At 44.8% G+C, this 282,500-nt stretch overlaps 19 protein-coding genes and 2 non-coding genes across 36 annotated transcripts in view; 8 read left to right on the plus strand and 13 right to left on the minus strand.

Annotated features, from left to right (window-relative positions):
- Positions 1-57,642: 57,642 nt before the first annotated feature.
- On the minus strand, positions 57,643-59,399 carry kcnk15 (potassium channel, subfamily K, member 15). The gene is made up of 2 exons (XM_047039321.1): positions 58,988-59,399; positions 57,643-58,655 (listed from the first exon to the last, which is right to left on the minus strand). The coding sequence occupies exons 1-2, from the start codon at positions 59,268-59,270 to the stop codon at positions 57,643-57,645; spliced, it is 1,296 nt and encodes a 431-aa protein (XP_046895277.1). The 5' UTR covers positions 59,271-59,399.
- A 5,057-nt stretch (positions 59,400-64,456) lies between these two features.
- On the plus strand, positions 64,457-69,126 carry ogfr (opioid growth factor receptor). The gene is made up of 7 exons (XM_047040617.1): positions 64,457-64,832; positions 65,481-65,549; positions 65,640-65,721; positions 65,820-65,898; positions 66,332-66,398; positions 66,720-66,868; positions 67,043-69,126. The coding sequence occupies exons 1-7, from the start codon at positions 64,722-64,724 to the stop codon at positions 68,052-68,054; spliced, it is 1,569 nt and encodes a 522-aa protein (XP_046896573.1). The 5' UTR covers positions 64,457-64,721; the 3' UTR covers positions 68,055-69,126.
- A 439-nt stretch (positions 69,127-69,565) lies between these two features.
- On the plus strand, positions 69,566-84,580 carry col9a3 (collagen, type IX, alpha 3). The gene is made up of 32 exons (XM_047040627.1): positions 69,566-69,852; positions 70,939-71,007; positions 72,276-72,311; positions 72,400-72,471; positions 72,580-72,633; positions 74,431-74,466; positions 74,920-74,943; positions 75,072-75,125; positions 76,194-76,247; positions 76,545-76,586; positions 76,701-76,757; positions 76,925-76,978; positions 77,065-77,118; positions 77,288-77,341; positions 77,512-77,565; positions 77,716-77,769; positions 77,943-77,996; positions 78,095-78,148; positions 78,242-78,295; positions 78,499-78,543; positions 78,667-78,720; positions 78,868-78,921; positions 80,088-80,141; positions 80,542-80,613; positions 81,249-81,284; positions 81,395-81,439; positions 81,629-81,661; positions 82,420-82,566; positions 82,667-82,721; positions 82,848-83,030; positions 83,142-83,219; positions 83,455-84,580. Exons 1-32 carry the CDS (start codon positions 69,787-69,789, stop codon positions 83,637-83,639), a joined length of 2,037 nt encoding a protein of 678 aa, XP_046896583.1. The 5' UTR covers positions 69,566-69,786; the 3' UTR covers positions 83,640-84,580.
- A 318-nt stretch (positions 84,581-84,898) lies between these two features.
- Positions 84,899-88,432, minus strand: LOC124480949 (transcription factor-like 5 protein). Its single transcript, XM_047040629.1, has 6 exons — positions 87,747-88,432; positions 87,514-87,667; positions 87,259-87,418; positions 86,887-87,097; positions 86,618-86,759; positions 84,899-85,740 (listed from the first exon to the last, which is right to left on the minus strand). The coding sequence occupies exons 1-6, from the start codon at positions 88,430-88,432 to the stop codon at positions 85,615-85,617; spliced, it is 1,479 nt and encodes a 492-aa protein (XP_046896585.1). The 3' UTR covers positions 84,899-85,614.
- Positions 88,433-89,116: 684 nt separating this feature from the next.
- LOC124480947 lies at positions 89,117-109,288 on the minus strand. The gene is made up of 16 exons (XM_047040626.1): positions 109,200-109,288; positions 108,085-108,153; positions 106,956-107,967; positions 106,610-106,856; positions 106,275-106,505; positions 105,952-106,126; positions 100,548-101,046; positions 100,103-100,262; positions 99,830-99,946; positions 99,541-99,642; positions 99,273-99,426; positions 98,449-99,136; positions 98,191-98,344; positions 97,968-98,057; positions 97,683-97,878; positions 89,117-97,573 (listed from the first exon to the last, which is right to left on the minus strand). Exons 2-16 carry the CDS (start codon positions 108,125-108,127, stop codon positions 89,595-89,597), a joined length of 11,847 nt encoding a protein of 3,948 aa, XP_046896582.1. The 5' UTR covers positions 108,128-108,153; positions 109,200-109,288; the 3' UTR covers positions 89,117-89,594.
- A 195-nt stretch (positions 109,289-109,483) lies between these two features.
- Positions 109,484-124,742, minus strand: LOC124480428 (protein kinase C-binding protein 1-like). Of its 12 annotated transcripts, none has more exons than XM_047039731.1 (22): positions 124,679-124,741; positions 122,810-123,044; positions 122,291-122,593; positions 117,702-117,772; positions 117,262-117,422; positions 116,298-116,519; positions 115,576-115,689; positions 115,268-115,360; positions 115,063-115,150; positions 114,914-114,969; positions 114,751-114,828; positions 114,461-114,576; positions 113,873-114,351; positions 113,553-113,684; positions 113,247-113,396; positions 112,621-113,151; positions 112,006-112,518; positions 111,723-111,883; positions 111,559-111,639; positions 111,378-111,456; positions 111,014-111,271; positions 109,484-110,898 (listed from the first exon to the last, which is right to left on the minus strand). In XM_047039731.1, the coding sequence occupies exons 3-22, from the start codon at positions 122,308-122,310 to the stop codon at positions 110,720-110,722; spliced, it is 3,582 nt and encodes a 1,193-aa protein (XP_046895687.1). In that variant the 5' UTR covers positions 122,311-122,593; positions 122,810-123,044; positions 124,679-124,741; the 3' UTR covers positions 109,484-110,719. The 12 variants fall into 12 exon arrangements, with proteins under 12 accessions (XP_046895687.1, XP_046895686.1, XP_046895693.1 ...); XM_047039730.1 differs by lacking the exon at positions 124,679-124,741 and adding an exon at positions 123,166-123,291 and having other exon boundaries at positions 122,291-122,337; XM_047039737.1 differs by lacking the exon at positions 124,679-124,741 and adding an exon at positions 123,166-123,291 and having other exon boundaries at positions 111,032-111,271; positions 112,621-113,133.
- Positions 124,743-125,595: 853 nt separating this feature from the next.
- zgc:113278 (Translocating chain-associated membrane protein 1-like 1-like) lies at positions 125,596-133,131 on the plus strand. The gene is given in 12 exon segments (XM_047040433.1): positions 125,596-125,917; positions 126,760-126,820; positions 126,947-127,065; positions 127,422-127,538; positions 127,630-127,688; positions 128,532-128,616; positions 128,795-128,865; positions 129,665-129,769; positions 129,863-129,891; positions 129,894-130,005; positions 130,126-130,286; positions 130,406-133,131. Coding segments are annotated over 12 exon segments (1,110 nt in total). The 5' UTR covers positions 125,596-125,797; the 3' UTR covers positions 130,477-133,131.
- Positions 133,132-138,212: 5,081 nt separating this feature from the next.
- Positions 138,213-173,472, plus strand: LOC124480444 (nuclear receptor coactivator 3-like). The gene is made up of 25 exons (XM_047039765.1): positions 138,213-138,342; positions 154,581-154,666; positions 156,847-156,898; positions 160,094-160,201; positions 160,390-160,550; positions 162,002-162,102; positions 162,211-162,385; positions 164,497-164,676; positions 164,783-164,869; positions 164,989-165,129; positions 165,207-165,354; positions 165,650-165,870; positions 165,921-166,274; positions 166,380-167,500; positions 167,625-167,757; positions 167,860-168,045; positions 168,213-168,443; positions 168,536-168,644; positions 168,743-168,914; positions 169,106-169,435; positions 169,609-169,710; positions 169,876-170,116; positions 170,281-170,461; positions 170,564-170,747; positions 170,849-173,472. The coding sequence occupies exons 4-25, from the start codon at positions 160,113-160,115 to the stop codon at positions 170,858-170,860; spliced, it is 4,659 nt and encodes a 1,552-aa protein (XP_046895721.1). The 5' UTR covers positions 138,213-138,342; positions 154,581-154,666; positions 156,847-156,898; positions 160,094-160,112; the 3' UTR covers positions 170,861-173,472.
- Positions 173,473-174,433: 961 nt separating this feature from the next.
- rbm38 (RNA binding motif protein 38) lies at positions 174,434-184,372 on the plus strand. Its single transcript, XM_047039965.1, has 4 exons — positions 174,434-174,896; positions 176,699-176,822; positions 177,990-178,044; positions 182,221-184,372. Exons 1-4 carry the CDS (start codon positions 174,690-174,692, stop codon positions 182,573-182,575), a joined length of 741 nt encoding a protein of 246 aa, XP_046895921.1. The 5' UTR covers positions 174,434-174,689; the 3' UTR covers positions 182,576-184,372.
- On the minus strand, positions 183,094-187,405 carry mipb (major intrinsic protein of lens fiber b). Its single transcript, XM_047039964.1, has 4 exons — positions 186,607-187,405; positions 186,101-186,265; positions 185,929-186,009; positions 183,094-185,852 (listed from the first exon to the last, which is right to left on the minus strand). The coding sequence occupies exons 1-4, from the start codon at positions 186,964-186,966 to the stop codon at positions 185,667-185,669; spliced, it is 792 nt and encodes a 263-aa protein (XP_046895920.1). The 5' UTR covers positions 186,967-187,405; the 3' UTR covers positions 183,094-185,666.
- Positions 187,406-189,980: 2,575 nt separating this feature from the next.
- Positions 189,981-191,836, minus strand: LOC124480216 (aquaporin-4). The gene is made up of 6 exons (XM_047039322.1): positions 191,822-191,836; positions 191,286-191,477; positions 190,971-191,132; positions 190,598-190,762; positions 190,379-190,459; positions 189,981-190,199 (listed from the first exon to the last, which is right to left on the minus strand). The coding sequence occupies exons 1-6, from the start codon at positions 191,834-191,836 to the stop codon at positions 189,984-189,986; spliced, it is 831 nt and encodes a 276-aa protein (XP_046895278.1). The 3' UTR covers positions 189,981-189,983.
- Positions 191,837-193,972: 2,136 nt separating this feature from the next.
- baz2a (bromodomain adjacent to zinc finger domain, 2A) lies at positions 193,973-210,069 on the minus strand. 2 transcript variants are annotated; one of them, XM_047039588.1, is made up of 30 exons: positions 209,890-210,069; positions 207,971-208,097; positions 206,884-207,771; positions 204,427-206,595; positions 203,941-204,195; positions 203,436-203,822; positions 203,252-203,312; positions 202,942-203,050; positions 202,733-202,834; positions 202,395-202,620; positions 202,185-202,246; positions 202,032-202,097; positions 201,542-201,940; positions 201,179-201,433; positions 200,853-201,067; positions 200,518-200,592; positions 200,202-200,373; positions 200,056-200,118; positions 199,815-199,959; positions 199,082-199,695; positions 198,690-198,972; positions 198,432-198,587; positions 198,087-198,247; positions 197,792-197,854; positions 197,345-197,628; positions 197,113-197,248; positions 196,876-197,022; positions 196,382-196,635; positions 196,090-196,233; positions 193,973-195,982 (listed from the first exon to the last, which is right to left on the minus strand). In XM_047039588.1, the coding sequence occupies exons 2-30, from the start codon at positions 208,095-208,097 to the stop codon at positions 195,823-195,825; spliced, it is 8,178 nt and encodes a 2,725-aa protein (XP_046895544.1). In that variant the 5' UTR covers positions 209,890-210,069; the 3' UTR covers positions 193,973-195,822. The 2 variants fall into 2 exon arrangements, with proteins under 2 accessions (XP_046895544.1, XP_046895545.1); XM_047039589.1 differs by having other exon boundaries at positions 210,001-210,068.
- A 672-nt stretch (positions 210,070-210,741) lies between these two features.
- ptges3b (prostaglandin E synthase 3b (cytosolic)) lies at positions 210,742-217,137 on the minus strand. The gene is made up of 8 exons (XM_047040601.1): positions 216,953-217,137; positions 213,387-213,500; positions 213,191-213,260; positions 212,986-213,084; positions 212,823-212,912; positions 212,458-212,514; positions 212,329-212,356; positions 210,742-211,841 (listed from the first exon to the last, which is right to left on the minus strand). Coding segments are annotated over exons 1-8 (480 nt in total). The 5' UTR covers positions 216,955-217,137; the 3' UTR covers positions 210,742-211,821.
- A 611-nt stretch (positions 217,138-217,748) lies between these two features.
- Positions 217,749-227,867, minus strand: LOC124480451 (nascent polypeptide-associated complex subunit alpha). Of its 3 annotated transcripts, XM_047039779.1 has the most exons (9): positions 227,761-227,863; positions 226,502-226,577; positions 224,586-225,332; positions 221,175-221,260; positions 220,754-220,831; positions 220,090-220,236; positions 218,410-218,538; positions 218,124-218,246; positions 217,749-217,871 (listed from the first exon to the last, which is right to left on the minus strand). In XM_047039779.1, exons 2-9 carry the CDS (start codon positions 226,569-226,571, stop codon positions 217,857-217,859), a joined length of 1,395 nt encoding a protein of 464 aa, XP_046895735.1. In that variant the 5' UTR covers positions 226,572-226,577; positions 227,761-227,863; the 3' UTR covers positions 217,749-217,856. The 3 variants fall into 3 exon arrangements, with proteins under 3 accessions (XP_046895735.1, XP_046895736.1, XP_046895734.1); XM_047039780.1 differs by lacking the exon at positions 224,586-225,332 and having other exon boundaries at positions 227,761-227,859; XM_047039778.1 differs by lacking the exons at positions 217,749-217,871; positions 218,124-218,246; positions 218,410-218,538; ... (1 more) ...; positions 220,754-220,831; positions 224,586-225,332 and having other exon boundaries at positions 221,246-223,570; positions 227,761-227,867.
- LOC124481288 lies at positions 217,939-218,012 on the minus strand. The gene has a single exon (XR_006957637.1). It is a non-coding gene; the product is annotated as a small nucleolar RNA SNORD59 (small nucleolar RNA).
- Positions 220,955-221,028, minus strand: LOC124481287. The gene has a single exon (XR_006957636.1). It is a non-coding gene; the product is annotated as a small nucleolar RNA SNORD59 (small nucleolar RNA).
- Positions 227,868-227,992: 125 nt separating the features above from the next.
- prim1 (DNA primase subunit 1) lies at positions 227,993-231,140 on the minus strand. The gene is made up of 13 exons (XM_047040173.1): positions 230,912-231,140; positions 230,498-230,655; positions 230,180-230,286; positions 230,020-230,093; positions 229,795-229,931; positions 229,575-229,633; positions 229,372-229,481; positions 229,179-229,270; positions 228,959-229,091; positions 228,779-228,848; positions 228,560-228,666; positions 228,286-228,384; positions 227,993-228,193 (listed from the first exon to the last, which is right to left on the minus strand). The coding sequence occupies exons 1-13, from the start codon at positions 231,018-231,020 to the stop codon at positions 228,174-228,176; spliced, it is 1,275 nt and encodes a 424-aa protein (XP_046896129.1). The 5' UTR covers positions 231,021-231,140; the 3' UTR covers positions 227,993-228,173.
- Positions 231,141-235,065: 3,925 nt separating this feature from the next.
- Positions 235,066-242,858, plus strand: LOC124481104 (rho-related GTP-binding protein Rho6-like). The gene is made up of 5 exons (XM_047040882.1): positions 235,066-235,304; positions 235,509-235,596; positions 239,231-239,340; positions 239,437-239,571; positions 240,157-242,858. The coding sequence occupies exons 1-5, from the start codon at positions 235,185-235,187 to the stop codon at positions 240,400-240,402; spliced, it is 699 nt and encodes a 232-aa protein (XP_046896838.1). The 5' UTR covers positions 235,066-235,184; the 3' UTR covers positions 240,403-242,858.
- Positions 242,859-248,342: 5,484 nt separating this feature from the next.
- ddx23 (DEAD (Asp-Glu-Ala-Asp) box polypeptide 23) lies at positions 248,343-255,213 on the plus strand. The gene is made up of 17 exons (XM_047040362.1): positions 248,343-248,436; positions 248,979-249,145; positions 249,235-249,336; positions 249,444-249,537; positions 249,628-249,693; positions 249,802-249,940; positions 250,067-250,200; positions 250,301-250,413; positions 250,528-250,671; positions 250,865-251,090; positions 251,212-251,357; positions 251,540-251,717; positions 251,808-252,050; positions 252,144-252,295; positions 252,553-252,661; positions 252,786-252,960; positions 253,046-255,213. The coding sequence occupies exons 2-17, from the start codon at positions 248,979-248,981 to the stop codon at positions 253,267-253,269; spliced, it is 2,412 nt and encodes an 803-aa protein (XP_046896318.1). The 5' UTR covers positions 248,343-248,436; the 3' UTR covers positions 253,270-255,213.
- Positions 255,214-255,325: 112 nt separating this feature from the next.
- Positions 255,326-267,965, minus strand: cacnb3a (calcium channel, voltage-dependent, beta 3a). The gene is made up of 14 exons (XM_047040363.1): positions 267,885-267,965; positions 267,096-267,188; positions 260,755-260,874; positions 260,508-260,630; positions 260,277-260,392; positions 260,077-260,159; positions 259,939-259,958; positions 259,715-259,795; positions 259,337-259,395; positions 259,109-259,209; positions 258,862-259,013; positions 258,644-258,739; positions 258,355-258,525; positions 255,326-256,671 (listed from the first exon to the last, which is right to left on the minus strand). The coding sequence occupies exons 1-14, from the start codon at positions 267,963-267,965 to the stop codon at positions 256,270-256,272; spliced, it is 1,698 nt and encodes a 565-aa protein (XP_046896319.1). The 3' UTR covers positions 255,326-256,269.
- Positions 267,966-270,175: 2,210 nt separating this feature from the next.
- The window catches only part of LOC124480455 (adenylate cyclase type 6-like), a 22,829-nt gene continuing 10,504 nt past the window's right edge, over positions 270,176-282,500 (plus strand). Inside the window, exons 1-4 of one of the 2 annotated variants that reach the window (XM_047039789.1) lie at positions 270,176-270,405; positions 271,517-271,600; positions 272,625-272,862; positions 273,150-274,086. In XM_047039789.1, the coding sequence (XP_046895745.1) occupies positions 272,843-272,862; positions 273,150-274,086 (957 nt within the window). In that variant the 5' untranslated portion in view covers positions 270,176-270,405; positions 271,517-271,600; positions 272,625-272,842. The remainder of the gene's footprint in view (positions 270,406-271,516; positions 271,601-272,624; positions 272,863-273,149; positions 274,087-282,500) is intronic. The other variant, XM_047039788.1, reaches the window with a different exon arrangement.

Consider the following 282,500-nt stretch of genomic DNA (forward strand, 5'->3'; position numbering starts at 1 on the left):
AAACCCTTTAACATTAAGGCTACATTACTAAATATGGTGTTTAAAGACTGGCTGGCTGCTTTGTCCTGCCTCTGAGTGATGAAATTAAGGATAAAATCTGTGAAAGAAAAGTGTGGTTTTTCACTTCTACTGTGAAGAATTGCCATGGCGATGTGATTTACAGACATGGCTGTCAGATTACTGGCTGGGGCTGTGGAGAGGAAGAGGGAAATTAATCCATTCTGTGGCCCGTGCCGTGCTGTTCTCAGCTGCAGTCAGGAGCCTGCACTCCCCGCTGAAGGCTGTTTCCCTTCCCACTAATAAAGCAGACATCCATCTCACAGCCCTTTGCCGTTGTCCTCCTACCCCTCTTCGTTCACTCCTCCTTCTTCTCATCCCCCCATCTCAGCACAATTAATCCAGGATGTCTTAATGACCCTGAGAGAAGTTACTGCAGATGATTGAAATTACACTCCACACACTGCGCTGCCAATTAGAGTTACTGTGGACCCCCAGACCTCCCTCCTTCTCTCCCTCCTTCTCTCCCTCCTTCCATCTCTTTCTCATCTGCCCATCCCTCCTTCCTCTCAGGCAGGCTGCCTCACATATCTGCAGGTCAGTGACACCAGATTTAATTAGATTCTGTTTTGCCATTTACATCTCTTGTCAGGGGTTGTTGTTGTTATTTAACTGCTGCTGTAAATTAAAAGTGGGGTGAACAGTTACACAAAAACAACCACACACACACACAATGTAGTCACTGGTAGTAACTCCTAATGCGTATACCCAACACACCTGCACCCAGACGAGAGGACAAATAAAGAAGAAAATGTATTACCTTCTGACTTCTCATCACAACCGCATATCACAAAGAGAGAAAAAAACTTTTCTTTCGTGAAAAATAGTCTGACAGCACTGAAAAGTAATTTGTTTATCTGGGCGTCAATTCATGTTTATACTGAAAACACTGGGCACTGGTGTGAAGAATGACACACCCGATTTCAGTTTCAAATTTTCTGCCACTATAATAATAATAAGAAAAAAATAACAACAATACCCTTTATGAAATAATCAGAATTCGGTTTATTTGCCATGCATGTTACACAAACACGGAATTTAATGTGGCAGGAAAGTGCAGACAATAAACATATACGGATCTTAAATTAAGTAAAAAAGTACAATAGTTAAACTAAACAATTTATGTAAATATATAAAATATATATATAAGAATAAGAATTTGAAAACTGGTCAAATTTTTTGGGGTCCGTCCAATTTGAAATTTTAAATTGCCCCTTCCTCACACACAAGGATGATTTACACAGGAACGTAAAAGAAAGAATAATAAAATGTAGATTGTTAATACAGATATGCATGAATACTGTACAATGCCAGTCAACTGTGCTTGGTAGAAACTAATAATGTTGTTGGATAGAAAACAGAGAGCTCAGCTGTCTGTTCCGCGTCTTCAGAGGTCTGTAGGTGTCAATACCCTGGACAGCTCCATGGTAGTCAGAACCACGGACAGCTCCTGCACTCAGGACCCTGGACAGCTCCTGCACTCAGGACCCTGGACAGCTCCTGCACTCAGGACCCTGGACAGCTCCTGCACTCAGGACCCTGGACAGCTCCTGCACTCAGGACCCTGGACAGCTCCTGCACTCAGGACCCTGGACAGTTCTGCATTGACCATGTGCATCCAGCTGGCGGCACTCAGTTGAGCAGCTGGAGGGGCAGTGCTGCAATTAGCTCAGTGCCAGAGGACCCACTCAGTACAGCAGCCATAGAGGTTAGACTGGAGCTGCATAACAGTGATGAACAACTGCAGGGAAAACTGTGGAGCTGATGATTAAGAGACATGATCAGAACTGACTATAGCCAGGTTCAAACTGAATGGTCACCCTACACGCACAGCCTGTGGAATGGCTTCATCCCTCACAAATTAATTCTGGAAGCACATTTCTAGTCGTATCAAGGATAAATTAATTGAAGGTTTTATCATCCATCAGTTGTCAGTTTTTCAGTATTTTGTATGAATGTGAGTGGATAAGTTAATAACACCTGTGTATTTTCCGTTCCTATACAGCCGTGTAATAGCAGACCTGATATGGAGATGTGTCTGAGCCAGCAGTGTGGAGTGATGTCATAACGCAGGGTTTGAGTTGTAGGTAGGGGCGACATAAGATGACGTCCCCCATTACTGAGATTTCCAACCATCTGTGTATTTTCACCCATTTCACTGTGTGTATTTGTGTGTGTGTGTGTGTATGTGTGCGAGTGTGTGTGTGTGTGCGCGTGTTAGTGTTTGTATCTGCAGGGCATAAATTGTGATTAAGACTCATATTAGACTGCCTCTGGCAATAGAAACTATCCTGAGTTAGTCTCCAATAAGGTGAGAGTTTATTTTTACCTCTTTTTGACCTGATGCTATGAAAAAATTCAGTGATGTGCGTTCTTTATGCATGTTCGCTGATGGTTTATGTATTGAATCCAGCAACAGCAAATGGCTTTCAATAGATCAGGCTATGTATCCATAAAATATGTGTTCCTACAAAATAATTTTTATCTCAGTAGAAAATGAATTGATGATCAAAACCAGTATTATGAATTGATGCTCTGTGGTTAAGGTGTGTTGTTAGATTTAAGGCCCTGGCTTTCAGTCAGTTTTGTATTTATTATTTAAAATGGTTACCTCAACAAAGGCAGTTCTGGTTGTAATGTGCGTCACAAAAATAATGCTAAAAGTTTTTAGAACGCACTTTCATGTGTGCTTGATGTTAAAATTGTGTTTTCAGTCTATCACTGGCGAGCAAGAACAGATATGTTCTCAGTTAATTGCAATGGATGTCACAGAGTATATTTTGAGTGTCTCCCCTTCAAAAGAGGCATTGGGAACAAGACAAGCTGCGCATGTTTATTCTATTTTCAAAGATTTTTCTTTCTTGGAGTCAAATCAGTAAAATTAAGCTTTCACAACAACAGATGCCGAATATAAATTATGAACAAAAGTCATTAGAAAATTATCTGTTAGTTGAATGGCAAAACAACATACGTTTTTGTGATGTAGTGCACACTCGCACAAACACCGAGGACAACTATGTCAGTATGATCAAAGTTGACCCTGTCAAAACATGTCACTCCCAAAGTTTAGATGTATTATTGGAATATCTAGGTCAATTTGGGCCTGGAGCAAAAAACTTTGGAAACCACAGACAAAGATCCTGGACCAGACATGTCTTATAAAAGGAGGAAATATAGAAGAGAAAGAGACACAGACAGAGAGAGAGAGAGAGAGAGAGAGAGAGAGAGAGAGAGAGAGAGAGAGAGAGAGAGAGAGAGAGAGAGAGAGAGAGAGAGAGAGAGAGAGAGAGAGAGAAAGAAAGACTGCTGTACAGTGGTGCACTTTGCGAAGGGTAAATGAACCCTTGTGAAAGTTGGTGATTAGGTTTCCATGTCCTCCCACGCACCTGTTCTACATTCACTCTGACTGGTTCTTTGGTGCTTGCTGATCCTGACATGCCACGCATTTCTGATCATGTTTCAAAGGTGGTGATTGAAGCCTTGATTCGCACCCAGCTCAACTTGACTGATGAAGTATAATTGCACTGGGTGTCTGTTTTTCCAGCCTGATGAAAGATGCACACTCATCCACAGCTGGCCCACTAACTTTGATGTCACTTGTTTCATCTTTGTTGTCTGTTCTCAAAACTCAATTAAAGATAGAGCTGCAGCTGATGAGACATTCCAAAGGTGTATAACTACACTACCGCTTAACATGCTCAACTTAAGACTTCTCCCTGTTTTTGTGAGAGAATATAAATTTGATCAACTGCTTTCAACCTGACTTTTGGAAGCTCATATTCCAGAACCATCATCATTTTCATCAAATGATTGAAAGGGTCAAGAGAAACTTGAGCTGATGGCTGGAGGTGGTTGTCGTGCTAGGCATGTCTAGGCGTCTGCACTGGAGTGGTCTGATTGGCCCACTTGATCAATGATTCACATTTCAATTTCAACATCGCTTGCCCAGCCATTGCATAAGCTTCTCCTCCTCTCAAAATACGTCCTAATAAAGTTGTTGCATGAGGAAGCCATGGCCAGAGCCTGCGATTAAACGGTCATTTGCGAGGCCAGTTAGCTCCAGCGAGGTGGAGTGGAGTGGGAATCTAATGTCTTGTGACAGCTCGAGATGCGCTGGACTTTCTTCATTATCTCTATTTAGACAGCTAATTTCAGTAGCGTTCCGGCTACGTGAGCTGAGTTGATGGTGAGATGGTGAGGCGCACACGGAGCGGGGGAGGAGGGATGGCCAGCCACTCACTCCATTGGTTATTCAGTTAGCTGAAAACTGGTCCATTAAATTGGTAAAGAAGATCTCTTTCTGCAGACCAGTGTTCTCATGACACATCTATTTGTTTCTCATAATCACTGTCTGTGCTGCCAGGGCAGGAGGAAGAATACTCAAGTAAGAAGATTGGAGAATGTGTAGAGAGATAAGGCAAGAGAGGAGGAGTGGAGATAGTCATTGTTCTCGAGACTAGCCCTCCCCCCTGCTCTGAGAGTGTGGCTGCCATCTCTGGCGCCCTCAGCAGGCAAACACCTGCACTGCTAATCCTCCTGAAACAACAGGTGGCCTTCCAGTCCAAATGGATGTGGGCTCTTTAGATTTTTCCTCTGCCCGTCTCTCAGCTTTGTTTACAGTCAACCCAAATAAGAGCTGATGGAGAGAATCCAGTAAGGGTTATGAGTTGGAACAATAATTGGTTTTCTGAGAAGTGCAACATTTATAAACATTAGCAGTTTACCCTAGAAATAACCTGCCCACTGAGCCACAGTATTGGATATTTGTAATGAGTTTGTTTTTGAAAACAAAAGCAGAGGAGCAAACAGGAGTGGTAGTAGACAGAGAGAGGGGGGAATAACACATTCAAGTTCACAGCATGGAGTCACTCAGCCCAGGAGAGGCGGTCTCCATCCAGTTTCATCTGATCGGCAGTAAAACAACATGGCCATTACGGTCCTCCTGACACCTGTGTGGATTTGTTCAATTGAAACTGTCTAACTGTGGAGGAGAAGGGGAGGGGTCAGGGAAGGCAAGGCACCAGGGGGAGCAGAGGAGGAGAAAGAGTCGTGAAGATTGATAGAGAGAGAAATTGAGCGGGAGTACACAAACAAAGAAGCAGAGGGCAATTACAAAAAACAGGGGGTAGTAGAGAATGGTGCAGTGCACCCACTGGGGTGAGATGGGATGTCAGACAGTAGTACAGTATAAACACAAACACAGGCTCCACAGAGAAGGGGGAGTTTAATTTTTTTCTGTTTGTTTATCAACAACTGTGAAATGTGTAGGAAATATGATTGGGTTAAGGACATTTATGCAATCAACCGTTTTTTTCTGAAAGTGTTTCTATTCAAAGTGTGTGTGTCTCGGTGTGTGGTTAGGGGGCTGATTTGCACATGACAGGTCCCTGTGTTGATGCACACAGAACCAGGTTAATTACTTTTTTGACCTTCTCTGGAAGCTTAAAGGAATATTTCGATCATAACGGAGCAGATAGTAGAGCCAGGGATGCTGAGTCAATGTGCAAAATGAAATACAGCAGAATCTTTAAAGTGTAACCTTATTTACCTCAGCCATGATTTATCAGACGTTTAAATAAGCCTGCTCTGACGCTGATTTAATGTCACAGAGGGCACACACTGCATTTATTCTCAAGGTACTTGGCCACTCTTGATAGAGCGACTATGCAAAAAAATATGTTTTCGAACATACAGTAGGTAGGGGTCCGTCGCACTTTGTAACACAACGGCAAGGGTGTACCCGTGTCTGTTTGTGTGTGTGTGTGTGTGTGTGGAGATAATGGTCTGCAGAGTGCTATAACTCAAGGGGATGAAGGGTGAGATGCCTTGTGGATGTAACTCATGGTTTGTTTTGCTGACAGTGAAATACCAGACTGTAACCACTCAAATAAATGTCACAAGCAAACACACACCAACAAACTGCTTTTTGGGGGGGGGGGGATCACTCACACCTCCACATTTGCAGGAGCAAACAAAACAAACCAATTTTCTTTGATGTTTATTCACTTTACAAAAGCAGAGTGTACCTTAAATAGTATCATATTTGAAGTCTAGATGAAACAAGTTTTTCATGTGCATTTAAGTCCACAGTCCATGACAGGAATATATCAGCGGTGCATCTGCCAATGGCAGAAATATGAGTGTCTGTGCCACAGCGCCGCTTCTTTCCTTCTGTCAGTGTTTGATATGGATTCATCTGTCTTCATCGTGATCTGTGTTGGCAACAGCCTCCATCTCTCAGTGCTCAATTTGATCTCCACGATAAACAAACCCAGAACAATTAAAAGAGATATGAGGGATGACAAACTAATTAACATGGGGCCAGCCTGACTTGACAGAGGAGGGGGGGATTGTGCGCAGTCAACAAAAGACAAATAAACAATCATTTGGGTGAATGAGCAACAAACATTCTAATTATGTGCGCAGAGGACAACATTAAAGACAAAATTCATCCCAAGAATTGAGGGATATATTCTCCCCACAGCCTGCTGATCTGCAAAAAAATTCACTGATATCCTGCTCTGATTGACATATCATCTGGTTTCATCACATGATATCGCATGCAGCAGGGAGTCCTAGTTTGTAGGAAAGCAAGAGGCTCTCTGAGGTCTTGTGGTTGAAGTGTCTTTAGTGTAGCAACACACAGGGCTTATCAGAGTTGAGAGTCTCTCTTGATTCAGCTCTGGCGCCCACGGCTAACTCTTCTTCAGGTGAGAGGAGTAGACATCACCTTTGAAACGTCACCCCATCGCTCCAGGCTCGGGATAATGATGATGGTCCTGGCTAAGGAAAGGAAAAAGAAATACACACCAAGTCTCCCGTGGTTAATTATCATAGTCAAGAGTTTTGAAAAGCAGGTCAGCACAAGCTTTAAAATGCTAATGTTTGTTTCCCGACACCATTTCCAAATGCGAATGCGAGTACGAGAACATAATTTTAGTACAAAACGGCATAGTGGCTGCTGATTGGTGTGGGAGTTGCACATGACCCTCTGATACAACTTACATGGTATTTTTCAAAACTTCAAAATCATCTTCCATAAGAACCAAATAAGACTTTTCAAAATACAGGGCAACTAAATAACCAAATGTGCAGACAGGAGGGAGGAGAAGAGAGACGATTCGGTTGATTTCCACCATCGAAAACCACCATTGGCCGGGTTTCCCAGATTCGTTAGGAAGCTCTTAACGCTAACAGTGTCTTAAGAACGTTCTAAGGGCGCTCTCGAATGCTCTTAGAACGTTCTTAAGAAGATCTTAGCGTTAAGAGCTTCTTAACAAATCTGGGAAACCCGGCCATTATCAACACACACAAGAGACACATTCAGCCAATGTCAAAACATTAAAAAGTGTTGCACAGAGGTGGCTGGCAGACATGACAGGCTTTTAGCAGCTGTGTTTGTGAGTGACACCTTGGCCCCTACAAGGCTGCTGTACGGGCAGGGGTTCCCCAAGGATGGGATGAGAGGGGCACACTGATGTGTTCATGACAGAGGGAGGACTGAACATTACTAACATCTTCTAATCCTCCCACACCTATGCAAGCACTATCTATGATAAATAGTGCTCAAAGTCCATTTTTTCTTGATCACAGTGCACAGTACCTGCAAACACACACAGAGAATAAAGACAGTGCCCTGCAGGGCCAGAATAGAACAGTCCTCGATATGACTGATAAAGAAAGAAGACAGGGTTGATTATGATAACCACACATTATTCAGCCTCTAAAATACCACAACACCCCAGGCTGAGAGAGGAAAGAGAACTTCACGCCATGATCAATAGCACAGATTAAACTCCAGAAAGCCCAGCAAGTCCTGACGCTTTAATTGCAAAGTTTATAGCGTAGCCACCGAGACAGTCTCTCTTTCTATTTGTCTCCTTCTTTCTCTATCTCCTGCTCTCTTGCTCACTCTTTCTTTCACGCGTGTGCACTTTATTTCTCTATTTTGGGGTCTCTGGGCTAGAAAAACAAGACATCCATTTTGTTTCTCTATCCCCATGTTAACAATGGCCTTCCTCAGAACAACAGAGCACCTTGCGCATCTCTTTCACAGCCTCTAAGAGCAAGATACAATGCAGTCATTAGTTAGCCAGAGAAGGCTGTAAATCAGCATCAAAATGTCTCCCATACACCCACATACACACAGACAAAATGGCTCCAGCACCTCAGCACTCGGTTCATTTGTAACCCTTTGTTTTCATTTAATTACTGGGAGAGAGCCTTTTTACTCAGAGACCTCTAGTCCATTCAGACTGCATGACCTTGAATTTGACAGGAAGCAACTGTTTCGGTTCAATGTATTCTCTGTGTTTTTGTATTTTCAATTCTTTCAGTTCACCTGTGCAAGCATGCATGCATAATGTGTGTGTGCATATTTTTGTGGGTGCATCTATGTATGAATGTATGTATGATGTGAACACATTTAATCTCCCTTTGCCACAATCTGGCACTTTTCACTCTCTGGAGTTTTGTCTCTGAGTGACAGAGGGATGGAAGTATGTATCAAAACACACCAGCCTTCTCCAGCCCACTCCATGCTTCTCCAGTCCCCCTCCCTCCCTGCATCCCTGGAGCTTCACAGTCCCCAGCTGGAGAACTGGAGAGCTGGAAATCAGAGTCAGTCATGAGAATCATCCCCTGAAGAGCAGTGATGTGTACTAGAGTTCAGCTGAGGTAAACACCACCAATGCCCTGGAGACAGAGAGGAAGGGGGATAGATAGAGAGACAGACATACGGACATACAATCATACATACAAACAGACAGAGACATGTTTGTACTGCATGCCCATGCAGGGTGAGGTCAGCTAAAGGTTGAGGGAGCAGGAGATGGACAACAACCCCAAATAAAAGAGCAGATCAACACGGGATGTTTGTTTGCAGAAGAGAAAATGAGCGTGGCGGTTTGAGGAAGGCTCACATCTGTTTACATTTACAGGAAAAAGGAGTACAGTACCATCATTGTGCCTTAACTCATGGTTTCTCCTTCAGACGACTACCATCCACTGGCACGAGATGAGGAGTTGTGTTAATGCTGTGCCTGTGACTATACTACGGTTGCGTGTGGGTCAGTTAGCACAGAGGAGTGTCAGGGAGAGAGTGAGACTGAGTGTGTAATGATGTGAGGACGCTTCAGAATCTGCGAGTGCAGCAAACAGCAGGGAAATGGATTTACACTGAAGAAATTAAAATCTGATAACGGAAGCCCAAGTGTGAATATTTTCTTATTCTTTCGTTACCTGAAGGTAATGTAAGTACGAAGAAATTACCTTCCATACATATTTCATTTCCTCGAATTTACACTTTGATCTTCAAATGTTCTGCTCTCCGTGAATTAGATGAAACTATTCAATTTCACACATTTTACCTGCTCAATATTGGCTTGCTCATGAAGAAACTTTATTTGTTGGAACAGGCCAAGTAAGGAATCCTGAGCATTCAATGTAATTGAAAGGATGGTCATATTAATTTATACCACATTTATTCCACAACAGACATTTGTGAATATTTTGTAAACAGACGTGTATCATAAACCACAATTATCTGTTGATAACATTTCATTGATTAAAATGTTCCTGAGAAGCATTTATTTTCTGAGCAAGAATGTGCCCATCAGTTTCTTCAGCATCATCAACCTGCCTTTGAGCCATCTGCCTCTCAAGGTCATCAGTTCAAACTTTGTGTTCTTGCTGCCTTGTTATGCTAATCTTTGGCTCCATCTATGCTTCCTTCATTCCTCCTCCTGAAAGCATTCTCTTGCTAGGACTCATGGTGGACTGCTATATCACTACAGCTGTATTGATTAAATAAACCACTCTGATATGGGAACAAGACAGGGAAAAAATTAATTGCACATTAATCTATCCATAAAACTCTCACACACACAAACTTCCCTCACTCCCAACACACTCAAAAAGATACACGCACAAACACACATCTGTACTGAATTGCTGATTGAAAATTGCATTTATTTATGGTACAAAAACGCATTTCAATTTGGGTTAACTGTGACAATGTAAGTGATAAAACCATGGCAGACCGCCATGCACACTAGAACACACACGTGACACAGAGAGTGTTGGGCAGCTTGCCAGTAGTGTTTATCAGCTACTGTCAGGTGTGTAATTACTCTAGCGGTCCTCACACAGCTAAAAAGCATGGTTGCCAAATCCTCCCTGTCACATCCCACCCCACACATAAATGGCCATCAAATGGCCCCAATCTGATTGAGGATGGTGCTGGAGCAACCAGCAGAGGAGGACACCTCTCATATGACCTGAAATCAAAGAGTACAAAACAATTGTCTGAGACGTTAAACAACTTTCCGTCAAGCCATGACCAGACCATACCCTAACTTCCTTTTGCAAAAACTAAACTCCCATAGGCAAGAACAGTACAGCGAATGTACATTCAGTACACAACATTATCTTCTGATGGCAACTACAACCATCTCAAACTTTTTCAAACCAAACCACCTTTTCAAACACATGAGAATGACTCATTGCTCTGCTTTTGTTAATTGTTCTTAATTATACATTTTTGACAAGAAGGAGGTTTCAATTAGAAAATATTTTCTATGCCAATAACCAGAGACAAACTACGGCAAAACAATTAGTTTCTTTTTTTGTTTTTTCTCTGCTCGTCTGTAGCAACTCTAATATCCAGGTTGGTGGGGGTGTCATGCACAGTAGGAGGAATGTATATTGGGTGGAAAGTAATTGCTTCAATTTTTTGTTTTGATTCCAGTGAAGTTTCAAATGTCTTAGTAACCGATATAGAGCTCCTCTTCTGAGGTCAATAACTCGCATCTAAGCAGACCAGTCAGTCCATGGAGTCAACATAATTTACTGGTAGGGGGTGTAGTGGTGAATATGGGACAAGCTGAGACTCAGCCAGTCTGGCCTGGCCTGAGGTCAGTGGGACTCAGAGTCTGGTGTTCTGTCAGTGTGATCTCAGCTAGCCAGGTCACTGGCGTGGCAGGAGACAGATGCTTTTAGAGTTCCCCAGAACGAGACCCGCAGCTCTGCTCCCACAGGCACATGGAGCTGAGCACTTAGCCCACTCATCTTGCCCTGCCCACAGGGCGACCTTCCAGTGGTCCCTGCAGGTCCCTCCAGGGGAACGTCTGTTAGAGAGACGGGGCCTCTCACCCCCTCTCACCCCCTCTCACCCCCTCTCACAGCCTCCAGACTCCCAGGCCAGCTCCCAGGGTGAGATCAAGTAACACTGCTAAAAGCCACATTCAGGATGGAAGGCAGAATAGGGGACCGAGGGGCGGAAAATTGATATTGAAAATGAAAGAGAAGGAAAATGACAAGGGGATGTCATGACATGATGTCTGTCTAAAAGCCATGATTATTACCCAACCGTGTCTCTTCAAACCTTACCAAAAGGGCCTTTTCAGTGCCTACTACCGATATTACAGTAATCCATCCACCATAGCAGCAACCCAACAAGCAGAACACAAAGCAGTTGGATTCTTCCATTCTAACACGATAACAGTTCAGGGTAAGGGTTGAAGTTGCTGACAGCAATACAACAATGGCACGCCATGTTTGAAATTACCCTGCCCCAATGAAGCCAGCAAACATTTGCCCACTGTCCAGGGATTGTCTGATTTGACCTCTATTTTATGATGGGTGGCTAAGATATTATCATAAAAGTAGCTCTGGACTCAGTTAAATGTTTGTTTTTCATTCTTCACCAAGGATAAGATAAAATGGTAGAGGTCAGTGCAGTAAAGGTCTTGTGATATCTTATCCTCCACTTACCTCCTATTCCATATGGAATACGGACGCTGTGATAATGAGAAATGGCTGGACGTCCAACTGCTATGAATTCTAAACCAGGAGCAAATCTGCATGATGGGCCCTATGAAAATGTGCTTGGTAAGAAAGCGTTTATGTATTTTTACCATGTAAAGTAGCCTCTTTAAATTCATGGGAATCAGCAATTTTGTCTGCCTGAACTCTTTGTTCGACAGATAATTTTGTTCCCTCTCCTCGATAGGAAGTTCAGTTCTACTCAGCCGATGTTGTGTACAAGTTTTCCACTTAGATGTAAAACATGTTAATTTACTCTACATCAGTTGTGCTTGTGTTTAGACGAATAGACATTTCATTCTCCAGAAGATTATTTTATTCTGTACATTTTAAAACAGAACCAAAATAATGTTTGAGCCAGAGTGGTGTGTGAAATAATGTTGCAAAACACAGAGATAAACTGGCACATAATGTACTATGCTACGTACACCAGCATGGCTTCCATTACGTAAATCAGTTTGGCAACTCTGGATGACAAAAAATATGTATCACGTCTTCATTTGCAACAATCACTGCCAGTAAACAGCAAAAGCTGACGCAAATATTGGAGATTTCGACAAAGCGGAAACTGTATAGAAATTCATGAAAAAAAAGTCATGTTTCTACACGGCCAAATACAAAGTCAATTAAACACAACCAGCTGCCACATGGTCTGACCTCCAGGTTTCAGGGTGATGGTGAGTCATCTCTATTTGGATGAGAAGAATAATGAGACGCCAACCACCCAAATGAAAACAATGCTCTGGTGTGTGTCTCCTGCTGTTGAACACTGCCAGAGGCTGCTCCTGTCAGAGCGTGTCTTGCTAATTATGATCGTATGATACGTCTAAACAACAGTTTCTCAAAGACCCATGTGGCTGTCTACTTATATAATACTCCATCAAACTACATCGCTGATAAACACTCCAACCTAGGTTCAGCTTTACATGTCAACAAAAGGGCAACATGCAGTGCACGGGTCTCCGTGAATAATGCATTGTTTACCGTGTATTGGCTCTACACAACTTTACAGAACCGTGTTTGTGATTCGGCTGTGGGAGAAGTGGCTCAGGTCCAGTGGTAGAATGTAACAAAGTATTTTTACTTTGTTACTGTACTTAAGTACATTTTTATGTATCTGTACTTTGCTCAAGTGAAAATAATAGTGCATACTTTTTACTTTTACTCCATTACATTTTGCAGCTATTATCTATACTTTTACTCCAATACATTTCTACATTCTAATATGGATTGGGTTGCTGTTTTGGAAGTTTAAAACAATCAAGTGGCTCTATCAGCTCCAATGATAGCAGAGTGCGCGTTTGGCAGCAGCACTAGCGGTAGCATAGCCTAAACATTCAACAGACAGCCTAAATAACTGCCAATTCAACATGGATCTAGTCAGCCTCAACTGAGCCCTCTGATATGGGCCACCCTTGGCCCTAATTAAAAGACATGTTTGAGTTCAAAGGCCCCGCGCATTGAAACCTCATTGACATACAGCATTACCATCAAAATAACATGATTGTACCTTTATTATTTATTTAATGTAGTGTTGAGATAAAGCTGGTATGTTAGCGATGTCAAGCGTGGTGCTATATCTGCGTCCCTTATAAAAATGGCACAGCCTGGACATTGAGAGAGAACTCATTGCGTGAGTACTTTTACTTTTAATACATAAAGTAAAGGTAAAAGTAAGTACTTTTTACATTTACTTGATTGCTGATGTAGTACTTTTATTTAAGTATATATTTTCCTGGGTTCTTGTACTTTTACTTAAACTTCAGTTCTTCCTCCACAGCTGCTCAGGTCCAGCAGCGGCTTCTGCAGGGACAGAAGCAGTCAGCTGATGGAGGGAGCTGAGGGCCTCCTGTGTTCAGCTCTGTACTGCAACACTGAGAGATGGTCGGGTGACCTTCAGGGAACAGGTGTTGGTGTCAGCGTTTACTCCGTCACGGCCCATTGAACCGCGCTCCGCCAACACACACACAACCACACACACACACACACACACACACACACATGCTCACGGAGAGCGAGCGGTTTAAGAGCGAGAGATAAACAGCCAGAGAGAGGGAAACAAGGGAGAACAGAGGCACGGTATGGAGAGGTGGCAACGGGTGAGATCAGGACTGTGGGAGAGAGAGAGATATAGGGAGAGAGGTGCAGCTGTCAACCAGACAGTTAGCAGAGGGTCACACACACGTATGCGGCACAGACAACACATACCGTATACAAAGACACAGACAGTGCCGTCTCAGTAAAGTTGAATTTCTATTACCACAATAGAAATGGCTATGAATTCTGTGCAACAAATCAGATCAGATAAAGCAAGAGGGTGAGCAAAGAAGACAACACCAGCAGAGTGTTGTGTGGTTGATGGTGTAGTGGGGTGGTGGTGTGGTTGTGGTTTGGTTTCTCGTGATGTGGTGCACAGGTTATTTAACGGAGGGAGAGCAGGGAGTTGTGTGTTTAACATGCAGCAGGAACCAGGCAGCATGGCGTGTCAGACTCAATTGCTTTCAATTTTCCACCTGAACATTCATCTGGACTATTGTCACCAACAGATCGATAGGAGTAAATAAAGACAGAATACCCTGTGGTATCATTTCAGCCTGGGGACATAGATCCCTCGAACAAGCAGGCTTGGCTGTGTGTCTTCACATAGATCTACAAGGGCATTTTGTTTTATCAAATAAGGAGTGGTGGAGCTGATAGCAAAATAACATTAATAATGCATAGAATCAACATTCTGCAGTCTGTATTGTTTTGTTAGGTCAGAGTATGTTAAGGAGGACAGGAGGAGGGTATGTGTGTGTGTGCCTGTACGTGCGTCTGTGTTCATTGAAGGAGAACAACATGAACAAAGCATTTCCAACCCACTGTGCTGTACACCACCCAGCAGACGCTGGCGTGGCAGCATAATGAGATTTCTGGGTTCTGCTAATCACTTCATTTTTCCTCATCATGTTGGAGTCTGAGGAAAACATGCATCCTTCTCAAATCAGTGTTTAAATGTGTGTAATCTGTGGGTTAGGACGTTTGCAGGAACTCTGCTGAGTTGAGTCTAGGTAATTAGACAGACACAGACATTTCCTCTCTATCAGCAGGAAGGCTGACAATATAGTACATATAGGGGCAATGAGATTCTGCAGGTAGGTAGTTAAGAGGTAAGTCATTCAGACAGCAACAGACCTGCATCAAGATCCCTAGTAACACTGTAACCTAATTAATCAGCATTAGCTTGGTGAAGTGGTTGAGACAGAAGTGTACGACATTAATATGCAAATGGATTATTAGAGATGATATCACATAAGTGAATGAAAGATTCTTCACTGTCAAAAGGAAGGATAAGATTTATGTGAGTGTCATTTGGACCATATCTGTATTCATGATTGATATCTGGGAAGATGTATGCTGCTCTGAGCCAGATATGGAAAGGGAAGAAAAGAAACTCATGGCAGATGGAGAAAAAAGCAAAGACATGTAACGTTTTATGAGATTTCTTTTTCCATCCACAGTCATTCCATCTAAGATTCTGTAAAGCAAACACTGTCAGCAGAGCAAAGCAAACATATGACGGAGTCTGTCCTGATTGGAGCAGAGCTAAGATGGATTGTGATGGGCTCTGGAAGCTAAATTAAAAACACTGTTGTTGTTTCATGCAACATATATTTGATACATACATTTTGAGTTGCTGTCACTACTGTTACCTCTGTTAACCCTAACCACGGACTGGCTCAAATCCAGTAGCTAACTGGGTAATTGTCATGCAATATGATTATTCGTATTGGAAAATGTTCCTCTCTCATTGCTCTCTCCATCACACACTCTCACACTCTTTCTCTCTCCCGCCTCCTTTTATTTCTTCTCCAGCTCAGAGAGCTATCTACAGGCGGCGGAGCACCTAGTGACGGATGTATTTAAAGTGGGGGCAGTGTTCAGATAATTAGCTCCTACTTCAGACTGAGAAATCCAATTAAGGGATCTATATCTCTTTCTGGATTGATTTTGGCCAAAGACTTTTTCCAACCATGTTGTCAAAGACTTGTCAGAGCTGTAAGAATCATTAGCCACATACTGGTGGCCAGCATCTTAGAACATGTCAAAATATAAACTATGAGGTCAAGTTTCAAAGACATGATGGGGGGGGGACGCAACATCTGCTGGATCCTAACACAGCTGCAGTCAAGAAATGTTTGTATGTTCAACCAAGAATACCTAAAGCCCTAACCCCATCTCAATATGGATTTAACATGGAACTATTAAACTTATTATTAAACTGAATAAGTACATACTGGGATATGTCATTTATGTAGTCAATCAGCCATCAGTATTGGTCTTAAACTCTTTCTTGATGTCAACTTCAGCCATATGCTACTGACATGTGCACTCCCAGTACATGCTGTTTGATTAGATGTGTTGGGCTCCCCCGCATTGAAACATCTGTACTCTAAACACAACTGTTAGTTGCGTCTGAAGGGGCTCAATTACTGCTGATGCTATCAGAGCTTAAGTGGGGCTCCACAGCGTGGGTTGTAGGGTATTTGTTAAGTGGGCCTTTGTCGTTTCAGTTGCAAGGTTAATGTGCGGTGTGGGCTAATCCACTGGCCACTCAATAGCCTTAACAGTGCGTGAAATCTCTTTTGTTAGTAAACCTTGTGCTTCTGGCCATATCTGAAATTGATCGCTGTCTCCTCTACCGTGCTCTCGTCACCAGGCTTTGGTCTGGGGAATATCGACAGCCTGTCCCTTCCACCTGGGGGAAGGAGAAGGAGGATTGGGGGATTGAGAAAGGCTGATGAAGGAGAGAGAGGGAGGGAGGGCAGAGAGCAGTGGATTCGAAAGGTCTTAGTACTTCTGCTTTTTCAAACAGGGATAAGTAGCAGCAGGGTGCAGCTGTACATAGAAATAGATATACCAAAAGGCAAAGAAAGAAGCTTCACATGGCCATGGCCATGTTTTGCAACTTTGGGATTCAGGGAAGTATGTTGATTGCAACAGCATAACATTGTACAAAAACCTGTTGCTGCGATGATGTAAAGGACGTCAGCATGGCTAAATATACAGACGGTTAATCAGACCAAGCTACTATAGTAGAAGCAGGTAGACTGGAACAACAGCAACACTGCTTGACATCCATCCTCCTCTGCGACTCGCTAGCTCAATTTACTCACGTCTGCCCTAACCATTGGACCATTGCAGCAGAGGCTGGGCTTGCAACAACATGGGTGTGTGTTGTTCATTTATATGTGTTAGTTTGCTTGTCAATGTCAGTGGTTCTCGTTCACTTTTCTAAATAAAGGGTAAACAATTTGTCTGTGAGTCTTTGGCAGCGGCCCATGCTCACTCTGCTGTTCAGAGCTCTGAGAGCAGTGAGGGTTCTGCATCACATTCACTCTCTTAATTTGCTCCCCGTTCACAGCTCTTATATTTTCGATATTTCCTTTTGGTTACCTTTGCTGTGGTCGTGGGGCTGAATACAACAGATGTTCGGAAGTCAACCAAGTGAAACTGGTAAACACATTTAATTGTTCTGTTCTTGTTCATCAAGAGGGATTTTCTGTGCCCTCAACATGCAGAAACGAGAGAAAACTTTGAAAACTTTTCGGCCAATTGCCCTCACATTCTACTATTTCTACTACAACTACTTTTAAAACCATATCCTGTATTATAGATCCATCTATGGTTGTTGAAGTGATGAGCCGTACATGGTGGCCTGGCAGATGTGTGAATGTGGAGACTGGGGAGGGAAGACCTTTCTCACAAAAGCAAAACGGATTTCAGCTCTGTGCCTCCGGAGGCTTCAGCGGGCTGTGACAGACAGCTCATGTCTCTCTGCACCAGGCTTCAGAAAAGAACAAGAAGGGGCAATCCCACTCCCTACTCTTTCCTTTCTCCTTTCGTCTGCCCTGAAGTCGATTCATGTTCCTTCATTGGCGTCTCTCCAATCCATGCCTTTCATGACTCTGGTTTAGGCTATGTCTATCTCTATCCAGAGCCAACCATTTCACCAACATCCAAAACCCCCTCTCTACATCCCTCTCCTACCCCCCCGCAAAAGTCATGTCTGATCCATGGCCGCCTCTCGGCATCCTCCTATGATTTGTACTGGGGGTGTGGTTAGCAGGGGAGTGGGTGAGGAGCAGCTGCATGGCTCTGTGACTCAAGACAAGCATACTGCTCTCATCCATTTCCTGTAAGGAATCATTAACAGCAGAGCGCACAGCTGTGTCACACCGGATCACAGCTCAATCGCAACAATCACTTCCCCTCGCCGTCTCCTCCCTGGAAACAGGAGAACGGGAGCTGTTCTCTGCCGTGTCACAGCACATCTCCCTCTCCTTTTCATGTTTATTTATTTCATTCTTTAACGAGTTGACCTTAACGAGTAGTGACACTGCGCCTGGCGTCTGGGCGCGCTCGTCACTGTCACCAGAACGACCCCCTCCTGCTTGGTGAGCTGGTGTCTAAATGGGGATGTGAGGAGCGACTGCACCATGTTGAACTAGCAGGGCACCGCCAGAGACAGGCTCGTCTCAGCGCTCAGCAGACCTGCCTCCCACTTTGAAAACGCTTCTCCATTGTTCTTTCTTTCCCTCCACTCGATTGAGGTTAGGAATTCGGCAGGCTAAGAGATAAAAGCAGGCCTGTCAAACTGTCGTTTCCCTCACTTGACACACGCTTGGAGTATGAGTCGGTGACATCAGGGGCTGTGTTGTGATGTTACAGTTGACTGCACTTTTCCCGCTTCCCAGGGCCACCCTTCCTTCTGTCTCTAAAGACTGACATGACCTTCTGCTCCCAGCCCAGAGAGGGAGAGGCTTGCACTGCTTAACAACCTGGATTAATGAGCTGGTAGATACACACTTGAACAGCTTCCATTGTAATTGTTCTGGTTAAGTGCTCCCGCTGTCTGTACTGTAGACGTGCTTGATGGCTTACTGAAGGAATCACATGATTGATGATGACTGAAGCTTGGTGAAGTCAGAACTAGTGTTCAGAAAAGGGGGGTTCTATAAGGGGCTGGTTAAAGTCAACTGTTATCGTCAGCTTTTTAACTAGGCCACAGAAGACTAAAAACAAAGCAGCTGAAATTAGACAGATTAAATCATTAATGCAGCAAACACAAATTACAATGAACTTTTCCAATCCCAGCTAAACTCCAACAGCAAAGTCTAATGAACAATTTATCTCAATGAATTCATTTGTTTCTCATTAGTCTGCAGTCAGTGTTTTAATTTTGCATTCGCGTGATGCACATCTTTCTCCTGGGAGCCTGCTGAAATTGAGCTTGTTTCCCCACCTGTACTTTCCTTTCAGCACTTCGGTTTTATTGAATTTCAAGGTCACTCCAACTCTATATCCAGACTCATGCAGACTCACTACCAAATGTTTCATAAACATTCACATTGCAATCCTTTTCTATTATTTGATCTATTTAATGATTGTATTGGGATGAGGTCCTTCCTGTGGCCTGCTGGCTGTCCTTTACAGTTTGACCTTTTATCTCTGAATTGGCCAGTCACCTAGCTGCTGGGGCAGAGCCCTCAAAACAAAAGGTGGAATTCGAGGGGCAAAATACAGCTAAACGCCGGGATATCTCTCCTATTTACACATACAAATACTCCTATCAGGGCATCTTTCAAGGTTACAGAAATGGTGAGTCTGGGTCCACGCCACAGGTGAGATGGTAATGTGTGTGTGTGTGTGTGTGTGCCTGCATGCATCCCTGCATACATGTGTGTTTTAAAAAAGATAGTGTATACATGGCTGTATGTTTTCTCTTTGAATACTCCCTCTTTTTTTTACACCTGAAAGTTTCTAATTTGCCTTGGTAAAACCCTGCCTAAGTACAGCTTACACTTGTGTGATGAATTGCTGGACCAAACATATATGGGGAAGAGGAACTGTTGTTGTGAATAGAGGCTGCTGGTAATGCCTTTATGCCTCCACTTATCTGCAGAGTTCCTCTGTGGATTAGCCCTAATCCCCGACAGCTCAGTCACAATGGTTTCATTAAATAACCCTGGCATATTGTAGCAAAAATGGTGTTGTGTCATATAATGAAACTACCTAAGATACGCCAGGAGAATGCAATGAAGAATGCCTGGAGTGAGAGAAGTACATTTAGCTTAGCTCTGCCTAATACCACACTGACTGGGTTTGTGGTGAAGAGAGCCAGAGTATTAGGGAAGAAAGACGTTTTATTCCAGTGCATTCTGAGCTGCCTCAATAAAGATTAATTAAGATATAATTGGACAAAGGGGGACATTGGGTATTTGCAAAAAAAAATGAAATAGATTGTTATGAACAAGTCAGAGGAAAATTGGCTGAGAAAGCATGTTTAATGATAAAGCTCAGAGGCACGTACTTAGCAGTGGCCTTTAGAGCTGAATTTGTCTGTTAGCCTCAAACCCTTTTTCTGTATCACTGTGGGCCTACACAGGGAGTTGAGATTAATGTTTCTTTCAATAGTTGTGTTTTTTTCATCTCATCTAGAAGTATTTACTTATCACAAATCACCAATTGATTCACTATCCCAGGAAAGGTACAAACATCCCTTATTCAAAGCCATATACTGTAGATTAATACGATCATTTCCAGAACATATTAGTCTAATTTCTTCCCTAACCCATACTAGCCAGTTGCACATTCATAAATGTTCTCCTCGATTAGCAAAAATTGTGTTTATCATCAATTTTTCATATTCTTTGTGGACCACTTTGGCTTTGATTTATAGAGTAATTAATGTTTCCATATGCCTGCACTTAGCTCACATGATAAGAGCTGCTGCAGTCCAAGCATCCGTGCTGTAATTTTCACACTAACAAATCAAATGAGAATCAAATCAATATATTTAAATGTGCACTTCATCCCATTATGCCAGTAATTAATTCTGAGGAGAAACAAAACAGGCTGCATTATTCATGTGCTGATGTTGCTGTGGGGTCAAACAGTCTGAAGGAACTGGCACCCCAATAACTCTCCACCACCTCTTTCTCACTCACTCAGTCCCTTTGTCTCTCTCTCTTTCTCTCTCTCTCTCTCCCAGCACTTTGAGAGCATATGCTATCCAAAAGCTGAATGGTAATTAAGGATAGTGGGCCCTTTGAATGCATTGCTTGACTCATTTTTTGTTGTTGTTGTATGTTTTATGCTGCACTTGCAAGAATGACTTCACTCAGCTTGTGGTCACTCGCCAATGAATGGAGTGTTCAATCACTAGCCAACAGTCTGTCCCTTGGCAGACTGGCCAATGCTGGTCACATCCTGGACTGACTCAGAACAGCAACCACATTACCTGGTAAGTGGAGTCAACTGTTTATGGTCATCAGAGGTTTATGGTAATGTACACTGACATAATTACCTTTCAGTGGAAAGGTCAGCTTCTCTATGAACCCTGGCACTTTCAGATGTTTTTATAATGAGATTCTGGGTGTTAAAGGACAGTATGGTTTGGCAGAGAGATTCACAATTGCAACATGAGGTCAGACACCGCATTGACCTGGTATAGAGCGGAGGAGTGATCATCAGTAACAGTTGTCTTTGTCTTTGTTGTTCTCCCAATAGATTTCCAGTCAGGGAGATTTGTTGTAATTCTCTTCCTGCTTGGCTCTGTTTGAGATGATTATTTGGAATTGAGTGAAATACTAATCTCAAACAGGATAAAAGGTTTCTGAAAACAAGCCACACATACAACACACACACACGTCAGAGTGAGAGGAGCAGGGTGTGCAGGGGCTCTGTGAAGGGGGTGTAAGCAGAGTAAGTAGGGGGCCTCGGCTCTGACTCAGCAATCCCAAGGTCGTAATTAATTGAGTGAAAGCTCCTTCTCCTGTCCCCCACACGGAAGTCAGAGGACAGAGGAACTCCCTGTCATTCAGATGGCAGCCTTTTCCCCCAATTACCTGTGGAGGAAGAGGAGAGGATCTGGAGAGAGAAGCTGTTCACGCACCATCTCTGGACTGTAAATGAGATGAAAGGGCAGGCAGAGAAGCACCGGGTGGGAACAGAAGGGGAACACACATCTCAATAATTGTCGGATCATTTATTATAAGCAGGGAGCTGCGCATGCTTAAGTATTCACTTGAACTGTGTGGCACTCCTCCAGAATTCTTATTGTGGGTAGAAGAATTTCCCGGAGCCGTTTGACCAATCTGTACGTGCATGTAATCTTTTCTTCCCCTCTCTTTCTGCTCCCGCCTCTGTCTCTCTCTCCCTCCTGATCTCTTTCTCTCTTTTTTACTCTCTCAACTGTGTATCTAGTAAACAGGGATGATCCTGCGTTTGGTTTCTTTACAGAGAACAACGTAGAACTTCAGTGCAGAACTGGATAGTGTGCAGAGCTGTTTACAGATATACATCTAATCAGTGCACCCTCTGCATCGTCCTGGGTCTGTGACAAAGGCGCTGTCCTTGTGGAGAGGAACTGCTCTGCTAGATATCCTCCTGTGTCTTTGGATATGACATTTTTTTCAGAATCTAATTATCTTCTCTCCAATGGCCTAAGAATGGATGGAGATGAGGTCCAGACAATTATATGGGGCTGTTACTGAGAGGAGGGATAACAACATTAAAAACATTAAGGATCACTAACTACAGTGATTAGTTAGTCAGCAGATTGGTGTTGTGACACAGGCATGTCAGACAGCATTTTCACCGTAATGCACTTTTAATAGGAAAGATTCAACTCTTACTCTTAACTGAAAATGCACAAGGTTAAAAAACAAACAAGTACATTATGAGTTCCTATATACAAATGAATAGATTTGAAAATGAAACACATTTTCAGCCACCTCCCTCAGTCTTTCTCTCTCTTTCTCTTCTATCTGTTTTTTGACCTTTCTTGGCTCCATGGAGGCAGGCAGTGGCCAGCAGGTACCAGCCTCTCTGTGAACAAGGCAAACTGAGGAAGCTGTGTCAGAGGCAGGGGTTGGACAGAGACATGCTGGGAGACTCCATGGGCCCTAACTGTGTTGCGTGCGGTGGGCTTTGTCCCTGTCCCGTGGATGGTGTCCCTAAGCACGACACCACACTGTTCGTCCTTGCTTGGCACAGGTGGATCTGAGACTGCTGGGGTTTGTCTTTGACAAAAGAGAAGAACTGGCGGTAGTGCTTCTGTGGGCCACTCTGCAGGAACTGTCTAGCTCTTTTCTTTTCTTACTTTTTGACAACCTTCTCTCTTTACCCTTTCCTTCCACTTCACTTTCTTTCCTAACAACAATTTTTTCTGTGATATTATCTCCCACAAATGCAGTGTAAGTGTGAGACAGACACACACACACACACACACGCCCTTGAGCCACATCCCCGTTCCTATCAGAGGAGAGAACACCACCAGTCAGAGGTGTGAGGTTGCTTTGGGCCTCAGCCTAAAAATAAAGTCTCACAGGACTGTCGTTCAGCAAATATGGAGAGTTTACTCATGACCAGTCAGATTTTTAATAGACTTCGAGAAAAAAACGTTCTCTGCTGTATCAGATTACCAGCCAGATGCAAACCTCCAGCTTTAACAAAACCAGTGTACAGACAAGTGTACCTTTGCAGTTTTCACATTTCCATTTTTTCTTTGCACTTTTAGACTATATCATCGAGAAGTGCTCGATGCCCTTGAGTTCATCCACAGAGTCTCTCCTTGAGACATCTGGTCTACCAGGACCGTCAAGCGTTCTGTCTGAGCAGCACAGCTCTGCCAGTGGGCCGCCTCCGTCTGTCGCCTCATCTCTCACCCCAGTGCCCCGTCTGCTGTCGCCTCATCGCTCACCCCAGTGCCCCGTCTGCTCCTGGCGCTCTCTTGCCTGCGGAGGGCAGGGCACGCAGGCCAGGGGGAGGGGATGAGCAACCACGGTTCAGCGCCCCACATACACCCTGCCACAACCTGGCACCCGGGCCGTGAGAGTTCCCTAAACTGGTGGTGAGCCTCACATCAGAGGGAGAAGCAGACTTCAGCACCACCAGCAGCAGCAAAGTAAACCTGTCACCCTCACCCTGAGACACTCACCTCATCGACCCCAAAGCCTCAAGCGCCTCAGCCTGGCACAGGCGTCTCCAAGTATTGACTCCAAAGCCCAAAACCCAGAGCACACAGACAATCAGCAGCTAAACTCCTAACATATTGGCCCAAACAGTCAGCATGTCAACAGCTGTGCCACAGGCTCTCTGAACACAATGAGATTGATCCTCTGGCTGACAGCATATCAATTGTGGGAAAGATGCCTGTACAGTTAGCAGATCAACATGCTGTATCACAGAAACCTAATTGCTAGGATATCGACAGTGGTCCCTTCAAACACCTTGATGTGTATCCTAATGTGTCACTTTACTTTTCCAATTTCCTGGCTCAGAACAGATGGCCTATTTATGGGTGTTGCCTTAAGTTGCATCCATGAAAAAGACATGGAATGATCCCAAAGCCTCAGACACAACAACTTGAAGATAATTGTTGTACCGCTTTATACAAGAAACAGAAGTTTTGTCCAGTCTCAGAAGTGTTTGCTTAAGCGAGCTGTCCCCTGGACACAAATGAGAGCATATGTAGGCCAAGACAACATTTGTCATCCCCGTGGAAACATTAAGGACAACCAGAGAAGTCTTGTTAGTGGGTGCTGTGGGAACCATCTGACAGCTGTCTGTGTTGCACTGAGCATACCGTGTGCCACAGTCTTCAGAATTAACATAGTAAATCGAATCACAAACCAACCCCATGCAGAACTGGAGAGAGAAGAAGTTTAGGCACCAATTGACTTCCTGGCTCCTCCTCCGAGGTGCTCTGTATTTGGCAGAGAGAAGGCAGCCACTCCTGGTGCAGGTGTCTCCTCGTACACGTGCTGAGCTTACACTCCAACCACTCTCTCCCCCACGGGGGGTTTACACTGGAGAGTTTGGAGGGAGAGGGTGACTGGGTTGATGAGAGGATGAAGCGATAGACGCTAGAGACACTTGAGTGCATGGCATACACATCACTTACAATCTGCCTGATATCAGTAATTAATTATGATGAACAAGCAGTGTGATTTGATCAGCCATGACAAACCCTCTGTGTGGGAATTAGCCAGGTTTTATCAGACTCCATTAATGCTTCGTCAGGAGCCTCTAATGGGCTGATGAATATGTTATTCATCCACATTTGGATGAGCATCCAGGGCGGCCTGCTGCATTGCTGATTGCACCAGGCTGCCTCTGACTGTCATGCTACAACATAGCAAACCCAGCAGCATGAAAACAGGAAGGTCTGTATTCCTGTAACTCTCTGCTGTAGCCCACTGTGCAGTAGAAATGTCAAATTCAGGAAAACAGATCATCTCTGATATTTTAAACAATCGGTGGTATGAAGATTGAAAACATAGGTAAAAGAACAAAAGCCACCATCATGCTTTATTTTCATGTTTGTATAACAATTAGAGTAGTATACATTATTTTTGGGGGAAGCTTCGGATTTCTGTTTCATCTGTTTGTTTCGCTGTGTCCATTAGGTAATTGGCATACATTTTAAAGCAAAAAAACAGCTAATGGTTATTCAGATGTCTTCCTAATAGTCTATTTGTTGTGTTGTGTATCCTGAGGTTTTAGTAAACAAATTGGTTGTTGAAGGAATTGACTGAAACTGTAGAGACAGAGAGAAAAAAGTGGAGAGTATAAGGAACTATGGGAGATGTATGTTTCATTAATATTCATAATGATGCACAATTAGCATTGCAAAATACAGCAAATTAGTGCAGTGCCAAAAACACATTTTAAGGTCCACAAGGCCTAGATACTGGATTGCCCTCCCCTTGTTGCAGAGCTAATGATGAATTGCTTCCATGATTGTGTTACTCAGTGGGGGTTGTGAAAGGATGTGGGGGTTGTGAAAGGATGTCGAGGAAGTGAATCTAGTTCAAAAGGTTGGAGGACAGGATTCTTGCCTTATTATTTGGTGTACTCAGGGATTATTTTGATGTATACTATTGTACATAAAGCCCTCTACAGGAGAAGAGTTTATATTTTGTGGAACTGTTTGCAAGCAGTTTGACAAGCGCATGGGTGTGTATGGGAGGATAAGAGGCATTGATTAAGTGCCGCTTGATGAATATAAAAGATAGAGATTATTTGTTCTCCTTTTGTCTTCTGGGGTCTGCACTTGATTTGTTTATCGGTTTGAGTTTCCTAAATACAAACACTCTTCAACTTCTCCTTATCTGATGTCAAGGAATGATCTGTTTACAGAGCAAATACTGCACCCTTCAATAGGCTCTATGTCCTCACACAGAAGGGAAATGAGCAAGCACAAATGGAGAGCAGCCCTAGTGCACAACGCGCTTCAATTCAGATTCCTTTAGTTCAATCTAAAACAGGATGCATCTGCCATATTTACCTAGTCACTACCTCTGAGGTTTCTCATGATAGTCATCCATTTACCTCTCTGCCTGCCTACTGGAGTGGAGATACATTGATATCTAGCTCACATTCAGGCAGCCTCGTGAAAAAACAAATGATTGTGGGAAAATGAAAAACATTCTGCTTGGGTTGATTTCTCTGCTTTCATCACACATTCTTGTGTGCGCCACTGACAGTCAGGCATCTGGAACAAAGAAGTGTGCAGATAGATGAGTCACACCATTGTGTTGGCTGTTTGATTTATTTTATGACAGAACAACTTTCATCAATTTGTCAAGCTCACTTTCAACCTAATTATTTGGCTTTTTTACTTTAAAAAAAATCCAGGTGTTGCAATGAAGCCACGCAGCCTCTAAAGTATCACCAAACAACGGTTCTGGTCTGAACACATGTTGTCTAGGAGGAACGTCTCTCTGTACACAAATGTGAGGTGTTTTCATCCAGACCATTGCTGTGTAATGACACTATCTCTGGTTGGACGGTCACAGGTTGATGGGGTCACCTTGGAGACGGCGTGGGGTTATTAAGAGATTAGGGGCGGCAGCTCCCCCTGTGGAAGGTCCCGGTCCGTGGTGTGCCACCGCATGCTCAGACGTTAATTGGCTGCAGTGGCAGAGAGTGCCCTGTCGGTACTGATCCGCATAGAGGCCAAGGGTCGGCACCGTGTGTCCACATTCTGTCATCCTCGCCGTCAGCATGAAGGTCGCCAGCGCTCACACGCAAGGCCTGCCGACACCACAGTTGTATAAAGGTGTGCAACGGGAAACCTATGGGTTGGAAGTGACAGAGCCTATAGTGAAGACGGCTGGTTAGACCGTGCCTCATCCCAGTGTCCACCGCGGCCCACTGGAAGGTCACCCTGAAACACTTGGACACACTCCGGATGTGACAGGTGCTTTTCAGGCTAGCGTGTGGGCGGGAAGGTTGGAGAGGGCAGGGTCGAGTTGGGGGGTGGGGGGGGGGGCAGTCAAAGAGTTGGCTAGAGATGGGGAAGAAACAGAAGACTTCTGGTGATTAAACACTGAGAGGAAGTAGTGGTTTCCAGGGTTGAGACAGGTGATGGTGGCCAGTGGAGGGGAAGAGGAGGACGGAAGGAAAATGATGTATCTGGGAGACTGTAGGACTGAAACTGGGAATGAGAGAAATGGTAAGAATGAAACTGTTGAGACACCCATTTGGCATCCCATTTTGTAATCACTGGCCAAAGGTCACTGATAGATTTTTGCATTTGAATAAAGAAAAAGTAATCAAGTTCACCTAATGTACACATGTCTACACAGATGGTTAGCAAGTCATTCCTTTTGGGAAAACTGTGATAAAAATCATTTGTTTCATGATTTTCTCTCAACTGGTTTCAGAAAATGTATTCATGCTCTTTTAACACCTATACCTTTTTTTCCGTGTTAATTAGCATTTGAAAATAGAGAATTACATAGATAATTAAATTGCTTTAAATCTTTCAATTATGTTGTTTAAAGTTTGAGGTAGTATAAAGTGAATGTTGAAACATCTGTGACCCTTTCCTTAAAGTTATTCATGGCGTTATTGAATACCGTAATAGTATTGCTAATGTACTTGCAGGTGACGTTTGAGGGTTAAATAAACTATTTTATTTGTTCCAAACGTACAAACCCAAGAGCTGTTCATATTTGCATTCTCCATCCCCTAGAAATAAAAATTCAGCCTTTTAAGTGGGAGTCAATTATAAAAACTGGCAAGGTTCAAGAAAACTAAAAAATAAATGTGCAGAGAATCAACAACTTTGTTTGAACCATATCATCAAAGTGTTGGAGAGATTATTGAGTCTATGCAGACAGTAGGAGGGCTTTAAAAGATCACTCCCCCAATCTTTAAACTTTGCATATTTATTTTTAAACATTTCCAGCGTTGTTAAAGGGAACGTCAGGATTGTATAATGATCTGTTGTAAGTAATACACATTCAAAAGCAAACCCTCATATATTATTTACAGAAGCACTCAAAAGCAAAGAGCATATGTAGTTCTGTATGCAGCTCATCATTAGAGTAAGCCCACTCATACACCCACGCCTGACAAAGCCCTCGAGGTAGGCATTTAACTCAACTTTCCATTTCCATTTCAATTCAACCTACACCATGTAAAGTACACACCACCACCATAACCACCTTCAATACACAAGCATCCAACAGATACACCGACACACCTTTAGCTCTAAGTGTGCCTGGTTACGCAAAGATATAAATATCAGCTAAACTCTTTGCCTATCTCCCTCTTTTCTTTATCCCTTTTCCCTCCCTTTCACTCTCTCCCTCTCTCTCTCTCTCTCTCTCTCTCTATCTCTCTCTCTCTCTCTCTCTCTCTCTCTCTCTCTCTCTCTCTCTTTCCCTAGTTTTTTTTAAGCATATGTAAACTTAGTACAGAGGGAATGTTTATGAGGCTCCCTAATGTGCTAATGTATTATCAGAGAGTGTCAGCAGGAGAGGGTGAGCCCAGATGTTTTCTCCCAGGACAGAACAGACATCATCTCCAACAGAGGGACTTCACAGAACCTTTCTATTATGACAAGAACATGTTGTCTTGTCCTTATCACCCTTCATCGGCTCATGATAACACCTTTACATCAGAGCACCCTGGCAGTCATGCACCGATCAGTGATCATGGTTTGCTAAGTTTGCTCTTGCCTTCTACCAGAAGGAACAACAACGTTCTGTTTGACTTCCAGGCTCTTCATAACAAGGCACCCTCTTTCTTTTTAATCTGTTAAATATGGCCCTTTCAAGGACCTGAATATATTGGCACATCTCATAAAGATATGTTTTGTCCAAATCTTTGTGCTCTGTTAGAATACCCTGGTGCTGGTGATTTGCCCTGTAGCAGCAGAGCTTGAGAAGAGCCTTAGGGGGAGAGGTGGCAGGATAATTACTATCCAGTCGGCAGACATGAAACAAGCCACCGTCTATAGAGCACCACAAACATGAGCAGAATAACCCTGGTTTAAATACCACAACAGGGGCTAAATTGCTCCCTTTAACAAGTATGTCAGAATAAACAACTTGCATGGTAGTTTACACTCCAGGGATGTGCAGGAGGAAGGTGTGGGTAGCTAATGTGGGAGAGGGAAAGGGAGAAATACTTGATGAGCTAATGAGAGCTCTGACCCCTCAGGCTAGAAACAAATGAAAAGAGTTTTTAGGACATATCAACGCCTCCCCAATGCCCTTTCTGTGTAGGAAATTACAGGCTTAGGTTGACCTACGACATCACATTTTCTTTTGAAGTCATTCTCTTCACATCCACTGGTTGTGTGAGGCTCACTAGGAATCATGGTAATGGTGGTAATTAAAGAAGTACTGTAGTCATAGTAATTGGTCTCAGGAAGAGCAGCTATGTGCTGGCAGAAACAGTTTTAATAGATAGATCAGCATAATGACCAGCATCATTCTTTCCATAATATGGTCTCTCACACAATACTTCCAAGACAATCACATGCAGTAAAGTAAAAAAGCTGTAAAGTCTTCAGTTGTTATTATACCTGAACATGTTTTGAACTAACTGTAAGTATTAGCCTGTCAATTGTAATGTCAGATGCAATGGTAAGGCTTGCTGATCCAAGACGAGTAATTGGGGTTCTTCTGTCGGTTCTTTCCAGAGAGGCTGGACAGAGGTGTAATGATGACAGTGCAGTGGGACAGCAGCATGGAGGCTTCAGCATTTATACAGCCTTTCAAATGTCAGCCAGGCCCTGCTGCCAGAGCCTGCTCTATTATTTACCACTTTCCCTCTGCTGGATGCTCACTAATGTAAGTCAAGACAGAAAAATAAGATAACAATTCTATGCGTGGGGAGAGCAGATAGCTCTGACATTTGTGGCAGGAATTGAAATGCTTTTGTTTTGTTATGGTTGCTGTTGTTTTGTTGTTGCCTTTTTTTTCCCACAAAAGGCCATCAGAGCCTTAAAAGCCAACCTTAACAATATTGTCAATAAAGTCCTGCACAGACTAAAGTGTTGCCTTCTCTCCACCACTTAATGCCCTTTAGAGACTATAAAACATCATGTCCCCCTGCCAGAGAGCTGGCTTCATGTTGTATAGTATTGTTGTTCTCTGGTTTAGTTTTTAAAGTAAAAGATGTCTCTGCTGATCTAGAAACATCCTTCAGTTGTTCATGACATCTCCAGCCTCAGGTTTCTCAGAAAGCACCAAATCACCATGTTACTGTTCTTTCTTTGTTAAAGAACACTTGCTCAAAAATACTTGCAAAATAATGGCCTCTGATAGTTTCACATGTAATGCCACAGCCTTTTAGACTTGAAATTCTTCAGACTATGTTCCTCTGTGTCCAGGGTGATCAGGTAAGTCATCCTATACTGTCTGAATCACACCAGTAACACTAATACCCTACAGCAACCATGCTTAGAAAAGAACAAATGCTTGTCATCCCACTCACTGCTGTGATTTGGAAAACTAATTAAAGTTTTCCCTTACACAGCCCCCTGAAGCTTTCAGTGTTCTGCAGCGAAGGTAGGGGAGGCGAAGGTTAGGAGGGGAGAACAGAGGAGGGGAGGGGAGGGGAGGGGAGGGGAGGGGAGGGGAGGGGAGGGGAGGGGAGGGGAGGGGAGGGGAGGGGAGGGGAAAACAGTCCCCCAAGCCGCTTAAGGCTTGTTTGTTAAGAGAGTGGCATTTAGTTAACTCAAACAAGAATCAGTCCTTTAATCTATTGTAGGTTGATGAACCAAATGCAGAGGAGATGTGTTGTGTTTGTTTGGCTCTCATTTCCCAGACAGCTAAACGTGTGGCTCAGTGAAGGCTTACATTGCTTACTGAAGAGTTTCTCAATGGAAGGCATCTGCGTGATTACATTGAAGAACAATATATTTTTTCTGCCATCCCAAACTGTGCCTTATGTCTGTATTGGCTTGGTTGACCCGCATATTTGAGTGGACTAGTTAAGTCGTGCTCATGCACATAGACAGGTGGCAGTTTAAGTTTCTCTTCCAAATCTTTATTGTAACTTCTTCAGCGTTCTAATGAGCTAATTCATGGTTTATGCATAGCAAGTAGCAGCTCCCCTCACAGATATTAATGAGATATGGAATTTAGATTCTGTAATCCTCTTTCACAGGCATGATATAATATTTATAAATTAGAACAATTAGTCTTGCATTTAACATTCATCATTGTGGGCAACAGAACATTGTTTCCGGATTGACTTTCCAAAGAAATGGTTTTACTCAGCATTCCTGATCAGTTCACATCCATCCTAAGCAGTTGCCTAAGGGAAGGATAGTTTCCCTTTCCCCGTTTCTGGACTTCATTTGAAGATTATGTTCGGGGTGCATAATTATGAGACTTGCTAAACCCCATATGCAAAAATGGCGCCAAATGGGAGAAAATATCCTTGGCAGCAATCCAAGTCATTAGAATCCATGATGATAGTTTATGGGATTGGCTTTTTTATTAGCTGTCACTGTTTACTATACAGCAGAATAAAAATATTACAGTAATAACTTATAATTACTTGTTATTCCAGCCAATAATTCAGCATCTTGGAGTGAGAGGGGTTAAATAGGTTGGTGGCTTGCTCACAGCATTGGGCAGCAGTCTCAGAGGTGAATACAGTCCACTCCAGCTGTTACACCAAGGCCATGATTTCTTCATTTCTCTGTCCATTTCCTGGTGTATACCTGAGGAGGTGAGTGGTGTGGTCACTGCAGAGGAGCTCAGGTAACCAGAGTGTCTGCTCATCTAATAACCCAGTAAAAACAAGCTCAACAGGAGGAGGCTCATCTCAACATCGGTGTGTGAGAGGGCTGACACAATGGGTAACACACAGGACTGCCTCTTCCAAACGAGCACTTATGACATGCTGAATGAACACAATACAAAGTCCGTTGTCACAGTCTGCTACTCTGTAGGCTGTCACTCCCTCGCAGTATGATTCATTACAAAAGGGTTTCCCTCGATTGAGATTTTAGTAAATAGGGTTTTCCTAGTGTACCAAAATCCAAACATTTAATATTTTATGGATGTATTTTATTGATATTTTATGGGCCTTTTGTAGGAGGAAATTTCTGTTGTATCTGCACATCAGAATGACAGGAACAACTCAAAACCTGTTTTTAAAGAACTCCGACAGAGGGCCAACCTTCAACCTTTAAGATACATTTAATGTTGTTATAATGTTGTCTGAGGCATGGGTGGAAAGGCTACAGAATCATGCAGAATTAATTAAGTCTTGATTATCCACCCAAGGCCTGACTGTTCTCTTTCCTCATTGAGCTGTGTGGATCCTCAGGTGAACTCCATCCAACTCTATAATTGAGAATGCTTGTCCATGTGTGATATTGTTTCTCATTTCCCAGATCTATTTTAACAGAAACAAGTGTGTTGGTGCCCCTGTGTATGCTTGTGCATCTTTGTGCTTGTGTCTGTGTGTATACATGTGTGCATATTTGATAAACCTGGCTATCTACTGATCGTTACGTAACAGCAAAACCTCCAGTTTGAACTCTGCAGTGACATCTGTTGGATATTATATTATGTATATATGATATACATGACACATATTATACATGACACATTAGCTTTGAGAAATATCACAGAATAAAGAACTTTGTCCTTTGGGACAGGTGCACTTATGTCCCCCTGAGCTGTTGCTTTAGTTTCCTTCTTCTTTCCCTTTTGCATCAACACACGGAATGACAGCTTGAAAACATTTCCTATTGTCGTCTGTCTGGTGTCGTGAGTACTGGCATGCACATCTGTTAGAATGTGTCCTGTGAGTCCTGCTGAGGAAGTTGAGGTTCAAAGGTCAGTGACTTGACAGCAGTGTTCTGCAGGGTCAGACACATGACCAGAGACATTGTTCACAACAACCACTGGACATTTATACGTAATAGAGCACGTCAGCAAGTCAATAGACTGATGATCCATCTCATTACGTGTGTGTGTGTGTGTGTGTGTGTGTGTGTGTGTGTGTGTGTGTGTGTGTGTGTGTGTGTGTGTGTGTGTGTGTGTGTGTGTGTGTGTGAGTGAGTGTGTGCGTGTGTGTGTGTGCCGGCATGTAGGTGACTGTGGGTGGGTGTTGAGAAGACAATGAGTAACCACATGTAACACATGTACCATCGTGGTTAATTAATTACAACATAAATATTGTATTACTTTTAGACAGGAAAGTCAATCCTTCGGGATATTCAAACATTCCCCTAATTTATACACAGAGTGAATGATTCTGCGAGTGATATTCTGCATTTCAAGACGTACACATACAGTTTGTTCATTCACAGTCAAGGCACACACACATGCACGCACACGCACACACACACACATCTTTCCACACACATGCACGCACATGCACACACGTACTCACTCACTCACTCACACAGACACACATGCACACACATCTATTTTTGACAGGAAGTCTCATTGGCGGTGTGGTGGGGAGTGCTGTGTGACAGGCTGGGCAGGGGACGTGGGGGTGGGTTGGCTAGATCTCAATATGGCTCTGGGGCTTCTTTCCCTGCCATGCTTTATGGTTAAGCAGCCAGCAAATTGGAAAAGTGGCTTTATCTAATTAGAAAACACATTCCTTTAGCGAGCAGTCCCCCAGGCAGAATCATCATTATTTAAGCCTGCTGGCCTTGAGAGGGAAGCAGTACAATTCAGATACATATCTAATGTTGGCCATGGTAATGGTAATGCTGCTCATTGGACAGACACACCACACAATTAGTGGATTTTTATACTTTCCTTCCTCCCTCCGAGAATTCACCATCATTCACTAACCTCCTTTTCTGCCTTCGTTCCTGCCGTCCCTCTGTAGTGTATCGGCCATGTGTACTCTCAAAAACACACACATGTACAAATATGGTACAGTATGCTGTGGTCTCTTAGGTGGTTGGTTTTCTAACCCTGACCAGAGAAGGCCCGCGGAGGGTCAATATGGGGACACAAACCTCCAGAATCCGGATGGGCAGTCATAAAATTGGCTTAAGAGCTTTTAATCCTTTAGAGGCCTTGACAACACAAACCACAGAACATCCAGCTGGACGTAATGAAGGGCACAGGGTTATCAAGGTAAAATGAGATTAACACCGAAAAGTTAGAATTCCTGTTGAACTCTTACTTCAGCTCTGGTACATTGTGACTTTGTGTGGCAAGTTGCCATGAAAACAGAGGCCAAGGCACACAGGGATTAAGGACAGGAGATGAGGACAGACAAACATTGGCTGTCATAGTGACCCTGAGAACACATCAAATGCAACCATAAACACTGTATATGGCACACATGAGCTACGTGCTTACCATTCTATTGAGCCAAAAGGTAAAGGTATGTGTGTATAGCTTGTGTGTGTGCGTGTGTATGTGTGATGTGTTTGTACAGGGAACAGTATCTCCTTGTCTGTAGCTCCTGTGAGCATCCCTCACGCCCAACACTGCTAATGAGGCCTCTGGGAATGGACACAGAGGTGTGTGTGTCGACTGACAGATTCTTTAAAGCTAGAAGTGTGTGTGTGTGTGTGTGCTGTCATGAACATGTTTGTTGATTGTGATATCCTTGATATCCTTTGTTGTCAGCGATTCGTTTTCAAGGGAAGTTTGATGGAGACTAGAGAGGTTGTTTGTGATGTCCCCATCATATAAGAAGGGTAGCAGTGTGGTTTGTGTGTGTGTATTTGTGTGTGTGTGTGTGTTTGCGTGTGTGGACAAGTGTTTGTCCAGATGTACATGCAAGCATGCTGCATTTTGTGCTACACACAAAAGTATTGTATAAGTACAACTACGGTCTAGGAAATCTTGGTTTGATAGAGCACTTTAAAGCAACAAATTGCAAGGATAAACTCAGGACACACAAATGTAGACAGACATGCCATCGGAGGAAATCCCAACACTGGAGATCAGTTCACCGGTGTCTGAAATTGTCCTCATTTTTCCCTAATTGATCTTTTGGTGCCCTCCTCAGCTCACCTCACTATAAGCCTGCGTGTCATTCCCCTGCTGAGGCCTCGCCAGATGGGTTTTCACCATTACATCCCCGTTACACAGTCCCCTACAGGAACACATTACAGCTCCATGAAAATACATTGCAGAAGCTTTCAGGAGAACTCAGCATTCTCCTTTCCTTCTCCTATATCTCTCAATTATTTTGCAGATGTTTAGCAAATGAAAACCATAATGTATTTCACATGAAAAATGAATGCCAGGCCAAACAGAGAGTGGTGTGCTGATGTGTGAACGTGTAGGAGAGGATGGCCGATGCTTTGATCATTTCTGTTCTACTGGACACGTTCTCAAGAACCTGTGTTTCTGCTTAGAGCAAAACACTCCTTGTCACATGGGGGTGGGGGGAGTAGGGAAGAGAAAGAGAGACATGAAACGAGTGTTGTTCACAGTGAAGGGGAAGTAACATGTTATGCTATTTTTCTCCCACAAAAGCTTCCTGTGTTTATATGCAGGTTTTGTTTAGCAGACTGTGAGTTTGTCCTGCTCCTCTGGCAGACTGCAGGACACCAGCCCAGAGGAGCTGTGTCAAAGAGCTGTTTTATGGCACACACTCCCTTCTACGTTACCAGGAAGTAAACAGCCGTATTCTCAGCTGGAGTTTTATACCAATACTAAGTGGAAAAGGCTCAAAGAGAATATTCTATTTCAGGGTGGAAATTCTCAACCTACTCTTGTTTACCAAAGTGATTGTTTATTTCTGGAAATTAGCAACACTGTTTGCTGTCTGGGGCTCTCTTAATTTCCCCCACTGTCAACACCCGGAAACCCATCAAAGTTCAATAACACAGTGCAACCTGGAGCAAAAGCAGCTGATATTGAAATTGAAAGACCATGAAATGAATATTTACATTGAGAAGGCAGGAGACAGGGATTTAGTCAGTGGCCCAGATGACGAAGCTTCGGGGGGTGAGGGGGGTTGGGTGGAAGAGAGAGGTGAGGCAAGGAATTAGGGGGAGGAAGGTACAGAACACCTACAATTCCATGGAGCAAAACACCAAAGAACACCTGCTATATGAAGGTAGTACTGGAGCTGTTTGCAAGCAGATCTTGAGACAGACTTTCAACTCAATGAAAAGCTAATTAAAAAAAACTGCTGGCTGAGACATGGTTCAGAAGCAGAAGCAGAAATATTGAAATAGCGTCTGAAGACAAAATGGGGCATCCTGTCACACAGATAGAGTTATACTTGATTCTTCAATGATGATCTTCTCTGAGGAATCGATTAAAAACTCTTCCATTGTCCTGCCTATTCACAGCAGAATTAACATGCAAGAGAAAATTAATTATGCACTGCCATGATTAAGTTTTTGCTTCTAATTGCTACAATTTCAGGCTTGAGGAAGTTTAGATTGGCCAATTTATGGGGAGGTTAATGGGTTCCTATTATGGCTAGATTCCTCATCGGCATTGTGACTGGGACTGAACAACACAGGGAGGAACAGCTTTGAAAACAAATGACAACTTGCTCCCTGAAACTCATTCTGAGAAACATAGCATTCCGTACTTTTCAGAACAAAATTAAAACTTTGAAAGACAATGAATTTGAAGGATCCCTGTCTTTAAAACACATTTAAGGAGTACAGAGCATACAGGTGACCAGAGTAAATAGTATCAGTAAATTGTGAAAATAGGAAAACCACTGACCACATTTACAGTATATCTTTTGTATACATTAAACAATAATAGGCCCAGAAGCTGAAGGCCACTTCTGCAGTGCAATGGTCTACTAGTCTGTTCTGGGCATGGAAGTCTAACCAGCACATCTGAATGCGACTCACAGTCGGAATTTTCAGGGACTTGTGTCAGGGTGTAGCTATGAAACAATAGGAAGGACGGCTGTATTTAGCTGACAGTCTTGTGTTCAGACGTGCTGATGGAAACACTGTAGATGCAGTAAGAGTCGTGATCCAACTCTCAACAAAACTGACCTTCTGCTGTGGCAGCAGAGGATTTCATTCCTGTAATTTATTTATTTCTTGGCTTAAACTTTGGGGGTCACTGGAGCGCAAAATTACTGTGCAAATATACATTATTCACAACATGACAGATTTATTGTCTCCATAGAAACTGGCCTCTATTTTCTGTCGTTAAGGCAATTACCAGACAATAAGGTCAAGAAAAGTAGGAGAATCACAGAGTGAAATGGAGGTGTCTGAAAGGAAATCTAGACAGTGTGTGAGTGTGAAAGAAACAACTAAAGAGTTGATGAAGACATGTGAAGGAAGGGAGAGAATGAGGTAACAGCCTGGTGCTAGACATGCTGTGCTCCAATGTTGACCATCAACATTATATTTATTTAAAGAAAAAAGTCTAAACGTTTTTTTTATCCTGTGGACATTGTTAGAAACTGACAAATCAGCATAGCCTTTCTCACTACAGAATACATGTGCAATAATGTAGAAGAAGGCATATTCCTGATTGGACATTGATTAGGATAGAAGATAGACACAGTTACAAAGGGGTCAGAGAACCAGACACTTCTACTCCAGTGTGACATTTCAGCCCTTATCTCTCTGCCAGATATTTCTGACCCCCCTCATACCCCCACGCCGACCTCCCTCTACCCTCAACACACACACACACACACATACACATACATACACACACAGGTCCAAACACTTACAGACACACACCCCTCTCCATAAGAGACGCAGCATTATCTGAGCTGGGCTGTCTGGTCAGCTAAGCCGTGAAGTCATGAAAAGCTTGCATGGATCCGACAGCCGCAACTATGACATTTCAGCTCCAACTGTTTTTCCATTAATGTTCCCCTGATGGGACTAAGCCCAGGTTATTCTCCTCCACCAGCCTCCACTCACAACACACTGAACACAATGAACCTTTAAAGACAAAGAACAGATGCAAAGATGCTGTATTATATTTTCTGAAATCTTCACCTCTCTCTTTTCATTTCACTCCCTTCACTCTTTAATCTCACTTCCCCCACACAACTCTTTCTCGCTTCTTTCCCTCTCTTCAATCTGGCATTCCATAGATAATCTTTGTGCGAATAGGAGAATAAGGTAGAGAAGGAGAAAAATGAAAGACACTCAGAGTTAAGGTGAATAAAGCAGATACAGTACCGTAAAAAAGATTTAGGGGAAATGTACCTGCTCACCCACCGTTCATTTTCCAATCCCTAGCCTTCGCATCGCCTCAATCTCCCTCCATTAGGCACCAGATGTATTCCCTAGCCTATGGAGCTGCAGCATCAAGCCACCATTTTCACCTTTACACCGCTTACTTACTTTACACTCGAGGTCTCACAGGGAAATTACAAAATGTGGAGATAGGGACAGGACTGAATGTTCCTGTTGCAGTCTGCGGGTGAAATTACATTCTCTTCCACAGTCTAGTTACCACAATCCAGAGTGATTATGTTTTTCTTTCCCATGACTGATGTTCATCACCACAGCCACACTCCACACATCTGTGCTTCCAAATGTTCTACCTCAGAGAATAATCACTATACTTTATGTGTAAAATATTACATTACATGGTTCACTGGGATGATATCATGATTGGTTCATAATACTATATGAAAAGAAAATAGAACAACCAGTTCCTGGGTATCAGAATGTCTTTGTGTGAACCAATCCTAAAGTGAGTTTTATTTACTGTTAACATTAAAATGTTGCATGGCAGGGGGATTAGTTGTCACCCCCTCTGTCTGCTAACGTGTCTCTAATCGTAGTTTATACTGTGGAGGTTCGAGCAGGGAGGCTGGTATCCCTGGGTTGTTTTCTCACTCGAAGTTTATTCAGATATAGCACCTGTCATCTCCACACCCACACAAGCATAATCACAAACCAGAAAACCCCCTTGGAAATTATATCTTAAGCGTCACTTTCATGTGGAAAGTGTTGAATTTTATTTGTGTGAGTAAAGGTTGTGCACGTGTGTGTGTGGGTGACAGAATCGAATTAAACACATTTGACAAAGAAGGTAACAGTTTATTTCAATCAACATGTTTTGGGGGAAATTCTGAACTATCTCTCACTTGTTCACAGCCTGTCAATTGTTTGATAGACCACAGCAATCCTGGCAGAGGCTGGCAGAGGCTGGCAGAGGCTGGCAGAGGCTGGCAGAGGCTGGCAGAGGCTGGGCAGCCAAACTTAAGATCCCCCCCTGACACGGCTGGCCTCTGAAGGAACACATGCACACCTGCCTTGGGTGATCTCACCTGGGGCTAGCTAGGGCCTTATCTCTGCCTGCTCTGATTTTACACCAGCAAGGGAGGGTGGGGGGAGGCAAGGAGGGAGGGAAAGTGGGAAAGAGGGAAAGAGGGAGGGCTAGGCTCAGGAGTGGCCTATAAAAGCACTGACTTCTGAGTTCCGTGCTGATGGGTAATGAAAAGTTCAATCCTGGGGTTGTGGTGGGAGGGGGCTTCCTCATCAGACCAGCGGGATGATAATAAAGAAGGAATGGATGTGACTGACAGAGCATGTGATGGCAGTGCAGGTGGGTAAAGGGCCGACAGGGTTCACACAGGGTCAGAACTGGTTAATGGAAGTGAAGTAAAGCACTCAAGTAGTGCCAAATCACAGAGAAAAATTGAGTTACATGCAATTAGCCCTTTCAGTAAATCAAGCACTTTTACTGCATTTTGTCCAAAACGGTAACATCCTTGTAACATGCAGTGGGCCTACAGCTGCTGTTGCAGACAAACATACACACACACATACACACGTACACACATACACACACACCTAGGACTTCATACAAATACAGACACATGGAGGTTTTTCTAGCTATCCCATTACATCCACTTGGATGTCTTGCTCTTTCAGTCTCCCACACACTTGTCATTCTTCTTTGTGCCATTCCTCACAGTTCTGAACATCAAAGTGAACTAAATAAACGAATGGAAAAAAAATTCCTTGGTTGCCTTGGTAACCAATTACCCTGTATTTTGCGAGGAACATCGACAGTAATTGCCGCATCATGCCAAGTGATGAGCATATTTAAATCCCCAGTCTGAAGATCGAGGGTCAGGGTGACTCCGGAGATTCACTCCAGAGTGTGGGCTGTTCCCACAGAACTGTGGCTCGCCTGCCTTCTGACAGGCTGGTGGGAAGCAAACATGCCAGGAAGGTCAGAGTTGTAGTACACTCTTTGGAAATGCCTTTTTCAAAAGTCAAACTAAAGCGATGACATTTCAACTCCAGGCCACAGTCCTCCCCCTTCTTATTTAGTAACAATACTATTGCCCTCGATGCTCCTAAATTGAACGCTAAACACATTATTAGAGTTTTTCACTCTTTATGGTGGTGAAAGCTACAAAATATATTTGACTGAGAAAGAGCTTTCAACATTCTCCATGTTTGTTTTCATTTTTTCATGATTGTGATCAAGAAGTATTAAGAACAGAAAGGAAGCTCTCATAAAACCTCTCTCAAACATCTGTCTGTTCTGCAAACCGCAAAAAAAATGACGTCTGCGGCCCTCTGTTGGATCGTGGGCCACTTTGTTGACCCAAGTGAACCACTTTTTCTTGAAAACTCTAGCTGGAAGCTTACCTTCCCCACTAAAAAGTATTTTTAGCTCAGTGATGACTGCCTGCACATTTTGCACATTTTCACATTTGCAGAAAACACACTTCAGAAAGCTAATTCTTTGACCCATTAAATTAGTCAGAGACCTCTTAAATGAAGCGATTCAGAGAGAGTGCAAGCAATTAATAGGCTATGCGCTGAACATAGCAACAACTATGCATTATTAGTCAGTAAGAGTTATATTGTCACTGAAAATAAAAGCTTTGTCAAAGCAAATAACCTGACACAAAAGTGTTTGCACTTAAGATGTTACAGACATTATGATAATGTGCAGTCAACATAGATATTGTGCATTGGTTTCCACAGATTCCTGCAAGGGAAATGGTGTTTATTTAACACTTCCAAAAACAATTATCCATCATTAACACAATGAGAGTCATTAGCATTACTAAAACATTCATTTCAATGCAAATAACGTGTAAATGTTTTCTTTAATTGATAAAATACCCACAATTATTGTTTACATCTGCTTTAAAGAGAATTGTATGTAAATAGAAACACTTGGTGTTGTCTATCCTCCCTGCACATTTACCCGTCTCGTATCTTATTCACTACCCTACTTTGAACTCAAAACCACACCAGTCTTTATAAGCAAAACTGAAAAACACAAGACATTGAAAAATGGTATGACATCTAAATGTGTGTCCCTTATTAAGGTAGATTGTCTAAAGTAGCAAGTAAGAGACTAAACAGAGAAATATTTAGTACTAAGCCTCTGTTGTTCAGAGAGCTGAATAATTCTGAATTATTGCTGAAAATCTTTATTCGTATTGAGTGCATTTTTCATGTGCCCATCATCTTTTTACTCCTAAATTCTTCATATTTTTCTTTTTGTGACCAGAGAATGAATGCATGTATTATCTTTCAGTTGTGCCTTAATGAGTTTTATCTCTATGAGCAGGGTTTATCGCTCTTATTCAAACTCAGACACAGCTGCACTTCTGAAAAAAATGGATTTTCTTAATATATGATATTTTAAAATTGCTTGGAAATGTCCAACAAAAGCTTCTATTATTCTCTCTTTTTGCAGCAGGAAAGAGTTTTGGTGATTCACAGCAGAAAACAATGGCTGTGCCAACTGAAAGGTCTCCACTACTGCAGACACAGACTGAATAGAATAGAGAAATCACTGTGGCTGCCTGCCTACATCTAAGCCCATGTCTCCCACCCCTTTTATTAGATTTATTAAAGCAGTCCAATACTGTCCTTTACAATAATTCCCCATAGGCAGTATTGTGAGTATTCTATGAATAGAGAAGTCATATTTAAACTGGCATGCATTCAGATGATACCTTCAAGATATTCTCAGCATTAGCTCCTGGTTACTAGGCAACAATACTGCTCTGGTCAAATGAGTAATAATGTAATATACCTGTGAATGCATATACATAAATATACATTGGCATTGAAGGCCCAGTTTCATTACAGTGAGCACACTCTGTGCATCCATGTTGTGTGATTCTTCTGTTGCCTGTCCATAAACTGAAATTAATTCTCAGAGGAGAAGAGCTCTTTGGCACATTGATAGCTATAAACTTGCTCAGTTTTTGTGGATCAATGCAACATTGTGCCGTGCCCTCTACACATGACTGTACAGCACATCAGAGAAGGCAGAGATGGGATGCCAGGTTTGTTAAGGAACTCCGAAGGTAAGAGACACAGCAGCCATAAAAGAGGAAGAGTGGATGATCATGATGCGATGAAATCAACAAGCTCATTCTTCAAATGTAATTATCACTTGATTACAGCTCTTATGGTGCACCAGTAAACACAATATACCACTTAGAGAGACATTACCATCAAGCTCAGTGGCTCCTCACATCAAGACAACAACAGAAGCAGTCAGCTGAACACAGCTCCCATCCACATCTCTGACATGTCACAGCGCTTGTGTCACACCAAACAGTGCTAACTTGTATAAAGTATTTATACTCTGTTTGTACACTATCAGGAAGAGGAACCGCAGGGTGTAATTCTGAGACATGCAAAGCTTCTTGAGATGTATGAGAGGCAGGGGAAGTTGACTGGTCTGGGTGGTAATGTACAAGGAGAGTGCCAAAAGTGTATTTATGTGTGTGTGTGTGTGTGTGTATGTTCACACTGAAAGCAATCAATGCTCTGCATTGTCACATCCTCAAGCTGCTTTCAAACCTGAGCGTAAAAGGGTACTGTATTTTACTCAGTAGCTGCAGAACTGCAGCTTTTGTGAACAGTGGTTTCTCAAAATGACCATTTACCGTTGAAATGTTGGCTTTGATTAGGCACTGTTTGCATTGGAGACATGAAATACATGCATCAGTTTGACAACCAATAAATGTTTCACAGGTGAATCTTTCAAGCTGTAGTAGCATGGTAGCAGTTCACTGCAACTACAGATCACTGTCTCCTTTTCCTCTGATACTCTTCTTCTGGATATGGCTCCTGTTTCCCTTGTGTCCCCCACTACCACACCCTTCCTGCTTACTGACTCACCCTCCCCAGCCCCACTCCCTACCCTTCCTCTGCTCAGACTCACTTGCCTATAAACAGGGTTCTGAGGGTTCACTGAAGATCGCATCTGAAAAGAAAGCCACTGGTGCATGCGCTATCGGGCTGCTCGCTGTGCCTCGTGTGTGGAGATGTGGCATTTGAAAAAGATGGGTTGCGTGTTTAAAAAGACAGGGGAGGAGTGCAGAAGCATAGAAGTGACTAGAGAACGGATTGTGCCACGATCCAACAAAGCGTTCGAGTGTCGGTCTGTTTCCGGGGAGAGGTGGCAGTGCAGGGGTGAGGGGAGGGGAGGTGAGAGGAGGAATGGGGAGAGGGAGTGGAGGGAGATGCGACCTGTCAGGGAGACAGGGGGGCTGGCTGAATGACTCCACATCACCCTTTCAGCTCTGCCGACTTCCCATTTATATTGTAATGCAAATCCAACGCCTGTCCCAGATGGTGCTTTTCCAGCGTCGTGGGTGCATAGAAATATGATTATTTATCCCTCTCGCTTCTCAAGTCTTTTACCCCCTCCTTCTCCTCCTCCACCTTTCCTTCTTCTCCTCTTCCTTCCTAGAGACCAGACTGTTGTATTGTGTCTCTCACAAATGATACAGAGCGAGGAAAGAATTAGATAGAGAGAAGAGTTGGACAGAAAAATAAGTTACAGGGCATGGAGTGCAAGAGACAAATAGAACAGACAGAAAGTATGACAGAGGAAGACGAAAGAGAGAGAGAGAGAGAGAGAGAGAGAGAGAGAGAGAGAGAGAGAGAGAGAGAGAGAGAGAGAGAGAGAGAGAGAGCGAGAGAGAGAGAGAGAGAGAGAGAGAGAGAGAGAGAGAGAGAGAGAGAGAGAGAGAGAGAGAAAGAGAAAGAGAGAGAGAAAGAAAAAGAGAAAGAGAAAGAGAAAGAGAAAGAAAGAGAAAGGGAGACAGAGGAAAGTGGAGAAGAGAAACATAGGTACATCATTTCTTCTGGCTGAGCATTACTCTGAGGAGCGTGAGCAATAACTCTCACGATTCAAGTGCTCTTTTAATCATCTCCACTGAGCAAACGCAGCGCACAAGCCCATATCACTGTTAAATGTCACCTCTCTGGCACAACACGCAAGAAATCCCTCCTAAATTATTCAGCCTTTAATCTTTCCTCTGTGAAAAATCTACTATGAGATGTTATCTGCTGCAATCACTCAGGTTAAGATAATGTTGCTATAGCTACATCTGTTACTTTATGGTCATTGTCATGATTCAACTTTAAGCCATCTAATTTTGACACCAGGCTGCCCCACATTTAAACCACCATCCTATTTTATTAGAGGCACTGTAACAGCAGATGGGTTGAACAATGAACTTTGATAAGAACATTATATAGGAGTGCAGATTAGAGGAAAGTCAGTTCAACATTTGTTGACAAATAATTGACAATCTATAAGGAACACATTGATGTTAAATACAATCCGCTTAGCCACAGCAACTTCTTTCGATTTTAGGATAGTCAGTCCTAAACATCTGAAGCTCAGCCTGAGCAAAACTTCAATACAAGTTCCTTTACCCAGGGGAGAGAATATGCTGTGCTTTCTCCAGGGCTGTTCTACTTGAACGTGATAGCTTTGTGGTGTCAGAGCTGAGGGGAAGGGTTCGAACTCATAGAGGGTAAACACAGTGTATACCAGCCCATGGCAGTGAATGTAAAGAGTGTTGTGCCATACGAGTGGAGCATCAAGGAGATTTGAGTGTTCTGTAATCAGTCTGTTCCATTGTCAGTGTACCTGAGCTTTTATCACAGTGTGTCTGGTCTGATCTCCTGTCAACCTCAGAAGCCTCTCTAAAATCATACACACCGCCACTGCCAGAAACATGTAATTAAATCACTTCCTGGTGTCAGACCGACTCCTCCACCCCCTGTCACCCTCTTAAGTTACAAGCTTTCTTAAAGGTACGTCTTCCTCAAACTTGACTTATTTAAGCACAAAGTTAGCGAGATGCCTCACAGAAGGAAGAGTAGATGAGAAGCGAACAGTAAATGAAGTTGCATCTGACAGCATGAAAGGTGCTTGGCAGGTGGTGTAGGAGAGGAGGGGGAGCCACACCCTTTCAGCGGCACAGCTTAAAATGTGTTGCTTTGTTTGGCATGAAACACAATCTCCATCAAAAATACTAAAATGACTTTCATAACAGTCTAATAATATTTATAGAAGATTTATATGAATTATCATATGAACTTAGATGCATCTACACAAGCAAGACATGGCTGCAGATGTCATGACTGTCTTTCTGTTCCCCTCCCCGTGTGGGTATGTCTGTGTTTGTCTGTCAGATTCAATGTCAGCTCGTTTGTCTTTGGTCATTATCACCACCTGTCTTGTGTTAACCCACTGATTACCCTGTCTATAATGTTCCTTCTGTGTGCAGGTCTCTGTCAGATCGTCACATGTGCCGACCCCGTCTTTTGTCTAGTGGAAGAAAACGTTTCGCCTACCCCCTGTGCTTAGGACCTCTGTTTAGTTGTTGTTATTTTCACCGTCTGTTACGGGCGCTTTTGATGTTTCCGGCTGAGTCGCCGAGGTGTTTTTGGTTTCGCTTATGACTTTTTGCTATTTCTAATAAGGAGCTTGGTTTGCCTACAACTGCCTCCGACTTCTTGAACGCTACCTGACAGCAGATTCTGTGCTGTTGTGATTTTTCTACTTGACAGCTCTAGCCCAACGTAGGTCTGTTCAATATAGGTTTGCCCATATTACTTAACAACTTAATCATAAATAAGCACGAGTGGGAAGCAGAGGAGGTCACAGCAAATTTGTCATTAACCCCCCAACTAGCCCTCTGGAGTATGTGCTCATAGAAAGTGAATTTCTCTCATCACTGCTCATTAATGACAGAAGAAATCATCACATTAAAGGATGTAGACTGCATACAATAGCAGTTTCATAGAATTCTTGACACAGCATTTTGAGAAATCTTCAATTATGATAAAAACGGACGATTTGTTATGTACTTTCTGAAAAAGCTGTTTCTTTTACTTTGGTTTGTCGATTAAGGGTGTCTACAAACATCAGTAGCTGTATCTGAAGTAGAGTGTAGAAATTCTGTAAAGAATCTATTGTGAGCAACTTTCTTGTCTTTTGTTGTGTATTTTGCATTTTTTTCTAATAGTTTATGTACAATCTGCTATTTTGCCTTTGTGACGTAAGTGGCTTGGGTAAAACAAATAAATAATTTATTAGTAATTTTTTGAATACGGCATTTGGCTTCAAATACATCCCTAATGGTCATAATGTACCTCTTTGCTTTCTTGTGTTCAACTCAAACTTCATCCACAAATAGAACCCACTCATGGTAATCTAATTTGGAGCAATGTGGATGGTATAATGGAATAACCCTCTTTAATTGCCCCTCTCAGTCAAGCATTCATTACTTCAAGGGAAGAGTAAGCAAAGTCTTTGTTGTTTCCTAGATAGCAAATGACAGATTCCCTCCCACAAATAGCTCTCTATTTCATCACAGTTGTCTCATTTGGGTGCTATTGTTACTCGCTCATGTGAAGGTGAGTTACCTTAATGTCTCAGTGAGAAGGACCCTGGAGGTCTGGCTCCTCGGCCGAGCCTCCCCTGGCTCAGGGGGCCTCTCTCACTGCCCCACTGATGTCTGGACAGTGAGTGCCGGGTATTCTTAGTTGTATTGAATTGTACGACCTACCATGGAACTACAATGAAATAATATTTCAAACATGATTAATCCTCTACTGCGTCTGTGAGAAGATGGTGAAAATGGCAGTCCTACAACACTGTTTGTGTGGGACAGAATGTTGTCTGATCTGAAAAGCTAAAAGGACAAGTACTTCCACTAGCAGTAGAAAACATTGCAATCTGCTGTAAATCCCAAGCATTCTTTTTCTGCTAACTATTGCAAACAACAACGTTTTTGTGATGAGACTATTGTCTACTTTTTAACTCATTTCTGTTGCTCAGGTGAAACAATTAAGTCACTTCTCTGAGATAATTGTTTTCACTTCTCACTCAGTGGTCTACTGTTGTGCTTGCTATTATAAGATCTGATAGTTGTCATGGTCTGTGAGTGTTGTTCTGTTGCCGGAATCCTCACAGAGGTGTTTGGCCTTGAGCCGGGTAGTCCCAAAAGTTTCCAGCAGCTCACCATCTGTGCTCAAAGCCTTTCCCCACAATGATCATCTCAGTCACAGAAAGATGAAAGACACAAGTCTGGGAGGTGACAGAGAGGTCAGAGTCAGTCGCCTTGACTCAAAGCTAACAGACAGAGAGAGAGAGAGAGGACTATTGACACCATAAGGTAGAATTAAATAAAGGCAATATGAGGGGACATCCAGATAGATGGGTAGATCAAATAAAGTGGTGGGAAAAGGTGGAGAGACACCATGTGAAAAGTTGGACACCAGGGAAGGCAAAAAAGATATACAACTAGAATCGGTCACAGACTTTCCAAACACAACAAATCCGAGCTTAATCCATTTGAGTCCTCCCTCCTGTGGTTTTTGACCACCCTCTAGTCTAAGACCCTTTATTTTGGCAGCACTGAAAACAAACCTGAATGGTGTCTTGGTCGTCATTGACTGAGCAGAAGTGCACTATCGCCCTCTGTGGGCAAGAGCGGTAATTGCAGCCTTCCATTCCTTGCGCAGCAGCTGCGTCTTGCACACTGCCTGCTCCGCCAGGAGACACACACCGTGCCCACAAACACAGCCATCAGAATCAATTACTCACACACCACAGGTTTCACAACAGTTCATTAATGTTCAATTACCAGTGAATGTTCAATAGTGAGCCCATTAAAGGGGAGAAGTTTCAGCTCTCTGACAATGATGCGTTAGAATGAGTTTGACACTTTAATGACACCATTAAAGTTAAGACTGAGCAGAGTACAAACACATGCTTTCAAGATAATTAGGATGAAGACAGAGATTTCAAAAATCATATGCCACTCATGAGAGCAAGTTTGTACAGGCACATCAGAGGCTTATTTCCCCTAATCAACCCCCCCTCAGAGGAGAGCACCTTTTCTGCTCCTGCAGGTCTGAACAGAGTACTAATTTTCTCCAAAACATTCTAACATAATAACAGGGAATCTGCCTTTTCAATCTCCTTTTCTCAGAGTGTCTTGTTGTCATCATTCATTTGTTTCATGATTAGGCCTTCAGAGCTGACACATTAGATCACACCAAAAGCAAAATTGTCAACCCCCCCCCCCCCCCCCCCCTTATACCTAGTCCAATGCTACTTTCTCATTCCATTTCTTTAGAAAGCAGACATGTTTTGCGGTCGAGGAGCTCCTTGAGTCACCACCTTACCGCGGTGGAGGGGTTTGTGTGTCCTAGTGATCCTGGAAGCTATGTTGTCGGGGGCTTCATGCCCCTGGTAGGGTCACCCAAGGCAAACAGGTTCCAGGTGAAAGACCAGACAAAGCGTGGCTCAAAAAACCAACCATGAAGAAATACAACAATGGTTCTCAGTTGCCCCTGCCCGGAAGCGGGTCACCGGGGCCCCCCCCTGGAGCCAGGCCCGGGGGTGGGGCTCGATGGCGAGCGCCTGGTGGCCGGGCCTTTTCCCATGGGGCCCGGTCGGGCACAGCCCGAAGAGACAACGTGGGACCCTCTTCCAGTGGGCTCACCATCCGCAGGAGGGGTCATGGGGGTCGGGTGCAGTGTGAGACGGGCGGCGGCCGAAGGCGGGGGCCTTGGCGGTCCGATCCTCGGCTGCAAAAGTTAGCTTTAGGGACGTGGAACGTCACCTCGCTGGCGGGAAAGGAGCCTGAGCTGGTGCGCGAGGTAGAGAGTTTCCGGCTAGATATAGTCGGCCTCGCCTCGACGCACAGCGTGGGCTCCGGAACCAGTCTCCTTGAGAGGGGCTGGACTCTCTTCCACTCTGGAGTTGCCCTTGGTGAGAGGCGTCGAGCTGGGGTGGGAATACTGGTTTCCCCTCGGTTCGGCGCCTGTACATTGGGGTTCACCCCGGTGGACGAGAGGGTAGCCTCCCTCCGCCTTCGGGTGGGGGGACGGGTCCTCACTGTCGTTTGTGCTTATGCACCAAACGGCAGCTCAGAGTACCCACCCTTTTTGGAGTCTCTGGGGGGGGTGCTGGAAAGCGAGACCTGGAGGGGCGTGATTGGGAGGAACGGCCCCCCCGATCTGAACCCGAGTGGTGTTTTGTTGTTGGACTTCTGTGCTAGACACGGTTTGTCCATAACGAACACCATGTTCAAGCATAAGGGTGTCCATATGTGCACCTGGCACCAGGACACCCGAGGTCTCAGTTCGATGATCGACTTTGTAGTCGTGTCATCGGACTTGGGGCCGCATGTCTTGGACACTCGGGTGAGGAGAGGGGCGGAGCTGTCAACTGATCACCACCTGGTGGTGAGTTGGCTTCGATGGTGGGGGAGGACGCCGGTCAGGCCTGGCAGGCCCAAACGTAATGTGAGGGTCTGCTGGGAACGTCTGGCGGAACCCTCTGTCAGAAGGAGCTTCAACTCCCACCTCCGGGAGAGCTTCGATCATGTCTCGGGGGGGGCCGGGGACATTGAGTCCGAATGGGCCATGTTCCGGGCCTCCATTGTTGAAGCGGCTGACCGGAGCTGCGGCCGCAGGGCGGTCGGTGCATGTCGCGGCGGTAACCCTCGGACCCGGTGGTGGACTCCGGAGGTGAGGGATGCCGTCAAGCTGAAGAAGGAGGCCTATCGGACTTTATTGGCTGGTAGGACTCCAGAGGCAGCTGATGTGTACCGGCAGGCCAAGCGGAACGCGGCTTTGGCGGTCGCGGAGGCAAAAACCCGGGCATGGGAGGAGTTCGGCGAGGCCATGGAGAATGACTTCCGAACGGCTTCAAAAAGGTTCTGGACCACCATCCGGCGGCTCAGGAGGGGGAAGCAGTGCTCTGTCAACACTGTATACGGTGGGGATGGTGCGCTGCTGACCTCGACGGGGGACGTCCTGGATCGGTGGAAGGAATACTTCGAAGACCTCCTTAATTCCACCAACACGCTTTCCGACGTGGAGGCGGAGTCTGGGGACATCGGGGGGGGCCCTTCTATCTCTGGGGCTGAGGTCGCCGAGGTGGTTGAAAAGCTCCGCGGTGGCGGGGCCCCTGGGGTGGATGAGGTCCGCCCGGAGTTCCTTAAGGCTCTGGATGTTGTAGGGCTGTCTTGGTTGACACGACTCTGCAACATCGCGTGGACATCGGGGACAGTGCCTCTGGACTGGCAGACCGGGGTGGTGGTTCCCCTCTTTAAAAAGGGGGACCGGAGGGTGTGCTCCAACTTTAGGGGGATCACACTCCTCAGCCTCCCTGGGAAAGTCTATTCAGGGGTCCTGGAGAGGAGGGTCCGTCGGATTGTCGAACCTCGGATTCAGGAGGAGCAATGTGGTTTTCGTCCTGGCCGTGGAACAGTGGACCAGCTTTATACCCTCCGCGGAGTCCTGGAGGGTACATGGGAGTTCGCCCAACCAGTCTACACATGTTTTGTGGATTTGGAAAAGGCGTTCGACCGTGTCCCTCGGGGGCTCATGTGGGGGGTGCTCCGAGAGTACGGGGTACCGGATTTCCTGATCGGGGCTGTCCGGTCCCTGTACGACCGGTGCCAGAGTTTGGTCCGCATTGCCGGTAGTAAGTCGAACTTGTTTCCGGTGAGGGTTGGACTCCGCCAGGGCTGCCCTATGTCACCGATTCTGTTCATTACCTATATGGACAGAATTTCTAGGCGCAGCCAGGGTGTTGAGGGGGTCCGGTTTGGTGACCTCAGGATCGGGTCGCTGCTTTTTGCGGATGATGTGGTCCTGTTGGCTTCATCGGGCCGTGACCTTCAGCTCTCACTGGAGCGGTTCGCAACCGAATGTGAAGCGGCTGGGATGCGAATCAGCACCTCCAAATCTGAGGCCATGGTAATCGACCGGAAAAGGGTGGAGTGCCATCTCCGGGTCGGGGAGGAGATCCTGAACCAAGCGGAGGAGTTCAAGTATCTCGGGGTCTTGTTCACGAGTGAGGGAAGAATGGAGCGCGAGGTCGACAGGCGGATCGGTGCGGCGTCCGCAGTGATGCGGGCTCTGCATCGGTCCGTCGTGGTGAAGAAGGAGCTGAGTCGAAAGGCGAAGCTCTCTATTTACCAGTCGATCTACGTTCCTACCCTCACCTATGGTCACGAACTATGGGTAGTGACCGAAAGAACGAGATCGCGAATACAAGCGGCCGAAATGAGCTTTCTCCGTAGGGTGTCCGGGCTCTCCCTTAGAGATAGGGTGAGAAGCTCGGTCATCCGGGAGGGGCTCAGAGTAGAACCGCTGCTCCTCCGCGTCGAGAGGAGCCAGCTGAGGTGGCTCGGGCATCTGATTAGGATGCCTCCTGGACGCCTCCCTGGTGAGGTGTTCCGGGCACGTCCCACTGGGAAGAGGCCCCGGGGAAGACCCAGGACACGCTGGAGGGACTATGTCTCTCAGCTGGCCTGGGAACGCCTTGGGGTCCCCCAGGAAGAGCTGGCGGAAGTGGCCGGGGGGAGGGAAGTCTGGGCCTCCCTGCTTAGGTCGCTGCCCCCGCGACCCGATCCCCGGACAAGCGGCAGATGACGACGACGACGAGCTCCTGGATCTGTACCTAATGAGCTGCACCCCTGACCTCCTCCTTTCCTCAGAGACAAGACCTCTCGCTGGGAGCTGTCTGACAGACACTATGCTGGTAAACAAACACCACTCTTTTTCTTTACAGCACTACTGTGTTTAGTTGTGTTTTTTGTCTGTGGAAGTTCGGCTATGTTTCGTCATCTTCCACATTCCGCATATCCCAGTCCTCGTTGGTCCCGAGAGGGCAGCTGGAGACTTTACTTCACGTTTCATCAGATGAGGTAGGACATGAAAATGTTTATTTAAATAAGAAAATCACTTGCTGAAATTCGAAGATGAAAATGTCCTTTGTTGACTAACTAAGAGAAAAGTCATGTGGAAATGCTGCTGATATTTTACTGAACTTATTTCCTCCTTCAAACTGACACTTTTTACATTTGACTTGAAGTTCACAATTCTACAGAGACTTGCACAATGCCTTCCCCATGCCTTTCCCATAATACACTTGTGTAACATGTGTCTATATTTCCACATATCCACATTTCCATCCTTTAGCAACACCATCAGAACTGGTGTGTGGAGTCTTTTCACATACTGACCATGACAAGCATTGGTAACTGTAGCAGGCATCCAGTTCTTACACAGTCTGTTGACTATTGACTGGAAATACACAATTAACACATGAATACATGAATCACTCACATAAATAAATTACTTTTGACGTAAGAGTTAAGAACTTTCAAGTTAAGTAAGTTTGAAAAAAGTTTGATTCCAAATGGAGAGCGTAGCCTACTGATCATTTCTGTCTGTCATGTACAGCGGCAATCTTAAGTATGCTAAGTATGTTATCTTTCTCATTACTCAACATTTAGGACCAGCTAATGATTTGGAGGCATTGTGGTAGGATAGGAGTAGATAGGCAAGCTGAAATATCAATTGCACATGCATCAGGACATTCTTCTGAGATAGGCTATTAGCTGCTATTATTCCAATGAAGAGATGGGTGACAGATCAAGCTCAAGATAAAGCTGTTATCAGAGCTATTAATGTAGCTATTATGTAAAACTCATAATGGTTTTCAATTATTACGCAAGACATACTCTTAAAACTCAAATGAATACATAAAACAAAGCAATTTCTTAATAAATTCTGCTTCAAGCTATTTTGTTTCTCATTTTCAAAAACAGTCACATCTTTGTGAAAAGATCAGTAAAAAAATTACGATCTTATTAGCTAAAACCCATAAATCAGGCATCTCATCATGAACATGTCACAATGTTGGAAACGTTCAGAGAAAACTGAATGTTTGATTATTCCTTTTTATTGGTCATAAAAGACTTGTTTCTCCATTACATAGTCTCTACTGAGAGTAGCCTAGGAGTAGAAAATAAAAGAGAAAGAGCGACAAGATAAAGTTGGTTGGCAAGTGTTTCCTCCCCTGTTTCTCTCTCAGCACACAGCCAAGACAGCCATATTGTGTCTCTAAACAAGCAGAATGTTTGGCACGCTGAACAAGGATAGTGCGTGCTTGTGTGTGTCTGTATGTGTTAGTCTGTGTGTATGTTCTTAACTGTGTGTGTTTGTGTGTGAGGCTGAGTGCCACCAAGTCAGCATGAATGTGTACCCTGATTCCCAGGTCAGCACATGCAGCTGGGAGGCAGAATGCCATGTAGATGCTGGCAGTGTAGTCGCATAGTAACCATTGCACTGGACTGATCTTTTGGCCAGAGGAGGTGAAGGAGACGCCGCATGCTCACATAATCTCAGCACATATTCACATTTCATGATCTCGCTCATTGCTGCATGTTAGTTACTATGCCAGTAACTAATGTGGCGTGAGCATGTGTCGTGTGCTCCCATCTCAGCTGAGGCAGACCTCCGTCCAGACAAACTCTGTTGTGTAGAGTAGGAGATGGATGAATACACGGTATTCCTCTGGCTGTATTCCTCTGGCTGGAGGGGTTGGTGGAGCTTCTGAGCTCCATGGGGAGCCATCACTTAAGCTTGGACAGAAATATGCTTTAAAAGTGCATGCACAACCCACACCCACACATACCCACACACACTTGCTGTGCGCTCAGAGGCTGTGATTTCCCACCGCTGTCAGATCAACAGAAGGCTCCAGCAACCCTTTCGCCATGGGAACCGAGATGGCTGCTCTCAGGGGTGATGAATGCCTCTTCTTTATGACCACGCTATAAACACACTGACACACACACACACACAATCCATTACCGACTCCCCTACAACAGCCCTTTACAGGCAAATAAAGGGTATTAGTGTTGGGCTTTAAAACCTGTCACACCTCCGGTTATGCGTGTCAGACAGTCAAAGCCCAAAGCACTGTCCGGAGAGGGATAAAAGAATCGATAACGGAAAGAGAGAAAGGGTAGAAGGAGTGAGATTAGCCATGTAGCACTGTGCACTCACTGGAACGCTCACAGGCTAATTGCTTGGAGGATAGTGAGGAGCTAGGATGGACTGGAGCACCTCCAATCTATTGAAAGTTTGGGGCATCTCTGTGGGGACGTTGTTTTATTGTCCTCCTCCCTCCTCTTGTCACCAGATCAGTGGTCTCCAGGATACCTTATACTTACTCTGGAAGACTGATGGAGATGAAGCAGAGGATGGATGAAGAAAAGAAGGAGGAAGATTCTGAGTTCACCGAAGCAGCAGGAAAACACACACAGCAGGAAGTGTGACTCTTGAGAGTTCTCAGACAGGCAGGATTTGGACAACCCCGCCTATGAGGATCCCACACTGACTGAACAGATTGACCCCATCACTATGCCTGTCTTCGTCGCATATCAAAGGCATCGAAGGCCAAAGACCTTGTGTTATCTCTTGTAGACAAGGCATGGTAACATTTTAACACAAAAATCATCCAATTGTTATGAAACTAAATAAAACCAGCCTGTACTGGATTTAAGTTGATAATCCGTCTCCAAGATCTCTGATATTTTCAATCAATTTAGGACTTACATTGCCCTCTAGTGGTCCCAATGTGTGGACATTTCATTTTCTGTATGGTCCTCATATTGTGCATGGAGGCTTTGTCAAGCCAAAAACAGAAATTCCAAAAGCACAGAATAGTATAGAATTATATTTTATGCTTCCAACAGAATTGTTTTTATTTCCAGGCTCCAGCACAAATGAAACCATGAAAAGCATATCTCACAGTTGATTGGCTTGGTAATGCCCCCATGCACAAAGTGAGGTCTATAAATATTTAATCAAATTGGAAAACTTGACAGATCTGCACAGACCCTTGAACTAAACACCATCAAACACATTTTGGATAAATTCTAATGCAATATGCAAGCCAAGCCAGATATAATCACAGAACACCAGTGCCCGGCCTCCCTAATTATCTTGTGGCTCAATGGGCAAGAATTCCCCAAGATACACTCCAGGGTCTTGTGGACAGCCTTCCCAGAACAGTGGCAGCTGTTATAGCCGCAAAGGAGGGGGGGGGGGGGCACTCCATATCAATGCCCAGAGATTTGGAATATGTCTATGAATCTCATATAAGTGTGATGATAAAACTGAATTCAGCAGACATGCACCAGCAGAGGGCAGCCTCATCAAATACATTTTACCGTTTTGTGCCTCTGTCTCTCAGATTAAAACAGACTTTGTTTTGATTTCTATTGGTCTCAGGATATCACCTGGTGTGCAGAGTAAGGAAGTGATTATACTTCTAGCTGTTACTCCACCAAGACTGCAGAGCAGATGGTTATTAATTCCAAATCACCATTTCCCATTTTATTACTAAATGTACCATCTATATGTGAAATACCATTGTCACTGATTAGCAGATGGTATGGAATGAAAGCTTTTGGGATATTTTTGTAGGGTTTTCCTACACGTTTTCCAGTAAAAGTCAGTTGAAAATATACTGAGTAACAAAAGTGGCTAACTGTCTCTTCTCATTCTTGAATGGGGCAATATATGCTATGATTTTAGCATATATTATATTATATTGCCAGTTGGTCGTCAAAGCATCGATATATCTGTCAAAATGTGGACAAAAGATTAAAGTCAGCTGCTGTCTTCAAACATTTACACAAGCAACAGGTTGGTCTTCAACTTGGTTTCTTAGACCAGGGCACTTGACACACGCACATGGTCCACTGCATTAGGACCAGAATGGCAACGCTCAGACAGGTACAGCAACCAGAGAGGGTTCCTGTTTTCTTGCCATTAGCTGTGTGTATTATTGAATTAGAATATGGAGGAAAATGGAATGGAAAAAGGAGGGAGAGGGTCTGGACCCAAACCAAAACTGTGACCTGAGGTTCCCATCCATTAAATAATACAAAGACCAGGCTACTGATGAGAAGAATACACAAATATAGACACCAGGACAAACCTTTAAGTATTCATAATGAACACAACAGTTCGCAGAGAGCATGGCTAGTTTCTGCAATGTGGGATGGGCAGTGTTACTAAACACTTGGTTAGAAACAAATAGTGCAACAACTTACAGCAGGGTAACATTACGGTCTAACTACATAGCACTGCCTTAGGAACTATAGGAACTGCAGTGTAGTTACACTTCATTCTGGTTTAGCGGTGCATGTCAACTTATGACACAAGTGAAACTTGGTATGGGGGAGGTAGGGATTTCCAGGGGTGAGTGCTTTTTGATCTTGTTTTGTCAACACAACCTTCCAGTGTCCCTCTACATCCAATTACCTTGCCCCCCTGCCACATACTGCCCCTTCTTAAGATTTTGTAAGAACTAATACTTCTAACACTTAAACCATTAAATTACATAGCAATTAAGACGTACCTACAATGTTTTACTATAGGTAGATAATGACGTTTTGTGACAGTATATGCAACATTGATGTAAAGTGTTGCCACAAATAGTAATGTAAAATTAGCCTGAACATGAATATGTCTATATTTGGAAAAATAAGAACACAATCATTCTCTCAGTCATGGTCTCTCACTTAGCTTTAATGATCTGTCTGGATCCAAACTGAAACCTGTTTCATTTGTGTCGAAAAAGAGATGTTATTTTTATTTAAAAACACAAAACATTTGAAGGAGCGATAAAACATGGTGGGATACATGTTTCAAACAGGCCCTGCTACATACAAGGCATGTGCTACATACATGAAATTCAGATCAGTCACACAACGTGCTTAGTCTCAGTACATGATCTGTGCATTAGTGCAGGAAAGGAAGTGCTGACCCCTCCAGGAGAGGAACGGATAATATGATTTATTAACTCAACTCATATGGTTAATTAAAAGACATCTCTGAAGGGTCCTAAAGTCCTAATATGTCTTCCTCGTAAAAACATAACCACTTCATCTAGCCAAGACATGCAACAGAAATGAGTTTCACCCAGTATCTTGATCAGCTGACTTCCTTACATCATCACTGAAGCAAGGACCCTTTAACACCTTCATTGCCTTATACAGGATCAATCAGGACATCTCATTCTCTTCAAACTTTTAGAACCACATGTAATCCTTCTGACTTTGAAAACCCTGTTCTTTACATAAAGATCATGCTTCGCAGTGTGCTTTAACATCTCTTCACTATGTATGTCAAAACATGTTTGTGTAATGCTAAATTTAAATTATATCATGCAGATCATGCTAAATTATATCACTGATTTTCAAAAAATCGAAAGCAGAGAATCATAGTCTTCACATTAAGAATGTTAAACTGCTATGCAACTACTCTATGGGGTTTAACAAGTATATAAACACCTATGTACAATGTAGTGTACTATTGTAACATTTGCTGTGTATTAAAATAGATGTGGCAAACAATGTGTGAATCTAACCTTAAAAAAAATATTTCTAAAATGACTTCCGCCTGGAGCGAGGGAACTCCCTGAAGTTGTACCCAGGAGAGAGTGCACTTTCTGGGGAGGACAGTCCTGGATTGTTCCTGGGGCTGGTGGAGCACCCCTGGATCCTGTAGGAAATGGAGTTGTAGTAAACAGAGTTGATGTGGCAGCCAGGGTGCTCATTGTATGATGGTATGGGACTGTCACACACACCCAGGCGGTAGCACATACAGGAGCAGAGGGACCCAAGACGGGTCTCAGGGCTGCAGCTGCCTGCTCGGATCTGTAAGTGCAGCCTGTTCCTGGAAGAGGCACCCCTGGCCTCCTGCTCCTCTGCTGGGGAAGCAATTAGGTTGGTGCGACTCGTTCCCTCTTCCATGGGTAGGAAAAGGGTGCTGTGACTCCGGCTGTTCGCCATATTGTCCCTGTTCTTCTGGCTTTGACCCGCTCTGGCCCTCTGCTCCTCCACAGTGTGGAGCCCGAGGGGCCCCTCCATCAGGCCTCTGTCTCTCTTCAGAGAGGCCCTCTCTTTGGCGTCGCGCCGCTCGTCCTCTGTGTTCATGGTGAGGAAACGCAGCACCACCAGGTTGAGGAAGGCCCCGATGACTGTCAGGCCCACAAGAATGTATATGAAGCTGAAAGCCACGTACGGAGTCTTCTCCTGCAGGTCCTCCTTTTTCTGCAGGGCCACAAAGTCCCCAAAGCCGATTGTGGTGAGCGTGATAAAACAGTAGTAATAAGCATGGAAGAAAGTCCAGCCCTCAAAGTGAGAGAATGCTGCAGCTCCTACACAGAGTGTACCTAAGCAGGACAGGAAGCCAACCAGAACCATGTTTTCCATGGAAACTTCAGTCCGCCGTAATCTCATACACTGCTTGATGTTGCGCAAAAGGTAGCGGACAAAGGTGTTCATCCTTTCGCCCAGACTCTGAAACATGACCAGGGTAAGGGGAATCCCCAACACAGCGTAGAACATGCAGAAGACCTTCCCTGCATCAGTACCTGGAGCAGCATGACCATATCCTGTTGAAAGAGACTACAGTTTACCATGCTGTAGGTGGGATATTTAAACAGGTTAAGTTCATGGAAATAACCCACTCTGAACCCACTCCATACAATCAGTTGAAACAAAACCTAACTTACAGGGGCACATGCATTATGCACTGGGGTCTGGTGGCAGGAAGATGCCCATGGTCACTTACATTTACATGTATTCATTTCGCAGACGCTTTTATCCAAAGCGACTTCCAAGAGAGAGCTTTACAAAGTGCATAGGTCACTGATAACAACAACAGATAGCCCCAAAACATTGCGAGTATCTTAGGCTAGGCTACAGCAAAGAATAAAAAACTTACCAATAGTAGTGATGACAGTTATGGCAAAATAAAATGAACCGGCAAATTTCCACTGTCTTCCGGCACGATGGGTTTCGGCTTGGAGAACCACACGCTCAATTTCTCTGTAGTCGTCCTCGGAGAAACTATACTTCCTTTTCATCTCGCTGCGCTTCTGCTCCAAAATACGTCTGCGGGAGCTCTCCGACTCGGATTCCAGCGCGTCGAAAACTGCGGCACCGACCAGAAGATAGGAAAACATGCAAAGGATGAGCGACAAGGTCCGGATGTTCTGCTTCTTCATATTCGGTTTCGGAAAAACTGAACAGTTGAGCTCTGAGAGCAGACGCGCTGTTACAGGTGGTAAGCTACAGATAACTGAAAGAGACCCACACGACAACCATGGGCACCATTAGAGTAGAAATCCAACTGCAGGTGTGGTTTCGGGAGGAAGTGCCTAGATTAAAGCAAATTGAATACGATTTAGTTACTGTATGTTTCTTTAAGCTATTGAACACGTGTGAATACATTTTGCACAACATGAATGTGCATATTTTACAACAGGTCAATTATGAACGTATTCTATTCCAAATGACGCATTTGAAAAATGCAAAACGCACGCTTCAATTTAGTCGAATGGACTTCGATAGGTATCCAGTCAGCAACTTACTGTAGCCTATAGCCTGTTTAAAATATATTTTTAATCACGAATGTCTCATTAACTCTCAGTCTCTCATTAACTAGTGTTTCCGTTAATATAATAGCAACGTTCTCTAACCAGTAAACCTAACCTACCAAACAACAGTCTGTCCAAGTCAATTAGCCTTTTATGCCCATTATTGGTGAATGTGAGAACAGAGCTTGAATCCAAAGTAGGCTACATAGCCTATTGGACCAATCGTTCAACAGGTTTCCCGACCCTTGCAGCCCACAGATGAAACACAGACGTTACATAAACCTGTGAGTGCCCACGTAACGCCAAAAGGCAAAGTTGATGTGCGATCACATGACCGCTTTCACTCAATATTGACAGAGTGCTGAATCTCCGGTTTTGAAAACATTCAGCACCGCGGACAGCGAAGGGCGTGAGCATGCTTTGGACGGAGCTATGGGTGACTGAACGCCCCATTTTTTACTCCTGCCCACGTTCTGGAGTTTAAAGTAGCCGACATATTTCTAACATTTTGGAATAATATTTTACGACAATTAATGTCAAAATGATTTACTTCACGATCCCAAAAATGTTTTACGTTAGCTTGAAACTCCAACCGCTTTCCATGAATAGGCCAATAAAGAGTTGGTTTTATCACTCTAAAATTGATCTGGCACACCTGTGCGCCTTGGGTTTTATCTATTCTCTTCTTTATAGATAACAGACAGACCTAGACCTGTGACTCAATAAATGAAGCCCGATTAATCTAGCCGTTTCCGAGTGAAAGAAAGGAACCTCCAGTTTGGATACACGTTGCTTTCCGGTCGTATAACTTGATTGCTTTGCTTGGTGAAGCGTGCGCGCGAAAGGCCTTACAAATTACGGTGCCTCTGCCCTGTATTTGTTCCACACTTCCAAATCCTTTTACCAAAGACATATTTAAAAAGACCACTGTAACAATTGCCAAGGGACAGCCAAACATGAAACCTATGCTTCAACCATCTGCCCACGATGCCTCATTGTGCAACCGTGAGTTTCCTGTGTGGACGTGTGTGGACGTGTGTGGACGTGTGTGCGTGTGCGTGTGCGTGTGTGTGTGTAAGACAAACAGCAGTGATAGTGCCAATAAACCTAGAGGTGATACTAGTTACCATGGTTACTTCATCATCATCATCATGCAACTACAAATTAAGAGCGATAACTGTCCTGATTGATCTTCATCCTCACAATTGACACAACTGGTCAATTGCCTCGCATTATACACTTTTACTGTTATATCATAATTTTACATAATTCATGTATAATAACACGCCAAATACAGTAGAGTAGGGTACTGCAGGTGTATTGTTGTTGAGCCCTTGTGTCTATCTGTTTGTCTCTGACACACCAATCTGCTCTCAGGGGCTCCCTGTGCTCTGGGCTGTCTGCTGCGTGTTAAGTGCCTTACAAAGCACACTTAAGTCTCCAGTGTAATTCAAACCAGCCCACTCTAAATCAATTACATCTCAGCTGATAACAGAGAGAACATGCAGTGCTAACAGCCACCTATCAATTCCCTCCTGCTTCTCTCATTTTCAAAGACTGAGGGGCAGCTCTATGAGGCATTTCATCTGGAGGGGGGGGGGGTTGAGATGGGAGTGGGGAGTGGGGATCAGAGAACCATTACCTAAAGAGATGCTTCATCAAGGAGATGTACTATTAGTCATTGAACAGATACATCTTTTCAGGGTGGATGGATATGGATATCAGGGTGACCCCTGATATCCATTTGTTATTGCAGTCTCTACTCACCTCTTCTGAGGTCTGTGGTTATGCTGCAAATTACTTTATATCACGCCTGTCTTTGGATAAAGCAAGGTATCAGGCAATGAAAGGACAGCCGGGAGCTGGAAACATCTCTCTCCACCGAGCAAAAAACAGATCCATCAACTCTGCAGGAAAAATGCTAATGTAGTAATCACAGTGTAGGAGGGCTTAGTGAAATTAAGCTCCTTAAGATTTAGTCCAACTTTTGGTAAGAAAGAAGAACCCTAAAAGAGGAAAAGGGCACAGAGAAAGCAGTCATGCAGCAGGATGAGAAAAGCACATGAACATGGACCCAGGAGGAGGACTGGGAAGAAAAAAGGAAATGGGCTAAGAATGAGCAAAGGGGATTCAGTCACGATCCAACAAAGAGCATACAGATAGACATGGAAAAGTGGGAAATTGTAAAAGCTTTGGGATCCAAGCGGCTGTGGCTGATGTCTCTTCTGAGTCATAATTACACGGTGAGAATTCAGCATGAGGTCTCACATACAATTGGAGCCCTTTTGTAAAGAGCAGATGGAGTTGAGGAGGGGCAGGAGAGGTTGTTGTCCCCATCTAAGCTCTGAAAGACATAAGAGCTATACTGTATACTGTGATGCCACCCCAACCCTAAAACACCTTCTATACCAAACTCATTTAATATGAACCTGTATTAAAATAACTTATAATTTAATTAAGGCAGAAGGCATCATGTACTGTACAGTGCTGTGCATTCTGTGCTGGTTTTTCCCTTTTCTTGTCACATCCATTAAGTGTGAAGATGTGTCTTTTCACTGTAAACAACTCAAACATTGGAACCCAGTAACACACACTCACACATGCACACATATTCAGCAGCAATGCACCCGTTAGACCATCTCTTGGAAGTGACATCATACTTTCATGGGCACTCACAAGGGTCTCACAACATAGGAGCTGAAAAGCCCCTGAACACACAATTAAAATCCACACTTTACCACAAGGTAAACAACTTAGAGGGAAACATGTTTTCAATATGTGCGTTTTTGTGTGTGTGTGTTGTTAGATATGCATGCATCTGAGATGTTAGCTAAAATGGCACATCATGTTCTCATGACCTGCTGTGAAGCCTTGCTAAGATTCAATGGAACTTATTTTCTCTGACAGGTAACATGGGCACCTAAAGCTGTTCTATTTTCAGCTCATTTCTTTAATTAATGTTCATCATCAACACCATCCAGCTCTGTATAACACTGTCCAGCACATCTTTAATGTTGGTGTTGCTCAACTATTTACTCTAAAACTATGATAACAAAAAGGTGTGTGAATATGTGTATGTGCTTACACATATGCATCTGTGTGTGTGTGTGTGTGTGTGTGTGTGTGTGTATATATGTGTCTTTATCAACTGTAATCCCATAATACTAGACCTAGATCATTTATTGGGAGTATTTGTACTAAATTGTTCTCAATAGTAGGGTACTGCTGTGTCTATCTGTTTGTCTCTGACACACCAATCTGCTCTCAGGGGCTCCCTGTGCTCTGGGCTGTCTGCTGCGTGTTAAGTGCCTTACAAAGCACACTTAAGTCTCCAGTGTAATTCAAACCAGCCCACTCTAAATCAATTACATCTCAGCTGATAACAGAGAGAACATGCAGTGCTAACAGCCACCTATCAATTCCCTCCTGCTTCTCTCATTTTCAAAGACTGAGGGGCAGCTCTATGAGGCATTTCATCTGGAGGGGGGGGGGGGGTTGAGATGGGAGTGGGGAGTGGGGATCAGAGAACCATTACCTAAAGAGATGCTTCATCAAGGAGATGTACTATTAGTCATTGAACAGATACATCTTTTCAGGGTGGATGGATATGGATATCAGGGTGACCCCTGATACCCATTTGTTATTGCAGTCTCTACTCACCTCTTCTGAGGTCTGTGGTTATGCTGCAAATTACTTTATATCACGCCTGTCTTTGGATAAAGCAAGGCATCAGGCAATGAAAGGACAGTAGTATTGAAATCAACATCAAATATGTGAGCACAGTTCTACAGTTTCCACAGTAACTAGGACAAAAATAGCAACCCAAAAGAGCAGCCACACCACTCAGAATACCCCCAGATAGGCCAAGATACTATTTTTACCCACTAATGGTGTGAAATGAGAAAACACAGAGGTTTGTGTTCGCAGGATTTCCAATTGCTTTAGACAGCAGTACACACAAAATGTTTGCAATCCAATTAGATAAAATGTTGAGCAATCCATTCTAAACTCATTTTTCAATTGTTGAATTCAGACCTGAAATCATTAATAAATCATCTGATTTATGCAAGATATCAGTCTTCATCGTGGTAAAGGAATGTACAGAGATGTAGCTGCAAAGGGAACATATAAATGTTGAACTACGCAGAGAAGGTATAGTATCTTAGAAATGACCATGGCTGTTCATTTCTCCATGGAAACCACAACATCACACCTTGAATGGCCACACAGCAGATTGATGTTAAGGGATCTGCCAAGTGACTCTTACTGCCAATCGGGCAAGATCCAAATAGCCAGCACAATCTATAATTTCCTTGCATGGGATTCAAGCATGCATTATTAAGACAAATAAAACAAAATCTCAGGATATCCTCCTGAAACAGTACAAATACCCTTCCGCAAACCATCAATTTATGTCACGTTAAAACCACAGACATAGAACCACACATAAAACCACCAGACATAAAACCACATTCCTTGAAAGCTACGAGATGGGTGTAAGAAATTGCTAGTGCAAGTCAAAGGGCTGTTCACAGTTAGTAGATTCCCTTCTTTTTTCTCAAGCACTTCTACGTTGCCTTCTTCATTGAGCGTCATTAGCTTGCTGACGTCAGCATACCAGGTTTACTAATGAGGTGATGAACTAAATAGTGTTAATATTTTAAAAATCCTCAAGAAATTTCACTATAAACTATATTTGAAATTTATCTTAATATGAACACTATTTTATTCATTTCTAACACTATTTTGTTCATTTTTAGTTACATTCCAACGTAGAATGGGTACACAAAGTGTTGCATTTTCACTCGTATTTGCTGTCAAATTGTGGCCAGTCCGGGAATAACAAGTTGGCCTACTACTGACTAGCCTAGTAGTGCATGTCACTGCTAAGCTAATTCAACCAGTTAAAAGAACGCTACGGTGAACGCAGTGATGGGTAGTGACGATGTAGAAAGACGGAGGGACCTTAGTCCTCATCGAATTTGGAGCTAAAAGTTATTCAAATGTCTCATTGCCGTGGCAGACCCTTTGAAATTATTAGTTTACTTGAAGTCTTAACATTGTTGTTCTAACTAAGTGATGGAGGACGATTTCGTCTGCGATTATGATTCGACCTGGGAAAGCGATGGGGACGACCCCGGAGAAAACCAAACGCGTCGCTCAAACCAGGAAAAAACGAAATCTTGGCTGGTATATTTGTCATTCGTTTGAGACTTTGGCGTCTAGCTATTAAGATATACAATCTTTTCGATCAACTATCTTTAGAACAATGGAAATAATAGCAGTAGTACGCTTGGTAGCGTAACTTGTGATGCTACCAAAAGCTAGCTAAAGCTAGTTTACATGGTAGCTACTAGCTAGCTCTGATGTAACACTACCTGTACAGTGTCAGTGTGCCTTATACATCGGGTGTACAGTAGATTTGCTACTCTTTTCTTTTTTGACGAAATGTGAACCTAACCGTTTACATTTTCTATTTAAGTGCACTTTATTACTGCATCAAGTTCGGAAATACATAAGTGCATTTGGTTTGATGCTTTACAGTGTACTTTGGCCTGCAAATGCAAGCTTTGCTAAAGGCTAAAGCTTCCAATCCAAATATAATTGAAATCTATATTCTTATCACATCACCACCAAGCATCATTCTGGAGCAATTAAAGGCCTTTAATTAAACTTTCTTGTGCTTGTTATAGAAACATGGTATTGTACTGTTTTTCAATCACCATTTTATTGAGACTGAATTCAATATAGCTCTGTACGATGTAGGTTGTTGGTATTGCTATTGGAAGACAAAGGTTGCATGCAGTGGCTGAGCGATTGCATTTTATTTTTTGACAGTGGCTCAACACTTCCTCAAGAAACATGCGAGCGGCAAAGGATATGCAGAACTACAGGCGAGGTTATCCTGTAAGTCACAAGCTAAATTCCATGTTCTTGACTTTATCAAGAGATATCAGAGACTGATCCAGATCATTCTGTGTTTTTATGCGTCAACAGAATCTTAAAGATGAGGAATTCCCAGAAGACAGAATGATTAATTTGAAATTTTATCTAAATGAATATCGCTCTTCTCCTGATGGTAGGTCACTAGAATGATTAAATTCTTGAATAGAGCATATTTCTTTGTGTTTGTCCCATAAAGTCTTGTCATGCTGTCTTTTGTTTTTGTTTTACTAGATGTTTCAATTGATTCGTTTCTAAAAGAGTGGAAGACAGACTATAAGAGGTTGGAAAGAGTTCACTCCTACATTCAGTGGTATGTAAACATGTTTTTTCTAGCCTTGATATAATTCATTTTGAAAATATTTTTCTCCCAATGTAGTGAATGGTAATGAGACAGATTTGATTAAGCTTCTCAGTATAAATACACCCTACCTGCAATCGTTTTTCATGGCATACCTACCTAAAGAGGTGTTTGCAAGGTGGTCAGCTGTATGCATGAGTAAGGGGACTCCAATTGAACCCCTGAGAGAGAGTAAGAGAGGGAGGACGTGGTAAAGATGAACAACCCTAGACACCTGTGACAACGCAGTGACACACATGACAGCAAAATGCTTAGATCAGTTGTCATACACAGTGATGGCGTAATTTGCAGCAACTACTGTCGTGTATTTTAACACGTCAGGAGTAATTCATAATTCATCAATGTATGAATTGATGGGTAATTGATGTTTCAATGTTGTCCATAGGCTTTTTCCTCTGCGTGAGCCGGGAGTGAACAATATGGCTTCTGAGCTGACCTTGAACGAGATCCAGGTGAGGAGATGAAACTGAAAGTGTTATGTAACAAATACCAATCTAAAAGTGAGTGCGAGCTATGGAGCTATTTTAGTGCCAGCACAAATGGAATCTGTATTTAATAGTTTTGAATTGGAAATGTTCAAACTGAACATTGTATGCAAAATTAAACATTTTATTTCACAGGTTATACTGGGAATTTTTTTTTTACAACGTAGTTAAGGCGGCAGGCATGTGTTGCATAGGCGGCCGCCTTAACTGAAAACTGCTGCTAAGTGTGAGTTTGTATTGTTTTCCATGGTGATTTAAAAAACTCCAATCTCTTGGTTACTCTCTTAGGCCTTCAAGAAGAGTACTGATGCCACACGAAGGCTGGTGGAATCTTATGAACTTATGCTGGGCTTCTATGGCATCAGGCTGGTCAACCAAGACACTGGTGAAGTGGAACGTGCTGAAAACTGGAAAGAACGATTTCATAATCTTGAACGGTGAGTTACAGAGTCAGACCCAATCTAAGGCTTCATATTTGTAATTGTATTCACTGAAGGGTGTGTTCCTCTTGACTGTAAAACAGGCTTTTCAATCTTATTTTTGTTGACAATTCTGCATTTCTCTCACATTTAAAGCGTCAATTGAACTTTCCATCTTAATGTCTCTTCTAGTAACGTACACAACAACCTGCGCATTACTCGCATCCTGAAGAGCCTAGGAGAGCTGGGTTTTGAGCACTACCAGGCTCCACTGGTACGCTTCTTCCTAGAGGAGACACTGGTCAAGAAGAACCTCGGCAGTGTCAAGCGCAGCGTGCTTGACTACTTCCTGTTTGCTGTTCGTAACAAGAAGGAGCGTAAAGATCTGGTGTTTTATGCCTACCAGCATTATGAGCCTAAAGACAAGTTTGTCTGGTGCCCCAAAAAGATTCAGAAACAGTTAAAGATTAAGGCTGCAGGGACCAGAGATGGAGTGGAGGAATGTCGCTCACAGGCTAAGGGAAGGGAAGCAGAGACCGGAGCGTCTCCTAAGAATGAAAAAGACATGCCAGAGGATGGCACGCTCGCTCAGAACGAACCTGAAGACGCAAGTGCATTGATTGTTCCTCCGAAACCAGAGTTGAAACCTCTGGGAGATGGTAACAGCAATGATAATGATGACATGGACCACTCTGACAGCGCAGACCCTGATTCTGGAAAAGGGGAGAGTGATATGGAGGGAGGACTGAAAGATGGCAGTCAGGCAAAGGACACCATCCAAGAGACCGCTCCAGTCCCAGAAACAGAGTGTGACAAACCATTGAAGAAGAAACGGGAAGGTGACAGTGAGACTCTCAGCAACAGACCTTCAGGGGACCTCACCAACGGGCAGGCGGCCATCCTCAGCACAGTCCCCCCCAATGACACACTTTCTGATCAGACAAACCTGTCTGAAGCACCACCCATCAAGGCTCCCACTGAAGGTTCCTCTAAAGGTTCTCCCTCCCTTTTGTCAGAACCAGGGGAGAAAATCCCCCGCACTGACTTCACATCTGTTCCTGAGGAAAGGATGGCAGTACAGCCAGCAGCAAGTCTGGAAACCCTTGAGAAAGCTGGTGGTGACCAGACAAATGGAAAAGATGTGGAGAAGATGGATGTGGAATCCAACACTCCAAACTCAGAACAAGACATGGGACTCTCCTGAATATATAAAGAAGGAGCAGGAAGTATCAAACTTAGTTATATGGTGTTCTAAAAATGACAGTTACTGAAGGTGTAATGTGTTCCCAGGCCTTATTGTTTTCTACTTTTCTCATTATAATTATTATTACTATTATGTCAATTGATCTCTTTTGTCAAAGATCTGATGAATTTACAGGAATCATTTTTGAATGCAAATCCATCAATCGCTTATTCGTTGGTTAGAAGTGGGATATCTGTTCAGGTGGCGGGACAATGATACTGTGCCATAGGTTAATGAAATGTCCCTATTGATAACATGAACCCTTTTAAGTTTACTTGTTTAAGAAGCGTTATTGATGAAATGCTTGTGTCAACCAATATGTATAATGCAACTGTCTTTTCTTAATACACGTAACACTATCAAAAGCTGTGAATGCAGTTGTTTTGCACTGAAAAGGTGGGAAACTGATTGGTAAATATTATGATGAGGCTTTACTCAAATTGACATTCTGCATTATTTTCTTTTGAAACCCCCCCTGTGAAAAGGGAACATGATTGTATGCCCTTAGTTTCTTTCAGGGTTGTTGCACAATTTGTATATTTTGGCTAAGAGATATGAGTTAAATGAAGGACAAAATTGCCAAAAAAAATAAAAACTAAGATTGGATGATTGGGTGAATGTATGTGGTCTTGGCAGTATTAGAATAAAATATGCTGTATTGAGTGAAATACATGTGGTTGATGTAAGGTGCTGGTTATGATCTGTTCCATTTGATAGCCCTTGTGGTCTTTATTTATTACATTTAATGTTCATTTGTTTCTATATATTCAAGAAATGATTAGCCAAAGCCCAGGTTACCCTCCTAGAATATTGAATTGCAAATCTCAGGAAACCCTGTGGTGGCTGGTAAACTTTGATTTCTGTATGGGTCATGATTATTCAATTTGTGTGGACACAAGTTGATGGTGCCATTGTTCAGGACACAATTTAATATTAATTATTTGTAAATGGCAAGAATTTATGCTCCATATTAATTTGTACCATGCAGCTTCTGAGATCTGTTGAATACATTAATAAAGATTGTGCAACTGCTTTTGGATTGTTTACATTTTATTTTAATGCAGCATTTCTTTCAAGGCCAGATAAGTCAAACTATTGATGGATAAAACCCCATACAAGAGCTCTGAAAGTGTGTGCACAGTTACATTTAAAGGGGGCCACATTTTTGGACCCTAATTTTCCCTGCCTCATACTCAAATGTATCTAGCCACAGTCCTTTGTAGATCTGGCCAGAATTCATAGATCTTTACATGACCAGTCTGGACAAGTGGAATGTCAGTAGGCCTGCATACCTTTTGGAGATTCAACCATATTGCTTACACCCTTCCAATAATTTTTCACAAATAAGCAAGGAGTAAACAGTGGCCTGTTTCTAATTGGTCACCACCTGGAGTTTTGTGGACTTTTAGCTCATCCCACCGGTTCCAAAGTTATGTCCTTTTCCTTACTTTTCCCTTCACCCTTCCCTCAGCTCGCCTCACCCCCTCACCCCTTCGACAGAGCGAGACTGAGCTCAGCCCCTTCGGCTGGAGGCTCGGGTTTATCTGGAATCTAAGTGAATGCCATTCAGGAGCCACGCGCTGTAAGGTGAAGGAGCGGTCCGTTGTTTATACTGGGGGAGCCATCGATAAGGATAGGGAACGGGGTTTAAATATTTACGTGTATAATCCGATTTGAGGGGCGAGCGGGAGCTATGGCTATGTTCTCAGCTCTTGGTGTGCTTTTGCTATGCCAGCTTTTGACATCATCTTCAGCACAGGTAAGCGGTAGCTTTAATGCGTTTCTCATTCCTTTCTTTAAAATGCAGCCTACATTCTGTCAGTGGTCTTAAAACTGCAGTTTGATGGTGGGTGGACGAAATAGTTGAAACTCCACATCCATTGCAGTAGCCTACTTGTAGGCTGAGAAACTTGAGATTGTGTCATCGTCATTGAGATGAGTTTGATGGATATATTTTTTCGTTTAAGTTTTGATCTAGAAAAGTGAGCAACTGCATGTGGCACCCCTGACAAATCTTGTCTTGTTTCATCAGGTAGCCTACAGGTAAATCGGTATTGCACAGTGCTGTTTGTAAAACAAGGCCTACTGCTACAGTGCAATAAAGCTGTAACTGAATTAGCTTTGTAAACTACTATTTAAGTTGGCCTAAATGCCAGGCTGTTGACACTTCTGTATTTTTGTATTTGTCTACTTTTAAGGATTTTTAAAGTCGTGGAGTTCAGTTTCCAGAAGCTGAGGAATGTAGAGCCTGGTGATCAGTCGCCAGCGCACAATGACACCTTTGTTCATTCAGATTATGCAGCTGATGGAAACACTGAAACTTATTAGCAATGTCCCTTATAAAATGATTTATATTTGGCCAATATTTTGTGAAATTTGATTGTAGGCTTTTTGTGTCCTGGCCATGCCCCCCATCCGTTTGTGCGTAAACCTTTTTACCATCTACCCACTTTTTATTACCATCTAACCCGCAATCAAATATTATTTCGTTACATTTCTCATTATTACCCTGGATAGCATAATCCCGTTTATGAAGACTCCTTTTTTATTATTATTATTATTCTTTTTATTTATTTTTTTACAATATCTGTAGCTTGTTGCTTGGGGATTCAAAAGCAATGCATAAAGCAATGCGTAAAGCGTTGCCCATTAATATTTCCCCGCTTTTAAAGTTGGCGCAATAATAGTTAGGCTACTTAAAAGCAGTGGACTTGAATCAAACACGATTTCTTCGTACTGAATTGGCCGTGTCAATTTAGCTTTAGTAGAAAGACTTCCGTAAATATGTAGAATATTATTCTGTTTTTTTGTGAATATTTATTTTGACGTTTTCTACCTGTTGCAGAGACCTGGCCCACGAGGACCAAATGGGCTGCCAGGAACCCCAGGACCCCCGGGAAAGGATGGCACTGATGTGAGTTGCCCAAAGACTGAAGACATAGTCTGTACTTCATAAGCTGTAGGACTGGGCCTACAGTTTAAACAAGTTTCCAATTACATCCACTATGTATTCATTCATCATGTCAGTCTAGCATGAGGTGTGTTCTTCACACAATGCCTGACACAATTGTGGTGAACTATATTTCTCATACAAACATTTCCACTGCTGTAAATAAGGACAATAACTGAGATTATACTTCCAATTTAATTTCAAATTTCAACAAATCAACAGGCACATACTGCTGTCTCTGTAAATGTGAAATTTGTAAACTGCCTTCATTGATGCTGATGTATAAGGGAGTTCTTGTCATCTGAGGATGATTGCTCTCAGAATAGGTTTTATAGAGTGGCTCCTCCCATTTAAAGTTTTGGTCCCACCCCACAGGCAGTCATCTTATACATATATATATATATATATATATATATATATATATATATATATATATATATATATATATATTGACATTATTAATACTCAGACATTATAAATACACAGAACAAAACACAAATCTACTGGTTGAAGTATAATAATTGGACTAAGAGGTGGATTAGTATGAGTAATAATTTAAGCCACGTACCAACCTAATATTAGTAGAAATTTGAGGGAAATAAGTCTAGGTGCAAATAATAGACATTCAGATTTTATGTTAACCAGGCAAACGTGGCTGCCTTTCTTTTGCATGTTAATTCAAGTAAATACTTGAATGTGATTATCTTCAAGACTTAACATTTTGGGAGGGAATACTTCCACTGCTTTGATAAAGTAAAGTAAATTCACAACTGCCAGTTATACAGAGGCCTTATTCATACATTTCCCCGGCCCTAGCAGCATCTAAAGTTACCTCCTACTACCCTCCCTCTCCTCCCTCACAACCCCCTCTCCACACCAACCTGTGGTCTCTCCATATGCCCTGTAGAATTATTGGGTCCTTTTAGCTCTGTTTGTTTTTCCTAATGCAGGCAGAGGGGAACTGCAGCTTCTTTTGTGTGCTCAAGCACAGTATGCATCCAGACTCTCTGTCTAGATCTGCTACCTCCTCAACTCATACACAACATGGGATTCATTTGTTGTATATATTTTGTAAGCTATTTGAACCATAAAATCTCTCTTATAACAATATCCTGTTATAAATGACAGTTTGTCTTGAAAATAGAGGTAAACACTACCTTTATAGATTTGCACATAATAATTAATTATGTAAATAATTCCATCTATGATGATGTTGTTTCTGTTTCTAACAGGGCAAAACTGGCCCTGCTGGACTTCCTGGGAAGACTGTAAGTATGACCACACTGCCATTTAAATGTTATTCCACAACAAGAGGCACTTTAAAGTGTGGTTATTGAGCCGGCCATGTGTTTATAGGGACCTAAAGGGAAAGCAGGTATACCAGGAGGATCTGGGAGCCCAGGCCTGCCAGGCCTTCCAGGGGTGGACGTAAGTAATTGCCACACACACACTTACATACACAACACTTCTTTCAGTGGGTGTCAGACTCATGCATTCTCCACACTCTTCTGACTTTGGGAGTACATGTCCCTTCAGGGATTGACTGGTCCTGATGGCCCAGCTGGGAAGGATGGTCCTCCAGGGGAGATGGTGAGTACTTCACTCAGAAAGGCTCTCCGTGTCACCCACTTCCCCAGGGCTCCTGGTGGAGTCTTTACAGATATGCCTTGTTGGGTATCACATCTTCCTGAACTGTAACCGTCCTTTTGGTCCCAACAGTAAAACAGTAAAACACTCCCCCACACACACAAAGTGAAGTCTGTACACTTACTTATCCAAACTTATTTCAACACATCTTTTTCAACACACAGGCACAGGGGAGGGGTATGTCCCCTCCAGATTTGAAATGGATTTGTCCCAATACCCTCAGTTCTGTGATTGAGGCAGAAACAGTTTGCACATTAGGACCATGCAGAAGCAAATGCCGGCTTCAAGCTATGCCTTAAACTGACAATGAAATCGATCAAATCATATCGTATCAAACGAATGAGCCATAACCATTCCACCATTGGTAACATTGGTTACCCCATTAGGTTTATTTTATAGAGTCTGTAATGCTCTACACAGTGTGATGATCCGTCTCATGACTGAGGATAAAATAACCCACAGTCCTAAATGTGTCTACCTATAGTAACTTGACGGGTCAGTGTATCAGGCTGGTATAGAGAGGTTCTAACAGACGTCACTCTGGGCCAAGCTGCTACCCACACCCAGGCCTCTGTTATTCTCTGTCAACCTGGATTTGTCTGACTCTAACCGCCTCTTTGTGGAAATGTTCTTAATGAGGAATCAGGTGACTGTCAGTCAGATTAATCTAGGTTGCTGCTTCTCTAATCCGGCCCGGAATGTGCCCAGTTTCCCACTGCTCTGGCCTAGACTGTCGGACCCAGGGGGACTAGGAAAGAGGCATGAAAGCATTGTGGTGTCTAAAGATGGATCAACTATGAAGGCTTGTATATTCATGCATAAAATCTATAAATAAAGGGTGGAGGATCAGAAAAGATCTGATGTTAACTTGAAGACTAACATTGACTACACTGTCAAAAAAGGGACACTTCTTTGCACTCCAACTAATCCACACATCTAGATTAAATGTTTAGTGTTACTTCCTGGGTAACATCCACGTGCCAATAAATTGACAATCATAACCCTACCCCCCCCCCCCCCCCCACCCCCAGCTTGGAAAGAAGGAAAGTAGAGTGAACTTATTTACATTTACATTTAGTCATTTAGCAGACGCTCTTATCCAAACTATATCCATATTTCCTTTGCTCCTAGTGTCAACCAGTGACGTTGGTACTATTAAGTATTAATCTATGTAAAATGTTCCAATTATAATTATATCTCAACAGAACAAAATATCCCATGTGAGTGAGTGAGTGAGTGAGTGAGTGAGTGAGTGAGTGAGCGAGTGAGCGAGTAAGCGAGTGAACGAGTGAACGAGTTAAGAAATAAGTGTCTTAAATTACTCTATGTGTATGTATGTAAGTGTTTGTGCACAAATCAAGTTTTTTTGTTTGAACAGGGAGGAATGCCTTAAGGTTGCTGTGACACCACTATGTGACATCTGAATGTTGATGTATTTTCCCTTCACACCACACAGACACTCCAAATAGAGCTGGGGGGATAGGGGACAAGGGTGAGGCCGTACGAGAGAGTGAAAAAGAGTAAAAAGGGAACCTGAAGCAGGAATTCCTTGGACTCATTCTGTGGTTGATCCCCACTCCAATGGGAAAACAGTCCCAGGTGTTTTTCTTTAAATCATGTCAAGTTCAGTAGACTGCCTGCAGGTACAACACATCTGATTGAATGATCAATCGTCGAGTTTGGGATCCCTTCAGATTGTTGTCTGTGGTTATCTGAGAGGTTCTGTGTGTGTGTCTACAGGGGGATGCTGGACCTTCCGGGCCAGGTGGACCTCCTGTAAGTACTCACACACCTCTGTGACATTGGTACACAGACGTAAAGGTACATTGTTACACTGCTGCCCAGTGACACAGTGTCCCTGTTACACTGCTTCACTATCACGCAGGCTGTAGCAGAACTCTTTTCTCTGATCTAAACTATTACTAGATTATGTAGGTTTGGAATGAACTGTAGGTTTAGAAGCAGCCTCTGATTCTTCATGTAACACACACACACCAAGTTGCACGAATAACTTGGAAAAATACCCTCCAGTCAAAAATAATATTGTGTGACAAGTGTAATGGATTATTCTGTAACATTGTTGCCTACAGTCGATTGATTCTCAGATTTCAATGACACAAACCCTAAATCAGCTGCAGTATATCATCTGATCAAAATGACCTTGTTCAGTTGATATGTCACCCCTAATCTGTTCCTGTGACTTCATCTGCCTTCCCCTGGATTCCGCAGGGCAGAGGGAGAACAGGAGCTCCAGTGAGTACACATTCTCATCTGGCTTTTCACACTGCATGGGTGTACATGTATGCTCCCACATATACCTACCTGCATGTAGGAAACTCTAGTAAATGTGTTTACATTCTTCCTGTTCCTGTTGTTTCCAGGGGCCTCCAGGAGCCAACGGGCTGCAGGGCGGAGTGGGGCCACAGGGGCCTGTGGTGAGTGTCTCCTCTCAATCTCTGAGAGGTTTTTTTTTGGATTTTAAGGATTCTCTATACAGGGGCAGTTTTGGAGTTGAAAAAATACACATTCAAAACGTTTACGAGCAGCTAATACAGCATCACCATAAACCCAGTTATTTGGAACAAATGTATGTGGAGTACAGATGCACACTTACTTAGTTCAAAATACTCAACATATTTCCAATCCAGACTGCTCAGATAGCAGTAGCAGGGCCACCCCCTGTCACACCCCACTCTCTTATCTCTGAATTGCAGCAATACCTTGTGGGGTGATTGCTTTAGGGCCCACAGGAAGCCAAGCTAAGCTCAGGCAGTTCACTGAAAACAGGGTTGTGCAAATCCCTTCCCTTGTTCACTCTGACCTCATATTCTACAATCATTTCTATTTGTAAGATAAATCATCTACAACCAAAGGAAATAATAGAATCTGACCAGTTAGTTGGGTGGTTGGGGTCCATGAGTGTAGGCTGTCCATCCTGGATTCCTGTCTTTGGGTTGAGTAGTCAGGGGAGCCTCCTAAGAGAAACAGGAGAAACACTTCCTGATGAAGTCTAATTTCAGACAAGCTTCTCATCAGACTGGCTGATGGAGTGGTCTGGGAGGAAGACACTGCTGTGACTGGGTATGATCAGAGTAGGCCTATGATAGGAGTGGGTGGAGGGATTCAGAACTGGATTCAATTGATGTCCATTGCTACTTGCAATAAATTCCTTCCTTCCTAAAGTTCATCATTACAGATTACATTTAGTCATTTAGCAGATGCTCTTATCCAGAGCGACTTACAGTAAGTACAGGGACATTTCCCCCGAGGCAAGCAGGGTGAAGTGCCTTGCCCAAGGACACAACATCATTTGGAAACAACAACCTTCTGATTAATAGCCTGACTCCCTAACCGCTCAGCCATCTGACTCCCATGATGAGATTAAAACTGTAGAGACAATCTAATATTTATACAGTGGGGATTTGATCCCCTCATATTGTGTTGTTTCTTCTGTTGGTTTGTTTGGGAACATCTACCATAGAGTTTTTCTTCCTCTCTCACAGGGCCCTGAGGGTCCTTCTGGACAGGCTGGCGCTTCCGGCCTTGATGGACCCCCAGTAAGTAACTTACATCAGTAAAAACATCTCAATCATTCATCAGAACTATACCATTGATTGTGCTGAAAACAATGTAAATGTTTACTGCCACCTAGTGGATGTTTTTAACGCAACCACAACATGACTGGGAGCTGCATCACCACAAAGTATTTTTTTCCTTCCTTCCCTCTCTCTCTCTCCCTCTCTCTCTCTCTCTCTCTCTCTCTCTCTCTCTCTCTCTCTCTCTCTCTCTCTCTCTCTCTCTCTCTCCCTCTCTCTCTCTCTCTCCCTCTCTCTCTCTCTCTCTCTCTCTCCAAGGGTCTTCCTGGTGCTCTCCCTGATGGCAGTGGAGATCTTTTGGTACAGTTTCTATTCAGTCGACCACATGGGAAATCATGCCAGACAATTCGTGTCAGAATAGACAGTGTTGTACAGATTCAGAGAGTGACCCGATGTGTCCCTGTCCCCACATAGTGTCCTGCCATCTGTCCCCCTGGTCCCTCTGGCCCTCCTGGGATGCCTGGCTTTAAGGTGACCTCCGCCTTCTGGGCTGTTCTTCACTGGTGCTGAATGTCTGATGTCTCTGCTCTTCATAGGAAGCTCATGGAACGTGCAATGTTAACTTTCCTCTTCTCTCTCTGTACTCCTTCACTACCTTTCTCTCCTTCTCTTTCTCTTCCTATTCCTTTCTCATTTAGGGTCACACAGGACACAAAGGAGACAAGGGAGAACTTGGGAAAGATGGCGAAAAGGTGATATTAGTTGCACTAAAACAGGGTACATTTTGTTATTGTTGTTGTCAGTCTCGTGTCTGACTGTGTCCTGTCCTCTCTCATAGGGTGATTCTGGGCCCCCTGGTCCTCCTGGGACCCCCGGCACTGTGGGGCTGCAGGTGAGTCAGTGCATCTGACCTGTTTCCTGTAGATGCTGCTAGCATTGTCTCATATGCCTTAGCCCCTCTTTGGATTGATATACAGATCAGATGTTCTGAGTACTGATGGTGGGTGTGGGTTGTGGTCATGCTGATTGCGGTGTGAACATTATCTGGTTCTGTTTCCCAGGGTCCACGTGGGCTGAGGGGACTCCAGGGGCCGATGGGGCCAGTGGGAGACAGGGTGAGTTCCAGCATACACCCCACACACCTAGCTCTCTGTCACACACCAGCTCTCTGACACGATAAGCAGCATTTAACTCACCAGACTGCCCTTGGAGCTGTGTGGGAATTCCGTTTACTGTTCAGTGCAGCTTTGTCCCTGTTTATTTCTCTCTCTGATCCTCTTTTTAGGGTTTACCTGGTTTCCGTGGCAAGCCTGGCATTACAGGTGTTATTGGAAAGACAGTGAGTCTCTCTTTGTTTGTTAAATATTTGTGTTATCAGTGTTACCCATCCCTGTTCAGATCTTCAGGATACTGTGTCTCTATGCTTGTACATAAGAGGCCATTGGTCCCATCAATAAATAGCTGTGTGTGTCTTATCTGATGATTCCAGGGTGATGCTGGAGAGAATGGACCACAGGGTTTCAATGGACCAAAGGGAGATATTGTGAGTAAATAATAAAGAGGGTTATGGTTAGGGCGATTTTAAGTATTGTCATGCAACATGTCAAGATTTAATAATGAAACATGACATTGAGACATACACTCGCACAACATGTTCTGCAATCTACACACATCACCCAAGTAATGGGGCCAATTTACTGTCATTTCTGTCAACAGGGCAAAATTGGTCCAAAAGGAGGTCCTGGTGGATCAGGACCCAAAGGGGAGCCTGTAAGTGCTGCCTATCCAACACAAACTGAAATGAAAAACAGAAACAGACATATCTGTCATCAGATGAGTGAGCTTTAGGGCATTTGTGTCCTTCTCAGGGTATTCCTGGCAGAGATGGGAAGGATGGCACCCAAGGATTAGATGGAGAGAAGGTACGTTGTCCCTTATCAGGCTACTCTCTGCTTCTGTGTGTGAACGAGTTTGGCATGGCATGTGACAGTGACCATTTTGCTCTCTGTTGCCAGGGTGATGCCGGTAGGGGTGGTGTGCCTGGCGAAAAAGGACCCAATGGGCTTCCTGTGAGTACCCTCAAGTTCCTCTGGCTCAGTGTGTCCTCCTGTCAAAGAGCCCTGTGTGGAGCCTGATAGGATGAGTGTGTGTCCCACTGTGTAGAGTGAGCCAGCCCCTATTGTCCTGTTATGCCCCAATCCGAACAGTCATTGAATTAGAAATTCATGTTACTGTGAATTTTTTAGTTCATGTTTGTGATCCATTGTTTCAGGGTCTGCAAGGAAGGGCTGGTGCTAAAGGATCTAAAGGAGGAGTTGTGAGTATGACAAGCACACACCACTAAGGAAACATGAGACAGTGGTGACCCTATTAACCATACAGACAGTCATAACATCTTACCAACAATCCCTGTGTCTTCTGCTTCCTTCTCATTCCTCAGGGAGATCCAGGAGAAATGGGAGAAGCAGGACCATCTGGAGAGCCAGGTATTCCTGTATGTATCTGATGGGCTTCTGGGGAACTTTGGGCTCTGGGTTATACTGGGTGTTGGCAAACTAAATATGGTTGTTGTTTTTGTGGTTGTAGTCCTGTCCGTGAGCTCCTCTCACCAGTATGCATCATCCTGTGACTCCTCCCACAGGGCGACATTGGAATTCCTGGAGAAAGGGGTATGGCAGGACCCAGAGGAGTGGCTGTAAGTAGCCATGGTTACAGTAATCACTATATCCATTGCAACATAGCCTCAGAACAGAACATGCCACTTCTGTTGTCGTCCATTTATACATCTGTGTGTACCATTCATACCTCTATCAAATCTTTAGAAACATGATCTTTAAGTACTCAAACATCCCTCGCTATACATAGCTGATCCAAACTGCACCATCCATCGGACTGAATGATTTTAGCACATTATCTAGTCATGAGTTCTTCTTTCTGTCATTATACAAGACTGGGAGGAAACGGGGACACTGAAGCACAAATAGAGTCCTTTCAAATAGTGACCATTTTTTTATGTTTGTTTTTCTAACCTATCTGTCCAGCAATTATATGAAGCTGCTCTTCTACTGACAATTTCAAGTTTGACAAATCACAAATATACAAATTACTTAATAGTAAAATGGTTTGCCTTCATAATTGGTGTGTTTGTTTTACAACTTTGGAGGTGAGTATTGAGAGAGACAGTAGAACATTATCAACACAATATAATTATGATTAATGAAGACAGTTGCATAGCAACGAACAGTATAAATATATCCGTACACCCACAGTAGCATCTCTGGATTTGCCTTCGGTACTACAGAATGCTATACACATTAGACTGTTATAGACTTACCCCGAAGATTTACATAATTACATGACAAGTGTCACCTGTGGAGAGAGTAATTTGTAGAGAACTGGAAGGGATAAAAGAAAAGAGGATTGCTGCTTTAGTAACCTGCAAAGGTAGAGTCAGTGGTAAAGGGATGTATGCATAAAGGAGGGATTGAGGAGAGAGGAGGATATTGAGAAGGGACAGGTGGGTCTTTGTGTGCAGTTCCACATTAGATTCTCCAGATATGTAAGGATTCAGCAGAAGTTCTGAAGCCAGGTGACATTTCCTATCCCCTGCTGTACATACATCCCCTGTCATAGCATTCCTGGGATACAAATCCCACACACCCAAATTAGGTCTTACTTTAAATTGCATACAAACACCATACAATCTCCAAAAGAGGTTTTAATGATGTGTTGTTTCAACTGGTCGTTTGCATTAAACAATATTTTTGATGTAAAATGATGTGAATCTATCATTGTGATGTGTTTTGTGTTTGAAGCCTCGGATGTACTTTGTCTTGTGTTAACACAATGTCCCATTTCTAGGGTGGCATTGGACCAGTGGGCAACATTGGGGGCCAGGGTGTTAAAGGCCACCAGGTCAGTACCCCACTGTGAAATGTAAGCTGATTTAAGTGTAAATATAAATACTGAAAAACACTTCAGTTCAATAAAAAAATTGTTGTGGGATTTTGGATACTTGTTTACCTTTCATGCAACTGGTTGAATATATTACAAATACTAATCTATTGTAATCTCACAATGTAAATTTAGTCATTTAGCAGACGCTCTTATCCAGAGCGACTTACAGTAAGTACAGGGACATTCCCCCCGAGGCAAGTAGGGTGAAATGCCTTGCCCAAGGACACAACGTCATTTTGCATGGCCAGGAATCTAACTGGCAACCTTCAGATTACTAGCCCGATTCCCTAACCGCTCAGCCACCTGACTCCCATAATGAACTACAGAGTGATGCTGCTGTCTATGTCATGTGCCACAGGGTGTGAAGGGGGCACTCGGGGACCCTGGCCTTCCAGGACCAACGGGGATCCGAGGAGGATTTGGTGAAAGGGTGAGTCTGAGATGTGACATCTGGCAGGACCAAGGAGCACTACGGAGTCTCCTTCAGTGTTTACTCAATACCTGGGAATGCAAACCCAGGAATGTTCGCTATCTGGTTCAATGCCAGATCATCCCTAATCAATGTCAATGCACACCTCGTGGAAGTAAACATGGCCTTCGGTTTTGAAATATGTTAAAATAAGATTAGACCTTTGACCAACTGACCCAAAACTGGACTGAGGGAATATGTTAAATACAAATACAACACACACAACACACACACTTGCAGATAAATAGAGATTAAGTAGCACATGTCGCCACACCCATCTCGGAATGTCATGTGGAATATGTTCATGACCAGGTCAGAGTACTCTACGCACCCCAACTTTAGTGTTCAGACTGTGCCTTGGAGAGTGAAAACAAAGCTGCCCCCTGTTCAGAGCCGGGGGGTAGAACAAAGCATGCCTTTATCCAGCTCCCAGATCCCCCTACTCGTACCTTCCACACCTCCTACTACTCCCACCATCTTGCCATCTATGGAGCTAAGGCCACTGCTACTGTGCCTTATAACTGCTGGCTCTCATTTATTTAACAGTTGCCCCCCTTCTCTCTCTCTCTATCTCTCTTCCTTTCATTCTCTCTCAGGGACCAGTTGGTGCATCAGGGCCTAAGGGAGACATGGTAAGGACTTTAGCACAGTCGACTACATGTCATTTGGTACAAGCAAATTAAGATATCACTTATCAGTTCCAATAAGCAGCATTTAATTCAGATCCTTTTTTCCTGTTTAGGGCGTGGGAGGAAGTGATGGTCTCCCAGGAGAGAATGGAGAACCTGTAAGTTTATTCCTACTTCAGCTTGCCCTATTTTTGCCCACCCTGTTTATGTATAGCAAATATGTGTAAGTGGGGGAATTGAACAAAATTCAATAAGTTGTATGGTTGTATTTGTTGTTAACTTTTCAATGCCATTTAGAAGTGTCACCTTTTGGTGTATAATAATAACAACTGTTCCAATATTTTCAGGGTCCATTTGGTCCAGTTGGCCAAAAGGGAGAGGTGAGTTATTTTAACCATTTTTAATTCCATCTTTTGACAAGACTGCAGCACACACAACCCACTGAAGACTCTATGCCACATTCCTAGTTCAATAGTATCAATTAGCTTGAGGTATAGGTGCTTTAGCTTCATGAGAGTGAACACACTGAGAAGCAGCACAGTTCATATCAATACAGGCACAGCATGAATGTGGCTCACTCATGGGCGCCGTATAGCGGGGAAAAGTTAGGACAATTCCAAGGGCCCCTGACTGACAGGGGCCCCCAAAAATTGAAAAACTAATAGAAATTATGTTTTTTTTTTTCATGGGGCCCAAAATTCCTTGCGGCGCCCCTGGGCTCACTACCTTCATCGCTGCTAACGCTCTTGCATTGTTGTTTCATTCATCACCTTAATTTTGAAGAAAACACCACGTTTTCTCCCACTCACATCCTCTGGGGACTAAACTGGTCCAAAGAGAATGTGTGAACGAAAAGAGAAAACACTCTTTTTTTATTTTTGAAGATTACATTTAGCAGACGCTTTTATCCAGAGCGCCTTACAGTACAGGGACATTCCCCACGAGGCAAGTAGGATGCAGTGCCTTGCCCAAGGACACAATATCAATTGGCATGGCCGGGAATCGAACTGGCAACCTTCTGACTAATAGCCCGATTCCCTAACTGATTCCTTAACCGCTCAGCCATCTGCCCCCTATATATATGTGTATAGCAATTTTCAATGGTAGCTGTTGTTTGATTGTGTTTGTTTATTCATAGGGGGGAAAGACTGGTGAGCTGGGACCCAAGGGTGTGGTGGGGCCTCAAGGAGAACTCGGGGCCAGAGGGGCCCCAGGAAAACCAGGACTTATGGGCTTCCAGGGTGAACAAGGTCTACCCGGCATTGCAGGGAAAAATGGTGTTCCTGTGAGTTGCCTTAGTGCTCTGATCCCCTCCTACTGAGCATAACTGAATCACACTACTAAGAATGCCATGCCTATCTATCTGTTTTGCATTCTCTTCCCAGGGTAAACTTGCAAGTGAACAGCACATCAGAGAATTGTGTGGCTCAATGATTGATGGTGAGGATATTTACCATGCCCTTCAATATATTATACTTGGATAGATAAATGACCATTGTGGTATCCAACTTCCGATGTAACTCAATAGATATTGATACGAGTCTTCTCCTATCCTTTATTTCTTAGATCAGATTGCACAGTTGGCTGCCAACTTGAGGAGGCCCCTGTCCCCAGGAGGGGTTGGTCGTCCTGGGCCTGCCGGACGCGCTGGGAAACCAGGTGGTTCAGGGTCTATTGGACACCCTGGCTCTCGAGGTCCTCCAGGATACAGAGGGCTGCCTGGAGACCTGGGAGATCCTGGTCCCAGAGGTTAGAGAACTTAACTCACATCTTTAGCTGAGATCTTTCCCCAGGTCTTGCCAAACTCCCACATCAATTCACTATGGCATGGCCCAATGTTCTACTCTCTCTGTCCTAAAGGTGATGTTGGTGAACAGGGAGACAAGGGACCCATTGGAAAGGCTGTTGACGGGCCTGTTGGAGACCAAGGACACCAAGGTATGCATTGTATACTGTATTGTGTTAACGTAATATTTTTAAAGGCATCTCTGCTTTGTGATAATGATGGTTGCATGGGTATGAAACGTAGGGGAGAGTGAAAACTGCAGGAAAGGGACCAGACAGTATGCGGTTGATTCTGTAGGAAAGCTGGTATTAGAAGGACAAGGTGAACCTGTGTAAAAATAGCTGGATGCTATATGTCAGAAAGAAACATGACTTTTTCTGCACGCAGGTCTGCCAGGAGTGCATGGAATCGTCAAGGATGGGCGTGATGGATCCTCTGGAGATCCAGGTGAGCCAGGAGAGTCTGGCCGGACAGGTAGGACCGGACACCAGGGGTCTCCTGGAATCTGTGACACTTCAGCCTGTCAAGGTGCCTCAGTTTCTGGAAAAACCTCCAACCCCAAGAACCATTAAACAATACTACCCCTCACCCTGAAACTACCAACCCCAGGGAAGGGGGAAGAGGAGGATGAGAAGAAGAGGAAAGAAACATCACATTTCCACGTTAATGTGTCAAACGGGACAGGAACTGTAACAACAATGTGATTGTATATGAAACGAAGAGAACATCCCATGAGTGTTAAAGAACAGCATCAGCAGTTTGGGAAATCATAGATGAAATGAAAGACTACAAATCTCAAGTCCATCAATAAATCAAGTGGACAAAGAATGATATAAGAAGAACACCTGTCACTCCAAATACCATCAAAAATGAATAACGTAAAAAATGACTGAAAACAACTTTACTAGAAAAGTGCTTGTAGGCCATACTTTCTGTAATTCATTTATGTAAAAAGCATGTACATTTTGATTCAACATCCACCATCTTAGATAACATACCTATAGTATATTACTTTCCAAGCCTGACAACAGTGATTGTCTTTGCAGTGACTGTCCATGTTTCAAGGTCATTTCTGCTTAGACTACAGGTGACCCACAAGACAAGCTTACTTATGTAAAATATGAAGATATGGGGCCAGAAAGCAAAAGCTGAGCCTATATGTAAAGAAGCTGTGTGTACTGTAACAGGCAATGAAAAAAAGATCTACGCCCAGATATTGTGTATTTTGATGCAGTCACAGTATTTTACAGGTCTTGCAAATGTTTGTTTTTGTAAAGTTTTGCTCCATCTAAATGTACTTTTTAACTTCTTGATTACATGTTTGATGACTAAGATCTCCCTTTTACACAAGTTTTGAAATAAAAAACATGAAAGTGGTGTGGATGCATCAGAAATTATAATTGTAGAATAACTCAAGTATCAATTTGTGGGCTTTTAATTTTTTATTTTGCAATGATCACATCCACTATGTACCGGTGCTGTAACTATTAAATATACATGACTTTAAATACTATTTATTATTTGTGGGTGACTGTTGTATGTACAGTAAGATGCTACAGCACCATGTTGTAAGAAATAACAAATAAAGCCACTTTTCAGTAAAACTTTTTTCTACACATGAAGTTAATAAACATAATTTTTATGCAATAAAATAACAAACTCTAACCAAAGACAAGAATTTCAGACACGTTTATTTTACAAAAAGAATGTTGGGAACAAGTTTAAACAGACAACTAAACTTACAATAGAACCATGTTACCACCTTCGAAAAAGTTTTTTATATAAAATTTAAGTAAAGCATATTTAAAATAACAGAACAATATGCATTCATCTAATTACTTTTAATGTGGATTACGGCTGCCACACACAAGCAACTAACCTATACTTATTATTTAAAAGGTCAAAGGAAATACATTACAATCACACATGTCAAAGATGGACATGACAAATATAACAGAATTACATTTACAAACTTAACTCTAATTAGTGTGTAGCTCATCTTCTGCCATCTGTGCATGGCTTTGCAAAACACTGCAGCTCTGAAAAAATCTCAATAATATAAAGCTGTTTAAAAAGTGACATCTGTCTCTTTCCCACACAGTAACCTGATCCAAGACAACCATGCTTGAATGTTATACATGGTCTAAAACTTCCAAAACCTCCAAATTACATCCTTGTCATTTAAGTTTTTGAAGACAAAACTCAAATGCAATAACTCTTTTAACAGGAAATGATTAACAAATGGCTGGTGAATTAATAATAATAAAAACTGGTGGCCAAATACTGTGTATTAATGGTGCCCTACTTGTCCTGTCAAAGAGGTAGGACAATGAGTCAAAATCACACCTGCATTACATCCTCCTACCCCTCAAAACACACAAATAATAAGCATATGTGACCTTGGCAATACCTGATGTTATTGTGGAACAGATATCATCCCAATGCCATACCTGATGGAACAAAGTTACTGGAGGGTAAAATAAATTAGTAATAAATAGAATAGTAGTTAAATACTGATGGAAAAAGTGTAGGTTGTAAGCTGGTGGGTCACTGCTCTGCTGCCTGTGGGGCACTATGTGTCTCTGCTGTCTCCTGGTGGACCAAGATCTGACTGGAGACACCACTGGGCTTCAGACGGAGGCCAGTCTTTCCACAGAACGTGCTCTGGAACTCCTGAAGGAGAGGTCACCACATGAGAATAGATTTAGTGCCTCAGGGTAATAAGTCAACTTGCTGTAAGAATGAAGAGCAGGTGAGCTAAGGTACTCACACATGATCAGTTAAGAGTGCTCTGAGCTGGCTGTACTCTTGTTTTCCTATAGGGAGAGCAGTGGCATTGCTACCCACGATGTGGCGCAGAGCTTAAAACTGCCACCGAGCGCAAAGCTCAAACTTCATAGAACAACCAATGAGCTAACAGCTGTATGTGATGTTAAAGTTACCTAGCTGTTTATGTACGCTGCTGTGCAACACACCAAGTGCCTACAGCCGTGGCCAAAAGTATTGGGAGCGACATACATTTTGTGTTTGCAAAGCTTGCTGGGCCATGGCATAAAATGACTGCTAACATCATTTCAGTAAGTCATACCATCGGCACAGGGGAAAGTGTGAACTAGTTCTAGCCAGGTGAAATTACTCTATCCTTCTGATTGGATTTTAAGAGCAGATTGACTGCTGTAAAAGAGGGGACTATTTGCATATATTGAACATTTTAGCCCACAAAAAGCTTAAAAAAATATGAAATGTGCCTTATTGTATTCCAGTATTCTATAAAAACGTGAAAACATTTTCCTCAAATACTGAACCAGAAAACTTTGCAAAACACTTTTGTCATTGCCAAAACTTATGGCCATGACTGTACACTATGCTCTACGCTTTAACACGCTGTGAGCGAGCAGCACATTTCTTATCATTGAAGCCAGCTTCAGTGTATACTATCTTGTTAATCCAATCTTAGACACAAGACACATGATGCATAACAGTCAAGCACAGGTATGAATGTAAGCAACTTGTGACTGCTATGGTAACCAGGAAATGTGTCTCGTCTCACCTGTTTGATGGAATCTCCATAAACTTCTCTGATGTACTTCAGGAAGGCTGTGGTCCACTGCAGGGTTGTGGCTTTGTCAGTCTCATGGTTACAGAACGGTGCAAGCAGGTTCAGCTCATCACAGCAAAAGCGAATTCTCCTCCTAGACATCAGTAAGAGAATTGTTCCAGCTGCTCTTTTCTACTGTTGAAGAACTGCATGTAGGAAAGTCAAGAAAGGGTGGATGGATACTTGCAGCTGTTGTAGCACAAAGTTGTGAACATAGTTACCTGCGGTCTCTCTCTTTGCTGTTGTGTCTCTCTCTGCGCTGGCTACTCTCCACAGGGCCCCCTCCTCTCTTCCTGGTTCCTCCTGTGGCCCCTGCAGCTCCACTTACATCAGCTGAGCCTGCAGTAGAGGCGGTGGTGGCCTTTAGGCTCCGAGGGCCACGGGTTTTAGCCCGTTTAGCAGGAAGTGCAGGTCTTACAGCAGCACCATCATCTTTAAAAACATTAGGAATGGGAACATTAAAAAAATATACATTTTAAGGTGTTTGCTGGTTGCTGATACAGCATTACATGACATGGAGTGTGGTTTAGATACATGCAATATTATCAGCATAAAAACAAAAGGCAGGAGATAGCAGAGAAGCATTAACTTACTTTCTACTTTCACCCACACCTGTTCATCTGTTGGGGATGCGTTATTGATGCAGGGTGTTTTTGCATTCATTCTCTCTTGACGGCAGCTGAATGTGAAGTTCTTTGGGATAATCAATCCCTGATGCTTGTTGGTTTCAAGCACATGATTATTACCAAACCCCTGAGAATCACACTTTTGTTAATCACAAGATATAAAAAATGAATTATTAAGATTTCTTTGCAAATTAACTTTTGATTTTATAATGTTGCTCATACTTGACCACGAAAGCCTGCAATGGGGTTGAAGCTCCCTCCATACGTGTGTGACAGTTCAATGGGATTGCTTCGGTCTGATCTCATCCATTTCTGCATTTGAGGATGCATAGCTGCTTCTTGTGCTTCTGAAGAATGCTGAAGCATTGTCAAAAAACTGAAACACAAGGGTAAATAGATTATATATAGTGAAAGGTTGTACCATATAGTGTGTACACATACATAATAACACCTACTTGGTAAGAGCTACTGACTGTGAATCTTGCTGTCTGGGGAATTCACCACAGTTAAACCTCTTCTCCAAACGAACCCGGGCAGGAGGGTTAGGCCTGGCCAGTAAAGGTGCGCCATTGACAAATGGCTCTACACAACTGTCTCCTGTTGTATCACTCGCACTTCTGACTTTGGCCAAGACCGAGCCTGGCACTTCCCCGCAGGACGTCGGTGTCCTTTCACCTGATATGCCGTCAGCATCACTGACTAGAACCATTTTAATCCCCTGAACATCAAATTGATCTTGCTTGGCTGAGTGAGTCAAAATGGACTGCCCATCAGATAATGTTGATGGAAAATCTGATGGGGTGGTATGGGAAGACGTCGCGGTGTACTCGGTTTCAACCTTTGTATTCGTCGGTTGTTGAGCAGGGTTGCTGCCCACAGCAAAAATTGTTGAGTTAAATCGGGCATCTCCTGATCCGTCCGGGTCAGATGTTTGTGACTCCATGTGCGTCTGGATGATGTGTTGAAGATGTGTGTACTCCACATCAGTCATCTCCATCAAGTTTAACTCGGTGTTCAAAATCTGACCTTGGTCTTCCGTAACGCACCCGGTCTGGCTTACAATCACGCCGACAGAATCACAGTTGTACTGCGCTGACTGAGGTGACATACGCACTGTTTTGCAAGCGAATGACGTTAACATCCTAAAAAGCAAAGAAACACATTAATTGTTTGATTTTATGTTCTTTCAGTAAAATGAGGCAGCTGATTAACATTTTGACTTGTAACTAGCTTGTACACTGAACATCCTACATTTTTCCCGCTCTGATGGAAAGCCTCGCGCATCTGCATGACTTAGAAAAGTAGCTAGTGCTAGCCTTCCTTAACTAACATTAATGTTCGGTAAGAAGCAATGTTGTGTTAAAATTACTTGATGACAGCTTTAAAATAAGTTGAACATTTTAAGGCATAACTAACAAGATGATTGTATCTTTCCAGTTGATTTAACATTTTGGACAAGGAACTACTGTACTTGATGTTTTCGAAACATCTAGCATGCTTGCCTACCTAGCTAATAATGGCTAACTTTATAAAGTTATTCTTGCTTTTTTTTCCCATACAGCTACACATTTACGACACTTATTTTGCTCTTCTTTGCCAAGTAATTTAACACGAGACAACTACCTGGGTTGATTACTTGGTCTTCAATCTCATGAAATTGATCAAATCTTGTCAGTGGGCTCGTTCCTAACTGTACCAACTGTCAACTCAACAGGAATCCACTGGGGTAGCAACTGACGTCACTTAATCACGTACCAAACAATTCACTCCCTTGCTTTACTGAGCTGAACTTATCACAACAAAGAATTAAAAAATGATACATTTCTTAATCTTTCCAATGTTTTATTATTAACATACCATTCCATACATCATACATTTTAACAAATGTCAACAAGTTTGAACAAATAGGCCTTTCTAACCAGATGACAGTTTGGCTGTTCTTGCATTTAAAAGGGAAAAAAACCTGTACACTGTACACATTTGACTTTCAGTAACTATTGATCTGAGCTAATAATCTACTGAAAAATGGTAAATCAATTATAATAAAATTACATTCAGGAAATATGTAGTGCAACTATCTGGTTACCTTCAAACCGACTTACAGAAGAAGGCTAATGACCAACAGATGTTTCACAAAACAGTTCACAAAAATACCTTATGAATGATTAACACAGGCATTAGAACATTTTGATTAAAGAAGAAGGATCTCTATCTGACATTCTTTAACACTGCATAATATTTACCCACCCCCCCCCCCAAAAAACTTTATTTACAAACATTAAGTCCTGCAGTTCAGTCCTAAATTAAGCGGACCCCTTCTTGTCTTGTGTGTCTTGTGGGATATCTGTTAATTTAACATTATCATCTTTTTTATCCTGTTCTCCGTCTCTCAGTTTCTTTCCACTTTCTTTAGTGGTGTCTTTCCCTCTCCAATCTGTGGCTCTGGCTTTATCTATTTCTGCCTTAGCCTCCTCCTCCCTGTGCCTTTCTGTGTCTCTACCTCTGCATGAGCCTTTCTGTCTTCCCTCCTGTTGGATAGCTCCTCTATCACTTTCTCGCTCCAGACTCACTTGCCTACCTCTATTCCAATCCCTCCCATGAATGCCATCTTGCCCTCTTTTATTCTCTTCAGACAATACTCGCTCCTCTGAAAAGCGGGCGGATGAGTTGTTAACTATGTGGTGTGGTAAGTAATTAATGGCTTCAGTGGGTGTAGGGAGTAAGGGTGTTTTATGCTTTAGCAGTTGAACTCCTGATTTATTAAGTGGACTGTCAAAACCTAAACGTGGCTTCCCCCCACTGTCTGTAACATGCCCTGGAGATGTGCGCCTGGACCTGCTGAACGGTAAGGGATGAGGAACACCAGGGCCAGGCAATCCAGGAGAATGGCCCCCCTTTTGATTTTCAAAATGACCCCTTTGATGAGATAAAGGAAACTTTGGGTTGCTGAAATCGGGAGAAGGTGATCTCCGTGGCCTTGTGTTAGCGGTGGAATAGTTTTTTCTGAGTTCTTCAGACATTTTGGGACCCCGAACATTTTGAACTCCCTCTTCCCACTTGTCTTGTCTGCTTGTATCTGAGCTTCTCATTTCCTTTCTTATGGATGGATCCCTAATATCTGGCCTTGGGCCCCCAAAATCCTGTCCTTTAATATCTGTCCCTCTGCCCCTAAAGCCTGGAGCTCTTGTATCTGGCCCTGAGAATTTTAAGTTTGGCCCTCTAGTATCCTCCCTTGTGCCAGGACCTCTAAAGTCTGAGCCTTTCATATTGGGTCCTTGCCCCCCGAAGTCCTGACCTCTTCTATCCTCCATCATGTCTGGTCCTGGCCTCCTGAATTCTGGCCTTCTCATGTCTGGACCTGGCCCCCTGAAGTCTGGCCCTCTCATGTCTGGACCTGGCCCCCTAAATTCTGGCCCCCTCATGTCTGGACCTGGCCCCCTGACGTCTGGCCCTCTCATGTCTGGACCTGGCCCCCTGAAGTCTGGCCCTCTCCTGTCTGGACCTGGCCCCCTGAAGTCTGGCCCTCTCATGTCTAGACCAGGCCCCTCGAAATCTGTCCCTCTCATGTCCGGTCCCGGGCCTCTAAAGTCTGGTCCTCTCATGTCTCGCCCTGGGCCTCTAAAATCAGGACCTTTCCTTTCCTCCCTCATGTCAGGGCCTCTAAAATCTGGTCCTCCCATGCCAGGCCTTGGACCCCTGAAGTTTGGACCTCTTCTATCCTCCCTTGGTACAGGACCTCTGAAGTGTGGTCCTCCCATGTCTGCCCCTGAACCCCTGAAGTTTGGCCCTCTCCTATCTCCCCGAGTGTCAGGACCTCTACAGTCTGGTCCTCCCATGTCAGGCCCCGAACACCTGAAGTTTGGACCTCCTCTATCATCCCTCATGTCAGGATCTCTAAAGTCTGGTCCTCCCATGTCTGGCCCTGAACCCCTGAAGTTTGGACCTCTCCTATCTTCCCGAGTGTCAGGACCTCTACAGTCTGGTCCTCCCATGTCAGGCCCCGAACACCTGAAGTTTGGACCTCCTCTATCATCCCTCATGTCAGGATCTCTAAAGTCTGGTCCTCCCATGTCTGGCCCTGAACCCCTGAAGTTTGGACCTCTCCTATCTTCCCGAGTGTCAGGACCTCTACAGTCTGGTCCTCCCATGTCAGGCCCCGAACCCCTGAAGTTTGGACCTCCTCTATCATCTCTCATGTCAGGGTCTCTAAAGTCTGGTCCTCCCATGTCCGGCCCCAAACCCCTAAAGTTTGGACCACCTCTATCATCTCTCATGTCAGGGCCTCTAAAGTCTGGTCCTCGCATGTCAGGCCCCGAACCCCTAAAGTTTGGACCTCCTCTATCATCTCTCATGTCAGGGCCTCTAAAGTCTGATCCTACCATGTCAGGCCCAGAACCCCTGAAGTTTGGACCTCTCTTATCTTCCCGAGTGTCAGGGCCTCTGAAGTCTGGTCCTCCCATGTCTGGCCGTGGACCTCTAAACTTTGGACCTCTCCTATCCTCCCTTATGTCTGGCCCTGGCCCCACACTGTCAGGACCTCTATCTACTTCTGGACCTCTTCTTTCTCCCCCAAAGTCTGGCCCATGTCTCGCCATTTCTGTATCACTGATATCCTGGCCTCTCGTATTTAGTCTAACGCCTCTGATGTCTGATCCTTTCCTGTCCTTCCTTACTTCTGGACCTTTCATGTCTGGCTCTGGACCTTTACTTTCTCCTCTGAAATCTGGCCCATGTCTCCTCAAGTCTGCAGGATCCCTCCAAACTGTTCCTCTTCTTTCATTAGTATGTGGACCTCCAATATCTATTTCTGTTTGTCTTGTGTTTTCAGCGCTCCATTCTTCCCTCAAATTAGGACCTCTATCATACAGCACTGGTTCTGACCCTCTGGGACCTTGCCCTGAACTCCGTGGACAAGACTCTCTCTTTTCCTCCTTAAAACAGGGACCTCTGGTGTGTGGCCCTGGGCCTCTCCATTCATCCCTCATATCAGGATCTCCCCCATGGAGTTCTAGACTTCTCATATCTGGACCTGAAACTCGCCTACCTTGCGTGCTAGGGCCTCTCATATCAGGACCGCTTACATCTGGGCCTAGCCTTCCCCATTCCTCCCTTACGTTTGGCCCTGTTCTTCTCCATTCATCCCTCATGTCTTTCCCCGGTCCTTCCCATTCACCTCTGTCTGACCCTCTACCACATTGGTCTGGACCTCTGGGACCTGGTCTTCTCCATTCTTCCCTAATTTCTGGTCCTTTCCTCTCCTTGATATTATCAGGACCAGTCAGACCTGGACCACTCCATTTATTGGTTGTATCTGCCACTGACCCTGTCCTTTCATCCTTCACCTCTGGGTTTGACTCTCTCCATTCATCCCTCGTCTGTGGCCCTGATCTTCTCCATCCTTCCCTTGTGTCTGGGTCTGGCCCTTCCCATGTATCCCTCATGTCTGGTCTTCTTCCTTGTATGTCTTGATGTCTCTCTTGTCCGCTCATGTCTCCCAAACCCCCCTTCATACATACACTTCTAGCAGGAAGTTCTGGACCCTTCATATCTGGCTCTCTGTTGTCCTCCCTCATTTTTGGACCTGGACCTCTCCAATCATTCCTTATATCTAGCCCTAGGCCTCTGATATCTGGCCCCCTTATATCCGACCCTTCTTCTGCTACGTGTGATCCTTGACCCATTATCTCTCTGTCTGGAACAAGAACTCTACTGTCTGACCATGGACCTCGATTATCTACTTCTAGACCCCTGCCTGACCCTCGTCCCCTTATTCCTGATCCAGGCCCTCTACCTGGCCTCCGTCCCCTCATACTCGGTCCTGCACCTCTGCCTGACCCTCGTCTCCTAAAGTCTGGCCTAGAACTTCTATCTTCACCTCGAATGTCTAACCCTCTAACATCTGGCCCTGGATCCCGTCCATATTTTTCTAGTTCTATATGTGGCTCCCTTATGGCTGACCCTGTTCTTCCCCCTCTAAGGCTGGAGCCTATTCTGTTGGACCCTGGACGTCTCAGATCTGGATCTCTACTGTCCTCTATGTTAGAAACCCTTGCGTCTGGGCCTGCGCTTCTCTGATCTGGATCGAGCATGTCTGGCCCTGGACCCCTCATATCTGGGCAAATACCTTTCATACCTGGGGCCCTAATGTCTGAAATACGATGCCTCACTTCAGGTTCTACAACTAGCCTTCTTTTGCCACCTCTCAATGCAGGTCCTGGATCCCTCATTTCAAGTCTTGCTTCCCTAATATCTGGCCCTTCCTCTGTCATGTTTGAACCTAGATCTCTCTCATCTAGCCCTGCGCCTCTTGTGCCTATACTTCTCAGGTTTGGCTCAGGTGCATTGGAATCAGAGTCCCTGACATTTGACTTTGGACCTCTAATGTCTGGGCCTGACATGCCTTGCCCTGGCCCGATCATGTCTGGGCTTAGATGTCCCCTCTCATCCTGTGAAGTCCTAAAATGGTGGCCTCTAAAGTCTTGTGCTGGACCTCTCATATCTGTGCCTGAGCCTCTCATGTCTGGGCTTGGACTTCTGAAGTTTGGGCCTGTACCTCTGAAGTGTGGGCCTGGACCTCTGAAGTCTGGCCCTGGACCTCTCATGTCCAGGCAGGGGCCTCTGAAGTCTGAGCCTGGACTTCTGAAGTCTTGTCCTGGACCTCTCACGTCTGGGCATGGACCTCTGAAGTCTGGGCTAGGGCCACTCATATCTGGGCCAGGACCTCTGAAGTCTGGGCCTGGACCTCTGATGTCCGGGCCTGGGCCTCTCATGTCTGGGCCAGGACCTTTGAAGTCTTGGCATGGACCTCTGAAGTCTGGGCCTGGGCCTCTGATGTCTAGGCCTGGGCCTCTGATGTCTGGGCCTGGGCCTCTCATGTCTGGACCAGGACCTTTGAAGTCTGAGCCTGGGCCTCTCATGTCTGGGCCAGGAACTCTGAAGTCTGGGCCAGGGCCTCTGAAGTCTGGGCCAGGGCCCCTCATGTCTGGGCCAGGACCTTTGAAGTCTGGGCCTGGACCTCTGAAGTCTGGGCCAGAACCTCTAAAGTCTGGGCCTGGGCCTCTGAAGTCTGGGCCTGGACCTCTGAAGTCTAGGCCTGGGCCTCTGATGTCTGGGCCTGGACCTCTCATGTCTGGGCCTGGACCTCTCATGTCTGGGCCTGGACCTCTCATGTCTGGGCCTCTGATGTCTGGGCCTGGGCCTCTCATGTCTGGGCCAGTACCTCTGAAGTCTGGGCCTGGACCTCTGAAGTCTGGGTCTGGGCCTCTCATGTCTGGGCCAGGACCTCTGAAGTCTGGGCCTCTCATGTCTGGGTCTGGACCTCTCATGTCTGGGCCTGGACCTCTCATGTCTGGGCCTGGACCTCTGAAGTCTGGGCCTGGACTTCTGAAGTCTGGGCCCCTCATGTCTGGGCCCAGACCTCTCATGTCTGGGCCTGGACCTCTAAAGTCTGGGCCTGGGCCTCTGAAGGCAGGGACAGGGCCTCTCATGTCTGGGCCTGGACCTCTCATGTCTGGGCCGGGACCTCTGAAGTTTGGACATGGTCCTCTGCCATCTAGTTCTGTACCCCTAAAGCCTTGACATTCCATCTCTGGTTCTAGGCTTCCTATGTGTGGCTCCTTCATGGCTGGCCCCATTTGAGCAAATTTCATGTCTGAGACTGGCATCGCTTGACCTGTCCTTTCATTGCAAATGTTCTCCCTTCTCAGACCTGGACCTCCAAAGTGTGCTCCTGGACCAATCACTCCTAAACCTATATTAACTGGGCCTTTTATTTCTAAACCAGCTATTCTTATTTCAGGTTCATTCACTCCTTGGTCCCTTGCGCAAGACCCTGGGTCTGTGCTTTTCATGCTGGCGTCTTGCTCTCTCATGCCAGACCATCTCAAATCTCCTCTTGTTGGGTGTCCTTCATTATCAGGCCCTGTCATTCCCCTAGCAAGTGGATGCACCCCTCTGATATCCAGGCCAATGCCTTCATCCCTCTGGTCCGAACCTTTAGCCTCTATACTGCGACATCTCTCAATCTGTTGTTTTGGTGCAGTATTATAAGGACCTTGAGAGAGTTGCTGGTTCTCTGATGTACTCTGGACATTGAGTTGGTCCATTACTTCCCTTGGAAGGGATCCTCCTCTGTTGTTTTGATGCTTGCTGCCTATTTGTGTTTCTACCTTGTTTTGACTGGGTTGCTGTTCCTCAAGCTGCTGGGCTGGGTGACGACCATGGGACATTGGAATGCCTGTGTTTTCAGAAAGTCCTTGTTGTGATCCTACAGGCATAGACTGAGAGCAGTCTGCATTTGTTTTGTCCTCATGCTGCTTATCTGTGAGCAGTCCAGGATCTGAACCATCTGGGCAGGTATTTTCTGGGGCCACTGATTCCTTAGAGGGCCTCTTTTGTCCACCCGCTGAAAATGAAGCGGCATCATTTTTTGGTCTCGTTAAAGATGGAGATCTTCGATGGCCGCTGGAGCGCCGCCGCGGCTTGCGGTCTTTGCGATGAAGATGACGTCCTGAGTGTTCAGAGTGGTCCCGAGCTCTGTGACCTGATCTGTCCCTGTCACTCCGTCTGTGTCTCTCCTTCCGCCTCTCATTGCGTCCAGGTGAACGTCGGTAAAGTCTTTGTGGAGGGCTAATACGGTGATCCCTGGGTTTACGACCTCTCCTTTTTGGTGATTCCCTGCGTCTTCTCTCATGGGAAACTCCACGCTGATGTAGGCCAGGTGAAATGTCCCTGCGGGATGCTCCACGACACGAGCTAGACACAGAGGACTCACGTGTCAATATTTTCCTCTCTCCTTTAATGTCATCTTTTATCTCATCAAAGATGGATTCATCCTCTGGGTCGTAAGCAACATCAGAGTCCTCAATCTCACCAGTTGTAGAATTACTGTCCTCATCTTTTTCCATTTTTAGATCAGCCTGAAGCGACTTTTCAACATCATTCATGTCTGCATGTGAAACAGTTAGGGTTTCTGTCTCAATCTCCTGCTTGACCGTGACTTGTTGTATGGACGTTTCTATCTTTACAGATTTGATGGTCAGGCTCTGTCTAGAGTCCCTGTCCTGGTCATTAGAAACATCAGAATGTTGGGTTTCGGACTCCTCTGAGGCATTTGGTTGATTTAGGTTAGCAGTCCCAGATTTAGGAGGAGGAGACATTAAGGCATCAGAGACAGAGAAATGTGCCATGAACATGCCTACTGCCTCTCTCTGCTGGCGAAGCGCTTCCTCTTGCTCCTTCAACTGACGCTTCTGTTCTTCAATCTGTTTATTAAGCTCCTCCAGCATTCGCTGTTGCTCAGTAAGTGTTGCAGCTGACACAACCACAGTACCAACATGGGGGAGGTCCAGAGTGGCCGGGACAGGCCCAGGTAGGGCCAGAGGGGCTGGGACAGGAGCTGGAGTCGGGTCTGGGGCTGGAATTGTGTCTGGTGTTGGAGTTGGGACAGGGACTTTTGCTACATTGACCACATGATTTTTCATAACTTCAAAGATGGTCTCATCCTCAGGGTCATAAGCCACCCCATCATCCATGGGCTCCTCAAGGGTATTTTTCGGAATCATTTGAATCCTAACCGGAGCAACCATTCCATACCCCTTTACTGGATCATATTCCTCCTCTGGATCATATGGCCGATCATAATCAGTTTCCTCGTCCTCTATTGCTGTAACTTTGGATTTCTGTCCATACTGCTGAACTATTGGATCTACAATTGGGGGTGGAGGAGGAAGAGGTAATGCTGAAACGGCTGGAGCCACAGGCACCACAGGAGAGGTGCTCACAGCTGGAGCCACAGAGTCATTAGTTTTTTTTCCAAACAGTGTCGACAGGATAGTCTGAAGGGGATTGTTGTGGGTACCGGTAGTGGAGGTCCCACTAGGTGAACTAGAGTTAGGGGTGGTCTTTGCAGAGAGGGTAGAAGAGATGGGGGCTGAGGCAGAGGCGGGGGGTGTGGCAGAGGTGAGGAGAGTTTTGTTCGAAGCCAGAAGAGATGGGATTGTTATTGAGCCAGAGGAGGAAGAGTCTGATGGGGATCCAATTGAGGGAGGGGAGCTAGGAGAGGTGGTGAAGATAGGGGTCTCTGGGTCATAGGGCTGGAACATTTCCAGTTTGTCAGAGCCATAGAGAACTGGGGGTTTTGGAAGGCCAGTATCTCTTGGGTCTTTACACATGTGAATCTTGGGTCTCTTCTCTTCAGCCTCTTGCAGAGAGTTTCCGGGACGTTTTGGTCTCTGGCAAATTGCCAAGCCCAGCAAGAGATTGGGCCGATTCTTTTCAAGCCCTGTAAAACCGCAAAGAAAAGTTTCTTACACATAGACTGGAAATAAATCTAAATTATGTGCATTACAAAAAGATTCTCTGTATTATAATGTTTTCCATATATATTATACCTGGCCCATCTAAAGGTTGAAGTTTGGAAGGGATGATCTCCTTTGCACTGAGTGGAACCAGATATAAGTCCTTAATGCTGCGGCTGTTATTGGCCACAACACCAAAACGTTTTCTGCTGCTGAAGTAAGAGAACAGGGACACATACGCCACCTCCTCTTCCTCTGTTGCTGGGTGGAAACGGATTACACATAGCTCCTGTGGAACAACAGGCGAAGAGAAGAAATCAACAAATACATTCATGCAGGAAAGTTGAGAAAACTGAGAAATATTTCACGAGTGCTTGCCTTTGTCACAGAGGTCCTCACTCTAGCAACATACTCCCACACAGTTTGAGGGGAAATTCGTCCGCCAATCTGTATGGTATCAGGCAGATCCTGGGCAAAATAGATTTCTTATGAGTACCTACATTAAACTAAATTCCACAATGCATACAAATTCAAAAACATTTAAAGTGAGGATAGTTTAACACAATTTAGTATATTAAAATCTACAAAATAGATTACTTACCATTTTCAGACAATCCGGCGAGCCTGAGACCAGATATCCCTTGGTGACAAACTTGGCAACGCTGATCATGTTAAGGAAACCCTTCCACGTAATGTCTTGTTTGGCCAGGAACTGAGCAGTCTCTCCATCAGGAGGGGAGTGAGAGGTCACTGCACTACAGGACAAGAACAACACCACAATCATACTACATACTTGGACATAGAGTTACTAAGCTTAAGAAAGTCATGGATGATCCTAAATATAACTTGGAAGAGTTACCTTGAGGATGATCCTGATGTACCATAGAATCTAGCGTCTGCTGAAGAAGATGGCTTCATCAAAATTGATTTGGGTATAGTTTGGGGTGGTAGTGATGGTGGCAAAGGAAGGGCTGGCTTGGTCCAGGTCACAGTTTCTCGTACAGGGACATAGGATATTGGTGTGGGTGGAGCTGGGGTGGAAGAAACAGTTGCCATGGCAGAAGGCCGGTTGCCAGCAGTTCGGGGGTCACGTCTTGTGATTGTTACTGTAGATACAGCCGGGATCATTACTGGTGTATAGGCTCTGGTAGGTGCTTTAACTATGGGGTTGTCCTGTGTTGGGGATGCAGGAGAGTCATTGATGGGGGAGCTTGGGGAATCCTGTAAAGGGGAAGTGGGAGAGTCCAAAACAGGAGAAGCAGGGGAATCCATGAAAGTAGAAGCCGGGGTTTCAGAGAATGGACGGCCACGGGGATCAATAACAAGGGAGACTGGGGATTCCAAGATGGGAGAGTCAGGAGGGGCAAGGAGGGGAGAGTCACCCCCTGTTGGATTCTTCCATGCTCCTTCCTGGGAGCTTCCATACATCCAGGATTGGCCATAATGCTGCCTGTCTCTATTTGACTCAGATAATCTATTTGATGAAGAGGCTGAAAACTTTGTTTTTTTCTGTTCTGGCTCCTCCTCCTCGTCAATTGTTATCTGACCTGAAGCAGGGGACAGACACATACACTCAAACAAGTTCTCTTTGTAATAAACATATAGCCCTGAGTTGGTAAAAAATGTTGTTTCTTTGATGCATGTTCACTGAACTGTCAACATATTATAAATAATAAAGTTTACCTGTGCAAATTTTGCACTTGAGGTCAAACAAGTGAGTTCGGTGCTCTGCGGTTGTGTCTTTCAGCATACAATTGAGAATGTCTGGGACAGAGGTGCTCTGAATAGGTCGATTTGGCCTGGCCTTGAGGGGAGGAGGAAGTGTTTTCTTGAGTTCCTGCAATAACATGTTGTTCAGTAAACAAACGCAAACACATCACACATCTTGTATTATAGTAGCTAGTGATATGGTATGCTAAAAGTCACTCAAAGTTCAGGGGGAGATTCGTACAATGTTCCTATTAGTCCTGGAAGGCGCTGCAGTCAAACTGGGTAGCTCCATCTTGGTCATTTCTGGCTTCAGCTGCAGACATGGGGCTTTAGTACCAGACTCCTGGTACATACACAGCAAATAAGCAATCAGAGCATGACACACCATGCAATCACGTATTGAGATAAAAATAATCATACGAATAAATAGAGAAGGAAAATAAATGTATTTCAAATAGTGACATGTGAGATGAGCATGTGAATGTGCGGTCATGTATTCTCATCTGTAACATTTGCTTGTGATTCTGTACCTCTTCTGTGACCTTTGTATTGATCTCTGGTACTTTGGTGGCCTGCATGTCCCTCTGACTCATCCTGGCCAACCTGAAGGGGCTGATCTCCCCCCGGATGACCCGGTACAGCAAGCCCTGAAGAGGGGAAAAGGTAACCCCAATGACTAAAGCTAACAATGAGTATACTGACCAGACACCAATTAATAATATAGATCTGTAATAAAACATAATTTTACTTATAATTACAGCTGAACTTAAATATCTATTAAAGTTTTATCTGTATAGACCAACCTTGTTTTTGGGGTCTTTTATGTTGAACATGATTGTTCGATACTTATTCATGTACTTGCTGTCTGTATTGCGAAATATGTCGAACATCTCCATCTCAATGTTTGTGACAAGTTTCCCAACATCACTTTCAGACATCTCCAAGTCATCACAGTCACAAACCCTATCGGAATTAAAATGTAATTTGTGAGCCTCCAAGTGTTGTTCAAAGTATATCAGAGGAAAGACAGACAGGGAATGTGACAAATAAACACTCTTTAGATTTTATAAATTGTATCCCATACTGTATATGGCTCATGAATGTGATCACCAATCATAAAATCAACCAAGGAAGATAAATATCTGCTTTTCAGCCATCACCCTTCATTCCAGAACATAGACAAGACACCACCAAACGACAAATGATAAACATCTAAAAATCCAATTAAAAGAACAAATTATTTCTCACCTCTTAAACAAGATGCTGGTGAGTGAGCGCTGGATGCTCTGCCTGACCTGGTTGTTTGGCTGTGAGGGTCTGGAGGAGGGGGCAATGGGTGCCGGGGACACAGGGAGAGTCCTGGTCTCTGCCAACAAACTTCCAGCTGAGGGTGAACATGGTACCGAGCTGGGGGATGATTCATGTTGCTTCTTGGGGATAATGAATGAGGTTTTGCTAATCTTTAAGGCACCGGTGTCATGATGTCTGGATGTTGACGTGCCTGGGGTCTCTGGAGTTGGAGAGGGACTTGATTTTGAGAGGATGGGTTGAGGAGAAAGCGCTGAGTCAACAGCAGCTTTCCTTGATACACTGTCAGCATTAACTGGTTTTGTTGTCTTCCCCGGAGCACCTCCCAGAGGGGGTGAGGACTCAGAGGGGCTCTCAGAGCAGGGAGTGGCGTCTGGAGACTGCCTCGGGAGAGTTACTGGCTCACTCTCAGCGTCTACCTGCTCAGTGTCTTTATCGGCTGTCAGGAAATAGAATAACAGGGTAACTGAGTCAGTCCTGAACACACACACACGACACCTGAGATCTGTGACTAAAATGACTCATACAGAATTTGGTATATGTAAGCTGCTTATAAACTCAACACAGAAGCTTTTTCACATCTGTTATCTGAGAGGTATTGCTTGAGTAATATTTTTTTAATCTTATGTAATGTACCTGACCTTAAATACGTTAAAATCGATAGCTACAATCAATTTCAACACTGGAAAGGCAGAGCAGGGACTGGTGTCAAGAGATCATCAATCCCATGGTGGGACCTGTGTCTGTCAAGAAACTGCTGTGTTCCCTAATGTGTAACTCAGGAGTAATGTTGTCATTAGGTTTGCAACTGAGACATTCTGGTATGGTAATGAAGTCCTTTAAATATTTGGGTAGTCAGATAAAAATACAAAAATAAGAAAATATGCATTTTTCAGTTGGTCTGAAAGAGCAAACAGGCAGATGTCCTCTGGTTCACAAAATGGTATGAAACTTCACCAACATGGTATGATGCTTTAGCGAATAGTGTGGGTAATTGTGGCATAGTAATTTGAGAAGTATTCTGTTCCTGCAGACACATTTATCTATAGGGCCTTTAAAACTAGAACACTAAGAACAGGATGGCCTAGATTCACATAACTGACTGGTTCCTTTCCAAAGTGAACACATGCAAATGGAAGTAAAAATGCATTTTAACTGGAATTATTTCAACAATACTCCTAAATTATTGAAGATACCTCAATAATGTGACTTGTGTTGATCTTAATAAGAGGAAGTTGACAGTCTGCTTGAGACTCCATCTAAAGGTTTGCAATACTGCATCCCAAGAGATGGTTAACTACCTTTCACACAAGTACGCATTTAATGCAGACGGTGGTGAACTGCAGTGTATCATATTTTGTCAGTGTGACACTTATCGCCATCCTCGTGTGTTTCCCCTAATATTCACGTTTGTATAGTCAAACCATAAGACTATCTTGTGAGAGATGGTAGTGGATGAGATTAGCATGAGACCTGTGTTCCAAACCCAGGTCACATGGGCGCTTCGACTCAGATGGGCTCCATGGCAGAGAGGGACGGTATTTAGTCAATCCAATGCAGCTGTAGTGGCTCTTGTGATAGCTAAAGTGGCTCTGCATTACTCTTGGACTATTAGTATGATTCTGACTGTGATGATTGGGCTTGACTGTTCACTGTTACCCACTCAGCCGTATGAAAGGAATTTGTACATTACTTTTACAGCTTGTGGAAAAAAAAGACCACTGTGAGGATTTTTTTCAAACTGACTAAACCCTTTGAAATATGCATTCCTTTTAACTGTGATGAAAGTTATTTCCTCTGATTCAATTATTATATTCTCATTACATTTGCATTGGTAATCCATTTGAAGATTGAACAGCCTCATGTTTGTGTGCACCAACTACAACTGGAGCTGCTTGCACTGGACTGAGTCTGTTGCATGGTCTTGTTTGGAGTTCGACATTGCTTGTGTGGTACTCATACATCTGAGGTGTTTCTACTCAGTCGTTTCTACTTCCGTTTTGGGAGAAAAATGTAACTGAATCTCAACATTTATGTTTTAGGACTAGTCTTCACACTACCTGCATTCCTGTGACAAAATAAATTGTGATTTATTGAGGTGGCCAGTAGATGGTGCTTGTGCTTCATAATGCATAAAGGCTCCCACAAGTATTTGACCATCCAACAAGAAGCAGACATGTGTGTCATGTGACAAACTTTGCAGCACACAAATGTTTCTTCAAACGTTCAATAACTCCTGATCAGAAATAGATCCAACCCCTTGCAAAGATGAAGAGAAATGTGGTCACTTCAAACTAAAGTACTGTGCAGTCTCAGGGCCTCCTTGCATGTCTTAAGCTTTGCCTATGTAAAGCAAAAGTCTTGGTAGTTCTGCTATGGTTAGTAACCTCAGTAAGAGGTATGGGGTGGGTCTTGGTCCAGTCTATGATTGGTATGAGGATGTCAGTCACCAGTCATTGATTGGGATAGGAGTTGATGTCCATTTAGCAGTCAAATCACAACTGCCAAAACAAAAACTCAACCACAACAAAATAAAAAAGGGGCACAGACCTGGTGCAAGCGTGCTTTGTGTTTCAAGTGATGTTGGTGTATTTGCTCCAAAATACCGATTCCAAAAATGTGAGAATACTTAAATAGATTGAGGCAACAGAAATGGCTACCAAGCTTTGTAATGTGCTCTCCAGAAAGCCTGTGTTGTGGACAAGATGATGAAAGACACTGCACCTATAAAATATAGCGTAGGGTTTTCCACGGAAAACAAGACCTGCACACTATACCCAAACTAAAGGACAGTTGTGTGGTTATTTATTGTCTTCTAGGATGAAGCAGGCTCTCCAAAAAAGCAATGGCAGTGAGCATGAATTATGGAACCTAGTGATTAAGTATAGCAGAACACTGGCTATACTGGCAATGACCAGTTGTATTATTGTCCTCTTCATAGAGATTGTATCATTCACTGTTAGTAGGCATCCTGAGTGGTATTCATTAAGGGCAACCGGCATTCTTCATCATCCTTCCACTTCTCTCCTCGGCCCCATGCTGCAGCTGAAAATCCCTCCTTATCTCACCAGTCTCCGTTTACCAACTTATGACACCTTTGGATCCAACAGGACTCACATAGTGTGTGTACATGAGTGACAGTGTTTGTGTATGTACATTATCATAAATGTGTCTGTGTGCATGTGTAAATGCATGTGTGCAAGTATGTATGATGTATGTATGTATGTATGCATGCACGATATGTGTGTATGAACATAGTTGTCACTTGGACTGCAAGTTGTAGCGTTACAGGGATGCAGCTCTGAGTATAGACCAATAGCACTTGTAGCAAACCCTGCCAGAAACTGACGATGTTCATTGGCGTTTGATCCCCACCAGTTCAAGGTTGTGTAACTTCGGACACAACTTAACGGAGGTGGTTGGGAAGGGAGTGGACTGAGGCAGTGGCTTGAAAAATCACACAATGACACTTGTCATTTGCAATGACACTGCATAAGCCTGTAGATGTTGCCTTCAGAGTACCTTGAGCAGGGAACTGGGCTTGATCCCCATCAAGTGTGCCCAACAAGACATCCTGTTGTTGTAGTGCCGTGGACAATCTACATTTTCCCTCAACATGGCTCCATCCAAAATGTGTTCAAAAGGTCACAAAAGTATGGACTATAAAGATCACTCAGAATAAATAAATACAAAACTAATTTGTCTGCAGTAGTAAGTGTAAATCTATCTTAAATTTCAATGGAAGAAGTCATTTATAAATGATTTACTAAGTTCTGATTCTTTCTGATTCAGTAAACTACTATAGGAGCTTCCAAAAGTATGGAATGAATTAGTTAAAATAGAAATGATTTAACAACCTTCCACCTTAGAAACAGGCTTGTGTATGATTACCTAAACTTATCAAGTAGGCACCAAAATGTGAAATGCTGTGACATCTGTGGGCATAAGAACTTTCTACTCTCTGAGCAGAGGAATTCAAAGAGAGATAGCTCTGACTTGGTGAGGAAGTGCCGTTCCAACCATGTGACCCTGTTCTGTACTTTCCCAGTACAAAGTGAATGTAGTGCAGGATCCCTCACCAGCACTGAATAGTTGTGGATAATGTGTCGAGAAGTGTGGAAAGTGTATCACAGAGAGAACCCAGTAAACTTGGCGAAATGTGGCAACTGTGTCTTCAGTTTCTGATGATACTTTTGAATCCAAGCAGCAACATAAGCCCTAAGACTACAAAACTAGACCAGGATGTAGCATTTATAAAGAGAAAGGAGATATGCAGCTGAAAATACCAACTACAAAGTGGCTTGCTAGAATGTTAATATCCACTTGCTGTAAATATTATAACACTCATAAAAGGAATAAATTAATTTTAAAGAACCACTACTAATATAATGTCTCTGTTCTAAAGAGGATTCATGTGAAGAAGAAGAAAAAAAGGTCTGGCTCGTCTATGCAGTCTATCCGTCTCAAAAGTGATCACGTCCTTGAAAACTGTTTCCTAAAACGCCACTACACATTTCTAAACTTCCATAAGTAATTAACTACATACCAAGCTAATCTAATGCTCTCTCAGTTAACACCTGTGGTCATATGACAGTGCTATTCCAGTATATCAAAGAGGATAGTGACCTGGGGTTTGAGGTAACCTGGTATAGAGAAGTTGTCTTCCTGGACTACAGGTGGGCTAAATACCATGGAATAAGGAGAGATCGTCTTCCGTGTTGTCATTTGTCTTCTTCCCTCATCCCACTGGCTGTGTAAGTGTGCAGCCTGCATTTTTTGTAAGATTTACATTGTTTTGTAAATGTTGAACTCCTTAACTTTTGCATTCAGGACACGACTGACTTTTACCAGCTTTTGGACAGTGAATAATTGGACTGGTCTAAAGACCTACCCAAGTTTTTCACTTCTCCATTCAAATTAATTCTTAAAAAGGCATTACCTTGTTTTCCCTGCAATGGTTGTGTTCTGTTCACAAAATTTCTTGGTATTCCAGGCTACTCCAGGGTAGCTGTGTGTTATTGCGGTCGTCTTGTTATTACAATCCAGCTCATAACCTACTGCACTAAGTACTACCATAAAATGTACTGCATTACCGTAATTACCAAATTAATGTGCCATTTCCTTTATCATAGTTCTGATAATTTCCCTCAGATGGAACTATTTCAACTACTGCTAAAGGCTTGATGGCTCATACTGTTTTGTTGAAAATGCTTACCAATTGCTGACACTTGTCATGTCTGGACAGTACTGAATGATCCGGTGTGCCTCGTGTTCAAACAACTACCGAGCGTGTACAAGGATAATTCAGTGTGGCTGGGGTGTATGTGCAGTGAGTGATACATACACGCCTTGTAAAACATAGACGATGCTATGGGAGTAGCCTGAACTGGAGTGAGTTTAGGGTCGCAGGATGAGGATGACTTGGCCTCTTCCTGATCCTCTTCTTCCTCCTTCTCCTCTACAGTTTCTGCATCAGGCTGTTCTGCTGACGTCCTAGTCATTCGACCAGACCTCTGACCCTACAATCAGGATGGTTGCTGATTAGTTTCAATATCAATCTCAACCTCAATATGCAATAATAATAAAAACAAAAGCATCTTTGAGATGCATTTATAAGAAATGAGGATATCCAGGAAAGTATGTCATCTTTTCATGGGCATCAATTACCTTAGGAATGACTTTGGTAGCTGCTTTCCTCTGTGGCCGTGCTTTCAATTTGGGCTCCTTGGAATCGGAGAGGGTTTTCATGGTGGCTGCAGCATGCTGGACGATGCAGTCTGTGCTACAGTAGACTGATTCTGGTAAAGCGTGTTTAGGGCACCCGGGGCCAATGCAGCAGGAAAGGGAGCTCTCTGTCTCAGCCTCCACCTTAGTCATCTCCTCAATCACCATAGCCTCCTGAGACCAGACTCACATCTCAGACCACTACACCTCATACTGACACCTCAGACATACAATTAAATGACAACTATGTTTGTATTTAAACATACTTCCTGACTCACCTTTAAGGTTGGCGCTTCATGGACCGGCTCATTCTGGACATCCGCTTCCTTTTCCTGTACCAAAGTAGGAAGTGTCAGACCTTCAGGCAGGTTCTGGTGGGTCTGGGACTGGCTCTGGTTACGGCTGTTGCAGTTAGGACAGATGTAGTCCTGCCTGCTCCTTTCCATCTGGCGACCCTGAGCCTCGGTAATGCCAACACATTGGCCATGGAACCAGTCCTGACAACTGTCACAGCAGATCATGAACCTAGAGTTGAATGCAAGGAATCACGTTACTGAGTTAGCAATAGGTGAGGCACTTGGTTATGGTTAGGTCCCTTGACATATTGGAAGATGCTGTACACACCTTTTGTTGTGCTTCTGTCGACAGATGCAGTAAAGAGCATTGGGGTTATAACCCTCACTGTCTGATATGCTCGAGTACTCAGTGTTCCTGTCCTCCTCTTGCTCTGGGGCGTCATCACATTGATTAGGCTTTTCTTCTGTCACCTGTTCCAGGTCAGTCTCAGCAGTTGGAGAGTCTGAGCTGGATGGCTGAATGGGGCTTTGAGACTCAAATCTTATTATGTCTTTCTCGGGACTCCTTACTCTCTCTTGCTGCTCAACCTGATTTACAAATATCACCTCTTCCTCCTCGTCGGCAGTACTGGACTCAGGCTCTGCCCTCCCCCTTCCTCGACCCCTACCTCTCCCTCTGCCCCTACCTCGCCCTCTCCCTCTCACTCTCCCTCTTGCCCCACCTTTAGCCCGGCCTCTGCCACCACCCTTGGCCTTCAGCTTTTCCTGGAGTTCCTTGAGAGTGAGTTCTTCGCTGTCATCCTCTTTATTGGAGGAAATTGCAATCACCTCTGTACTGGAAAGAGTCAATAAATCCCTACTAGGCACACAATCCCCACTAGGCCCATCATCCCCATGCCCACCCCCACCAATGTCAGGGTCTGCGACAGACACGTCCTTCTCTCCTAAAAGGGAAAAGGCGGTGTGGAAAGCAGAACCAAAGTCTTGCCATGAGCTGGGATTGAGGCTCCCACCAGAGCAGGCCTCTGCGTCTGGGTCCGCCTCCACTGGGGAGGATGGAGCTGACCACTCCAAATCAGCTACGACACTTGGACCTCCCTGCCCTCTTTTAGGAGTAACTGTGGGCGTCTGGAATGGTTGTCTAGCTTGGCGACCACTGGTCCGTCGCACAAGTGGAGGACTGGGCTCTGGGTCTCCAATCTCATCCATAAATTCCCTCCTGGCAATGGTTGACCGTCTGAAACCCCAAGTCTTTTTGAACTCCATGAGAGTCGGCCTAGATGTCTTGTCGGCACCTTGAACCTCCAGCGGTTCCTCTGCATCACTTCCACCATGTTCCTCTATAGACAGACAGATAAGGTCACAAGGGGAAGGATTTAAACAAGCATATACCTTTATCTGGCTCGAGGGCAAATAGAAAATTCATTACCATGACTAAGATGGAAACAAGAGCTTACCTGCATCACCAGCCGTTACGTCATCATTTGGATCAATATCCATACTTTCATCCACGATGAACAACCTGCCTTTATATCAAGACAGAGAAAGCATTGTGGTTATTACCCCTCATTCACATACCACAGTCCTTTGTATCCATTCATTTAACTTTCCGACGGAACACCTGAAAACAGAAAGTCTAAGGAGCAATAACAGTATTAGTAAGTGTAACACTACTTGTCTGCTGTAGTTGTCCTAAACAAGGGGGACTATTTCTCAAGAGTACTATAAAGCAATAACTGAATCACAACGCGTACACCACTGACGTCCATATGTATTGGGATTTGTGGGAGCATTAACGAATTGCTTTGTCATTCAACAGTTTAATCCAACGGCAAGGGCCGTATTAAACGTTTTGAAATAGCATTACTCTAGCTTGCAAACCACAAATGTTGCTTTTGGTTGCTAGTCATAACGCGCAAGGCTACCAAGGCTATCACTACCTCCTACAATAGAAAAGGCAACCAAGCTAACGAAGGTTAGCCTACAAACTGAAAACAAAACATTTTTCGCTTAAAATCTGTATTAATGCTGCTTTACCAGGTTACAGAAATATACTAGCTGATCACTTGTTTCCTTTAAAATGCATGCATGTCCCCAATTGCGTAAAATATTAAAAGTGTTAGACTAAACATACAGCGGTTTACATTTTACAGAACACACTTCCAGGTCATAGTCTAAGCCAGGGGTGTCGAACTCCGGTCCTCGAGGGCCGCTGTCCTGCATGTTTTAGATGTTTCCCTGCTCCAACACACCTGATTCAATTAAAAGGGTTGTTATAACGACCATTCATTCGAATCAGGTGAGCTGGATCAGGGAAACATCTAAAACATGCAGGACAGCGGCCCTCGAGGACCGGAGCTCGACACCCCTGGTCTAAGCCATCATCACATACTAGCTTGCTAGCTACTAGTAGCTAGAAGTAGGAAGGCAAAGCTAGTTTTGCGAGTTGGCACATGACGAACGTATGCCAAATAATGCATAATACACATACATCCATGCGCCATTAGATACATTTGCAATGTATCAAAATGTATAGGATTTGTTTTAAATAGAAGAGACATTAGTAACTTACAATCTTGTTATACGCTCGTGATAATTGGCTTTACCCAAGTCTATCGCAGTTTGTCTTCCATTTTCTCCTCTGGCACTGCCGAGTGCAATCCCCGGTTGTGTATCCTACCGCGCGGAAGGATACCACTTAAGAGTGATCTGAGACACACAGTAGATGACTCCTACTGTGGCAGGATGGAGATCAGATGACAATTACTGTCCTTTTTGGTAATTAATGTTTGAAGAATGCAGTAAAGGGCTGGGTTGGGGCTTTTAACTGACACATCTAACCACGTAAAACGTTGGTCTAATAGACCGGTTTTTATTTTTTCTTCATAAAGACATCAACAATCCATTTATTCTATGTACAATATGTAAACAAAGAGAACATGTGAAAGAATAAAAATAATCATGCTCATTAGTACACAGTCAGCTTGCCGTTTCCCTCCCTCACTTTAGCAGTCTATCGAGCAGATTTGCATTAACATGTTGATTAGACTGTACTGACATGAATCAGAACTGAGGGTCAAAGTGACATTCATATTAAGTAACATCTCACTTTCAAATTGAAATTTCCAAAATGCTGTTGTTTCCAGATATTTGGAAATTGTTTTTTCTTAAGTGGTAGGCAACTATAAAACAGAATTGTATATGCTTATAGCAATATAAATAGTTTATTAATTACAAAAACTGTACAGTTTCAACCTTTATAGTTTTTTTTATATATAAATCACAGATCACTGAATTATATTCTTACACTGAACTATAATGTACATTTTTGTATGAGCCAAATGGGGGTGGATGATTATTAACCGTGTTGTTTTCCCTACAATGACTATACTATTTTAACAAAGATGTCCTGTCAAATGAATATAGAAACTTACTGTACTGAAATACTAGTAATGACATGAGCTTAACAGTAAACAATGCAAGTCCACCAACAAGATGTCAGAATCTCTTTTGCAGCCTCTAAAACAGTCTCATGGTATCTTTTTAAGAGCAGCATTACAGGTTTCAAGTTCAAGATGCTTGTCAGTTTGCAATAAATCAATGTCTGATGTTTTGATACAATCTATAGATCAGAGCAAATTCGATGGCAACATAAAGATGTAAATGGAAACTTAAAAAGGAGAAAACGTGTAAATATACAGAGACTTACAGTTCAGATTCAGAAAGACCACAGTAACAAGGACAAGCTACGTGTACACAGACTACTAAAAAAGATGGCAAAGGTGATTTCAAATGGTCACTCACATGGCAGACATAGAAATAAAGTAATGAGGAGGGAGTCACAGAGGAGCAGGCCTTCATGCAAGGAATGTCCCTGGCGTTAAACACCCTGAGCCCAGCACAACTCCTGTCACATGTCACACTGGGAGGGGGATTGTATGTCCATTTAAAATGGACTATGATGTCTTCAACTGAGATGGTTGCATTCTCCCAGATTTGTCGGTTTAAGACAATCCTTTCTGATTAGTCCATATTTAACATATATTTTACAGACAAGGATTGCAGGGTGAACACGGTTGTGTAGTGTAGTGGTTAGGGCACGGCCATGACAGCACTGTCCTTGCTCCTGTCCACACTGTAGGAGGGGGACGGGCCTTTCTCAGTGGGAGTGGGCCCTGTGGGGTGGGGCTGAGTGCTGGGGGAAGGACCGGACGGTTTGGTTGACGGGTCTGAGATCGACTCTGGTTCTGGCTCCTGTTGAGTTGCTGTGGCTGTTGGGATAGAGGAACACAATACATGAGTAGAAGAGAAAGACAGAGGCCAAAAAGTACAATTCAACTTCACAGTGGATGCGTGCGTGAGTGTTTTTTGTGTTTGTATGTATACCTGCTTGTGGGTGTATACCTGACTGCGTGCAGGACTTCATGTGCTCTGGCCAGTGGGCCTGCTGGCAAGGGTAGTCACAGTAGCTGGTGTTCCAGCAGCAGTAGAAGATGGCCTCCTTCCTGCAGTTGGCACACCACTGCTTCTTCTTGGTCTCGTCTACAGCCTGCTGTTTCTCTACCTCCATCTGCTTCTTCACGTCCGCCACCAGCCTCTCCCTCTCCTGCTCCAGACTCTGCCTCATCTCTGCCATAGTCAGCTCTACAATATACACAGATATTTAAATCTACTTGAACACTAATAAACAAATTCAGATATTCCCAAACAATTGATTAATTACAGGATATCCTTTGTAGCTGTCAAGTACCTAGGTTATGCTTCATCTCAGACAGCTCTTGTTGATGGAGCCACTGAAGTTTCTCTATTTCTATCCTCAACCGACGAATCTGGAAAGACAAAAAATGTCCATTATAAACATTTTAAAAGCTAACATCTTTCTTGCTTTGTGTTAAGTGTTCATGTCAAAGTCTGGTTGCAGCAACCCTCACCTCTGCAATAGTGTTTCCTGATGTGTTTTTGGAGAGGTCATTGTAGATTTCAGTCATTGTCCCTTTTATCGTGTCCATCATCTGGAAAGGTAGGGGTACTTTAACATCTGCTTGAGCAACATGCAGTGTTGCATCATGGTCATGGGCTCATGGTGGAGACTTACCTTGTTGGTGTACTTGGCTATATCTGCTGCCACATCTGCTGAGCCCGTGGGAATCTGGAGGTCTCCTGCCATAAAAGAGGAAGAGGAGGAGGTGCCAGAGGATGTAACCAAGGTAACTGATGAGGTGGAAGTGCTCTGAGGCCCATCTTTCTGCTGCACAGCTGGAAACGTGAAAAGGATACGAGACTAGGAATGAAATCTGAATATGACCCTACCACCATGATAACTTGTGACGGGGTATTCAGTAAAGTAAGTTACATGTCAAGTGGAGAAGGTGGTGTACCTTTTGCAGCCTGTCTGGTCTGGTAGCGTGTACTGGAGGAGGACTGCAGTGGCTGCTGTGATTGCAGTTGCTGGGGGCTGGGTGTCTGTGCCTGAACCTGGACTGGGGCCTGAGCCTGAGCCTGGCTCTGCAGGGCCGGCTGATCCCCTTGTTTCTCTTGCCGCTGCACCTTTTGCATGTGCCATTTCTGAGATGATGTCTGGAACTTGTTGGTAGGGTTCCACACCACAGCCCTCTGCACAGCTTGGGCTGTCTCTTTGGGCAGCAGAGGGCGCTGCTTCTTGACTGCAGAGGGGGCTGATGAGGCAGCCGAGTGAGAAGAAGTGGAGTTGGAGGTAGAGGCAGGGGAGGAGGTGGTAATGCTGCTGGTAGAGGCCGTGCTGGCATGACCAGAGGACGTGGTAGAGACAAGGTTCAGGGCAGAGGTAATGGAAGGTTGGGTGGCATCTTTGAGGCTGGAGGAGGAAGTGGAGACTTCAGGTGCAGGTGAGGGTATGGTGGAAGGAAGCTTTCCTAAAGAACAAAAACATATGATTCCACATGAAGTAGACAGCTGGTGATGAAACTAGAACTCTAAACGCCTCTACATTCAACATACCAAATGAAACTCCTCACCATCAAGATTGGTACCAGTAGGCTCTTTGAGAGTTTTGGTGGCTGCTGCTGCCCCCGGTTCCTTTCTGGCTCTCTTGCGTTCGCGGCCCCCCTGCTCATCCCCTAGGTCAATTACCAGCTCTCTCTCAGAGTCAGAGTCCTGGTCTGGATCAGTAAGGGCGGAGGGGCCTCCTGCCCTCGTCTCCTCTGGAGCTTTAGGCCTGTCTACTGTGGGCTGAGACTGGGCCAACCTGGCCTTGTCTTGGGACTCTCTCTCTGGGCCGTTGCCCTGCTCGTCTTTGAGCACACCTTCCGGGGAGGATTTGTCCCTCGTCCCTGGGAGCCCCTCCTTGTCCTCTCCCTGCATGTTCACTTTAGACCTCTTCCTCTCTCCCTTGTCTTCTTGGGTGGTGCTCTTTGGCCGGTGCTCCTCATCACTGAGATACTCACTGTCGCTAGAGTCTGACTTGTCAGAGTCCTCAGAGTCACTATGCTCCACGCCCTTATACACATCCTCGGAGATGTCGTCTATGCCTGCAGATTGACAATCACCTTCAGAATGATAACTAAGTAAGGACACTTCACATGCGATAACTCCAGTTCAAATCTAACAGCTGTAATTGAGTGTCGAGTGTGGGTGTTTGTACCTAGCTGGGCCTTGCAGCTCTCGATGGTCTTGTCCAGGCTCCTGCTGGGTCTCTTGGGTGTGGCCAGGAGGACCGGTGCCCCCTGTTGTAGCTGCTGTTGCTGCACGGTCTCACTCAGTTCCTTCAGGTCCATCTCAGCCTTCACCCGGTCTGAAAGAGGAGGAATAAACCTGTCAATCTCAAGACCCAACTCACCACACAACGCCAGGACAAGACTAGCTTCAATGAGACAACAGGCAAGTCTCCATTAGAACACCTTTGACTGAACACAAGACTACTGAAGTACAACAGTGAGATGAGGCTGACCAAGGTTGAGGTTGAGGATGCTCCCAGTGGCTGCACCCCTCTCTTGCTTGGGCACAAGTCCCTGGGGGGTGAAGGACTTGGGGCTGCCCGTCATGCTGCCACCGTGGCCCATCTTCGCTGAGGCAGGGGATGCTTGGGTAAGAACAGACAGGCAATCACATATCAGCCAAGGTTTTAGGGTGGATACGATATTTAGAAATGTAGGCTAATGGGTTCAATGTAGGTTGGAGTTTAAGATTCAGTGCTAAGCCTCCGTCAACGGTGATATTTGTATGAGTAGCACCATGAACATGCCAGTCTATCCTGATAGTGTGACTAACCAGTGTAGTCCATAGACTCTTCCCCAGCACTGTAATGGAAGGGGAGGTTCCTCGGCCCTCTCTCAGTCCCATCCTGCTCTACGTCTGACCCCGTGTGCACTGACGAGTTGGTGCTCATTGGAGAACGAGGCATGTCCGTCATGGAAATCCTCCGCCCCATCCCGCTGGACAGGGAGCTCTTGCCCAGTAGCATCTTGGGAGACGCAGTCATGTCAAAGTTGAAGCGGATTTTGTCGGTTTTCTCTGTCTTTAGTGCCCCAGCACTGGGATTGGATGGGTCCTGCAGCATCTGCAGCTGGTTGTTGGGTGTGAAGGGTGTGCGGAAGGGCGCATAGTTGAACACCCCAAATTTTTTGCGGATGTTCTCAACATAGACCTCCATCTCCTGCATGGCGCTGTTGAAGATGCTCTTGGTCTTCTTTACAGAGAAGGGAATTTCTTTGGACATGAGGTAGCAGTTGTTGATGGGAACCCAGGCCCTATCATGGAGATTAAAGAGATGGAAGTCAGAAGTAGAGCTTTGGAGGAAAAGTCCAAATGTCAAAAGTAGCTCTCATTCTTTACTACCATCGAAGAGAAGAATCTCACCTGTCATGCTGACCAAAAAAGCGGGCGTCCACCTGTCCATCCTTCTCCCGCAGTGCCTTGGCTGGCCAGAAGGGGAAGCCTTTCAGCTTAGCCCACACCAGGGGGTGGGGGTGACCCTGAGGAGCCATGCCAAAAACAAAGTCAAATCATCCCATATAAACACACGTTTGTACAAACACCGAGAGGTTTGTCTTATAGCAACAACACACAAATAACTGGCCTAATTCTCCCCTTTAAGGTGTGCTGCAGGTATAGTTTATAACAAACAAACGAGGAAGTACTTGTCTTACACATGGCTCGCAAAACCAGTTATCCCTCTTCTGGCACGAGGACAGGTAGCACTCTGGACAGACCTCTATCTCATTCATCTGAGACAGAGGAGGTAGAACAGCATGTTGAAGTATAAGTAGCAGCACTGCGCCTGACTCAATTCTCAAATGTAAAGTTACTGACCTCGTGTTCACAGATCTTGACAATGACTTTGGCTGTTGCTGTTAGTTTGTGATTACCTGAAACAAAAACATCATGTCAACATTGTAGAGGACCACACATTAACAGTATGGGTTGGTGCAAGGAAGGTGTTCCATGTGTTTGTGACTGACCTCCATTATAGATGATACAATTATGCAGGATCCATTTCATGTCAGCCAAAAAGGCTTCTGTACAGCCATACATTTTCTTTTTTATGTTCTGCAAAAAAAACGGGTTGGTTCTATATTATGAAGCAAATGATGTAAAAATGAAGGACAGATGATCTCCAAATGAGCAGTCCTCAGACAGAGGGTTGTCCTGCCTGTGGGGGCCTACCTTCTCTAGGGTGCACAGGTCCATGGGGTGGAAGATGTACTCTGCATAGTCAGGATGCTGCTCCAGAGAGACTGGCTTCTGGAAGGGCTCTGTCTGTTCACAGAATACACACTTCAGAAAGGCATCGACACTGAATATTACCGCAGAAGAAACTCACTGAAACTCATTTAGTGGCGACTGCATTTGAACCCTGATCTGCAACCATCAACCAAATCCTAAATGAGTAAGTACTTAAAACCAAGGTTCCAATCTGTAGTTGACATTGAGAACCTGGCTGATGTTAGTGTGAGGGCATGCAGGGGACTCACTCCAGGCTGCTTCATCTTCTGCAGGGCAAACTTGAGCAGGTAGGACAGCTGTTCTAGCGTCAGCATCGTCATAGCTTTACTCTGAGTTTCTATACACTCCGCCACAGTAATTTTCTGCAAGAAGGAAAAAGTCAAGACTATATTTCACCTCAATAGATCAATTCCATACAAACCAAAGAACATTACTAAGAGGTTTCTGAATGCAATATATATACTGTGCATTCATATTGTTACAGTACATATCTTCTACAATGTGGATAAAAGTAGGATTCTTTTGTATTGTTCCCTATAATAAGGCCCTCTGAGAGTTGTTTAGCTACACAGACAGCTCAATTCCAGTGGAACGCCAATTCTTATTTTGATCGTCCCACTACTTTCCAGCCAATTATGTTCCAGCAATCTTTTTCCTGCCAATCGCCTTCGGCGAGGAGTGCCTTCCTCCTTGGCATGTTTTGTGATACCAATGTCAATCAAACTCGAGCTGGAAGAAAGCGTGGGAGTTCAGACAAGAATTGAGGGGGCCGTTTGTCGTCATGGAAATTATTGTCGCATGTAACGCAGCTTTAACCCCTGCACCCCCACAACCTGACAGCTCATGGATACAGGAGGAAAAGAGTCTTGTCAGGTACATAAAGCGAGAATGTGCCTTCAACATTCTCACACACACTCGTGTGTGCACTGCGTCCCCCAACACACACACACGCACACACACGAGTGAGTACCTCACACTCTGGACAGAACCAGTCGCCCTCGGGCTCGGCTGGCAGTTTGAGGCACTTGGCGTGGTACACCCTCGGGCAGAGCTCACAGCAGAGCACCTGGCCCTCGCGGTGGCACAGCCAGCAGTAGAAGTCATTCCTGCCGTCCTGCGGTACAACATCAACAGGGTCTGTGGTGAGTGCTGGCTGCTTCACATAGTAAAAGGGACCATGTCTTAGCTCTGACTGAAATGCAGGCAGAAAGAGGGGAGCAGGTTTCAAAACACAGGCAGAAAACAACCACAAAAGGTGCAGTGCAACCAAAACACATGGTAGTAGGGCAGGATAAGCACTACTTAAGGCAAAACAGGGACCAAACACAAGACTGGTCTGGTGACAGGACCTTATGTAGTAATGCCATATTGTTGTACTTCACTAGATAAGATAAATGTAAGTTGACCTCTTGAAATAATTTCAAGATGGTACCTTCCCTAAATTCACAAACAAGTCTTGTGTTGGGCATCATGCTTGACACTTGGCCAACCCCATTATCCAATCAGTGAGCCAGACACAATACTACCCAAAGATCCATGTGACTGTAGCTCTAGGAATGTGACTTGTTTATCTGTCAGTAGAACAGAACTCAACTGAATGGTATTGGGGAAGGGTTTAATGTCATACATGAAGCGTTCAAAACATGGCAACCAATAAACAGTAACATCAAGCTGATAATACTGCGCAATGTAAATGATCGCAAGATCACTTTCCCTTCAAAAACAATTGATAGGGGCAATATGGTCACATTACCATTACCATTGTTAATCATCATCACATAATCATAGTCAATAAGCAATATTCAACACAGAAATAAACCATTTGGCAACAATTCCCCCAGCGATCATGCAGTTTCTCTCATTTAAACAATGTGAGGGTAAAGTGAAGCCTCATTGGTCAGACATAGGCAAGGAAACCCACGCGCGTGCCCTACCTGGTCTTTGCTGCTGTTGCTGAGCGCCCCTGGTTTCTTCTTCTTCTTCAGGGGGCTAGGGGAGGTTTCTGCAGGGGAGTGTCCATTGGATGAGTGGGTGGGGCTGGGAACCTTCCTCTTCTGAGCGACCAGCAAACGCTCTGCTGACCCAGGTTCAGGGACTTTCATCAGGAAATACAGGGCAGGGCAGGGGGAGAATAACAACATGGAACAGTCAGGCTACTGGTGTTGAATGTTTCTATCAAGCTGAAACTTGAAAGCTAAAACTGGTTCAACCAAACACTTGACACACACATGCTGACACAGACTTACAAAAGGCACAATTGATGTGTGAATCCAACACATTTAGCAATACCTGTTACATGTTCACGGGTCATATCAAACAAACTACTAGCCTTTGCATACATTAGCTCTTTGCATTTCTGGGGCCTTGGGCTTACCTTTGGATCTCATGGACACATCCATCCCCTCTACCACATCCGACTCTGTTTTTATCTCCTCCTCAGCCAGACTGCGGCGTATGGAATGCCGGCAGAAGGAAAAGCAGGGAGGGAAAAAGAGAGTCACCAAACAGACCCTCCACAGAGTAAACAAGTGGAACATCCCCTCAGGGAGCCCCACGGGACCCTGAGCTTGCTCCTCACCATGCTACCTGTTGCTGCTGAACTAACAACATTTGCAGGCCTGCAGTATGTCTGACATATCAACCTTCTGTGTGACTGGGGTGTCAATGGAAAATCTGACACTGGGAATACCCTACCTTGCAGTATCAAGTCCACCATCAAATTGTAATTATTCTGAAATCGTAATGCTGGTCTAACTCCGACTATGTTTTGCATGTTAACGTTCCACTGACTGCCACTGGAGAGAATCTCCATGGCAACAAGTCCTCTATATTCAGTTGGGCACAACTTGCACTTCACAACAACATGCAAGGCCATCCAACTGAGATTACTTGGCTCTTTCCTCCAGGTGAGACACACCAGGGAGGACTTCCAGTCTCATCGCTCCCAAGACTAATTATAGAATTGATTGGCCGATCACATTTGTCCACAGCTCAACCTTCATGCAAATTGAGCATGCCTTGCAAATACAGTGTGGCAATTTCCTCATATGGTGAGACAATATATTTTAAAGCTACAGACAAAAAGGTATTGGACTCACAACACCTGACCATTAATAACTAATAGTTACCATTATTGTAGTAGGTCTGCAGTGTGGTGAAATATTTCCACCTGCAACCAATGACTTTGTACACAAGTTCAAAGTAAATCATTTATATCAACAAATTAATCTTGTTAGCCAAAAAAGGTAAGAATATAAAGCCCCTCCTATTCACAGATTCCACACCAAACTTAATGTACTGCTTTTTGTGTCTCTGGTTCCACTCTTATCTCCTTTCTTGAGGACAAATAGGAGAGAAAGAAAGTGGGGGAAAAGGGGGATCCTTGGAGATGAATGAGTTCTTAAGAGAGTTGGGCCCCTCTTTTGTAAGTACCAGAGGGGGCCTCTTTGCACGGATGTCAACCTATTTATCCTGCACTTCCCCAGAGCCTCCTAGGGATCCAGGACAGGTCACACACTCCGCCCGCTCAGACTCGGGCCTTCAGCCTGAGCTGAGTGCAGTCAGGGCTCTGGATGTGGGACTAATGACAAGAGGTCAACCAGATTAGTAGTTCAACATTCGTGTTTCATCAACGAAACGGTAAATTGACTTGTGCCACGGTGCCATTACACACACGGATCAATCACATGGTAGACTGGTCAGAAAGACAAATGGCTAAGCAGAGAAAAGAGAGTACAGTGCACCCAGTGTGAAGAGCTTTCTGAAAGATTACGAGCATGATGTTGAACCTTCTCAAACAGACCACTAGACCTGTGGCTATTAACACACACGTCTCATTCGTCTTGGCCAGGCTGTGACATTGATCACCCAATAACTACGCACGGCCTAATACTCACCATGCCTATTTAGGAAGTGTCCTTAGATCATTACAAGGCTAATGTAGTTTTCTAAATATATCTCTGCCTTTTGAAAAAGCAAGGTAAATCCTGATTAGCCACACAAACCAAAACCTTAAACCATGTCACCTGGATAATGAAGAGCACTCACTTGATAAAACACCGAATCTAGTCGTACATGGGTGTCTTGTTTCAGCACGCTCACAGACCAACCCCTCCAGGGCCTTCCTGTTCCCACAAAACAAGTGAGGCCCACATGAAACGGAGCTGACGTAGCCAGCTCTCCCTGCTACGTGTGCTGGAGCCCAGAGGAGAGGCAGGACTGGGGCCGGCCCAGGACACGGAGCACAGGATCACTATTCTTGTTAAACACAGTACAGGCCTAAGATTTGAGCAGCACAAGTCAGACAATCCCTACTTGATCCTGCCAACCTCAGGCTAAGAAGGTAGAATGACCTTGCAAAATATATTATTCCAAAGGGCATTGTCAGACCAGGAGCTATGTATTCCAAAAACCTGGCAGAATCATGCAAGTATAGCTGGTGAAAAATTTAAAAAACGTATCCTCAGAAAGCGTTCAGTATAATCCAAAAAGGACATCATTTTTGCCGAAAAACACTGACAAACATCCCCCTGTGTAAGGAATATCTGATGGACAAAAATCAACACAGTCTGTGTGCCTTGAGATTCATTCCACTCCTGAGAGACGAGCAGGGTTTTCTCGTCAGAGAAAATGGAGGCCACAGCTTGCTCCCCTCCCCCCTCTCCCCCATCCCCCACCCCGACGCTTGGGCTCGGGCTCACTAGCACATCCATGCAGGAGGACCAGGAGACTCATGGAGATTGCAGTTAATTATCCAGACACCCAAACCGCTCAGCCCAGACACCAATACATTTAAGCAAGGATGAGGAAGATCTCTGAGCGTCAGAGGGGATTGTAGGTAATTGGATCTCTCATCTTAACCTCTTCTCCAGTCTCGTCTCCATGCCTTCACTGTGCACCCTGCTTCTGTTGCTAGTTCCGTTTTAGACAGGATGAATGAAAAACTGCAGGTTATGCAGTGTTCAACCTCAACGCAAACAACAACTCAGAGGTGATTGTGTTTCCAAAGGGACATTTTTACAATACTACATTGCTTTGTGACGCATGTGACTTATGTCTTGACTACAAGATAGGAGAATTGATCTCATCAGGAATACACCCACTGCCTACACCATCTCTCTACAGCCTGTGACCTTTCAGAGGTAAAACTGTCTCAGTAAAGGCAAAATGCGTGCATGTACACACGGCTAAACACAGAGAACATACACTATCCTTTTTATGTCTTGAATACACACATTTTCAGTCCTAAAAGTAGGGTTCAGACACTGATATTATTTTACATTATACAACAACATTCATTACATCAATGGGTTTTATCCTAAATTAACAAGCCACTTTTTCTGATAAGTGTTATATCTAAAACGATCATTCCATACCTTGTACACAAAATATATAGGTTATAACAATCTGGATTGGATTTTGCATAGGGCTTGAAAGGATTAAACAAAGATGGCTGTGGAATTTTCCAGAAGGCCCCTGCTCTCTACTGCTTTCACCGTAATTGTCAATCTTTAACCTCGGCTACGGCTGCAATTGGTTGGAAGGCCTGCAGGACTGAATATGATTGGTTGGCTGAGCTGTGCCACACATCAGCATGTGCAAGCTTCCTTTTTGCATCTAAAATGCATTCTGCTGCAATGCAGATATTTCCCCTGCATTCAAACTATCACTTGGTTTGGTTAAAGCCTCTAGGATTAGACAATACACCTTAGACCATAACTAATATCTCAAGAGCCTTTCAAAAACAGTTGCAAGCAGTAAATCAGCCAACATTGCCCTGGTGTCCAGTTTACAAATGACACTGCGTCAGCTAACATACAAGATCTTAGATGATAACCCAGCAATAATATCATCACATTGCTAACATTACCATCATATACATATTGCCTTTTATAAATGCTTTAGATTGAAAATATTTCAACTTGTCATCTCAGATGTGTCTAGCATTCTATAGCCTACGAGTGATCCATGCATTTGTGACATGATCCTTGCAAAAATGCAGTTTCTTTAATCCTAGTAGACATGGTTCTTCCTGCCCAATATGTCACTGTCAAACCTAACCTCCAAATGAAGCAGCAAATCAATGGTGTTTTTGTCTTTGCATCTAAAAATAGGCTAGAGGCCCAGAGCAGCGTGCATGGGGAGATATGAAACAGTCATGAAGAGAGTTACATGCAAAAGGGCCAGTACCTGGACCTGTTACTGAAAGACAAATGATTTAAGTCCTTAGTCGATTGCTGGAAAAAAATCACAAGGATTGATCTTACTATTGGCAGGCTAATGGTTTCAGATCCTAGCCTGGTCCTTCTGCTGTGTCCTAAGGCAAGCCACTTCAAATCATTAACACTAAACTAGCTCGATTCAGTCCTTTCCTGGACTCTACTCCGCTGCTGATTAAATTTAAAAGCAATACATGAGACAAAGAAATAAAAAAGTTATGGGTATATGGGACAAAAAAACTGCAACACAAATTGAGTAACAATGGAAGTTCAACTAATAATTTAAAAGCCAAATAATATACTGGGCTGTTTCTGTCTCTATCAGATATTGTCTGTAGAGGGCCAGCCAGAGCTTGTTCCAAAGGCACTACAAACACAAAATGGCCGCTGTGTGTGCAGTAAAAATCAGAGGAAGTACAAGCTGTAAGGCCTTGGGCTGTAAACTAAAATACCAGGTGCCTCCTTCTCCCCAGCAAAGAATGCGTTAGTGAGTTAAAATGAGACATGGAAACAAAGAAATTACCAGACAAACAGATTCACAAAAAGTATATTTAAAATTAAGTTAAAATGTAATTGTGCCAGTCACTGCATGTTCAAAGAAAACAAGAATAAAACATCTAAAAAGCCAATCCTGTGTTCTCACATCTGAAAAGAAAATCCTATGTCCTCACTGTATCTAACCTGCTCACAAAATGATGGCCCTTCTGTAGGATAAATGCTTTTAAGTTATCTGCCAGACACCCACCTTGCATTATACAGGCACATCTCCTGTCCCTGTGTCCATTCTCTGGCCTGGCATGACAAACCACAACAACGGAGGCAATCTGCTTACAAAAGACACATCCCTTCCCTTCCTCCTCCTCTGCCACCCATCCCCCACATATTCTGTCAGCAAATAGAGCCATATCAGAGCAGCAGAAAGGAGATATGATTGTCCATGTGCCTCTTTCACTTTTGCATTATCTAAAAGAAGAGATAAAAAGGATTTGCTATGGTCCACTCTTCCCTGGAGCTTGGCAGCTTGGGTGCCTAGGGCACCCATGTGACCCTGTTACACAGAGGGAGAGCAGGGGTGAGAGTCCTTTCCCAACCCCCTCAGCTCTGTAGAGCAGAGGCCTTGCAAGGCCTTCCCCTCCCCCCACCTCCTGGGGAAACCAACTGTGATTTCATGTATTCACATTTATATTAAATAAACAACATTTACAACAACATTAAGAAGGAGGTAATGTTGTAATTAGAGTTGTTATAAAGAGATAGAGCTTACCTCTGTGGATGCATGGCTGCCTGACACAATGTTATGTCAACACTTATAAAACATGGAGGACACTCTCAGCCCTCAGCCGAGGAAGGCTCCGCTCTTCAGGCAAGGCGATCAGGCCCGTGTAATGTTAGCCAATTCCTGACTGGCCCCTTTTTCACAGGCAGAATGTAAGGCTGCATCCGATTGGCCTAAACGTTTCCTGAGTAATTATCTTTGTTCAGCGCAGGCAGGGGCAGCTCTGAGTGCGGGAGAGACAGGGGGAGAAAAATAGAGACAGAGACAGGCCCAAATTACAAAATAATACATTTAAGAGCATTTCCTCGACCTAAAGAACCCACAGAACAATATCATACAGTTACCCAAGGCTGCATCTGGTGTGAGATTTGTTATTTTTCAAAAATTACAGGGTAAAAAGACACCATGTAAAAACTGAAAAAAACAGGACAGGCTGCTCTGCTCTAGCCTCCATTTTTTATGTGGATAGGACCTTTGTCTAAACCCCTCCCTCCTTCTCAACCGTCTACAGGAGAGAGAGAAAGAACGAGAGCAAAGTGTGGCTCACAAAAATAACAGCAGTGGACAGGATATAGTTTAATTTAAGGGGTTTAGGAATCTTACTGTTCAACATATTAGTATGCCTAACATCAGTGTCATTATAAACTGGTGAAGCTACTTACTGTACATGAGACAAGAAACTAATAACTATGGGACTGTCTATTAAAAGTCATATTTAAAACCTTGCTTTCATATGGGTTGTCTTCTAAAACTAATAGACTAATTTCTGTATCCAGTATCTGTCTACCTATATTGTGCACTCCAGTGAAAATCATGAATAATTCATTATAACTGTAAAACAGCACCTGTATGTTATTGTTACCCAAGAAAAGGTCTGAAATTTGATAAGTGTCTGTTGAACGTACCTAATTACATATCCATGTGTTACTTAAATGGTGGCATTTTCCATTCTGTACATTGAAAGTGGTTCTAAGTGTGTCTATATTGTATTTATAGCAGGCCAAAAGGATTTATACATATATGTAGTGTGCAAAGGTACGTTGTTAACTGTGGTCTATAAAGGGACCTGAGTAGCACTGGACAGTGTTATTTCTTACGCTGACAAAGCCAGCACATGCCCAGTGCTGTCCTCTAGAGGACAAAAACAGAAATGTTTTTGTGGCTTTGTTTTTGAGTGTTTCCAAGCCCTGTCTATAAAAAAACCAAACCAGCAGTTTGTTTTAAAAAGAACTCTACATTACTGGGACATCTGAAGTATGGAAGAGCTGTGTTAAGGAAACACCAACTCAATTATCAGTGGCACACTACCTTGCACTAAAGCCTCACAGCTAGATGGTCCTGTGTTCTACTCCCCATATGGTTTTCCCACTGTTCATTGCTCAGGTCACCTGAGTCAGGTGGGTTATCAAACGGGGCTTTCTGTTTGGAATGGACAGAACACGAGTGAGCCCTGCCTTGGACTTCGCCGTTAATGTGGCTGACCACCGCTCCTGGCCTGGCTAGCTACCATTCTAGGAAGGACAGCAGGGTGGGATAAATACAGAGCAAGAATTTCTTCAGCGGACAATTCAAGCATGTGTGTGTGTTTCCTTGTGTCACCACTTTCTGCAAGTGTATGTCACTGAGTGTAAGACCAGAAAATTATTCTTCAATGATTTACAAGGTCTAGCAATATCAGCTGGCTAGCCAGATGGGCCTAGTTAGAATTTTACATTCATTAAACTTCCGTCGGTTAGGTACAGTGAGTAGCTACAGTAAGTATAAATAACGCCTTGGATAAAAGCGTCTGCTTAACAAATACTGCGAAAATTAAACGAGTTGGTTATCACAATAAGTAGCTAACTTGTCGCTGCCTACCCAAAGTGTACATTTTCTCAGAGCTTGTCTCGTCACCTCCTTGGATTTCGATCTTCTTGTTTTATGGCAGTTGACTTCCAGTTTACCGCCACCTTCTGTTCGGGGTGTAGACCAGACAATTAGACAATCCATCATATCCTTTTTTTTATATACCCCTTAATTAAGAAAGCTAGATAACAGTACCTTAGCCTGTGCTCTCTCACCCATGCTCAGTAATTATTTTACTATGATTTCCTGCACCCCTAATTTCCTCAGATTGTTTCCCAACATCTCTCTTTTTCCTATACCCCCTATAACTCAGAACTGGCTGCACTGGCTTGTTATCTTCCTGACATCCCCTCACACAAGCCTGTCTGGTGTTTCCAATCTGAATGTTTCTCTACGATTGATTATGACTGGCCGATCGCATCCAACTTGAAGGTGCAGCCACCTACTAATGTGGTGGAGTACATGCCCAGTCACGGCCTACCTACATTACAAGCCACTCCACAACCTTGGCTGGGCTCTTAACAAATCTATACCACTAATCAGAGGGACCACACTTCCTCCACCCCGAAATTACGGCCATCGTCTCTGATATGTAAACTGCCACGTGACATCATCACTCAGCTTCAACGAAATGCACCCTGCACCCACCCTTCCACCGTCCTTTGACCCATCCGTAATTTACATAAGACTAAAACCTCTCCTTAACATTCTCTTCCACGCTAGTGAAAGTCCTCTAGTCACTTTTACTAATAAAATTCTACGTACTGGTTTAGTCCAAATTAATATTTGGAATCGACTCATGTCTCCCAGTTCTTACAACGAAAAATACGAGTCATAACAGTGAGTAAATGAACAGTGAGCCCCCCTCCACGTGGTTTGTTCTGCCCAATGTCAATCAAGAGGTTGGATTCTCCATCTCTACGCAATGGGCGGTTCATGAATGGGTCTTGGAACGGCGTAAGATCTGGGAGGGGACATCTGATAGGCCAGGAACGACGTGTGTGGTGTTGTGTATGTTCTCGATCGTCGACACATGAATATATATGTTCACTGACATAGGTGACAGAGGCAGAGAGTATAAGAGGAGATAAGAAATTGACTTCTGCAGGGAGGGAGAGCTGTCGGTTAGCCATGGGTTTCCGCAAGAAGAACAAGAGCCCACCGGTGCTGAGCCACGAGTTCGTGATCCAGAATCACGCGGATATGGTTTCGTGTGTGGCTATGATCATTCTCCTTGGACTGATGTTCGAGGTATGAGTTTGAGACTGGATAAGCTTTCCAAAGACGCTAATGACGAGAGAAAGTTTGATTTGATTAGCTAGCTAGATAGTGCTACCTAGCTAGCTAACTATGACAGCAGCACTCAGGGGGCTGGGCTCAAACGTTTCTCCCCTCTCATGTGTCACAGCGATTGCCAACGGGGAAGACGGGAGGGAGGCCCACTGCTATCATGTACTTAGCTTATTAGCTTGGTGGCTTTGAAATCTGTAGTCTACATTCATATATTTGTAAAGGTTTTCATTGCTTAGAAGGATAAAAAGCCTTTTCAATACATCATAAAATATTCCCTTCTTTCCTGAGTACTGTATTGACTGATATTAGTGCTGAGCTGGATGCTGACTGTGTACCAAGTTACTTGCCAACTTGTTCTGGTAAATGAAACAAGATAGCATGCCATCCCCCAAACTCTTCACCCTGTGTGTTGGAAAAGCTCTCGATAGTCACATACTGCTGGGTAATGCTTAGCAAATGCCTTGATAGCTATCCAATGACAGACAGTGAGAGAACTTTACTTTGTTTTCCTGCAGAATTTGTAGAAAATATGTTAAGATCTGTGTCTGAATCCAGGATGATAATGAAGATAAAAACAGGTGTTTTGGCCAATAGGTGTCATAATGTTTATAATTAGTGGATGAAGTGGGGATTAAACCACTGACCTTCATCATGGGAACCTAAATTCCTAATTGTAAGGCCTAAGAGAAAATTCTTTAGGGACCATATTGGGAGAAAGCATTGAGGCAATATGCATTGAAGACAACTTATGTGTACTGAAGTTCACAACTCGAATCTCCCTCTGTAATTCTTTATTTCAGGTGACTGCAAAATTTGCCATTATGTTTATCACAGTACAATACAATGTGACTCAAAGTCTTGGTAAGTTTGCAATATTATATTATCATATGCCTCTTTGTAATATGTCCATGTTTGTCATGAGCATGTTGACATGTATTGTGTACCTTACAACGGATGTCACTGCTGTGTTGTTCCTCTGATCTCCAGACGAGAAGATTGAGCCAGTAAACCTGTACCTGTACGGTCCAAAGGACATGGCCACTGTGTTCTTCTACCTGCTCATCGCTGTAATCCTCCATGCCTTGATACAGGAATACATTCTGGATGTGAGTCTTTTATATACCACACAATGCACTTTGCCCATTGCATTTATATATATGTATATGTTTTGTTTAAATACATAATTGTACAGACTCAGAATGGAATTGATTTTCAAGTCTTTGTAAGAGATCATATCTCTTTTTGCAGTGTTGTGCATGGTGTGTGTGTGTGTGTGTGTGTGTGTGTGTGTGTGTGTGTGTGTGTGTGTGTGAGAACTCTAGAATCTGGCTTTTATATGAGTCATGATGGCACAAGGTCAAGCAGGATGACCCTTCTCAGTCTTGTCCCCCTCATATTATCCTCACTCATTACTTTCCTGGCTGTTTACATTTGAAGTGGCTTTTTTCATGTGCCATTTTAGAAAATGAATCGACGGTTGCACCTGTCAAAAACCAAACACAGCAAGTTCAATGAATCTGGACAGCTTGCTGCCTTCTACTTATTCTCCTTCATCTGGGGCTGCAGCATCCTTACAGCGGTAAAAGGCTAGCACTGCCAAGATACAAGGAGCATTATGTGTCCTGATGCTTTGGCTTTTATATTTATTTTAAGTATAATTTTTCTTTCAGGAGGAATTCGCAACAAATCCTACTTTCTTATGGGATGGATACCCACATACCCACATGGTGTAAGTAAGGATTTATAGACCTCAGCTGTTGGAGATGGCACAGTTGAAATGCCTTGATTTCCCATAATGCAATGCAGCTTAATTAATGCACGCTTGCTTTAATTGGCAGCTGCTCATTAAAGCCATGTTGGAGTTGTGTTCTTCTGCAACAATTATGAAGATTAACGCCCCAAGCTTAACAAACTAGGCCATGTTCTGTCCGTTTTTCCCCGTCCCTTTTCCTATTACACATTTCATGAGTTTTTCAAACTCTCCAGTTTAGTAAGCGTCTGTATTCCAGATTACATGGACAACAACACACCAGAAGAGATAAGAGACAATCATTATAGGTTCTTATTGTGGTCAATGACTTCGGCCATCATCTGGAGCAGATGAAACGTTGTTCCTGTTTGCCCTGTGTCAGCCCAGGAAGGCCCCCATGTCTGGCCTCTGTCTGAGTGTGTCAGCCCAGGAAGGCCCCCATGTCTGGCCTCTGTCTGAGTGTCAGCCAAGGAAGGCCCCCATGTCTGGCCTCTCTGTCTGAGTGTGTCTGCCCAGGAAGGCCCCCATGTCTGGCCTCTTTGTCTGAGTGTGTCAGCCAAGGAAGGCCCCCATGTCTGGCCTCTTTGTCTGAGTGTGTCTGCCCAGGAAGGCCCCCATGTTTGGCCTCTGTCTGAGTGTGTCAGCCCAGGAAGGCCCCCATGTCTGGCCTCTGTCTGAGTGTGTCAGCCCAGGAAGGCCCCCTTGTCTGGCCTCTGTCTGAGTGTGTCAGCCAAAGAAGGCCCCCATGTCTGGCCTCTGTCTGAGTGTCTCAGACAGAGAGGTGTCCTGCAGCTGCGCCTGTATAACCTGTCTTCTCTGCAGCTTTCAGGTAAAGTTCTTCTACATTTGCCAAATTGCCTACTGGCTCCACGCGCTTCCTGAGCTCTACTTTCAGAAAGTGCGAAAGGTAGGGTCACTCAATCTAATTTCTTTGTCATAGAACACTGTTGAGCACGTAAAACATACTCATTAGCATATTATTATTTTAGCTTATCGGACCAATAATATGGGATGTTGATGCTTACCATATACCCTGCAGTGAGTCAGTCATTGAGAAATGCCCTCTTCTGTTTGTCTTTTTATAGGAGGACATTCCCCGCCAGCTATATTACATTTGCCTTTATGTGGCCCACATCACTGGTGTCTATGTCTTAAAGTAAGTTTTCATCTGTGTGTTTCAGTGACTACGTTGTGGAAAGGACAAGCAAGAAGGGTTGCTTCATTGGAGTTTACTATACATATCTGTCTTTCAACACTCCCTATTATTGTAATGTCAGCACATGCACAGGAGCCACTTCTTGTAAAGTATTGTAAAGAGTGTCTTGTTATTCACTGACCACCCCCAGAGTTTGTGTGAAGTGAGAACCTAATTTAACTTGACACGACTATGCAGACTTCAAAAGTGGTATTCAAAAAAAGCAAACTACATCATTTCATAATGATGTGATGCAAAATTAGAAGTATGTGTCCTGTGGAGAGCTATGCTGCTGCTGTCTTACATTTTTATGAATGTTATATTATATTATTTGACTCTAACATACCACATTTAGGTGACTTCAAAACCCCAAATCAGGTGTAGTGTTACATGACTTCTGGCTCCCTCTCTGCATGAGGAAGTGTGGTGATGTCATTTCCCATATGGTTCCCTGAACCTGACCTTGTGCTAAATGATTTGCCCTCTACTGTAATGTAAGGACAGCAAGAGGAGGGGTTGTCTTCTTCACCTGGTGACGGGTTATGATGGACAATGGTGCAGGGAAGAGGTCACTTGAGGTTACTTGCAAATGGCTTCAGGGTGTTTCTGTATCCTGCTCCCCTCATTTCTGTTCCCTTGTTGCTGCTTGTGGCGTCAGTTGTCATGTGCCTTCTTTTCCCCCTGTTTTCAGGGTAATGGTTGCTTATTTCTTGGTTTCTGAGTATCAGCTGGTTGTTGATTTCCTGTTTGTTGTGTGCAGCCTCCAGAGACTGGGCCTGGTGCTTCTGGTCCCTCACTACCTGGTTGAGCTCCTGTTTCATGCCTCCCGTCTCTTCTATTTCAGCGATGAGAACAAGCAAAAGGGGTAGGACCTGAATAACCAACCAGGCAGGATAATCATCTTATTTGACCTCTTGGCAGACCACAGCATCTCATATGAACTCTCTCTCTTTCACAGTTTCACTCTGTGGGCACTTCTTTTTGTCATGCCCGTCTCCTCACGCTCACCCTGTCCGTTCTGACATTTGGATTCGGGCTGCCCAGGGCAGAGAACCAGGGATTCTCTCTGGCAGAGGGCAACTTTAATGTACTTACCATTAGGCAAGTCCAGACTATTAACAGTCACAACTAATGCTCTCCCGTATGCACTTGTCCTTTGTTGAAGCGTCATGTCTTTGAAGCCCATTGCTGGTCCTCATGGTGTATCTCTCCTGCCCTCAGGACGACCTGTCTGGCAGCCATCTGCCTTACTCAGGCTTGGATGATGTGGAAGTTCATTAACTTCCAACTAAAAAAGTGGAGGGAGCACAGTCAGATCCAAGCCTCCAAGAAGAAGGCCATCAGCCCAAAGAGCAAGTCCCAGAAGAAGGACCTTTCCCGGAGTGAGTTGGCCTGTTTTCGGCCCCTCTAGCCAGGGTTGGACCCTGTTTTGTCATTATTATGCATTATGTCCATTGTATTCGTGTTGGTGCTGTTTATTTTCTGTTTCTGTTATCACCAGGTGCTGCCAACGGCCTGGTGAAGTTAGAGGATAAGACGTCTCCCAGGGCGAGAAAGGCCAAGGCCTCATAGGTGTGAAGGTTGAGAGAGGAAGCTTCTGTCGATGTGACTATCTTTTCACTATTTAAACTAAAGTTAACTACTGCCCCAAACTATCACTTGAGTGCACTAAGAAACCTTATGTTGACTGTCCCTTTAGGGTTAAATCTTTAATGAACGTTTTGTGTGTTTGACCGAATATGATAACTGTTGTGTTCTCTGCAGGATGGTTGATATGATGAAGAGGTTAAATGCTTTAACTGGATAGATACTTATTTCGTTTTTTTAAAGTGCTTTTGCAGAGATTAATTATCTTTTTGGTATGTATTTGCTCAATAAAGGGCCTTATTCATTCAAACCTGTTAACCAGGTTTCGGACAAGTCCAAAGACGCTGCTCATCTTGCTCCTCCAGATTACATGTCTGGATTACTTCTCTTCACATAATAGTGTGACAGGTTTGAGAGGAAACTACTTGCGAGACTGAGCTGGGCCTTTACTTGCTTGGGAAATCAGAAAACAGATTGGACTGAGTATAAGCAGTTGTATTTTCTCCCTGTGTTTGTTCACTGCCACCATGTTTCATGGCCAGTCCCCCTCCAGCCCCCGAGCCTGCTGGGATCTCTCCTAGTGAGGTGAGGTGCTATGATTCTCCCCCTGGCCTCAGATACTGGGCTGTGTTCACAGGAATCAGTGCGTTGGGAGTATCTCTGTCCTGGTAACAGTAATGTCAGAGGATAGTCCCTGCCAAACTATTGCAAGCCTAAATGACTGTCAGACTGGACGCTCTGATGACAGGGAGTTTGCCTACATCTCTCACTAGCATTCAGTGGCCTTTTTGTTTGGTTTTTCTGCTGTAAGAGCTGTGCGTTATTCATTTGAGTTATATACTGCAGTGTAGTTATTATTTTGTATGCTTTGGAAACTTTATAACCAGCACAGACAGGATAAGTTAACCCACCAAATGGTACAATCCTCCTTCAAGTGTCCTTATAATGTCTGGCGCAAGCTGTGAGTTGTCCCTCAAGTCTATTGTGTGTCTTTCGGTATTGAGGGCAGACTTCAGAGCTACCCTGTTCTAATATGTTACATCCCAACATTAAATGGGATGGTGTGTGTGAGCCTGTGTATATGGGTGTGTGTTGGTGTGTGTGTACATCAGTGTGATCATGTGTTAATGTACAGTATGTGTGGCAGTGACTGCTCTGCATGAGTCCGCTATAACCATGTTGTTGCTTTTACCCTGAAACTGTTGAATGGCTAAAAGAACAGTTTCTTGACTCCCTGGGTTAGTTTATTTTAGAATCATTGAATGTGTTTTGGTTCATTTTCTCTGGGTTCCCAAAACGGCTTTCATAATGAAAGCAATACGTTTCAAGTGTATTTGATGGATTGTTGGTTTCTGTACTCTACTGTGTTTTCTGCCCTCACTCCCACAGCCTGAGTGAGAGAGATGCTGTGACTTCTGCTTGCCAATTGTGGGGTGACCAGACTTTTTGCTCCCTTTTCCAGTGATTCTGACATTGCCATTGGACCTTGTTCTCATGTCATACTGTAGACTCAATGCTGTTTCCATCAATGGGGGCCAAGTTAAAAATTTCTGCTTTGTGAAACCACTGTGCATGTATGGCCCTTGGTTGGCGAAGCACGCCTGCTCTCTGTGGATGGACTGGGGTTGTGGTTTGGTACTTTGCAGGCTTGTGTGTGTGTGTGTGTGTGTGTGTGTGTGTGTGCGCGCGGCGCGTGTGTGTGGGGGGCAGCGTCAGTGGAGGAAAGAGGGAGCAGCACTTTTATACCAGCATGTTACTTTACTGTCTCTAATGTCAAAGAAAAAAAAAGCATTTATATGACTAGTGATACACTAGTATTAAGAGGGTGTGTCAGATTTTTAAGCTATTTTTATAGAGTTTGAAAGATCCTGTCAAAATGTACTTATTTACTTGTATGTATGGACATTGTTTTGCATCTGTATTGGTATGAGTTGTTTTTAATTGTGGTATAATGCAGCTTGCTGACTTGTAAGTGTGGGGTGTGAATATTAATCAAAAGGAATCAAATGAGCACTCTTAAGGTATAACTTATTTTAATCCAGGTTTTTCAGTAGGAAACTCATGAAACAGCAATCCTGGCATATAGTTCAACAATTTAGTTTCATATGTGCCCACAGCAGTTCCATTCTGCTCTTGAAGTTGATAGGGAAGCATCTTTAGGTGTGTTCCTTTGTCAGCTCAGGAACAGCTGTTCAAGAAGTACCCAGATGAGGTGTCTACCACTCTCATTGCCTTTTTAAACATGAAAAGTGGACAGGGAAAAGGGTAGAATGTGATTACCTACTCTGAATTTCTATATAACACATCAGCTAGTCATCACAAACATGCAACAGCATGAAACAAACATCACAGTGCAGCATGAAACAAATATCACAGTGAAGCACCTGGCCGTAGCAGTGAAATGGCCTTTGGTCTTTAGCGAGAAATGTGGACAACTAATTAACCGTTAACAGGTACATAAAACATGTCAGTTTATTTCACGTATGCCCTGTCCATATTTAGTATGTTACTTTGCTGCTTGCTTAGATGTTGCAGTGTATTTCTTTTAAAATGTGTTGAAATGCTCTGATGTATTTATGCAAACCTTACATTTTCTTTTGTTGCCATTTTCATGTTTCAATAAAGCTTTTGTTGACTGTCCTGACATGTAATGTCTCCTTCACAGGGTGTGCTTTTGTGGAGGAAGTAAAGAAGTTCAGTTTTGTTTATATTTAGAAACCTACCGTACAATGTGAGGGAACAGCAATTTTAAAGTGCGTTCATTTAAACCTAAACCAAAGTTAAATCACGCAGGTATAACAGTTGCCTGTTATACAGCAGGGGTGCATGCAACACCTTTCAACTAAATCTGATTTATTCCATTGATATCTGGATAGAATCTCAATATCACTGTCATGAATCCCTTGGTCCTTCCCTCCATCTCAAAGGACAAGAGGAGAACATCTGAGGGTTCCCCCTGTCCAACTAACAACAGATTTGATGGGGAAGGACAGAGTAAAGGGGTATTTGAGGAACCAATAAAAATCTATTGTCTTTGAAGATCTATTTCTTTACTGTCAGTTTTGTACTTCTTTCCAGCTGTGCTGCAACACCATTTACTGACTCGTTAGGTGATGTGATGGAGCAACAATCCCTCTAGGGGGCAGTGGTGTTCCTCTTCCCAGCGGGTCGAGGGTCGTCTGCAGGGTCTTAACTGCATGCAGATCTGCAATAATAAATCACTACACTGAGACACAAAGATACCCATTCAACACACAGAGAAACAGTTGTTTCCCTATCCTGTGATGTCTAACAATTGTGTAATTACACGTTTTAATTGACAAGTTTGTTGAAATGCACAATGGACCGCAACATAGACACATGGGGAGAGATAATCCTGTTGTGGATTGGATGTGTGACAGAGGCAGGGGGGGGGAGGGGTACTAACACGTGGACAGACGAAAGACAGAGACACCTGCCCCTCACCAGTGGTATGCAGATATGTTCTACTGTTGAACAGACAGCACATGATGGATCAGTGGATTCCCAGAAACCCTGTGAGGCGCTGCTGGGTCAGCAGAAGAACAGGAGGTCACACATGTAAACACACACACATTTCCTCATTGGTAGTGAGAGAATGTGTGTTTGTGCATGTGCATCTCTGTACTAGTGTCCAAGACACCATCCGGAGGGGGGGAAATCCCTCCTACTCTTTTCATCTCATTTCTTCCCCTTCATCCAATGAGGATAAATCTCTCTCTGTATCGTACGTATTAGGTGTAATTTCCATATAAATTAGCTTCATTAAAAGGGGAGTACTTTCTTATTTAACGAGGCTCATTTGGAATTCTGTATTTAATAAGACATGTAATCCCACACTAGCAGACTAATAGCCAACGATTAGCAAGCCTGGGATATCAATGATGTTGTGTGTATAAGTGTGTGGGTGTTTGTGCAAGTGTGTTTTGTGTGAGTGTATGTGTGTTGAGTGTTGCATCTCTTTTCCTCCTCCTTTGTCTGTATCAAAATGGCCAGCAGCTGCTCTCCAATGGGTTGCCAGTTTTTTTCAGGGGTACCAATAGCGTCTCCTGTGTGTTTCGAGTGTGACCTGAAGGCTGTTCATGGTGCTGGCTGAGCAGAAAGGAAAGGAGGGGGAGTAAACAATGAGACAGATAGAACAGGAGTAGAAAGATGAAGGACAAAAGGTGGGAGGAGAAGAAAAATCCAGAGAGATAGACGCACAGGAGGATTAGAAACCAGAGGTGGTTTGGCTAATTAGTGTTAACGTTGAGTTAAGCCTGTCAATGAGAGCAAATCATAACTGTTGAGACAGGAGAGACAGCCAGAGAGGTGGGTGTGGAGGTAAGACAATATGAATGAAATTTGAAAGCAGGTCAGTAATGGTCAGCCTTGTGATCTGGACTTGATATGCAAGCCGATGAGCGGCAACAAGCTGTGCATCTGGCACAGAGAATATTGACACACTCCCATGAGCACGTAAATCAGCATCCAAGACGCAGAGAAACACACACATACACACATGGACACACACACACACACACAACAGGGGTTTACAACCAGCTGCATGGACAGCTGACAGCACTAGATGGGTCACATGTGTTTGTTTAGACCAGTCGCACTGCTGAGTGGCCTGCCTTGTTGGTGTTCTTCTTGGTTTTATGCTGTTTTGGTTTGATTCTGGCTATACCCCTTTAAATGATTACAGATATTCATACCAATATGGGTTTGTGTTATAAAATACTGAAACATTTTACAGTAGACAACTGGTTAGTTAAAATGCCAGCCCTAAACAAACAGCAAGTGACCTTACAACCCAGGTCCATCCTAAGTCAGCTTTAACTTTTACCTTGATTTGTTTGCACAAGCAGGAGTCACACAAGTGTCCCCTGAGACTTTGTGGTCTAATAGCACCATTCATCCTCCTCTACCTCCACAATCATGCTGTATTGATTTGATATTGGGTGGTTGGGCTGAGGTTGTTCTCACAGTCAGAGATAGAATACTAGCTTGGGGGACTAGATATGGGCCATGGAAAGAACAAACTAGAACTTGTATTTTCCCTCCTGTCCATCTTCCTCTCTTTTGTTTGTCTTTTCCTTTTTAGTCCTCGGTACTGCCTCATTGCAGTCTTTCTCCAAACCCTCAAACTCTCATTTCCTTCCTCAAAATGTTGTTTGCTACAGCTGATTGCAAGTGAACAACTCTCTTTCCCATGCAGTCTTGTTCTTTTCCATCTCTAAATGTCCTTTTCCCTCCCTACCTCTGGTGGCTCTTTCCCTCTTGTGCTCTCTCTAGTGTCCACCACATCTGTGTGAATGAGACTATTTCCTCCCCCATTCACATCTCTTCCAATATTATTTTCCTGTGTCTCTCCTTTGCTGCGAACATGTGTGCGTGCGTGTGCGTGCCAGTGGCGGCTGCTCTGCTGCTCCTGAAGTCTCTCTACCTGTTTGGAATGTTAAACACCCTAACTCTAACCCTCCAGCATCCTCTCTCTCTTTCTTTTTCTCGCTCTCTTTTTGTCTCTATTTATATTTCTCAGCCTCTCTCTTTCTATCTCTATTTCTCTCTCTCCTCTCTGTTTCTTGATTTCTCTCTCTCTTTGTCTACATTGATTTCTGTACCTCTCTCTTCCTATCTCTTTGTATTTGTCTTTCTTGCTCTCTGTCTCTCTATTTTTCTATCTCTCTTACCGCAGTCCTCAAAACTTCCAGGATTCGGTTTCAGTAACAGTTGTTCCACATCACATCCCACCTGTGTGTCACTTACTTTTTTCTAGCTCATTCGATTGCAAACATGAATTCTGATGTCAACTGGCCTTTATGCGGGTGTTACTGTCGGCAGGTTAAGGGGTGTCTCTCTTCTGACATGATACACTTGCACTGGAAGAGGGTAAACAAACCCCTTTCTTGTCATGGTCACCTTCTCTGCATTTCACCCTCCTGATTTTCTCTCTCCTGTAAGTCCTCAGCATTCCTGTCTCTCGCTTACTCTCTCATCCCCCTCTCTTAGGTTAATGGGGGAGGATGAACAAAAGCACTGATAGTGTTGAGTCTTTCTGCATTGTGTGGAAGTGGGGGAGGGGGTGACATACTCAAAGCTTACAGAAGCCAAACACACCAAGGACAGATCATCATTACCAACTGTTGTAGAGATTAGTATTAATGTCAACCAGAACGCTTTTCTTCATTCTTCAGGTTAAAGTTATGGGTGTACCTTGCATATGATCATGCTTGATGCGCTGGAATATTACTTTTAAAAGCAAAGTGTCAACATGATAGTTGTTCCCTTACAGCATGGTTTGCAGGTGTTTTGCTGTGTCAGTGCTGTTTGGAACATATTTATATCCCTACTGGCAAATTACTGTAAGAGCTGCAGTTTTAATTTTCCAGTCTTTGTGTTGACTTCATGCAACTCCTGCAGAGCACCCCCCACCCCCACCCCACCCCCCCCACACACATCTCCCCCTCCTATCTGTGTTTTAAGTTGTAAGCATACAAGTTGACCTTTCTCTGTTGATCCTCTTTTGAAACAGTTCTTTCCAAGTTATTTCATCAAACAGGTCATCAAATGGTGCCAAATTGCTGTTCCCCACTTCTTAAATGCCATAACCTTCCTTTATTTCTCTCCTAATTTCTCGCCTTTTCGATCTCTCATCATGTTAGTTTAACTGGTTTTTCATCTATTGTTTCCCTTTTACCAATTACATTTTCTCTGTCCAACCTTTCTCTACCTTTCTTCTAACCCACATTCCGTCATTGATCATGGGTCAATCTTAACCTGTCCCATAGTTCCACCTGTTATTTGATCTTTCCTTCCCTTGTCTCTTTTTTTTCATTTCCCCTCACTGCCTACCATCTTTTCTTTCACAGTTGAAACCCTACCCCCAACTCTCAGCCAGTTTGTGTATGCGTGGCTTTCTGCTTGCTTGTCTGCCTGCCTGGCGTCACCATGGTGATGAGTTTGGTGCTATCTACCCTTGCTCTTCTTGGCAGGAGTGTGGGTGCTGAGCCGATGGTGCCCCTGTCCCCAGGCCACCAGGCGCTAACAGTAGCATGGCTTCAGCTGACCCTGCCATCTCACCCATATGGAGCCCACATATGGGCCTCATCTATAAGACATACCAGCCTGGAGATACCATACAGACAGAAACAAACCAGAGCACCGTCCTGCTCTACAAGATAGGACTGAATGAGAAGAATAAGGGAGGGGGCATCATTGAATAATTGAATTATATAAGTGCAGATACAGGAAATAGCGTTTTGTCGGAGTTTACATAAATATATACAATTAAATTGATCGAAATATAGGTTACACAGAGGCTTACATTTGCACATAAAATCTAATGCGATTTTTTGCTGTATTTGTGTACTTGCTTAAAATGAACAATTAAATGTATGTTATTATCAATAACCTAAGATGCTAAGCCACGTAATTAAAAAGTAACGCCGCACCCTTACATAGTCTTCCAAGCAAGATTAGACAGTTTTGTAGCGAGCGAATCCAGCACAGAAGTCTCTGTTTGCTTTTCAAGTGCTCTTCAGGTTAACTAAAAATAAACACCGTGGCATTTTTCTGCTCTAATATCGTCGCTGTCAGCCGTCTGAAGTAGAGACCGAGTTCCCCTCTTGTGGCACACATGTAGTTGTAGTCCGTATCTGTAGTCTGCTGTAGCTGGACGAACAGCGTTCAGTGTAAATGACTACTCTACCCAGAAATCCCATCGCTCGAACACAAGCTGGCTTCTTTCGCTTCGGGAGTGTTTCCCATTCCCATTAAACAAAACAGTGATGAAGATGGCGGAGGGTTAATGGGGAAAAGAAGAATTTGATGTTCCCACTAAGACAACTGGTGAGTTCCATTGCAGACTGATTTAATGCTTTATTTCTATGGCGCGGTTTTGTGCACAAAAAGCATGCCGTGTTCGAAACGACGGAAATGCCCAAGCTTCATCTTCCACCGACGGCAAAGTCTCCATACACCAGTAATTGTTGACTGGTGTGCACAGACACGGTGCATGCTCGTTTATTTTGAGTGCAAATAAAGTGCATACTGTTGGGCTAAGCTAAGTTAGGAATTGTATAGCTTTTGAAATCGCTAAAGGATCGTTCATCGAATCGAGGATTTGATCGTATTTGCCTCTGCATCATGCTGGTTACGCTACCTTTTAACTTAACTTTTAGGCAAGAGATTCGAACTTATGGACTGATGAATGGGCGTTTTTAAAATGTCTGTGCAGGTGATGTGCTGCTTTCTGTACTTAAGTTCAATGATGTTGCTGTCGCTGTTTGTGTCGCCCGGGCAGGGTAAAGTTTAGTCAAATTTAAATGCCTCTCCCTTTCACGCGCACACACTCAAGAAAATGTGCCTGTGTGTAGCCTATTGACTACGTGGGTGTGTGTCTGGAGTTGACAGCGGTGCATAGTGCCGTTTGCACCTTTATTTTGACACAAAGGGAATGCTTCGAAATATTTCCTTCAGTTACCTACTAAAGGCTACCGGTTTGACTGTTGAACAAATAGGCTACATTGGTGCGTAAGTGCCAGCGTTAGATACGTAGAGGGTATTTGTGGATCGTTGCGCAATGCTTTGAATTTGTATGACTTGGTTTAATTGTTCGAAAGGCTTCAGTAATCTATTACTTCTTTTACCGTGAATTGATTAAGTGAAATATTATTTCAGGCATGTTGTCGAGAAAGATATCTTTCTGCTAAAGCTTAGGGGTGTATATTTTCCGTACAGTTTGTTCACACGCCGGTCCTGTTGCTGATTTGGACCCAAGTGAAGGGTCGCGATGGGCTACGATCCGACTAGTAGATCACCTACATTCTCTTGCTTTCTACTAAGTGCAGAAGCCTACAAACCCCAGAAAAGGTGAATATGGTTTGCTTTTTGCTTGTTCATTTTTCTTTTTCTCTGCGCCTGCAGGAGAGAATGCAGGGGAGGTGTGTCAGGGGGCCATGATCTGCAGTTAATTATAAAAGCCTAGTTTAACTTTAGCATTGAGGGTTAGGCTTTGTTCCCAGATGACCTGGCTGTGTGTTGAGTAGAGGGGTGTGGCAGAGAGGAGCCCACATCTTGTTCCACAGCACCATCCTGACAGATTTACAGTCAAGTCTCTGTGTCCAAACCCTCAATGAACACACAGTGACAAACACACTCTCCCATAATGTGCCCTTACTGGGTGTTTCCAATTTGTAGGGGAAAAGGGGAGGCTGAACACTGGCAGCCTGCTGGGCTTGTAGGTCCCCACATGGGGATGGGGGGGGGGGGGAGTGGAAGTGGGGATAAATGGATGGATAAGGAGGAGGATGACAGTGATGCATGGTGTTTGCTCAAGGGGGTGGGTAGGGGGGCTGGGGGCAAGAGGCAAGAGGCAATGTTGGTGACTGGGTCAGGGCTGTGGACAGGGCTATACAGACTGCTTAGAGGAGGGGGACTCAAGACCACACAACCTCACCTGGGACCTTGGGAATGGATAAAGCAAGTGGGATTCCTTCAGGGCTTTAGGCCACATGCTCGTATTATATATGCTGCTATTTTCTATTGCTCATTCTTCTCTCTCTCTTGTCTCTCTCTCTCTCTCTTTCGTGTCTCCTCATTGTCTCCTGTCTGTCTCCTGCAGTATGGTGAGCTGTTGTTGTTGGGGCCCACGTCCCATGTGTCAGTACGCGTTAAACATGAATTAATCTTCAGCCCCTCTCATTGATTTTACTCTATGGAGCAGGGGAAAGAGGCAGCCTTTCATCTCACTCATTTTCCTCATCCCTTCATTTACTGATCTTCAAACCAGTCAGGCCTGGTGCCTACTGAGTTCTGAGTTTTGTTCCAGGATTGGAATTTGAGTCTTTTAAATGATTAACTATTCTTGTGCACACACACACACACACACACCAGCAGTCACACCCGTCTTCCCCACCCTGGGTCTTCCCCACAAACAGGGCTCCCCTCCTTCCCAGTCAAGGCATCTCTTACACACTTGACTTAACACATATGCTTCCAGTGGTGAGTGAGGTGAGAACTGGGGCAGATGTGTGCGATACAGCACTTACAGTTGAGGCCGTCACTGGCCAGGAAGTGGCCTAACCACCAAACTTCTGGGCTGCCGACACTGGGTAGGTGATCTCCCTTCACAGAGTGAAGATAGCACTACTTGTTGCTTCACTGCTGGGCTTAACAATATCAGAACTCTGAAGTGAGCAGTTCATGTCGGGACAAAAGCTTCAGGGTTGTTCACTCGATGCTGCCCTTGAACGGAGTTGTTAACTTGCATTCTGAGCTGAATAGGCGCTTGGTGTGCTGGTGTAGATCACAGATGCTGAAAGGTGACCTGAAATATGAAACCTGGTATCAATAGACTATGATCAGATGAATGGATGAACCTTGAAAACCAACTGATAGCGGAGGGTCTATGGGTTTGTGTGGACAGTGGTTCTTGGTAAACAGGTTAGCACCACTGCACATGCAACAGAGTGCAGCGCTCACTTTGTTTGTCCCTCTGTACAACAGTACTTCTCAGAGGAGTGTTTAACATAGTCCAGGTACGGAGTTGGGAATCAGGTTACCTTTCATAACTCGTAGTCAATGATTAACTACAAGGTACCCAGCAGAGAGAGGGTGAGAGGGAGAGAGGGTGAGAGGGAGAGAGGGTGAGAGGGAGAGAGGGTGAGAGAGAGGGTGAGAGAGAGGGTGAGAGAGAGAGAGCTCAAAGAAGGAAACAGTTCATGGGCTGTGGGTCTGCGAGGTTTGCTTGCTCTGGGATTCTCTCCCTGTATTTCCAGCGTGCAGTTCATGTCCTCCAGTTTTTTATTTTCTGAGAACTGTCACAGCTGTGAGAGGAATGCCAAGTGTCTATCTTTCACTGTTGCTCTCTGTATTTCTTTCTCTTCCTCTCTCTGTATCTCTCTCTACACCTGCCTCCTCCTCCCACAACCCCCTCTCCTCTCTTTTACCTTACTCATAATTAAATTGAGAGTCCTAATCCCCGCTAAGTCTGAATTTTAGCACTGGCTAAATAAGTGAAGTCTGCTGTGCGCTCAGATAACTGAGTTGAAGGCATTTGAATAGGCATGTTTGCCTGTTTGACAGTAGGTGTGTGCCTGACTGCATGCACATGTTTGTTTATGTCTGTGGTGTGTGTGTGGGTGGGTGGAGAGGATGGTATTGTCTGTCTGTGTGTCCATACGCTCACCGTGTGGGGTGTCTGACACTAGCTCTTCTGAATTGTTTCCAGATGCAGCTCCTGGTGACTGAGACAGCCCTGCTCAGGTTGGTCTATATACACATGTGGTCAAATCCCACACCTCCTGTATGCTAGATGGCACTTTTATTTATTTTATTATTAACGTGGCGACTCCCGCTAAAATTCAGGGAGTGCTGTTGCATCCAGCTGTTACTGGTTGCGCGAGGCTTCGTTGCCAAGGCAACACAGCCCTGCGCGCCGGCTCAAGGTCGTTCATCCAGTTCTGAAGCGAGCAGCGAGCTACACACGATGCACACGGGTGGAGAGGAAAAGGGAAATGGAGAGCGCAGAACAACTTCAAAGTGACCAATCACAGTCCCTTCACTGGTATTAGCATTGGAGAAAAAAAACTCCCTCCCTCCTTCCCACAATTGCCCCCCCTCTTCCCTATAAAGAAACAAACAAAAGAGAACCCCTGGCCTTGGGGCTTGTAGGTTCTTTTGCCAGCTGATAAAATATTTAGCTGGTCAGTGGGAGACGGAGAGAAACAGAGAGGAGAAGAGAGAAGGGACTCTGTGGCCAGAGGTGTTGAGGTGGACTGGGAGTTGTGTTCTCCATTGTGGAATGGTGCATTGCTCTGAGGCTACATGGGGCTACTTTCTTCTAACTGGACCCTCCCACACACCATCCCTCCCTCCCACCATCCCTCCCTCCCACCATCCCTCCCTCTCTCCCTCCCAGCACCTTCCTACCTTTTCTTGAGATGTGGGAGTGAAGGGTTCTGTATGTCTACCAGAAATGACTCCAGTCATTCCCTCGTAGGATGCACTAAGTCACATGCAGTACATTTTCTCAGTGAAAAAGTCTACCGTGTTAAAGGTTGTAGTCACATGAAGGGGAATAAATCCTAAAGTGACCCGAGGGAGAAACATGGAGGAGCAACCCAACAGGACTGGTGTTGCTCCACACTCTCGCCAGTGTAACAAGTGTGTTTGGGTTCCTGTATTTGGATCCTCTGTCCAGAGCAGGAATATATGGGGGAATGTTTCCCTCTGTGGGTGCTGGCTGCCTTCTACAGGGTGCACGCAGAGTCCAGCAGGCTGGACTGGCTCGTCAGAATCCATTATTTGTTGGGGAGAGTATAAAGGAAATGTGTCACTTTCTTTAGTTGTGAATAATGTTATGGTTTTTAGTGTTGCCGTGTGTGAGCGAGTTGGTGAGAGAGAGAGAGAGAACATAGGCTGTCGTCTCGTGGGGAAGGGGGGCTGACGTGGGGAGGGGGGAGGGGTAGTTTCACATTTCTCGTTGCTCTCCCGACTGTAAAGTAATAGATGCTTGTTAAAGGGGTCTGCAGTGAGTGGTTCATTGGTGTGTGTGTGTGTAGAAGGAGATTCTGTTTTTTTACTTTCATTGTAAAAGAGTCTAGTTTATGTGCTTAAGAGACTGTCTCCCCCCCCCCCCCCACACACACACACACACACAGTTAAGGAGTTGGAGCTAAGGTAAATGTTACCAGCTGCAGCACAGCTAGTGAGTGGCTTCAACTCTGCCTGAACCCATCTGTTATGTGGCCATCTCCTCCGTTTATTTCCCCCTCTCTCCTGCCTGGCCAGCCTTACACCCCACACCTCCATACCACCACAACCCCCACCCATCTCCAGCGACACTAGCATCCTTATTCTACCAACCCCAACCCCCAATCACCTTGTCTTGGTCAGCTTTGACCAGCCTTGACCAGCAGGGATCAGGCTGTGATTGGCTCCCCTCCCTCCCCGAGACCGACCGACCGAGGTTAGTGGATGTCGTTGTGGTGTCACTATGAGGGTTGGTTACCTCGGTTGTGTTGCAGCATACCTTGCAGTACCAGTGTAGCCCCCCCATGCAGACTGTAACCCGGTGCTCAACACCCCCACCCATCTCCTGTGGCTTTGCTGTCTCTTAGACAATAAGACTTTAGGTTTAGTAGATTCAGCTTTTTTGTAGAATTCTGCTTCTTGTTCTTTTCCCCCTCCCCACTCTCTCCCTCTTGCCCATGTTCATGGTAAACTGGTTAGTCTCAGGAGAGGTACATTGTAGTAAACAGACAGGGACAACAGAAAGCACTCTTCAATGGAAATAGGACAACATTTAAATATTAATTTGTTGCAATGTAATACTTGACTTTGTGCTTGTGTCACAGGGGTCATGGTGTTGCTCGTGAGTAGAGCTTCCTCCCGATCTGTCCATACGGTTGTGCGTACGCTTCCTCTGAAGGCTGACTTGGGGTACTCCGTTTTCCAAAACACGGACACATGGGAATGCCTTCGTCTACATGGAACGCCCTCTCCGAGCTCTCCGAGAGCTCGACGTGCACCTCCTGAATTTCCTATCCGTCCTAATTTCGGATAGTTACGGATACCCCCTTGGCTGTGATTGGTCCGCCAATGACATAATTACTGTTGCGCCACCTACTCTTCTGGCGGTGCATTGTTTTCAGCACCCACAGCCTACGGAGAACCATACACGAAAAAGAGTATCGTATCCGTTCGCCCACCCATCCATAAACGGAGTCGGAGTAGCATATAAAGGCCTTGACACACGGACGCAACGACCACCTCTATAACACTGCTTTAACCAGCCACTCCACAGAAAAGCTGGCTCTTTGACGACACGGGTGGGCGGTGTAAATGCCAAGTTCTTTTTGACAGTTTTCTTTGTGTTTAAAAAATAAATAAAAAACATGCAGTCCAAACTTTACCCAACAGAGTATGTGTGGAACACATGTCTGGGATGTAATATCATCTGTGCTTTGCTGGACTCCCCTACAGACTCGGGTAACAGCTTTACACACCAGCCCTGGGCGGAGGTGTGTGTGTGTCACTGAACTATTCTTCACCTGCTGTTGAGACTGGTAAGGTACAGTCAATCTGGCCTGCTTGCTGGAGTGAAATGGGCTGTGGGGAATGCAAATGAAATTCTCTCAAGAACATGCAGCTACACGAGCTGATGCTTCCGAGGCTCGGGCAGAGAGGGGAGAGGAGGGAAGGATCACAGGAGGGTAGAAGAGGCAAGTGGCATTGCAAGAGAGGATATCAATAGAAAGAAGAGGATGAATGGGGACAGTAGTGGTAAACCCAAGCTGAGAAAGACCCTAACCCTAACATGCTGCTGCTGCTGCTTGCTCTGGTGGGTGCTTTTTTCTGTTGAATCCCTGGTATTGCTCAGTCCTGCACATGGGTAAATGTCAGCAACACTTATACTGATTCCAAGTAAGGTATGGCACAGGATGGTCCATATAGACAAATACAGATGGTAACAGGGATAGAAACCATTTCTCACTCACACTTTTCTGACGGGCTTCCAGAAAGCCCTTGTAGAGAATATGTGCAAGCCCAGCACGATCGCTCTCTCTCTCGCACACCAATCTAAAAATAACCATCTTTTTACTGGTCTTAGAGAGAGAGAGGGAGAAAAGAGAGGGAGAAGGAGAGAGAAAGGAGTGAGTGAGTATGGGGGGGCTGAAAAAGAGGGAGGAGAGAGAAGATACAGGGAGAGCAGGAGGGGATGAGAGCGAAGGGCAGAATGAGAGGACGGGGAGAGTGAAAGAGGAACACAGGTCCTCAGAAAGAGAGAAGCCATCAATAATTTACCTAGAGACTGTGGCCGTGGTGTGACCTTTAGCTGGTCGCTAGTGCTCAGACACATTCACACCTCTAACACCTGGCTGCTCCCCTTCACATGCTGTAGAGACATCCTCAACGCTCACATGGAATGTGTGCCATTCGCTGTCTGTCCCCATATCTTACCCCCTTGTTGGGAAGTTTGCTCTGTGTTGTCCACTTTTAAAGCTTTGTGTTATATTGTCACGTGGACAGTACACAAGGCCCTTGTGTGTGTGTGTGTGTGTGTGTGTTGGGGGTGAGGGGGGGGGCGGTTAGGGGAAGTTAAACACACACAAACATGTGCGTGCGTGCACACATACAGTTTATTGGACCCTAACTAATCACCCCTAATTGATGTGTGTTCTGTATTTGACCTTTGCCATGACTCCACTAAGCAGCACAAAACATGGATAACAGCAGCCTCAGGTCAAACACCCCTTGTTGCTAGGTGGTAACAACATGTTAAACCGTGTAGCAAGTTGACCTGTGCCTGAGTGGGGCCGTGAGTGTCTGTCTGCAGGTGTCCAGGACCTCCTCAACAAACGAAAACATTGCACTAAACACAAGGACAAAGACGAGAATTACTTCACACTTTGAATCTGCTTTTCTTGAGAGACAAAAATGGAAAGTTGAGGAGGAGGAGCATAAAATGGGGAGTGTGGGAGTTCCTGGGTTTACATCCCAAAGGGGGTTGTGGGTGCAGGGGTTTGAAGGGAGGGAAGAATGGGTGTTGCAGTTGACATTGTTAAAATGCAAGTGTTTTTCTAACAGACCATTTACTATGTAACCAGAGCCCAGAGGAAACCTTAGCCCTGGCTCTCCCAGGGGAGGGGTGGACACCTCTCTGTTTTGGCAGTTTAAGGGGGGGGGGGGGGGGTGCAGTGTTGCTCAGGCATGTCTGTCATTGAAGCCCTCAGATTTCCCAAGTGTGTTTTGAGTATGCGCACGCGCGCAATGGAAAAAATGTGTTAGTGTTAGCAAAAAAATTCTGGAAAATGTTTTAGCTTGTGTGATTTCCACTCTTTGTCTCTGAATCTGTCCCAGTATCTGCTGGGGGTCCAGGTGAACTGGGGGCAGTCACTCCCTCCTTCCCCATGGAACTCAACACCAGCGCAAAACATCCCCCAGACCCTCAGTCCGACCCCAGCTCAGGGCAAAGGCTATCCTCTACCTGATAGAGAAAAGAAGAAAGGGAAGGGAGGCTTTTGGGAGAAGAGATGATGAGGCCCCAGTCTCTTAAGGCCTCCTAAGTGAGTGACAGGCAGCAGTAAGATGATACGTGGTTGGAACCCGGCTACTAGCCTGTCACCAGTCACTAGTGTTCATGGCAGGCGGTGGCAATCCAACTGAGGGTGAAGGTGGGGTAGTCGGTTTGCCCCTCAGATACCTTCTTTTCTGTCTTTGCTACACACTTGGGACTGCACACTGTACTTACATACTGTTTTCTGTCTGAGTGACGTAGGAGGAGGAGGAGGGGGGCGGGGGTTGTGCTGTTGACGTTAAGACTGAATTGACAGGAAGCTCTTTCAAGACCCAGGGTTTGTTAATTAACCACACATTCACGAGAGAGACAGAGAGAAAGAGGGAGAAAGCGTCGCTTCTCCTCTCCACTCTTCCTGAGGCTGTGAGGCATTGTGCTCTCTCTTCCAGCCATTCCTGGCTCTTCACACACTGCTCTCCACTCCGCTCGCTCTGTTTGCCAAGCCGCCCCTCCCCTCCTGGAGCTGAAGCTATGATCTAACTGCAGCCTCCTCCCCCCTCACGCGCGCACACACACACGTACACACAAACATTCAGCGGTGGCTGCTCTGCATAGAGATATGGGCGTGCCTCTGCAGTTGTTGTATGTGTGTGTGTGTGGAACAACAACCAGAGGAGGAACGTGTACTGTGGACTCTGGCTATGTCAATACCATGGTATGCATTGTTTTTCTCTAGGAGGACTGTTGATCTTGTGGTTCTGGTCCTCCCCCCTCCCCTACTCCCTCTGTCCCTCTCATCAGTCCCAACGCAGTCATGTTGGTGGAAAGTAGGAGACAGAAATAAGAAAAAGCGAGCAGAGAAAAGGATCTGCTGAGAGGAGGTAGAAAAAGAGCAAGTGGAAAAAGGAGGGAGAAACGGTGGAAATGGAGAGGCGAGCCTCAGATCTTTACAGGCACATTCTTGGAGTGGGTCAAAGTTCCCCCAGCAGACGTTGCTGTGTTCTGATTGGCTGTGGAAAGGTGAAATTAAAACCACGCTAAACTTTTGACCCTGCAGGAGCCGGGGAGGAACGCCCATTGCTGGAGCGTGAGCGCGCCTCTCACTCTTTTTCTATCTCACTCCGTCTTGCTCTATCGCTCTCCGTCTCTCTGCTCCCTTTCAGTCCTCCCCAGTTCTCTCATTCGCCTGTTTCTCTGTCTCTGTCTCTCTCTCTCTCTGGTTTTTCTCCCCCTGTCCTTTTCTCTGCCGTGAATTTGTGCACCGCCGCATATAGCCTGATGAGAGGGGAGGGGGAGGGAGGGCTAGGCACAGCACGCAGGAAAAGGCTGGGGGAGGGGTGGAGAGGGAGGAGACAGCAGGAGAGGGGGGATGGGGAGGGAGACGGAGAAGCAGAGAGAGAGAGAGAGAGAGAGCAGGAGAAAAGGAGAGAGCAAGAGGGAGAGAGAAAGAGGCAGAGAGGAGGAATGCAGCCTATTTGACTGTGTGCCATAATTGCACAAACTGTTCCCTGTTAAAAGGGAGAGGATGTAGAAGGAAGAAGAGAATGTATAAATAGACATGTAACTGTGGGTCTGAGCTCCAGTGAGCGCCAGGGCGGGGGATCCCATTTTTACTGCTAATGTTTTCTCTCATTACACATCAAACGGTTTAAGGGGGTCTCGAGTCGGGCGATTTAACAAGATTTCATGAGCTAACTAGAACAGCAGCTCTCTCCCTCTCACTGCCTGCTTTGATTCAACTCACACTCACACATTCGCAGGCAGAGGGCTGCACTGTCTAGTCTACTGTTCCGCACTAGCCTAGCCAGTGCTAATTGTTTTTTTCCTCCCCCATTCTCTTTCTGCTTCTTTATCTCTAAGCTGGCAGCTCCAGCACCACCCTTCAGAGAATAGTTAGCCACTCAACACACACACACACACACCACAGACAGGTGTAAGAGTGAACTACTAATGTTTCAGCTGGTTGCCAGCAGTGATGGCACATTGACAGTTCTGTCAGTTTCTGTGTTTTAATGTGATTGAAGTAATCCCTTTTGATTTGGATTAAGCTGTGTGAGAAAAAGATTGTTCTGATATGATGTTGTGTTCTGCAGGGTAATGCTCCAGTAGAGGTGGAGGATGATTGACAGCAGGTGGTTGGGAGGGGAGGGGGGGGACGGGGACTGGATGGTTGAGGGTTTGTGGAGGGATGTCAGAGTATACAGGTGAGAGGAAAACAGGAGAGGTGTTGAATATTGAGTTAAACACAGGGAGAGGGAAATGGAGGTAGGTAGAACAGTGTCAGGGAGGGAGAGAGTGGATGGCTGTAGTGATGGGAGGAGATGAGAGCAGTTCTCTGGCCCAGTGCCCGCCCCCCCCCCACTCCCCCTGTACAATGGGCACCATATGGTCTCATAATGTATGGAGCTCACATCAGCTCTCTTCCCAAACTGTTTTCCTCTCCACTTCTCCACCACACCCCCTCTCCCAGCCAATTACCTCACCCTTAAGAGACAGCCCATTAGATAAGCCACACGCACACACATACACACACATACACACACCATTAGGTAAGGAGCACCCTCACTGACACGGATGGCACCGTCCTTGCGATAGAGCACCACCACAAACATGTGTACTCACGCACACACATCCAGTTAGATAAGGGTCCCATCCCCCCTAATGGGAAAGGAGATTGATACAGCCACAAAATAAGATTTCTCAAGATGTTGCTCTCCGCCCAGTTTGTTGATTTAAATATTTCAAGCTAAGATGGTACATTTCTTTCCATTGTGAAGCCATGTAAATTTTTTCTCGGATGCAAATTGGAAGTTAGCCGAGACTCTAGAGCAGAAAAGGTAGGCTAGTCTATTTGCAGGCAGGTAAGGTAACTGTTGTAGTTTGACTGGATGTCTGTATTTGTAGTATTTTCATTGTGTAGTGGTTTATTTAAGGTTTCATTGTTTGTGTGGCGATTCTGCATGTTGCCAAGCAGTTTCCCTGGTTCTCCAGTGCTTTTGTCTGTGGGAGTGATGAATGGCAGGTACAGAGCTAATGTGATTTGGACGCTCCACCAGGAGGGAGAGATGAAACGAGAGAGGGACAGAGGGAAGGGAAAGAGAGAGGGGGGTGGGGATGGAAGAGGAGAGATCGGGGAGAGGGAGGTCAGAGAGGAGGAAAGGGATGGAGGAAGAAAGAGGGATGAGAGAGAGCAGCCTATGCAGGGAGCTTGGTTCTGCAGGTAACCAATGTGGATGTCTCTCTCAGCATGGTCACCCAGTGGTACAGTAAGCTTGTCTGTCCGTCCGTCTGACTGACTGGCTATGACTCTCTGTCTGCTTGTCTTTCTCTCTGACTGGTTATGTCTGACTCTGACTGTGATCCTCTCTCTTTCTCTCTCCTTCTGCCGTCAGTATATTTAAAATATAATGCAAATAAATGCAGACATATACATATATATGCAGATACAGATGTGTGTCTTTCTCTTTTCTCTCAAATTAACATCCAGTGGAAAATGGCTTTGTGCCTGCCTGTGTCTCTGTCTGTCGCTGTGTGACTCTCAGCCCACCCTTCAGTGCTGGTGTGATGTGGTCGATGCTCATCAGATGCAGCTTAAAATAGAACCTGTCCACACACAGTAAACATGTTTTTAAATTAATTCATTTAGCTGATGCTTTTAATCCAAACTGATGTAAAGCACAGTGGGGATTTTAACCCATGACTTCTTGATCAGTAGTCATATTTTATCCTACGTTTTTATCTTTGTCCTTGATCTAATGTTTTTGGGGGATAGTTGTGTTGAGGTTGTGTCTGTGATGGAAGGTGGATGTCACTGCAGGCAAGGAGTCAAGACTGGGCGTAAATATGAGTCAGACATTGCTGTTCTCCACTGTTGCCGTGGCAGCAGATTGACCATCGGGGGGGGGGGGGGCAGGGTTAGGAGGCTGGAGTAGGGCTTATTGATTGACCTATTACACTAATGTGAAATCTCTCATGAGTTTCTCCACTCTCCTACAAACTCTCATCCTTTACTCTAAAGCTCCCACACATTGTTAGAGGCAATATTCACCGGGGAGGAAGGATATTGGTCTTAAGGCCCGTTTACACCAAGGACGATAACTACAACTATAACGATAATTATATTTGCGTCCACACCAACCTCGATGATTAGCTTCTCGTCTTCCATTTCAAATGCGTGGGCGCTTTAAATTAGGATGGATTCTGATTGGCTGTCATTCTTCTTCATCAGATGGAGATAAAAAATAGTTTCGAAAATAATCCCAACGATACTGTTCCGCTATATAGTTGTCGTTATCGTTGTGTTGTGGTCCCGCCTATAGATTTAAATATAGAACGATTCTTAAAACGGTATAGTTATAGTTAGTGTTATCGTTCTTGGTGTGAATGGCCTTTCCTGTTGGTCTGCTGCGTAGACACAACGCACTTAGGTTATTGGCTATTTAAATAAACATGACTTAACTACCACATTACTACTGCTCACTTTTAATTTTCTCTCTGATATGATGAATTTATGCATGATTCATGAAGTTCAAAGTGGTGTTTTAAAAAGGCCAGTTCTTCTTTTCATGATCCTGTCTGTGATCCAGTCCTGGCTGCATGCTCATTCAGCCTCCTGCTGTATAGAGTTTCTCACCAGGGGAACAATATGATGGGTGTTTTGATCTGGTTCTGTCACTGATATTTACACACACACGGCTTACACAGTCTCGTGTTTTTCTACTGTGTTCAGCTGAAGGTGACAGATGAGGATGTGTTTTTGCCCGTTTCTTATCTTATCTCGCTTCTGCCTGTAGCTTCTGCGCAACTTTACAGCCAGCCCCAACACATAGAAACCTGTCCTTTTTCTCTGTTTCCCTTAGTCTCTCACTCTCACTGGCTCACACGCACGCTCACACGCACGCTCACACGCACGCTCACACGCACGCGCTCACTCTCACAAGCTCACTCTCACACACATGCAAACTCACATGCACACACATACACCCTAAGCTTCTGGCTTTAACTGTTTGGCATTTTTCCATTAGAAGCAGCAAAGGATTGTGGAAAAAGTATTTCTCTCTCTCTCACTTGCTCACACTCTCTGTGTAGCACTCCCCTTTTCCTCTAACCCTACAGGCATGAGGGAAGTGAACGTACACACTGCACACATGTTCAACACATGGCTGGTCCGGGTCCCCTTCAGTAAAGTCAACCCTATTGTCGATGTCGGCACATTCTATACAACGTGTTGATGCCAGTCACCCCGGGGAGTTGGAGCAGGCATGGCACAGACCTGCAGTGGAGGTTCAGCTGTTTCCTTTCTGCAACTCTCATCTTTTAATATTCTAAAATGGAGGGTAAGATTAAAGTACGTCTTTGTGTTTTTTTTTTCAGTGTTCTAAACAAAGTTGTCCTCGGGACTAAAAGCCTTTAGTTTCTCTGTCCTGGGTGTAAAGAACTTGATAGTTGTCCTCTCTTGGTGTTTGTTCTTGGAAGAGATGACTCATGTAAAGGCCTGTTTCCTCTATTGAATATGTAAATGTCAGGTGGCTGAGCGGTTAGGGAATTGAGATAGTAATCAGAAGTTTGCTGGTTCGATTCCCGGTCGTGCAAAATGACGTTGTGTCCTTGGGCAAGGCACTTCACCCTACTTGCCTCGGGGGAATGTCCCTGTACTTACTGTAAGTCGCTCTGGATAAGAGCGTCTGCTAAATGTAAGTGTGTGATGACACACCCTGAACCACTGTTAGAGCTGCCGCTCTGTCTTGTGGAGCTCTCTCTCCTCCTCTTCCTCCAGGGAGAGGAGGGCCCGTCGGTGTTCCTCCAGTACCTCAGTGTTCCTCTGAGGATGGCCTTCCATTGACAGCACATAACAACATCTCCACTGCTGGTCTTTATTGAGGTTAAAGCCTGGGCTGATGGGTGCAGTGGAGGCTGTCACTGTTGTCTTGTGTCTGAATAGGAGGTCAGTGGTGCGTTTTGTATGGGGTTCTTTTTATTCAAGGATAGGGGAGCTGAGGAGGCCTTCCCCTCTCCGGTCCCCCTCATCTGTGGAGCTCGGCTCTGGACCGGGGGGTTTATTAGCCTCTGTGGTCTGATTTGTTTAAGGCGAGGCAAGGTGCCAAGATGTGGCTTGGCTCTGCCTCTGCTCCAGTGTAAGTGCTGGTTTTGTTGCTGGGACTGGACTAAGCTCAGCTAAGCAGAGTCACCCAGAGTTTGTCCCTGCACACACATACACCGCTCGCCCGCCCCTCCCCTCTCTCTGCTTCTCTATAGCTTTACTGTTGGTATAACTGCAGTGTTTGTGTGAGCTGGCTGACACATACAGTTTCCTGTATTATAAGCCATAACTTAGAAGAAAAACACAAAGTAAAGAAAGAGAAAAGTATAGAGGATATGTGGACTCCCAAATGAGAGAGACAAATGCTTATCATTTTTGTGCTCCTGGTGCACTTTTGCATGCTGCAGATCTAGTCGTTGGAAGGCAGTGTTGGCCCAGCCTGCAGTACTTTATGCAAGTCTTATGAAAGAGGGTGTTGGTTGTACTTGTCACCATGACCTCTAATAGCTTTCCACACACCTTCTAGCCATCTTCCTCTCCTCTTCTGTCCACCTGTTGGTTAGAGGAGGGGGATGACAGGGAGGGACCAGTTCAGGTTTTCACAGATGGAAGCAGACCATTCGCTGTTCACTCAATGGAAATAAAGAACCAAGTGAACAAACACAGACCCCTTTATATCTTCAGAGTATTAGTTCAATAGTCATTGTTTAATGTCAGGGAGATGATTGGAGGAATCATTTATTCATTTGTCTGAACAGAATTGTTCACGCACACACATGCATCACAATGACATCATGGACTGTATACATTTGGAGGATGTAATGAGCAGATTGTAGTTCCGTTAAATGAGCACCACCATGAATGACCATTCAGCCAGTGCTGTACATCCTTGTAACACTTGATGTCAGCCCAAGGTAGTAACAGTCCCCCTGAAGTCTCTTGGCTCGTCCACTTGTCTTGCTAGACGTCACTATACTTTTTTTAACCTTCAGCCAAAATGGAGTCGGTTCCCCATTGTCACAGACATGGTCAATTCTCTCTGCTTAGGCAATCATTCAGTTTTCTTTCCTCAGTTTTTCTCTCCTCTCAATTAATAGGAAACACGTCGGCTGAAGGAGAACCTTTGTTGGTTTGTGAGGGGCCATACATCACCCAAACTAGAGCCCCCCTGACAGCCTCCATCTGGTCTCAATTGGGGGGGGGGGGGGGGGTCACTGGTCGTGTATGGCACACTCATAAACACACTTATATACACAAACGCACACGCATACACACAAACACACATGCAAATGTGCAAGCAGACACACAAGGTATGGACTTGTACACACAGGAGTATGTTCATGGACACATTTGGTATTTCCTAGGTTTGTTTTCACTGATAACAGGGTGTCATGGAAACGCCTACCTCTCACCATGGTTACTCACTCTACACCCTAAGAGGATCCACTTCTGTGAATGACCAGACCAGCCACTTAAATGTTTACATACACACACACACACAAACATGTTATTTTGTGTTACCCCTGGCATGGATTTTACCAAGAAACTGGGTGCGTTGTGCTGTGCATTGTGCTGTTGTATGTACAGTTCCTATTAGTTGTCTGGACCAGAGCATTGGCTGGTGGCTCTGTAATATGGCTCTTTACCACTTTCTGAAGCATCTACACTTCCTGTGTAACTCGTATCACAACATCCTTTTTCGGGAAAGGGAAGTTATGTGGTTGTGGGGGCGTATGTGTGTCTGGATGTACACGTAGGCGAAAGGTGTGTTTGTGTGTGTCTATGCTTACAAATAAGTCACGTATACCTCAAGCGCCCAGTGACATGTCACTCTGCTCTCACTGCATCCCCTCATATTTCCTGCTCCTCATTAAGATGTTAATTATGTTTCCTTTGCTGTCGTCAAGATGTTGATTAAAACCGTTGGCTGTTATTCATTAATATAAGTATAATGAATGTGCAGCGTTGAGCAGAAGTGCTTATTATCTCTCTCTCCCTTTCTCTCTCTTGATTTGTTTTCCATAGACTCCAGCATTACCTGGTACCTGTCCAGATCAGATCTTTCTCCAGAAGGCTCTATCTTCTCGTCCATACCTAGCGGCTATCACAAGGTGAGCTACCTCACATCGCACACCAGTTGGCATGGTTACTCAGTGCAGCCCCGTGTTTTGAGAAGGTTACATTAGAGTTAGACTGACGTCAAAATACTGGAGGATCTAGATATGCTGCTGTCTCTCCCTGCCAGGGTGTAGCGACACCAGGGAAAAGAAGAAGAGGGAGAGAGAGAGGTTATCCACAGAGATAACAAGAGGCAAGCGAGGAGAGATGATGGCTATGGGCAGAGAAAGGAATAGAGGTAGAGAGAGGGGGGGAAAGGGAGAGGGGAGGGCTGCTGGGGAGACAGGAGGAGAAATCAAATTATTCTCTCTGCTCTACCTGCCATGGACACAGAAACAAAACATTAATCTTAACCCCAGTCTGCAGGTGACAGCAGCACCGTGCCACACACACGCTGGTGCACACACACACACGCATGCACCTAACAGCACCTATCACATGCCCTCTCCCTCCCCTCTTCAGAACGTATAACCTGTGAATGTCTGTTAGAGGTGGGGGAGGAGAAGACAAGCTCCTGGAGGGGCTGGAGGTGGGTTACAGGGAAGAGAGGGGAGGATGTTGGTTAAGGGAGAGTAAGAGACAGGATAGTGAGGGAGGGGGGGTGAAGCAGGGATGTGCAGGTGACTCTAGGATTCTGCCGCATTGTGTCACACTGACTTATATCACCAGGCTGACTCCTCCCTATACCCAGCATGCCTCACTCTGTTTACCAGTCCTACTCTAGCTCCAGAGGGGATATGGCTCCAGTGTAACCTATTGGACCCATCCTCCATGGTCTTCATGGGCTGACTGGCTGGCTGGTGCTGTAGGTCAGAAACAGACCAGGGCGGTGTGCCTCGGTTATGTCAACAGGCATTACGAAACACCCAATCTGGCTGGCTGGAGATTTGTCAACTCCTAACTACACACGTCATACTAACTCCCCTTCTCTAATGCTCCCTCCCTTTTACTCTTCCTAAGATAATGATATGGCTCAACTAATGGCGTGTCAGTCCTAGTGATCTACAATCACTGCATTTTTCAGTGAAGATGGTCAATAAACTTACAAGATTACAATGATCTAGTCCTAATCCAACCTTTTCTATTCTTTCATTGACTGTGCACAACCCACGAGAGGCTGCCCTACAGTCAGTGAGATGAATGGAGTGTGATGATGAGTCGGTTTCTAGGGTCAGGAGATATCTACATACTTCAGTGTTTGCTTCCCACAGAGACCTATTTTCTTTCTATCTGTGTGTTGCTGGTTGTCTCCGGCGCCCAGTAAATCTTTCTCCTGCTACTTGTTTGTTGCATTGTGGGATTTCTTAGCATGACTCGTGATCGTAGGAGGGTTAACTGTTGACTTGCCAAATTGGTTGAATTTTTGTTTTTGACTAAATGAGCCCTGAATCTGCTCATGATTTTGCACACGGACACACACACACGTACACACAGGGATCTGTGGGAAAGACAAGTGAGAGAGTCAACAAGACCAGAACAAATAACATTGCAAAGTGGAACTGGTTTGATTCAGAACTGGTTTGATTCAGAACTGGTTTGATTCAGAAAGAAAGATTTTCCTCAAGTTTTAGACTCCCATATACAAATAGATGTTGAACTTACAGTTAAATTATACCCACAAAAACACACCACACGCCCTCCTTCTCCCACTTCCTCTCCCAAACTGCCTCCCTGTCTCATTTTCCTCCAACCCTTCCTGTCTGCCCGTCCTTCTCACTACTCATCTTTTTCAACCCCATCTCCCACAATGCCCTTCGTCCCTCCCACATCGGTTTGTCTCTCTCCCCCTCTCGATTTATTCTTGTTCTTCTCTTTCTTCATATTCCCTCCCTCCTGGCCCTCTCCCCCCATGCGGTGCGTCATGCTTGTAAACAGCTGCTTAATGGGTCTCAAACACACAAACATCATCAGTCATGAGAGAGGCGCTCGGCTGGGCCAGGTCCTCCTCCCCTAAATCATTCAGGCTCATTTTCTCAACAAACACAGTCGGCTGATTACCATGTTGGCATCTCTAGCCTCATACTGGCTGCATCTCCAATACTGTCCCCTGCCCCCCCCCACACACACACACACACACCATGTTTCTCTTTCCCTCTCACACACACAGGCATGTGATCTAGAGTATGGATGTTCATATTTGATTTCATGGCTTATTTTCTGTTGTTCATTGCAGGATGTGAAGTGGAATGAAGTTGGATTCCGTGGTTTCTACTCAGCGTTAAGAGGTGAGTGTGTAAGAAGGCATAGGTGTGTGTGTGAGGGGGGGGGGGGGTTCTCTGGGGGTCCATGCAGCATACTGAGGTCTAAATGGACTCCCAGGCCAGTGCTTCTGATTAGCCTCCTCAGTGCACTGGGCCAGTGCTGCTGTGCTGCTGTGCTGCTGTGCTGCTGTGCTGCTGTGCTGCTGTGCTGCTGTGCTGCTGTGCTGGAGTGGGGCTAAGGAGAGGGGTTTGACATCAGGGAATTTACATTGCAATGAGTCATCCTGTTTTCTTCATCATGAGTGAACTTCAGTAGGTGAAATTCTAATGGAGAAATCAAACAAACTGTTAACCTTGAACCAGGTGTCAACCCTGTGCACACACACATTATTACCAACTAGGATCATGCAGTATGGAGCTTCTAGTTAAAGTTGCCAGACTGAGACTACCCAATTAGAAAGGGCCCAGCTAGTTGTAAGCTTTGTGCTTGGTAATGTACCACACATGTAACAATTTCAAAGTTGTTACCTTTCACATTAGGAGATCAGTCAGTTGAAATCAATAACATAGGTTTTGTGGATTTAAAATGAGAATGATCATGAAACATCATATATATAATATATATATATATATTCTTACTAATTTGCCAGCTAAACTAGCTGATATACAAATACAAGTTGGAATGGTGTGACCAGATGCTGAGAGAGGCTGATGGGAGATGTAGTGACCAGGTGCTGAGAGAGGCTGATGGGAGATGTAGTGACCAGGTGCTGAGAGAGGCTGATGGGAGATGTAGTGAGAGAGGCTGATGGGAGATGTAGTGACCAGGTGCTGAGAGAGGCTGATGGGAGATGTAGTGACCAGGTGCTGAGAGAGGCTGATGGGAGATGTAGTGACCAGGTGCTGAGAGAGGCTGATGGGAGATGTAGTGACCAGGTGCTGAGAGAGGCTGATGGGAGATGTAGTGACCAGGTGCTGAGAGAGGCTGATGGGAGATGTAGTGACCAGGTGCTGAGAGAGGCTGATGGGAGATGTAGTGACCAGGTGCTGAGAGAGGCTGATAGGAGATGTGTGATGGTCAGGGTGCAGCTTCTGCAGCAGTGGGCTGGGTAGAGTGAGAGCAGGGGTGTGGTTAATGAATGTCAGTACAGACAGGTTGCAGGGTTTGAAGAGTGGGTAGAGGGGCATGGCTGCTCTCTATATCCTCACAGATGGTTTCTTAGTGCCTCTTTATCTCCCTCACTATTAGACCCACCCCATCCCTCACCACCTCAACCCAGCTCTTCCTTACTCACCTAACCTCCTTCTCTGAGTCCTCACCTAACCTCATCCCCTCATACTCATCCCATCCTCCCCACCTCACTCCATCTCTCCCTTCCTTTCCCAGCCCAGCCCATCCCAACTCTTTCCCGCCCCCTTGCCTCTGCCACCAGGGCACTGTGCCTGTGGCGTGTAATTGACTTTCTCCCTGTGTTGTGCTGTAAAAGCAGGCGGCCCGCCCCACACAGACCCAGCGCAGCACCAGACTGGAGGTGACCCATTTCCCTGGGGCATTCAGCAGCCTCCTAATCAACCATTCTCTGGGGCTGCCTCATTCACTCCACAATTAGAGCCCTCTCCCCGAGAAGTCCATCAATAAGCAGGCACGAACAGAGGAGGAGAGAAGACAGGGCTTCAGTCAAACCCTAGCTTAAGCTCTAGAAGTTCTTAAAGCTCAATTTCCCCTCCCCCTCTTCTCCTGCACTCCCTTCTCCTCTTCATCCTCTCCCTTGAGAGGCAGGTTTCATCAGACTTTGGAGGGGAAGACTATCGAAAGGAAATTACAGACAGACAAGCTCACAAGTCAGACATGGGGAGGTACTTAAGGGAGAGATGGGGACAGAGAAACAAACAAACAAAAGGGGATGGGGTGCTGGTGGTCGCGTGGGGGGGGGGGGGGAGCGAACCATTGAATGTGATGCAGTTTACAAAGCATCGGATCTTGTCTTCAAGTCTCTGCAGTGAAAATCAGATGCACCTCCCAACATGGGCCTGTTTGGAATGGAAGGCTCCCTCCTGTCTGCAGTTTCACTTTATACTGTTGTTGACACGTTCAAGCTTCAGAGGAGGCACAGTGTGCATTGTAGTCTTTAAAAGCATTTTGTACAGTAACCTCAACCATAACCCAACAACAGATGTAGTAAATAGACTCTCTGCCGCCTTCCCTCCCTGACACTGGCCTGCTTACCTATGCAGGAGAGGCAGCATGCTGGTCAGAGGATAACCATGTAATCAATAGAATCAGAATGATGCACTCGCTGTGAAGGTTAACAGGGGCACTGGAGTCTTTATCCTCTCGCGTTGCCACACACATATTCAAAGCACATGAGACATCACACACAGAGCGCTCTCTCTCTTCTCCCTCGCCGTTCTCCTTCCTCTCCTCCCTCCCTTTCCCTCCTCTCTCTCCCTTTCCCTCCTCTCTCTCTCTCCCTCCCTCAGTCTTTCTTCTCTACCTCCCGCTCTCTACTTTTCACCCCCCGCCCCTTTCTCTGCCTATCCTTCTGCTATATTCAAACCTCTCTGTCCTCTCCCGTCTCCTACCTCATTCTTTCTATCTCTGTGAGCATTCTTTCCCTCACCTCCCCCCGCTCTGCTTATCTTCCCTCGCTCGCTCCCTCCCTCCCTCCCTTCCTCTCCTACCTTTCCCCAGCGTCAGCTGCTGTCACTGTGGCAAAGGAAGGGACCAATCAGAGCAGACTTCATACCGCCAGCTTCTCCCTCGCTCCTTCCCTCCCTCCCTCCCTCCACGCCTCCCTCCCCCTCTCCTCTCCTCCACCTTTGTCAGCCCACTTCCTGTAGACAGAATGTGATGCATTGTGGGAGACAGACGGCTGTCTAACAGGGTTAGTCGTGCAGCGTGGCTCACCGGCAGAGACACTGCTAATCCTAGGGGGAGGGTGTGTGTTTACCATGAGAGGCAGCCATGGTACACACAAATACACACACAACAGTGGAGGGACGCAAGGCGTGTATTACATAGACAGATAGTTAAATTTACGTGGCAAGCAAATACGATTTGCATGGTATATGCTTACATTACCACAGCTCATTGCTGTCTGCCCCACAGGTTTTGAACTGTCTTCATAGCCACCTAAGAATATTTGTGTATCGCATTCACATTAATGTATCCACAAATTTCTCTCCATATTGACTGTCTTGTTTCATGTGTGTTTTGAGGTGCTGATATGTGTACACGATGAGCGGACTGGGGGACAACTCCATGGAGCCTCTGAGCTCAGAGAACCGAAAGCGCAAGCTCTCCACCTGCGACACACCCGGTCTGGGGTGAGTACTGGGCTACCGCTGGTGGACTGTGACGCAGGAGGACCTGATATGCGCTCCTCTGAATGCTCTTCTGTAATTAAGAATGTGTTCTCAGTCAGACACAGTACAGTATACCTGGACATACCCGTCCAGGTGTGTAGTAGTGAGAGTGACCTCCAATTGACACCTCACCACATCGCCCCCTGCAGGTGTGAGAGGAGGCGTCGGGAGCAGGAGAGTAAATACATCGAGGAGCTGGCCGAGCTCATCTCCGCCAACCTCAGCGACATCGACAGCTTCAACGTGAAGCCAGACAAGTGTGCCATCCTCAAGGAGACGGTGCGGCAGATCCGCCAGATCAAGGAGCAGGGTGAGTACAGCCCACCTGCCCACCACACCTCCCACCATCCACCATCCAGCTCTACAACCGCTGCCACTAAGACCACCTGCTGGAGATGGTTAGTTGGTTGTGCAGTTGTGAAGGACGGGCTGGAAAGAGAGGGGGGGGGGGGGGGGGGGGGGGGGGGGAGTGTGAGTGTACTGATACCAGGAGTACACGTGTACACACACTCGCCCAGGTGCAAGGATGGACCACTCATTCATCTCCAATTTCACAACTTTGGCTGTTTGTTTGTTGGGGGAAACGTTGGCTCTGTGTGTGTTTGTGCAAGCAGCTGCATGGCTGCTTCACTTGTGATTGTATCATTGTGCATCAAAGGTGACAGCCTCAACCCTCTTAGTATAGTCCAAATGCCACATTTGTGGGTCAGTTTTGCATTCACATACGCCATGTTGAAGTAGTACTTAGTAGCTGTGTGCCTATGCCCAGAGGAGCGGGTTAGGACTAGTGCTGCCACACTCTACTGCCTCCCCCTCCCCCCCTGCAAGGCTCAGTGCATGGCTGCCACCTCCACAGGAAGGGGAAGAGGGTACAGCTGGCCCTGACTTGTCGGAGACAGGTTGCCATAGATACAGGAAGTGAAAAACATTGCGATGACACAGGATTTACTCTTTCACCTTTTTTCCTTCTCTGGTCTTCACACTTAAACATTGTTACTACTCCTAGTTACGACAAGCAGCTAGCTTTTGTTCCCCCACCGTTTCTTTCCCTCTCCCTACGCTTCTTTCTGTTCTTCTTCCTTGATACTATCTTTCTGTTTCTCTTTCTCTTTGTTTTTCTTGCTATTCCATCCCCACCTGTATTGCAGCACAGTAATGTGCATCATCCTAAGTTTGCTCCCAGCATCCTAAGATGACGTGCAAACCAATGGAGCATCCTCCTCCTCTGCTGCTACGACCAGTAGTGGCTGTGTTTTTTTTTTCTTCTTTGTCTTGGTATCTGTGCCCCGTGGGAGCTAATCAGATGGAATGATTCCTGTAGCCGTCTCCTCTCCTCTCCCCTCTGCTCCAGACAGCCTCAGCCCTGCATTAGCACGGCAGCCTGTGCCTCCGCCTCAGTCCCTCCGAGTCTCTCGCTGAATATAAAGCATGAGCAGAGTTGCTACCTGCTCCACAGACAGCCAGCCCTCATACTCCGTCTGACAGGCTTCTCCGATGGAAGCTGGCTGCCCCCTGCCCCCCCCCCCCCCCCCCCCCCCCCCACCTGCTTACAGACAGAGACAGGTTGAGAAACACTGACCCCTGGTGGTGAGAGAAGCTCAATGCGGGATTGTCGGGAGTCTTGAGGATCTTTCTTACAGTGTTTTTTGTTGTTGTTGTCGTTGTGTCTCGTACAGACTAATGGGAGGCTGTGTTAGCCAGTTAATGTCCAGTCAGGCTGCCGCTCTCTGACCCTACCTTCTCTCTCCTGTTCATGTCCAGGAAAAGCCTCGTCCAATGACGACGATGTCCAGAAGTCTGACGTGTCTTCCACAGGCCAGGGGGTCATCGATAAGGACCACCTGGGGCCCCTCCTGCTGCAGGTAAGGCCTGGCCTCAGCTCCCTTCTGGGTAGTTCAATTGGCTGTGGATGGGTTACCCTGCCCTGTGATTGGCTGTGTCTTGATTTGTGCCATTGATTGGGCCACCAGGCACTGGATGGCTTCCTGTTTGTGGTGAATCGGGAGGGCAGCATCGTGTTTGTGTCTGACAACGTGACCCAGTACCTGCAGTACAAACAGGAGGAGCTCATCAACACCAGTGTCTACAACATCCTGCATGAGGAGGACAGGGAGGAGTTCCACAAGAACCTGCCTAAGACCAACGGTAAGACACACACACACACTTACAGACTGGATTTGACTGGAATGTAATAAGGAAGAAAACAGGAGCCAAGAGAACAAACTTTGAAGTTTTATTCAAACATATACATCAACATTCAGTTCCATATTCATGCTTTCATTCCCCTGTCCTGCTGTCTCATTATAATGAGCGGGTCCTCAGGAACCTGTTCAAGTGCAGCAGTGTTTTTATTGTGTGTGTGTGTGTGTGTGTGTGTCTGTACACACACGTGGAGGCACCCCAGAGCACACAAACGGAGCCGGGCAGGCGGAGCATAGCAGAGCTGTCAGTCACACTCAGTGAGCCAGACAGTGTAGAACAGGCCTGTGTTCTATTCAGATCCCACAGCAGCCATCTGGAAACTACTCACTGCTGAATAATGCACCTACGCACTCTCCCCTCTCTAATTCACTGTGCGCGCATGTGTCTGTGTGGAAGAGAGGACCCCATTTAGGTTCGGTAGCTCACGAATGTTGTATGTGTTTGCGTGTGTTGTGTTCACCTTGTGAATTGTGTGTGTGTGTGTGCGCACGTGTTTGTGTGCGCACGTGTTTGTGTGCGCGCGCACGTCTGTGTTTGGTAGTTTAAGCGCGCATGTGTGTGAGGGAGCACACACTATTTATAAAGCTGATTAATTATGGATATGTGTGCTCGACTGAACCTGCTACCCGATTAACTCCACAGCAGTGTTCCTAAGCAGCAGTCCTAATGTGTCATCGACACTCTCCCTCTCTCCCCTCTCCACACACTCCTAATCTCACTCTCTCACTCCCTCTCTCCCCTCTCCACACACTCCTAATCTCACTCTCTCACTCCCTCTCTCCTCTCTCCACACACTCCTAATCTCACTCTCTCACTCCCTTTCTCCTCTCTCCACACACTCCTAATCTCAATCTCTCACTCCCTCTTTCCTCTCTCCACACACTCCTAATCTCACTCTCTCACTCCCTCTCTCCACCTCTCCACACACTCCTAATGTCACTCTTCCTTGCTCACACAGCTCCTCTTGCTCTTGTTCTCAGGCTTCTTCATAGTTAATATGAGGACTTACTATGTGGGAGAATGTGTGAGCTCAGACCGCGTTTGTTTCCCTGCCTGCTTCTCTCTGCTCCTGTCACCATCATTATCTTTGGGTGCGTGAATGAAATCCGCTCTCTCAGCACATTCCTGTGTGGTGACCGCTGACTATGGCAACAGGGATTGCACGCCCAGACACACACGCATCTTTTTTTATCTCGTTATTGCTCTCTGTCTCTCTTTTTTCTCATCCCTGTTTCTCTCCATTTCGCCCCACACACACACAAACAGTCTCCCAGGCCGAAGGGAGGTGTGATGCCTTAGTTCCCAGGTTGTTTCTGTGTTCGCCTGGTGTCCGGCCTCTCTGGTGACTAATTGTGTCTGAGGGGAGATGTCAGGCCCAGCAGCCAGTCGGCTTGTTTCTGTCAGCTTGGAGAAGAGCGTCCTACGGCCTTGTTAAATCACCTCTCAGTATCAGTTAGAACCCCCTGTGCCCCTGGACCCTCCCTCCCTGCAGCCCAGACAGACCCTCCCTCCCTGCAGCCCAGACAGACTCCAGGCCTTGGCAGTGCATGGCTCCAGACAGACCTTGGAGCAGAGTTGGTTTTCTGGGAAGTTTCCCTCCCCTCCCCCGGCCCTGTGAAGGTGACCCCCCCGTGAGCCTGTGTGCTGTGATGAGGAGTCAGGGCCTAAATGAGGATAGATGGCTGAGTGTCCTTGGCCTTCTACCCACAGCAGTTTCGAAGCGAGGGAGGGATGAAGGGATGGAGCGAGGAGTGGAGGGATATTGGAAATCGACACCTCTGCTACATTAATCCCATGGTCCATTTAGCCAGGAATCAGAATGGGAGGGGATTCTTCTGCCTCTAGATTGAAGAGGGAAAATACTAGAACATGCGTGACTGGTTCATCTGTCACCACTCTGTCTCTCTGTGTGTGTGTGTGCGAGTGTGTGTCATGTGGAGCACAACATTCGATGAAACCATTGGGTTTCTCTTCTCTTGGTTTTGTGATTAGGATTTAGAAATCTCACAGACAATGATGGCTGTGTGTGCTCCTGTGTGTGTTTCCCTCCTCAGTGAGTGGTGTGTCCTGGGGAGGCGAGGCCCCACGTCAGAAGAGCCACACCTTCACCTGCCGCATGCTCGTCAAGTTTGGACACGCCCACGGACCTGTGGAGGAGGGGCCAGGCCGGCGCTACGAGACCATGCAGTGTTTTGCACTGACCCAGCCCAAGGCCATGATAGAAGAGGGAGAAGGTATGGTTAGAACGCGCACAGAACTGTTTTCATGGACACACACGGACCGGACTGTGGTGAAACTATTCAGAATATTCTGTTGAGCTTCTGTCCTCTTCCCCCGCAGATCTGCAGTCTTGTATGATCTGTGTGGCTCGCCGTGTGACGGCTGTAGAAAGAACGGAGAGCTTCAACACCAGGCATGAGCTCTCAGGTGAGACCTCTCACCCTGCTCACCTGGACGTTGTCAAAATAGAACAAAAACCTTCCTCTGAAAAAGCAGGACTGAAATACCTTCAGCATCGTTTTCCCTCATGTTGTTATGATCCCCAGGCAAGCTGATCCAGATAGACCAGAACTCTCTGAGAGCGTCCATGCGTCCAGGCTGGGAGGACCTGCTCAGACGCTGCATCCAGATGTTCCTGCAGCACAGCGATGGGCAGCCCTGGTCCCACAAACGCCATTACCACGAGGGTATGCCACACACACACAAACTTGGTCAGATGATTGTCCTTGATGTTACCGTATTGTAATGGTGTTGTGGTCTTCAGCCTTTTTGCAGGGCCATGCGGAGACCCCACTGTACCGCTTCTCTCTGTCGGACGGCACCCCAGTCACAGCCCAGACCAAGAGCAAGCTGTACCGCCACCCCATGAGCAACGAGCCGCAAGGCTTCATCTCCACTCACCTGCTTCAGAGGTGAGAACCTGGAAACCAGGAACACACACACACATATTCACACTGTCAGGTACTACTCAAGGAGAGGAATCTGGTCTTTCTCTTTTTTTCCTTTCTTTCTTTCTCAAGGAGATGAATGCACAATTCTGGTGTTACTCCTGGTATGCTTGAAAACATGGCTGGAGAGTGAATAGTGCATTTTTTTATAATTAATTATGAATGGTGTGAATGGTTGTTTTGAAAGAATAATGGTCAGTGTCAAGTCTCTACAGTAGATTCCCTTGAAGCTCATCTGCTGTTGCTCTTTTCCGCGCAGGGAGCCAAATGGCTATCGCTCTGCCCAGGCAGGGGGCATGATGCCAGGACCCATGAGGCAGCAGAGCATGGGGGGCCCCAACCCCAACATCCAGATGAACATGCCCCCTGGCGGGGGAATGGGCATGGGGGGCATGAACCGTGGCTTTGGCATGAATGAGCAGAACCACATGGGCCACATGAACCAAATGGGCGGGGGCTCCATGTATGGAGGAGGAGGGGGCGGAGGAGGAGGAGGAGGCGGAGGAGGAGAGGAGGAGGAGGAGGAGCAGGAGGAGGAGGAGGAGGGGGGGGTGGAATGGGCATGGGAAACAGGATGATGCAGATGAACCAGATGGCTCAAATGGGCCAGATGAATCAGATGGGTCAGATGAATCAGATGGGCCAGATGAGTCAGATGGGCCAGATGAGTCAAATGAGTCAGATGGGTCAGATGAACAACCCTGGCCCTGGCATGCAGCAGCACCCGCAGCAGCCCCCCTTCCAGAGCAGCGGGGGATTCGGCCTGGGGGGCATGAACAGCCCTTCAGGAAGCCCCCGCATGAGTGGCCCCCAACAAGGGCTCCTGATGTCCCCCCGCAACCGAGGGAGCCCCAAGATGGGCAGCAGCCAGTTCTCACCTGGAGGTACGTCATCTGAGAGAATACAACTTGTATGCAGTACACACACTGAACTGTAAGTACTTGTTTGTGATTCAGACTGTAATGGTCTCTGTTCTGACTGTGTCCTAGGCATGCACTCTCCAATGGGCCTTGGCAGTGGAGGAGGAGTGGGTGGGGGTGGGGGTGGGGGTGGTGGAACCTCCTTCTCCAGCAGCTCCCTCAATGCCCTGCAGGCCATCAGTGAGGGGGTGGGCAGCTCCCTACCCTCCACCCTCACTTCCCCGTCCCCTGCCCACAAACCAGACAGTTCCCCCAGTGTCCACTCCTCTTCATCATCCTCCCAGTCCAACCAGCCAGCCAAGCAAGGTCAGGAAGGCTCCACAAGCCCTGCTGGGGGCCCGGGGCCTGGGCACGGCGACCACCATCACCCCCTCCACCACCACCACCACCCACACTCCCAGGCGGAGAGCTCTGCAGAAAGAGCAGACAGCCAAGCCACCGCTGGCGGCAAGGAGCCTATAGAGAGTGGGAGTGAGGCTGGGATGGCCGGCTCTGAATCCTCTCGCCGGGTGACAGACAGTAAAGGCCATAAGAAGCTGTTGCAGCTGCTCACCTCCCCCACTGAGGAGCTGGGGATTGGGGGCACGGGCCCAGCCGGAGCCCTTCTACCACCACCACCTCCAGCCAGCAGTAACACACCAGCAGGCTTGGACAGCAAGGACCCCGCTGGAGGTATGACAAGCCCCTCCTCTACCGGAGTCTCTTCCTCTTCCTCCACCAATCAGGGCCAGGCAGCAGTTGTCGGGGGTGTGCCCGGTGGTCTCTCCTCCACCCAATACACAGCCTCTCTGCAGGAGAAGCACAAGATCCTCCACAAGCTGCTGCAGAACGGCAACACGCCCGACGAGGTGGCCAAGATCACAGCCGAGGCGACGGGGAAGGTGACCCTGGGGGGCCAGGAAGGCGGAGAGACGGGGGCGGCAGGAGGAACCGGGGGTCTGGGGGGAGGGACTGAGCCCAAGCAAGAGCAGCAAAGCCCCAAGAAGGAGAAGACTCACGCTCTCCTCCACTACCTCCTCAACAACTCCTCAACTGACTCCAAAGAGGCAGTGGATGTGAAGCCCAAGCCCGAGGAGCTGGAGGGGAAGGGGCCGGCGGCAGCCCCAGGCGGGCCCCAGCGCAGCTGCCCTGGCTCTGGGCCCACGCCCGAACACCCCGAGAGCAAAATCAAGTCGGAGCCACCTGATGAGGTAACAGCATTCGTCCTGCCGTTTGTTTCATTGAGGATCTCTGCACTGTTCTTGCTGGTGGTTGTTGTGAGGGGGAGTGATGACGTGTGCTCAGCTAATGTCTGTCACTGATGTCTGTCCTCAGCTGGATAACCTGGAGTCGATCCTAGGAGGACTGAGGGGCTCTGGGTCAGAGTTCTATCCCGACCAGGGCACGGGAGGAGGGGCCAGCGAAGGAGGAAACAAGCCCCAAGGATGCCTTGATGACAGTCTGCAAGGTAGGGGTGTCAAATAAACCCATCACATCCCGTGTGTTCACACACAGAGGACAGGAGAAAAGCATAGAAGCCCTCTTATAGGACGTGTACATGTGTGTGCAGGGAGCCCAGGTATGGGTCCGGGGCCCCGGGGGCCCTTCCAGAGGGCCATGTCAGTGGACAGTAAGCCCCCCGGGGGGCCTGGAGGGCCAGGGAGGCGCCCCATGCTCATCAAGCAGGAGAACATAATGGGCAGCCCAGACAGCTACCCAGGGAACATGGGTGTGTGTCCCAGAGGCATCGGAACAAGTAACTGATTTAGTTGATTCTTTCTCTTGGTCTTTGTCTTCGCCCCCTCGACCTCTCTCTTTCTATCTATTCTCTCTCTCTGTAATGAACTAGGGAAACTAGATGACCAAGACTTGGAAACCCTGCTTAGTGAGAAAGCTCATTTCTGTGCCTCTGTCCGCCTCCAGGAACAATGAACAGGGGAATGGGAGTTCCCCAGCGGTCCCCCATGGGGGGTTCTGGTGAGTGGGGGATGCCCCGCTCCAGTGCCAGTCCTGTGGGCTCAGCAGGACACCCCTCCATGATCCGTCCAGGAATGGACTACAACTCCAAGGGCATGATGGGAGGCCCCATGGTGGGCAGGTCCAACAGCGTTCCTGGCACCAGGTCAATGCTGCAACAGCAGCTGATGGACATGGGTATGTGTGGGTGTGTTACTGAGTAGTCGGCCAACTGGAATGAGATACAATCAAGGCTGGCGTCCTCATGTGTATTTTGTGTTTGTGTGCAGGCTCCGGTGACATGGGGATGGGGATGAGCCCATTCAGCCAGCAAGGTCAGCCCAGCCAGTCTCCCTCCTGGCCAGACAGCATGATGGGGATGGAGGGTGGTCACAACAGGTAACAGACAGGACTCTTACAGGAGCAGTCAGCTGCAAATGGCATCTAGTGTACTGGAGCTGGTTTGCCTATGTGCTGAGGGTGAACGTGTGTTTCAGACGTCAGTTTGGGAACGCCCTGGACGAGCTCCTGGTGCCGCCCACCACCAGTGAGGGCCAGAGTGACGAGCGGGCGCTGCTGGATCAGCTGGACTCTCTACTGAACAACACAGACGGCATCGCCCTGGAGGAGATCGACCGGGCCCTGGGCATCCCCGACCTCGTCAGCCAGGTAGGGTGGACTGACGTGGAAGGAGAGAATGAAACAAGCAAGACTGAAAGACAGACATTACAGGCTGAGCAACAGGAAAGGAATTCGTGTCGGACCAACGTAGAATTTTTCCCACTTTTCTCATCCTCCACCCTATTTCTGTTCCTCTGCCGTCTTCTGCACCCCCCCCCCCCCCCTTCCCCCCCTCACAGGGCCAAGGGCCAGCTGAGCACCATGTGGAGCCCTTCCCCGGCCAGGACACGTCCATGGTGCTGAAGCAGGAGCCCATGTACGGCCAGGGCTACCCCGGACCCCCCTCTGCAGGAATGCAGTCTCCCTACGGGGGCAACCCCATGCCGGGCCAGCCCCAGCAGGGGGGCTTCGGCCCCATGCTGTCCCAGATGGGCCAGGGGGGCAGCTTCCCTGGGATGGGGGGCATGGGGGGCATGGGCCACCCCCGCGCCAACATGATGAGACCCAGGATGATGAGTGCTACCAAGCCCATGAGGCTGCAGCTGCAACAAAGACTACAGGGACAACAGGTACACACACACGCACTTTCTGAATATACCCACCACATACTTTCACAGCCCATGTACTCTTAGGCTTTTGTACATGATATGTTATGCTCCATGTGCATCTTAGAGCTGTCTTGTATTCCATGGGAGGCTTGTTCTGTAAAGGATTTTTGTCTCACGGTACTTTGCTTCAACAGTTTATGAGTCAGACCCGTCAGGGCATGGCCATTAAGATGGAGAACCCAGGAGCGGGCAACCCTGGCATGCGCCCAGGCATGCAGCCTGCCATGGGTGGACAGGTAGGCATCCAGAAAACACAGGCCAACAGACAGCTACATGCCAACACACACCGACACATGCCAAGTGTTAAAGGGAGTGTTAGGGTGGAAGTTAGCATAGCCCTTATCCACACATATCAATATCCAAACCCCTGTGTGATGTGGTGTTTGTCCTGCCCTGGCCAGCCTGGCTTCCTGAACGCCCAGATGATGGCTCAGCGGAGCCGGGAGATGGTCACCATGCAGATGAGGAGGCAGAGAATGATGATGCTGATGCAGCAGCAGCAGCAGCAGCAAGCTGCAGCCGCCGCTGGAGGGTTCAGCCCCCCTCCCAACGTTACTGCACCCGCCGGCATGGACGCCCCCATGGGAGGGCCCAACATGGGCCAGCCGGGCCCCCAGCAGTTTGGCTATGGAGGAAACTATGGTGAGTCTGTTTAGCCACACAAACTGGTGCTGCCCCCTGGCGGTTCGTTTATGTGTAGCACAAAGCTTTGAAGCAAGTTTAAGTGCACTTGTTGGCAGTAGCCCTGTCTGCTCCTTGTGTCATGTGTGTTTTAAGTCCCAGCTAAGAGTGCCGTGTTCACGCAGGGATGGCCCAGCAGGGGGACCCATCGTTCGGCCCCTCAGGGGGAAGTCCCCCCAGCGCTATGATGTCAGGGCGCCTAGGTCCGCCTCAGAATCCCATGATGCAGCAGCACCACCAGGGCGGTGGCATGTATCAGGGCACAGACATGAAGGGCTGGTCACAGGGAGGCATGGGACGCAACAGGTGTGACCAGTAACACTCCAAAATGACCCCATACTGTTGGGAAGCTGTGTGTGCCCTGCAGTGGGAGAGGGATTGAACCGTGCTCTCGTCTCCTCCCTCCAGCTCCTACCCGCAGCAGCAGTTTGGCCAGCAGGGCAACCCGGGCCAGTACGGGGGCATGATGATGAACGGGGGCATGCCTGCCAACGGAGGAGCGGGTCACATGGGCCAGATGGGGGGCCAGATGGGGGGCCAGATGGGCATGAACCCTATGGTGATGGGACGCATGCCTATGGGGCCTGACCAGGTATGTGTGTGAGGATGTTTTTGTGTGGGGGTGGGGTCGGGATGCGGTGTCTTCCTTCTCATACACATGCATAAGTAACCTTCTCTCTTTGTCTCCGACAGAAATATTGCTGAACATGAGATGGAGGCCGATATGAAGAAACAGACTCACTGTGATCCACCTTCAGAGACATGACGTCTGTGTGCGCGCGTGTGTGTGTGGGTGTGTGGTGTAACTCCAACCAGCTGGGGGTGCTGTTTCCCTCTCCGTAGGCCAGAGTTGACCGAGCCACAGCCTGAGGAACATTGAGTACACATGGCACCTGAGCACAAACTGGATCACAATGCCCCCCCCCCCCCCCCAACAAAGTCAGATACACACTGTGACACACACACATATAACCACTCATACAGAACACTGTATTTCTTCCCCTATCAGACTCATGCAGTTCTTCTAGATTCCGCTCTGTAAGTGTGTGTTTGTGTGAGCACACTCATGCATGCTCTTAACACAACTCACTGGACCAAAATGATGTAAGGTTAACACACTCAAGAAGGACGTGGATCCAACAGTCAGGAAGGACAAACATGAGTGGTGGTCCATGGCCCTGACAGTGACAGCTCAGCTCACAGTGTTTCACAGAGACTCTGGGTACAGGTACGACAGATACTAGTTGGCTGTGGTTGCACTTTAATGAAGGCTGTCGGTAAAAGGATTGTGGCAATATTCCATGGTCATAGAGGCCTTCATCCAAGAATAATTGCATAACTGCAAATGTTGTTGTTTATTCTTGTGTGTGTTCTGCTGTTCTTGACTTGAGAATGGGTAACCAATATTGATTGGAAATGGGTGACCATGATGATCATTGTTATAAATGAGTAACCAATGGAGTGGCAGTAAGCACAGATTTTATACAACACTTTCTTCTGCAGTGTGTTGATTATGAGAGAGTACGCAGATTGGAAACTTTTTACAAAACTTGACAAGAAGACTAACTAGTCTCTTTTAGAGTGCACAAATTACTGTTTTATTTATAACGATTCATAAATGTCTGAATTTTAAAATCAAGGTGTATTGTATTTTTAAGGTACAACTATTGAAATATTTTGATTACCTTTTAAATTTGTTGGCAATTGCTTAAGATGGTTGATTCCCATAGTAATTCACACTGGAGAAGAAAGTGTTCCTTAGATTTAAATGTATATATGCAGATTTCTAGCAATAATCTTCCCTCCTTGCTTCCTTCTGAGGACGTTGTGATCATTATCTACTCAAAGCGAAGGTACTGCAGTATTAGATGCGATGTCGTTTGAAACTTTTCTTTCTGTCTGTGAATACAAATTGTAAATATGCTTCAAATGTACTATATATAAATATATATATGCTTTTGTAGGTCACATACTGTTTTTGCACAGATTGTAAGGCTTGATATTTAAAGTGTAATTTTCTTATTCTGTTGTAGGTCAATACAGCTTTTATTTCCAATATTTCATTTCTGGTTGAAAGGCAGGGAGACCTTCTTTTCTCATTGCTAATACACATCTAAAAAGGTTCCTCTCTGAAAGTGAAGACTGCCACATTCATTCTCTCTGAAAGCACTTTTTATTTTTATTTGTGATCAAGTCATACATTTCTCTTTTTCAAGGACATTCGCATAGATGTAGAGGTGCTAGTGTGATCCTGTATTTTCTTTTTTGATTGATTATAGAAAGAAGAAAAAAAAATACACAAAAGATGCCTATAAATAAGTTGACACATGATTGTGTTTCGTGTCCTAGTGGCCCAGGTGTGTGCCAGTGTGTGGGTTGATAGTAGCTTTTAGACTGAGGCCCAATCAAGCTCAGTGGCTGCAGCTCCATTTCCATTCCTTAGAGTTTCAAATGTCCTTCCATTACAGATTCAAATCATATTTTGGTAGTGGGATTGTAGCCACAGAATTGTATTGACACTTTTACTGTCTGGCTGTGTTTGTGTGATTTGATAGCTGCAGTAATGCGATGGCAGAGCCTGGTGGGATGTACCTGCCAAGCACCTGGTGATTTAGACTTCCTAAATGTAATTACTCTGCAGCTCTCTGACCGTGTTATACATTATACATGATTTGTTGTTGAGATGTTTTGTTTTGCCTTTATTTTTGTTGTATTTTCTGCTAAGCTTTTGAAAAAAAAATCTACCTTTTAAGACATGCTCAATCCAAAGATTTTTGTTTGTCATTCTGCAGTGTGTAGAGAAACTTTCCCTGAAGGAGATGGTGTGAGTACTTGTATATGTGTGCTTCTCTTTGCACATAGTAAACATTCATACACTTTCATACACATCCATAGCATGCAGGCATCTGGGTCTGCTTATTTATACGATTATTTCTTAGAATCTTTATGGCCAGTTGAAATGTGGTGCTGGAATTTATTTCATTAAAGAATGTTTGAGTTTGTTGAAGTTGTTTTTATGAAACATGACTTCATGATAAACTTAATTACTTCATGGAATAGATTTTGAGTGGGTTTAATTTTCAGTCCTGATGAAGAAAAAGAAAAGTAATTATCCACCGAATATTCAAAAGAAGCATCGTCTGTGCTTTGCTGGATCCCTCTCTATGCATCTTTTGATCTTATGACAAGAGAGGTGATGAAAAGAACACATGGGGACAATATACTGTCATTGTCACAGGATGTAAATTACATTGCATTTTTCTTACTCGTACTTGATGTTAATATTGATGTAAATACAAATTTCTATTTAAACATTACATTGTGTTTTGTGTTTTTAATGTTGTGTGAGTGACAATGAAGGAACAGAGTCTAGAGACAGACACAGGAACAGAGTACTACCACAGTGTTGTGGAACACTGGACCAGCTATGGTGGGGGCTGAGGGGCGGGACAGGAAAGAGGGGCACTTATCATGTGGGTATAAATGATGACTGGAGACTGAAGGTCTGCGTGACCCAGATTCTAGAAGTGAGAGGTGTGTGTGTGTGTGTGTGTCAATATCAATTGCGTCTTGCCATCTTATTTGAGTCATATGTCTATGTATGTATAGTATAAAAGTCTAAAATGTATATCTGTCTTCAGACACAAGTCTAGATAAGGGTCAAATATTGTATGTGTGTCCTGAGAATAAAGGTGCAGTGGTCTCTAAGGTCAACGGTTTTTCTTGAATAAGTGTTGAGAGGCAGAGTGTGTGTTTTTCTCATTTATGTTGGCTTGGCCTCCCTACCAAGACCAGAGTCCAGTAAAAAAAGGAAAACCCGCACACCTCTACATTGCAATACAACCTTTCAACTGCCTTTCCTTTAACCGCCCTCTCCCCACCGCCGGGTGCGCGCCTTTGTCTTTTATCTCAATTTCCTGTCTCTCCTTGCTGCCCCTGTAATGTTTTACGGTGTCGTCAAATAACCGATTTGTTCTTTGTCTTGGAATAGACAACTATTAGACTTTAATAAACTGCCAGCAGTGGCCAAACTGATATACACATCGAGATTTTGTAATCAACCAATGGAACAAAGATAATTTTTTCCACAGTTTAGCACTATAGTCGTTTATCGATATATCTTAAGACAAAGACAGGTGTGGGGTAGTGGGGCGTGCGAAGTTCACTGAGGGTAGCCTACTGCCAAAAGACGCTCCGCTCATTTATTGGACAAAGAGGGAGTAGGCGTGACGAGACATCGTCTAGTATAAATACTTTTTTTCTGCCATTCAAGGCAAGAGTATTCCTGTCAAGACACCTGTCAAGACTTGATAAGACATGGGTAATACTGGGCATGGAGTAGATAAAGCTTAACAAACCGATAACGACGGAATTCATGAAGCTTGACCACGAACTTGGAAAATGCAACGTTGATGCTACTAAATCCTTACTTTACAGGCTAATCTTTCCTCAGCTGTGGTCGATTTTTGGTCTTCTAATAAGTACATTTTGACATCTTTACAGTCTGCTGCGCGTAGACGACATTAGTCCACTAATGTTTCTGAGTCAATTTGGTGGAGGTTTAGAAATAATGCATCCTACTATTCAAAAAGACACAACTTACACAAAGATATTTGTCGGCGGTTTGCCATATCACACCAACGATGTTTCTCTTCGGAAATATTTCGAAACATTCGGGGACATTGACGAGGCAGTTGTGATAACGGACAGACAGACTGGGAAATCAAGAGGATACGGCTTTGTAAGTTATATTTGGCGACTTGTCTATCCGTTTCAAACCATAATTGTCTTTTGTTGGTGATGTCTAAGCAATACGTTTTGAGATGGAATATGCAAAAGAATGGGAAACATGATGTATAGGAAACAATGATGACGTTAACTACTGTGACCGTGTCAAAGTATGATGGTTGGTCGAGGTAGGCTACTGTAATGACCCGTTTCTGGAAAGTATAATGCAGGTGATCTTTCAACACAACTATAAAATTGCAGATGGTGTAGTGATAGTCTAGTAATATATATATATAAACCTTGATAAATACATATATATATATATATATATTATATATTAATAAAACCTTGATAAACCTTTGACTCATACTTATTACAATAAAGTATATGACGTTGTGACAAGTTATATGACCTTTTCTCAGAATAAACATATTCCTACCCGTTTCAAGTTTGTTAACGAAAGTGATGCAGTTCAGTTTCAGTTGTGTTGTAGGCCCCCTGGTACATTTCCTCCTTTCAACCACTCAAGGCTGATTTAAACTTTTTCATTTCCTCACATAGTCTATGCCTTGTGCTTTTCATGGACATGCATGCAAGGCTCACATTCCAGCAGGCATTGGACTGAAGGTGCAGGAGATAATCTGTAGAGAGCAGAAGTCCTGAAGGGTGTAACACTGCCACTTTGTTCAGCCAACAAGTGTGTGCAGTGTGTGAGTGGTGTTGGCAGTCACATGTTGTAGCATGAGTAGATTATTTCTTAAAACGCGTAACATCAATTAGCCTATCTCCCGAGCAACAAGCAGTCAACTCTCCCATCACTCTCCCATCACTCTCTCTCTGTCTCTCTCTCTCTCACTCTCTCCCTCTCTCCTTAGCCCCCCTACACACATTAAGGTACACTATTTAATACAACAAAGAACTGCTGAGATGTGCATTCCAACTTGAACCCCCCTTCATTGCCTGCTCCTCCCATCTTTTTCTCACTCTGCCTCTTTGGGGGGGAGTTTGCATTGTGTGTGTGTCAGCACAAGGCAAATCCCTGGTCACAGAGGTGTGACATGTCAGTTGGCATTGTGAGATAAGGCTGCAGTTTCATTTGGACTTCCTCCCACACTATCCCTTCTGCTAAACTGTGCATGAGGAGGGGGAGGGGGAGGGGGAGGGGGTTTTAAACAGGCATATTTTCCCTGCCTTATGTTGATGCACCGGGCCAGTCAACCAGTGTGTTCTGTGTTTTGTTTTGTGCCTAGTCCCGTCTGCCCATTTCACTCCTGAGTTCCCATAGCGGTCCATTTCCCAGAACAGCCTCCAGAAATACAGCAATCAAACCAGTCACTGTGTATGGGTGCGTGTAACTCGAGAGTCTGCTGCTGTGAAACCAAAGCAGCAGTATGTCTCTGTTCCCTCAGTGCTCTGTAATGCTTTGCTTTGTGGAGGAATGGACGTGGTGCTTCACGGCTGGTCTGCCCGCTCACCTCACCTCACCCATTAGCTGGTCCAGCTCAATGGTTAGAGCACTTGACTGCAGATCGACAGGTCGCAGGTTCACATTCTCCCCTGTACTGTAAGTCGCTGTTGATAAAGGCGTCTGCTAAATGAATACATTACATTATAATTAACAGAGCTTGTGACTGCTATCACAGATATGTGTCTGGGTGTTTGTTCATCAGAATCAATTCAACCAATAGTCAGAGTATCCAACGTGCTTTGTCATCCTGAAGTGCAGCAACATGCTCCAGATGAGAATGTGCCCTGGTCTTCAGCAGCAGGCTCTAGTTAGGAATGCTAATCCTGCTCCTGCCCTGTTCCCTCTAGGTCACCATGATGGACCGGGGTGCAGCAGAGCGGGCCTGTAAAGACCCCAATCCCATCATTGACGGCAGGAAGGCCAATGTGAACCTAGCATACCTGGGAGCCAAGCCACGAAGTCCACAGACAGGTGAGTTACAGCCAAACACAACCAGCCGTTCCTTCAGCTGGTCGACAGCCCACCCTCCGGCCCCCTCATCCTGCCCCTGTGCACACCCCCTCATCCTGCCCCCTAATCATACTCTGCATGGACCTTGGTAATGCATAACCCCTGCGAGTGTGCAGTTGATGTGAAAAGGAGAGTATTTTGCTGTTCTTGAGATGAGAGAATGAATGTGTCTGTGTGCGTCAGATAGCAAATGGGAGGGGTTGAATGAAGGGAGACAGAAAATGGGAGACGATAGAAGAGGGGGATGGGACTGGAAGAAATAACAACGGAACTGTCTCTTCCTTGTTCTGTGTGACTCACTGTGTGTGTGTGTGTGTGTGTGTGTGTGTGTGTGTGTGTGTGTGTGTGTGTGTGTGTGTGTGAGCACAACAGGAATAGAGCTTGTGTTTTTATTTCAGAAAGAAGGGTAAAGCATGGAAGTTTGGTAGAAATGAGTGAAAAAGAGATTGAGGTAGTGAGTGACAGAGACATACAGATAGAAGGAGAGCATGAAAAAGAGATGGCAGGAGAGATTAAAAGACAGAAAGAAAGAAAGAAAGAAAGAAAGAAAGAAAGAAAGAAAGAAAGAAAGAAAGAAAGAAAGAGGGAGGGAGGTAGAGACAAGCAGAGGATGAATCTTCCCTGTCTTACTCAGCTGATTCATGAACTCAGTAGGCAGTGAAGTCAGATGTGTGTGTGTGTGTGTACAGCAGGCTGTTGAGTGAGAGACATTTGTTATCAGTGTCCAAAGAGTTTATTTGCCAAAAGATTTTTGCCAGATTTTTTGCTTCAGCAACAATGCCAAGCTCTGTATAGTTAATTGATGGAGGAAGGAGGGAGGGAGAGAGACAGGAAATAGTACGAAAGAGAAAGAGAAGATTGGGTGGGTATAGATGGACATCCACTTCCAGGGAGATAATTGCCCCCTACATAAATCTACAGTAAAAAAAGAGGGTATACTAATGACCCACTAACTGCTGTTCTCTGTCTATCCTTCCTTCTCTGCATCTCTCATTGCTCTCTCTCTCTCTCTCTCTCTCTCTCTCTCTCTCTCTCTCTCTCTCTCTCTTCATCTGTACCCCTACCCTCTCTCTCCCTTTTGCTCTCCTTCTCTCCATTTCTCTTTCTGTCTCCCTCTTTTTCCCCCAGGTTTCTCGGTGGGTGTTCAGCAGGTACACCCAGCACTGATCCAGAGGCAGTATGGGTAAGAAAAAGTCTCCTCTTCCGTGGCCCTGTCTCCTGCCTACTTGTAGTTGATCTCGTTGTCACGCGTTCCTCGTTCCCAGAGTGTCTGTGTGCTTCCCAATTATTCAGTCAGCTCAGTGTTGCTGCCCCAAGCTAGCCCCTGTAGGGGAAGCAGTCAGCCACTCTCTCTCTGCTCTGCTTCACTCAACTGTTTCCTAAGGGTGGCCAGATTTGGACATGGGTATATTATTAGCAAAAGTATGTTGGCCCCTTTCTGTATCTCTTCCATCTCTCTCTGCTGTTTTGCTTTCTGTGGTCCATTACATTGCATCGGAGTCCCATTCTAACTGTCGGTCATGGTTGACCTGGACCCAGACACACACACAAACTGGCTTTTTCCCAGAGGTAGAGAGTCTGTTGTGTAAACAAAGCGAGTGTGTGACTCATGGTTTGATGGATAGGTGATCGCTATGTCTGTTAGTGAGTGTGTTTCTCCGTGAGTGCTGGTGGAAAGTGATCTCACTTTCACCCCTAACAACTCATGTTTTGTCAGAAATGGGATCATGTAAAAAGTATGTGACAGTCAGCTTCACAATCTCTATTTTGCCTGGAAACAAAGAGTCTTTGAGTCCTGATTGGCCAGATGTAGAATAGTATCATTACTGTCTATGTGTGTGTGTGTGTGTGTGTGTGTGAGCAATCATACTATGCTCGTCTCCCGTGGAGTGAGCAGGGCCCGTGTGCTGTACTCCATGGTACTGGGGATGCTGTGAGCCCTGGTGAAGTCTCCCTGGCACAGAGGGCTATTAATATTTCAGCCGCCGGCCCTCAATTATTGAATGATATATGGAGTGATAGGGGAGTTGAGACTGACCCAGATGAGCCCATGAATGAGTGATGCTGAGCTGATTGAGTGTCTCCCTTAGAGAGGGAACGGCCGATTTTAAAGCGGTATGGTTCCATCTCTGCTGGCCCTGGTAAGGATTAGACTGCTCCCTCCTCTCAGAAAATGACAGGACGTCCTCCTTAGTGAGGGAGATGAAGTCAACACCAAGTCAAATCAGAGTGAGCTAATCAAGGTGAGGTACACTGGAGCAAGTGTATGATCGGACACATGAAACGTGCCTGACACACATACAAGCACACACACACACACACACATCCACATTATTCGTCACCTCCTCGTTTGCTCAGGAAGCTGCATCGTGTGTTCCAGCTCTCCTGTAAACAGATAACAAACAAGCTCAACTCAAATAACAGTGGAGAGGCCCTGCCTCTGTCTGCAGCGCAGCCATGTTTACAGGAGACACTAAGAGTAGGCTGACTAGGACTCAGAGGCAGTGTGGGGGTGAGAGGTTGTCTTCTGCTCCTAGCTGCTGTCATCTCTGCCTGGAGGAACATCCCCCAGCTAGTTGGCTTAATGTTGGCTGAGGCTCCATCTGCTAGCTGGCAGGGCCAGATGTTGGGGTGTTGACGGAAAAGTAAGATTTGGCACTTTATTCAAATGTACTTCTCTCTTTTGTCAGAGGAGAGGAAGGATGTGTGGTGTGTGGGGAGTGTTTCCTGTTGAAACACTGAGGCATGGAGGTATTCGTTAGGCCGGGGGGGGGGGGGGGGGAGGATAAGGACGCTAGTCAGAGAAAACACACACCTGTCTGTGGGTGTGTTGGGGGTTTAGGCGGGAGGGGGTCAAAACCACTGGGGCGTGTGTGTATGGGCGTATGTGTGGCCATGGGGTGTCTGTCTGTTTTTTGGTCTTACTTGTTCCTGCTCTCTGCCTAATTATCTGTCTATTATTTGTCTGTTATCTCTCCCCTGTCTCTGCTAGTTCCTCAGGTGTTTATCTCTACCACTCAGGGGAGCAATTAGAAGAAGCTCCACAATAAAACACCCAATTAAAAGAAGCTTATTTTCATTCTGTTTCTTTTACAACTAGACTTAATGTTGTGATTGTCAGTTTATCTTTACATCACTATGTTATTGGCCTGTTGGTAGACAGAGAATGCAGATGTTATTTTCCATCTCTGGCATTGGTAAAGACGCTACATTTTGGAATGAACGGATCTGTCCCAAAGCTGTCCCTTTGTACTGTGTTTCCTGTATCCACTGATCCTCCTTCAAGGGCTGACCTTTTGTGTGTTTGTGAGTGCATTAGTGGGTTTGAGTGTGTGTATAGCAGAGTACGTGTAAGTGTGTGTGTGCGTGTGTGTTTGTGTGGGTGTGTGTGTGTGTGCGGGTATCTGTCCTCTGCCCCTGACTCACCCAGCATGTCCCTCACAGGAACTATTAAAAGCATCACTGTCCCAAGGCACGATAGATATGACTGCTGATCCTTCACCTCTCTCTATCCTTCCTTCTCTGCATCTCTCCTTGCTCTCCTCTCTCTCTCTCTCTCTTTGTCTCTCTCTCTCTCTCTCTTTCTCTCTCTCTTTCTCTCTCTCTCTCTCTCCCTCTCTCTCCCTCTCTCTCTCTCTCTCTCTCTCTCTCTCTCTTTGTCTCTCTCTCTTTGTCTCTCTCTCTCTTTGTCTCTTGCTTGCTCTCACTTTTGCCACCCTAAGTTGTGGCTGTGGCTGTTACACTTACAGGGCTAGTGTCTTTTCTCCCTGGACAGAGAGAGAGAAAGGGAGCGTTGAGAGTGAAAGAGGGGGTAGCTCACTTGAGGTTATTTTGCTCTTGTGAGTCTGTGAGTGAGTGTACACCCACGCAGCTGTGCCAATTACCCCTCCCTCCCTCCGTCTGTCTATATCTCCCTCTCTTTCTATCTCTCTCTTTATCTGTCTCCCTGTCTGTCTATCTACATTTCTCCATCTACTGTATCTGTCTCCCTCCCTCCCATCCTTTGTGTGTGGTTCCTGTGGGTGTGATTGTGCCTGTGCATCTGTGGCATGTGGTGTGTATGTACAGTACTGAATATGCTTTTGTGTGGGAGCTTATGTGACCATATGGTTTCTGTGCATGTGTGTTTGCACCTTGGTTTGTCTCTGCTTTTCCGTGTCTGTGTGTGTGTGTGTGTGTGTGTGTGTGTGTGTGTGCATGCTTCTAAACCACTGATGAGTGTGGCCAAAGGAACCCAACAGGCAATGCTGGGCTGAGCTCCCTCTCGTACAATGTAACTGTCATATTGGATCCATCATGCCAGGGCCCGATGTTCAGAGCAGGGCAGTGGCATAGAGCAGTGTAGGGCAGCCACCTGAATGATGCTGCACTGCTGCTCTGGGAAGGACAGATCAACCTAGCATGTTCCCAGTCCCCTGTGTTTTTGTCCATGTCGGTATGTGGTACTTGTGGTGTTGTGAGTTGTGTTTGATTGTATTTGTCTGTTTGTGTGTGTGTGTGTTTGAGTTTGTAAGTGTGTGTGCAGCAGAGAGGAGGTAAACAGGTGGGTATCACGCTGCACATTAAGTCCTGTGTTTGTGGTGTCATCACACCAAACCAGGTTCTCTGTTTGGGGGTAAACACCTGAGGCGTCACTCACCATGATATGAGAGCTGTTTCTGCAGGGAGGTTACAGTTACTATGTTGTCAGGCTGACACAGGCCCCAATGATGTTCAGTAGGTAGAAGCAGGAGAGCTACGATCATGATTCCAGATAAATGGCATGGTCTGTTGCATTGATTTGTCTTGTTGCGTAAGCTAGTTGTTCTGATGTCATCTCTGCTGTGAAGCTGGACTGAGGCACTTCAGGTTAAATAGCAGCTAGAGGCAAGATCACCATGGGGCTGTGGACAGAGTACAGTGCTGTATGTTTCACATAATTGCTATGTCTCAGAGTCCTACTGATACCGCCCCCATTGTTGGGTGTGGAGTGCGGTGTGTGGGTGTATTCATACCGTGTGTGTGCGAGATGTGGGTGTGTGTGTGTGCTTTCACTAGTGGCTGTGATAATTAGTCATGCACCAGGGAGAGCATGGGCTATTCCTAGCGTTTGTAGTTCTAGTGATAATTATGAAGAGTAAGGATGTGTTTCTGGGAGGTCACTGTGTGGGTGTGTGGGTGATGTTTGTGCTAGATTCTTGCAGTGCTATATGAATATCTATCCTGGCATGTGTTCGTGCACTTGTGTGTTTTCTATTTTACGGATATGTGCACTGGATTGAATGTGCTTTAAGCTGCTTATTTATTACGTTAAACGTATACAGTTGGACGTGTGGTTGAGAGTGTGTGATGATGCTGTCTTATCTTCCCCTGTGTCCAGGCTGGCCCAGCAGTATGTGTACCCCCAGGCCTTCCTGCAGCCCAGCCTGGTGCTCGGGTCCCAGCTCAGCCCCACAGCTGGCCTCAGCCCCCCCTTCCTGGACTACTCCTCCGCCTACACTCACTACACCACCCCGACCACAGGCCTAGAGCACTACCCCTACACCCCCTCTCCCTCGCCCTCTGCAGGGTACTTGGGCTACAGCTTCTCCCCTGCCACCCCTGGCCTGGGCGTCACTGGGCCCCCTACCCCGCCCACGCCAGCCCACCCTCCCCTTGGTCCCCTCTCTGGGTTCTCGGCCCCCCCAGCTGCCTTCCTGCAATTCCCCCTCCAGCAGCCAGACCGCCTGCAGTGAGAGAGCAGTCCTCTGGGAGAGAGAGGTGGGGGCAACTGCAACTACTCTAACTGATCTGTAACATGGAGATTTGAACATGGGGACTACTGCACTATTATGTGACATCATCAGTCCGAGACTGGATAATCTTATAATGGGAGTGTGGAATCCAAAGGGCTCTGTATAAACCCACCTAAACTTCCTTTAGTTTTTCTATTACCATTGTTATTGCTATTGTAGTTACCTTACTGAACAGAGACGATGCTGTTGCTCCTGTCATTGAGATGATATGATTGTCTGTTGCTACTGGAAGTCAGATGCCATATGGGATGGAGGGATGAAAAGAGGAGACTAACCTGGAGGAGGATCAACCTTCCTTACTTAAAAATTGTCTATATGCAGTAGCAGGGTGAAGATGATGAGGGCAGCTGTGGTAAACCCTCTCACCATCCTAAGGTACTGAACACACCCAGGTCTAATGAACAGTTTGTCAGGAATACCTTTCTGTACGTGGCCTTGAAATCACTCTGTCAGTTAGCTTTTATCTTCCTTTTATAGTTCTTGTACACGTTTAGTTAAACAATATCTTGATACTTCCTCTGTATGTCTGTCTTTGTTCTTTTTTTCTTCTTTTTTTTACATCAGTTGCTGACAGGAATCTACAAGTGTAAATGAACACAGTTTAAATGAATATGCAATTGTTCTATTAGGCCAAACATAGGAATTAATATGTATAGGGTAAGACAACACTGTAACAAATAATAATAGCGATAATCATGTTAAGGCAGTTTTGTGGCGAGCATATTTACATGTTTTGGTTCATTATTTCAATGTGTTGAGCAGCAGCTGAATGAGTGTGTGTCTAAAGGCTGTCCTCCATCAGTTCTGTGGTACCAGGGAGAGACAGGACTGACTAGCTGCCTGCTAGTAATGTTGTTGTTTATATGCAGTTTGTAGCTGTGTGTATGTGTGTGCGTGTGTGTGTGTGTATGTATCAACCCTATTATAGTTGACCATTGTGTGTGAGAGTTGTCCCTTGTTTCCCCAGCAGAGCAGCTCCAGGAGATCTGCATCATGTCCAATGAAGCCATACAACAAAAGACCAGAGAAATATGCAAAATAAACCTCCAGTGTCTAGAATAGAAAATACTTGCCTCATTATCATTATTATAATGTCTTTCTTGATGCGTAACATTTAATTACACGGTGTAATTGATCATTTGCTATCTATGTAGGTACACAAACTTTTGGCACGGATGCCATTTCTTCTGGATCAGCTGGTGTTCCAGTAGTACAACATAGACCCTGCATCTTGGTTCTCAGTCCTTTCAACTGGCTTCACCTGCGCATCAACTTTTAGATCCTAGAAACTGAAGTACTACATCATACTATATACAAATACAGTCTAAGAAGCATGACAAAGAGGGGGAGGAAGTCACAAGCTTGGCCCCAGCGTCATTATCACAGATACAATGCCCCTCTCAGGGACCAGCTCCATCCAGGAGATCTGCCCCACCTCTTCCCTCCTCCCTCATCCTCCTTCTTTCCTCTCTCTGCCTCCAATGTCGTTTGGCTCCTCTTGCTGCCTTCTCTTGTTGTTTGACTAAACAGGTCAACAGTGTGCACATTTCCTCCCTGTAGATTCACTGTGTGACACAATATCCTGATATCTGCATTGAGTCAGGCCCATAATGCCATTATCCTGGAAGTGTTTAGCTGTGGCGCCACCCTGTGTCCACTCCTATGCACTGCAAGGTCTTGTAAGCATGGAATTATGAAATCATGAATTAAACAAATGTGACATGTTTTTTATATCAACTTTTTGTGTTTATTATCATTTAAATATGATTTCAACTGCCTTGAGCTCCCAGTGAGCATCACAAGATAGGAGACTCTGTAGAGAACAGGTGTGGTTCAAAGTCTGGGATCAAAACATTTCATTTGGATTGCATGTTTTTTTTTTCAGAACAAAAAAGCAGATGGTTTATGTAAAAATGAATATCATAGCAAATACCACAGTGAGGGGAGGAGAAATTATAATGTCTTTAAAATTGATGACAAATGAAACAATACAGTACAAAACAGGAGAGTTGTAATGAAAATTAAACAAAATGAAAAGTACTATATCTGTGATCACACATACACACACACACACGTACACACGAACACAGGCACGTTCACTTAAAATCACACTCATACATACCAGCACACAACCACGCACTCACTCATTCAATGTCACCCACACTCACACACACGCACACACACACACACACACACATACTATAGAAGCATGCACACTTAATCACTCACTCACTCACACACTCACAAATACTCACAAACGCACACAGATAAAATGTGGTGATTTGAAAAATGAAACCCTGGTCAAATCGAATGGTATCATACATCCACGTCTTGTGCAGAAAACAAAAGGAAACTGAAAACTGAAAAATAAATTCTGATGAATAATGAAAAGCATGCCCATCTTCACTGGTCTAACTCAACCCTATACGACTACAATCCCACCCCCAACCCCTTAACACTTCTACTGCCCCAATCTCCAACCCTCTAATCTACCCCTGCCTATGCCCATGGCCCACCTATATTCTCACCTCTTACCCCACCCACACCCATATCCTCTCTAAACCTCACCCTCATCCCGCTCCTCTCCCCTGACCCCCCTGACACCACTGCCCCTGCCCCAGGTCCCCCTGCTAGACACAGCCTACTCTCTGACCTCCTCTGGCAGTGTGGCAGTGAGACAGGTAGGCTAGGGGTGGTTGAGAGAAGGTGATGGTGGTGGTGTGGTAAGTGGGAGGGGCAGGCACATGGAGCAGGCCCTGGTTGCTTCTACCTAACAGAATGTCCAGTTCAGGATACAAAATGAGGTTTGAGGGAGAGTAGTCTTGTTGTGTCTTGAGGTTGAAGGTTGTGAACCTGTAAGTGTACAGTTGAACGTTTTGTGTACTGCATTTAACCTGTATGTTAGTTGTGTTTCAATAGGAGTATCTGAGTGTTAGTCTGTGCAAGTGTTGTTGTGGTGAGGGGTTGGCAGTGTGGGGCTTGGCAGACACAGGGCCCTGTACCTCGTCCCGGATCCCAGGCTGAGGCAGGTTTATAGGGCTTGCGTCTTGAGCTCGATGGGCTCTCCACGGGTGTCCTGCTGGGTCTCGGTCTCAAGAGATCGGATGCCCTTCAGTGTGGCCAGGCGCTCAGAGAGACCACGCATGCGTGGGAACAGCATGAAATCGTACAGAAGAGCGCCCATGGCACCTCCTATCATGGGACCGACCCAGTACACCTGCAACAGCACATGTTTTTATTTCAGAGCTGGTCAATATGAACACCTTTAAAGTGACTGTGTGTGTCTGTCTTACCCAGTGGTTAAAGAAGTTCCTGAAGAGCACAGCAGGAGCGAAGGATCTAGCAGGGTTCATCCCAGCACCAGTGTAGTACATCTGTGGTAGAAAGATTGAAAGGTGTCTCCAACTGTGTGAAACTTTACAGTGTGTGTGTGTGTGTGTGTGTGTGTGTGTGTGTGCGACTTACGCCCATAAGGTGTCCGATGGTGACTGAGAAGCCGATGGAGAGAGCAGCCGAGCCCATGCGTCCGTTCCTCCTCTCGTCCGTCACAGCAAAGACACACACCACCAGCTGCATGGTGAGGAACACCTCCACGGTGGTGCCCATGCCCAGGCTGATGCCGGGCTGCAGCTGGAAAAGCCAAGCACACAGGGAAAACACACTTGATTAGGCTATGTTCAGGACACAGGATATTGATCATCCTCCCAACTTCTTGTCCCTGTTTTTCCTCAATTCTTCTCTGTAATCCCAGTCAAATAAAATGTACATAGCATACTTTTCAAACACAGTTTGTTGAGAGAAAATGAATACTTCCACACCACCTACTGCTCTGTTCTATGACCGGGAGCCCTTAAACTCTGGTCAGCTATGTCTGTTCTCCACCATTCACCATTGCTGCTAGTTTAGATGTGAGCAGGTCCTCCCAGCAGATCTGACAGCAGTCTGCAGGTCAGGGTGCTGGGGTTCCTTACCATGTTCAGTGCCATGTTGCCTCTCATGTTGTTGGGTGTGACCCCGTAGAGCACGGCGGCGCCGGCCACAGCGCCCAGGCACTGAGCAGCAATGTAGAAGACAGCGCGGAACAGGGACATCTGGGAGCCCACCAGGTAGGCGAAGGTCACCGCCGGGTTGATGTGGCCTCCGCTGATGTGACCGATAGACTGGATGAGGGTGGCAGCCGCCAGGCCGAAGCAGAGCGCCACGTGGAGGATGTGCTGTGGCCCAGTGGTCCAGCGGAGGGCTGCGCCCATCCCGAAAAACACAAAGAACATGGTCCCGAAGAACTCGGCAAACACTGCCCGCCAAAATGTCATGGACCGGAACTCCCACATGATGACTTCTCACCGGATGCCCAGCCCACAACAGAAGATTCTCTGCAAAAATCTGTTGACGTGAGTCTAGATGAGGTAGATGACTACCCTCTCACTCGGAGCCTCCTTTTACAAGATTTAAAAATAAAAAAAATCGACTTCCCTTTTGCAGTCAGCTAGCTTGGCTGACCGAACGCTAGACTAACAACAGTTCAGCAAAGTCAACAAAAGATCCACTCCACAGATCTAGCTCTAAGCTATGGACGATCAGGACAATCAAACATCAAGCCGTGTACTGGGTCGGTAAAGTCAACTCAGCTGTGCGTGCTTGCCTCCCCTGTCGACCTGTCGTAGAGACATAGGTGTGTGTGTGTGGAGAGATCAAGAGGTGTGCATCGATGCCAGATGGGTGGTTCTAGAGTAGAGACAGGGATAGACGGAGTGTCCTGTGGACGTTTTAGCCTCTCTGACGGAGGGGAGAGGGCCCACTGGGGGCTTTATAACACCCCCCAGGATGCCCCCGATGACGCCACAATCCCCCCAGCAGGACAGGGGGCGGGGGCGGCAACACAGGACGTCCCAAATGAAACAAACTTAACCCCTTTGTCCCCCCCTCACCACAAACTCTGAGTGAAATAGTGTAGGCTGCAACTTGAGCAAAAGAAGGGGGTGTAAAGAAAAGTTTTTAGGGAGAGGTAGATGAGGGCGAGGGACAACAAAAACATCCATGTCATAGATCAGAAAGTAGTTGAAGTGCGTTTGTTCAGCCAGGCAAATACATTCTCATATGGCTCCTGTAGACCCAGGGCTATATGTAATTTGTTGATAATCATAATTTTGTGAACCATGGAAACAAATGCTGATGGAACACACACACACATTAACTCGCAAACTCACACACACACACACAGTGATAATCCAGGGATCCATTGGGGGCCCGAACGGATGAGCACAAAGTCCACAGTGTTGAAATGAGCCACACACTGAAACGCCTGACCTTGTGGAACCATTGTCTCAGTAACAAGCATGTTTGCAACATGTGAACAGGGCAACACTTCATGATTTTAAAATGATAAGGCAACACTAGTTCTGCTTCAAAGTGACACATCATAGATCTTTTGTGGGGAATATATGTGATACATGTCACATGTCATATATTGCTGTAGTGTGAATGTAAGATGTTCTTTGAGCAGGGGTTATGCAGCCCTCCCTCTGCAGGGACAGCTGCTCATGGCTATTGAAAGATGTGCACTATAAAGGCATAGTGATCACCATAGGAGCAATATTATATGTCAGTTAGTCCTTAGTGACAGTTTGTGGTAGTTATGGATCTTCAAGTGCCCCCTCTAAGGTTAGGAGCCTGACAGTGAACTCAGATGCAAGATTAACATAAGAAGATTGATGTTGGAGTTATTTCCCCATAAAAAAGTGGAGAGCATGGAGAAGGTCTGGAACACTATAACAAATCATGTAGAACAATCAGAGAACAGCATGGTGGAAGGTCTGTGCTCATCAATGTATAATGATGGACCTGCATGGAGATGCTTTTCTGGGATTGCCAGAGCTCCTAGTCTGCTCTGCACATAATTGACTAACCATACATTTTTGTTGTGTGTGTATGGATGGTTGGGTCTGTGGGTCTGTGTGTGTGTGTGTCTGTGTGTGTGTTGGGGATGGGTGTGAGTGTTGGTGTGTTGGTCGTGAGGGGAATGTGTCTGGTGGGGGGGGGCCAGGGTAATGTGGCTCCCATCCACCTAAAACGCTGGAAATTCTCTTTTCTGTAGAAGGGGAGAGACAGGAGGGGCTTGTGATGCTGGGGCAGGGGTGTGGGGGGGGGGGGGCTATTGAGCTGCAAGCACTGCTTTGACCAGATGAGAGCCATCACTGGGCAGAGTGGGCCTTGAATAGAGAACGCTGAGTTCACCTTTTTAAGTATCTATTCTAAATGTTAGAAAAAAACACAAAACAAAATGCTGGCGATACAGGGGCAGATCATTTGGATTGTGTGTGTGTCTGTGTGGGGGGGGGAGGGAGTGAGAGAGAGACAGAGAGAGAGAGAGAGAGAGAGAGACAGAGAGAGAGAGAGACAGAGAGAGAGAGAGAGAGAGAGAGAGAGAGAGAGAGAGAGAGAGAGAGAGAGAGAGAGAGAGAGAGAGAGAGAGAGAGCAAGGAGAGATGCAGAGAAGGAAGAGGAGAGGAAATGTGAATATCTAAATACACATCTGAAGATGTCTGTTTTCAAGTGTGTGTGTACGTATGAAAAAGAATGGATGAAATGTTGCAAATATTTATTCTAAAAACACATGAGATAAGATACACACATACAAAATACAATACATAAAATAACCAATACCAGATTCGCATGGATCAATACTTTTTCTAAATATTATAAACATTTTACAAACATGCACAAAGGAGATAAGAGGTAAAATATATTTTGCCATCTAAATGTGTACCTGCATTTTGTCTTTCACATTCAAAACAGTCACACACACACACAAACACACAAACAAACAATAATTGCTCATTTCAAAGCTGTGTTACAAGGCCTAATGACAGCTTTCATTGATCCTTGTGACAGAAAGATTTGTGTGGGTTACTGTGGGGGAAGAAAAAAACAATTCAGTTCAGGAGTGTCGTCCTGTTAGCATTTCAAAGCCTTCACAGGTGGAGACAGCAGCTGCAACAAACATACAGATATTGTTTGTATAGCGGTTGGATGTATAAAATATACACAGACAACTAGACATACAAATGGCTGAGGCTGTGCAAAAATAGATCCACATGTCTGGTCTAACATTGTGTTTACTACTCAAATAATAAGCTTAGGGCTAGGGTCAGTCTATCCTGTTTCTGAACATCTATGGTGTATCCCTTTTATTAAAATCCTGCATGCAAAGTGCTGCATGTGTGTGTGTGTGGGTGTGTGTGTGTGTGGGTGTGGGTGTGTGTGTGTGTGTGGGTTTGTGTGTGTGTGTGGGTGTTTGTTTGTGTGGGTGTGTGTTTGAGAGTGAGTGTGTGAGTGAGTGTGTTTGTGCTCAGTTGTGCTCCTGCTTGTTGTTCGGCTTGGCTCTCATGGCGGTCTGTGTGACGGTGGACAGGGAGGAGCGAGACACGCTGGCCGTCTCCACCATCTCGATGTCCTTACAGGTCAAACATGCCACCAGCTTCTGGCGGGACGCACCGGGCGCAAAGAAGAACTCATGGGACCACGCAGCCAGAACTGCCCCAAGCACTGGCCCGATCCAGTACACCTGGGAGGGATGGAGGTGGGGGTGGTCGGGGGGTTTGAGGGACAGATGGAAAGGAGGAGTGAAAGGCAGCAGAAAGCGGGTGGAGACCGAGTCTCAGTAGAAGAGAGAGGCGTGCCCTGAGCTATGTTGTGGTGTTCAGAACACAGGGACAGTTGGACTGGGACACGTGCAGATCTTACCCAGTGGTTCTCCCAGAAGCCTGTGATGATGGCTGGGCCCAGGGAGCGGGCTGGGTTCATACTGCCACCGGAGAACCGACCCTGCAAACATCCCAAAACACACGTTATCAATGGTGACAGGTCTCATCACGGTTGTGATGAGGTCTACAGGTCTTCTATTCACTGGTGCTCAAGGGGATTGGTAACTAAGCAATCAGTCAGGGTGAAAAGCTTCCTGACCGCCATGAGGACCCCAGCACTGACAGAGAATCCAATGGCCAGGTTCCCTGGCTCCATGTTCTCCCGCCTCCTCTGATCCTCCACAGAGAACACTGTGAAGACCAGCTGGAACGTTGACAGGACTTCCATCCCCAGAGCCTGGGCAGCGTTCAACTCCATAGGTACCTGAGAGAGAGTGGGGAAGGACAGAGGGAGAGAGAGAAGGAGAAGGGAATAATACGACGTGGTGGTGGAAGCAGAGAAATAAGAAAAGTCGTCATCTGAAAATGTCTACAAATGACGGTAGTTGTACTAGCAGCATAATTAGTTATTTGATTCGGTCTCCTTTAGCTGTCTTTTTCACCCCCCCCCCCCCACACACACACACACTGGCCTTGCTGACAAAGCATTCTGCTGTGGATTTTAGAGGCAGGGCGAGGTAGAGGGCTCCAGCCGCTAACGAGGCCCCCACACATTGGGCCCCGATGTAGACCAGTGCCCTGAGCAGGTCTAGCTTCCGTGTAGCCAGCAGGGACAAGGTCACCGCAGGATTTACCTAGGCCCAGACACATACATAAGCACTCACTGTCAACACATCCATTGACATAGAAATGCTCCTAATCACCGGTAATTCAATTCCCACGGTCAACCTCTAGACACACACACAAGGATGTCCCCATGCACTAGGTTAAGATCTCTAACACTTCACCTGCGCCCCACTGATCTCTCCAAAGCAGTGACCCAGGGCAACAGCCACCATGCCACCAGCCAGGGCTGGGTAGAGGGGGCCTGGTGGGGCCTCTCCAGAGCCGGGCACCGAGGAGCCCAACACGGCACTCACAAACACCAGGGCGCCCAGCAGCTCTGCAAGCATGGCTCGCCAAAACTGACGACTGCGCAACTAATGTTTGACAAGGGAAAGGTTAACATTTTTTATGTTCGAGCCAAACACAACAGACCATTTATTTGTCATTTATATGAAATCCAGTGATATGAAATCCAGTGGTAATATGGTAAGGTCAGAGATAAATATCCATACTACGTAACAGCTCTCACAGTCATGGTTGTATTTTTTTGATGACTGGCAGAAGTCTATGAAATGGACTGAACAAACGAATGTATTTATAGTGATTCCAGAAATTCAAGTATTTTCTCTTGTAAGGCTGGTAATTTAGGCAAGAATCAGACTCAACTGTTAAATCCATCACACATTATATTACAAAAAGAAGGTAGTTCCGAACTCACCTCACGCAGTGTCATTTTGAGGAAACCGAGAGTGGGTTTTCTTGTTTGTTTGTCCGTCAGTTTGTGTGGAAGAGGCCTTACGGTCTGAGGATGTTCACTCTGTGACTGAGCTCATTCACTCTCCTGGAGGGGCGACTGAGTGGTCCTCCCGCCAAACAAGAGAGCAACCCCTCCCTTCTCTTCTACATCTTTTCCTCTCTCCCACTTAAGTTAGACTGACTCACTCAAAATTGTCCAGTTTTACTGCTCTCCTTCTGCTGAGCGTGTTCTTGTCCTCCTACCAGGCCTGCACTGAGGACTGAGGTGGATGGGTGGATGGATGGATGGTGGAGAAGGCTTTGGTCACCACTGTCCCCTCCACCGTGAGGCTCCAGTCTGCTCCCCAGTTGCAGCTTCCTTCTGTAAGGCTCAGCTCAGTGTCCTGAACACCTGGCACACAGCACAGCTCTTACAGCTGATTTTCATATCAATGACGCCCGGAGAGGCCTGGAACTCAGTGTGGAGCCCCATGATCCCCGTGGATAGGGTATTATCACTCAGACTGACTGGGAGAGAAGGATTCTGCTTGTAAATTAACATATGTAATCCAGTGTATAAATAGAGGTGGGAGAGTACATTGTGAAAAGTGATTGAGTACTTAAAGGACTATAATACAGTAAATGATCCTTGTCAAAGACACAATCCATGATCCTTCAAAATATTTACAGAGCAAAACATTGGGATGGAAAAAAAACGACATGAAAGGTCCTAATCCAGAACTCATCTTCAATAACTGCACATCTAAACACCTATTTTCACTATGAAACCTCATTCTCTCCTCCCATCCTCCCTGTTCCCTCTTCATCCACAGAACTTGAGGTACCATTCAGATCGCCATGGAGACAGTCTCTTTCGTGATGCTGTTGCCATGGTGCCTATTGTGATGCTGCGAGGTGGATGCTTTTTGCATCCTCTTTGATGTGAAACAAACATGGTGCTGTGAAGATACTCCCCACTGAAACACAGAAGGAATTCACTTCATTTTACTGAATTGAATTATTGATCAATTGGTGACAAATTCATATTTGTATGCCTAACATGCAACATGTGTTTGCTGTACACATATATACATAACCAAGTAAAAACTGGAGAGAAAAAAACTTGTGATCACCGTTTTTGCTCATATTAATATATATATCTATATTTATTAAAGGTTGGAAGCAGGTAGCAGAAAGGTAGGTAGCTGGTGGAGGAGGAGGATGGAGGTGTTTGGGGAACAAGAGTTGACGTGTCAGTTCAGGGATCAGGAGCCCTCACTCAGGCACAACCGGTTCAGAAAAAACTGGTTAGGGTTAGCATGCCCCATTATGGCATGGATTACCCCCCTCCACGGGCACTCTTATCCCCCCTTTTGTGGAGCTAAGCCCCCCTGTGTGAGAGAGTGGGGCAGGATGGGTGGGGGTCATAGTGGAACCTGCTGGCGTGGTGAGTTTTCTGCCCCCTACGCCCAGAGTGCTGACACTGACACAAACTGTCCAACCATCCTGACACACACACATCACCACTAGAACTCCTCTCAAAGTGCCAACTAAGGGATATGAGCACAACAGACAGAAAGCAAGCAAGCACAGGGGAGAATGCCTGTTGGAACATACTATTATTTGACAGTATAGCATTCCCCCTTTATTATTCTGCTTCAAACCATGTACACACATTTTTTATCTTTCCATTAAAAAATTTAGGTCTTTCATGGAATCCAGTCTTAAAGGGTCTCCAACATGTAAGCGGTGAAACCTTCTTAGTTAATGCCTTCATTAACAGCCCTGACCCCAGAACCGTAGCTTCCTCCCTGGGCCCCCCCCATAAGAGCTGCAGTCCCAGCTGGAGGTGACAGGACCTTCCCTGCAGCATGTGCTACAGACAGAAGCCAGCATGGTGCTCCAGGGTAGCTAGCTAGCTACTCCCACACAGTATTGCAGCAGCTTCATAAAACCTTCACACATTCCTCACTGTTGGACATTGACTAATCACCAGACTTGCTAATTCTGGGCCAGATTATGCCCTTACATTAAGCTTTCCAAGCCCAAGTAACAAGAAATAAAACATGTAGAATCAAGGAAAGATGTGTGGTAGCACTTACTAAAAAGAATGGTTGACACATTGACAAGAGGGTACTTTCTCAACTAGATGTGGTTTTTATTCAACTCACAGTACATTCTACAGATGCACACGTGTTACATCACCTTGATACAACATGGTCTTGTAATACCTCCTCTTAAAAATGATATATTGGTCCTAAAAATATAGAAAGGAACAAATTTAAAGTCACAAAAACTGTACATTATTAAAAATTCACTTAACACCACATTTGGTTTTATTTTCATGTTTTTTTTTTGTTTATTTAGAAAAAACAACTGTCCCTTTAGTGTAGCAAGGAACATAAAACTTCCTATCAACCGATTTTAAGTTCAGTGTAAGAAACTACGCTTAAATAAATGCCAGAGGGTGGAAAAATGGTCGTCTGCTGCCTTCATGCCCTCCCATCATTTACTGTACCAGCCCTGGCAGACAGTGGCTAACATCCAGTCAGAGAACATTGGATTAAAAAAGGAATGTGAAATAAGCAATAATTCACACATATGTACAATGTCAGGGTTCTTTTACCAGCCGGTGTCTACAACAAGGAAGAGCGCTTTACCTGTAACACGAGAAATAGTACTATCTTCTATACCTATGACTGCCTGCTTACTACTGGCTAATTGCAAATTACACCTTCAAGGAAAAACCAATTGAAATGGACATATACTGTTACTCCACATAACACAGTAGTTCATGGAATTTGATGGAATTCAAGACTTTTCTGTGAATTTAGAGAACTTTAAAAGCCACTAAAATACAATTGTCTGAACTAAGTTATTCAATTTCCAAAGTAAGTTTTGGAGACAACATTTGCAGTATAATCTATTTGAATGTTACAGTAAAAGCAATGACGATATGACACAAAGCCAACGGTAAACTGTGGTTAAAATGGCAGTAGAGACATTTCAGTCAGGGACAAACTTCATTTCAATAGTCCAGCTACTAAACTAGCAGATCTGTTTGTGATTATGAGAGGGTACCAGGACTACACAAAAACAAGACAGAAATAAGCAAACATCTAATCCTCCAGTTTCAGTAACCAGTGTCCTTTGCAAAGCAGCAGGAGAGGTGTTGGAGTGCATGTTTGAGTGAGGGAGAGTGAGGGAGTGTGAGGGAGCGTGGTGAGCTAATGAGGAGATTACACAATGCAGGAGATTCTAAATACTTAAGAAAACGTTTCCATTTGTTTTACTGGCCTTTTCATAAATCTTCTTGACATCTCTACTATGTAGTCTGTACACATTCACTACAAGCTATTGCTATTAAATAATCCCAGCTATTGTCATCTTTATATATATATATGTGTGTATATATATATATATATAATATATATAATAAAAATAGAGAAAATTGCTTCTAGGCAGAAGACCACACTACGTTACATCTCCATTGAACAGGTAAGAGAGGGTGTAGGCCCCAAGTGTGGAAGGAGTTTTGATACATTTGTGGTGGAGAGGTGCTTAGAGCAGATCACGCATGCGGCCAGTCGACCCCTGAACTTTGCCATGACAGAACTCAGTTCAGGTCAGCTCTGGGCTTCACTCTCTCTACCACCCGACCTCTAAGCACCTGGCCATAGCATGAGACGAGAGGTGGTCCGTGGAAGGTGAGGATAGTTCAGGTGTATTGAGGGGCTCAGAAACACCATCCTTCAAAAGGGACAGGTAGGTAAGAGGCTTAACCCAACAGTGTCTGGGTTTTAAAAAGGTGACGCTGAGAAAGAAAACAGAGACATATAACCAACTATCTACATATATATCTGTACATATATGTATACAGTGGGCTGGAGGAGTCTCCAAACAGTCTTGGTAGCATCAGAGAGCATCCTCGTCAGCTTAGGGGAGGGGCTTGGTGGCCCCGCCCCCGAGTCAGTGTTCCAGGCTTCATTTGTCCTTGTTCTCATAGAACTCCGCCCAGCGGTTTTCAAAGAAACGCCTCATGGAGTGTCCGGCCATGCCCACCTCTGAGGTGTCCTCGTTGAAAAGCTCACAGTTGTTAAACACCAGCTGAGCGTCAGCTGCAAATTCCTCGCAGCTGCAGTACCTGGGAATGGGAGAAAGGTGAAAAAGGTCAACAATAAAAGCACAGTGCCTCTTGGGAAGCTCCTGCGATGATCGAGCGCATCGAGTTCAGATCCCCGTGACACGTACCCTCCCTGCAACAGCCGCTCCCTCATGGTGAGGAAGTCCATGGGGGTCTTGATGATGCGGCGGTATCCGGGCACCAGGCGTGGGTTGACCGGCTCCAGGAAGGGCCAGGCGTCTGTGTGAGCCTCCATCTCCATCAGGATGATCCTAGAGGGGCCACAGCAGTGATGCATTCAAACCAAGATCACTGACTACTTAAGGTCCCGGTCTCCTTGAAAAGACTGCAGCTCACATGAAGCAAACTTGTGTTTGTTTGCACCTTTCATAACATCAGTAAACGTGTGGAGAGACTCACTCGCAGTAGGTGAGGTCGGGCTGGTTACGGGTCGTCATGCGACGGCGTTTGGCGGGGGAATATCCGCTGCCTCCGTCTCCTGAGTAACGGGAGGATGAGGAGGAGGCAGGGGGGCCGTCCTTGTGCCGCGTGGTCATGCCGGCACCGCGCCTGGGCGCCGTCTCTTCATCGGAGCTGCCGTCCTCGTACCTCCTCTTCTTCACCCGGGTCCTCTGTTTGGAGGAGCGCTGGGCCTGGTGCGACTCATCGTCCTCCTGCAGATCCCAGACCATGGAGGTTAAGGAGAACAACTTGGGAACCATTAGGTATAATTGTATAGAAGCAGACAAAGTGGCTTTTTGAGTGAAGAACTAAGCGGAGAGAGAAAAAAAAAAACATAGCATTTGGCTTTACTCTCAGGAGACCGAGCTTTCAAAAAAAAGTCTAAATGAAAGACTCTGTCATGCCAATTCCACACCAGTCCTCCAGGGGCTGATGTGTGTGTGAGGACTGACCTTGGAGCTGCAAGTGGGACAGAACCAGTCTCCCTCTGGGACCTGGGTGACCTTGGGTCTGAGGCAGTACATGTGGCAGCCGCGGTCACAGCCGTCACACAGCAGCAGGTACTCATCGTTGTCTCCCTTCCGGCACAGCAGGCACGTCTGCAGACACAACATTAGCGCTCAACCATGAGCTCACATGGCCCATGCGTAGAGCGTTAATAAAGGATGTATTCATAGTGTGGGTCTTACCACTTTGACCACAGATCTCTCCCAGGCGATGGCCTTCTCCAGCTGGAGTAGACACAGGCACATCTGCGGGGCGCTGCGGCAGCGGTCCAGGGCCTGCCTCCACGTCCTGAGTCTTGGGGTGATCTCACTTTCCAGACTGGAAGGGGCAGCAGAGGAGAGAGGGGCTCAGTAACACTTTCATATTGTGTTTGACTGAAAAGTCGCAATAAATCCCCCTGAAATCCCCCATTACCTCATGACATCCATGTGGGACTCCTCTCCGGGGGAGGGCGTGAGGGGGGCAAGGCGCACCACCTCGGCCAGGTTCCAGAGGGGCTCCTTCAGGTAGCGTCTGTCGATGTTCCTCTCCAGGTTGGCCAGCCGCAGCACGGCCAGGTCCAGAGGATGGGTGGCGATGCGCGGAAGGTCTGACCACTCCTTCTTGGTCCGCACTATCCAATCGTCGCGAGGATCAGTGTCGTGCTCGTAGTAATGAAGGTCGTCACGGCTGGAGTCTGGCTCCGGGGCCGTGTAGGGCTGAAGAGGCAGGAAGAACATAGCACATTAGGTGTCGTGGGGAGAATTTGTACAAATGTTTTGTGAATTAAAACAATCTAAGAGGAAGTAACCAGAGCAGCTTGAGCACAAATGAAATGGACCGTGCCCACCCAAAGGGGGGTGGGGGGGGTTCTGGGAATACCTGGAATCCTGCGACTGGTGCTGGTGTCTCAGTGTTTCCATCTGTGCCACTCTGAGGAGCCACCTTTTAAATCAACACAACAATGTTAGATGTGGTCAGCAGTTCCATGTCAGCCACAGCCTCAACACAAAACACCCACGCCACCCTCTGGACATTAGGAGGTACAGCATCGGAGCACTTAAGGCTGATTTCCTGACCACCAGCACCACTTCTCATCCAACATCCAGACAAACTGAAAGACAGATCTCCTGTGAACACGACGGTGTTGAAGCAGGCCACCTCCCTGCCATCTTACTTTGAGATGGAGGTCTGCAGTGATGACCCTTTGCTCCAGGTCCTCCACCCAGCGGAGGGCGCTGATGTCCGTCTCCAGAGAACGTTCCTGCACCTGCCAGGGCTGCTGCAAGGCCTCCAGCAGAGCGTTCCCCTCCTCCACCTTCACCTGGAAGACAGGGTCTGAGGACAGGAGCGCAAACAGGAGCCAGGAGCTCACATTAAGCTCAGGAGATGAGGAGGAAACCAAGAGCAAGTAGAGGAGCAAATGATGGAATAAAAGGTTAAGGAGCTGTAATCACGACGGGCTGTTTCCTATGCAAGTCATGGCTGTGGTATAATTGGTTGGTTTGGCGTCTGGCCTCACCGTTGACTGTGCGTGAGAACATGTCGGTCAGGTAGTCCATGTGCTTGGCCAGGTGTTTGTGGAGCACCTTCTCCCTGATGCCCCGGGGGTGCATGGCCCGCAGGGTGAGAGCCAGCTCCTCTGTGTCCCTGATCCACCACCAGCCACGCACCATCGCTGATTACACACAACCACACACACACACACATTAAACACTGCCAACAAACCTAAACATCTAAGATTACATCCAGACAGCTGGGCTCGGATGCATCAGCTTACATGCAGGGATGGGCTTGACCACAAGCTGGGTGAAATACTGCTGTTCAATCTCCTGGAAGAGAGTGGAGGGTGGCCGGCCGCGGCGCTTGGCTGCACCCCCTCTGGCTCCTCGAGCACCCCCTCTCCTGGCGGGGCTGCTGCCCCTTCTCCTCCTGCGGATCGGTCGGGCAGGAGCTGGGGTGGCAGTGGGGGGTGGAGTGGTATCCGCCTGGAGGGGAGGAATGGAGTCCGCCTGAGGGTTGGAGGTGGCGTCTGGGTTCAAACCTGTCAGCTGTGGGCAAGACTGGAACAAAGACAAGGACAAAGCTTGATTACAACATTTATTAATTAATGTAATAATCCATTAAGCTCCTTGATGGAGTTGCATAGACGTGTGATGGGATGGATCTCACCTGCAGGAAAGGAGCAGCCAGGGCAGGCAGGTGGCTGGGCAGCTGAGGGGGGCCTTTGGGGGGGGTGCTGGTGGAGGTTGGCGTCTGGGGTTCGGTCAGAGAGTTGGGGTCACACGGCTCTTTGGGCAGCAGGTTAAACCACTGTCCCTGTTTCTGTGCCATCTCTTTCACGCTGTCTTCTGCTTGACGGCCTTCCACAGGCTCCCCTGTCGGGGGGCTTGTTCCGTTGGTCACTGCCCCCTGCGATTGGCCGAGCCAGTTTTGGAAGGCAGCCTGTGTGAGGTCATGTGTTCCGTTGGTGTTCTTGGTTACGGCCGGCCCCTCCTCACCTCCAGACTTGCTGCTACGGCGGCGGCGACGGATCTTGGCAGTTCGGAGGTGCAGCTCCACTTCTGGCTTGATTTTGCGGGGGCGTCCACGGCCTCTTGGGCTGCTCATGAGGGAGGCTGTGCCGGGGAGGGGGTCCTCCACCGGGGAGGGGGTCTTGGACTGAGCAGGAGGGGGAGGGGAGGAGGAGAGGGATGGAGGACTGATGGGAGTGGCCTTCTCCTCCACCTTGGGTTCCTTCTTCACCAAAGTGATGGGCACATCTGCTACCAGGATGTCTTCTGAAACTGTCATAGTAAAGAGGAGGAATGAGTTCACACGGCATAGTGACACTGTAGGTGAATTACATCGAACAGATGAAAAAAAAACTTGAACAAACCACAATACAGACAAATGTCATCCTTACCCAGGATTTCCTCCGGGCCCTCGACCAGGACCCCGACCAGGTGGGGCAGGGCCCAGTACCTGCGCCTGAAGCGGTCCTGGCCCAGAGAAACAGCACGGAGAGAGTGGGATGACTGGAGCAGCTTCTTGCGGAAAAACACCTGCCGCTGTGGGTCATAAACACATGGACGAGTTTATATGTGAACTTCATTACATCGAACACCAACCAGAGTGTTTGTGTTTTCACAGGGTTTGGTTTTTACCTTGGTTAGCTTATCGATCTGTCTCTCCAGCTCTGGAATGGTGGCGTTGGAGGGGCTGTCACTCTGTGGGGAAAGATGTGCAGTTAGGGTACACTGTCGACATTAGCACGCCGCTTGTGAGGATCAAGATATGGACAGTCCCATACGTCGCTGAGTTTGGGCTCCTCCTTGCGTGCGCGGCGGCTGCCTCGCTCCAGAGGAGTCCCCTCCTCCAGACTGAGGTTCTCCTCCTCGGCCACCCGGGCGCTCCGCCTCCGCTCCTCCAGACACAGCTCCTCCTCAGAGCGGCCTGTCCGCCGTGCTAGCGCCGCCTTCAGCCTGGGGAACACACACACACACACATCAGACAGTGGACACGGACGGGTCTCAAATACTTCTTCACACACTGACAACTGTCTGCTGTCAGTGTGATCTCTCACCCTCAAACAGACAAGACATTCAGGGGGAAACGGGATGTCTTACTTTCGCAGCTTCCCTTCGATGATCCACTTGTTTTTCCTGTAGGTAGCCATGTTTTCCAGTGTGTTGTCAATCTCACTGCAATGGGAAAAACTATCTTAATAAGGGCAATCGTCATTTTCTGCTGTGGGTACATTAGTACAGGTTTTCAGGTTCCCACAGAATCCAATTAAGACTAAAAAATGACCTAACGTAGGATGACACAAAGCTTGAGTCGGCTTGAATCTCAGATACTGACACAAACGAAAAACACGAGACAAGTACACAAAATAAAATGCTAATACAGAGTGCTGCAAGTTGTACTAAATAAATGGTCTCATCTGAGACTAACTTCTCACCTTATAACAATGTTGCTGCCATTCAGCTCTTCCACCAGGAAGCCCAAGATGGCAGCCTTGGTGTCTGGAGAAAGGGTGTGGAAGGTTTTGGTGCGCAAACTGGTGCACACTTCAGTGTCAAACCCGTGTGCTTCAAGGAAGACCCGAGCCCCCTCTGACACTGTGCTACGAGTCAGTTCCAGGTCAACAAGCTTCTCACCCAGGATCTTCACAGACTGAAGAAGACAGAGGGAGAGGGGGTTAAGAGAAACCATTATACAATCCATTGAAATATATATGATATACATGCAACAACTAAATAAACCCCTTAAGTCCTCTTAACTGACCTGGTAGAAAGGCGGAAGGCCTGGATCGTGGAGTGCTGCTTCCACCAGCTTCAGCAGAAGGTCCTGGACCTCCCCTTGGCTATTCCCCAGGCCGAGAAGGCCCTCCTGCAGAGTGCTGAGGCTAGGGACGTCATTCGGGATGTTGAGACCCAGGACCTTGCCGTAGCTGTGCAGGAATTCCACCACCGTCAGACAGTGGGAGAAGGCTGGGCCAGAGAGAACCAATCCAGGAATCCGAGACAGCTCTGGAAGGGGCTGGAGATAACAAAAGTTAAAAAGGTCATCCTCTGGCATGTAGAGACTACTGAGAACTCACTTTGAGGACAATCTGATAAGACCATGGTATGTTCTGAGTTCACTTACCTGGTGGTCCGTCAGACACATGTCCTCAACGGGCTTCTTGAGCTCATCCAGGATCATCTGCTGCCTCTTCCTCTCCTCCAGCCGTCTCTGGGCCTGGGCCCTCCTCTCTGCCTGCCTCTTTGCTGTCAGGGCAGCCTGGGCTGCAGCCTCTGCCTCTGCCTGGGCCTTAGCCAGGGCTTTGGCCTTGCTCCGAGCCCCCAGCACCCTCTTCCCCTGGGCCAGCCTCTCCTGGTCAGTCTCGGGCACCGGCACAGGCACCTCAGCCTTCACCCTCTTCTTGCGACCGGGCTTCTTGGGCTCTGGAGCAGGCTGTGGGGTCGGCAGAGGGGGCTGGGTGGTCTCCTGATCTACAGGCTCTGCGTTTCCCTCTGGCTCCTTGGTGTCTTTCTCTTTCTCAAGCTGCGAATGAGCAGACAGCAAAGACGTTGAGGATTAGGTAGTAAAGACAGGTTAGAGTTCGGGCAACCGTTTCAAATGGTTGTCTTCTTACTTTGGCTTTCTTCTTCTCTTGTTTTATTTTCTTGTTCTTTGCATCTTCGTTCCTTTTCATCCTTGCCTAAACAGAGAACAGAACTTTAAAAAAAATCTGGAAACACAACAAATATGTCACATAATACATCAGTTCTTCATGCTGATATCATACCTTTCTCTTCAATTTCTTCTTGATTTTTACAAGTTTTTCTTTGTCCTCATCAGTAAGTGCTTCTAGAAAGTCATAACACACAACTTTCATTAACACACAGCGAAGGAAAAATGCCCAGTAAAGAGCACTGAAATCTTCTGCAATTACTACATGACTCCAGCTAGTGTTTATCTATGTTAACTCCTCCCAGTCCAGTGTAGTTCCACTCACCCTTTGCCTCCAGTTTCTTTAGCATTCGGGCGTCTACCTTGCTGAGCAGGTCTACCATCTTGGGCTTGGGGGGCCTGCCTGGACGTCGCACCTGTCCAACCTTGGTGCGTCGAACTCGAGATCTGGGCTTCTCCTTGTCAGGATTTGGAGGCCGCCCGCGGCGACCAGTGATGGCCATGATCATGGAAGGCACCTCCTCATTAGCCAGCAGAACCCACTGCACTCCCTGGAAAAACAGCAGCATAGACCATACACATTATGAGTGAATAAGAAAGGGCTTTTCAAACCAGGCCGCTTTATTGAAGGCAACAACAAAGTGAGCAACACAGGTTCCGCACCTCTGGCGTGTCTTTCTCCTCGTAGAAGTCACCTACGGGCATGCGAGGGCTGAAGCTGAAGTGTTCCCTTGTGACCAGGCTGTCTTGATGCCTGTTCAGGTACTGTGCAGAGATCAAATGCTTTCAAGGTATGTTGATTTCATGTAAGGAAGTTAATTTCATTCGATTATAATGGCCTTCACAGTGAGTCAAATCTTTTTTTTTTTTACCTTAATGACTTCGGGAAACTGCTTCATCCTCCTTCCACAGGGACTGTAGTACCAGGTCTCCCCCTTCAGCCTATCCTCAGTCTTCTTCACCCGGATCTCCCTCCTCCAGCTAGAGATCAGAGGGGAGTCCATTAGAAACTACAGGCACAGCATGTGTCATTACAGCTGGCCAGGAACATAATGGGCTTGGATTTATTGGTAGAAACTAACCTTGTGCACTTTGAACACATTAAATGTTTTTGGCATTGAAACAGACTAATTAAGGGGACCTGGACCAGAGAGAGACTGTATAAATCAGATGTTTCATTACCCATGGAGCAAAGGGAAGTGGACCTGTTCCTCTGTAGCTATCCTCCTCCTGGGAGTGTCACCTGTGTCAGTGGGAACACATAACGATGGCGTGAACACCAATATGCTCAGTATCCCCAACAGCACCATATATTGAACTGTTACTTTTAAACTATTAATCTTGATTCATCCAAAGCCATGTTAACCTGCAGTGGAACTGTCATCTCCATCATTGTCCTCTTCATTAGTTTTAGTGTCCGTCTCCATTTTCGGTATTTTGGCTGGTTTTGGCTCCAACTTCTTGGCCTTTTTGACCTTCTTGGGTTTGACAATGGGTTGAGTTTCACCACTGGCCGCAACAATTGTTTTGATTGGCTCTTGACCAGGAAATGACTCATCAACCGCCTCAGTTGTGATGCCTCCTGGTGGCTCTGTAACTTCTGCTTTAACGCTCTTCTTTCGTTTTCGACCAGTTCCTTTCTCCTTCTCTGCTAACCCCTCTTTCTCAAGCTTCTTCTTCCCTTTCTCCACCTTATCCACCTTGGGAGATTTTGTTTTGGGCTTTCTCTGGACTTGCCCAGGGACCTTAGGAACTGGACAGAGACAAAATTATTATACCAGGAAACCTTGTCTGGCAAATACACATGAATCTTTCATCTTAATCTTAAATGTTATCAAGGCATCAAAAAGACAAAATAAAGTCTGGTTTACTTGGAGTAGAGGAGGATGGAGCTCTGGGCTTCCGGGGTTTTCCAGGAGTTTTTGTCTTTCTCCCAGAGGGAGGCGGAGCATTAGCAGGTGTTGGCAGAAGTAGGGGAACGACAGGGCTCTCCACAAGGGGCGCTACAAGAACCTCCTTCTTGACCATGGATGAGGGAGCCACAGTTGCAGCATCGGCAATGCCATTTCCATTGATGGTTCCAGCAGAGTCTGGTATGTCCCTACCCTCTGGCTCCTCATCTATTTCTAAAGAGACCAAGATGTTAACAGAGGGGTCATCATGTGTGGTAACAGTAATGGCCACAAAACGTATCTGATAATACGCTTCTCTCTGTTTGTAAAGACGTAATGATAGGAATCACTCTCACCACGCGATCAAGAAAGGATATGCATGTTCATCTACAGCAAAATTATTAAGACAAAAAAGTTCAATAACACTGCTACAGCTTGTACATAGACCATAACCAAGAGTCTAACCTCTGCGGCCTGGTGCAGGCTTGAACGTGCTGAAGGAACTTGACAGGAAGGCCTCATTCTGGGATGAGTCAACCTGGGAGTCTTCAATCTGGGAGGTGTTGTTTACAGTGGACTCCAGCATGGACTCCTTGGTGCTCAAGCAGCTGTCCGTTGTCTCCTCAGCCTGAGAGCTGTCCTCCGCCTGGGTATCATCCAGAACACTATCTCTGGAGTCAACCATGGAAAAACTGCTATACATTGTGGTGTCACATATTTGTGACCTATTCTCCATACAAGAAGTATTATCCATTTGAGAGACACTGTCCATGCAAGAGGTGTCGTCCAAGCGAGAAGTGTCATCCAAGCGAGAAGAGTCGTCGTCATCTAATCTAGAAGAATCGTCAAATCGAGAGTAATCCATACATGAGTCGTCATCCAAAACAGAGATGTCATTCATGTCATTCATGCCAGGAGGGTCATCAAGTCTCGAGGTGTCATCAAATCGTGAGGTGTCATCCAGTGACGGGTAAAAAGTTGATTCCTTCTCAGTGAAACTTGTGTCTTCCATTGTGGTGCTATTGAGACCTGTGGACACCGACAGGAAGGACTCATCCACAGACTTCCCAGTCTCACAGGTGTCATCCAAGCTTTGTTTCAGATCTGTATCCGTCTCTATGAAGGTTGTAGGGGGTTTTCTGTCAGCATATCCTGTGCTTCTGGGAGAGCTCTTTGACTGCTGGGGAGTCATGGGAAAATACTTACTTGAGTGAGTCTTAGTCTGAGCCTCAGTAGCATCAATCTTTGATGACATCATAACCATATCCCTTTCAGGCTCGTCTGGAGCCATTCTTTCCCCTGGTCCTCCAATACGTCCAATAGAAAAAGCACCCTTATTCCTGATGCCATGACGCTCTGTCTCAAGGAGAGACATTTTGGGGCATTGTTGGGGTGTGGAAGGCGCAGAGGAAGCAGAAATGTGGGCCTGAAGAGGAGCTGTCACTGCTGGAGGAAGAGCAGACATCAAGGCAGGAGGCCCAGAGACAGGTAAGACCCTGGCAGGAGATGTGAGAGGAGGAGGTCCAGATACAGGCATGGTTCTAGGCCCATAGGCTGTTGAAGGAGGGAAGGGCACTGCCTTAGGAGATGAGGTTAGTGCGGCGTTTGGCGAAGAGACTAATGGAGGAGAGAGAGCCTGAGGAGGTGTGGGCACTGAGTCAAAAGGTGCTCTGACAGCTAAAGGAGACACTGCTAAGGGAGTTAAAGGTCCTGACATGTGAGGGGCAGACACTGATGAGGGAGGTGCAGAACCTGTTGAAGGAGGTCCACAACTTGTTGTCGTCACTAATGACAGAGGCCCACATATTGATGGAGGTCCCAGCCTCTCTCTCGATCCAGAGACAGCTGGAGGGCACGGCGTCAGAGGAGGAGGTCTGGATCCCTGGACCATCTGCTGAAGAGCAGAAATCGGTGCAGAAACGGAGAGGGGGGGAACCGATGTCGTGGGAAAACTAGAGACCACTGCAGATGGTGAATACATTGACGAGATCACTGATGAAAGGGCTGTGAGAGAATGGGGTTTAGATATTGTTGAAGGTCGACTGGCTTTTTCCATCAAGGGTGGAGGTGCAGAAGACTTAGGAGGGGATGCACACACTGAAGAGGGGGGAGACACTACTGATGGATAAGTGGATCCAGTAGGGGACATCTGAGAGCCAGATACAGGGGAACGCCGAAGGCCTTGGACCACCAATGGAGGGGAGGACAGCCTGTGTGGCGCAGATGGAGAGAGAGCAGAGGACACCACGGGAGGTGTTGAGTTCCGTGGAGGAGTAGATACAGCCACAGGGGATAAAACCACTGGGGGTCCTGGTGAATGCTGAGGAGGACCAGACGCTGACACCCTTGGAGGTGTTGTTGCCACAGACGATGTACCAAGCACAGGAGGCGGAGCCGGCACGGTTGAGGGAGGCGACGACATTGAGTGGGGAGGTGCGGTCATGACAGGATCCCGGGCTGAGGGGGCCACTTCAAGGCGCTGGGTCACTGGCTGGCAGTAGTCACTGGTGGGCCCAGTCAGGGGTCCAGGGGGCTGGGAGGGGTAACTGTCGCATTTGGGCAGGCGCTGCGATACAGATGTCCTCTCCATACCGTTGTAGCTTTTATCTGACTCTTTATACTCACTTATCCTCCCTGAGGAAAAGGAACACCACACAATTATAAAGCCATCAGACAACTTGAGATAACTTAAATGAGTACATCAAAACAGATGGGGCTCTTTAAAACATGTCTATGAGGATCTGCTACATCAATACATCCAGTAAAACACCACCCTAGTTGAAGAAAACATGAACATGAACATTGAAGCATGCAACATGCAAATAACACTGGGGGTGACACAGACACTCATATGTATTATCTGTGAAATTGGAGAAGGTAAAGTTACACTGGGTTTTGTCAAATCGGGTGTAAAATCGTCACCTTGCATGTCAGGAGGCATCCGCACATTGGTGCCATGAGGACTCCTCTCACTGGTCTGGCACTGGGGTGACCCACCATCTGGAACTGCTGAGGGTGACATCATTGGTACAGAGGATACCCCCATAGGGAGGGGGCTGCCGGTGCCCCCTCTCCCCAAATTGTGGTGCTGAGGGCTGCCACGTGGGGGAGTGAAATTCTGGGAGGTTGGAGCCATCATTTGAGATTGCGTCTGGGGTTGCGACGGGGGTGGGGCCTGGGGTTGGGGAGCAGGCAGGGGTGGGTGCTGCGGCTGATGCTGGTAGTAGGGCATCCCATTGGGCACCATGCCATAATGCTGAGGTTGCTGCTGGTGATGATGGTGAGGGTGATGGTGAGGGTGAAGGTGCTGCTGTGTCTGTTGGTGAGGGGGAGGCTGTAGGGACTGCTGCTGGTGGTGCTGTGAGGGTGCAATCCCAGGGTGCACCTGACTCTGGTAGGCCCCATACACACCATGAGAGTTATACCCCATCTGCTGTTGCCCTGGGTTACCTCTGTTCCAGTACTGATTCCCCGACAGAGTCACATTAGGTGGGGCCGCCACAGGGGGCTGACGGGACCCTCCCATGCCACCATTTAGTTGGTACTGTCCATGACCTTGGAAATGGTGCTGGGTCTGTTGTTGCATCACTCCAGGAGGAGGCTGCTTCTGATGCATTCCATGCCCAGATGGAGAGCCCATTGCTGTGCTGTACTGTGGCTGTCCTGCCCACAGTCCATAGTCATAGCTCATGCTGCCCTGATGGTGGTGGTTGCTCATATGAGGGTAAGGAGCCGTTGGTGGGTGGGAGCCAGGCGCACTGGACCCAATTACAGTAGTGACACCATTCACATTCATTTCACCGTTTATATCTATAGGAGAAAACAACACAGAGGAGATTAGAACAATGTCAATGAATAGCTAGGTTTCAACTGTGCACAAGTTGTCCAAGAGGTTACATTTAATGTAAATATGAAAAGTGAAAACATGATGTTACAACTAATCATACAATTAGAACAAAGAGACCATAGAATGTGTAAGAAATGTTCAAAGGATTTTGTCAATACTTACTTTTCCCTTGCTGAGGGAAGCTCATGGAGGACCCGTTAGTGTAGGGAGAATCCCCTGAGGAGAGTTTCAGTCCTGAGTTTGATGATACAGAGTGGCTGCCATAGTTGAAATGGTTATTTGCCTCCATCTAGCAAATAAAGTGCATCGGGAAAAATTTGTCTGGATTTAAATCACAGAGGTTCAGTTGTTTTGACACAATTCCATATGATAGAACAAATATTAATAATACAAAAACATAAGAACGCAATACATGTGGTAATTTGACAATTTTGTGTGGTATTATCGAAAATGTCTTCACAACAACACCACAGCAGAAGCTTCATAAACATTGTAATCCATTCCACAACTCAAAATGTCGCAGTTACAGCAGTAGTCCGCAGCCTGATGGGCCAGGCCCGCACAACTAGCGTGTCTTGCCACAACGGACAATGAGATTGTTAGTGAAGAGGCACAGCGGGATACTTTTGACAACGGAAAATGCCGTATTAGTAAATAAGTTGGCAAATCATAAACGATGGTGACATCAAACGAAATGTTTACACTCGTTTAATGATTGCATTCATTGAAACACGGGTACAATCTAGTTGACATTAGCATTTCCAGCGATACAAAATAATAAACCTCGAGGTTGCTACTAAACCATGCGCTGTCTGTATGGCGCTGGCTACCTAGCTAGTATAATACTACTACGACACGGTACGCATAAACCCACCCACACGGTATCATTGAACCCTAGTAGCCATGCAGTCAGCTAGTAACGTTATAATAAGTCTTTTCCTAGATTTGTCAGCTAAATTATCCATGGCCTTGCTGTAAATAGTGCAACACAACATACCAATACTGGCTAATCACGTATGCTAGAATACATAGAATATACTATCAAGTGAGGTACCGCTAGGCTAACGCTTTCCTAAACATCGACTTCCAATAAGAACAGATAAAATGGAAGTAGAAGGTCGCTTGCTAGCTATAAAATGCACGTGTAAATAGCTAGAACATCACGCGAATTCAGTATAAATGTTTTTGTTTTGAACATATTTTATACATTACAGTAGCTAGATAGGTAAGAGACAGTTTTCAGTTTTCACTTTCATGGGGAAAGGGCAGGACGCATCATCACCTAAGATAATTTGCAACACCACGGCCTATTCAACAGCAGCGCCGCTCACGAGAGCATCCTATGTTGTTAATGCTAACTACTATGATTATCTAGGTAGCTTTTCCACCAATAACAAACCACTTCAGCTAATGTTTCCAACGTTTACCGCAGCTAGCTAACTAGCAAAGCAGCCAGCTACAAGTGCTTGTAATAATTGTCCGGTTTCAGCACGCAATAACAAGGCCTGAGCTGAAGTGTTAGATTAGCTAAGTATATTTTAGCTTGCTCACATTCAAGGTTATTTTCTAACAATAAAAGCATAATTTGAAATATTTATTGCGAGTAATGTTCGTTAAATGCGCAGAGTAGGCAACAAATGCAAAACAACTAGTTACATAGCTTGAATTGACAATGCTGCATAAATTACGTTGAAATCCATGCATTGGCTGACCAAGACTAGTATCGGGCTAGTTTGCTCAGCTGGGTTAGTTAACAGTAGTCTCTACTAGCTAGGCTTGCCTAAAAAAACTACTCCATTTGGCTGTGTTTTTGTTTACGTTCTACTAATCCACCCATCTATGTAAGACAATTGGGATGTGACTCCTTTGTTCCCAGCAGTTAGCTGCTATCCTATAAACTATTTCGACGCTTTTCGTGAGAATAACCTAGCAGATAGCTACTGTAGCTAGTGTCAATTTGCTAGCTAGCTCTAGATAGCTAGCCAACCAACGTCGTTGGAGACGAGTCAGACACAGCATCTATCCTCATTCACAAATACTGTCCAAACTTTCCCCGACAAGATTAAATTAAATCCACCAACCTTGAAATCCGTGGATTTCAGGAGGTACCGATGCTTTTGAGCCTTCGACAGAACACCTATATGTAGATTGATGGGCCAAACAATATAATTAATAAACAGGTAATCGCTAACCTCTGGGTTTCGATTTAGCAAACATGGCTGGTGTGTTCGAGCGCAGCCATGACCACAGAAGATAGAAAGACATCGAGTCGAAAGAGGAAGTGCTTAGGTTACATATTAAGCCCTGGGTCCTAGCGCCAAGTCATTATATGAACTGGACACTGGTGAATGAACTGTACTATATACAGAAAGTTTTAGAGTCGACGTTGGTGTGTGTATAGAGAAATGTGGACACGTTTTAGGTTTAACTTACTAGATAATGTATTGGTTACATATAAAGTCAGAGCGAGACACAGCAGACAAGTATCTAGTGTGGTCACAAGATGCTCTTCAGCGCCAATCATTTTCAAAATAAAAGTACCTCCATAGTGCTCCCTTGCTCCGCGTAAATAATTTACAGTGTACAATTTGTAAAACCATATTCTAAGGTGGCAGGCGATGAACACATTTCAGTATCTATATCGATTTCACGCAAGAGCATTTTGCTTAATTTAATATAATACAAATAATATAATTTGTTGAATTCTCGATTACCCAATTACATTTATTAGCTCGTAGGCTACTGTAAGTAAACTGAAAATGGTGACCATACACCAAGTTGAAATACAATTTTGGATTATGACTTCGTCAAATGTATTTCAGTCTATCAATCCATGTCGATAAATGTAATCAAGTAAGATGCACAGAAATAACAATGCACAGAAAACCCTATTCATATAATCATGCACAGTTATAAACTGATTGATACACACCCAAGTTTTAGACAGTTTATTAGAAAGATGTAGACAATAAAAAAGAATTTCCACTGTAATTCAACATCAAATTGAAGTTATTCAGCCTGGGATAATCTGTCAGGTTGAAATACAGAACAAGAACTCATATCACATTTCCTTGACAGTGCAAATATAATTTGGTCATTATACACGTTAACCTTATCTTCCCTGACACCGCTAGGCTAAGTATTTGAATTAACTACTGAACTACTGTACCTTTGAATAGAAGGCAATATTTGAGGACAAACAAAATGTTTGAATGTGGATATTTGGACCTGAAAATATTCACGCCTTCCTTTAATTTCATTGGTTATTGAAAGGGGTAATATTTTCTTTGAGTTCAATGCAATGTGAATGCTTGCTTGAACACGTTTAAAAGTGTGAACAAAACCTAGACCAGGGATAGTCATAAAATTGGGCTGTGAGGAAATACAGAGATGTCTAATCTGCAGAAATTCCAGATTTGATATTATGAACATTTATACGGGCACATTTAGAATTTAACAGATTTACAGGAAAAATGGGAAACATCTGAATTACAAAACTTAACTGTTTGCTGAGATTACTATCCACACACACAGGCTCAAAAGAGAAACCACTGCAAGATGCAACTGATTCTTGGCTTGTCTTCAAAAATAATATTGATCAAACTTTTACCTTGAATTACACAGAAACCAACTTTAAAACACAGAAAATTTGGACGTAGGTGTAAACCCATTTTTTTTTTATATATATATCAATACTTTTTTGAATTTCTTCACATGTATTGCTAGGTTGAGGATGACTGTACAGTTGTTCCAAAACAAATGTGCTTACTTGTAATTTATAGTAAAACAGAATACGCCAAAAGTGCAGCACGGCAAATGGAAGCGGAGATAGCTGCTTTGTACAACACTATGCATATTAATGTTCAGTTGACTGATTGGAGAGCACTCTGAACATGAGGCTATGGATTTAAATATGGCTACCAACTCATCTTTACAGTTTTTTTTTTCACTGCTTCAACCAAGATAGTTTGTTGATGAATCTTCCTGCATTCACTTTCCCGAAAAAGAGTATTTCATTCCAAATCTGGCATTTCTGAAAATGAAGAATAAAAAATAATTTGAATTATCATTAAATTCAGCAAATGTGTTGACTATTTACTACTTTTTTAAACTTGTCATTTAGGGCAAAAGGTTATGTGACTAACTAGTAGCTTTGGTTGCAAGGGCATGACCCCAGATTAACTTACAAAAGGATAGCTCTCAGTTGGTGGACCCTTGTTGAGTAAACGTTCAAGGCCCAGTTTCCCTGACATGGATTTAGCCTAGTCCTAGACTAAAAACGTTTTCAATGGGAATCTTCATTGAAATGTTTTCTTACTAGGACTAGACTTAATCCATGTCAGGGAAACTGGGCCTGAATGTTTACATGCACAACATTTGGTCATTCAGAATAAGTTAATTGTGAATGGACATTCCCAACCAAGTATCTGCACATTCTTAAGGTTTATTGTGGCTATTGGTTTACATGTAACCATATTACCTCAATAAAGTATTCAGCAGGAACAGATAAGGTTACTTACTTTCATCATCACTATCTGCAGACTCATCCTAAACATGAAATCAAGAAAATCATTTAGTGAAACATTTTCATTTGTGAATGATAACTGATGAAAAAAGGTATAAAACATTTTTTTCAAAAATGTTCTTACATCATCAGCTCCGTCTAAATCAGGTAGGTCATCCTCCCCTCCCATGGTATTCATCATCTGAAACAGATCGTTTGCTTTAAGCTCCTTTCTCATGTAACAACCGAATGTAAGGTCTTAGAATAAACTATGGGCCTTTTGGGTTCTGAAAAGAGCGCTAAGCTCTGGACACTCTCAAATGTGTTTTTAAGGCCATTAGCTGATATTTCCCACAGGTGTTAAGTCAGGGAGAATTGTGTTCCAGCTTTATTTGTTCTGAACCTGTACGACCAACAATGACCAATATTTTTTATTTATTTTATTTTATTTATTTTTTTTACAAAATAAACAAGATAAGGTAATAATTGTTACAACCATTTCCTGCCTACCTCTGAGAAACGGTCAAAGTTGCCAAGCTCCTCATCTGAATCATCCTCCCAGTCTTTCCAGTTGTTGAAGTCCACACTCAGCCAGGTTACCTGTGGAGACAAGTTAAAGAGGCAGCACAAGTAGTTTTTGGTAGGATTTAAACTACAAGAAATCAGGACTGACCTTAGCTTTATCTTTCGTTAGCCGTGGCCACGCCTTTCCTGGATCTGCTTTTCGTAAACAGCACAACACAGATCGATCTGTCCGTTTATGTTTGGACTCCTGTGTGTGATAGAGAATCACATGAGAAAGGAACTTCTGATCACAGCATCCAATGCATTTGGCAGGGCATGAAAGAAAATGCAGGCACATACGTGGAAAAACTTACATTTTGATCGATAGCTTCAAAAAGGTCTACTTCATTGTCATGTTTGACGTTGTCAGTTCCCCCAAAACAACTGTAGAGGAACAAAGATATATAAAAAAAAAGGGAGGAAGTTGTATATTTGTTGTCGATTTTTGTATTCGCATATCAGTTCATGGCTGCAGCTTTAAAATGCTGACAGCATGGCAAACTCACTCACCTGAAACCAAACTTTGTCTTGTCAAAATTGACTTTTACATCCCTGCTGTCTGCGACACAAAACTCAATGAAAACATAATCCCGCCTGTCGTACCACTTGGCTGTTGCTGGATGCCTGTGAATAGAGAAGAGTTGTTATATCTATAAAATATATATTTATATAGATTGTGTGCGTACGTAGATTTTCGTTCAATTTTCAAGAATATAAATAAATCTGTGTCATCAAACAACAGATGTTTGTAACAAAGTTATATCAAGTTGTACTGTGCTCAATCATTTTAGTTTTATAAGGCCTCATGACAAAACAAACGGCAAAAACGATGGCAACATCTCAGTGGGTGACAGGGGAACACAGGGGAACCACCTATAAGACAGGTGGGTCACACAGATACTACAGTAATCTGTGGCACAATGGTCATCAAAAGGAAGGTGTATCCAGTTGCCACATGGTCCATTTTCTACCAGCTTGTCACATTAGGTGCGTTCGACATGGACTGCGGCTGCATGAAACGACCGGCGAGAGTAGCCGCTTGCAGTCGAGGAGGAGTTGAAAACGGCTCTGTGAAGTTGGACATTCCAGCTTCTCGTGGTTTGCTGCATTGATGTCAGTCATGGCGATGCCATCAAGTGCTGTTTGCTTACTTTATTTATAATTTAACTTAGTCTTTCTGGTAGTGAAGAGGCTGACTAAAAGCCTTTCTTCAACACATTTTTAATTCAATTAAACTTTGAGCGTTGGCGAAACTGAAGGTGTCCAAATATTCCAAAACACGCTTCAAAGTTGTCGTGTGTGAGTCTGGCCAATCATGAAATTGCTGTGTCGTCACTTGAACCCGTGCAGTTGCTCTTGAGAAAATGCGCTCGGCTACACTGCCGGCAATTCTCGAATCAATCTCACGCTACTTTGATCGCGACGTCACAGTGACGTGTCCTCGGCGCCGTCTCAAGTCGGACAAAAAGTCTAACCAGAATGCACTTTTTCAAGTCAGCCCCTGCAGCGCCGCATGAAGTCGGGTCATGTCGAACGCACCTAGTGGCTTATGGTGCGTGTCCACTAGAGCGACGCAAATCGCTTGCCTTCCCACAGTGCACCTTGCTCGGGGGCGTGTCAGACAGATGAATGCAGAGTTGTAGTTCCTTAAAGTCACTGTTGTAGTTTGTATAACGTCATGGCAAAGTATGCAGAGTTGGCTTTCTCTCAATATTGATAAAAATACAACTTTTACACAGAATAAGCAAAAATCTGATACGCTGGCTAGATGTAGCATTATGTTATCTACTGTATACACTAGTTCTGGCTGTATTTTAATCAGTGAAAGATTAAATGTTACAGTACGCGATCAGACGCGTGCAACGCAGTCTCACAATATCGATGACAACTGTTACACACATGATGCAAGAAATCCAATGCACTAGCTATATGTAGCATATTTTATTCAGGGTGAAAGATCAAATATTACAGTATGCCACCGGGCACTCAGGATAACCAGTTGTGTATCGTTCCACCGACGACAGGACTATCTAGCTAACACAGTTACGTTTTGTTACGAGACAGAATTTAAAAGCACAAAAACCCCACCAGGAGCACCAGCAACATCGGCGACAATGCGCCATGCCTAATTTTTTTGTCCCATGACATGAAAATGTCACTTTAGGAGGTTATTTAACATTAATACGAGTTCCCGTAGCCTGGCTGTGGTCCCCCAGTGGTTAGAAATGTTGATAAGTGTAACCAAGCTCTGAGTATTCTTTTCCGCCTTTGAGAAAAAGAAGACGTAAACGCGCCGATTTGAAAAAGTTCCTCTTAAGTCGTCATAAGAGGAAAGGTTACCTCCACTTTCTCAGCTTTGCCCTCCCATAGAATTTGGCCCACCAATGAGAAAATGAGCTACAACTGTGCTAGCGCGATATTGGCTTTTCTTTGAGAGACATCATGGCTTGCAAACAACCGAAGCATGGCAGTTATCCCCGCCTTTCTCCTCCTAATAGCATTTAAAGCTACAGACACAGAAATGGCACGTCCTAAGGAAAGCTCCTTGTGGGACTGCTCGTAGTGGCTGTAATTCTTCACCAAGGCTAAATTTCTGGAAAGAGACTTCAGATACAGTACTAGGGGACCACTAGGGCCTATATAAAAGCACCCAAACACAGCATGCCATGGGACCTTTAACATATTTATACGAACACAGAGAAGTATCAAACAGAACTTGGTATGATCAGTTTGTCCTCCACCTTGAAACTGAAAACTAGAAATGTTTACCAACGGTTGCTATGTTACAAGAAACACAACAAGCCAATTGGCCATCGCTCGCGAAAATCGCTCCTCATTTACATAAAGTTGTGAACATCTCAACTCGAATCGCGTCGCTACCCACAATGCACAACGAAATCGATTCGCCTGGCTCCTTGAAAAATGAATGGAAAACATCGTGTCGCTCGCATCGCTGTAGTGGACACGCACCGTTAATGAAATATGTTTGGAAGCTCCTGATAAGCAGCAGCAAAGAGTAGTTTATTTGATGGCAGATCACACCGCAAGGCTGACGATTCTGATGAGCGTTGTCAAGACCTTGTTGAAATCTTTCCACAATCTGTTTCTAACAGTCAAAAACCCCAATCTCATACACGGTGATACAGTAGACAACATACTCACCCTAATATTATAATGTACAAGTTTCGTTTGGAACTGACCCACACATCATGCCCCCCTCATTCAATGATTCAATTATGTATTAACTCGCAAACGTTGATGCCCATCAAAAGCTTTTATCTAGACATCCAAGTAGATGGATAAATACTTTGTATAACTAACGTGACCGATTCACTAGTACTGTACTGCTAGCTATATAGGTTCATGAATTGGTCATATTAGAAAATTGAAATTAACGATACATGCGGTGCACTTAGCTAGCAAGTTAGCAAGCAGTATGTATGTCATCTTCCGAGCTAACTAGCATGCAGTGGCTAGTAGCATCATGAAGTATCGACATTTGGTGTCAAGTTAACAAAACGATGTTTCCGTTTAATTGTACTCGACCACAAGTCCACTAAAATATATTCAAAACTAAATTCATCGTTACATTTCTCCTAGCTACTTGCAGTTCCTCTACGTGTAAATTACATCCGTAAGCAAGCTAAATCGCCAGTCCTCCCGCCACTGCGCACTGGTAATACCCAAGTTAGCATTCGGAGGGTTGGTACGTTAGATTGCCAACTCGCAAGTGAAACAGTATGCTATGGCTATTTGCACGTCAAAGCAGCTCCGACTTTTCTGGAAGGGGCCGTTTCATGAAAGGACCAACACGTGCATATTTAGGGGATGCCGAATTTTGTTTAGCCAACATGCCTACTCATATGGGAAACATACATATATTTTAATCCAACTGTATTAGACCTGCGTAAAATGACACATTTTGATCTATGCAGTACTAATACAGAATGTTTGTATCGGGCAATACTAGTCTCGGCCTCCTTATGCTGTTTTCACTAGCAGCATGCTATTATTTAGCTAGTTGGCTAGCTAGCTATTCTCTGCGGACACGCGCTCGCCATTCTTTTCAAACTTACATGACTTGATATGTGGATGCGAGATCTCCTTCTCCTTGATAATAGATATGTTGGGAATAACTGTCCCTTTCGTTTCAATTGGCTGAAGTAAAATAGAAGTAAATAAACAATATGCCCGCACACTGCACTGCTGCCCTTTCAATGCCTGTTTTACACTCGTTTAGTACTGGGTCGCGGTAGTGACTCGTATGAATGACGCTGACGCAACTATCGCGCGCACAGACGTTTCTAGATTCACCACAGCTGCGATTGATGTGATGACGGGAAGAAAGGCTCTGTCCTTTCCTTCGCTTCGCGCATGTAACTGACAACTCTGCAGCCTCAGAAAATTACTTGATTTGTGTTTTCTTTGAAATATTACTCTTCCCAGTCCTCAGAAGACAAGTCACCCTTAGAATCAGAATCACCTTTATTTGATAAGTTGACAAACAAGGAATTTACTGAAATAAATCTTACAGAATAGTGAAATGCTACGCAAAACATCCTATGCAAAAAAACATGTCTATCAAAACATTCTTTTGTTTATAGTTACGTAAATATAACTTAAATTATATTGTTTTGATATATTAGCTACCTGAACATATTGACACCTTCATTTATGTCTGTGCATGTTATCTAGATCTGTTGTACCAGACTCATCTTCGGTCCCACAGAATGAAAACTGGGACTGCCTAAATAGCTCTTCAGTTTTCCCAACTTATTTTACTTAAATTCCAAAAGAACGTGTTGAGTTTTGTTAACACCAAATGAACGTGCATTCAATTTCATACACCCCAAAATTCAAAGAGACACTAAATTCAATTCATCAAGCCACAACTTTATTTCCATTTTGGGTATAAATTGTACAAACAAGTGTAGATTAAATCAGCAACCTTTCATAAACCCCTTCTCCTCCCATGTGCTCTTACATCGTCAATTCCTGTGAAAACAAAAACAAATGTAAATTTTTGTACAAGCACAAGCTTTTTGACTTTGAAAAAGGTTTCTCTTCTCAGGACAGAAAGGTTGGCTTCATTGGACTCAGAAGAACGAAAGTCACTGTATCAATCATCATAGAAGAGAGCATAATTCAATATAGTCTGAACTGATCATTTGAGTTTAGACTGGCAAACTCACAGATGGTGTATGTGTGTGTAACACAGAATATATATTTATATAAACACAACCTTACCATAATAGCATTGACAATGTCGTTGTTGTTGTTTTTCAGAGCGCGTACAGCCTTTGCCCGCGACACATTGGCTTGTGACATCACGAGTTCAATGTCCTTCACCTCAACCCCAGTCTCGTCAACCTATTCAGAAGAGCACAGTTCAAATACAGAACGTGGATTGATGAGATTTGATTGATTCCAATTTGTTTTGGAAAGTGGAATATACGACGAGAACAGTATGTATCATCAAGAGTTAACAAGATATGAAGACACAGTTAAGAGAGCCCCCCCCATCGTCTCTAACCTCCTCCTCTTCGCTCTCCTCCTGTACAGTGGGCGTCTGTGTGTTTTCCTGGATGTTTGACACGGCTTCTCCTTGTACCTTGAACTTCTCTGCAGCGGCTAGCTGGGCTTGCTGAGACAGATCTTCAATCTAAGGCACAAAGAACAGGATAATGAGTTATACCAAATAATTCATTTGACATAAAAAGCAACTGGACCAGGCTGTCAAAAAAACAGCACATTAAATAGAAAGTTGCATCTTCAAATGTTATCCCAGAGAAGAAAAAAAACTGCTGTTAGTTATTGACCAGAGTGAGACATTAAACATAATTAAGACCATTGAAAGTTCACTGTTTGAATTAGGGATGGACATTCGACTAAATTGTCTTAATCGATCGTCGGGAGAATTAACGATCGATTTTCGATTAATCATTAACATTTTTATATTAAAATTCACAATTTATAGGCTATATTAAAATGCAGTGAAAATAGAAAAAACACAGCGTGTTTCCGCATCGAGATCTGTAGTGTAAAGGGCCCTATTATCGTCCACTCTAAATCTCCAACGTTCGGGGCCCCATTATCGTCCACAACCGTTTCTTCCGTTAATTTCTTAAAGAAGATATGCAGCAGCAACGAAAGAAAGTAACTCATCGATATGTACACATCTTATATTGCTGCACACCAAATTACAGCTTCTTACTTCGAGATTTGAGTATGTAAATACGCTCTCAAACTGTATGTGTAGCATCTGCCTTCCGCAGCGTCAAACTGACAATTCTCCATTGAAAGTGGTTGGGTGGACGATAATGGGACCCCCTGGCTAACTGCTAAAATCAGGAAATTAACATTTCTAGGCATATCCGGATTGGATTTCAATACCGGAATGTTATAATATAGGTGTGTATCTATATATTAAAGTATAATGCTGTGACATAGGCCTAACGTTTTTAATTTGTATTATAACGACATTTTGGTAACATTGCTAACGAGCGTCGAGAACTAGGTGGACGATAATGGGACCCCTTACTAGGTATTACAACAAAAACAACTATTTCTGTAACTCCTAGAAGCGGAGCCGACAGCTAGAAGCTGTGTTCAAACTCAACTGACCCTCGTTTTTTTCCGGCTAATTAACAAAGCTTCATAAAAACCTTTGCCCTCAACAATACTTAAGGGTAGCATATCCATCTCGATGGACTTACAGATCCGTTGGGTAATTTTCTCTGCTCGTTGTGCATCGCAGCTCCTCCGTGCTAGCACCAAGAGCAGGATGCACCGCCACTAACCAGGGTCGGATGTACGTTCTTCAAGTGGTACATCATGGATCATTTGAGTCGTGGAGGAGTTGTATTTATACTCAGCTTTGCAGTGTTGGCAGTGAACAAAGTAATTTTTTAGTCTATATGGTCTCACGCTACACTTCGCCGTGACCTCTTCATATTTACTTTTGAAATAGCTACATGGAAACTCGCCGGTAACTGAGTGGGCCTGTGGCGTTTTTTTTCCAAACATTGGCTTCATTTGGTAAAATGTTTAATTGCTGCCACATAGTGAAATCCATTGCAATCCTTCAAGACTCACACTACGCAACAGAACACGCATTAGTTTTATCGATGAACAAATAATGTTATCGACTAAATTCTTAACGATCGATAATCGATCGTCGATTAATTATGCCCATCCCTAGTTTGAATCTTACCTTAGCTTCACCAAAGACAATATAGGTGTCTGATGCAGGACTCTTGTACACGTCTGGTTTGGTGATGACGAACAGGATGTTCTTTGACTTGCGAATGGTAACCCTGGTGACTCCCGTTACCTGCCTCAGACCCAATTTAGACATAGCCTGAAAGGCAGGGAAAGAAAAAAAAGTTGTACAAGTCATGTTCATGTATTAAAAGCAAGGAAAGGACCCCAAACATCTGTTTGATTTTAAAGAGAACCTTAATTCAGGACTTGAAATTATGTTTTTTACCTGGTAGCAATGGTGCTCCTTAATTAAAAAAAGTTAGGAGCACCAGCAAAAATGTAGGAGCACCAACCACACATTTCTATATCGCCTTTACAGCACTTCAAATTTTGACTGCGAGTTTTGTAAAGAAATTAAAACAGGTTGCACCATAACGATTATTTGCACTCGCACAAATGCTCCCAAATATATTTTGAGGTCGCACAGATAAGATTTGGGGAAGATATGCGACCAAATGGTTCAAGCCCTCTTAATAACTGCTATGGTTATGATCAGCATAGTATTGTTCCCCCACATTTCTTTCAAATAGGTAAGCATCGTACATTACAACAGATGCAAGTAAGGAAATACATTTTAGGATGGCTAGGTAACTGAAAGGAAAATCACTTGTTACCTTTCGTGCCTTCTTTTCACTACGGCTCTGTTTGGCTTTGCTTACTGGTTCTTCATCTATCTCTGCAGCAGCAGCAAGCTGTAGAAAAGAAAACATTAAAACCTCCACAATATAAAATAACCCACAGCATGCAGTCAAAGGTCAGGACCTGATCGTTTTTATTGCTAAATACTTGTCAGGCATTTCACTTTAGACCTTTTCTCTTCTCAGGACAGAAAGATTGGCTTCAGTAGACTCAGAAGAACGAAAGTCACTGTGTTATTCATCATTGAAGAGTCAAGGGTCTTAACATTACTAGGTAATTCTCAAATATCCAGGAGGTGAAGGCAGTATCAGCGAGTATTTGACCTCAGCCAGTATTTTTAATTTCCTTTACTTGAGCTGTCCCCTTCAGGTCTTGCAATATCACAAATGTGGTTACCTGAGCCTGCTGCGTCTGTGTCTGAGCAGAGTCCTGTTCCTCCAGATCTGGTACTGACTCATCACTGTCCGATTCAGTGCCAGAACCTGTAGGCCCCCCCACAAAAACAGCAATGAGCCACAGCACATGTTGACAACTTCACATATCTTGAGGTAACCTATGAGACAAATTGTTATTTTAAGTGGACCAAGTATGTAAGAGGCCTGGATGAGGAGACAGAAATTTTGAATGTGCATAGTAATCGTTTTACTTGTCATCTGAGGCACTGAAACACAACGGTTATGTGGATGGGGTTAACAAAAGAACCTGCTATCCGTATAAAAATGAATGCATTAGCAGGCAAATGTAAGAAAATGAATGGAAATATTTTATATCAACCCTTTAAAAACAGATAAAGAACCTCCCAATTAAAAATGTGTATTAATGTTTTAGGAAATATACTATTAACGTTTGTCATGTTGCACAATAAGCTCAAAATGCATTAAAACCTCAAAAGGAAAAAAATATTAAATAGACAAAAGTAGTCTTTCTGTTCCTTGAACCTTTTTGGCAGTGGTAAATATAACAACGACCTTGTGGTTCCATCCCAAATAGTATGAAATGGTCCTCAAATGTGGGAGCACTAATTAAACCAATAAATAGTTAAAAATCTAGAAGTCATCTTTGAAACAGGCCAGTTCTTAAGGTTAGCAGTTTGAACCGAGCTAATGGAGACAAATATTCTCTATTTGATTGTTTTCTAGAAAGCAAAAATGTTGGGAAACCACACAGGAGACACAGGACACAGAAAGGAGAAGAAATACCCTTGTCATTCTTGATCACTGGCTCCACCTTCGTTGGAGTTTTAGCAGGGACTGTTACAGGTTTTGGGGCTGAAACGGGGGATGGTGGAGGTACAACAACCACTTCAACGGGTTTAGGGACCGCTGGGGCAGTCACTGCAGCTGGTTCAGGAGCAGCAACTGGCTTATCAGCAGCAGGCTTAACAGGGGTAGGTTTAGGAACCACTGGAGTAGGCACTGCATCTGGTTCAGGGGCTGGTGCAGGAGCAGCAACTGGCTTCTCTGCAGCAGGCTTAACAGGGGTAGGTTTAGGAACCACTGGAGTAGGCACTGCAGCTGGTGCAGGAGCAGCAACTGGCTCATCAGCAGTAGGCTCAACAGGGGTAGGTTTAGGAACCACTGGAGTAGGAACTGCAGCTGGTTCAGGGGCTGGTGCAGGAGCAGGATCTAGCTTCTCTGCAGCCGGCTTAACAGGGGTAGGTTTAGGAACCACTGGAGTAGGCACTGCAGCTGGTGCAGGAGCAGCAACTGGCTTATCAGCAGCAGGCTCAGAGGTAGGTTTAGGAACCGCTGGGGCAGGTACCTTAGCTGACTTTTCAGCAGCACCCTCAGCAGGGGGAGGAGGGGTAGGTACAGCTGCCTGTTCAAGAGCTGGTACAACAGCAGGCTCAATAACAGGCTCAACTGAGGCAAGTTTAGGGGGAGCTGGTTGTGCAGCTGGCTGGTTAACCACCTCAACTGCTGACGGTTTAGAAGGAGCTGTTACAAGCTTAGGGAACTCTACTACAGCAGGGGGTAGGAACACTGGCATTTTGACAGGCTCTGCTGGTGGAATAAGAGGAGGGAGGTCATCATCCAAGGCAGGTAAGGGTGCAGCCTGGGGGGCAGGCCTAATTGGAGCTGGGACAGGGTCCAAACATGCCTTCACCTCAACCATCTCTGTAACCTCAATTGATTTGGGCTCTGGGCTGACTGCAGACACCTCAGGAGCAAGTTTAGGGGAACCTCTTGCAACTGCTTCTGCAAATGAGACAGGTGCAGCAGCAGCAGGCTTAGAAGTCACTTTGAAAGCCACAGGGGCTGCAACAGGCTTGGGCGGGATGGGTTTGGGGGCTGCAGGCTCAGCAGGGACAGAAACGAGGGCAGGTTCAAGCGCAACTGGGGTCACTTTGGCCTCAATAGGTTCAGTTTTTGGCTCAACAGGCTTGGCCTCTGCTGGTGGGATAGATTTACACTCAACAGGGTCAGCTACAACTGGTTCTGGAACAGGAGCCTCAGCTGGGACTGGCAAATCACGAGAGGGTTTGAATGGCTCTCCTTTAACCTTTCCTTGTTTGCCAGCCTTTACAACCTTGGGGGCAGCACGATTGCTTGGGCTAGATGCAAAGCCTCCGGGTGAGGAGGCTAAGGGAGATCGTGGAGTGGAGGATGAAGTGGACTTGGGGGAGGTGGGAGATGATGAGGAGGCAGACATCGAGGATCGTTTTCTTCTGCCAGGGACAGCCTTTGGGGCAGAAGAACCTGGTCCACCCTTTGCCTCTTTGCCTTTGGCCTTAGATGGGCCAGCAGCAGCCTGAGCGGAGGCAGCCACACTTTCAGGGGCAGGAGGTGTGGCTGAACGAAACAAATGTTTTTATGAGTGCGGAATTTAGTGAAAGGTGGATCCATGCGTGTTAACATCTGAAGCAGTTTTGCCTCATCATGATTAAGAAAAAGTGAACACCACACCACACTATCAAGTGTCCAAGCAAATCCATTAGAACCGTCAGTCAACTCGAAAAAACAATTCAAGCACAGTTCCACACTCAATTTAGTGTTACTCCAAAGTTAACAACCCATGGTCAAATCTGAGGACTCACTCGGTGCAAAGGGGGTAAACGGCAAAATGCATGGCAATCTGCATTGATATAGCGTGGCACTACTGACGTTTGAGACAGTTCATAGACCAGTGACCCTCAAAAAAGTAACCCTCAAACCTTAATTATTGCTAGTATACCAAGAGCACATACGAACCATTTCAAGCTCAAAACCAAATAATCAAACCTTATTAACTTCAAGTAAACTTAGTATATAATGACAAGATATGTTTAATTAAATCTATAAGTAGTAAACACATTGCAAGAGAAGTGTGCAGTTGAGAAATGTTGGATCAATCCTTTCCAGAAAACAAACACGCAACATGCACGTTACAGTATAGCCTCCTCATTATACAAAATTGGATAATTGAATTGTTTCATAGAGATCCAAATACATTGATAAGGAAGACAGTGAGAAAAATGCAACAGTCATAAGACAATGATTACAAACTAGCAAAAAAGACAGGTTGATGGACGTGAGATATTTTTTTAACATTCAGTACAAAACGGACTGGCCTGCTTCAAGAAATAACAAGAGTTAAACCGTATTCAAAAAGAGACCGCAAGTTTTAAACAAACCAAATTTAAAATATAGATTATGCTTAAAATAAGCATTTACCATTGATTCATCATATGAGTGTTGTTACCAGTTTAAGTACCAGTGGAAACGGAAGAAAAGGCCTTATTGTTGCAAGCATGTGGAACCAAAGATCTGAGAGGAAGCTGGGTTGGAAATGGAAAAGCAGCTTAACTTTCCACACAAATGAACCCACCTGACAGGTGCCGGGTGGTGAGGGATGGGCCTGCACGATTAGACATCACCTTTGTCTGGATGGCTTCAGAGAGCAAAGTAATTGGCTCTTTCTCAAGACTGGTCACCCCAGTCATATCAGCAGGCAGCGATTCCGGTTCAGTTGCAACAGTGTCCGATCTAACCACTTCAAAGCTTGGTTTGGCATCATCAGCTTCATTTGTAGACAGGCTAACCATCTTCAAATCTTCATTGATAATATTAACCGCAGGCTCGGAAGTGACCTCTGGGGCAACTCGTGCCGTGCCATCCACTGTGTCAGCAACCTCTTCCACAATTGGCACTGGTTCTTGGACAGGAGCATCTTTGGCCACCACCACGGGGTCATGAATAGCAGGTTCTCCTGCAGCTAGCTCAGGTTCCTCTTGTACAACAGGCTCTATGGCTGCATCTTGTTGGTCTTGAACAGCTGAATCCTCACTGATGGCTGATGGTTCTTGAACAGCTGCTTCTTCTTGAGCAGGTGTGGCAGCTTCAACTTGGTCAGTGGTCACTTGTGGTATAGAAGCTTCATCTGAAGGTAATGACACTTCAGCCTGCACAGTACCTTCAACTAAAGCTACACCGTTAAGCTGGCTTATGGGAACTTCTTGCACTGGTTGTATCTCAATCTCCATGGAGCCTTCTGCAGGCATTGGATTCTCCAAAGTGGCTGCCTTGGTGACTTCAGAAACAGCCATCTCAGGGGGAACAGAGGGACTCAACACCCCTGGAGTAGATAGGATGGAAAGGAGGAGCAAGAGGAGGAGCAGCAGGGAGTGATGTAGTCATTGCGATGGTGTGTGTGTAGAGGAAAGGGGGAAGTTACTGTACAGAGGCAGGGCTACTGAACGGAACCCTTTAAGATATGGACATGGCACAATAGGCCTTCATAGAAGCTCAGGTCCAAAATTATTTGTTAAAAACAAAAACATTAGGGTTGTGATTACCATATTTCAATTGAACCAATGTATGAGTGATGTTGGTCAGGGATGCAGACATCAGCTTTACATTCACCATTTGAAAGAAAACCAAGAATAGGTGTGTTGTGTGCGCACACACGAAACTTGTGCCCATTTCCCAGATATCATGCAGTGTTTATGTGTATAAGATCGACAGTGGGAATATACAACTTTCAGACCCCAAGTGAGTAAAACCCTCTTGAAGGAAGGGTAGCATTCAATACTACAGACTAAATTGTGATTTAACATGAGCCAAAGTCTCTAACAAAGAAATAAAGAAGTGTTATAATACTGATGGCTACTTTAACATGGTCAATGAAAACAATGTGCATGAAATAAACAAAACCAAAATACATGTTTTACCATGATAATGATCAGTGCCACGCCTTTTTGACAAGATTGCTCATTAATTTAAATGTTTTCGTGCGGGGTTTGTTTCACTGCAATGTTCAGTCTTAGTGTGCAAGACTACAAATACCCGTGCATTACCCATGTGTGTTATACAACACAGTTGTCTGTGCAGTTACATTCAACAGGCTGTTGTGAGTTTGTTTGTGTAAACTGGGGTCCAGGTTAACCCTTTTCTTAACAGTGGAAAGAATTCTTATTTTTGAAGGACACATTTAGTCCCTTATCCTATCCACCCACAATATAAAAGGATTTGAGATAAGTCAACTCATTTTAAAATAAACCCAACACATTTCTCATAAATACTCAAAAAGGGGAACCAGGGCAACACTCAGTTGACCCACAGGAAGAAAAGAATATATGTATTTTTTTGTCACCATTGGATTTTGTATGGTTATTCTAATAATGGAATAATAATAGACCTATAATGTATCAATATATCCAGTGTAGTATTTTGAGTTCCAGGACCCCATTTACTTGGGTTGTTTAGTATATTAACATGCAAGTGGGAAATAACTATTATACGTACCAGTTTCTACTTGAGGCTGCTGCATCTCCTGCTCGGTGACTGGAACTGTCTCTGTGGCTTCGCCGGGCATTTTTGTCTGAAAGGAGATAAAGGAATAACATGGTTACTTTGGAAGTTGACCATTAATGTTAACTTGAACTAATAATGTGAGTCACGAACCAAGATCCCTTGAACCACAAACCGTATTAAATGAAATTGGTTCATAATCTTTTTTTATTTAGTCAAAATGGCAATATCCTTGTGCTGAAATGTCACCATTCATTGAAAATGTTGACGTTAAAAGGGTATCAAGTATAGAGTACATGGCCCCGCCCGAGTTTACTTGTTGAAACACATTCCTATAGCAATTGTATGGCAAAGTACTAGATACCATCTTGCTATCGGCTAACTAACCTTATTGTGCACATGCCTGCCCCAATTCACGTGTCCGACTAGCCAAGAAGGCAGATTGCTGACTAACGTTCTCGTTTGTATTTCTCAGTAGCCATTTTAGATAATAGGATTGGTTGCAGGACAGTGGATTATACAAGTTTAAAAAAGTATAATACAGTTCAAACCCATCGAGTCAAGCTATTTAACTTGACTAAACAGCGAAAGCAGGCAGGCTCGCAACACATTTGTGCTGTAAATGCTTACTGGCTGCCCAGTCAAAGCTTAAAGCTACTGAACCAGGCATGCTAGCAACTATTTTCAAAACACAAGTATCGTGGTGATAACTAACTCCCATTTATCAACTAACATTATTGAGTTCTGTCAACACCCCACAAAAGTAGCACGCTACTATGTCCTGAAACCTGACGGTGCGCTGTCAATCTAGCCAGGATAGCTGACAAAGAAGATTCCTTCCTTTTTCGCCAACTCTAGCTAGCCAGCTAATAGGAACTACACTGACAGCACAATCAGCATGAACTAATAACAAATTAAGTGTGCCCAGCCGGAATATTTCTCATGCACTCCAGGAGGCTGATAACTCATCTGTCAAGTTGGTTCTCGACCATTAATATCCATATAAACTCTAACCAAGTCGGCCTGAGTTTGCTAGCGCCATGTCCCCCCCGCCCCCCCCCCCCCCCCCCCCCATTTTGAACTAGCGATGAGGAACATTTACAGTGGGTATTTTATTGTAGAGCAAACAAAAATGTGTAATATTTACATAAATACAAATCCATTTTTCTAACGAACCATAAAATATATGTTGTTGGAAGTTATATCATAGACAATTTGTAGGATGAAGTTAGATTACAAGCAGAGACACTCACCGAGTCAGGACACTATTTCCAAGATGGCTGTAAGAGGGATTTCTGACCTCTGTCTCGCGGTGATATCAGACTAGCTTTACTTCTGGTTCCGGGTTGTGTTTGAGCTTGTTAGTATTTAGGGGTTGCATCTTTTTCCACTAACAAAATCAAGCACGAATGTGAATAATAAATGTATCACTGTGAATACAAGCAGCCAGTGTAGTTAAACTGTACGAAAATTACAGACATAAAAAAGGTATGAAAGTATTTTATTAAAGAAATGAAAACAAAAATATGCACAGTAAAAATACAAATATGCAGAATGTTGTATGTGCATGAGTAGCTGTATGGGAATGTATACCTTTAATATAAATGCAATGAGCAATATCAAACTGTGGACATTTAATTACATCACACATACAACATCTGTAGACTTAAAAGTCCTTTTGCATATCTGTGAGAAAAAAGAAATGTAGTATTGTCATTAACTTGTTCACATCTTAATGTGATCTTTACAACAGGATTTAAAAATTGTATTTTACGTACCAATCTTTTTCAGAAGCTCGCCTTTCCGAGAGCGCGCCATGCTTTCCACAAACTGATCAAACAGTTTCACATACTTAGCCAAGCTTGTACGTTTGTAGTCTGTAGCAAATGAAAAATATATCATAATGCGTTTTCGTTGCCTAAAACAAATCATGGAAAATATGACTAAATATACATTGTTTAGTAACAATGCAACAATACACGTTGAAAAGCTTGAAAGGACAGATTAAGCTACATATAGTGTATCATCAAAGGTGGGGTTCTTGCTTGTTACCTCTCAACTTCCGTCGCTCTCCTGCCTCTTTCTCGTTCTCTTTCTCCTTGGCATCTTCCTCATCTTCCTCTGCTGTCCAGGGCCGATCAAGCTCCTCACAGATTAGACTGGAACAGCAAGGGTAATAATACCACTGATGAGTATGGCTCACATAGTATCAACCAGACTTGGGCAGAATGGAAGCAGGACAAAGAAGTGACAAACTGACTGAAAACATACCTGATAGTGGGCACATCAAAGGGATCAAACTCATTCAGTTCTCTCAGGTCAATAGGAACAGAGATTCGCCCTAATGGGGTCCAGAAAATGTATGCAAAGAGTTACATGTTTGATAGAAAGGAATATAAAATGTCTTTTTTTGTGTGTGTAACCATGCATAGCTAGGAGAGCTGTCTCAACCTGTTTTGGGGTGGACACTGAAGGGGCTCTTTAGTAAGTGGTTCACTCCTTTACTGACATTAACATCAAGTCGTGGGTAGCAATACTGCAGCATAATCTCCATTTCAAAGTAGTGGCCTTTCTTAGTAGTTCCCTGGGTGAATAATAAATAAGTGGTCAGCCAACATGCCGAATATTGTGAGCTTTAACATGGCTTCGTTTTTACTGACACATCACTTACACGTTTTTGTTCAGCTAGAATCTTGAGCCTGTCCCAGCGCTTCTCAGGATTTTTCTCACTTTGAAAGTACTGCAGCAACTCCTTCCTGATATGTTAAGTATATGGTTAAGGACATGGACATTTTATTGTAACAAGGCCTTATAATAATGCTGAGTGTGTGTCCTGGCAAGACTATTCAAAAGAAAAAGGATATCTTCAGGGACAAGGGAGAGCACTTTGTCAGTAGTCTCCTTGATGCTCATTATGTCCTGGTCCTTTAGAGCATACTGAGGGAAGTACTGCGTCACCACTGTCAGGGCCTCTCTGGTAGGTACAGAGAATATTTATGTGACATATACAAAACTAAGCTCAAGCTCCATGGCTTATTAAGGTGCAAGAAAATGTTGCATGTCTTACTTGATGAAAGGATGAATTGGGTCTGTCAGCACCACTTTCCTTGCTGTCTCTTCCCCACCCTGCAAAAAGCAAATTATTTTCCAATAGAAAATATTTCCCACCAGCATTTTATTATCAGAAATCTCTCTTTCAATATTTCTTATTGGGTGCGAAGGCTTTTTACTTTCGGTGTTTTAATTTGATGAGTGTGGAACAATGTTGTATTAATATGTCACATTACCTTCACAAGGCTGAGGTACTCTGCAACAGCAGAGCGTGCTGCCACAGAGAGCTTTCTGGCTGCCTCGTCACACACCCAACAATGCACCCCTCTTCTGCCAGAGTAAACCCACAGGCAGTGCTGGAAACCAAAGTCGTCTGGAATAGAATAGTATTGCCATTTGCCATTAGTCAACCTGCTACAGGACCTATTCCTCATCTACAAACTTTAGTTTTCCTAATTCACCTCGAAGGGCCCTGTCCAGGATACGGATGGCAATAGTCATCAGAGTCCAGCATTTTGGGCAGATGTCTGCAGCACTGAAAACAGCAGAACAAAACATTGGGCAAAACCTCTGCATCCAGATAAGCTTAAGGATTTTTTTGTGTGGCTGTAGTTTAGATACCTGCAGCAGCTTCTGACATCATCATAGTCTGTCATATCAATATCAAACACCAACTCTTTCTCCAGAGCCTGGAAGGTTCCAGACTTCACAGTGTTGTGCTGATTGGGCTGTAAGTGACAAAAAAATAACCTGCAATTATGGAAAAAAAAGGAAGACAGCCAAAACAATCACTGACAAATCCCAAGCCTCTACCCCATTCTCTTCTATTTAGAAACATGTACTTTTTCATCATTTAGACCTGATCAACACTAGCATAATCACCATAATCAATGATAGAGGGGCTAGAAAAAAAACATTCTAACAATAACAAAGCCTCACTCTGTGACTGTAGACAGCCCCGATATCAATCTTGAAGGGGTTGATCTTCTGCATCTCTTTCTCTAACTCGTGCTGACTACTAAAAGACTGGTATCGAACGTAAATGTCATCCTTCAGGGTGAAGCTAAACTCTCGGTTCTGGAAGTAGTTCTTTGTCACTGTGAGAAGCAGGGCACAAATAACAACATTAGACGTTACCGATGACAGCTAACTAAGTGATTCATATAGCTTTGAGTTCCAAAATAGTAGCAAGAAGGTTAAATAGCTAATGATTTCATAGTTAAATCTTTTGATACGGGCATCTTTAATAAAAAAACAACAACTTAAAGCCATTTTATATTATTATTGTAAAGGTGATAGTTAAATATTAGCTAACATCAGTTGTTGTCTTAGCTTGCTATCCAACCAGCTCACCTCCTCCATAGTTCAACCACCGGTAGTATTGATAATATGGGAAAAGTCGCCTGTAATACAAAGGCAATAAATCTGGCAGCGATGCTGGGTCGTAATCTGAGGACAGCATTGCTAGAAATGTAAAATATATGAAAATCTATTTTAAAGTTGATCTGGCTGCTTTGACACATAAAACTACCACACCGCTGAGTGAACGCGCCAAAATCTGTAAATAGGCATTTCGTTTTGTAAAGTACAACAATCCCGGAAGGCGGATTCGTTAGCTTTGACCTACAGAACTAGTTCAAAACGCTTAACTCCGTCCATCTGGCGTAACATGTGTTATAAAACGATGGTGCTATCAACCGGAAAACCCAAAAGTTGTTGTGAACATGTATTCATGGGATATGTAGTTTTGTTATCCATCACTGCACCATCGTTACATTTTCCCATGTCATTATATTTAGAAAGTGATCACTCTTCATATAGGCATACTGTACCTTACCCCATCGTAAGAAGATAACATTTATAATAAAGTGATATATGTAGCCTGTCCTTGTGCAGGTTTTATTGTTTATTGCTGCCAGTTTGCACCTTCACTTTGAAACCACTGGAGGGCAATATAACTGTAATTTGCTGTTGTGGAGCGCTAAATGAATATCAATGAGATGCCTCTCTGTACACACCACCTCCTTCACGACCACCGCACTGCAGTTTCTCCAAAGGAATCAGCGAAGATGTGCCCCTGTTAGCAGACTGACTCATGTCTCTCAGGGGCACTTCATAATTCAACAAGCAACATAATGTGTTTAAAGAACATGGGGAGTCAGGTGGCTGAGCGGTTAGGGTTTTGGGCTAGTAATCTGAAGGTTAATGGTTCGATTCCTGGATGTACCAAAAATTAAATTGTGTCCTTGTCCATTTCACCCTACTTGCCTCAGGGAGAATGTCCCTGTACATACTGTATGTCGCTCTGGATAAGAGTGTCTGCTAAATGACTAACTGTAACCTTTGAAAAATCCAGGATGTGTGGCCTCCTTTGCTTCTGTTGTGCCATCTAGTCTCAGACTCACCTGACTGAAGTGATGCTGCTGTTAATTGAAAGCAGAGAAATTGAGTGGACACTCACAAATACTTGTTCCACTTTCCACAGTGCAGTGGTGAGAGCTCTCTACATAATGGTGAGGGTGCTTCTGTAAAGAATATTGTAGTCTTTTTATTTATTTCTGTTAGAACGCCAGTGATTCACTCTAAGACCCTCATATGAGTCTCATTGCAACACATTTCTGGTGGGGAAGAGGAAGGGGCAGAAGGGAAGGTTGGCTACCCTAATACATCATGTTGAGGTCAAGAGTAGGTAAGAATCAACGTTTGGTAAACTTACAGTAGGGTGGAATTTAATGACATCTCCTACATCCTTGAGGCTGCACTCAAGGCTACACTGTCCCATCTGTTAACACTCTGTTTTTTTTTCGGGGAGTCAGATGGCTGAGCGGTGAGGGAGTCGGTCTAGTAATCCGAAGGTTGCCGGATCGATTCCCCGCCGTGCCAAATGACGCTGTGTCTTTGGGCAAGGCACTTCACCCTACTTGCCTCGGGGGTGCCCTGAGCCCTGTGCCCTGTGCCCTTGCCCTGTACTTACTGTAAGTCGCTCTGGATAAGAGCGTCTGCTAAATGTAATGTAATGTAATGTAATGTTTTGACTGTTGTCCTCTTACTTTCCTCGTAATTATAAGGTGCCAACATAAAAAGTCAAGTTTCATTTACACCATGAAAACTAAGCTAATGTAAATGATGTGATGTGTGACCTTCCTTCAGACTGATGGAACAGAACTACATAGCCAAATACTGGTGTGTGTGTGTGTGTGTGACTCCATTGTTTGGAAAACTTCCTGCCTCAGCCTTGGCACTGGTGTAGGAGGATAGCTTCCTTCCTTCTTTGAAATGTGAAAATTGCATTTTTTTATGACCGAGTAACCCAATTCAACAGCAACAACAACCCACCACTGAAAAGCAGGTGTTAGACACACCCAGCATTTCTCTGGGCTCATTTAATATGATGTACTTAAAACGTAAGCCTTCCGGCCATGGGTATCAGAGTCATTGATTCAACTACATAGAACACCCACATATAAAGTCAATAGCCTGATTATGTATTACATTGATTTCTTAAGTGCTAAACAATTACCTTGCAAGTTCAGTGGCTTTCTATGACTTATATTTGAAACCTTTGTCTTCTGTATGGATTTGAAAATCTACCAGTGGATAAAACCACAAACTGAGTGGACTTGTTTCTTGAACAAGTCACAACGGTCTATCAAACTGGGTCAGGAAAGTTTCAACCAAGCTATAGAGGAACAACAAATAGTTGGCACTTGAAATATCTGTTGTCCATCTTAATGCTAAGAAACAACATAATTGGTTTAAGAATTTCAACATCAGTTTTAATTTCAGTTTTAATTGCACCTTCAACAATCTGATATGTTCAAAGGCAATTCATAGCATAAATATTCCCTATGACGTTTTTGATGATTGCACTTATGCCTAGAAAAAACTTTAATCATTGCCTAATTTACATAATGTAACTCTCTCACCGCATGTATCTTGAATTATGCAAATTCCATTGCTGTAAGGCATACAGGATGAGATTTATTTTTCTGGTTGTTAGTTGTGCCTACATTACTGCACGACTGATGGAATAGAATGTTCTTGTGTTGCAGTGGATGTTTTTAGGAGCTGGTGCAGTGTTTTTGATAATGACGTGAATACATTTGAAATTTATTTTGTTATCGGCAATTACAAAATATTATGGCCCCATAATGTAATTACTAAATATACCAACATTTATGCATATGTGTGGGACAAACATAGGCCTACACACTTACTGTATGCACACTTGCTCATGTACCCACACCCACACATGCAGAGGTTAAATGACAGTACATCAGTAGATAAGTAGGCTAACTCAGTAGGTGATAATGTCACTGCTGTGTTTGAAGCCCTGCTAGTCTGTTGCGCAATAATAGATTGAGGTCACAAAGCTGTAGGTGGCCACAAAATGTGCTGATCTGTATGATTGGTTAAAGCATTTACACTAGGTGCCATCATGTATTTTGAAAGGTCAGTGCATGTTCGGAAGTTGGGAAGTGTTGTACCTCAGCAGAAAATAACTGTTACATGTACATTAAACTTAAAAAAAGGATTGGCAGGGCAAGGTGAAATTGAGAAAGATGAAAAGATGTCCTAATGTACTATACATAAGCATAAAGGTCCACCAAACTAAGCAAAAGAACACAGACAATAACACACATGATGGCAGGACAGAACCCGTTGCATGTTAGGGGAGGGGGTACACATTATATCAGATGAAAAAACGGCCTGATATAATGTGGATCCCCTCTGTAACTCATATGGTAGACAGGTGAACAAAGTGGTTAATTGAAAAGCCATATTAAACTAATTAAATTCAAACAGAATTCGCGTTAGGCAGGGAGGGACGGGTTTGCAAAGACGTGGAATCCTTGTCAGACCACACCCGCAGAGAATGGACAGATGGAGGTGGCCTAGATTACGTAAAGGAAAAAATATTGTTCATAAACCTACTTGTGATGTCGAGTCAAATAGGCCGATCAGTCGGCCTATGTAGCTATGGTGCATGGCAATATGGAACATTGGAAAACACTGTCGATTAATCCACAATACTAAACGATGCATTAAACAATTCACACGTCGCTTTAATGTAACAGACAAATAAACGTAGCCTATTTATGTGGATAAATGAGTCCTTTAAATCCTATGCAAAACCATGTCGAGTCTTCCAGGTCGCTATTGGTTAAATTTAAGAGGTGAATTCGAAGTGCAGTATAGTTAAACTCCGCTTCTCCGATGGCACGCGGCTAGGTGATACAAATACTGGCGGGAATAAGTGCCTTGGCATGACACCGGAACAACCTGAATCTATTCCTGAATTCCATGTTATCACATACAGTAGCCTAATTGTTGTTAACTGAAGATGCTACTACTTTTGAGGAAAGGTACACTTGAGTTCAGGCCTCTTAAGAATTGTGCAGTGTGCAGAAAGAAGGTGTAAACCTTTGTTGGGCAATCAAGGCAGACGCTCATTGGTTGAGAGTGCAATATATAGATTATGGTCTCCAGCCCTCTCAAGCTTCTGGTTGGCAGAAACATGAAAACAGCATCATTCTGAGCGCACGGACCGAGGACCTACAGTCGCAGGTTTCCTTTTCTTGTCAATTCGTCTAGTTTTATTCCGTAGGCTATTTTGTATTTCACAATGAAGGAGAGGAGACATACCCAGCCTTTTGTGGCGAGATGTAAACTTGTGTTAGTTGGAGACGTTCAATGCGGAAAAACGGCAATGTTGCAAGTCTTGGCCAAGGACTCCTATCCAGAGGTAGGCTGTGACCGTACACCTGACACAATACAAAATAAAATATATAACAAGCTATATTTACGTTGTTTCCTTTTGACCAGGAAAATTACACATTTTCTTTTTAAATTGACCGATTTAAACTCTAAATTGGATAATAATGGTAAATTTAAAAAATAATCTGAAAACCTGTAGCCTTCTTATTCATGCACTCCTTTTTCTCTTCAGACCTATGTTCCAACAGTTTTTGAGAATTACACAGCCTGTCTTGAGCTTGAGGACCAGCGCGTGGAGCTTAGTCTTTGGGACACCTCAGGTGAGATGGCAGACTAAAGGTTTTGCCGTTGGAAGAGACAGCTCTTAATGGAGTGCCCCCCGAAGCCCATCGAATTTCTACCTCCCTATGTTTCCATGTTGTGTTCTGAAGTTAGTACGCTAATAACGGCATGTTCTGCACGGTATCTGCCCTCAGTGGAACCTTAGTTGGTAAACAAATGAGCCCAGGCCCATTGTGTGTGTTTATTTCCTATCACACATTTCTAAATCCTGTTATTGTAGAAGTTTATGAATGTTGATTGTTGGATTGCAATCACTTAATCCCTAATTGTTTTCAAGCATATATCTTTGCTCTGTTGTCTAGCTCTGTATGCTTAGATGTAGGAGTGTCCAATTATCTCAGATATAAGTAACAACTGTGTCTGCATCTCCTTTTCATGTACCCCCTCCTTATATTGCATTCCTGTTTGGAATACATATTATTGTACACACGCAAGCATAAACATACATCAGCTGTCATGTTACATTAATCTTTTGAACTGTTGATGGGTCCATTATGAATTCAGAGAAATCCAGCTGCTAGTAGTTGCTAGTTGTGGGTACCCACTGACACCATTTTACATTGAATAACATAATCGATGGAATCAACATCAGAGGGGACTGTTAGAGTTTTACTTGGCTAGAACTCCGGATTCAGAACTTTGGATTCAGTTCAATTTTGCCAGTTGGCCTGCTTGGGGGGGGGGGGGGGGGGGGGGGGGGGTTGGGGGGGGGGGCTCGGAGAGAGAGATTGAGAGTGTGTTTAGTGTGTGATGTGCATGGGGTAGATAAGCCTCTGATCGGGCAAAATATATTTATTACCTCCCCTATGGCCCTGTGATGTGGTTTGGCTAAAAAGCCTTATGTAACTGGAAGCACTGCAGGGTAGGTTTGTCTACAAAACACACTGGCCATTCTAGAGATGGACTTACATAAGGATCTCATGAAACATAATTTTTTTCCAGGGCTTGATTTTTTCAGCTCATGTTTTACAAGTATTAAGGAATAAAACACAACTAATTGCTTACAATACATGTTTCTTTGAACTTTATAAGTTATCAATGACCTGAATTGTCAGGAGGTTACCACTCTATACTGGCATGTAAACCATTCCCATTTCATCATAATTCCCTTTTCATCATCCTTCAAGCATTCCTCCAGCCATCCATCCCTATCTTTTAAAGCTTTTTATCTGGCTCTTTGATGTCTTGGTCTGATAGAATTCTATCCTTTATGGCCGTAATCTTTCCCATGCTCCCTGGAGTTGATGGTTATATCACATCTGAGGTTTCTTTTTTAAATAAGACTTTTTAATGTCTTACTTCACTGCATGTTGGTCAGTAGGGAGATTGAGAGAATCCCATAGAGTCAAGGTGTTGTTGCGCTGCAGTGTTGTGTAACACATTGGTATCTCTCTCTCTCTCTCTCTCTCTCTCTCTCTCTCTGTGCTGATAATCCTATCTCATTATCTCACAGGAATGAACCTTTGATATAGAATGTTTTTCTGTATCCTTTCCATCTTTCATAAAGAGACAGTTTATCTGACACTGGGTCTTAGAAGCTGAACATGACTCGGCTCCTCACTGCTATTGATCTCTTTTAGGATGGAAAATGCCTTTAGCAGATTTTGATTCTCAGGCCAGTAGGGTCAGCTTCTTGGCTTGATTTGTGATGGTGATTGTATGTCAACAGATGTGAGTGGGAGGTTTTAGGTAGGTGTTGCTGCATCCATTCCTTTCTACAGATCTATCTCTCTATTTCCAGAATTGCATCACTCTGGGGAAGCATGTGTCCATGTGGACAATACTTAAGACATTTCTACAGTGTTGTTACGTTAAAAAAAATACAAATAAAACATGAACCATTGTAGATGCAGATTAGGCTGGGAACATCATGTTTTGGGCCTTGTGAGGTTGTCTCATCATGTGTCCTAGTGATGAAGAAAGTGTTGTGTCCGTCTCTTCATAAATGGAGTGACTAAGTTCAGTTGAGTTCTGGATTTTAAAAAGTATTTATCAATCTGCAGATTGGGAGAGAAAACCAGACCTCTGACAAAAAATGACAACACAACACCAGGCTTAGGTCTCAATCATGTCTCTCTCTGCGCTCTGAAGGCCGGAGGACCATCTTTTATAGGGTACAAGAATGTAAACATAGATAGTGACAGTCAGGCAGTAATGATGTTACAACAGTCTCAGAAAAAGAGATTCACAGCTCCCAACACATGACCACTCAGACTAGAGAGTTCATAGTTGGAGCTCTCCTTGTATTCAATTACAAGGAACATTTAGCCAGTACTTTCTCCTGACCCAGAACATCTATTAACCCTGACACAGACACAATCTACTCTTATTAATAGCAAGCTTACATGAGAACATACTAACTAGTATCCAATGACTAGTTCTATTGATTAGTGAATAATGTAAGCACAAAGGAAATCGCAATTTCTTCCACACTAGCTAGATCCTCTTTCTGCTGTCTTAGAGGATGAGGAAATTAGTGTTATCAATAGAGCGGGTTGAACAATAACTGCTAGTTGAACAAGAAAATATGCTTGCTTTGTCATTTAACACAATGGCATCCAAATATAGGGTATTTTACACTGACAGAATTTTGTGATAACATCCCAGAGGAAATAGCTCTTGATAGATTATATCCTTGTTTATTTTGTATTTAATGAGTTTCCGGGTGCCTTATGGACTGGAGAGACAGGAATAGGAAATTAAATGGTGTTGTTTTGGTGAGAGCTGAAGTTGTGTGGAGGGAAGTACAATAGATGACAGACATCCTGCCTGTGCCTCTTTTTAGCACAGGACTCTTCCTGTGAAACAGGTCAAGTCACGCATACAGTATATGTGACTGATTGTATCACAAACACTAACATAACTTTATCAATTGAAAGTAAAGTGTAAAGTGTGTAAAATTGAAGTGTAAAATAAAGATTTAAAGGTTTCTTTATAATTGAATGACGTGTATCACCAAAGAAACCTAAAAAATACAAACATCTTTTTTCTTTATCATATTTCATTAGTGATTTATTTCCTAAGCGAGAGATCAGGATGCATTGTGATTGGGGTAATTATTGTGTAGTTTTACTAAGTATTTGTATTTGTGTGTGGTTTAAAGTGATTTATTGGATGAACTCTGAGGAGGAAATATGTGGTTTAATTAAACGGTTTACTGTGAGGGTCTTATGGTAAGGAATAGGTAGGATATGCCTTGTGTATGCAGAGAATTGTGGCGCAGGGGGTTATAATAGAATGTTGGAATTAGGCATTTCCTACCAAGGCTGTTGCCGTAGTTACCACAGGGGGTAGTGGGTGGCGGCCTGTGTGGGGGACAGACTACTGCACAGGCACAAACCACACACACATGCACACAGACACACTCCCACAGACACACAAAGCTAGATAGCGGAAAAAGCCTTCTCTTGTTAAAGTCCAACCGTAGACTACAGCAGCCAAGCATCTATCCACCTGCAACCCTGCAGGTATCATGCCCCCGAAATGTCTCTCCATAACATCATCCCTCAATCTGTACTAATCATTGCTGTGAATTATGTCTACAAAAGATAGAACTTCAGTCACTTTAATATTCTGTTGAGACTGATGCTATTCTCTGTGTTACCCCTCCAGGCTCTCCTTACTATGACAATGTGCGACCCCTCTGCTACAGTGACTCAGACGCGGTTCTTCTATGTTTTGACATTAGCAGACCGGACACAGTGGATAGTGCACTGAAGAAGGTACAGGTGTTTTCATAGAGTTATGAGCAACATAGTTTTCTTTATTATTGTGCCCAGTGACAGTACTGTGACAGTTGTGTGTGCTTTTCATTTCAGTGGAACACAGAGATCCTTGATTTCTGCCCCAGCACACGCATCCTCCTGATTGGCTGTAAGACAGACCTGCGCACAGACGTATGCACGCTAATGGAGCTGTCCAATCAGAAGCAGACTCCCATCTCCCATGAGCAGGTTATTATCTGTCTGTTACAACCCCAAATATAGTCTAGGGCTATGTAGAGGAACATAACATAATCCACCAGTTGACACTGTGGAGAACGGCTAGTGGTATACACACACATAAGATAGCAATGTTCTCGCTTCTCTAAATTACCAACTGTCTGTAGAGGGGATCTCTCACTGAATTACTACTCCCAATGCTTATTTTTCTCTGAGCTTTCCGAAGAGTTTTTCCTTGTCTCCCTACAGAGTTTTAGGTTAGTGTGCTGGCTGTGAACCAGCCTAGTGTCACTATACAATGTCCAAACCTGCATGATGAAAATGTAAGGCCATGAGCATTTTACCTGCCTACTCGGCCTCCCCTGGGCTAACTACAGGGACGTCGAACAATGAGGAGAAAAGGCAAACACAATCGCAAACCAACAGAGTACAAGGAACATAATGCAGGGGACTGCCCAAATGAACTGTAGGGATATGTAGGTTTAATGTAGATGGTCCCACCACAAACAGGCCACATAAACGGACGTGACATATCTCTCTTTGACTTTGTCTGTCCCTGCCCCACTTACTGTGTGCTCTTTGTCAACCTGGTTGCAGGGTTCATCCATGGCTAAGCAGTTGGGAGCGGAGGCCTACCTGGAGTGTTCAGCTTTCACCTCAGAGAAGAGCATCAACAGTGTATTCCGCACAGCAGCCTTGGCCTGCCTCAACAAGTTGCAGCCCTCATCCAAACCTAGCCCCACCCGACGCCTCTCCAAAAGGCTCCTCCACCTGCCCAGCAAGTCTGAGTTGCTCTCCTCCACTTTCAACAAGGATAAGGCCAAAAGCTGCTCCATCATGTGAATAAGATGGCTGCTGGGGAGAGGCATTCCATTGACTGGCTCAGTTGACTGGAGGGTACTGGATGCTTGGAGATGAGGGGATGTAGGGCGTGAAAAAAAGAGGACAACATTTGCTCTGGACCCCTCTCTCCTCCACCACATCCTGCCTACCCTCGCTGACAACCCCCCATGTGGTCATCTCCTTACTGTAGCTTCACACTGCCACATGATCCTCACCCTTCCCACGTTCCAACATAAATATTAGTAAGCCTGAGTGTGATTGATGCTCAGTTTCTCTTCTTTCTTCTCCAAAGGTGGTTGTAAACACTGCATTTGATCACATTACGTTGATGAGACCTTTTCAGAATGCAGTGGTGTGTGCTTTCTCCTATCCATATCCATCTTACTCAGTGTTAATATAAAAACGTGATATCAGCTGAAAGGCTCAGATGGACACCTACAGTCATGTGGTTAAGAAGACTGAAAAAGAGAGGCCGTAGTGTAGGTCCTTAGACTCCATATATGAAGGAACCATAACCTCAGCAGTATTACATCCAACAAAGTACCTTTGTAAGGACAGTGGGGTATGGGGGAAGGATATGGCAAGCAGTGTCTTCAGTAGAAGCTGTGGGAATGAGGAAGTACAACCAGGACGGAAGCAGTGCAATGTGACTTCTCACTCACATGGGCCTCCAGCAGTCTCGGGAGGGCATGCTGTGACAGATAAGACGGAGAGCCATATAAAGGATGCGGGTATTTGTTTTTTGTCACCCTTCCCCCCCTTTTATGAGTTGCCATCCATCTCAGTTCTAATTGCCTCCCTTCTGTATCCCCGTTATTACCTCAGGTATTGATTGAGAGGTTCGAGAATGTGCTGTTTATTATTATTTCTCTTGTGATGCAGTAAATGCTGCTCTATGGACAGCAGCATTACCTGTTCTCTTGAGGAAATATATTAAGAAATCTTGATTTCACATCAGCCCTTTCATGTCCATCTGTTTACTCTGAAATGCCAAAAGCAGAAAGACCCCTGGCTAATGTAAGCATTTGGATCATTTCTCTTTCTAAAATCTTCTGACTTGTGGTTACATAAACCTTGAGCTTTTATCTGTAAATTGAAAGTTAAGTCAAGTAACCATGATGCCTAACCAAGCTGAATCGTGCCTGGGATCAGCTAAATCTAGGTCCTCCTCCTGTGGCAAGGGTGACAGTCCATCTGGGGTTCTTCATTCCAATAGTCTTTCAACTGAGTGTTCTTGTGGGTGTCTGGATCATGATATGGGAGGTGGGGTTTAATGCAAATGAACAAACAGGCTGGTCCTGTATGTAGAAAGTTGTTTTAACATTTTCTCACTTATATTTTCAAGTCTTTTGTGATTATTTCTGTTTTCAGAAATACCTTTTTAAAACTATTTGTTGTTATCTTTGTTGAGGTCTTTATTGAATTTTCTGAAGTAATCTGGTTTTAGGGGCTGCCAACAGCTGACTAATTGAGAATGGGTGATTTGTAGGTTTGCACAGAGGCTCAGAGTTCCTCACCATACAGAACACTGGAATTTAATGTGTTGCCTAGCAACACCATGAGCAGGGCAAGAGCTGAGTCCTGGTGACTGGGATGCCATGGTTCCTGTGTCTGAGAAAGAAGGATGGCTCTTCAGCAGGGAGCCTCACTTTTCATTTTGTAGCATCAGACAGGGGCCTTCTCTCACCATGCTGATGGCTGGACGGATAACAAATTGGAATCATCCCCAAACTGGTGGTGGCCGTTTTTTGGCCTTTTGGAAACAACATAACCATTAGTAGGCTATAGTGCGTAGCATGACCTTACATCTGCAGGAGCTGTTGAGACTTAGTCCATTTGACTGAGAGATCATGTCACAAAGGAATCTCGTTTATTTGCTGTGGACAGACTTTCTATTGTTGTAGATATTTCTTTGTTGAGATGGTTGTTGAACTCCAAAAGATGTTATACAAGGAAGTTGGTGTCAAGATGAATTAATATTATTGTTCCCGGCGTGTTTAGGCCTTGCCCTAAACTATGTTGAAGGCCTGTGCTTTTAACCATCCTTTTAATTTCTTGTTAATGAATCTGAATAAAGATAATGTATCTGTTCTTCAGATACATTACTTTTATGCCTTTTTATTCTTGGAGACTCACAACATGTGTCACAGATGCACATTCTGTAGTAAACCCACGAAAATAGAAATTGATCAAATTGACAAAAGCATCAAACCACAACACAGCAATAACAGCACAAAAGCATAGACAAACACGAAACGTTTGAAATGTTTCAAATCAAGTGGAATAATGCTTTTGTGTTGTCACTTAATGCTGAGGTTTTGTACATGTTTGTTTTTTCCAATTATATTTTGTTAATGCTATTATGTTAAGGGTTAATGTTATTGTGTTGTCAGCTTTTGTTTGCTTTGCTAATGTTGTTTTGAATAAAAACTTGAATTGATTGGCATGGCTGATAACATATTACAAATGTGCAGTCATGATTAATGCAATTGAAGACTATGCTGTAGGCCTAGTTGAATGCCCAAATCTTAACATTTGGAAGAAAAGGCAGCATGAGCACAGGACATAAAGTTATAATAAGCTTTAACCATAGCAATCTACATATGACTAACCACTAAAACAAGCAGTAACGTGTTTCTGTATGAAATTGGATTCCATATTGAAGATATGTAGAGTTACACAAAAATGTTTGGGCTGGTCACTGCTCATTGTTAGGTTTTCTGGAGGACTGATGTTTCTGTTATTCATTCACCAAGAGACTGATGTAACAGCAGAATATTATGTAATGGACAGGTCACATAGTGCTTCCAAGACTCTTTACTGGCCCCCTTTATAGTGTTTCATTCTCAATAAAAAACAGGTATAGCATTAAAATCAAATAATAATTTTATTACGATTTTTGATTGCCGTCATGATGTCACAACAACAATATAGCAGTGAGGCATGACCATGGGATGCAGCACTCTCTGTCCGCCTGCCTGCCTGCCTGTCTTTCTATCTCTCTCTCTCTCTCTCTCTCTCTCTCTCTCGCTCTCTCTCTCACACAAACACCACACATTATTCCAATGGGTTATGCGTGAGGGGCAAGGCCGGGTATTTCAGTCATGTACCCTGTGGTTAGAGCCCACAGCAGAAGTATCCAAGCATCTTTGGATTGCTCTGACCAATGACTAGCTCTTTGTCTCTTTATCCATCTGCATTTTTTTAATCATCCATCATGCACCTCCCCTCCCCTATTTCTTCTATCTCATCCTACACATAATGTCATCATAGTTTTACGTTTTGTATTTGGATCTATAACCATTTGATCTCTATCTGTGTCTTCCTGTCTGCATTTAGATGTATGTACAGCTCTGATACAAGGTTAGGGTAGGTTCATGTTTGGTACTGCCAAGATTTCAGACAAAAGATATCTAATTTTACGTCACAGAAACACACACACAGTTCCTCTACACTGGTACTTTCACAGCAATAGGGTACAATAATAGACTTCTACAAGGGCCAATAAGAGCACACGTCCAGAGCACATCTGGGTTGGGGTGGTGCTTGTGGGGTGCCTGATACAGACAGACACAGACAGCGAGCAGAAGACTAATAGAAGTGGGAACACTTACTTCCTTTACCGCAACATCTATATCTCTTGTACACTTCAGCCTAAGAGGCTTCCTAGCAGAGCAGAGTTCCTCTAGATAATCGGCTAATATGAAAAGCAGGTGGTATGTTTTTCTCACTGTCTACCTGCCTGCCTATGTATGCCAGCAGAACTCACAAACATATGCAAGGAGTCTGGAAAAGAAGGCAAACATCTGCCCAGGCCCATGAGTCTATTAGCCAGTCAGCCATGACTGTCTGCTCCAGGACATACTTCTGCCATATGGGTCTGATGGTGTGATGTATGGTGTTTTTGGCACAGTTCTGGATGTACTTGTCTGCCCTACCCAGGAGTGGGATATTTGTCTTCATTATATTGATATAAAATAGATAGACAAAAGGAAAATATGTGTAAGTGGCCAGGGTAGGGCCACAGGCCAAAGGAATTCTGATGCAAAAATATTTAATTTGGAAGAATAGTTCTACCCTGATGCGCTTAGACCCTTTTGTGGAGCTTGGTAGTAATGATCAGTTCAGCCATCATCATTACCAAATAAGCACACAATTCATCAGACATGACACACATACACAGCCTTTCTCAGACGTGGCACTGCGACAACAGGAGAGTGAGGTGGGGGTGTAAGGGTGAGGGGGTGCAGAGTTCTGTTGGATGATTACTGATGAGCTATCTGCACCCAGTCTGCGATGAAACACCTCAGACAGAGTGCTGTTCAGGCCACTGTGACAATTGCCAAAACTCTTGTCTCTTGGTACAAGAAATGGGGCTCTATGAAACAGGCTCAGTGGAGCGAGGAGGGGGAACTGACATAGTGTCTGTACCCTCAGAGCGTCTGTCTGCCTAGGTTTCCATCTCAACTTAGTGTTACCATCTCTTCTGTCTGTTTGGGTGTGTGTCTGTTCTTTTGTGTCTGTTTTGGTTTGCTTGTTTATGTCTCAAAAATGGTGTGCTTCTCCTTTTCTGTATGCTGGTTGGTTTGTAACAATATAACCTGTCCACCTCTGGCCCGTCCAAAAGAGCAAATGGATCGTTTTTGACTCATGCTTCTGTGACGGTTATGTATTCTTCACTTGATTTCTTTGCCTAAAACTGTCAGTTGTGTTCAGACCATTTGCATCCCTCTGTATGGATGTATGTGCTTTTGGCTGCCCGGTGAAGCACATTGCCTCCCTCAGACAGCAGACGCCAAGGCCTGCAGCCCCAGGATAAAAACAAAACATAAACCATATCAAACAATATTAGCATATTTAATGTGTTCATAGTCAAAACAAATTGCTACTAGATGGCATAGATTATACATTACAGTGTATAATGCAACTGCAAACTTCACCATTCAGTCAGTTTTCTTTGTGTTAAATATATTTTTCCTAATTTTGATTCATTGAAATATTATGTATAAAAGTGGTCATAGAATTGTAGGGGGGGGGGGGGGGGGGGGGGGGGTTGCATCTGTTTTTCCATGTGTCAGTGTGTGTTTTCGTCTTTTGAACACTTAGAATGATGCTGTGTGCTTTGCATATATTTTATTTCCATGTGCAAAGGTGAGCACTACTCCTGTGGTCTTACGCATGCTTGCCCTCAACTCAGGTCTGTTGGAAAGCTATGTCCTCCTATAAGAATGTCAGGGGTTTTCCAGACTCCCTTGTTCACCAACCCCTCGAGCAACCTTCACCCAGGCCCTTCTGTTCTACCATGGAGACCCCAATTAGTAATTCTGTGCTCTCTTATCTTACCACCTTATCCTCCTAACCACTCTGGCATACCCTGAGGGCTTGTAAACAGTGATTGCTACTAAGCTGTGTAATTAGGCAGCCAAGCTTGGCATCAGTGCTTGGCATGATTTGGTGAGGTGTGGGGGATGGGGTGATGGCACATGGGGTGTTGGGGGTAGGGGATCCAATGGATATTCTTGTTGGGGCAGAGTGCTGATGTTGTACATCTGAAGCACATTTTGTGTGAAGGTCAGGTAACGCGACTGCTTAAGTAAGGCTTAGTTAAGACTCGAAGAATTTTAATGGTTTGTGGAGAAGTAATCCTTAAATAATATTATAATTTGCTCCAATATTGACTCAAGATGATGGAAAAAGTATTTAAATATTTAAAATTAAATAAAATATTTAGTTCACCATCACAAACAATTGTGCTGTCGATAAATAACATGTGCAGAATTCAATTGTTAATATGTTGAAGTACATATTATTCACAAAAGGCTTTCCAGGACTTCTGACTGTCCTATTTAACCAATAATCACTCACTGTGCAGCCCTGAAACCTTGTATAATCCTAATGCTAGTTGAGATTGCTGGGTGTAATATGTATATGAACTAATTAGGTCAGTCTCCTCCAGTGATGCAAGATCATAGAAAGTCACTTTTTACTCTCTTACCATTGTCTAGCAATTGTCAACTACGGCTTCTATCTTGCTATTGGACACAACTAATGGTCTTCAGTGCACTGTTGGTAAACTAGCTACCTAGCTTCATGAAGTGCAATGACTACAGTATGAAACACACATACATGGGAGAGTGGTTTGATTATGACAGGCTGATCACAAAGCATGTCAGGGCCATGCTTAGTTTTCACGCCATGCTTTAATCAAAGCAAACAAACAGCAACAATAAAACACTACAACATGACCAATTGGAAGGGCTCTTCTAGACGGTTAGCTGAGGCCATGTATCTGTTTGAGTTTTTTTAACAGATCGTTCCTTTTGCGGCAGAAGCAGGGTAGCTATAGCAACAGTACAATGATAAGACGTGTCTCTCTCTGTATGTTTGAGTGTTTTCAAATGCTACATAATCATGTCACACTCTAAATGGGAGCACAAGATCTGAGCGTATCCATATAATCAATCATACTGAATCATTCTATTTGTCTTTCTCTCCTGAATAGCATCAACTTTGATCTTTTTGCAGACTGCTACTCTTTCACTCATCTCTACAGTACCTAGTCTCTGGTCTCCCACTGAAAGCAAAACGGTCTTAGGATAAGAATGAGTATGTCTCTCATAAACCAGGCAAGACTAATTAAAAACTGTATGTATTTGATGAGCTATGTGTAGTAATATTATATATATTTATGTATATACTGTACATATAGCAAGAATATGAATATACGGGAAAGAGAGAGAGAGAGAGCATTCCTACATTAGGGTTCTCTTTTCTCTGAGGGGGGCTGTGGTCCTGCTCCAAATGGCAGAAAAAGCTATTTGTCCTTTAATCAGATTACCCAGGAAAAACTACACTCAATCACAGAGAGATTGATTCCTCTATAGAATCTGCTGACGACTGCACAGATGGTAAGGGGTTGGTGTCTTTTAGCGAGATGGGGAGAAATGGGCACATGTCTCAACTAGGCTTGCAGCACTGAGGAGAAAAGTGGGGACAACAACATCAAGGACAGATCGAAGAGTTGGGTGCAGGAACTGGCTCTAATAACAAAGCAACTGCAACAAACTCTCTGAAACCATATGGTGCTGATCAAATCTTGCCTTACAAAATTGAGTTGGGTTCCTGCTTGTCCTTCACAAGGACAAGGTGTTAACAGAAAAGCATGCTCTCAAGAACAAAGATCTAGGTTAGACTAGTTATGTGTACCAGTACCCACACAAATAGGAAATAGGAATTGACACTGGCTGTTTTTCCTGTTTTCTGACATTATAATAAGTTCAATAAAAAACGTTTAAGTTCCTCCCTCTCACTACAGAGGATAAATGAAATGGTTTAGCTATTAAACAAAGAGCACATATCTTGCAGACATTTTTATTTTAAGGTATTTTTAGGTGTGCCTTTGTTCATCCTTCCAAACAGTTGATCAAGAGGCTGCTGACACAGTTTGCAAAGGCAAAATAACTCTTCCCCACTGACAGCTGGATTTTTTATTTTCAAAAGAAGTTACTAAACAAGAAGCAATATTTATTTTAATTTATATATATACGAGCAGAAATATGCGTTTTTCAACTGCAGAAAGCACTTTGTACAAATGAGCAGAGTTGGCTGCATAAATTGAGAATTGTATTTTGGGGTGTGTGCTGCCTCTATGCCAGTGTCTACAGGAAAAAAAGTTTATAATTTCTATTAGTTTTTCAATTCCCCGGCGCCCCTGTCTACAGTACGGTTTGATTGCGGTGTTGAAAAGCCATTACAAGTGTGCCACCTTGTGACTGAATTGTGCACATCCTAAACATAGCTTCTCAAAAACATTATTAAACGGGCACTTGGGTAGCCATGTACAAAACATTGTGGGTCCTAATGTGCACACTGCATACTCTTGGGATGTGTAGTTTTGTGTCCCATTAAAGTTCACTGTCTAAAGTCCAGTGTGCACTACAGTTCCTAGAAGTACCTTCGGGGATTTCATATCGTGCTGTCTTTGCGTTGGTGAAACGACTCCAAATCGCAGGGGCCTGGTTCTTAAGTTCTAAGGTTCGTATTTGCGCTATTTGTGCATGTTTACAATTATTCCCCTATTACGTTATTGAAATATGTTTTTTGCAGCAACATTATACCAAATCACTGCACAAATAACAAGCTTTTAAGGATCTTTTTAGTGAGTTAGCTCTAGCTAGCCAGCAATGCTAGTTGGTGAATCGCGGTCTGCTACACAGACAAGTGAGTGTGGTCGTACTACTATAGCTAGCTTATGCAAACTAGTTAGCTTAGCTAATTAACTTGTTTTATTGTTTAATACATTAACAATAAATGAAACAAGGAATGGATTGGTTATTCATTCATTTACAGTCAGCTAGAGTCACAAACGTTGTCAACAAAGGAAAATACTATTTGAAGGCACTTTGTTGACAACGTTTGTGATTTTAGCAGACGGTAAATTAATGAAAGTGCGTTACTCAGGTCTAATTACGTGGAGGTAGTTAGTTGTATATGAAGTTGGTATTAAATTCCAAGCGCTTTATGCTATGCCACAGTGATCGAAAACAGACTATTGCCTGCCAATCACTTTTTCATAGATGGCTGGTGATCCAGCTGAAAAGAAGGATGCAGACACTGTGGGGGTCAAGGAACGAGAACGTAAACCGAGCCGCTCACGGGAGGGTGAACGCAAAGGCTCTCCTTCCAAGGACAGAAAACCGCGCCAGAGATCCCGTGACCGAAATCGCTCCAAATCTGCAGAGAGGTCCGATGTATTTCACGAAACTGACTGGCTAAGTAGATGTTAAGTGAATGTAAATATGGTTAACTCTTCAACTTCTATCTATGCTGCAGAGATCGCCGGCCGAAAGATAAGGATAGGGACAAGGACCGAGACCGGGGCCGCAAGGACAGAGATAAAGACAGTCATCGGCGTGACCGCAGCAAGAAATCAAGGTTTGTGGTTGTCAAACAAGGTTTATATTTGAAACATGTCATGGTTTCATATGTAAGAAAACAATGTTTTTAGACGTTCATTCAAGACAGGTTTCTCTTATTTACAGAAGTGTGTCCCCCAAATCAAAGGAGAGGCTGAAGAGGGAAAAGGATCTTAAAAAAGAGGATGATGAAGAAGATGACAAAAAGAAGAAAGAGAAAGTAGGAGTTGTTTTCCAGTCTTTGTAAACACGGTTAAGGACAACACTGTGATGGTTTTCTAAGTACCGGTACCTCTCTCTCTCTCTCTAGGTCCAGCCATTGTCTTTGGAGGAGCTTCTGGCTAAGAAGAAGGCAGAGGAGGAGGCTGAGGCGAAGGTGATATGAAATGACTTATTTGAGCTAGTGCTTTTCTGTGTTTGGGTGGATAGACAATGCAACTTACTTGGCACACTTACTTAACTTTTCTCCCTCACTGCCTCTCAGCCCAAGTTCCTGTCTAAGGCTGAGCGGGAAGCAGAGGCTCTGAAACGGAGGGAGCTGCAGATGGAGGACAAGCGGAGGATGATCGAAGAGGACAGGAAAAAGAGGAGGGTGTTCCAGGACATAGGGAGGAAGATGATGGGTGAGCACAAGGACGCAGAGTAGGCCTCAGTTGAGACTCCCATGTGGAGGATTCTCCCACTACTGTTCGGGGTGCTCACAGTTCAGGAATAGTGAGTTCCTCTCACTGCACGTTCCTGTCTTACAGAGGACCCCCAGGAGAGGGACAGACGCGAGCGGAGGGAGCGGATGGAACGAGAGAGCAACGGGAATGAGGAAGATGACGGCCGACAGAAGATCAGAGAGGAGAAGGACAAGGGCAAGGAGCTCCAGGCCATCAAGGTTGGCCTTTAACCGCAGAAAGCTGATTGGTTAGTTGGAGGGGTGTAATCAGGCTGATTGGTTGGTTGATTGATCAGATCGTGTCTGGCTGTCTCCTCAGGAGCGGTATCTCGGCGGTATGAAGAAGCGTCGGCGGACACGCCACTTGAATGACAGGAAGTTTGTCTTTGAGTGGGACGCTTCGGAAGACACGTCGACCGACTACAACCCCATGTGAGCCAGATGACTCACACACACACACACACACACACACACACACACACACACACACACACACAACATCCCACTCAGCCTCGGATGCTGACTGACCCTCTAACCCTCTTTCAGTTACAAAGAGAAGCACCATGTGCAGCTGTATGGGCGGGGCTTCATCGCCGGCATCGACCTGAAGCAGCAGAAGAGAGACCAGTCACATTTCTATGGCGACCTGATGGAAAAGAGACGTACACTGGAGGAGAAGGAGCAGGAGGAGTGAGTCCTCTCACACATTCTAAACACCATGCTCAATTATACATGTATGCACATTGGTATTTGACAGTTAAATTCTGTAAACATCTTGGTGTTGAAAGGACTCATTGCCATACATGGCTGGTCAATGAAATGTTTCCTAATGAGGCTGGCAATGGTACCCGGCACTTGACTGACAGTCTGGCCCTCTCTCCAGGGTGAGGCTGAAGAAGGTCCGTAAGAAGGAGGCCAAGCAGAGGTGGGACGACAGACACTGGTCTCAGAAGAAGCTGGAGGAGATGACAGACAGGGACTGGCGAATCTTTAGGGAGGACTACAGCATCACCACCAAGGGAGGCAAGATCCCCAACCCCATCAGGAACTGGAAAGAGTACACCATGCCCCCACACATCATTGAAGTCATCGATAGCTGTGGTTACAAGGTCAGGACACTTCCCCGCCCCCACACACACACAGTGTGTTCAACAGTCATGAAACCCTGTGCATGTTGTTTTCTTTCAGTTGCATAAACTCGTGTCTAACACTTGTCTTATTTTTACCTAGGAACCCACACCTATCCAGAGACAAGCCATTCCTATCGGCTTACAGAATCGTGACATCATCGGCGTGGCTGAGACGGGTAGCGGTAAAACGGCTGCCTTCCTCATCCCTCTGCTGGTCTGGATCACTACCCTGCCCAAGATTGACCGGTAAGAGATTTTCTGTAGTGAGTCTCTCACTCAGTACATGACTGGTGGGGTCAGGGGTGGGCTCTCTCTGTCTCGCTCTCCATCTGTATCCGCTCTCATTCTATACTGTCAATGGGAAATCATGTAATCCTACCCCCCCTCTCCCCCTCACATCCTGTCTACTCCACCCTGCCGCTGTGTAGGATTGAGGACTCGGATCAGGGGCCGTACGCTGTGATCCTGGCTCCCACCCGTGAGTTGGCCCAGCAGATCGAGGAGGAGACCCTCAAGTTTGGGAAACCCTTGGGGATCCGCACTGTGGCCGTGATTGGAGGCATTTCCAGAGAGGACCAGGGCTTCCGCCTCCGCATGGGCTGTGAGGTCAGACTAAGGGACAAGCACACTTACACACAGCAACTGAAAACCCATCGCCAAGCAGGGTAAATGAGTGTGTGGTTGTGCTTCTGACAGATTGTAATTGCCACTCCTGGTCGACTGATCGACGTGTTGGAGAATCGCTATCTGGTCCTGGGGCGTTGTACCTATGTGGTACTGGACGAGGCTGACCGCATGATTGACATGGGCTTCGAGCCGGACGTCCAAAAGATTCTGGAATACATCCCAGTGACCAATCAGAAACCAGACACAGACGAGGCTGAGGACCCTGAGAAGATGCTGTTGAACTTTGAGTCTGGAAAACACAAGTATAGACAGGTATGGGACTTAAATACACGTTCTCACACCCACCCCACCACCTTGTGTGATGTGACATGGTAACTGTCCCTTCACCCCGCCTGTGTTTGTCAGACGGTCATGTTCACAGCCACCATGCCCGCTGCTGTGGAGCGGCTGGCCAGAAGCTATCTGCGGCGCCCTGCAGTGGTCTACATCGGCTCTGCAGGCAAACCCCACGAGAGAGTGGAACAGAAGGTCCTGCTCATGTCAGAGGGAGAGAAGAGGTAACACATGCTTCCATTTATTGGTCATGTTCATCTTAGTTTGTTACAGTGTAACTAATTGGATAAAGCCGTTAATTAAAGCAGAAGTGAGACTGTAGTTGAAAAACCCAGTGCTGTTATTACCAACATCAGCACTCATGGAAAGCATCTTGTCCTATCAAATTACTGGGTCAGGACCAACTGTCGTATAAAAGACAATAGCCCGAAATGAATGAGTACCGTCGTCTTATTCCCTTCTCCGGTCTTCTATATTACAGGAAGAGGCTTCTGGATGTTTTGGCACGTGGCTTTGAGCCGCCCATCATCATCTTTGTCAACCAGAAGAAGGGCTGTGATGTGCTGGCCAAGTCCCTGGAGAAGATGGGGGTAAGGAGCCATCTCCAGTATGAGGCTGGACATGTGGATGTTTCACATGGGTCAATTGTTTGACTGGGAAGCTGAAAACATGTTCATTTCAACTCTCTCTCTCTCCCCTCCATCTCCCTCTCAGTACAATGCTTGCACATTGCACGGCGGCAAGGGCCAGGAGCAGCGAGAGTTTGCTCTGTCCAACCTCAAGGCTGGAGCCAAGGACATCCTGGTGGCCACCGATGTGGCTGGGCGAGGTATCGACATCCACGACGTCTCCATGGTGCTTAACTATGACATGGCCAAGAACATTGAAGGTACGGTACACAGGGACACGCACACGGTAAAGTATCATTCTGTCCTGACTGTTGGGATCCTAACCTTGTCTGTCTTGTCCGCCAGACTACATCCATCGTATTGGTCGTACTGGTCGTGCTGGGAAGAGTGGTATGGCCCTCACCTTCCTCACGAAGGAGGACTCCACTGTGTTCTATGACCTGAAGCAAGCCATCCTGGAAAGCCCCGTGTCCAACTGTCCACCTGAGCTGGCCAACCACCCAGATGCCCAGCATAAGCCTGGCACCATCCTCACCAAGAAGAGACGTGAGGAGACCATCTTCGCCTGACCTGCCAGTCCATGTTATCCGACAAGCCCTGGACGTGTCACACAGACTGCATACTGGGGTTCCAGTCAGATATCATGTCTCTGTATCTCTGCATACATATTTGCCAGCGAGTCTGTTGATGGAAATACTTTTTATGGCCATGGGCTAGCTTGCTTTGCAGAAATGCACAAGACGATTAGATTTGTCCTTCTGCAGGAATCTGTGGCTTCATAAAAGCCTTTGTGTTTTCTCATTTTGTCTCGTTTGTATTTGGACAGATTTAAATTGTGTAAAGAGACCAATGCATTCTATTCCTTGTTTTTTTTTCTCAGTCAAATAGATGTGAATTGATTACAATGCAAGATGCTACACTGATAGCAGTTTTAAGTGAATTAAACAACGGTCTAATGGTATAAATTGGTGTAGTGTTGATTTTCATAAAGAGACAGCAGTGTTAAAAGTACATAAAATGTCATGTTTATTTTACTTAGTCGTATTTTGCTTAGCATTGTAATTCTATGTTCATGTAGAAAGCATTCTATACAGCATCAGGCAAGAAATGTTCCACTTTTTCCATTTTTGTTCTCTTCAGAAATGTGGGAAAGGGGTGTGTTGGATCACGCTAGCACGCTATGATTGAGTTTGGTGGACACATGGTTATATTTAGTGCAGTTATTGCATTACAGAGCAACCATTGAAAAAAAATAATAGTGCAATTTTTTTTATCTACTTACACAAAAGAGGAAGTCCAAATGGTCTAAGGCGTCTTCAATGTTAGGGTTAGTATTGCATACAGGAGAGACAAGAGGACATTAAAGTGTAACCCTTGTAAAAATTGTGCTTCATAAATTGAAAAAAACGTATCAATTTCTATATTGGTCCGCTTTAAAAAACATCTTGCCAAAGTACAGTTAAAACAGGGAACTAAAACATGCAAGGCTGCATTTTAATAACTCACTCATTTCTTTATATTATAAAGGCATTTTTCTGCCACTTGTTATAAGATATTCTAAAGCAAGTAAGTATTAGACAACCTTTTCCTATTGATCGATCAAAGTGTTATACTGAATGCATTTCAGTTTCAATATAGGTTCAGGTGGTTTTCTTTTCAGAAATGTTTAAGTGACAATGTATTTTGCAGACAGATTGAATTGTCTTCACAACAAGAATATCACGCAAGATAACAAGGAGATTTGTAATCAATGCATTACTAAAGTACTTAAGAAAGAAACAATCAAGTTTCATGCAACACTTGCATAGATATATATTTCTCTTTTTTTTATCATGCTGTGATTATTGGAAAAATACCGAAAACTACAGAAAGATAATCGGTGAACGTGGAAGTACTAGACCAGCAGTCTGGCCAAAGTCAGTCCCAATGATCCCTGTGCAGACAGGTCTCTTCCCCACGGTGTCCAATCCAAATGCTCATGGACTAAAGGTACAGTCACAGTTGCTACAGCTGTGAATCCTTTTGGAACACCACACCAAGTTCTTAACAAGAGTCTATGAGGTGACCTGTTGAATGTGAGTCAGTGATTGGCTGATGGAGGCTGAGCTCTCATGCACAGGGACACTTAAGGGTCTGCCTAAACAGCTGAGGTTGGTAGACAGTTGCAGTACACACAGACCAACAAAGATGCAAGGGACTAAATAGTTTGTGCTGGAAGTGTATGTATGTTTGGAGGGTATTTTCAAACAAACTAAAGAGCAAATATTTTATGAAAAGTGTTGTGATACTGTATGTGTGTGAGGGAGTGAGGGCGCAAATGCTACAATCAATCATGTGCTACAATCAACTTGATGACAATCATTTGGGGGAAATGACATCAGCTAACACCAGGGAGTGCTAGAGGTGCATGCAAATAGAGTATACTTAAATGTGTGTGAAAGAATGTGTGTAAACAAGTAGGTTGGCATTTAATTTGTCCACATTTGAAATAAACTTTCATTTCATCATCCTGATTACATTCTTCAAGTCAACTTTGTGTGTGTGTCTTTGAGAGTAATTTACGCAATATTAAAGACTAGTGATGCTCAAACAGTAAGTGACAGTGTACTGCAGCTTCATGAAGCTTAAAAGTAGTTAACCATATAGACTCTGAAATACCTGTATTTCTTCCAAAACATTCTCAATAATTTAACTGAACACATTTCTCTGAAACAAGTAACATGATGTTCATATTGAAAAGATTCAACAAACATATAAATAAAATTGAGAAAATACTTCCCGTGCCCATTCAGTATATACACTATATTTGGATGCATTATTATTTCCCATATTAATGAGCAAACATTTCTACATTTGTTTTTCCTTAAATATCCTTCTGTTCCTGTTCTGACCTTAATGTGCAAATATCTTAACATAATCATATTTAAACATGCCATAATAAAGATACATGAAGGGATTTAAGGCCAGTAATATAGTCTTCATCATACAACACATAAACCTTAGTGAAGCAGCTAATGGAGTTGACATACAGCTACAGTAGCAGCCTGAAACATGTCCATGGTAGGTGAGTAGCCCTGTAGACTGAATCTGATATACAGAACCTCATAGAGGAAATCGGTCCCCATGTTGAATAAATGAAGTATCTGGAAGAGTATGAGTGGAAAAGGTGCCAGCCATAAAAATAAAATTAATTCTGTAAAGAGTTTTACCAGATGTTCAGTCCGACTGGGCAGTTTTAAAGTAGATATTTTTTAGTGATTGAAAATCTAAATTTAATAGATAGATAGATACATAGATCGATAGATAGATCGATAGGCAAATTCAAGACTGTGGTTCTCAGGTCAATTGTGTTTGCAGTGTTTTGGTGTTAGTAGGCTGATAAAGCTGGGGATGGAGGTTGGGAAAGGAGCAGACCTGCAGAGTGGGGGTTTTGTGGCCAGGATGGTACACACTATGTCTCCTATTACTGAGCATGTACTGTAGAGTTTGGAAGATGGTCAGGGCAGTGTAGGTAGTTGTCTGAGGGCCAAGCCATAGCTGTGTTGGTGATCTAGTGGCCATGTACTGGCTCAGTAGTTGTCTCGGGGCCAGGGGCGGCTGCGCTGGCGGTTGTTGCGCTGGTTGTGGCCTTGCTGGGCATCGCGTTGAAGCAGCCTGTCCTGCGACTCATGCCCGTTGGCACTGTGGATGCTACCTGGGTGCCCGCGATGTGGGGGGTACATGTCCCTATATGTGTGGGAGTGGACGGGAGATGCATACTCATCTTCCTCTTCATCTTCCTCCTCCTGCTCCTCCTCCTCTTCAAAGTCCTCATCTCCCTGGTGGTGTGGGCTGGCCCTCCGGCCGCGGGACAGAGAGTCGCTGGCCTCGTCAGATGGCATCAGGCTGTCCTGCTCCAGGGGGGAGTGGGCGTCCTCCACTGGCTCCTCGTCCTCACCCCCCACCCCCCGGGGGGGCTGCTGGGGCTGGTTCTGGATGACATCAGAACAGTGAGGGGGGTGCAGAAGGGAGAAAAAAAACAGAGAAAAAAGAAGCCAGTGTCAGTGACAACTTCTTCTCTGCTTCATTTATTTTTTTTACTTTATCACTGCAAAGCCAAGTGGCTTTGTGTCTAAGGCTTGCTAGTCCTGATGGTTGCAGCAAACATGGATATAAGGTAACAACCGAAGACACTCTGTACGAAAGAAATGCGGAACAACAACAGTGGAGCAGTTGATTCATGGGTGGTGAGTCAGGGGGAGGATACACGCTTTGACATTACCTGGTATTTTACATTACATTACATTTAGTTCTTTAGCAGACACTCTTATCCAGAGCGACTTACAGTAACTACAGGGACATTTCCCCCAAGGCAAGTAGGGGGAAGTGCCTTGCCCAAGGACACAACGTCATTTAGCACGGCAGGGAATCAAACCAGCAACCTTCTGATTAATAGCCGATTCCCTAACCGCTCAGCAATCTGACCCCCCCTCCCTTTTGGTTAATACTACTCATAACGTTAACACTGTGTCCTAGGGGACATTTCCACAATCAATGCAGTTTATTTTGAAGTGAGAAGTTCTTGGAATGGTTCAATTTGCTCTGTTTATGCATTCCACCTTGTTTTGTCACACAACCACTTGCCAGCCATATCATTCACAATAGCATTCTATGCAATTGTGAGAAGGTGCATCATTCACAAAGCAAGTCACAGATTGTCCGCTCATCTTTGCGGTCATAGATATTGAATCAAAGAATTGTCTTTCTTATTGTCTGTTGTTTTATTACTGTTTTTTAAATAAACAGAAAATGGTTATATTACTACTTGCACTTTTTACTATACAGGAATGTCTGCTTTGTGAATTTTCTCACAGCATTTACGAAGCTTGTTGCATAGTGTCAATAAATTAGAAAGATTGGATACAATGAGGGGCAGTATATTTAAACAGTTGTGTGCGGGGTTTCATTCAGTGTGAGGGTAGTAAGAATTATTAGTAAGGTTTTAAGGAAGTAGTCTTATTTCATTGACTCGGGTGAGGTTTGGGGTGTAAGGTGTCAGTCAGAGGTTTCGGGGTTGAGAATGCACATAAGTAAACCCTACTACTCACCCCATTTTGTAAGCGATCATTCAATTAATTCCTGTGTTTCAGAAAACTGCAAAAATGTTAAGCAGGGATGAGTGAGAAGGCAGACTGACAGTCCAAGGAGACAATTGCGAACACATAGAAAGGAGCTTGAGACAAGTGAGAACAAGGCAAAGGAGAGTCTGGGATGGGGACAGTTGGAAAGGACAGCGGCAACATACAACACATTCAACATAAGGAAGATGTCTATGCACTAATGAATCTAGGATGCAGTGTCAATGTCTATGTGTCTCATGCGTCAGTCAGATTCTAAGAGACACCACATCCCTTCTGTCTTCCATTTACCCTTCATCTCTCCTACACAACACATCCCTATACTGTACATCCTTCTTTCTGTCCTCCTTCTCTCTCTCTCTCTCTCTCTCTCTCTCTCTCTCTCTCTCTCTCTCTCTCTCTCTCTCTCTCTTTCTCTCTCTCTCTCCCTCTCTCTCTCTCTCTCTCTCTCTCTCTCTCTCTCTCTCTCTCTCTCTCTCTCTCTCTCTCTTTCCTCAATATCTACTCTCACCACCCACCCAAGTAAATATATCTCACCTGTAAGCTAGAGATGGCTGAGGGTGGAGTCATCAGGCTCTGGTCCAAAAGGGGATTGAGGGGGGTGGTGCCGGGCAAATGAGTGGCACGCCAGTAAACATCTAGATAGTCAGCCAAGTGCTCACAAGCGTCTTCCAATTGGTTTTCATCCAAAATGACATCAAACATATCCTGTGAAGTAAAATAGGTGCAAACGCTTGTTTCAAACAGTGGACTGCTTGTTTAAATTGTTATAGAATTGTGTTACAAGTTCGTGGTTGTGGAAGGAGGTATGTTTGAAGTGACTCACAGGTGGGCACTGAGACAGTTTATCCCCAGCCATCATCTGCACATTCAGGTGCTTACTCTGAGACTTCCCTCTGGACTTGATCAGTCTCTGGAGCACCTAAAAACAGAAAGAGAGAGAGAGAAAAAGAAAGAGAGGGAGACAGATTAGCTACAAAAGCATCTATGAAACAATAGAAATATTCACACATTTTAGGAATGTGAAAGTGTGCTGCTAGCCACCTTTGGAGAAGACACTTTGACGTAGACGATGATGGGAGCCAGGGAGGTCTTGGCTAGCTGGGCTGGGTGATTGATGGTGTCTGCATCCAGTACCACCAACTGCAAGGTCTTAGCCAGCTCAAAGATCCTCTCTATCTCACTCTGAACCTCCGCTAAACAGGAAAAAGACCGGAGCCAGTCCAAACTCAGAAACTACCATCCGGTCTGGTAAGATATCTAACTAATGCCATGAGTAATGCAACTTTACCTATACTGGAGCGCGTATTGGACCGCTCCATGATGGGCCTCTTGTTCAGGACAGATCTCTTGGCTAGTGAGAGGTCTGCTGTTACTCGTGTGATGGAGATTCTGCAGGGTGTTCCATAGGAGCAAACCCAGACACATAGAACACAGCAAGTTCAGTTAAATATACACATATGTGAAATGAAATAGACATTTGAGCTGTTGGTGTGAGCAATGGTGTAATTTTACTGACCGTCCCTCAAATCTGTGTTTTAAAAAGTCGAAGAGAGCTTTCTGCATCATATCTGTCACCTAGGAGATAACAGGTAGGAACATGTGATTGGATCATCACACATAAGTAAGAACGGAAACACAGAGAAACATTTCACCACAAAAAAATAAACTTATCAAGAGACACAGTGTGCTATATAATTCACTACAAATGAGCCCCATTTAACCAGCATCTACAGTTAGATCAAGAAATGATCCACGCTTGGTGTTTATTCCACTGAGGGTTGTTTATGTAGGAGAATGCAGCAATCAGAAGGGAGAACAGAGGCTGAAGACTGTAGGCTGGTTAGGACATACTTGGGGTATAATGAGAGAGAGAGGGAGGAAGACAGAGACCAACCTCATAGCCCTTCAGGGAAGGCCCCACCAGGACCACTGGTCTCATAGACGGCACCACATCATAGGGAGGAACGTGCTCAGCCTATCAGAGAGGGATATGGAGGGATGGGGAAAGGGAGAAAGGAAGGGATGATGTCAGTCTATGCCTCTATGGTATTGTCGATTATGTCGTGAACGAGGTATGGCTCAGATTTCGATTCGAATAGAGTGAAAAAGAAAACCTACCTGTTTTAGCTTCTGTTTAGCTTTTGAGGAACAGAGTATTAAATTCAGTGAGGGAGAAGTTGCTTATTCAGTCGGTGAAAAGTTGAAGAATGACGTTGTTATTAACATTCTGGGTGGTATTAATGGCGCAATACTTACATTCACCCACAGATGGTGGTGTGGTCCTCCAGCTGCCCGACACCATGTCACCCAGGTTGGATGAAGAGTTCCCTCCCGTTTTCCTGCACCAGAGGTCATCATTGTACAACAGTAGGGGGCATTGTATGGAACAAGAGTCAGGGACAAGAGTCAGGGGTCACAGCTGCAGTTAGAGGCCACTTCTTAGGTCGTCCACTAACCTCTGTTTCTGCTCCTGTTTGAGTCTCATGGCCTCCAGACGTAAGGGGCTGGGGATGAAGGTGATGTCTGCCCCCTCTTTCACCAGCCGACCAATCCACCAGTCATTGTTGTACTTCTGAAGGTTCAGGACAACAGAATGACTCAACACTTGGAGTTCACTGCAGATGATGAGCCTCTACAGTCTTGCACAAGAAGAAGAGCCGGCCTCCAGTCACATTGCAGCCCCTCACCTCCTTAATGTGCAAGAAGTCTTTGGCATCAAAGTTGACTGCAGCACCTTGGACTGGACAGTCCTCGTCCAGAGCTCCGCAGTAACTCACATTCGTCCTCACTGCAAATGCTACAGGTTTGGACTGCAAGAACAATGAACCCGACAGCAAGGGTGATCGGTCTGGAATATGACATGTGAATAAGTAGATGTGACCGGAGGTCCTTGTAAGTTGGCTGGGCTGTGTAGTTGGGAGCGATAGCGGATACCTTAGCTCTGTCGAGCTGTAGCTGAGCCTGGCGCTCGGCTTCACGCCGATACGCCTCGCGGTCCTCCTCCGCTGACAGGTCGGAATCCGACGGTCTACTGGTATATGAATCAGCCGACCCCTGAGAAGACGTACAGGTTGATGAATTTGTCACAAGGGTCAAAGGTGAGGGTTCTCTCTAAAGAGTGGTGAGATGACGGCCACAGTCTGAGGTCTGAGAATGATCCGGGCTGGTTTTGAGTAGTGTCATATGGGGATATACAGTACACACACACACTCACCCGCACACACGCACACACGCACAAACAGACAAAGGAGTCCGTGCTTTGGTCTCACCCACATATGAGCTCTTTGGTACACCAAATATAGCTCAAACGAGCCAACTGCTTCCTCTCTCTGCCTCTTCAGCCCCCTCCTTCCCTCCATCCCCCTCAGTGCAGTGCAGTGTGCATACATCCTTTATCCCCCTGCCTGTATTCTCAGTGGACACCTCGTTAGCAGAACATACAGTGCATCTCATTTATCATTTAGTGGTTTAATATAAGGACACGCCTAAGGATCCTATAGCACACCATGCTTTGGGGAAAGCAGTAAATGAAAACAGAGACCTGCTTGCACAAACAAACAACTCCAAGTCTTACAGATGCTTAATGACTTTCAGTGTACACAGTTGAAGTGTAGCATAATGTTCTCTATTACTGATACAATCAGAAACAAAGTACAGACATGAGATCGCAGACTAAACATGCAGTAAAACACTGCAGCAGCTGTCCCAAACCAGCGGCCAAACAGATATTCCACACACACACACACACACACACACACAAACACACACATACACACACTGTAGCAGAGGTGATGGACTCGGTGCAGCTCGGCAGTGTGTTCCTAGCCCTTCCTATATTTGGATCCTCTGAAGAAACTCAGCCCTGAATCTGTCAACACTGAGGAGCGCATCGGGGAACAAAGCCAGCCGGACATGACAGAAACAAGGAAAGAGAGAGGAGGGGAGAGAGACACTAAGGAAGAAAGAGGAGGGGAGAGAGACACTAAGGAAGAGAGAGGAGAGAGACACTAAGGAAGAGAGATGAGCGAAAGACACACTAAGGAAGAGAGAGGAAGCGATAGAGACACTAAGGAAGAGAGAGGAGGGGAGAGAAACACTCAGGAAGAGAGAGGAGAGAGACACTAAGGAAGAGAGAGGAGGGTAGAGAGACACTAAGGAAGAGAGAGGAGAGAGACACTAAGGAAGAGAGAGGAGGGTAGAGAGACACTAAGGAAGAGAGAGGAGAGAGACACTAAGGAAGAGAGAGGAGGGTAGAGAGACACTAAGGAAGAGAGAGGAGAGAGACACTAAGGAAGAGAGAGGAGGGTAGAGAGACACTAAGGAAGAGAGAGGAGGGTAGAGAGACACTCAGGAAGAGATAGGAGGGTAGAGAGACACTAAGGAAAAGATAGATAGGAGGGAGGGAAACCAGAGAGGAAACGAGAATACATTATGCTAAATATTCTCTGTTGCAGTCCATACACACAACTGCACAAGAAAATCCACATTGGCTAACATAAAAATACTTATACACATACCGAACTAACCCCCGTGCATATAATTTATAGCAACAAATGCGTTCTTAGAAAGAGATTCAGATACTGTCTTTGGGTAGGTCTAGAGACTGTTCAAACCCTCTGCCTGACCTGGCTCTCTCCTGCACTGGCTGGAGCTCTGTCCACAGAGCCAATCTCTCTCAAACCCTTAGACTGCCATGGATTTCAGTCCTGGGAATACTGCACACAAACAAAAAATATACACAAAGGAAATACTATAATACTGGTTTAATCTATAACAAGAAACACAAAAGATCTCATCTTGTTACATGAAAACTGTTGATGTTTATGTCCATGTACACTTTACATTGCATATTCTCTCCTGCACCATTGCAATGTTGAAGTTGCTCTAAACAGTTATTGGATTCAGCCGACAGAGGGAGCAGTGACTGTTTTACGTGTACATGCACACACACACACACAGTATCTCCACTTGGTTTTTGTGTTAGATAACTGGATCTGATTTCCACCACTCAAGCGCTCTGCAAGCCAATACTGCACCAGTGCCAGAGTGGTCGGAGTCTTACTGAGAGAGAGAGAAAGAGAGAGAGAGAGAGAGAGACAGACAGACAGAGATAAGGAGAGAGAAAGAAAGAAAGGAATGAAAAAGAGCAAGAGAAAAAGGTAGACATTGTCTAGAAAAATCTAGATACAGCTGAGTAGAGGTGAGCAGGAAAAAAAATGATAAAGCGAAGATGAGGTTATCTCTCCAAGATAGATACGACTAGTACAGACTGCAATGATGCTAGAAAGAGACGAGTGACAGTCGCAGAGATAGGGAATAGAAACGTCGAAACAGACGTATATAGAGAGAAACCGGATAGCTGGAGGAACAAACACACAGATGGACAGATGGGGGCTTTCCATACCTGACTGATAAGGAAGGTATCACTAGAGCCTGACACAGACATGAGACGCCTGCTCACAGTAGCAGCTCTGCATCCACTGTGAACATAATGTGCCCCCCACAAACACATCCTCTCTCTCTCTTTTTCTCTCTCTCTCTTACACACACACACACACACACATACATTAAATGGTGGGAGCAGGGAAAGGCGTTAAGTGCTTCTTAATGATGTTAGGGTGCAGAAAGAGCTGCCTAGGTTGCCTCTGCCATCCATTATTAATGCATGGAGATCAGCTCAGGGAGCAGTGGAGCAGGGGACCAACAGCCTGCTGAACTGGACTCTGCTAGCTTGCTCCATATCTAACACTGCTGTATGATTGGTGGGCTATGTATACATACCACCATCTATACATCTGTCTATCCATTCATCTGTTCATCCATCTATCCATCCCTTCATTTATCCATCAATCTATTAATCCATCCATCTATCCAGCCAGCCAGCCATCCATCCATTCAACCATCCATCCGTTCAATATAATTTCCAGGTGGGTTCTGTAATATTAGGAATACAAAGATGAAAGTGAGGAGACATATGCAATTAGTGGAGAGTGTAATAGTACAGGAATATTAGTATATCTTGAGCTAAAGAGCAGAGAGTGTGAGTCTGTTTTCATGGATAATGTCTCTGTCTAAAGCTAAATTTAGCTGCTTCTTGACTCCCCCCTCCATTCCTGTGATTAGTCTTCACACCGCAGAGCTGATGGGCCACAACTCTACTGGGAGGGGCCAAGTTCAAGGGAGGGAGGGAGGGAGGGAGGGAGGGAGGGGGGGAGGGAGGGAGGGAGGGGGGGAGGGAGGGGGGGAGGGGGGGAGGGAGGGGGGGAGGGAGGGGGGAGGGAGGGGGGGAGGGAGGGAGGGAGGGGGGGAGGGAGGGGGGGAGGGGGGGAGGGAGGGGATAATCACACAGCCAGTCTAGAGGCCAAAATCCCAGGAATGGACGTACAGATACACAAACACATACACACACACTAACACGCACACACAATGATGATTATGCTGTTGCTATAGCCAGTACAAAGCTCATAAGTATCAGTTAACCCAACAAATGTTAGGGAAACGTGTTTAAAACAAGCGGATAAGTGACCGAGGTTGAAGGGAGCTTGATCCACAGTTATCAATACATAGATGCACACTTGTACATTTCCAACAATCACAATTAAACAGATCTCTGCACATTTACCAAGTCTACCAAGTAAAGCTAATCAGTCATGCCAAATATCATTGTGGAGAAATATGATATAATGGACAGAATTGGAAGGTAGTGTAATAGTGAAATAAGTGAAAGATGAAAGTGCCAGATTTAAAACTAAAGAGGCAGAAAGAAGCCAGTGATGTGAGGCGGTCTGACAGAACAACCCAGGAGCTCCATAAAGATATGCAGGGGAAGATCAGTTCAGAGATGAGGAAGGAGACAAGGGGTAGGAGAAGGAGTGACACTAAATCTGGAATAGAAAGTGGGATGGGATGTGGAGAAGAGATAGAAAGGGAGAGAGGAGAGGAGGAGATGTCTCCATGGGGAGTACTTACTCAGTTTGGTAAAGCTGCCTGTCCCTCCCTATCTGGACTACATGCTGTCTGCAGTCATACTGTACTGTGCTCCATCCCTAAGCCAGGGAGGACATGCACTGGAACCGTTTCCAGAGCCTGCCTCCCTCCCTCCCTCTCCCTCTCTTTCTCTCTCTCCTGCGCTCACCTTTTGCTGAGAGCCTGATGTACGTCACTTGATCAAATCCACCTCCTCTCTGTTTGTTTCTCTTCCTCACTCACTCACTCACGCACTCACTCACTCACGCACTCACTCACTCACTATTTCCTTCTGAATCCCTTGAATCAATCCCAGTCTTCGCAGTCTTGGCGTCAAAGAAACATGTCATCATATCTCTTTAACTCTCAGTGTTTAGAATCAGATGCAGTGTCCCTAAATATCACCTCACCTTCTGAACACTTGGTTACTCACGGCACCTCCGAGCCGGATCAGACACCTAACTACAAAGCGAGAGGCTTTCATGAGCATGACCAAAGTGTTGTGGAACGGTTTTGTCAGTATTTATGTACTTTACAGTATGCTTTGTTATAATACCTTCTATATTTCACATATATCCTTGCTTAGGAACAGCCAATTGTATTCTACTGCAGAAATGAGTCATACTCTACTGCTCCATGATAGCAACCCCACCCCATCACTATTAAAATGGAAAGTAAAATAAACAGATATTGCCAGGACATAACACTATTACCCCTAACCCACATCTGAATACACACACACATGCACTCACAGATGTAAAAATGCTGGTTTGAACGAACACATCACCCTGAGTCTGCAAATGAGTTTCATTAATATTTTAGGTCCCATGATATTCTTAGGGAATCTGGAAATTGTCATTGAACCTCTAATCAGTATAACTAATGTTCCCCTCCTAAATAAAATGTCTGTTCAGCCCTTTCTCTCCTCTCACCCTCCCAGGGGCAGAGAGCACCAACGAGGGGTCCTTCCTAGTTCTTTTTAACACAATGGTGTCAAAAACAGTTCTATTACCTCTCCATTCGACTTGGTGTTTGTGACAGAGATTGTGTGATATCATATTACCAAATGGGTAGACTTATATTATAACCTTAATAATGAACAAACAAAAATATGATGCAGGCCAGGAAGAATATTTCCAACATTGACACAATTTCAGAGAGTCAGTCCCTGGTTACTGATGTATTATTTACCATTTGCTAATTCTCCCATTGTCCTCTCTAGCCACGCTTCAAACCTCTCGAGGGTTTCTAGTGTAGGCTGCCACCACAGGAGACACCCCCCCCAATCCAAGATTTGGATTGCTGGATGAGGTGTTTGCTTGATGTTTCTCACTACTATATGTGTGGCTTCCTCTTGGTAGTCATGTTGTAGGCTGGGAGACACCCTGCCCCCACCTCTCATGTGCTTAACCCTTCATGAGTAACATAGTTTTCTTGTAATTGATTGAATTCATTTGCAATGTTTTAACAATCATCTTGAAATGGTCAAATTACTACAATTCCAGCATATTGGATTAATACACACTGACCAGGTTACCCCTCTACCATGAAATCAAGGGGCATAATTGTTGTTGTTTTGCCAATTAAAACCCCTAGTTTCAGTTTCAGACCTATGATTCTATCAACTCAATGAAGCCTCTTCTGATTTTCCAGATTCAGACAAGGTGCTTGGTGCTTACGTCCCCCTCTACTGGCTTCCAGCTGAACTACAGATGCATTCTTACTGCACTGACACGCTAAGCAAATCAGATACATCTGCAGAGACATGGAGAGTGGTGACGACTTAACTGTACACTGTATAGAATGATTGTGTTGAGTCCATAGTCCAATGACTCTAATGCATGACATACCATTGTAAACAAAACCACTAGCTAAATATGTGGTGACTCTTTAATTTAAACTTGAACCCATTTTCTCTCTTCCCCTATAGCTCGAGGTTCTGTTTAATAAGATCAAACCTCCAACCCGCTTCATGGTGGCTTGACCTGAAAACATTAATTATAAAACTGGGCTGGGTTATGATTTTCATGCAACACTTCTGCTTCTTCAACAAAGGTACATACTGCACTCTACAGGACATCAGGAAAATAACAACCAGAAGAAAAAGCACCCATCTTTAGGGGAAAGCAAAGGTGGAGCACCATAACTTCACAGTCAAAAGTACTAAAACCAAAAATTATGAATGCAGCTGCAGAACTATAAAATGAGTGTAATTAAAACAAAATAATTAGATTAAGTTTCATATAATCACTGATATCAGGCCCGTAGACAGGGGGGGGGGGGGGGGGGGAATAGTTCAAATGACCCACCTGTCGTTTGATGACGCTGGAATTGGTGTCTGAGGATGTGCTGCCATCTGAACGTTTGAAACGGCTCTTCCTCTTGGGCAACTTCCTTGGTAGCTGTGAACCAGGGAGAAAGAGGTTAGAATGGAGAGAGCTACAGGGCACCTTGATCTGATGTTTGCTACCCTACAGGGATAGTTGGGCTCAATCTATCAATGTTCACCTTTTCTTTCCTACGTAAATAGTTGTTATAACTAATTGTATTACTCTTTACCTATGACGTATATAAAATAGTAGCCAAACTGACTTCTCAGATTGTGTTAAAAAATTTATTTTGGAAAGCGTGAACAGACATATTGATCTGTTTTGGTTTCCATTCCTGACATTCAACAAAATATAGCTACAGACTTTACAGGACATTCCAATAAATAATAAAACTGCATTCCACAGTGCATGAAAATCAAAATAGAGGCCCGAACTGCAGTTTGAATACAGGGGTAAATTACTAAAGCGTTTAAGCAATGTATTGTATTTAAGAATGATAGTGCATTTATTGTCGTGTTCTCCATATCAATTAATGAAGGACTTAAATCGATCAATGTTCAGATCTGTCAATTGAGAATTTGTCATCGCGTCCTGTCGCTCTTGCTGATATTCGATTGGCATCATTCTGCTGTTTCGCCGAAAGAGCTCTTTCACACGCGTAGGTAGAAAGTGCTGTCAGCGATACGATTTTATTTCAACAACAAGTAGCAGGGCATTAACCATTTTCACGCCACACTTTGCTGAGTGTTAAAAAAACAGTACACTTACCTGAAAATAGTGAGACTGTGAGCTGGTTTCAACAGCAGCCAGTGGGTCTGCAGACGATTTGGACATTTTGACTTGCACCATCTATTTGAGAGCGCAGGGAGGCGGGATGCACACACAGACATGGGTTATTGGAAGAAATGGAGATAAAAAATACATGCAGTGGCAGAGGAAGGGTGCAGAGTAGTAGATCTGTGTGTATAGGCGGGATCGCACACGGAGCTATGACCAGTACAAAGGGTACAAATGCGGAATAATACCACAGAAGAGTCAAGACTCAATCTACAGTTGATCAGTAACCTAACGATAACCAAATGGCTACGTTCAAACATCTCCTGCTCAACGTAGACTACTCTCTCTCTCTCTCTCTCTCTCTCTCTCTCTCTCTCTCTCTCTCTCTCTCTCTCTCTCTCTCTCGAATTGAAAAAAGCTGAGCTGAGAAAGCAGGTCTTAGGGATGCCATGCTATCAGGACATGTTATCAACACGTCTGTCTTTGAGTGCTATGAGGAATTATAGCCTATGTGCATCATATACTGAGTGATTGTGAGTGGGACAGGGTATGGCCAGGGGTCAACGCTCAGTAACAGGCAGCTCAGACAGCATTGTATCATTTCCTGCAGCCCTGAGTTTCATGCCTGTCATATTCAGACACCAGAGCTTTAACACCTGACAATGCATGTTATTTGGCAGACATTAATTGACAGTGTCTAACATTGTCATGTCAACAATTCACATTTATCGCTCACATGAAGAAGCAGCAGTATTTTACTGCCAGCTGAGCTGTATTACATGAAGGTGATCAGACAGATTGAAGGAATACAAACAACTGGGCATTGTCACACAATTATTACTACTCAACTTTTCTGCTATACTGTTATAATATGTCACTTCATGTCCCCTTATTACAGTAATCAGTTAAAAACACAATTTTGCACCTTTTAAGTACCCTCCTACTTCAAATGTTTAGGCAACAGAGGACCCTCCAAAAGCAGTGGACCTGCATTACACACATACTGCAGGCCCACAGTCAGCTCAGCAGTAAGCAAACCTGCAAATGTTTATTTCTCTTACTCTTATTTCTCTTCTCTCCACCATCATCTACTAACAACATACTTGCAGGGCAACACATCCACTCATTCTTTTAAAGGTTTGGGCTTCACAAAGATATTAATAATTATGGTTTAAATTATACCTCTTAGAAGAAGAGGATCTGTTGTTTTCACTATACTTTTAAGTCTCAGGTCATTGTTATCCATGTACCATTGTTCATAATGAGACCAGTCAGTTTGTCAACAACGCCTTTGCATTCTTTTAATTAGTGTTGTTTGAACTTGTGTGTGTGTGTGTGTATGTGAGCGCGCGTGTGTGCGAAATACTAACAGGATAAACATCATAACCTGTAGTTTGTGATAGGTTGCCATAACATTGCAACTGTCAAGAGCTCGGACCTGTCTTGATATAAGTAATTATCCAGCTAAACAAATTTACTGCTGATAATCCATTGTTGAATCAAAGTTTTATCTTTGGATATATAGTTAAATATGTGGTTTCTTTATAAGCCTTCAAATAAAAGACAATACTTTCGGCGATTTGGTAAACAGTGTGAACCTGTATGACATTGGTTAGGAGAAGTATGTGTTAACTTTTATTACATATCCATATAAATATGGATATGTTACCTTCTCCAGACTGTGGAGAAGGTAAGAAGGAAATATGTATAAACAGGACTCCCATGAGTTGTGATGTTATCAACTGTTTGTCTTTTCTACTGTACTCATTTGCTGACTATGCTTGGCCATGTAAGGACATGTTCTGTGTACACTATATTTGAACTTGTCTATCTATTGTATATAAGGACAGTTGTGAACCATGACGCTTGTGAACCATATGCCTCCCTCATCTGACCACTCTCTCATGGAAAGGTCACATGATCCCAGCAACTCTTTCCAATAAAGGAAGTCAACTCCTTTTCATTGTTGTGCATCTTTGCCGCCAGCCTTCTGACAGATCTCATCTTATCACTCATCAAATGTGTAAAATTGTTTACATAACAACAATAATATTTTGGGGTTGGGTAGGGTACACTATATCCCAGTTGCCCAGGATACAATTTTACATTTGTGAAGGCTCATTCATGCTAGAACATGCAGTTGCATGTGGCAAAAAGGTACAGTTCATTGCTAGACAATGTACAGTACATAGAGATATAGCCTACAATCCTATGACAGCAGAACTAGCTCTTTCTCCCATTGTCCTCTAGGGGGAGTGACGAGGACTGAATGACTGCCGAGTGTGAGCAGTGGCGCGTCTGAACTGAGTAGAGAGGCGGAGAGGCAAGGGAGTGGGGAGTAGGGTAAAGAGCCAAAGAGAGACCTGATATCTACTGGATGACGGTCAGTTAATATTGGTCTACACTGAATTGACAACCACGGGTATCACCGATACAAGCGATTTGGACCTACCCAAGATATGGCTGCCTCTTGGTCTGCTTGAAAAACAAATGAAGGAAGATGATGATCACGGTGAGACCCCAATCCAGCGTGATCCGTATGCATAGAATGGTTGGCGCAGGCCAACAACTATGATCTGTATCTTGTGCATTTCAATACCGCATTGTGTCAATGGCTGTATGAAAGAAAGTATTCCAAGATTGTTATGGTGACTTAGTATTGTCGTATGGCTCCAAAACATTCTCATGGGTTTATTATAGACTAGCCTACTACTAATAGCCCATTGGCTTATCGGACGTTTAATGTTTCTCCTGGGTGGCTATACCCAGGCACAAGAACAGTTAGGCTATTTGTCTATTATCTCACGATTTGCAAGTTTGAGAGAAGCACTGACGTCGTTGATCTACGAACTAGGCTGAAATCTAAACAACGCTTTTATTGCAATCGTATCCTAAAGGTCGCTTGATGTCTTCATGTAGGCTACCGAATGAATCACCAACCCATCCCTTTGATGCCATTTTACATTGCTATCTTTTGAAATGCAGACAGTGAACTACAAATATTTTTTAAATGCTAAATGTACCTACATAATTTAAGTGTGGCATTTGACAAGATGACCGATATGTGTTAGAATGTGGCGAAGGATAGTCAGCTAATTTGACAACCTATTCTGCCGTGTTTATTGACTTATGGCGTTTGTTTGTGGTCAGGACTTGATGCTGTCCATGCTAGATCTTCATTTTCGCCTTGTCTATTGAAGGACAACTAACACTGGGACTTTTGGAGTTGTCGGACATTGTTACTGTTACTGTAGCATTGAAATGGCATTGGTCTCACAGGGTTGTCACCCAGGCCACACTGAACTGTTATGTAACGAGTGTGTGAATGCGGACGATAGCTCACACGGCCTGTGCTGGAACTAACATTGGCTAACATTTTACTGATTGAATAAGCCTACACTTATTTATGCCCTTTAATAGGCGCTTTTAGCGAACATTAACAGAAGCGCATTCTTTGCTAATCATCTTTTCAGAAATATGACATTTCGATTTAAGAGCTGGCTCACGGAAATGTGCCACATAACAATTTGCGAACGGATGCTAGACAGCATCCACGCTGTTTGTATTATGTAACGTGTGCCACTGTCCGGTTGAAATGTCGTGCAAATGTCCCCGAGGAATAGCCCCCCACACACCATTCTGCAAGCTTTACTGAGGAAACCATTGATTCGCCCAAGATGACAACAGCAGCCGCCTACAACTAGAAGGTAAACGTAAATGCAGTCGCTTCTGCTCAACATAGCAAAGAAAAGACTGACAGCGTTAGCCCATGACATTTACCACGAGGGTCACTCTTCGACCTTGTGTGGGAAGAGAAAGGGACCGGTCGGAATTGTGTTCCGTGAACTATTTTGATTTACCAGCCGTAATTTAGCCTATAGGCTACTCAGAATAAGCGAATACGTGCGAAAGGCTCAACCTAGCCTTCGTGTAGAAATTCTATTTTTACCTACTTCATCAACATAGCAAGCCTTCTGAGAGGGGTTACCACTCATGCGTCCCCCCCCCCCCCCCCGTTCAATTAAATAAATACATCGATAATACAATATAAAATTACTAAAAACCTGTGGGCAACAGCAGCACAGTTAAACTACAGCATTCTCATTAATGAGCTCATAGTGGAGGCTTGGTTATTATGAGTCGTAATGGTGACAGAATAGATTGGGATGGTGATGGTAAACTGAAAACTGATTTATTGTTCTACTTTCCACTCATGTTTTCTTGTAGCCTGATGCTAACATCATAAACGTGGAATTATTTTGAAGAAGAACTAACAGACAACCCTAGAAATTGTGGGCTGGCCCTTCTACAATCATAGCATTACAGACATAGCACCCATTTTTATTAAGGCTAACACTGCACTCAGTAATGTGAATTACACTTAGACATATAAGTGCTGTCTTGTAATCCTTGGTAAATGAAACACTTATTCAGTACAGTGGACAGAAACTACCCCTACTAACTCTTATTTACTTAATCTGCTCCAGTTCACTTTAGTAAGGAAAAAAACGAATATATATTGATAAATCTGTTACTACAGGGTTCCTTAACAGGGGTCATAAGAGTGCTTATCAACCTTCACATCCAATGAGACCAGACTTGTCACCACCTGTAAGATTATGACCCATCCCTGACATTTTTGGTAGTCTCCTTTGATATAACGGCTAGACACCTTTGAGATGATCAGGTCTCTTACCAGTTCTTTCTTTGTGATTCATTCTCTTCCTTTAGACTCAGAGACCCTGGAGATGCGCCCCACTTCAGAGAGTAATCACCTGAAGCCTGCTTCTCCTGTCGCCTGCTCTGGTCCAGTCATCTGGGGTTGAGTGGACGCTCACAGCCAAGCCTCGCCACACCCCGGTAGAGTTGCATCTGAAACACCTCACCTTTTCTTATCTCTGCCCACTGGAATAAATGAGTGGACCGGCTGGAGAGGACAGGGCTGGGACATGTACCAGAACCCACACAGGTAATGGGGCAAGTCTTACAACTTGTTAGACAGCTGTTTATAATATAGATTTTTTTTATTGCATCCCTGACCTTAGTTAACAAAAGTACTAGATCTTATTTAGTACCAATTAGTCACCAGTTGTGGTGAAATTACACGGACATAAATACTGTATACATCAATACCACAGTTTTCCTAGAGATAATACAAATCATAGTCATCATTTTCATACAAATAAAGTTATAAAAAAGTGTTCTTCCTATGCTAATCATATCTCTACTGTGTCTTCTGTTTTGTCACTCACACAGAATGTCCTGGTTCAGCGGCTTCCTAGTCGCTAGAGTGGATGACCGTAAGACTGCGTGGGGAGAGCGCAATGGCAAGAAGTCCAAAAGGAAGGGAGGCTCGTCTCTCTGCAACCCACGTTACATGAGCTGTCTGCGGGATCCAGACACCATGGAGCCCCCTTCTGGAGCCCCCCTCCCCCAGCACCACCGTGGAGGCGGGTCCGGGGCCATGGGTGGAGGGGGCAACTTTGGCGTTCGCTTCGGCTGGCAGGAGGACCACTATGGCAAGAGGGGAGGGGCCCCTGGGGAAGGGGTGGGGCTGAAATCTGTCGATTTGGGCTTCGAGGATGGGGACTTGAAGGGGAGGAAGGGGGGGTGTAACGGTGGGCATGGTGAGGGGGGGGACGATGGTCCGAATGGGGGAGGGGGGGTGACCGCTGCAGACTGCTGGCTCAGAGTGGTGCGTGTTTTCCAATCAAAGAAGTTCCAGTCTTGTAAGCTGGAGCGTCTGTACCAACGCTATTTCTTCAGACTCAACCAGAGCTCCCTGACCATGCTGATGGGCGTGCTGGTCATTGTGTGTGGCGTGATGCTGATCTTCCACTGTGTCCATGCTGCCCCTCATGTAGCCTACTCCTCGGCCCTGTCTGTGGCCATGGCTCTCTTCATGGCTCTCATGGTGGTGTGCAACCGCAACGGCTTCCACCAGGACTATATGTGGATGGTCAGCTATCTGGTGATCGGGGTGTTGATTTCAGTGCAGGTGTTCGGGGTCCTGATGGTGGCCCCTCGGAGCGCCTCTGAGGGGATCTGGTGGTCCGTGTTCTTCATCTACATCATCTACACTCTACTGCCTGTAAGGATGAGGGCAGCAGTGTTGAGCGGAGCAGTGCTGTCCACCATCCACCTGGTCACAACCTGGCAGATCAACCAGGAAGATAAATTCTTCTGGAAGCAGGTAAGAGGACTATACTACACAGGGGCTGCTGCTGTCTGGCTCTACATATTGCACACTAAACCTAGAGCGGACAACATGTTTGACATGGTGGAGGTTTTTAAAAAGTTCATCTGGACATGTGTCTTGTGAGGTTTGGGAGAAAGCACTTTTAGAGAAAGGTTTAGTGCAATTTATGCGCAAGGCTATTGTGTTTGGTCACTTTTTACACCTCTGTGTTATCCTGAGTGTTCAGACACTGTCCTTTAGGCCTTTGTGTGGGTCCTACTGCACAGTATGTTGTTTGTGTGTCATGCCAAGGACCCAAGGGCTAGCTGAAGGTCAGTAGGCTGAATGAACTGCCTTAGCAGATGGCTATGTGACTCTGTTTGTGTGTGTGTGTGTGTGTGTGTGTGTTGCAGTGAGAGAATACCAGAACAATATGGAGCAGTATCATTCAGGTCTCTGTGCTCCCATACAATGGACATTTTGTACTTTCCCTCCAGGGATGAGGCGTGGTATGGGGGCTGGGTGCATTGTGGACCACCATAACAGCTGTGTAACTGTTAATTGCTATTGAGAGAAGGTATGGGAGAGGAATAATGGAGAGACCATTCCATGAAAACAATTAAGGGACATAGAGGAATGTGTGGTCCAGATAATGGTGAAACATTAAGTTTCCACCCTTGATTACAAGGAAATGGATTTTCAGGAACTCAAAGCATACTATATGTCTGACATCATAGTAGTTAAGTAAAATTAAAGTTATTATGCTTCTTACCGCCTGAGAATCAGAACTCATTGAGCAGTTGATTTTAAAGTTTAAGTTGAATTGAAAACTATAATGTTGAGTTCAACATTCAGCTAACATCAGCAGACCCAAAAACCATAAAACCACTTCTACAATGTGTCAAGTGAGACCAGTTTATGTTGCTTTGGAGAGTGTACAGACTCAAAATTTTCAGAAGTCAATTGGAATCAAGAAATTGTAAATAGTGACATCCATACTGTGCCTTTAAAGCCACAACCCCTAACCCCCTTTTTATAAAGAACCCAACAAGGACAAAACCCCTCGTGAAGCTGAGAGAGGTGCCACTTAGGTTTTATTTACAGTACTGAGGTATCAATTACTTTTTATTTACAAAACTCCAGAACTAGAAAAGGCTTTATAAACAAATAATTATATTGATGAATCTGATGACAATTTAGCACTAGGCCAATTGCAATTTATTTTTAATAGAACGTAGCTATCATTGAAACTTATACTGAACGTAGTACAGTATATTATGTCAAGTCATGATTAAGGCAAAGCTGTTATTTACCTTGAATAAGAAAATGGAAATAATTTGATGTCTGTGAGAGAGAACAGTAAGTAGGTTTCAACCTTCACAGTTTTCATACACAGCTAAATGCACAAAGATTTATCTCTCGCTAAAGTGACATCTATGTGTTCCATTTGGATGTTATCAATACAGCCGATCAGATCTCTGCTGAACCACATAACGTTTCTTCAAAGCCGATGAGAACTTGGTGTTGCTGATGACACCAATATCATAGGTTTGATACAGTGCACCATTACAAGCTCTGCTCTGTTTGCCATGAGGGCAAGTGCATGAGGGTCATAAGATAAACACAGACCAACAGTAGTTAGTGTCCCTCCAGGCCTGTGTGTGAACTGTGTTACACAGTAATACAGCACCATTAATCACTTCTTTGCACTTGTGTGTTAGTATTTCCTCTTTCTCCGATCATTCATTAACCTCAGTGGGATCCTGTTGGTGTCGATGTACTTCAGATAAGGATTCATTCGTGTAATAATGATGTACACAGAGAATAAGGACATAGGGGTGTAATTAGGATGCAGGCTATGTTGTCAACTTGTCAGTCACATCCCCTGGCTTCTCCCTGCCTGTCACCGATGTAAGACCACCCGCTGAGAGACCTTTCCCCTGGGCTGGATTATAAATCTAGACTCGGGTTACACAAGGCCTTCTTACGCTCCCAGCGAAAGTGTAAATTGTGATTTATAGCCACACAGAAGATTCTCATTAAACGGTTGTGTTGATTCAGTTTCTATGACTGTCAATCATTTAAGGGATGGGTGTTTTCGGAAGGGTCTGTTTGTTTTTCCTGGGCTTCTAAGAATGAGAGTCAGATGATATAGTAGATCCCTAGACCCAAGGTCAGGTATAGATAGTGTGTTTCTGTTTGTGTGTGTGTGTGTGTATGTGTGTGAGTATGCGTGCGTGTGTGTGTTTGTGTGCATGCTAATGCTGAAGGCTCCCCTACTTTTATTGTCTCTACCAGGGGTAAACACCCGGTTCACTGTTTAAAGAGACAGTGTCTCGATACAAAGCTCAATGGGGACGCTGAGAACCAATCTACTTCTGTCGTACATGTTTTCATAAACCTTTTCAAGCACAGATCAGAATCCTTTTCTGAGATGCTTTCATGCTAATTGATAAGTTATGTTTCGTCATTTGGCTCCGTTCTTTACTCTTACGATTGCCAGGACAGCATGACTAAATGTATAAACTACATGTATGTGTCTGACATGTAAAAATTATACAAATATCGCATATTCTTTTAAACATTTCAATGTAATGCCAAATGTGGCTTGATATTTTAAAGTGGTGAGATAGGTTGACTGGAGTACATCAACCCTGTGGTTTTCTCAAAGGTTTACCCCTAGTATGAGTTAACATGCTCTTCCAAGCCTGTAAAATATCTGATACATTTTCAAGGAGAGGGATTTCATGTACTTTTTAAATACTTATATACACTTATCTCTCTATGTCTCTTTCGTTCTTTGTCTCGTGTCTTTCTATCTGAAATCATCAGTCGTTTTTCCCCAGCTGAAATCAATTAGCGACACGCACACTCGTGCATGCGAGCATCTCTGCACATACACACGTACACAATCTTTGGCAGGGCTGACCTCTCCTTTAGGGTTCTCTAATAAGAGTTTCTTTATGCAGCTCTTTGTATTCTTTGGAACGCTCTTTGGAATGCATTGTCTTGATTTGTGTGTGTGTGTATGTGTGTTCCCATCAGTTTCAACTTAAAAGCTGGGTGACTTGGAAACCTTAATTGTAAACATCACACTTCACGAAAACATGATATACTTACTAATACTTTGGTGATCAACAGATGTGATGTGTAAAGATTGGGAATGTTGGCTTGGCCACTACAGGCAGATTTGACAACTCACTGACACATACCTGACAGACACTATACCACTGAGTGTGTAAATGAGAGCGTCTGTTTTGTTTGATTGAGCATGTGCAGTACAGCTTTGTTTTCTTTGTTTGTGTGGTCCTTTCTTGGAAAGAAATCTCACGTTTTGGTTCAACTTCAAACCAGTTTTCGTTTTACCATGGTGTTTTGTGACAATGGCGGCTGGTCCTGTCGTGTGGATGTTGTTGATCCACAGGCTGTGAGAGGTCAGAAACTTGTTCCTAAAAATACCCAGCCCCTGGCGTTCCTGCTCAGCACTGCGTCATATGGAACGGTCTTATCAGAGACTGCGTCAGAGCAGCAACTCACCCTATCCCACTCTGTATACACACTCACACACACACACACACACACACACACACACACACACACACACACACACACACACACACACAAAACACCCACTGACACACTCACAATCACACATGCACATGCATGTACGTACACATGAACACAGGTACCCAATAGTTCATTCTGTGGCACAAACACAAAGTCAAACGCTGTGGTCAATTTTTCCATGGCACTTCATGACGTTGTTCCTAATGCATTTTGGAGAAGATCTTTGATCCCCAACCACAGCAGAGACAGTGGCTTGGGCCCTGAAAGCCCATTAGACAGCACATCGAGCCTGGCTGGAGGACTTAAGGTCAGGACACACAGTCAATACTGCTCTCTGGCCTGTTTCCCTGCTTCTCAGTATGTTCTGTTTCATTCAGCGAGACAGGTCTCTCGGTCACTGATAGGAGAGTTCCACTGGAAATCCATTCAGGAGTTATTTCTAATCATTGCATTCTATTAGACAGTGAAAGTCATTGAAGTTTCAGTGTTGTAAGGCAACGTTTGTTTTGCTTTGAATCAGAGCAGAGTTGCTTTCAAATGAATGTGACCTTTTCTCAGCTCCCCCCCCCCCCCCTCCCCCCCTTCAGAGACAGTAGGATGACCTGGGCTGGATGACCATCAGATAAGCTTGTGTGGCCCAGTGTTTCTGTTCATCCTGCAAGTCCCAATCACGGTAGAGGGGGCTAAACCCTCAACCTCTTGGTTTGGAGCTGGAGAACAAGAGTTGGGTTGGAGGAGTGGGGGGATAGCGACTACCAGCGAGGCAGCACTATGATGGGAGGAGAATCCGATATTCTCCCCACGCAGGCTTCTACTGCCTCCCTGATAAATAATTTGTGTGTTTAACGCAGCGGCAGCATTTTAACGAGGCTACCTGTCACACACAGACTCTCGGCTCAGGACCAGGCTGTCTGCTGACTGATGGGATCCCACCAACACTAGCACTGCACAGCACGCCACTGCACAGCACGCCACCCCACTGCACAGCACCCCACTGCACAGCACCCCACTGCACAGCATCCCACTGCACAGCACCCCACTGCAAAGCACCCCACTGCACAGCCTGCTGTGGGAAGGGAGCTTCCTTTATCCAGCTTCACTGGAGTTTGACTGCTGTCTTTATGAGCGTTTTGAGGCCAGTGACAGGAATCAGTTGATCTACACAAACGTAACATTAAACAATGGGCATGTCTGGTAATGCATCATTCAGTGTTTCTGCATGTTGCATGTACCTGTTTAAAAGTCACTCATGACATTTTGTTAGATCTGGCACAGACAGCTGCTTCAGAGACTTTGCAGTGGCCTCTTATCAGCTGTGGGCCTATAAGCTTCACAGAGAAGGAATTATAGTTTTAGAATCATTTCTGAGAATGACTGGTGGAAAAAACAACAACTAACCAATCCCGTGTCTACCTCAGTCCTTCAGTTCAGTCGGTCCAGTGGTTGCCACGGAAACAACTACGACTCCAGCAGTCAAGACCCAGTAGGCTGTTGGTATACACAGTTTAGTAAATGTTGCTTTTCAGTCAAGGGAAAAAATAGGACATCAGTTTAAAGAGGATTTTGTCCCCTGTCCATTATAAGCTTGTAAATGTATGCCTATCCAGGATGCCTTAGTCATTTGAACTGTACAAAAATGCCACTGAGTACTGCTTCTATCACTAGAAATACCTGTAGCTGTTTGATCTCCCCTCTGCAATCGAAATAAGACAGTTTAGAATGGATGGATGGCTTGGGGGAGGACATTTATTTGGTTGGGGTGATGTGTGTGTGTGTGTGTGTGGGGGGGGGGGGGGCGGTGGGGCGGGGGGAGAAGGATGTTGTTTGCCAGTTGTCTGGTTCAGAGAAGCTTATCTCTGGTCAGCTAGCTGTGGCGCGTAGGTTTTTGATCCTTCCTGGGGGATTGTTCAAGCACACAGTGTTTGTAGGCCTTGAAGAATGAGAACCATGTTTCAAAGAAGGGTGGCTGTTGTTAGCCTTGGTGACTTGGTAACCTTGGTTCAAATGGTTTAATGTGTGCCTTTGTAAGTCTTGGGTTTTCAACCTGTACTGCATGGGGCATACATATCTACATAAAAGTACAAATAAAATCTTCTCTGGACTATTGAGTGAATCTGGCCGGGTGACTGAGGCAGTTAGTGAAAGCTTGAGGTAGTGCAGTGGGACAGTGCACTTGTTGACTGACAGGCAGACAGTAGAAGGCTGAGTGACTGGTTGGGCAGGGCAGGGCCTGTCTCCCTATCTGACCATCCAGCTCTGGCTATTTCAGATAAGGGCAGGGAGAACTGTGTAGACATGGGCTCAGGCTGAGCACACAAACCCAGCAGCTGTCTGCTTGTGGGCCTGGTTCCACACACAAGGCACTGAGGGAGCGATACGACTGGCGAGGGGGTGGAGAGAAAGAAAACCTAATGGGGAATAAAAACAGATGAGAGATAAAGCGATTGTGGAATTAGGCTAGAAAACGCACACAAAGACAGGGAGAGACAGACAGAGAAAGAGAGAAAATTAAGCATGACCTTTACCTAAGGAAATTATCCAAAGGAGGGGTATTTTTGTCATGAGTTCAGCACAGTCATTCTTTTTTGGGTACAAGAGTATGTTTTATAGACTGATGTAACACAGATGTTTTAAGGACTTCCAGATGCTTTTTTAAAGGCCAGTTACTTCAACTGTACTCTCTCTGGCACCATTTCAACAACGAGATCCCAACAGTCATTGCTCCCACTGGGAAAACGGCTTATAAATTCACTGCTGCTCTGCTCCACTCCACATCCTGTTCTGTCCGGCTAAATGATCTTTTCCCAAGCCAGTGCTAAATGTCTTTATCTATGTATAGAAATAACCTCAAGAGTACAGAATTCCGTACAGTCCTGTTGCTAAGCCATAGAGGATCCTTCAATCAGCACATACAGCACGTCAGGGGTCCATATAAGGAAATCATTGGTGATTTTGAAGATGTAGTACAGTATATGGGTACTATTATAGAACCATACGAGCATTTAAACTCCAATCCACTCCAAAATTACATTCTGAATGGCAAAAATTCCCCTTTAGGAGGATTTGGTGTTCTTCCTTCTAATGTGTTCTAATGTTCCAATTTTACTAGCAGCAGTACTTGGCTTTCAGAAGCGTCCAGGCTTTCGACCCCCTCCCCCCTCCTGCAGGTCCCCTGGTCTGCACCCTCGCTGAACCCTGGGAGAGGGACGGCAGGTTTTGGAGGGAGCTTGTGGAATGTGGCTGATGGCTGCTAAGTGAAAGCAGTGCTAGCGTCTCTGTCAGTCTCAGGGTGGAAGGTTTGGACTGAAGCCACATCAGGGGCTAGTGTTAACTAGACCTGGGCTCCTGATAATTCCACTGGTCATGGCTGTTCGGATCATTTTTGCATATTAAAGCACATGTTAATAATATTTCCTGGTATGGGTTTCATTATCTAAACAACAACATCCTAATGCTTGAAGAGCAATGCAAAACCTGGACCTGAATACAATGGAAGAGGGTGTGAGGTGTAATGTTCTGAGGTACAATCTGAAGAGTCAAAGAATTCTACAACTGGGCCCTGGTCTCTCTCCTTCTCTTTCTCACAATGTGTTCTACAAGCTTGGAAAAGACAAAGGCAAAGTTTGTTAATGTGTGTTAAAAGAAGTGCAGCATGAGACATGCACTCAACCATAGTTTGACGTAAGACATCAGTTTGACTTTGTCTGACATGAAGACAACAAATGTGCTTCTGTTGGCCACAACAAGACTTACTTGATGGCGTGTCCTCACACTTACTGTGTTCTACTTTCACCTGGGCATCTAGTCTGTCAATGAACTAGTGAGATCTAGGTACAGTAGTCGTCCAGTTAGGCCACATGTCCCTCTCCCTCTTTTGTCCACATTCTCTCTTTCTCCCTCATCCTTCTCTAGCTCTGTGGAAGTGACACATTTAGAAGGTTCCTGACAGCCTTAAAAGACAATGTTTAGAGACTCAGTCCAGACCACAGACTTCCTGCTAAAGTAAATGACTGGAGAGCTAAATCAATCTTAAAGTAGCACAAATTATAAATAAACTGCCTGAATATTCCATTAGCTCTCCTTCATTCTCTAGGCCTCCAGCTTGACAATAAAAGCTTTGAGGTCTGTTAAGATGTGTGTAACAGGAAGATGAGGTTGAGCGAGAGCCCTCCCCTTGCTTCCCTGCTAGATGGGAGGTCAGGTCTGGGGTGGGTAAGGTCTGGGGTGGGTAAGGTCTGGGGTGGGTAAGATCTGGGGTGGGTAAGGTCTGGGATGGGTCAGGTCTGGGGTGGGTCAGGTCTGGGGTGGGTAAGGTCTGGGGTGGGTAAGGTCTGGGATGGGTCAGGTCTGGGGTGGGTAAGGTCTGGGGTGGGTAAGGTCTGGGGTGGGTAAGGTCTGGGGTGGGTAAGGTCTGGGGTGGAGAGCCCCCCCCTCTGTTTAGGGTGGGTGCTGGGAGGAAAAAGATGCTACAATCATTTAAGTTAAGATGCCATTCAATCAAACACAGTAACCAGATTTGTCTCACTGAGAACATTGGTCCTGGGATTTTAATCAGAAACCCAGTTACCGGAAGACCAAATACCATTTACTTGTCATTTCTTTAGCTCTATAATCATTTGGTCATTTATTGATTGAGTCTGTCTATCTTCTCTAAGCTTTTGGTGGTTTATTGTGTGATAAATGCATTTTAATCTATGCTGCCTGTGCTGTTGTTATTTGGTCTGTGTAGATCAGGGACGGGTCTTACATAAATCCATTTTGATATGAGGGATTAGACCTCTACAGAGAGCCTGTCATATCATTCCAGCAAGGGAAATGAGGACTGACTTGACAACAAAAATCTATTTCTGATTTCAGAACTG

The sequence above is a fragment of the Hypomesus transpacificus genome, chromosome 18 (assembly GCF_021917145.1).
Source record: "Hypomesus transpacificus isolate Combined female chromosome 18, fHypTra1, whole genome shotgun sequence".
In the NCBI taxonomy this organism is placed as follows: domain Eukaryota; kingdom Metazoa; phylum Chordata; class Actinopteri; order Osmeriformes; family Osmeridae; genus Hypomesus; species Hypomesus transpacificus.

Coding starts and splice junctions, on each gene's coding strand:
- LOC124481104 (XM_047040882.1), top strand. CDS start 235,185: ATGAAGGAGAGGAGACATACCCAGCCTTTTGTGGCGAGATGTAAACTT. Junction 235,305..235,508: donor CCAAGGACTCCTATCCAGAG/GTAGGCTGTGAC, acceptor TTTTCTCTTCAG/ACCTATGTTCCAACAGTTTT. Junction 239,341..239,436: donor TGGATAGTGCACTGAAGAAG/GTACAGGTGTTT, acceptor TTTTCATTTCAG/TGGAACACAGAGATCCTTGA.
- prim1 (XM_047040173.1), bottom strand. CDS start 231,020: ATGCTGTCCTCAGATTACGACCCAGCATCGCTGCCAGATTTATTGCCT. Junction 230,094..230,179: donor GATGTCAGAAGCTGCTGCAG/GTATCTAAACTA, acceptor TGCTGTTTTCAG/TGCTGCAGACATCTGCCCAA. Junction 228,385..228,559: donor AGAGCGACGGAAGTTGAGAG/GTAACAAGCAAG, acceptor CATTTGCTACAG/ACTACAAACGTACAAGCTTG.
- cacnb3a (XM_047040363.1), bottom strand. CDS start 267,965: ATGGTGCAAGTCAAAATGTCCAAATCGTCTGCAGACCCACTGGCTGCT. Junction 259,210..259,336: donor AAACACAGATTTGAGGGACG/GTCAGTAAAATT, acceptor AACACCCTGCAG/AATCTCCATCACACGAGTAA. Junction 258,740..258,861: donor TCAAAGTGTCTTCTCCAAAG/GTGGCTAGCAGC, acceptor TTCTGTTTTTAG/GTGCTCCAGAGACTGATCAA.
- LOC124480947 (XM_047040626.1), bottom strand. CDS start 108,127: ATGGATATTGATCCAAATGATGACGTAACGGCTGGTGATGCAG. Junction 106,127..106,274: donor CTACCAAAGTCATTCCTAAG/GTAATTGATGCC, acceptor TCCTGATTGTAG/GGTCAGAGGTCTGGTCGAAT. Junction 101,047..105,951: donor GTCTATGTTTTACAAGGCGT/GTATGTATCACT, acceptor ATTTCCTGACAG/CCGATAAAGACACTGAGCAG.
- rbm38 (XM_047039965.1), top strand. CDS start 174,690: ATGTTTCTGAGTCAATTTGGTGGAGGTTTAGAAATAATGCATCCTACT. Junction 174,897..176,698: donor AATCAAGAGGATACGGCTTT/GTAAGTTATATT, acceptor TGTTCCCTCTAG/GTCACCATGATGGACCGGGG. Junction 176,823..177,989: donor GCCACGAAGTCCACAGACAG/GTGAGTTACAGC, acceptor TTTTTCCCCCAG/GTTTCTCGGTGGGTGTTCAG.
- mipb (XM_047039964.1), bottom strand. CDS start 186,966: ATGTGGGAGTTCCGGTCCATGACATTTTGGCGGGCAGTGTTTGCCGAG. Junction 186,010..186,100: donor CCATCGGACACCTTATGGGC/GTAAGTCGCACA, acceptor TTTCTACCACAG/ATGTACTACACTGGTGCTGG. Junction 185,853..185,928: donor GGAACTTCTTTAACCACTGG/GTAAGACAGACA, acceptor GTGCTGTTGCAG/GTGTACTGGGTCGGTCCCAT.
- LOC124480451 (XM_047039778.1), bottom strand. CDS start 226,571: ATGCCCGGCGAAGCCACAGAGACAGTTCCAGTCACCGAGCAGGAGATG. Junction 223,571..226,501: donor GCAGCCTCAAGTAGAAACTG/GTACGTATAATA, acceptor TGTTTCGTTCAG/CCACACCTCCTGCCCCTGAA.
- col9a3 (XM_047040627.1), top strand. CDS start 69,787: ATGGCTATGTTCTCAGCTCTTGGTGTGCTTTTGCTATGCCAGCTTTTG. Junction 76,587..76,700: donor ATGGCAGTGGAGATCTTTTG/GTACAGTTTCTA, acceptor GTCCCCACATAG/TGTCCTGCCATCTGTCCCCC. Junction 82,722..82,847: donor GTGTGGCTCAATGATTGATG/GTGAGGATATTT, acceptor TTTATTTCTTAG/ATCAGATTGCACAGTTGGCT.
- LOC124480216 (XM_047039322.1), bottom strand. Junction 190,763..190,970: donor CAGAATGCTTTGTCAGCAAG/GCCAGTGTGTGT, acceptor ACTCTCTCTCAG/GTACCTATGGAGTTGAACGC. Junction 190,200..190,378: donor GCTTCTGGGAGAACCACTGG/GTAAGATCTGCA, acceptor CATCCCTCCCAG/GTGTACTGGATCGGGCCAGT.
- kcnk15 (XM_047039321.1), bottom strand. CDS start 59,270: ATGAAGAAGCAGAACATCCGGACCTTGTCGCTCATCCTTTGCATGTTT. Junction 58,656..58,987: donor AACTGTCATCACTACTATTG/GTAAGTTTTTTA, acceptor CTCTTTCAACAG/GATATGGTCATGCTGCTCCA.
- LOC124480949 (XM_047040629.1), bottom strand. CDS start 88,432: ATGTTAACGTCATTCGCTTGCAAAACAGTGCGTATGTCACCTCAGTCA. Junction 87,668..87,746: donor CAGTCAGTAGCTCTTACCAA/GTAGGTGTTATT, acceptor CTTGTGTTTCAG/TTTTTTGACAATGCTTCAGC. Junction 87,098..87,258: donor GGTGTGGGTGAAAGTAGAAA/GTAAGTTAATGC, acceptor ATGTTTTTAAAG/ATGATGGTGCTGCTGTAAGA.
- LOC124480444 (XM_047039765.1), top strand. CDS start 160,113: ATGAGCGGACTGGGGGACAACTCCATGGAGCCTCTGAGCTCAGAGAAC. Junction 160,202..160,389: donor TGCGACACACCCGGTCTGGG/GTGAGTACTGGG, acceptor CGCCCCCTGCAG/GTGTGAGAGGAGGCGTCGGG. Junction 168,915..169,105: donor TCCCCGACCTCGTCAGCCAG/GTAGGGTGGACT, acceptor CCCCCCTCACAG/GGCCAAGGGCCAGCTGAGCA.
- LOC124480428 (XM_047039731.1), bottom strand. CDS start 122,310: ATGTGCCTGTATAATGCAAG. Junction 112,519..112,620: donor TACTGGTACCAATCTTGATG/GTGAGGAGTTTC, acceptor TTTGTTCTTTAG/GAAAGCTTCCTTCCACCATA. Junction 111,884..112,005: donor GACCAGACAGGCTGCAAAAG/GTACACCACCTT, acceptor TCACGTTTCCAG/CTGTGCAGCAGAAAGATGGG.
- baz2a (XM_047039588.1), bottom strand. CDS start 208,097: ATGGAGGCAAATAACCATTTCAACTATGGCAGCCACTCTGTATCATCA. Junction 203,051..203,251: donor CACTTCCCTTTGCTCCATGG/GTAATGAAACAT, acceptor TCTGATCTCTAG/CTGGAGGAGGGAGATCCGGG. Junction 202,098..202,184: donor AGAAGAAATTGAAGAGAAAG/GTATGATATCAG, acceptor TTCTCTGTTTAG/GCAAGGATGAAAAGGAACGA.
- ogfr (XM_047040617.1), top strand. CDS start 64,722: ATGGAGGACGATTTCGTCTGCGATTATGATTCGACCTGGGAAAGCGAT. Junction 65,550..65,639: donor ACTACAGGCGAGGTTATCCT/GTAAGTCACAAG, acceptor ATGCGTCAACAG/AATCTTAAAGATGAGGAATT. Junction 66,399..66,719: donor TGACCTTGAACGAGATCCAG/GTGAGGAGATGA, acceptor TTACTCTCTTAG/GCCTTCAAGAAGAGTACTGA.
- ddx23 (XM_047040362.1), top strand. CDS start 248,979: ATGGCTGGTGATCCAGCTGAAAAGAAGGATGCAGACACTGTGGGGGTC. Junction 249,146..249,234: donor CGCTCCAAATCTGCAGAGAG/GTCCGATGTATT, acceptor TCTATGCTGCAG/AGATCGCCGGCCGAAAGATA. Junction 252,961..253,045: donor CATGGCCAAGAACATTGAAG/GTACGGTACACA, acceptor CTTGTCCGCCAG/ACTACATCCATCGTATTGGT.
- ptges3b (XM_047040601.1), bottom strand. Junction 213,085..213,190: donor TTGAAGCTATCGATCAAAAT/GTAAGTTTTTCC, acceptor TATCACACACAG/GAGTCCAAACATAAACGGAC. Junction 212,357..212,457: donor ATTTAGACGGAGCTGATGAT/GTAAGAACATTT, acceptor TTTCATGTTTAG/GATGAGTCTGCAGATAGTGA.